Source organism: Lemur catta, chromosome 9, assembly GCF_020740605.2.
Source record: "Lemur catta isolate mLemCat1 chromosome 9, mLemCat1.pri, whole genome shotgun sequence".
Lineage (NCBI taxonomy): Eukaryota > Metazoa > Chordata > Mammalia > Primates > Lemuridae > Lemur > Lemur catta.
Window position 1 is genome coordinate 85850621 of NC_059136.1, and position 288358 is coordinate 86138978.

Below are 288358 nucleotides of genomic sequence, written 5' to 3' on the forward strand. Positions count from 1 at the left end.
AAGCCTCAGTCCTCTCAGGAGTAAAAGTCTAGGTCATTCCACCAAACAAGGAATCCAGAGAAGCTGAAGTACTGGCTAAGAGTGAAGAAAACAGAAAATGGGTTATGGAGGAGGGGGATGAAATATGTTAGCTATCATTTCAAGAATAGCTGCAGGAACAGGGACCATGGTTTGTTCTACTGACTCTCCCACCATAAGACTTTTTTATTTGTGGAGATTATGTCGATCCCCCATCTTTATCTATTCTTCAGTTGATGTATTTGTGTATTTCCACTTTTTGACTTTTAAGAATAATGCTGCTATGAACATTCATGTACAAGTTTTTGTATGAAAATATGTTTTCAATTCTCTTGGGTAGATACCTAGAAATGGAATTGCTGGGTTATTTGGTAACTTTATGTTTAATCATGTGAGCAATTGCTAAACTATTTTCCAAAGTAGCTAAACTATTTTACATTTCCACTATCAGTGTACAAGGGTTCCAATTTTTTTTTAATATCCTCACCCAAAATAGTTATTATCTGCCTTTTTTATTATGGCCACCCTACTGGGTATGAAGTGGTATCTAATGTGGTTTTAATTTGCACTTACATAATGACTAATAGTGTTGAGCATCTTTTCCTGTGTTTGTTGGCCATTTGTATATCTTTTTTTGAGGAAGTGTTAATATTTTTGTATGGTGTCAGGTAAGGGTCCAGCTTCATTCTTTTGTGTACAAATATCCAATTGTCCCAACACCATTTGTTTAGAAGACAGTTTTTCCCCCATTGAATTGTCTTGGCATCCTTGTTGAAGCTCATCTGATCATAATTGTCAAGATTTATTTCTGGACTCTCATTTCTATTTCATGATATATATATATGTTATCTTTATGCTTCACTCATTTCTTAAATCGTATTTGATGGTTGATGCAAAAATCATAACATCATCTCATGTAGTGTTCAATGTATTGTAACATTTAGTACAACTATATTTAAAGGTAATCATATTTAACGGAAGAGTAAATGTGCTTAAATGGAAGTAAATTTTCTATACTTCATTCAAAATGGTAAAACACTGATACCAATAGATTGCGATAAATTACATGTGTATATTGCAATACCTAGAGCAACAGCTAAGAAAACTATACCAAGCAATGTACTAAAAAGACTATATGTAATCAAGATGGGAGCCTAAAAATATTCAAGTAGCCTACAGGAAGGTAAGAAAAGAGAAACCAAGTAACAAGAAACAGGAAACAAAAACCAAATAATAAAATGGTAGGTTCAAACCCTAACATATCAATAATTATCTTAAATGTAAATAGTCTAATTACATCAATTAAAAGACAGAAATTCACAGAGCAGATTAAAAAATGATCCAACAATATGTTTTCTACAAGAAACTCACTTCAAATACAATTATATAATTAAGTTGAAGGAAAAAAGATGGAAAAAATATGTCATGCAAGCATTAATTTTAAAGTTAATGGCTATATAAATATCAGATAAAGTAGTCTTCAATGAAAAGAAAATTACTAGACACAAAGTGGGACATTATGTAACGATGAAAGGATCAATTTACCAGGTAGACATAATGATCCTAAATGTAATGGCACCAAACAACCAAGCATCAAAATACATGAGACAAAACGACCCCTGTTGTCCTATCCCTGCCCTCAGGAAAGGGGCTGGCTGGTGGGCTAGAACAACTTGTGTTACAATGAGCTTGGGACAAAGGCTTTCATACCTTATTAGAGCTGCTTTGCAAGGAGCCAGAAGACCAAAAAAAAAAAAAGTCACACTCAAGAGAGAGCTCCAAGGACCAGAGCCAAGTGTGCCTGCCTAGAGCAGCGGCCAAGGGAAGGCAGGTCTAAGAGGAGAATGGATGGCTGGGTGTGGTGGCTGATGCCTATAATCCTAGTACTTTGGGAGGCCAAGGTGGGAGGATTGCTTGAGCTCAGGAGTTTGAGACCAGGCGGAGCAAGAGCAAGACCCTGTCTCTACTAAAAATAGAAAAATTAGCCTGGAATCGTGGAGTGCACCTGTAGTCCCAGCTACTTGGGAGGCTGAGGTAGGAGGATGTAGTGAGCTATGATGGAGTCAAGGGCTCAGAGAGCTGGGAAGACAGAGCCCAGACTTGTGGGTGGAAACACATCAGCAGGAGCATGAATACCAAGGCAGAGCAAGGGATTTCTTGTTACAGTTGAACGAATGGCCTGTCCAGATAGCACGTTGCATAAAATCCGTGAATCCATTTAAAAGACCTAGAACACCATTCATACTTGCAGATGAATGTCTTATGACCCAATCTTTTTTCTAAAATAATAAAAAATAAAAAATAAATAAATAAAATAAAATAAAATAAAAAAATCATGAACATTTATTAAGTACTTACTATTTCAAGGCAATAGTAACTTATATGCATTATCTCATAATTTTCACAGTAGCCCTATTAGTTTTCTATTGCTGCTATCACAAGTTACCACAATCTTGGTGGGTTAAAGCACAATTATTATCTTACAGTTGCGTAGGTCAGAAGTCTGACATGCATCTCACTGAACTAAAATCAAGGGGTCAACAAGGCTGTGTTCTTTCTGTACACTCTTGGTAGGATTTGTTTCCCGGCCTTCTCCAGCTTCCAGAGGATGCCCACATTCCTAGGTTCCTCCTTCATCCATCTTCAAAGCCAGAAAAAATAATTCAAGGCCATTTCACATATGTCACTCTGACCTCTTCTGCCTCACCCTTCACTCTTAAGGACACTTGTGATTACACTGGGTCCACTCAGATAATCTAGAGTAAACTCCAAATTTAAGGTCAGTTGTACAGCCTTATTTCTCCTTTACCATGTAAGGTAACATATTCATGGGTTCCAGGGATTAGAATGTGGACATCTTCAGGGGCTATTATTCTGCCTACCACACCTGTGAAATGGGTTCTGTTATCTATAATGTAACACCTAAAGGAGTGGTTCTCAACTAGAGGCAATTTACCCTAATAAAATGTACAAGGAGCAGAAACATTTTTGGTTTTTACCACTGGGAGACAGTGCAACTGGTATCCAGTGGGTAGAGATGCTAAACATCCTACCATGCACAGGACAGATCCCCCTAACAAAAATTCTGTGGTCCACAGTGTCAACTGTGCTGCCATTGAGAAACAATGTATAAAAAAACTAAGACTCATCAGCTTGAGCACGAGCAAGACCCCATCTCTACATCTCTACAAAAAAAGTAGCCGGGCATGGTGGTGTGCACCTGTAGTCCCAGCTACTCAGCCCAGGTGTTCAAGGTTGCAGTGAGCTATGATCATGCCACTGCACTCTAGCCTCAGGTGACAGAGTGATACTCTTGTCTCAAAATAAAATAAAATAAAATAAAATAAAATAAAATAAAATAAAATAAACCCAAAAACTGAGACTTGGAAAAGGTAAGTATCTTGACCACAGTCACAGCCAGTAAGTTTCAGAGCCATGATCTAAATCCAGGTCCACCTGCCTTTGGATTCTGGACACTTTCCAACTTTGCCACACTGCAGCACTATACTGTGAATTGTCGCATGACAAGCAAAACCTAATGTCCTCCTCCGTGGGTATATTCATGCACAACTAAATGAGGATTTCTTTAGCCTCTTTAGTCTGAAGATGCAAATGCCCAGCTCCTAGGAAACTGTGCCTTGCTGATTTGGACAAAGCAGTCTTGTTCAGTAGTTTTACAGCTGCAGTTGTTTCAGGGAAGCTTTCCTTGAATAGAGTTCACTTAGGTCTTAGAGTATTAAAAAAAATTATGTGGAGTAGGATGCTTTCTCAGTGCATAAGTAGTCAAGGAATTGGGAGGGAGATGAGATGTCATGTCTATTTACCCATCTCCCTAATTCCTGTTGCTCCACTTACCAGAATGTCAGTTGCTAAGAATATTCAGAAATATGTGTTGTCTATGAGGGTGGATAAAGACCAGAGTGTGCACATTCTAAGTGCCCACTAAGCATAAACCTTTGAAAGTTATATCCCAGCATACTTATATGAGACATATTTCAAAGCAACACATGATATTTATCATACAACATGTGAAAAAATATTGTTTTAGCATAATGCAACAAAAAGTAGATTGCCTAGTCACAGATGATTGTTTTTATAACACAGTTTACTATTTTCAACAATCACATCATTAACCCGTTGCATCTGAACATTAACATTGCATAAACTATTGTATCATTAAGCACCAAAAATAATTATAACAACATTATTATTTTCTATAGCCATATGTTCCCCGAAGCACCAAGAATTCATTTGAACATAGTTATGGCATCTCAAACTCTACAAATATCAGCATGAATTTAAACGACTTTAATTAGGGAGCACCTTTAACTTTCATTGGGTAAATAGTCACATTTCAACATCAGTAACAGTAATTCACATAATTACATGTTTATCTACAGGGCTTACTTAGTCTAAATTATTTAACAGTTCAAATCAATTTTACTGCCTTGTAGAGTTTCAAACTTCAAACTATTACAGTGCCACCAAAAAGAAAACAATGTCAGCTAAGTGGAACATAACACATATGTGAAGGAAGTTGCACATCTTTTAGAAGTGGTCACTAATGATTTAAGGCTTCTTCAAAATTAATTGCTCTGCTGCCTCCCTGAGTTCTACAGATTAGAAAATTAATCAGTTTTCCAAGAAGCTCCAAGAAGCTAGGGACTCTCTCAGTCCAACTTCTAAGATCAGAACCAAGACCAAACTTCAGATCTCTCCCAAGTCCAGGCTCCTCAAGATGAGAGATCACATCTTCCTCATTCCTGTTCTACCCTGAGGGGCTGACTTGGTGTCTGGCACAGAGTAAGGTGTCTACTGGATTGAATACTCAGCCCGATGCTTTCTTTACTGAGCTCTTGCAAACATCTTGTTTTATGTTCAGAACTGAAATTCAGCCTAATAAACTTCAAACTTGACTTTTGAGTAAATTCTCTTACTTAACCTGTCTTTCATCTTAAAATGAGAGTGAAAATAATAATGATTCCTATTCATAGGATTGTAAGAATATGAGATAATTTGCACAAGGTTCTTAATATAGTACCTAGCACATATAGTAAGCTCTCCATAAGTGTTTATCTATTACCATTATTATTAAATGTTAATATCATTATCATTTTGCTAGAATATAAGTTCCTGAGGACAGGGACTACGTCTGTTTGGTACATCACTATACCAAACATCCCAAAGACCTAGCTTGGTGGCTTGAGAATCTGTTGAATGAATCTTTATTGGATAAGTGAACAAACCAGCATCGTCTCCATTTAGGCCAATGACAATCTCTGGCTTTGTCCAGTTAACTCAGGCCCTAGGCATATTACTTGCTTAAACTCATAATATGGATTTAAGATGTACATATCCATTTAAAACACTCAAAATGCCAAGATTCAAGATTCAATACACTCATAAGCTAAAATGATTTTTATGTAGAGTAAGAATACTTAAAACCATAGCAATTACACTTGGATAGAATCTTTACTAAGTACTTTAACATGTTTACCAAGTGCTTCCCCACACGCCATTGCATGTATACCATGAACTAAAAAAACAATGGCTAGTCTTAGAGATTCTGTGGTTAAGATAGCCTTTTAGTCAGAAAAGGAGTCATATGTGATTTTAATTTGAGGAACACTAAAGAAAGCTTAATGCACAATATATTTCTCCAGCCCAAATCCCGTAGTGTCTGAATTCCATTACTGTAGTAAAGATAATAGCTTTGTTTTTGCCAGCTCCTCTTTTCAAATGTGACCACTTGAACTGCTGATAGCTCAGGCAAAAGGCATGCAGTACTTTTTTAAAAGATGTATATCGTGCTTACTGCCCAAAAAGATTCGAGTGTGCTTCCTGAGACGTAGAACAGGAGATTAGAAATAAACACAGAACAGAAATCACTTAAAAAGAGCAGAAGAGCAGCGAATACCAGGTTTCAAGGAGTTAAGGTTGGGCACTGAATTTATTTTAATGTCTTGGCAACTATGACAGAAATTGAAACCATCTTGCATAACATGATCTATGTTTTCCCACCCAAAATAAAGCAAACACATTTGTCTGCAAACACATACTTTCTCCTGGGAACAAGTGGTACCAGAAAGATTGCCAAAACCCTTTTGGTTTGAGTATGAATCTCTTAGGATTGACCCATCCATCTTATGGGCAGGGGTTAGGTGAGGAATTTAGAGACTTCTCGCCTAGTTTGGGTTCCTGTCTCAGTCTAATGAAAATCATCCTTCCTGTGCCTGATTAACTCAGGCCCTTCCTATGCATGCCATATAAAACTATAAGGTGGGCTAAAGTTAGGCTTAGCTACTAAAATGAAAGAAAATGTATTATAATTTAGTTCAATACATACAAATTCACTATTAATCATTAAAATACAAAATAAATTTCAAGTAGAGTACAAATAATGATAATGGCAATATCAATTGTATAAAACTTTACAGTTCACAAAAACATTTTCACAAACATTATTGAAATCCATTGGTTTATTTGACAAATATTTATTAGACATCAATCATGTGCCGGGTATGTGTGCTAGGAGACAGGAATATAAAATACCATACGGTTCTTGCTTTCTCAGAACTTACAGTTTAGTGGGGGAAGTTATACCTTAAAGAGACTATCACCCAAATAATTAATAAATTACACTTGTGATCAGTACCACCATGGAGAAACACAGGGGATTTCGAGAGTGTCCAACAGGGGAGCCTGACCTAAACGAGAGGGTTAGGGAAAGCTTCCCTGAGGAAGTGAGATGAAGGCTGAGACCTGAAGCATGAATGAATAAACTTTAGACAAGCAAAGAGGACAGTGAGCATTAGAGACCAAGGAAAGAGCCCGTGCAAAGGAGCTGAGCCAGGAAGGGAAGGGGCACAGCCTACTTTAGGGAGTGGGGAGAGCACATTGGTGGCTGCATCCAGAGCCAAGTGACAAGTCTCATGAGATGACAAAATAAGCAGAGAGACTCGGAGCCACATTATGTTGAGCCTCCTAGACCACACTCTTCTAAGAACTTGATCATAAGACCTCATGCATTAATACATATTGATTGAGAACATCAGGCAGAGCCAGCCATAATACAATGGTTGGGGTCCATATGGCTTGTCACTTTAAGGAAAGTTGAATGCCCCAAATATCGACGCAGGTGGCTCCAAACTACAACAGCCAACATCTGTAAAAGAGTTACCTTGGCTTGTTCATATCTAAATGACTTTGGAGAGTAAACTGTCAGACTATTGGCAGTTAACAGTTAAGCTTTCTCACCTTAATTCCAATTCTGACTCACCGGCTTTATGACTGTGGGCAAACCTTTAGCTACTTTGAGCTTCAGGTTTTTTTTTTTATTTACAGAATGGAGATAATTTTTGCCTCACCTGGTTATTGTGAAGATTAACAAAGGAAAGCACTTTGCAACGATAAAATAAAAGGCTTAATGTTGATAGTTTTATAGTTCTGAGTCATACCATGTTTTTCTTAGTGAAATTCTTAAGTAATTGTTCATTCCGAAAGCTTTTAGAATGCCTTCTTTCAGATGCTTTAAAGGTGGCTTGGTGTAATAGAAAAAACTTCCTATTTGGAAACATCTGAAGTAAAATTGCAGTCCTGGCACCTCCCAGCTGGGCGACAATGGGATGACTGCGCCTGAGTTTCTTCATCTGTTAAATGGGAGCAACAGTTTATACCACTATTGTTATTTAAGGATTAAATGGTGAGACTCACGCTTTAGTGTCTATTCCATAGCAGATCTGCAGCAAATGTTGGTTTGTTCCCTACTTTTACCTTTCTTTCTTCAGAGAGAAAAAAATTTCTGTGTTGCATTTAATAAAGTAGTGTGGACCAGTGCCGCACAGACCTTGGTGTTTGTAGGAAATGCCTGGGGATTTGATGAAATGCAGATTCTGATTCAGTAAGTCTGGGATTGCACCTAAGATTAAGCATTTCTAACAAGCTCCCAGGTGATGCTGTCAGAGCTGGTCCATAGACCACACCTTGAGTAGCAAGGGTCTGATCTGGCTAGTTTATTAATGTCATCAACCTGCTATCCACACCCGTGTGAGAGTTAGCTAATATTGGGATGTGTCTTATAGGCCTCATGCTTCCTAGAAGAAGGTCAAAAAGTCTAGGACTTCTTACTGTTTGGTGTCATTTACATTTCTTGACCCATAAATAAGGAGCATATTCCTATTATAGAAAAATCTAGTAAAAATCATTCTTACTATAGAGGTTTTGATAAGCACTCATTCAAAGGTCTCTTAGGAATGCTAAGCAAAACTAAAGACGGGCTGGGCACGGTGGCTCCCACCTGGTATCCCAGCACTTTGGGAGGCCAACGCAGGAGGATCAGTTGAGAACCGAGTTTGAGACCAGCCTGGGCAATATAATGAGACCCTGTCTCTACAAAAAAATTTAAAAATTAGCTGGGCATAGTGGCATACACCTGTAGTCCCAGCTACTTGGGAGGCTGAGGGGGGAGGATCCCTTGAGCTCAGGAGTTCGAGGCTGCAGTGAGCTACGATTGCACCACTGCATTCTAGCCTAGGTGACAGAGTGAGACCCTGTCCTTAAAAACAAAACAAAACAAACAAACAAAAAGAAACTAAAGATGAATAAGAATAAAAACATGCCTATTGCAAGGAAAAGCAAAATTTCTCCTGCTTTTCAACTAGAAGGTGGAACAAGGTAACTCTTCTTTTAAAAATATATATTTTTAATAGACACATAATATTCATACATATTTACAGGGTACAGTGTGATATTTCAATACACCTATACAATGTATAATGATGACATCGGGATAATTAGCATATCTATCATCTCAATCCTTTATCATTTCTTTGTGTTGGTAACATTCAAAATCCTCTCTTCTAGCTATTTGAAAAAATGCAGTAAATTATTGTTAATTATAGTCATCTTACAGTGCTACAGAACACTTGAACTTAATTCTTCCATCTAGCTGTAATTTTGTATCTGTTAACCCAGCTCTCCCCATCCCTTCTTTCCCAGCCTTCCCAGCCTTTAGTTACTACTATTGTACTCTCTATTTTGATGAGATCAACATTTTTAGCTTCCATATATAAGCAAGAACATATGTATTTACTTTTCTGTGCCAGACTTATTTCACTTAACATCCTCCAGGCTCATCTATGTTGCTGCAAATGATTTCATTCTTATTTATGGCTGACGACAGGTACTCCGTGATGCACATATACCACATTTTCTTTATCCATTCATCTGAAGGCAACTCTTCTTTTATTGCCTCCTGCACGTCCCAGATAATCTGGAGTTTTTCTATTTCCTTTCATTGCTAAGTTCTAAAGGAATGATGTCACACTCTACTTCTATTTTCTTTCCATTGCTATCCTTTTAGTCCCGTGTTATCTGAATTCTGGCTCCAGGTCTTCATTGCAACTGCATACTTTAACTCATCTTGTCATTAAATTCCATTCCCATTCTCAATAGCTGTTGAAATGGTTTACTCCTCTCTTTCTTCCCTAAAACCCTGTCTCCCTAGTTTCAGAGAAATGATGAGATTCTGGCGCACCTCCTCCTCTGGCAGTTGCTTCCTTGACGCCGCCTATCCCAGGATAGTGGTGGGTCCCCAGAAATCAGTTCTCAGCCATCTGTTCCTTTTCCCTTTTACCCCTCCCTCAGAAATCTTGTCCCGTTTTCATAGCATCTGCTGCACCATGAAGACCCAAGATGTAACTAGGACCCATCCTTGGCTCTGGTACCCTATCTTCAATTGCCTGCTGGATATTTTATTTCAGATGTCTGACAATTGTTGATATCGATGATTGAAATCATTAATCTAGTCCTCAAACTCCTTTCCTCTCCAGACTTCCTATCTATGTTAGGGCTTCGGCAATCTAGTGGTACCAAGATTTGACTTTGCCCTTGTTCTTGTCTAATTTTTTGTTGTCATTCCACCACTCCCATATGTGGTCAGCCACAAACTGCTATTGATTCTTTCACCTCAATGCCTCTGAAATCTCTTCCTCCTTCCTCACTCCTTCTCGAACATACTAGTCAAGGTCCTTTCATAGGACTACTGTCGAAGTCTTCTGCATAGACTCATCTCTGTTTGTCTCCCTTCCATTATTTCTGTGCACCATGACTTTATTTTTGTCAATCTCCCACTTTAAAACCCTTCAATTCCTCCCTTTTATCTCTAAGATGCAATTCAAACTCCTTAATCTGGCATGCTGAATCTTCTACGGTCTGATCCCAGCTTACTTTTCCAGACTTACTTTCTCAGTCTCCCTTACTTTATTACTTACTTTAGTCAAATGCATAACCTCATAGATAACTGGCTCAATCTCTTGTCCCACTTCCAAGAAGTGAGAATTCCAAGAAAAGAGTCTTACAAGCTCTTTTTAAATCAAAGGCCCACCTCCATGGTAACCCTGGCTTGCATGACAACTCTATTTTAATATTTTGAGGAACTGCCAAACCATTCCCAAAGTGTCCGCACCACTTCACATTGCTACTGGCAATATATAAGGGTTCCAATTTCTCCACATCCTTGCTGACGCTTGTCATTGTCTTTTTTAGTTTAGCCACTCTCGTAGGTATAAAGTAGCACTTGACTGTGGTTTTTGGTCATCCTCATTTTTGGCAAGAGCAAACTGAAGGCTTGGGTCTCACGCTTTATGTCCCAGCTAGTCATGGGCAAAAACCTGATCTATAGAAATGTTGTTTGAGAGAAAGATATGGAAGGATATCTAACTAACTGTTACTCTCGGCTACCGAAAGCAGGGAGTTAAGGAAGGAAGAGGGGAGGACATTATTAACTTTTTCATTATATTCACCTATTGTTAAAAGGAGTGCTGTATGTATATGCATTACTTTTTAATAAAACAAAATATCAAACAAAAATGTCAAAAAACAAAATGGGAAGCTCTGTGTCTTCTGCTTTCCAGTTTCTCTGTTAATCCCTTGAGAGTTTGGGTTAAAGTCTTTTTGTGCATAAGGATGATATAAGTACATGTATAAATGTACAGATATGTATAATAATATTCATATCAAATAATACCTTTATAACATTATACATACATAAAAACATGTAAAATACCAGTACGATCAAACTTGGCCAAATAAAATCTGAGCATTCTGTGCCAAGTATTCCACTATGGCTAATGATTTGCTGAAATGTTCGAATAAAACACTATCAGTGTTTTCAGATTGTGGATCAGTTAGCCAGAAGAAATTGTGTGTGCGTGCGTAATTAAAATGCATTCGAGATATGATGGGTCGTATTCTCCTTGCAATCCTTGAACATAGTTTAATAAACAGAAAGGCTTATGACTTGATAAGATCAAGTAAGTGCCCGGTTGTGTCATTCGGCAGACTTGCTGCCATGCTTCTGAGGACAGATTTTTCTGATCTGGTGTGACCATCTAAAAATCACTACGACTTGTTTAGCAGTTCACAAACCTCTACTGAGTCTTTCTTCCAATACAAGGAACACAAGAGACTTACATAACTTCAAATACTTAACGGCAACATCAACATGGGGATTAAATATAGATCTTAAAGGAGATAAAATTTATGAATTTTTTTAAAAGTGAAGTCCAATGCTGCTTCTATATACTGTCATCCTCATTCTCTCAAAACTTTTTTATACATTTTTATACATCCATGTTGCATTAGGATATGCATAAAACATAAAACATGGCAGATACAATCTGTTTTCCATAATTTGATTTTCTAAGGACTATGTTATGCTCCTTTACAGTTTGAGCAAAACTATCCAGTAGTTTTGTTTTTTTTTTTTTGCAGAGCTCAAGTAAAAGAGCAGGGGGTAGGGACAACAGAGCAGGATCTTACAGGCCTCTCAATCCACTTATTACCACTAAGCAACTATATATCTGCCTGGAAGATTTATATTGGAAAATGCAAATCTGATAATAAATACTTTAGAAAAGGGGTCTAACTCAAGAATGACAAAAACTCAAGCAGTAGTGCGAGTAGAAGAGAGGTTCTCCGTGCTTTCCCTGCACCGCCCTTCATTATGGAAGTCAGTCAATAGGAAGCCAACAAGAGTGACTAGCACTTTATGAGGGCTTTGGGCATCTGTTTGGGGTAGATAGGATCAGAGCCGCCCCAATCTCAAAAGGACAGCAAGGAACGCAAATTCCAGAGACAAGAATCTACCACCAGCAATGTGCCTTTGCTTGCCCCAGAACAGACCTTTGGAATGAAGATTAAGAATTAACTAATCATCATAACAAGAATTTATAGAGGTGGCACCAAAAAAAAAAAAAAAAAAAAAACTGATTCCAGGACAATGTAACAATCTATAGCTTGATATGTCCCTGACACTAGGTACATTTTCTAAGGAGCTGAATGAGTAAATATAATTGAGATGAAAAATTTGCTTCCCCGGACACACAGCCCTGGATAAGTAGGTAGGAAAGATAATTCAGTAATCTATTAAATATTTTACTATACATATTTTGAGGTTGTGTGGTTTGGAGAAAATTACTCTTATATAAATGAAAGAATCTATTCTAAAAAATCTAGGTGGTTAAAAAAAAAAAAAAAAACAAAAGCAAAATCCACACTCAGGCTTTCAAAAAAATGCTTAGCAGTAATATTCCTCCATCGCTAAGCAACTAATAGGATATTTCAGAATGATAGAAAAGAAGTAGAGCCAAATAAACATAGTAAAAATTAAAATATACAACCAATTCACATACTTTCCCTTAAGTAATGCTATCTACACCTATGCCCATCATATCTACCATTAGAAAATATGTTATTGCTTTTTTAAAAATACACATCCTGCTCCTTGTCTAGCTTACAGTACTTTGACTATTTTCACCTTTTCTTACTAACTTCATTTTTTATCTGATTGACTCATCATGTCAGATGCCAGGGATCAACTTGACTTAGCTCGTCACATCTTCGGAGGCAGACCCAGGTTGTGTAGAGACAGAAGCTTTAACAATTTGGGGGCCCTCTTTAGAGAAAAGAATATAAAATTACAAATGTAAAATTATGTTAAAAACTAGAATGATAATAGAAATCACAATAACTTAAAAAAATTTAAATGTTAATAAATACCATATTACAAACTCTAGGAAAATTACCTAACTAATTAGTTATTAACTAACTGCCTAACATACCCTTATGACACTTTTCTTCCACATCTTTTGGTTTAATGCTCTTTGGTAGCTTCTTTACACAACAGCTATTTTGTAATATCATCTTCTGTAAGAGACAAGAAAAATACTTCAGTCTTTCTTGCAGTACAGTTAATCAAAATTTGTTTTCCCCATTGACATTTGGGATGTGTAAATCATCTCTCCATACACAGACATATTTGCTGTTTTTAGTACTACTACAGGTTTGGGGCCTAAAAATCAAAAGGTTCTGATCAATTCTATTTCACACAATTCTCATCACAAAAGGAAATATATATGTGTGTGTATATGTGTGTGTGTGTCAATAATTGTAGATGTTGTATCATCCTATGCATTCTGACCAGAAAGCCTGCAGTTATACCTAAGCTTCAGTGTAAACTGAATCTTCTGCTTACACTTTTCTACGCCTGATGATTGGAGGAAATTTCCATAGACTAACTGAAGACATTTCGAACACGTTTCTCCACCACTGGTACGAGGTGCAACAGGACACATTCACGATGTGTGAACATCGGCTTCACACCTTTGCATTGCCTTGCTGAGTGGCTGGGCATGGTGGGTGGTAGAAGTATTCGTGGAAGCTATTCCTTCACCAGGACACTTAGCTGTAAATTAACTAACCACAGAAATGACTACAAACCACATAAATATATCCTATGAAATCTAAACTAAATTCATCACCAACTTATTAATAAATTCCCCTTATCAGAAACCTAAAAATACCCAACATCACCTCTCCAACATCACCAAACACAAGGGCAAGTGCTACAGAGAGGATCAAAGGGGTAAGGGAGCATTGTTTATTGGGTGTGACTAAAATATCTGGCTTTTTGTAAATTTTGGAGAAACATACGGCATGTGAACACTTTGCTAAGGTCTTTCCCAAAGCCTTAGGGGCCCGGTGAGCTGGCTCACGCCTCTAATCCTAGCACTCTGGGAGGCAGAGGCAGGAGGATAGCTTGATTGAGATCAGGAGTTCGAGACCAGCCTGAGCAAGAGTGAAACTGTGTCTCTACAAAAAATAGAAAAATTAGCCAGGCACAGTAGCATGTGCCTGTAGTCCCGGCTACTTGGGAGCCTGAGGCAGGAGGATCACTTGAGTCCAGGAGTGTGAGGTTGCAGTGAGCTACGATCATGCCACTGCACTCTATCCTGGGCGCTAAGAGCGAGACCCTGTCTCAAAAAACAAACAAAAAACCTTAGAAGGATCTGTGCAAAAAAGGGAGCCTGAAGCTTCAGCCTCCCCAGCTTCACTCCCTCTGCTCCCGGGCTGGTCTGGCCTCACTTGGGGAATGCCTGCCCTGTGAGCAGCACATGGGGGGCCACCTACACTGCCACACGGAAACAAATCACACCACCTAAAAGCAGGTTGCGCTGCTTCTCCAAAAGAAAGAAAGAAAGAAAAACACCTTTCACTTTCTATTACAGTTAACAAACTTTACAATTACAGCTGTATTCCTCTAAGTCTTCAGGAATTCTCGATAAAGTGGCCTGGGGACCATTAAGGGGAATTACCTAGCTGAGAGAAAAAGGAACAAACGCCGTGGAAAGGAAACCCAGGCTCAATCAATTAGCGACAATGATCTGAGTGGCCCGCCCAGAATGTTGGCCCAGGGCTGCTCTCACCAGAGTCTGGCAGGCAGGGCAGCAGGTGGGGACCGGAGAAAAAGAGACCTCAAAGGGGCAAATGGAAAACGCCAAAGATCAACTGTGCTATCTCAACAGTTTGTGCCCTGGACGGACCTTACCAGGTGCCCTAAAATAAATCTGAGGCCAGCCCAGCAGGTTGGACTTACACTGCCTGTATCAGAAAAGTGTTTTAGCTCCCTAAATAAAATTTGTCCTTCCAGGTTAGATCAAGACTTATTTGTACTTGAAGGCAGAGAAGTGACTGGATGACTTCTGAAGGCATTAATTGCCAATCTATGATATAATACAAGAGAAGGCTGAAAATATATTCTCAGAGAAAGATGAATCACAAATATTACAGATTTGAGGACTACCCTTTAAATACTCTTAATAAGTCATACGGGCTATTTAAAGCCTTTCAATATTTAAGATGTTATAGTTTTTCCACTCAAGAAACCAGAAAAGAAGCTGTGAGCAATTTTAAATATGCCTTGAAAAAAACCCATAGAAAAATCACCAAAATATTATTCCCTAATATTTTTAAATAGGTTCTTCCAGAGTAGTTTTTCCACTTCCATGTGAATAGGAATAAAACAGAATTTTGCAAGTGTGCTTAAGTAATTTATAAAATCTGAATTCGTAACAGGCAATTAAGCTAGGAAAACCAAAACTTCTTTTGCAGCAGTCTCTCTAGATAAAATTTATAGCTTTAATGATCCTTAGAACACTAAATGAGAAAAATCACGGCACTTCAACTGTACCTAATACTTTCTTTTCCTAGGCTATTCGATCTCCTGGCAAATGAAAGTGTCTCTTTCCTCTTTATTCCCCTTTGTAAATGTGATTCTCCAGACAAGGTTCTCACATTCATTGTCCTGGTGATGTCACATCTTCCATGGCAACACTTTGCCAGTCTATTACAAATAAGCTAAAGCAACTCTCAGTAGCCTTTTTTAAAAAAAGTGATTGTATATCCCCTTAAAATGTCAGATATTATATCTGTTTATTTTCACACAAAATTGAATGAAATATTTGGGGGATATAACTTAAAGCATGAGCATAGAATGAAATTTAGGTCAATCTGGGAAGGCCAGATAACATGCTAGAGATTTTAGAAATCAGTGCCAAGATTAGGTAATGGCAACACTCTCTTTTCCAGCCCTTAGCGGTTGATATGTATGAACACAGGCTTAGTTAGAAGGCACCTACAGAGGTAAACAGCAATTGTGTCTTCTGAAAGAAACAGCTTTTAAATAATGTCATTATTTTAGGAAAGAGGATCTGAAATTGCAACTACATAAAAGAAATTTACCTACCCACAGGACTGGGAAGTAATATGCAAAACCGGAAAGAAATGGAGTGCTGGGAAGTAATATGCAAAAATGAAAAGCATTGGAGTGCTGCAAAAAAGTGGTTAATCTTCTTGTTCTCTTAGCATCTTAATAATAATGATTTGAAAATGGGTGCATTATCTGGTTAGAAAAGGAGAGGTAGGTAAGTAGTCTGTCTTCATAGGCAGCAGGTGCACATGACTGTGACCTTTCACTCCTGTGCCTGGGGAAGCCCACAAGACAGGGACTGCTCTTTCCTCTTAAAGGAACAATTAAATCTGAGAATTTATTTTGATAGCTCACTAGGAGGGAAGCAGTAACAGAAATAGTTTTATAAGCTTAACACTTTTCAAGACAGAATATTAGAGAATAAACAGTTGAGTCCTCTCTCTCAAACTGCCCCAGAAGGTTGTTCTGTTTTTTTTGAGTCAGAGTCTCACTGTTGCACAGGCTAGAGTGCCGAGGCATCAGCCTAGCTCACAGCAACCTCAAACTCCTGGGCTCAAGCGAGTAGCTGGGACTACAGGCATGTGCCACCATGCCCAGCTAATTTTTTCTATATATTTTTAGTTGTCCAGCTAATTTCTTTCTATTTTTAGTAGAGATAGGGTCTTGCTCTTGCTCAGGCTGCTCTTGAACTCCTGAGCTCAAACGATCCACCCGCCTCGGCCTCCCAGAGTGCTAGGACTACAGGCGTGAGCCACTGCGCCTGGCCCCCAGAGGTTTCTTTTGCATGGTAGCCCTGAAAGAAACACTGAATCTGTTCCTAGTGCAAGCCACCTACAATAGAAGCCACAGGGGCCTTGATGCCAAGTTCTAGAGAGCCATCTACAAACTTGGGGACTTTGTGAGACTTTGATAAAACAATAAATGATCAGTTACATTCTAAAGGTAAGAAGAGAGAGCAGCACTGAAGAAGTAAAAATGGTATTGTACCACTTTATTAAAGTAAAGCATTTGGTTTGGGATTTAAGAAATAAATATAGTGTAATTTCATCTAGATGCTTATTTGTATTGATCAAGAGTAAAGATTGAGGACAAGGGAACTGTAAAGGAGTTCAAAACATGCTTCATGAATTAATAGAAATCTGACATAACAAAAGATTCAAAGCTGTGTTTGTGGTTTCCCTCCCAAGTATTGTGTGTTTCTGGAATACTTATGATATTATCTCCTGTTAAGATGATATACTTAGAGCAGCAATAGTTTTGGGTTTCCTCTCTTTTTCTTATTTGTTCTTTCTGTTTTGTCTTTCTCTTTCTGTCCTCTGTTTTCCTTCCTTCTTACCTTCCTTCCTTTTTCATCTTTCTTCCTAACTATCTGTCTATTATCTATCTATCTATCATCATTTCCCCCAAGTTATCTCATCTCTAAGGGACCAGAAAATTGGCTTACTGCTATGTCTATGTTAGTGGCCAAGATCTATGACAGGGAGAAACTGCAATTAAAGCTGGTACTTCTCCATTCTGACTTTACTCACCCTACCGGGTACTGACTCTGGGAGAGACTAGATCTCCCAAGCCAGGATGCTAAGCCAGAATTTCCTTAAAGAACCATACATAAGGGCAAATACATAAAAGAGTTCTGAGTCCCATATACAAAAAATATAAAAAAAAAGAAAGAAAAATATCACATAAATAAAACATTGGCATTTCTTTTAGCAGGCTTTGATTTTCAGTATTCCAGTCTAAGCCATCTATTTTCTTTTTTTAAATTATACTTTAATACACAATCAAGTGAAAGCTAAACAGTTCAAAGATTTTGGCTGTTATGCCTCACTAAACATTATGTATCATTATTCTACACTTGATAATTTTTGAGTTAAGGAGATGAACCGGTGATAAAAAGGGTAAGATTTTTGAGATTGATAAAGTAAAAATTTGGAAAAAAAGACTTAGGGGAAATACTTTAGGAAAGGACCTCAGGAGAAGAAAAAAATAAGGAAAAAATTAGGTGAGAAAAGAAGTCATTTATGGAGTGAGGAAAAGGAAAGTTGCTGAAAGAGAGAAATAAGAAGAAGATGATGATGACAAAAAAAAATTGAGGGCTAAATAGCCCCCTGGGAAAGTCTTGCAAATAAGTCACTTATGACTTATTCTGGGAAAAAAAAAGCAGTATCTATGCACATAATAGTTAACAGATTCTTTCATAGAATTGTCTTGTTGTAACATGAATTATCCTAACTTTTGATGAATTAGAATTTGCATTTCCTTGGGATAATAACTTCTTTAAGGCTGGTTAATAACAGGGACTGATAGCTTTTTATTTTCCACTGAAAGAATTAATTTTATGGCATTGAACTTTATTTCAAAAGCAATAAGCCTGAATTATTCAAATACCACTTCTAATGGATAATATTATTTTAAAACGGGACTTAGGCCAGAAATATCTTAACTGAGCCAAATGTAAATGAAATCAGAAAAGTAAAACTCACAAAATCAAAACAAAGGGCATTTTAGAAGCAGAGAACAGAAAACAATAACTCTTTCCCATCAAAACTAAAACAAAACAAAACCCTCTGAAGAAAACTTGATGTTCAACTAAAACCTAACCTGGGTCTGGCAAATCAGCAATTGGAATGAATTCCCAAGGGTAGAGAGGAGACTACTCTTGAACATTTTGCTATGTCATTTCTAGAGGGTTCCATTTTGAAAGACAGTGTCTCAAGTATACCAATCTTCGTTGGTTTACTGGAATTTAAGGTTAAAGGCAGTCCGATGAAAACGGATGCCGTGACCTGCCATAATCATCTTAATGACTATTATCAGCAATACAGCAATTCTTTCCTTGAAACAAAAATGAAACCAGTTTGGTTTGTAAAACAGGTCTTATGGATTTCTTATGGTCATAATTGGACTCCAAAATGTCAATACATAGTAATGAGACACATGCTTCTAGGCAGCCTAATTTAGAAAGACGGCCAGTATTCTCAGTCTTTTACGCCCAATTAAAATGTTGTTAGAGGTGAAAGGGGATGGGTATATTCACAGATGGGTGAGGTGCGCACCATCTGGGGGATGGACATGCTTGAAGCTCTGACTTGGATGGGGCAAAGACAATATATGTAACCTAAACATTTGTATCCCCGTAATACGCCAAAATAAAAAAATATATATATATATAAAAAGTTGTTAGAGGAAATAGTCCTGTGTGGTCGTGGGTGATTCACTAAACCTCTTTGAGGCTTGTTTTCTTGTCTATAAATTATGAATAAAAACACTTATCTTGTTGGGTGGGTGAGAAATAAATGAGATTATGTTTACAAAGCACTTAACAAAGTACTTAGCACATAAAAATGGCTTCCATGAATGGATGACTACAGTATGTGAATAATCAAATTTAACCTATCCCTGCCTCATGGAGACTGTTTCCTGAGAATAGTTTTTGAACAGATCACTGCTCTACGTCAGAAAGAGAATTCAAGGGAGCAGACCCAGGATGTTGCTGGGAAGGGGAAAAATCTGATTGGAATAATATAGTAGAGGCAGCAATACTTCGATAAGAGCAAGGAAAAAACATGGAAAGGAAAAAATCATAATAAATATTTTCAGAGTTCATAACAACCTTTTGCTAACGAATGCTGGACATCCTCTGAATTTTGACTATAAATTTCAGAGAATTTTTAAAGCCGGTAGGAAACTGAAAGGAAGAATTTATCCAAACTTATTTTATAGATGAGGAAACTGAGGGCTGAAGAGATGAAAAACTTTTCTAGAACATGATTGGGCAGGAATAACACAAGGACTCAAAACTGCTGACTTTTATTCTAGTTTTTCTTTTTCCATGACTTAACACCTTTTGTCACATAAAAGTGAACAAGACTTCATGAGAGGTTTAGAAATGTCCAAAGGAATGTTTGCTATTAGGAAGAGACAAGGAAGAAAATCAAAAGACTGGAAGACAGGAGGGATTCATGTGGACCCTAGTTCATTTCTTTAGTTTTCTCTTATGTTAATGGAAAGTCAAGAATAAGGCAAATATATTTCCAAGAAGGGTTCATGGTAATAGCAGATTTACAAAAGAAGATGTACACTTGGTGTATATGATGGAGTTAAAGGGATAATTTTGTAATAATCTCAGTGCAAATGATGTGCATAAATTTATGTAAATTTCAGAAATAATTCAGTACACAAAACACTTTTGGATAATTATCAAAAACACCCCCAAAACACTAAACAGTAAGGAATTTGTTATAATTTAAAAATTATGAACACAAATATCTTTACAGAAAAAGAGCTAATAAATCTTAAATTCTTTTTATTACTTGAGATTAACTTCCAACATTTGTCAATGTATAAAATGCATTTGTTATGGTTATAATGTATTTACACTATTTTATATTATTTTTACCTTAAATTTTTTCCCTATGTTGATTTTCATGAATCAACCTAATTTATATATTTGTCAGTTTTAGTGGTTACATTAAAATTTTAATGACTACATAAAAATACATCATATTGTTGGAGAATAATGTGTTTATCTTGTCCCTATTGTTTCCAGTTTTATACCATTATTAAGAGTGCTAATATAAACACTGGTGCAATGCCTTCCATCCCAATACCACCTTGGAAGTTATTTCCTTGAGGTTTATTGTCCTGTGAATTACTGGGTCAAAACACTATGAATAATAACAGCTACTATTAATTGTGTTCCTTCTATATGCCAGACACTCTACTAGGTACTCCAGATGTTATCACTTTTATCCCAAAGACAACCCTGTGAGGTGGTTATTATTTTTGTCCTATTTTACCTGTGGGCAGACTGAGACTAAGACAAGTTGAACAAATTCCCCATAGTGATGGAGAAAATAAGTGTTAGAGCTAAAATTGAAACTTAGTTTCACATGCCTCTAAAGACCATGCTCATTCCAAAAAACTAGTAATTGTCAAATGTTGTGACCGCAGGATTCCTTTACACTCTTAAAAATCATCAAGGGAGAAAAGAAGAAATTCTAGAGAATAGGAAAGAAAAGTAAAAAAAATTAGCACCCCAAACAATGAAATACTTTGGTATAAATATAACAGAATATGTACAAGATCTATATGAGGAAAGCTATAAAACACTGATAAGAAACCCAACACCTAAATAAATGGAGAAATATTCCATGTGTATGGATAGGATGACATAATATTGTCAAGATATCAATTCTTTGTAACTTAATCTATAGCCTCAATGCAATCCCAATCAAAAGCCCAGCAAGTTCATTTTGTGAATATCAACAAACTGATTTTAAATTGATATGGAAAGGCAAAAGATACAGACTAGCCAATACAACAATGAAGGAGAAGATCAAAGTTCAAGAATTGACATTACCTAACTTCAAGACTTGTTATAAAGCTATAATAATGAAGACAGTGTGCTATTGGTGAAAGAACAGAAAAATAGATCAATGATATAGACTATAGAGCCCAGAAATAGACTCATACAAATATAATCAACTGACAAAAGGGCAAAGGCAATTCAATGAAGAAAAGATAGTCTTTTGAACAAATGGTGATAGAACTGGACATCTATATGCAAAAAAAATGAGTTTAGGCACAAAAATTAACTCAAAATAGATCATAAACCTAAATATAAAATGTCAAACTATAAAACTCCTAGAACATAACAAAGAAGAAAATCTTAGTGACCTTGAATTTGGCAATGACTGTTTAGATAAAACACTATATGGATAATCTACGAAAGAAAAATAGGTAAGCTGGACTTTATAAAAATAAAAAAACTTCTGCTCTGTGAAACAGCAGAAGTTAGGAGAATGTTAGGAGAATGACAAAACAAGCCACAGACTGGAAGAAAATATTTGTAAGACACATACCTAATATAGGATTGTTATCTAAAAAATATAAAGAATTCTTAAAACTCAACAGTAAGAAAACAAACAACCCAATTAAAAATGGGCAAAGGGTCTGAGTAGACACCTAACCAAACATGATACACAGATGGCAAATAAGCATATGCAAAGACATTCCATATCATATGTCACAAGGAAATTGCAAGTTAAAAGAACAATGAGATACTACTACACATCTATTAGAACTGCTAAACTCCAAAACACTGACAACATCAAATGCTGATGAAGATGTGAAGCAAGAGGAATTCTCATTCATCGTGGATGGAAATGCAAAACAGTATAGCCACTTTGGTACACAGTTTGGCAGTTTCTTACAAAACTAAAAACCCTCTTACCATACAATCCAGCAATGGTGCTCCTTGGTATTATTTATACAAATGAGTTGAAAATGTATGTCTACATGAAAACCTGCACACGAATGTTTATAGCAGCTGTATTCATAATTGCCAAAACCTGGAAGCAACCAAGATGTCCTTCAATAAATAGGTGAAGGAATAAATAAATATGGAACATTCATACAATGGAATATTATTCGACGCTAAAAAGAAATAAGCCATCAAGCCAGGAGACATGGAGGAAACTTAAATGCATGTTGCTAAGTGAAAGAAGCCAATCTGAAAAGGTTACATACTATATGATACCAACTACGTGACATTCTGGAGAAGGCAAAACTCTTGAGACAGTAAAAGGATCAGTGGTTGCCAGGAGTTCAAAGGAAGGGAGAGAAGAATGAATAGGCGGAGCACAGGGGATTTTTAGGGCAGTGAACCTATTTAATACTCTGTATGATACTATGATGATAGCTACATGTCATCTTACATTTGTCAAAACCTGTGGAAGGTATAACACAAAGAGTGATCCTTAACGTAAACTATGGATTTTGGTTAATAATGTTGTATCAATATTGGCTCATCAACTGTAACAAATGTACGACACTAATGCAAGACGTTAATAATACAGGACTCTGTGTGTGTGTGTGTGTGTGTGTGTGTGTATGGGGTAAGGCGATCTGTGAGAATTCTCTGTACTTTCTGTTCAATTTTTCTGTACACCTAAAACTGCTCCAAAAAATAGTCTTTTAATTTTAAAAGGATTAATAAAAAGGTCATATTTAATAACAAAAATTTATTGTGGACCTAAAAGAGCTTTTGTTTGCATGAGTTGTATCTATCAATACTTACCATATTACAAATTGAAATTTTAAAAATATGTATCTGCTTATTTAAAAATAAATATGGCAATTATATTACATGTTAACATAAATAACATTTTTGTAAAAAAGAGTTAAATTTTCCAAAATAAAAAAATAGTGAAAAGAGGTGAATTGTTTTACATTTTTTGCAAATTTCTTTAATATCTGACTTAATAGAAGACAGCTAAATTCTCACATCTGTTTCTGCATTTTGGTTGAAGTATGTGAAGAGAATCTAACCTCCCACACATATGCAGTTGGACAAGGAAATAGTATTTTAATAGTCTTTTCATACAATTGTGGATATCCTTCATTGATATGATACCCAAACTTAAAAAATGGTAGTTTATTCAAGATTATTTGCAATGAGGAATCTGAAATATTATCATAAACTTTTCATCCTCTGTTACATTAAAATTCACTGGGTACTCTTGAGCTCTGAATGGATCTTTTTGCCATTGTATGCTTTTGCAAATCATGCATTAGTCATTTGGAAAATATTGGTCTACTTTGTTATGCAGATTTTCCAAATGTTGGCATATTTCATTACACAATGTAAAAAAATTACATTCATTAATATCATTTTCTGATCTCATCAGAAAATTCGTTAAGAATTAAACTCATGAGGCTGGGAGTGGTGGCTCATGCTTGTGATCCTAGCACTTTGGGAGGCTGAGGCAGGAGGATTGCTTAAGGCCAGGAGTTCAAGACAAGCCTGAGCAACATAGTGAGAACCTCGTCTCTATAAAAAACACAAAAATTAGCATGGCATGGTGGTATGCACTTGTAGTCCCAGCTACTTAGGAGGCTGCAGCAGGAGGATGGCTCCAGCCCAGGAGTTTGAGGTTACAGTGAGCTTTGATGACATCACAACACTCTAGCCCAGGTAGCAGAGCAAGACCCTGTCTCTCTGTCTCTCTCTCTCACACACACACACACAAATTCACTTGTGAGTTTAGACTTTATCCTTGGTAACAAATACTGTCAATTGTTTACCTCGAAGTGGTTTGTTTCATTTGAGAGAAAATGTCTGTCAAATATCCAAGTCTTAATAACCATAGTTTGTCTGTCAGCCATTCTTCCAAGTAAAATGGTGTTTCATGAAAAAAGCAGCTGCTTCAGTTCCCAGTGCAAACAACGGGGCAAGTGTTTTCCTTGAGACAAACATCAAGCAGCACAAGTGCTTTATACCCACTTTGCATAGCATCACGCAGTATATTAAGAAGATGTGGATTCAAGGGCTGACATATAATAAATCTAATAGCTTTTGCTTCAAGGACATGCATAAGCAAACATTGGCAGTTTTGAAATGTGAGTGCATAGCAATGGAGAATGAAATGATGGTTTACTTTGTGCTAAGACACCAGCAGTATTCCTGACCATTTCTTTCATACCATCATTACAAATGTCAACACAGTGAGAAAGGAAATAATGTCTTCGTATTCTCATGAAAATATTTTTTATCTTGGAGACCTTCTCCTCTGAAAGGGTCTCTGGGACACCCTGTTGTGTGTGAAACCCACTATGTGAGCCCATGAACCACAACGTATTAATAATGATAGCATGAATATAATTGCTACCATTTATGTGCTTGATTCAGACATACCTTTAATTTCTTAAGATGTACTTCTCATTTCTTGTTAATTTGTTTTTTCAACAAATATTTTTTGTGGGCTGGGTACTCAATAAACCTAGGAAATGGCTGTGTCCATAAAGAGTATAGAAGGTGTTACAGAAAATTTTAAAGAGGACATCAGAAATTTGATAAATCTGAACATTTTAAGGTGTTATGGAGTAACTTAAACTAAAAAACTTTAAAACAAGGCAGATATAATAAAGTAATTAGAAAGAAACACTTTCAACAAGAAGTGAGAAATTAAATGACGCATAGCACAGCTGAAGAAATAGACTGATGTTTTATTGCTAGTTATTTTGTGCATTAAATGGAAAGGTGATTGAGAAAAAGCGCAGAGTTGCTTAGACTCTGGAACTAAGAGCACATAATAAAGGCTTATGATTAAGCGTGGAACTGAAGATGTATTTTTCAAGAACAGACTTGGAGTAATTTATTAGTTTTCAATGCTTTCATAATTGTATTAAATGCTACAGCAGAAATGAGCTAACAATATGGTAAAAAGTGAAGGAGATAATGTATGTAAACACTGTGGCTTCTTTGCTTAAAAAGGGCATCATTCATTCTCTTATTGGACAAATATTCATCAAATGTTTAAAGAAGATATAAGAAATTTTGAAAATCTGAAAAATGTCAAGTGGCATGTAGTAGCTTAAAGTAGGGTTACGTAGGAGGGATATGTGTGTTTGTGTTTCTCTGTGTGTGTTAATGTAATGTAGACGGACAAGGGAAGAGTCTCCCAGCACTGATCTTTGGAGAACATCTGAAGTAAAGGGTCCAGAGAGATCATACATGTATACAGAGAAATGTAGTACTATGCAGAAAGGGAAGTACCTTAAAAGAAATACAGATGATCCCACAGGACTTTGTAAGAGAGAGATTGCTTCCAGCTGAGGAGTTCAAAAAAAGCTTCATTGAAGATGTGACATTTAAACTGGATCATATGACATGGGATTTGCACTTGAGGAGTCTGGGGGCTGGGTGGGAAGAGGTGGGTGTTCTATTTAGAGCTTCAGTCCCCAACCCCTGGGCCACGGACAGATACCCATCCGTGGATACCCCTCCCAGCAGGAGATGAGCCACGGTTGAGGGAGCGAAATTCATCTGTATTTATAGCCGCTCCCCATTGCTCACATCACTGCATAAGCTCTGCTTCCTGTCAGATCAGTGGCAGCGTTAAATTCGCATAGGAGCTGAACCCTGCTGTAAACTGTGCATGCAATTGATCTAGGTTCCTTAAGAGAATCTAATGCGCGGTGACCTGCGGTGGGCTGAGGCAGTGAGGCTAGCACTGGGGAGCAAGTGCAGATACAGATTATCATTAGCAGAGAGGTTTGACTGCATGATAAATGTAATGTACTTGAATCAACCCAAAACCATCCCCCCACCCTCCAACCCCTGTCCATGGAAAAATTGTCTTTCATGAAACTGGTCTCTGGTGCCCACAAAGTTGGGGACCGCTGATTTACAGGGAACAACATGAGCAAAGACATGGAAACAAACGGCAAGGCACTTGTGAGACTAGAAAGTTTATGACAGTAGAGTAAGGGGGCCCTGAGGACAGAAATAACTCCAAAGACTCAGGTGTTAGCTGAGTTGTCCTGAAGCCAGTCTTCCCTCCCCTTCACTGCCATTTCTGGTCACTTATTTTCCAGAAAGACTAGACTATTTTTTCATTGGTAACTTTTATTCATGCATGTGCAAACTTTTTAAAATTTCTATTTCCTTGTAAACTTTCATCACTGCTATATTTATTATAGGTCTGAACAGTGTTTGTGGCTTTACCAATGGAGTGAAGGAGGGTCAGCTGAGGATTCTTTGGCAGATGAAATGCCCCACAGTTTATGAAAAACATTTCTTCCAGTTATCTCTTTTATGTGACTAAAATTTGTCTAAAGTAAAAGTGATTTTTATCTTGTGGCTTTGTTCCAGAGTTTTTTTTCCAGATATTTGATTTTTTTTTCAATAACTCTTCTACTTGTAAAATACTCCTTTCATTTAACTCTTTTATTACTATTTTTTGTTTGCTTTACAGCTTACCTGTTCCTTTGTATGTCCTATGGTTTAAATTGTGGTGCTGACTTTTAGTCTATATGCTTTATCATAATTACCAGCCAGTACACTGCAATTATTTTATTTTGCCTGCTGGGGTTGGGTGGATTGCTCGAGCCAAGGAAACACATGCAAGAGCTGAGCAGTCAATTTATACTGTTGCCAGCAAAATGTTGTAGGCACTATGACAATATTCACATCACCCACAATAGGCCCAATCTGAATTATAGAATCAATGTATAGAAAGTGTCAAGGAAAACCACAAGTGTACAAAATTCAACTTGGTAAACAACTTCATCTTTTCTTGGTCAACGCCGAGAATATTTGAAATGAAAAGAGAAAGTAAGTGTCATAGAATATCTGAAAAGCTTTTTCAAGGCTTTCTGGAAAAAACAGTGAGAAAAAAAATGTACAATGGGAACTTTGATGAGATGTATCACAAGCTCTGGCACCTGTAGCAAAGGGAAGCCATAGTTATGCTCTGAGAATGCCACCCTGTGAGCACCGGAAGGGCTGTGCCTCCTGAGCAAGTGTGGCGACCTGCCTCCATCAGGCTCTTATTCTAAAGGAGAGAGTGGTTGGCTAAAGCAATGAACTCTGACAGGATACTCTGTCCCTACCCTTTCTACATCTCCTGGGATGGGTCGGGGTGGGGGGAATTTGTTGTGGTAAAATATGCCTAACATAAAATGTACCATTTCAACCATTTATAAGTGTACAATTCAGTGGCATCAGGCACAATCACAGTATTATACAACCATCACCACCATCCATTTCCAGAACTTCTTCAACATTCTAAACTGAAACTCTATACCCCTTAAATACTGTCTATTCCCAATTTTCCCAACCCCTGGTTAACTTCTATTCTATTTTCTGTTTCTATGAATTTGCCTATTCTGTTTCTATGAATTTGCCTATTCAGTTTCTATGAATTTGCCTATTCTCAGATAAGTGGAATCACAGAGTCTTTGTCCTTTTGTGTCTGGCTTATTTCACTTAGCATATTGCGCTCATCTATGGTACAGCATATATCAGAATTTCATTCATTTTTAAAGTTGAATAATATTCCACTGTATGTATATCACACATTTTTTTATCCATTCATCTGTTGATGCAGTGATCCCCAACCTTTTTGGCAGCCGGGACTGGTTTCATGGAAAACAATTTTTCCATGAACGGGGATGGGAGGAATGGTTTGGGATGATTTAAGTGTACTACATTTATTGTGTACTTTATTTCTATTATTATTACATTGTGATATATAATAAAATAATGATATAACTCACCATAATGCAGAATCAGTGGGAGCCCTAACCTTGTTTTCCTGCAACTAATGCTGCCACTGATCTGACAGGAGGTGGAGCTCAGGCAGTGATGCGTGATGGGGAGCGGCTGTAAACACAGATGAAGCTTTGCTTGCTCACCTGCTGTTCACCTCCTGCTGTGCAGCCCGGCTTCTGACAGGCCATGGACAGGTACTGGTCCATGTCCCAGGGGTTGGGGACCACAGTGTTAATGGACATTTGGGTTATTTCCACCTTTTGCCTATTGTGAATAATGCTTGCATGAATGTGAATATTCTATGGATATTGGTGTACAAGTATCTAGTTGAATTTTTACTTTCAGATCTTTTGGCCTTATACCTTGGAATGGAATTGATGGATCATGTGGTAATTCTATCTACAAGTTTTTGAGAAACTGCCAAGCTGTTTTCCACATCTGCTGCACCATTTTACATTTACACCAGCAGTGTACAAGGATTCTAATATCTCCATATCCTCACCAACAGTTGTTATTGTCTGTTGTTGTAATTGTCATTGTTTTTTATAATAACCATCCTAATGGGTGTGAAGTGGTATCTCATGGTTTTGATTTGCATAGCCCTAATGCCTAAGGATGTTCCACATCTTTTCATGTGCTTCTTGGTCACTTGAATCTTCTTTGGAGAAACGTCCTTAAGTTCTTTGTCCATTTTTGAACTGGGTTGTTTGTCCTGGGAAAATTTTTTAAAGCTTTGACCTTGCATACTTAATCACTGTATTTTCTAAAGTAACTATATTTACTTCTTCCCAAATTAATAAATTTCACTTTAAACTTAACTGAATTTTGAATGCAGACTTCTTTTACTCTAAGAATTGTGAACTTTTTCTAAATCTTGGACAATTTTGAGATCCCTAAATACTGTAAGTAAAATAATTATTTTAGTAGCATTTAAAAATTTAATGATACTGCTAATATATGCAATAAATATAACTTATTTTGCTACATCTTGTAAAATTTTTATGTTACATAGGTTGCTTTCCTAAAAATAAATTCATTCTGAATTCATTTTTCAAGAATAATTTTATTTTTAGCCCTCAACTTTAGAGTTATTTTAATGTTTTGTTCCTGAGCTGAGAATCAGATGTCCAAATGGATATTGACTGGTTTATTCAGAAACTCCTTTGAGTTTCTAATCTAAAGAAGTTTAGGGGACCCAGAAATCCCACTACTGGGTATCTACCCAAAGGTCATTTTATCAAAAAGACCCCTGCACTTGAAGGTTTACTGCAGCACAATTCACAATCTCAAAGATGTGGAATCAACCTAAGTGCCCATCAATTCATGAGTGGATTAAGAAAATGTGATATATAAAAAATATGTATATATATATGTATATATATATAAATATGCACACACACACCATGGAGTATTACTCAGCCATAAAAAGGAATGAAATAATGTCTTTTGCAGCAACTTGCATGGAACTGGAGAGCATTATCCTAAGTGAAGTATCTCAGGAATAAACACCACATGTACTCCCTAATAACTGGGAGCTAATTAATGGGCACACACAGGCACAAAAATATGTAAAGGTCACTGGAAATCAAGAAGGGGGAAGAGAGAGGAGGAGAGGGGTAAAAACCTACCTATCAGGTGCAATGAACATGATTCTGGTTATGGGCACACTAAAATCCTCAACTTAAGCATTATAAAATGTATCCATGCAACAAAAAAATTTGTACCCCCTTAATATTTCTAAATTAAGAAAATAAAAAAGCTTATAGAATAAGGATAAAGAAAATATTTCTATTCAGCTGCATAATGTGTTTGTGTTTTAAGCTTACATGTTGTTATAAAAAAGTAAAAAATTTAAAAAATTAAAAAGTTTATAAAGTAAAAAAGCTACAGTAAGTTTAATTCATTATTAAAGAAAGAAAAATAGTTATTTGTAACTTTAGTGTAGCCTAAGCATACAGTGTTTATAAAATCTACAGTAGTGTACAACAATGTTCTAGGCTTTCACGTTCACTCACCACTCACTGATTCACCCAGAGCAACTTCAGTCTTGCAAGCTCCATTCATGGTAAAAGCTGTATATAGATGTACCATTTTTTTGTCTCTTATACTGTATTTTTACTGTACCATTTCTATGTTTTTTAATGTTTAGACACATAAATATCTACCATAGTGTTACAATTACCTACAGTATTCAGTACAGTAACATGCTGTACAAGTTTGTAGCCTAGCAGCAATAAGCTATACAATATAACCTAGGCGTGTGGTAGGCTACACCCTCTGGGTTAGTGTAAGTACACTTTATGATGTTTGCACAACAAAATCATCTAAAAACACATTTCTCAGAATGTATCCCCATAGTTAAGCGATGCATTTATGTATTTATGTGTTTACTTCTACTCTCCTCCATTAGAGGAGAGTGTTTATTTCTATTCTCCTCCATTAGAATTTTAACTTCATTAAGGCAGGGACCAATCTCTGCCTTATTTTACCTCCAGTGCCTAGCAGAGTGCCTAACACAAGACAGTTCACTCAGCAAATATTTGGTGCATAAACAAGTGAATGAAAAAACTGGAATTGACAAAAATTGTAAAGACTTTTCCCTCTGCCCCAGTATTGTAATTTTGATAAAATCCTGTGTTTTAGTTTCCTAGGGCTTCTGTAACAAAGTACGACAAATTGGGTGGCTTAAAACAATAGAAATTTATTCTCTCACAGTTCTGGAGACCAGATATCTGAAATCGAGGCATCAACAGGGTTAGTTCCTTCCAGTGCTCCTGAGGGAGAATCTGTTCCATGCCTCTCCTAGTTTCTGGTGACAGTGGAAAATACTTGGCATTCCTTGGCTTGTAGATGCATCAATCTCTGCTTTCACCTTCACATGTCATTCTCCCTGTGTCTGTGCCTTCACATCACTGTCTTTTTATGAGGACATCTGCATTAGGGGCTAGACCATCCTACCCAGCATGGCCTCATCTTAATTTAACTAATTACATCTGCAATGACCCTATTTCCAAAGAATGTCACCTTCGGAGGAAATAGGGGTTAGGACCTCAACATATATACATTTTTGGAGGGGTGGTGGAGCAGCCATAATTCAACCCATAATACCCTATTACCAATTGCCTTAAGATCTTAAATATTTCATTATTTGGGCTACTTTTAAGCAGATATTTGACCTTAAGACAGGGCACTGGAATCAAGAGTATAGATAATATAAATAATATAGGTGCTCTCTTTAATTTTGTTACTACTTCATATAAAAATGATAGTTAAGTTCAGAGATATTTGTTAGTGGAAAACTTGTTTAGTAATCAACTTTCAGGTGTATTGTAAAAGATTTTGCTGTTCTGAGTAAGATTTGTTCCGTTCAACATTTTATGTTATTACTGTGTGGGGTGTGAGGAGAAGGGCTCCTTGTTCTTTATAACTGTTCTTCTTCAGAGATAGCAGGAGAGAAGAGTGTTTTTAAAAACAGAAAGTAAATTTCATACAGGCATTCACTTCAATAATTATGACTAGACACTAAAATTTGTGATTCCACATCCCTTAACTAAAAAACAGATGGTTTTTTACTGTGCCCTGAAAAACAACTAACTTGATTAGTTGTGTTGTTTAACCTCAAGTGTAGCGCAATAAATTTAGAAGAATCGACCCTTTGTGAAACCTTCCCTGCTCCAATTCAGATACACAGAATTGAGGAACATGATTGTATTAGTTTCCTAGGGCTACCATAACAAATGAACATAAACTGGGTGGATGAACAGAAATGCATTCTCTCACAGTTCTGGAGGCTCAAAGTCCAAAATGGAGGTGTTGACAGGGCCATGCTCCCTCTGAATGCTCTAGAAGAGCATCTGTTTCATGCCTCACTCCTAGATTCTGGTGGTTGCTGGCACTTCTTGGTGTTCCTGGGTTTGTATGGGTATCACTCCAATCTTTGTCTCTGTCTTCACCTGGCTTTCTTCCCTGTGTGTAGAACTGCCTGCAAATCTCCCTCTTCTTATAAGGACACCAGTCATTGGGTATAGGGCCTACTCTAATCCTGTATGACCTCATCTTAACTTGATTACATCTGCAAAGATTCAAATAAGGTGCCAGGTACCAGGAGTTAGGACTTCAACAAATCTTGTAGGGGACACAACTCAATATATTATTTTTATTTGTTGAATGAAAAGAATAATGCATGTAGCTGTTAGAGTTCAGTTGTTCTACTATGTTATAATAAACCTAGCAGCTTCCTGTCCCATGGCTATACTCTACCAATTTTTGCTCTGCTGAGGCAATAATGTTCACTGCTTTTAGTTGTTTCTTACAAATATCTAGCTCCATATTTTTAAATCACATCTCAATTTTCAATATTATTTATTGATAGTATACTGTGGAAGATGAAAATTCAGCTCTGTAATACTACCCAAGCAAACACATGCTTTTTGTTTGTTTGTTTTTATTTTTTGAGACAGAGTCTCACTCTGTCACCCCAGCTAGAGTGCAGTGGCTTAATCATGACTCACAGCAACCTCAGACTGCTGGGCTCAAGCGACCCTCCTGCTTCAGCCTCCAGAGTAGCTAGGACTACAGGGACATGCTATGCCCGGCTAATTTTTCTATTTTTCATAAACATGGAGTCTCACTGTTGCTCAGGCTGGTCTCGAACTCCTGGCCTCAAGCAATCCTCCCACCTCAGCTTCCCAAAGTGCTAGGATTACAGGCATGGGGCACTGTGCCTGGCCAAACACATACTTTTCACCCTCTTCCACCTCTCAATATAGTTAGCTATAACATCACAGTTTTGTTAAATCAATATTCAGTGATTATATTATTATGAATATGTAACCATTATTTATAGAATAACCATATAATGTATGATAATTAAATTTATTTTCTTTTACACAACTTGTTTTTCTTGGTGTTAATTGAATTTTTTGGCTTAATTTTCTATGTAGTAATAATAAATTTATTCCCAAACTCTCTTTCAGAGCTTCCCTCGTATGTTCAGCCATCTCAGGTTATCTATTTCAGAGCTCCCACCCTCCAGCTCTTGTATGGCCTTGTTGCTCCCTAGGTTCTCTCAGTAGCTGCAACCCAGGCACTACCATTGTGCGGACTCCCTTTACCTTGTTCCTGTGTCGAAGCTCCTGTTTGCTTGATCCTAATATTTTCCTTTCTTGGTATCCCACCTCTTCTTTCCAGAGGACATCATCTAATCACTTCCTGAGAAAAGGTGTAATGGGAGCTAATACTTGAGTTCTTCAATGTCTGAAAAAAAATCTTTTTTTTTTTTTTTTTGAGACAGAGTCTCGCTTTGTTGCCCGGGCTAGAGTGAGTGCCGTGGCATCAGCCTAGCTCACAGCAGCCTCAAACTCCTGGGCTCAGGCGATCCTACTGCCTCAGCCTCCCGAGTAGCTGGGACTACAGGCATGCACCACCATGCCCAGCTAATTTTTTCTCTCTCTATATTTTTTTAGTTGGCTAGATAATTTCTTTCTATTTTTAGTAGAGACAGAGTCTCACTCTTGCTCAGGCTGGTCTCGAACTCCTGACCTCGAGCGATCCACCCGCCTCGGCCTCCTAGAGTGCTAGGATTACAGGCATGAGCCACCGTGCCCGGCCTAGAAAAAAAATCTTTACTCTGCTCTCACACTAAATTGATAGTATGGCCAGTTATACAGATTCCTAGATGGGAAATCATCTTCCTTCAGAATGTTGAAGACTTTATTCATTGAGTTATTTCATAGCTCCTAATTTGGTATTGAGATAGCCTTTGCCATTCTGATCCATGGTCCTTTGTATGTGATCTGTTTTTATTTTTATTCTCTGGAAGATTTTAGGTTCTTATTTTGTCCTCATTATTCTGAAAGTTCACAGTGATATACCTAACAGATCTTCCTCTGTTATTCCAGGCACAGACTTGATTATCTCTATCTGGAAACCTGTGCCCTTCAGTTATGCTGAATTTTCTTAAATAATTGCCTTAAATTATTTTCTCATTTGTAGGGAAGAAATAATTTCTCTTTCTGAAATCATTCTTATTTGGATGTTAAGCCTTTTGGACTGGGACTTTAATATTTTTTCTCACATTATCTGTATCTTTAATTTTTCCTTTTGCTTTTGGGAAGATATCTTTAATTTCATTTTCTAACCCATTCATTAAATATTTAATTTTTGCTATTATACTTCTAATTTAAAAGAACTATTTTGTTTCTTTTAAAAATATCATCCTGTATTTGTCCTGTATAACTTCTCATCCCTCTAAGAATATTATTGGTTTTTGGAAGGGGGTTCTCTGTATTGTTTGTTTCCCCATGTTTCTTTTTTTCTGTTCATTTCTATCATTGCTCATGTTATGGGATTTTTTTCAAGTTCTGATAATGCTTAATTGTTCTTTCATGGTTAAGAATGAGATGCTGATCTACTGTTTACAAGCTCTACGTGCATGGGAAGGGTTTACGTTAGAATTATGCGTGAACCTGCTTCTTTGGTTAGAGGACTCCCAACAAATAGCACCTATAAAACTTTTGCCTTGAGCAGTTTCACTTTTCTGAAAAAGGATTCTTCCAACTCTTACTGGGAGGATATAAACTTGGCTGTCAACAAGTATGCAGACTCAACTGCTTTTTGTGTGGTACTCTAACCTCACCCTCAGCTCTGCTGGTGAACCCAAGTCCAGAGCTTGTTTGGTGCAATCCATCCAATTTTCTGCTGAGGTGAAGAGGTTAGGGAAAAGATCTGAGGTTCTAATGACTTCTTAAAAAGAACTTCAGTGGATCCTTCTCTTATACAGCCCACTTGCATTGTCTTCCAAGACAATGGTGGGGACTCTAATTTCTGAGATTTTCTTGGGTCTCTGCAGCAAGAATTGGTTGGATGTAGCCATCCTCACTTGTAAGGTTAGGCTTTAGCTTTTTGTTTTGCTAATATACATATGTGTTCATCAAGCTTCAGTTTCCAAAAAATGAAATTCTTGTCAGTTTTCATTTCCCCTCCTTTTCTTTTTGTTCTTCTGGATTTGTACCTTATTTTCTTCTTTCAGTGTCATTTGGTAGAGTTTGGGAAGGAAACAAAAATGAATACTTGTATACAATCTGCTGTGTTTAGCTAGAAGCCCTCTGATTATTCATTAGTGTATTACCATGGAAGTACTTGTGGATTAGTGTACTAAATAGTGTGGGGAAACCAACCCTCAGGGGAAATTTTCTTTCAATTGCCCTTTTATTTCATTATATGTTTATCATCACATTATAAACATTTTATTTTTACTCACAGTTAATATATTTAACAAATAACTTTTTAATATAAAATAATATAGGGTTATCTTAGAAAATTTGGCAAATAGAATTAAGAAAACATTTTAAAAGAAAAGGAAAAACCACAAACCTACCAATTCTAACATTTTGGGGATATATAATACTTTGGGGATTATTTTTATGGTATATATAGACCTTAGTTTATAAGAGTTATCAGGTAAAGAAATTGAATTAGTCATTTAAAATCTTCCCACAATGAAAAGTCCAGGTCCAGATAGTTTCACTGGTGAATCCTATCATACATTTATGGAAGAAAAAATACGACTTGCACACACATGCTTTCAGAAAATATAAGCATAAGGAAAACTTCCCAGCTCATTTTAAGAAGCAAATCTTGCCCTGATATCAAAGCCAGACAAAGACAATATAAAAACAAAACAAAATAAAACTATGAATTAGAGGGAACAGAGCAGATTTTTATTTTCAATGTTCTATATCATTCTAGGGAATGCCTGAAGGATTGGTCTCTGTTTTGCCTAGCTAGGATCTCAAGCAGGAAGAAGCAGTGGGGCTGCAGGAAAGTTATGGGGAGACTAGCCCATAGACACCTGGGGTAAGATATTATGGGTAGAGATATACAATAGACCATAGAAGGCCTCAAGGAGATACTCGTTTGTAAATTAAGACATTTAAAGCAGCTGTGCACACAGGGAAATTTAAAAAGCCACACACGCTCTGGCATGATGCATGCTCATAATAGACCTCATTAGACCGTAAGTTTTCTTCTTGGGAGGATCTCAAGACTCATAATCAAGGTCCAGCTAACTTGTGAAGAACTTCCTTGGCCACAAGGCCAATCTACAAAGACTGGAAGAGGTGTCTGTTTTCTCAAATGCCTAATTTTCAAGAACAACAACAACAAAAAACCCACAAGCCATATAAAAAAAAAAACACATGAAAACATGGCCCATTCTAAGAAGAAAATAAAGTGGCATAAGGTGTCCCTGAAGAAACAGACACCAGACTTACTAGATGAAGACTTTAAAACAACTGCCTTAAATATGCTCAAAGAGCTAAAGGAAAACATGGACAAAGAACCAAAGGGAATCAGGAAAATAATATATTAAAAAATTAAAACATCAACAAAGAGATAAAAATTATATTAATAAAATGGAACCAAACAGAAATTCTAAATCTTAAAAATACAATAACCAAATTAAAAAATTTACTACAGCAGTTCCATAGACCTGAGCAGGCAGAAGAAAAAAAAAAAAACAAAACAGTGATCTTGAATATAGGACATCTGAAATAATCAGGTCTGAGGAACAGAAACAAAAAAGAATAAAGAAAAGTGAACAGAGCCAAAAGGACTTATGTGACACCATCAAGTAGACCAAATACACGTATTATGAGATTTACAGAAGAAGAGAGGGAGAAAGAAGCGGAGATAATTTGAAGAAATAATGGCAGAACACTGTAAATTTGTGGAAATCATGAATCTATAAATCTAAGATCAACCAAATCCACGTATGATGAACCCAAAGAGGCCCACACCAACATACATTATAATCAAACTGTTGAAAAAAAAAAAGAGAGAAAATTCGAAAGCAACAAGAGAAAAATAACTCATCATATACATGGGATCCTCAAAAAGATTATTAGCCAATTTCTCAGCAGAAATGTTGGGGCCAGAAGATATCTAAGGCAACAGGCCCCCTATGACCTGTTGAGAAAAATATTTGGGACTGACTTACAGATAGTTCTGCATTTTATGGTGCAGAAAGTAGATTGCTGCAACATTATGGTCCCTCTCTGGGGTGGTCCTGGAGGTGGTGAAGGGAAATACTCCCAGTTGGCAGAACTAGGAGAAGTGCACCTGGTTGTTTATTTTGTCTGAAATGAGAGACAGCTAGATGTCTGGATCTACTGATTCATGGTCAGTATGTGACTCTTTGGATAGATGGTTTGGAACTTGAAAGGAACATGATTAAAAAACTGGTAACAAGGAGGTCTGGGGGAGGGAAATATGTGGATAGATTGAATGGGCATATAGTGTGAAGGTATTTGTGTCTTATGTGATATTCACCTAAGAGGAACCTCATTAGAGGATGATCATAATAATCAAATGGATGATATGATCTCATTTGTGGATATCAGTCAGCCTGTTCATCCATCTATCCCTGTCCTTGCCCAATGGACTCATGAACAAAGTGGCCATGGTGGCAGGATAAAGACTGGACGTGGGCTCGGTAGCTTGGATTTTCACTCAACAAGGCCAATTTCACTATAGCTATTGCTGAGTGCCCAACTTGCCAAGAGCAGAGACCAAAGCTAACCCTCTATTCCCTGGAGGTATCAGGCAGTCATCAGGTATATTACGTTAGGCCACTAAGAGGCAACACTTTTTTCTCATTTAATAGATTTTCTGGAGATGAATTTCCTTCTTTGCCTACAATGCTTCTGTCAAAGCCACCATCCATGGACTTACAAAATGCTTTAGTTACCCTCATGATATTCCATACAGCATTCTTTTTTAGGCAAGAAATTCATTTTACAGCAAATAAAGGCAGCAATGGTTTTATGCTCATAATAAGAATTCACTGGTCTTATTATGTTGCCCATTACCCTGAAGTAGCTGGCCTAAGAGGATGATAGAATGGCCTTTTTCTTTTTGTTGTGGTAAAATACAAATTACATAAAGTTTACCATTTTAAAGTATACAATTCAGTGGAATTAAGTACATTCACAATGTTATGCTACCATCACCACAATCTAGTTGCAGAATTCTTTCATCACCCCAAAATGAAACTCAATGCATATTAACCAGTCACTCCCCAGCTCTTGTCGACCACTAATTGGCCTTCTGTCTCTATGGTTTGCCTACACTGGATAGTTCATATATATCAAATCATATAATATGTGACCTTTTGTGTCTGGCTTCTTTTACTTAGCATGTTTTCAAAATTGATCCATGTAGTAGCATTGGATGGCCTTTTCAAGATTCAATAATCATGCCATCTGGATGACTGGCAACACCTTGTGAGGCTAGATTATGTTCTGTAAGTTTTGGTATATGCTCTACATCGGTGACCAAGATATAGCCATGGTCCAGGAATCAAGAGGTGGGCTTGGGAGTGGATCTTCACTTTTACTCCTAGTGAAACATATTCAAATTTTTGCTTCCCATCCCTGCAACTTTTGGCCTCTCCCAAAGAAGAATGCTCCCACCAGGGTACACCAGCAAGAATTCAATTAAACTGGAAGTTGAGACCGCCACTTGGTCATTTTGGGCTCCTTGTGCTATTTAATCAACATGCAAAGAAGGGGATTACTGCACTATCTGGAGGGATTAATCCTGACTATCAAGCAGAATTTGAGTTGCGGCTGCACGATGGGAGAAGGGAGATTCTTTGGGGATAGACTTGGTACTATTTAGCACTCTGTGACATGAGTTAATAGAAAACTACAACAATCCAATAGAAGTAGAAACTCTAATGGCCCAGATGCTTCAGGAACAAAGGTTTAGTTCGCCCCAAAAGGCAAAGAACCACCACCAGCTGAGACGCTTGCTGAAGGCAGAGAGAATATGAAATGGGTAATGGAATAGAAGGTAGTTATAAATACAGATGCTCTTCATCTTATGATGGGGTTACGTCCTGATAAACCCATTGTCAAAAATATTGGGTCTTTTATCCCAATAAACCCATTGTAAAGTTAAAAAATTATAAGTTGAACCATTGTAAATTAGGACTGTCTATAGTAGCTATGATCATGTTACCGGTTGCAGTTCAAGAACTGTAATAGTTATGAGCATTTTCCCCTCATTTTGATAGCAATATATTTGTGTATATATTAACCAATTATTTTTCCTGTCTCAATCTTTTAAGATGTGCTAATAGTGGGGAACCTTATATTTTAGTATTTAAATTACAGAATATCAAAAGGGCACTGTGACTCATCAAGAATGAACATTACTCAAAGAAGGCTGCATATCCTCTTTTGGTGAGGGAATAAGCTGATTTTGGTTGTATGAGAGATAGTTGCATTATATGGGCAGAAGGCTGATTCTGCTATGGTCTTTATTTGAAAATTAAATATGATTAAAAGAATTATCCATGAATGTCAAGGTGAAAAGAATAGGTCTGAAATGGTTTTGTATTATAAACTTAGCTAAGCTGGACTATATTTTCCAGAATTCTCTTCTCTTTATTGTAATGGTTTTGGTTGGCCATAATAGAGATCTGCAAAAGATTTGAAAAGTGGAAGTAATGCACCAATTATTACCCTTGGAAGGTCCATGGAGGGTCCTAGGCACCATTGCAACTAGTGCATACACTCACTGATCTGCTAACTCACCTAATTGCCAAGGGGCAGTGGCAGGGCCTAGTTTCTCCAGCTTCTCTGTATCCTGGGCTAGGCACAGGCACAGTTCCTTGGCTAAAGGCGCCAGCTTCTTCTGCAGGCCATGTGTCATTGTGGTTAGATGCAGTAGCACAAAGACAGAGGTTCCAGTTTCTCCTCTTATGCTCCAATTTGTTTAAGCTTCCTCCCACTATGCATCCAACTTTTCTTCCCATCTGCCTGCAATGGTGACATATAGTGACTTCAGGCCCAATATTAGACACTGAGGCAACAGTCTTTTATAGACCCCATTACCAGTTCCCCATTGCAGTCCTTGTGTAGTGGCTCTTCTAAGATTCTGTAAATATTCTTTCCTGACCTTGACTTCTCCAGCTTCTCTCAATTCGGTGAAGTCTAATCCCTAAAATAAATCATTTATTTTTTATCACTTGAAGTGGTTCTACTTCTATGAGAGGTATTCATCTTTTGGTATTTTTTGTTCCCATAATTTTCCTAGCTAACCTCATATATTTTTTTCATATGATCTTAGAATCAGCTTACCTTGTTAAAAAATGTTTGACTTTACTGAGGTCATATTAAATGTGTACATTAATTTAGGGTGAATTGATATTGTTTTAGTAGTTTAAGTCTTCCTATGCAAAGAAGGACATTCTATTCTTCTAAATATCCAAGTCTACTTTTCTATTTCTCCCATAAAAGTTTCCTTTACATGAATCTTAAAGTTCTTAAAGTTTATTTCAAGTACTTGTTTTTTTTGTTGCTGAAACAGCATTTCCCCCACTATTTATGTTTAAAGTTTGTTCCCTGTGATAGTTAATTTTTTCTATCAACTTAGCTTGGCTGGGGTACTATGTCCAGTTGTTTGGATGTTCCTGTGAAGATATTTGTGGATTTAACATTTTTTTTTTTGAGACAGGGTCTTGCTATACTGCCCAGGCTGGAGTGCAGGCACAATTAAAGTGCACTGCTGCCTCAAGCAATCCTCCTGTTTCAGTCTCCCAATTATTTGGGACTACAGGTGCATGTCACCGCACCCGACTTGTGATGAACATGTATAATCTATTGCCTTTACACAGACTGCCCTCTATAAAGTGGGTGGGCCTCATCTCGTCATTGAAGGCATTAAGAGAAAAGACTGAGGTTTCCTAAGGCTCAGTTCTGACTCAAGACTCCAACATAGAAACCCTGTTTGAATTTTCAGATTGTTGGTCTGCCCTGCTCATTTCAGACTTATGAGCCCCCATAATTGTGTGAGCCAATTCCTTAAAATAACTCTGTCTCTCTCTATATATATCCTATGGGTTTTGTTTCTCTGGAGAACCCTGACTAATACACTCTCCAACACAATAAAGAACACCATATGCAGCTGAAGCTCTGGTCTTAACATACTTCATGGTATGGTAGAAAATGCACAGCTCTGAAATCACAGACCACAGAGTTCATTGGGGCAAATGACTTATGGTCTTGGAAGCTGATTCCTCATCTGTAGAATTGGGATAAAATTACCCTGACTTGTGTGGCTATTGTGTTGGGTGAAATTAAACATTGCATGTAGCAAACCTATTATGGTTCTTGGCTCACAGTAGGTGCATAGTAGTAACCTACTACACTTAAGGGCGATGCATTGTCTAATTACCTACTTAGTGCTAAGTCTCATTAAATGATTTAGTCAACCTGGGTCTCTTGGATGTTATTAACTGTGACATAGTGATTTATCTGACACATACTGTCACATCAGTATCACCTTCTGGGTGGTTAGATATACACAGAATTCAAACATTACTTGAGGTTAGTTCTTGCCACTTATCTGTGTAAGGTCTAGGGCAAGTTTGTTTCCATGAGCCCACTTTCAATTGAGATATTAATATTAATAATTCCCTCATAAGGTTTTTGTGAGAAGTAATGTGATAAAATAAGATAAAGTGCTCAGCATAAGCCCAACCACACAGGAGATGCTCAATACATCTACTACATGATGAGGGAATAATTAAGATTTGAAAGATGAGTTCGATCAATTGTTGAACTAAAGGGAAGTGTGCCATCTTGTGAAGACAAAAATCCGCAAGACCACAGTGGGGATTCTATTTCTTTTAATAGTGGAGAGCAGACAAGTAGAAAAATACCCACAGAGGTACTATAAAGTTTTAACAATATAAAAGAAACAGATGCCATGGGAGGTCTTGCAGGCATTTGCTCATTTATCGCATCATGTGCATTTGGTACCTGATCTCATCATCGGTAGAGGCTGTGTGGTACTTTCAAAGGCCTGCCACCTTGCCGGTGGCCAGTCATCCCAAATAAGTGGAAGGGTGGGTGCCTTGAGAACTGAGCCAAATCATCAATTTTGCCAGCAGGGGAAAGCTTGTTCAGGCTGAAGTCCCAGAAGCTGGAATGCATTGGAAACAATCAGTTGGTGCTGAAAAGCATTGATAGTTTGGGGAGAAATATGACAAAACCAACACAGATTACATATCTAGTTTACAAAACAGGTCAAGAACTCTACATTCTTCTGCTTTCTAAAAATCAAAAGCCGACAAAAACTGCTTTTTGTAGAAGGGCAAGCAGTCTCCTTTTTCCCCTTTGTCTTCTCAATATCATCCTTCACCACTTTTTTCACTGCATACTCTGACTATGCTCGGTCTTGGTTTTTTTCCTCCACCCCCAGGCCCCCTGCTCACTCCCGAACGCTCGGCTCCCCTCTCCGCCCCTCTGGCTCGGTCTGGCCCCGGGGCCGCACCTGCCCGGGGAGCGCTCGAGCCCGGCCCCGCCAAGGGACGGGCAGTGACGTAAGGGAAGGCTGGGGCCGCGCGGTGCGCTGACGTCACTGCCGCAGCGGTCCGGAGCGGAGCCCCACAATGGGAATTCAAGAAGGCAAAGCCGGCGCTGACCCCGCAGTCAGGCCTGAGCGCGGCAAGTGTGCCGGGCGCTTTGGGTTTCTGGGTTCGGCAGGCCGGAATGGTGCCTGTCGCTGGGGCTGAGCTGACCTCACACCCTCAGCGCGCTCGAACCTAAAGTTTAGCGCTGAGGGGGATGCTCCTAAACCATGGGGCCGCGTGCGCACGCGCCTTGGGTTGCGGGGCGGTCAGGGAGGGAGCTGCGGACAGAGGTGGGGGCTGCAGGACGAGATTGGGGAGGCGGAAGGTGTGTGGCGGGAGGGGACCGGGACTGCGCGCTGAGGTGCGGAACAGGATGAAGGCTACTCACGCCATCCGCCGCTAGCCCGTCTCCCTGGGCGCTGCGGCGGCGCGGGGCGCCGGGCCTGCGGCGCGGCGTCGTGACGTCACGCTGGCGGCGGCCGTGGTTGGCGCAAGGTCCGCGGCTGCAAAGTGTGAATTACGCCGGGCTCGCGCCGGCGGCGGAGTGAAGTCAGGCTCCAGGGGAGGGGAGGGGCAGGACTCCCGCGGCGGCGGCGGCTGTGGCGGCCCGAGCTGGTCGCTGGTCCCGATCCCCGCGCGCCCTGGGCTGGCCGCTGGTTCCAGTCGTCTTTTCTTGCACTGCGTTGCTCCGTCCTTGCTCCACTCGTGCTCTGCTGTCCCCCGGACCCTCTCCTCTCGGCCGAGGAGACCTGGGACCGCGGGTTCCCGCTCCGACTTTGCCTTTGCTGCCCCCGCTTGCACCCCGTGCCCCCTCGCCCGGAGTCGGGCGCGCGCCGGTCCTCGTCATTGGCGCCGCAGCGCCTTCCCACCGGCAGCCCGGACGGAGGGCTGGGGTGGAGGAGGCGTGAGCGCGGCTTCCCGGCCCGGGGTCGCCGGCCGCCCGCCCTGCCCCCGCCTCGGCCCGGTGCCCCCGAGCCGCGGCCCCCTCCCAGCGCAGGGGCCGGCGGCCGCGGCAGGGCGGGCGCCGCGCGGAGGCAGGGCGGGCGTATTCAATGGAAGTATGCTACCAGCTGCCGGTGCTGCCCCTGGACAGGCCGGTCCCCCAGCACGTCCTCAGCCGCCGAGGAGCCATCAGCTTCAGCTCCAGCTCCGCGCTCTTCGGCTGCCCCAATCCCCGGCAGCTCTCACAGGTAATCGCCACCACCGGCGGCCCACACTTGGGGGCTTCTGTCTTTTGTTTCCCTCTGCCCATCCAGCTTCACCTCTGCGACACCCCCCCCCGCCCTAGCATTGTCCATTGTTTGGGGATTTCTAGGCTGGCTCCTCCATTCGAGAGCCTTTTAAGGTTCGCAGTTGTCCACCCTCAGCCCCCGGGTCTCCCCAGAACCCCACCCCAGTGGGCTCTGGGATCCCTTCAGACCCACTCCAGGCCCGTGACCCTCCGTGCCCAGCAGTTGAAACCGCAGGAATGATTTTCCTCCTCGCATTTTCCGTCTGGAAGTTGGGTCCCCCTTCCTTAGGTGTGACCCCCGAGCACACCTGTTCACCCCGCCTTCCGACCTACCTGTGCCCCCCTCCCGCCCATACCTGAGCGGGGTTCGCGCCTCTCCCCCAGCTCCCGAGCGCCCCGCGGTGATCGCATGGTCCTGCGGCTCTTTCTGAACAATAGGCCTAGATGCCCCGTTGCTGTCTTTCCCCCGACTCCTTCGTTTCTGTGAATGGGCCTTACGTGGGATCAGAGGAACAAGTCTGCAAAGTTCACAACGAGGAAACAGTCTTGTTTTTGCTAAGGAGATTTTAGGGGAGAAACTACTGATGAGCACTCACGGGAAGACTTTGTTTTGAATGGCCCAGTACCATTTGCTCATGAGAATTTATGTGTTCTGTGGTGATGCCGTTGGCCCAGCTCCTTAGTTCTGACTAATTTTGATTGCCAGACTTAAAACGGGGAGGCAAAAAGAATTTTGTTTACATCTGAACTGAGTGCCCTCACTTTCTGCTGCCAGAAGTTACGTGTTCATGATCACTTTTTAAATCAAATATATTTTTCCTGTTAATATATTAACTTTTATGGGAGTATATTTTCTCTCTCCCTTTATATTGTATCTTGAGCAAGGTCTGTATTTTTTTTTTAACAGGTACAACACTTAGTAGAGATTTTGCTTTTAATAGGTGTCCAGTAGATATTTCTCATTTGCTTCTTTGCCTAAAGTGTTGGTAGAGAGCAAGAGCCTATATTTGGGTTTCTCTTTGAATCTTTTTTATTTAAACTCAAGACTTCTTTCACAGTCTGAAGTGGTATGCTAATGAGGTCATTGCAGACTTGTAAAAATTACCACAATATTGAGTGGTATTTAAAATAATATTACTTTGTTATTTATTTTGCAGGTTAGATCTGTGATCTTCCTTTCTTCCTTTTTAGTATTGCTTAAAGCATTTTCAGGTTCCAGAATTAGTGTTGAAGGAATATTACTGCACTGCTGAAAGAGGTTTTTATTACTAGTAATTAAAGCTTTTTAATGATAGTAACTTTTTTCACTTCTAAATATTATTTTACTTCCTTAGACCGGCAGACATCTGACTAATAACCCATTTCCAGTTTTGTCTAAATAATAAAGGCAATCACTGATCATTTATAAAATCATAAAATACCAATAAAGTTTTTGTGCTCCCTGAGGAGAAAGTGAATGAGAAGGAAGATTCCAAGGGATTAAAAGAAGGCTGATGCCAGGGGTTTTACCTGATGTCTTAATTAATCCACAGAGACCAATTTTAAGCTCTACTCGTTCTTGACTCATTTTCTAGCCTTAGGTTTAAATGGGTAATGGAATTTAAAAGATATGATTGTGGCAGATAAAGCAAATATTGTAGAGTTACACCACATTTTTCTAACAACCTTTAAAGCTGTTAAAAAAATTCTAAACCCCAAAGTGAAGTATACAGGAACTTCTTACACTTTGGGCAGAAATTTTCCTAAATTAACACTTTCTCTGATGAACATTATGATGAAGGTAGAATTGCCAGGATGCTGAGATAGATAGATTTATCATCATCAAGAATACGCATATCATTTAGTGATAAAGCATATGTTAACACTGATTTCTTTAGGGCTAGATGGGAATTTGTAGACAGAAAGCCTTGGAATCTTATTCAGAGCTCTATAAAGTAAGTATTTGGTTAAATGAAATGCTTTCTTTAGGAATTTGTAGTTCCTAAGCCTAAAGGTACAGCAATTATAAAAATTTTAGATGGTTTTGTAATTTCATTGAACAGACTTAAAAAAAGACTACTTTTCTTTTTTTAAAGACAGAATAAGTTTTCTGTTTTAAAATATGTTCAAAACTAGCAATCTTTTTCGTTTTTTATTTTCCATAGTATTGGAGCCCAGCTTATAGTAGGTACTTAATAAATATTTGTTGAGTGAGTGAATAGGTAAATGAAATTATCTCTGACCATCAGCTTTAAATATGTAAACAGTGTGAAGGCATCAAGGTATAGCCCTGACTCATTTATCCAAAGCTTGATTGGGGACTTATAACTGCACACTCTTAACAGATCCAGGAAAAAGCAGAGAAGTCTCTAAGCAGCCGAAATGGATTTGGAGATCCTCTCAAAACCTGTGTTAGGCAAATTCTGACAAGCTTGTTTTCCAAGTAGCCACAAATTTGACTTGAGGTGGGAGGCTGCAAGAGTCTGTTGACACTGATAGCAGCAAAGATTGACACCTGACACCAAAAATCAGGCTTCAGAAGAAAAATTCCTCAAAGCCAGCAACTTTTTAAAAGACACCCTGGGAATGTTTAGTTTAGGGGCTTGAGGGTTGTACAACACGATAATTATTAGTCAGAATAATGTTCAACAGAGTCTGTTTTTAAAAGTTAAAAGATTTGCACTGTTTTTTAGAAAAAGATTTCCATGCCAAACAGTTTAAGTGTTGGTGCTTAAATGGACAAGCTTGAGTTATCTGGAAAATTCATTTATGTGGAACACCAGCTCTTCCAAGGATGCCAACTAAATGAGGCATTAACTTTTTGTTTTAAACCAGGTCGTATACTGTAATACTTTTTCAAATGGTTAATAGGAGTTTTTTTGAATTAATTTGAATAACAAGGATAATAAATGAAGCCTGTTCATTGCCATTTTTGGATATCTGTTGTCAATAGCTCAGTTTAAAGATTTGTCTTTCAGAATAAAGTTCTTATTTGGAAAAAAAATATTGTGAAGGCAGAAATTGTGTCTTTTTCATCACTGTATTCATGGTGCTTTGCATAAGTAGATGCTTGGTAAATGTGGAAGTTAAGTTAGTGTATTGATGGGCATGCCAAAGCACTGCATTTGGGGATTATTTCAGTCTGATTCAGTCAGATTTTCTATGCACTGGAAACAAACCTTATTTGGGTGGGAGATTGGAGGTTTAATTTTAAAAATCTTACAAACCTATGATATGTATTATTGTTGAACAAAATATTGAGATCTAACATGTAAACGTGTTTTTAGTACAATAATAAGCTAATTTGATTTCTAATTTTGTCTTTTTTTAAAGAAACTGCTTCACAAATATTTACTCAGGGCACCTTTTGTGAGTGAGCCTGCATGTGTTAGGTGTTGAGAAAATGTAAAGTATTACAGATTTAGCATCTCTAATCCAAAAATCAGAAATCTAAAATGTTCTAAAATTTGAAACTTTCTAAACAATGACATGGAGACTGAAAGCTTGCTATTGTCTGTTGTTGCTGTTAAAAGCTGACACAGGTATTCTGATGATGCTACTGTGCTGCTTAGTTACCCTGAACACATTACTTTTTCACTGTATTGATGGTATGTCATATTGTTTACTGTTAAGTAGTTAGTTGTGAATAAGTGTAAGAAAACGATTGCTTATTGGTAACATATAAGCTCAGTCAGGAATGATGATGATGCCAGACAACCACAGATTGCCTACGTGGGTGGCTGAGATAGTGACACCTTTGCTTTCTTTGTTTCATGCACAAAATTATTAAAAATACTATATACAATTACCTTCAGGCTATGTATATGAGGCATATATGACACATAAATGAATTTCATGTTTAGACTTGGGTGCCATCCCCAAGATATGTCATGTATATGCAAATATTCTAAAATCTGAAAGAATTCAAAATCTGAAACACTTATGCTCCCAAACATTTTGGATAAGGGATACTCAATTTGTAGTAGGTTTTTTTAAAAAATTGCTTGTAAGCCTGTCAACCTAACCAGGTTTTCCTTTGTATGCATTACCTTCCTTATAAACATTTTTCGACTGTAGTCATTATTCTTTCACCTCTTTAGCAGTGTTCTTAATATATGACAAATTATCAAGGTCCTATATGTGCCAGAATAGTTCAAAACTGGTTGCATAAAAGTTGTTTCCTCCTTTAGAAAACTTAGAGTATTGTAATGTGAAAAATGGTATGATTATATATGGTGTAATTATTGTATTGGACTTATCAAGGTTTAATGAGACTACAAGGAAGGTATACCTAAACTTCTGGGTTAAATCAGGGCAAGTTGTTGAGGCTTAGGCCGAGGATCAAGGGTTAAGCAGATGTTTCTAGACAAATGGGTGAATGTAGGGAGAGGAGAAAGGATGGCCCACGTGGATATATAGATCAGTGCAGTCTGATAGAACTTTCTGTGGTGATGGAAATGTTCTCTGCACTATCCAGTATGATAGTCACTAGCCATACGTAGCTAGTGAGCACTGGAAATATGGCTAGTATGACTGAGGAAGTGAATTTTTAGTTTGGTTTTATTTAAATAGCTACATATGGCTTGTGGCTACTGTATTGGCAAAGCAGATGTATAGTCTTAATGAACATTAGAGTGGATGTCATGTTTATCTATCACCAATACATTCTGTGAATGTTGAACATTTACGTTTTCAGGTTTTTGTTGTATGCAAAACTTCATTTAATAAATTCTGTCATGCATGTTTAATAAAGTCTTTAGAATCACTAAGTTGGATCAAAAGGTAAGAACATTTTTTGATTTTCTGAAAAGGTTCTTTTCCTTTATAATACCAAGATAAGTGGTCATATCCCTTTTTATCTCCAATCATATATTATTAGATATTATTTTATAAACATTTTGCTACCCTGAGCTTGTTTTAAATTGTAGTAAGCAAGAGTATGCCTTCTGAAGTGTTGTTTTTGCTATTTGCATTCCCTCCTTTATGAATTTTTTTTTTTTTCGGAGACAGGGCATTGCTCTGTTGTCGCCTGGGCTAGAGTGAAGTGGCCTTATCGTAGCTCACTGCAACCTCAAACTCCTGGCTTCAAGTAATCCTCCTGCCTCAGCCTCCCAAGTGGCTGGTATTACAAGCATACACCACTCCACCTGGCTTATTTTTTCTATTTTTTTGTGGAGACAGGGTCTCACTGTGTTGCTCAGGCTTGTCTGGAACTCCTGACCTCAAGTGATCCTCCCACCTCAGCCTGCCAAAGTGCTGGGATTACAGGTGTGAACCACTGCACCTGGCCTTTTGTGAAATTTCATTTGCATATCCTGTGCTCACTTATAAGGGCTCTTATATATCCAACATCAATTTGTAAATGGACATTATATCAAATTACTGTTAGCCATACTAGTTGCCTTTTTATAAAGCTACATACAGAAGCTGATAGAGAGGTTAGTGTGGACAGTCAGTGGGATACCTCAAGAGAAGTGGTTATGTCTCCCTGCCCACTCCCAAAACACCTGTTTTGTTAGGACCTTGGTTTCATTTCTGCTTTCAGAAATGCTTCATACTTTGATTTAAATTTAATGCTATCATGCTTTGGCTTTCACTTCTGAGCTACTATATATTTATATTATATTTCAAATATATGCTCAAACATAATATAAATCTATATTGTACTTGGAGTGGGAGTGTAGTTCTGATTGAGTAATAGGGTGTTCAAACTGCTATTTTATAGTTTGTCAGGAACACATTCAGTAGTGGATATGATTTGTATGTCCAGATTTTGCTGCTTTATTGCTAAGCCTAGAGTTCCATCAGCTGTACGTACTGTCTACACAGGAATTCTTTTTTAAACACAAATTTCTTGAAAAAGGTAAAATATTATTAAGCCCTTCATAGGAATTAGGAAGACAGAGGTTGGGCAGAAAGAGGGAGAGGTGCCATCCATTCTCTTCTAGGTAATTTTCAACTTTTTCTTTTCTTTTTTTTCAAAAAGTACCAGAGCAATTTTAGAAAATTTGGGTTCTTTTCTGAGGATGGATATAAGGACAAGATTGGGAAGGGAGGAGCTGAAGAAAGGGGAAGTGGATAAAACTGAGCTCATTGACATTTTTGCCTAGGATCATTAATAGTCATTTAATTGAACTAAAAACACCTAGTAAATTTAGATAATGAAGAAGCCTTATTACATGCAGATACTCTTAGGGAATTTAATTTTCTTTGTTTTTCTGAATTTGTGTGAATCACATTTGTTTATATTTATATGTGTTCATATAAAATCTATTTCTAATTTTGCTAGAAGTCTCTTGACTAAAGATCTTTTCAGATCTGGTCATTCTTAAAAATTCCCTTTGGCCACTCCAGAAAACCTCAACAATTAATTTTGAATCTTCTAATTTAAAAATAATTCAAAAATTTTTTATTCTGGGTATGAATTGATCATCTTTTATGATTAATTTGAATTGAGAGAAAATTTACAGTTTATTCTTTTCCACATTTTAATTACTTATTTCTGCCTAAAAGTAACTTAGACTTTGTTGATTTTTACATTGTTGCCAAATATACTTTTCAAAACGTTATTCACAAGTAAATGATACTTTTGCATATTTGCATTCAGGTCTAAGTGTTACATAATCAAAATGTAGGGAAAGGAACAAAAACTAGGTTTATATTATAGGTGAGCCTTCTAAGCTTGCAGAGCTTTGTTTTGGCTGCTGACAGGTTCCCTTTGTAAGGGACCTGTGCCTCTGATTTTGTGGTTGACATCAGAAGCATCTCTTATCATTTTCTTTGAGTAGGAATTTTGGATTGCTGCTCCATGCCTCCACCTGCTGGCCGGGATGGCTCTTCATTTTTCAGAAGATGATGGCTAGAGGGAGAAGACCAAGGCAGGGCAGGGCAGAATTTGGGGAAGAAAACAAATTGTTAGATGGATACCTAAGTTTCAGTAAAGCTTACTCTACTCCTTAGAGTTTTGAGTAGAACAAACGCTAGCTCAGGACTGTATAAAGTACTTGGCAAAATGGTGCCTAATAAAGATGCAGTAGTCTTGCTTCAGTAGTAATTATAATTACACTTGAACCTTGAACAACACGAAAGTTAAGGGCACTCATCCCCTGCGTGGTTGAGAATCCACATATAACTTTTGACTTCCTGAAAACTTGTCTACTAATAGCCTGCTGTTGACCAGAAGCATAAACAGTTGATTAACACAAGTTTTGTATGTTATATGTATTACATACTGTATTCTTATCATAAAGTAAGAGAGAGAAAATAAACTGTTATTTGAAAAACATAAGGAAAAGAAAATATATTTACTAGTCATTAAGTGGAAGTAGATCATCAAAAAAGTCTTCATCCTTTTCATCTTCACTTTGAATAGGCTGGGGCATAGGTTGGTCTGGCTGTGTCAGGGGTGGTGGCCTGCCTGAGAGCTTTTTCAAATCGTTGCAAATCTCCAAAAAATTTTCCAGAATATTTATTGAAAAAAATCTACATATCAGGGGACCCATACAGTTCAAACCCATGGTATTCAAGTGTCAACTATGTTTGTTCCCATTTTTGGAGTAACTCCTACATGCCAGATGCTTTAATTGTTGTTTTTAATCTTTACAAAACTGAGATAAATGGTATTACTCCCATTTTTATCAAGGAATAAACGGAGTTTTCAGGCATTGATTAAGTAATTATTTGTCCAAGGTAACACAACTGGATAGTGGAGATGGGTTAAACTCTAGGTCATGCTGGCTGTAAAGCCCATGTGTTCTCTTCTACTTACTTTTACCACGTGGTAAAAGGATGTTACCTTAGTAGGTAGAATAAGAACCCATAGCTAAGAACAGCAGGGAAATGGGAAAGTGAGATCTTGTGTTTAACCACACTAATATCAAAGAAATGCATACTACAGAATGTGATACCATTTTTCCTTTCAGATTGATGAATTTCTAAAAAGTGTATAACTTAAGGTTATGCTTATGCAATGCTAGTAAGATATAAATTGTACATTTTCTGAAAAGTAACAATTGAATAAAAAAGTAATACTTAGAAAATTAATACTTTTGCTTTACTTTTGAGAATCTGAACAGATAACTAGAAATGTAATCTTCAAGTTTATTCATCCCATTGTTTATCATTCTGAAAAATTAGAAGCAACAGATAATTTACAAATGGTTAGATAAATTATAGTGTTATGGAGTATAGTATTTTTCATTATTTCTGTATTCGGTAAGCACTTAAATGCTTTGAAGAATTTAAAAGATATGTAATAGTATTGTTTTCAATGACTAAAGGAATTCTAGTATTTATTATTTCTAAATTATATAGCCACTAAAATGCTTTGAAGAATTTGAATAATATTTAATAACATGAGGGAAATGTTTACAACATAAGTGAAAAACGGAGTTTCCACAGATTATCACAAATTTGTTTAAATCACAAAATATATACATATCTACACACCAGGTATGCTTGCTAAAAAAAAAAAAAGAAAAGAAAGAAAAGGCTAGATATATCCCAAAATGCTAACTGAAGCTATCTCTGGATAGTGAAATTCTAAGTTATTTTATCAATGTTTCTCTATTAACATGAACCTCCTTTTTAACCAGAATAATTTAGGAATACAAAAAGCAAATGAGTTGTATTTGTGCCCGGATCTCAGGAGATTGTAAATTCTCAATCAGTGATAGTTGAGACAACAGCTTGAAAGATACGTATATAAGGATATTGTTAAGGAGATTGACTCTTCTGGTTCCTTCCAACTTCATGATTGTGTAATTTTTTGAGTAACACAATTATATGCATAACAGGTATATTTGGATAGCTCTAATTATTGTAGTTTCATGTTCCATGGGAGATGTTGGGAAGTAAAATTATACTTAATAACTATACTGTTACTGTTGTGAAGAACTACTTGATGACAGCTGGTGAAGAGATCTTGACCAATTGCAGTGGTGAAAGGAAGAGTGAGAGAAAGTTAGGAATTGGGTCCTAGGAACTGATTTGTTTTGGGAGGTAAAAAATATCCCTACTTTTTTAGTTTGGGGAGACCAGGGAGATCATTAAGCTAGTAACAAAAATACAGTAGGAAGAGGAGGCAAGTTTTTTTCTTTCTTTCTTTTTTTCTTACATGTATTTGGGGAGGGAGGTAGATAATAAGTTTACTTTGAATATGTTGAATTTAAGTATCTGGACAGTATCCAGTTGAGGGTGTCCAGTAAGCAGTATCTTAGGAGGAAGTTTAGGGATAGTGATATATTCTGACCTGTACTACAGGGTTTTCAAATATTTTGCTCATATACATCTCTTCAAAGAACTTGGGAAACAAAAACTCTGTACCTTCTCACATATCTTGAATTTTTCATCTAAGTTTCAGTATTTGTAAATCATGTAATTTCTGATACATTGTTTAAATCACAATTTTAAATGTATCCAGGGTAATTTTAACAGTTCAGTATCTCCCATCATTCATTTTTTAAAAATGTATGAACAAGCTCTTAATTTTAATGGAATTTTTGCATTCTTTTTCTCTTTGAATCTTTATTTTCGTTTTACTTTTTTAATATATTATTATCCTAATGTATTATTTTATATGTGAAAGCATTTTATCAATCATATTATATTTGTCTGCAACAAAAGTAAGTAAATTCATTCATGAATTTAGTAGATGGGAATAAAAAGTGCCTTATTATGGAGCAGTCACTCAGTTCTTCGACGATTTGTAGACATAATTATAATTTTAAAATACTAAAATTTTCTATGTTCATAAGTTTCCATGTCACATTTATTTTGGACTGAGTTCTCAATGCACTCTAAAGTAAAATCTTGTCAGATGGGCATTTTCAGTACGATAGGTGAAGCTTATTTTTTTCCAATTATTTTTGTTTATCCATTTATAAATATTGCCATTGGAAAAGATGGGGTTCCAAATTGATTCTTTTCCTGTTTTTTACAATTTTTAAAATTTTTTTAGCTTTTAATTTTTGTTTTTTTTTTTTTTGTAGAGATAAGGTCTTGCTATGTTACCCAGGCTGGTCTTGAACTCCTGGCCTCAAGTAATACTCCCACCTCAGCCTCCCAAAGTGCTGGGATTACAGTCATGAGCCACCGCACCTGCCAATTCTGTTCCTTTTTTGCCTTAATATTGAAAGTATTGAGAAACCTCATTTTCAAACTTGGTACATGATAATAAAAAGTGCTTTCTATTAGTAATATCTCCCATCTTCTGAGCTGTATGTATAAAACAACAAAATGATCAATAATCAAAATTATTTTAATGCTTTATCAGGTAGCAACTGGATTTGATTGTCCTTTCGTTTTCATGGAAGTGGTGATACCTTGACTTGAAAAAAGGATTTGATACCCAGTGTTTAGAGTAATTAACTTTCTCAACATCATATTTGAAGTGTCCTTTTGGCTCTCCAGATGTTGCTAGATCCAAACACAGTACTCCACAGTAAGTTCAGAAAGTGTTCGAGTTATGATTTTATTTTAGAAGTGGCAGTGGGGCAGAGGTGAAGGGGTGAGAGGAGGTAGAAGTGAAGGAAAACTGACATGCTGTGTCAGCAAAATGGTTTTAGGAAACTGTACGTATGGAAATTGAGGACCTAATAATCAGTTCCCTTGAAACTCCCCATGCTCATGTACTTCCAGGGGTATATTTGACCTGTATAGACTACTGGTTTACTATATTCCACCTTGTTACCACCTTGTTGCTGTATTTTACCATTCTCCATAGCTTTATAGAAATAACACCTTATACATCTATCAGGTTTTTCCCCTGGTATTGGATTGCTACTAGTACTGAGTCTCCATACTTCATCACTTTAGGCCTTCTTTGAGAATGGAATCTGAATATTAATGCTTGAAAGGAACTATATAAATAATTACATTCCTAACATTTTAAAGATTTAGCAGCCAGTTTAGGCTCAGAAGACTAATTTGTCTAAGATCACACAATTAGAGAGTGGAGAAGTTAGGGCTTTAAACTTAGTAATTCCAATTTTTAATCAGCTGCTTTTCTCACTACATCTGTTGCTTCCTTATAAAAGGATTGATCTGTAGGATTTCTTTAGTAGCAGTCTTCCTTTAATGAACATTATTCCTTTGAGTGGCATGTCTTTAATACATTTAGACTTTTGTTTATGGACCAGTAATTATTTGAAAAAGTTTAAGTACAAACACACTCAATTCTAAAAGTATCTGGGTTCCTTTTAATTAAGCCATCATTGAAAGTATTAATATAATGGGTCAGTTGGGAAGATAACATTTGTTTTGTTGAAATGTGATTTATTTGCAACTTAACAGGGATAACCTTTTATAAAGAACGACATATCTCACTTGTACTCTAAGAATTAACTTATGAATGAAGTTTTTCACTTTGAGGAATAAAAATTAATATTCTTAATATACAGAGAGCTCATGCTCTAGCATTTTGTGTGTTTACTTACTATTATGAAATGGTAAATGGTGGATTTTTTTGTGATTTAAAATTTTTCTTTACTTTTTGTGTGAATTTTTCATAGTGAATATGTATTTTAAGAAACACAATGAAGTTATTCTAAAGAGTAAAATGAAAAAATTCTTTATTTTTAATAAGTGTAATACCATCAAATCCCTAAGAAAATAAGACTACTCAGTAGAAAATTGGCAGAAATCTCAAACAGTTCCAAGAAGTATAAATGTATGAAAACATACACAGCTTCTTTAGTAATAAAAGAAATGTAAATAAAAGATTTTTTTTCTTTTGGCAGAAGTGTACTTTCATATTGGTGAAGACTGACAAAACTCAATGTTGGCAAGGATGTGAGAAAATGGGTATTCTTAAATATGGAGTTGGAGCATCATTGAGTCAACCTTTTGAGAGGACAGAGGTCTATACTATACAAATGAACATTTTAAATGTGAATACTACCCTTTCTGCAGTCCTGGAATTTGTCCAAAGGGGTAATTGCAAAACTTTGCTAAGATATATATATATATATATATATATATATATATATATATATATATATATATATATATAGATTTTTCGTAATAATTTGCAGCATTGGTAATGATGGGTATTTGCTTTCTTTCAGTGCTCATTAGTGAAGGATTGGTTAAATTATGGTATTTTAATTCAAAAGAAAACTGTATCCAATAAAATGATGCCATATACCCCTATTTGTCATGGGAAGATGTATGTAACAATTTGAGTGGGGAAAATAACTAGTTGCAAAATGGCATGTATATTAGCCTATGGATGCAACTTTCTACATAACGTCCATATTTGTGGATAAAAGCATCGAGGATATTATATGTATTAATGTATGAATACACTAACATCTGGAAGGTTGTCCAGTATGATGTTAACAGTGGCTATCTTTGGGTAGTGGGATTTCTGGTAGTTTATATTATCTTTATGCTTTTGTGATTTTTTTTAAACGATGAACATATATCGTTTTTTGTAACCAGAAATCAAAGCTATTTTTGAAATCTTCCCATTAAAAAATAATTTGTGTCTATTAGTTAGAATATCATTTAAGTAAAGTTTTTAAATTATGAAGAGACTGAGGTCTAGTTAGTCAATAATTTAATAAGTACTAGTATGTGGGTTGGAAGTGAGTTGGTAACTGCTATATGCCATTGTGTCCAACACATAGTAGGTGTTCAAAGGTATAGTTTATTAAAATGGAAGTGTAATCACATGCTGCTTTACAGGAATATGTTCTGAGAAACGCGTTGCTAGACAATTTTATGGTTGTGCGAACATCACAGAGTGTACTTACACAGACCTTCATGGCCTGGCCTACTACACACCTAGACTATGTAGCCTATTGCTCCTAGACTACAAACCTGTGCAGCATGTTACTGTACTGAATACTCTAGGCAGTTGTAACACAATGGTATTTGTGTATTTAAACATACCTAAACATAGGAAAGGTACAGTAAAAATATGGTGTTATAATCTGATGGGACCACCATCATATATGTAGTCTGTTGACTGAAATGTCATTCTTCAGCACATGACTGTACAGTGTTTTAATTACGGAGGAATATACTTCATTCTTAATATGAAAATGAAGATAATTGAAGTGAGTGTGGTGGTGGATAGTTTACAAAAAAAATTTACTTCAGAGCTGAGAAAGTAATTCTGCTATAATTTAATTTACTCAAATATTTGAGAGTCTCTATATGCATAACATATATTTATAAAATCTAAAAAGCCCTCAAGAAAACTTATGGCTCAGAGTCATAGAGTATTATTGTTAGAAGAGACCATAGAGATCAGTCTCCATAGCATATAAATGAATAAGCTGAAATTAGAGAGGTTAAAGGACACACAATGACAATACAGAAATCCCTTTGTTAAATATTCCTGATTTTGACTGTTCAGCCTTACTTGAACACTTTTGGAATGGGAAGATTACCACTTTATAAGGCAGTTCATTATGGTGTTCGACTGTGTAGTGGGTTGAATAGTGTCCACCATGTCCACAAGGAACCTCAGAATGTGACCTTAATTGGAGTAACGATCTTTGCAGATGTAATTAAGATGAGATCATATGGGATTATAGCAGGCCCTAAATTCAATGACTGATGTCTCTATTGGAGACGCAGAGACAAAGACGCATACAGGGAAGAAGGCCAGGTGAAGATGGAGGCAGAGATTGGAGTGATGCAGCTACAAGCCAAGAATGCCAAGGAATGCTGGGAGACACTGGAAACTAGAGGCAAGGAAGATGCTTTAAAGCCTTCAAAGGGAGCGTGGCTCTGGTGACCTTGATCTTAGACTTCCAGCCTCCAGAACCATGAGAGAATAAGTCACCCAGTTTGTGATACTGTTACAGGAGCCCGAGGAAACTATTACAAGTGGCCTTGCTTGTTTTATATTTGTTTATTTTTTCAATCAGCGGACATTTATTGGGCACTTTTTATGTGCCACGCACCCTGCTAGGCATGCCAAAGGTAAATAAGACGTTGTTTCTACCTTTGTTCTTTCTTCATTTGGGGGGCATGGTCCAGTAGGAAAAACAGCCACATAAATACATAATCGCAGTATGTTTTGATACACGCTCTCTTCAGAATAGTGTGTGAGGTTAAGCGATAGCACTCGGAGCTGGACGAACCAAGGAAGGTTTTACAGTGAGATCTTTGTGTTTGGTTTCAAAGACAAAGTTGAAGTCAACCTCTATGGGAATTCTGTTTTATTCTGCCACATCTGGTGCTATCAGTCCTATCTCGTTTAAGGCATGTTTGGCCTGCTGCAATAGCCTCCTCCCCTAGAATTATCTCCACAATTTGGTTGAAGTAACTTTTAAAATGCAGTGAGATCCTGTCAGTCTGTTGAAAACATCAGTAGGTTCTCCTCACAGTTAAAATCCAAACTCATGTTCATAATATGGCCCCATATAATCTGGTCCTTGCTACCTCTTTCCTCTCATCTTCTTTCACAGTGGTCTCCCTGCTGGCTGTGAATGCGCCAGCTTTGTTCCCATCTCTGGCTTTGCGCTTTTCCCTCAGACTCAGGATCTTCCCATGGCTCCTTGCCTTTCAAGTCTCAGCCCAATCTTTTCAGAGGAGCCTTCCTCGACTACCCTATTGGAAATAGCACCCATCTCCCATCTGTCCCATTACCTTGTTTTCTTTATGGCGCACACCATTAACTTGGTTCATTAATATTTGTCTGTTTCTGCCTGGCATCCACCCTTGCCCCCTGCCACCATAGAACATGTGGTCAGGAAACAGGAGTGTTGTTTACCTGATTCACTAGTGTGTCCCCAGTGTACAACACATAGTAAGAGTTCTCTACAGGAGAATGAAGGAAAACTTACTCTTTTAGTCTCATGCTTATCATGTCAGAACATATGTCACCGTAACTTTCTTTGGATGAATCCCAGATTGTATTTTTATAATCTCATTTTTTAATTCCACCTACCTCCTCCCTCTAAAATTACACCTTCATCTTTATACCCTTTCTGAATTGCCTTCTGTGATATTGGAGCTATCTTAATCTCTAAATATATGTAAGTCTTATTTAAGAATGCACTGAGGTTTAGAAAAGTAAGCTGCCCAAAGTAACACAGCTATAAGTGGTATTTCTAGGATTTAAACTTAGATCTCTCTCTAACTAGAGCTCCTCTGCTATGCTGGTGTGGAGGCCGATGTTTTTGGTAAGTGGGAGGTATAAATCCAGAATTAGAATGGGAGCCCTGTCCATTTGGAATAGAAATAGCAAACGCTTATTATTTGTTTCTATAAGAAGAACTGGGTGATATTTGTTAAAAAGACCTTTAAAAAGTAACTTGAATTTTTTTGGACTAAAGTTAATATATGCTTGTTATAAAATACATGCGATTTACAAAAAGTAGAAGAAAGAAGAAAGCGAACTTCATCCATAGTCCCACCACCCAGAGATAACCACTGTTAGCATTTTAGAACATTTTAATCCAGTATATTTTTCTGTGCAGAAATATTGTGATAATTGTTATGTATATATCTTAAATTTGAAATCATTTCCTAATGTAATTACTAGATCGAAGCATGTTGTCAAATTTCTTTCTAGAAAGTGGATGCCAATTTATGTTTACATGAGGAGCACCTGAGTGCCTTTTTATGCCTTGCAATATTTTTAGTTTCCATTTCTTGGATTTTTGTTGATATTAAACTTAAATGTTTATTATTAATTACCTGCTATCTACAGGCATACTTCAGAGACATTGTGGGTTAGGTTTCAGACCATTGCAGTAAAGCAAATATCACAATAAAATGAGTCACATGAATCTTTTGGTTTCCCAATGCATATAAAAATTGTATTTACACTTTAGTTTATTAAGCATGCTGTAGTAGCATTATATCTAAAGTAACAATGTGCATACCTTAATTTAGAAATGCCCTATTGCTAAAAAAAAAAGCAGACAATCATCTGAGCCTTCAGCGTGTTATCTTTTTGCTAGTGGAGGGTCTTGCCTTCATGTTGATGGCTGCTGACTGATCAGGGTGGTGGTTGCTGAAGCTTGGGGTGTCTGTGGCAATTTTAAAAATAAGGCAACAATGAAGTTTGCCACATCAATTGACTCCTACTTTCATGAAAGATTTCTCTGTAGCATGTGAAGCTGTTTGATAGCATTTTATCCACAGCAGAACTTTCAAAATCGGAGACAATCTTCTCAAACTCTGCCACTGCTTTACCAAATAAGTTTATGGAATATTATAAATTCATTGTCATTTCAACAGTGGTCACAGCATCTTCACCAGGATTAAATTCCATCTCAGGAAACCACTTTCTTTGCCCATGTATAAGAACCAGTTCCTCAGTTGTTAAAGTTTTATCATGAGATTACAGCAATTCATTTGCATCTTCAGACTCCACTTGTAGTTTTCTTGCTATTTCCACCATCTGTAGTTACTTCCTCCACTGAAGTCTTGAACCCCTTAAAGTCATCCATGAGGGTTGGGATGAACCTCTTCCAAACTCCCATTAATGGTGATATGTGACTTCCTCCCATGAATCATAAATATTCTTCATTGCATGTAGAATGGTGAATCCTTTCTAGAAGGTTTTCAAGTTACTTTGCCCAGATCCATCAGAAGAATCACTCCCTATGCTAGCCATTGCCTTATGAAATTTATTTCTTAAATAAGAAGACTAGAAAGTTAAAATTACTCCTTGATTTGTGAGCTGCAGTATGGATGTTAACAGGCATGTAAACAATGTTAATCTTCATGTACATTTCCGTCAGAGCTCTTGGGTGACCAGGTACATTATCAATGAGCAGTAATCTTTTGAAACGAATCCTTTTTTGTTTTTTTTCTGTCTGAGCAGTAGGTCTCAACAGTGGGCTTAAAATATTCAGTAAGCTATGCTATAAGCAGGTGTACTGTCATCCAGGCTTTGTTATTACATTTGTAGAACACAGGTAGAGGAGATACAGCATCATTCTTAAGGGCCCTAGGATTTTTGGAATGGTAAAATGAGCATTGGCTTCAACTTAAATCACCAGCTGCATTAGCCCATAACAAAAGAGTCAGCCTGTCCCTTGACTCTTTGAAACCAGTCATTGACTCCTCCTCTCTAGCTATGAAAGTCCTAATTGGCATCTTCTTCCAATAGAAGGCTGTTTTGTCTACATTGGAAGTCTGTTGTTTTGCAGGACCACCTTCATCAGTGATCTTAGCTGTATCTTCTACATAACTTACTGGTGCTTCTCCATTAACATTTGCGTCTTCACCTTGCACATTTATGTTATGGAGATGGCCTCTTTCTTTCAGTCTCATGAACCAAAGTCTGTTAGCTTCAAAATTATTTTCTGCACCTTCCTCAGCTCTCTCAGCCCTCAATAGAATTAAAAAGGGTTCGGGCCGTGCTCTGAATTAAGCTTTGGTTTAATGGAATGTTGTGACAGGTTTGATCTTCTATCCAGACCACTGACACTTTCAACATATCAGCAATAAGGCAATTTCATTTATCATTTATGTGTTCACTGAAGTAGTACTTTTAATTTCCTTCAAGAACTTTTCCTTTGCATTAACAACTTGGCTACCTGTTTGGTACAGGAGGCCTAGCTTTTGGCTATTTCTAGGCTTTCCATATGCCTTCGTCACTAAGCTTAATCATTTCTAGCTTTTGGTTTAAAGTGAGAGACATGCAACTCTTCCTTCCACTTGAACAGATAGATAGAGGCCATTGTAAGGTTATTAACTGACCTAATGTCAATATTATTTTGGCTCAGGGAATAGGGAGGCTGGAGTAGAGGGAGAGAGATGGGGGAATGCCTATTTGATGGAGCAGTCAGAACACAACATTTATTAAGTTTGAGTCTTACATGGATGCAGTTCATGGAGCCTCAAAACAATCGTAATAGTATCATCAAAGATCACTATTATAGATCACCATGACACAAATAATAATGAAAAAGTTTGAAATATTGTGAGAATTGCCAAAATGTTACACAGGGACATGAAGTGAGCAGATGTTGTTGGAAAAGTGGTGCCAATAAACTTGCTCTATACAGGGGTGCTGCAAACCTTTGATTTATTTAAAAAAAAAAGGCAATATTTTTGGATATCAATAAAATGAGGTATGCCTGTATCTTCTATGAATTGTTTATTCCTGTTTTTCTGTTGTCAACTTAGTATATTTTAAGTCAATTTTTGTATTGAGAATGAACATTTGTCACATTTGTGGCAAAATTCCAAATTTTTTGCCTTATTTTTAATAAAATGATATTCTAGCTACACTTCCAAATCTTCTTGTAGTAAATCTTTAGGCTCTTTAGTGATGTAGTATTGGGAGTAAGTTTATTATTAAAAGTTTTCAGTATCTTATAAATCTTCCACCTGTAAACTTTTTGTCTTCAGTATATTGATTTGATAAAAATCTTTTTCATTTTAATATGTTGCATTGACTAATTGTCAATAACAAATTATTGACTAGTTATCTCTTTATATTTTTAATATATGGTAAAAAAAGATAGGTGTCAGGATAAATGTTTTTCTAGAACTGAAAATGTGGAATTTATATGCTTGGAAAAGTATATATTGAAGACGAATGATTTGAAAACCGAATGTACTGCCGAAGCACTCTCAATGTTAAAGCAATTGGCACACAATCTCCCGTTAAGCAAATCTTTTTAATTTTGTGACACCTCTAATTTTATAGTTAGAAAAAATGGAAAATAGGTCCCATTTTAGACAACTTTTCTAAAATCTTTAAATTTTTTAAAGAATTTGTATCTTAGAAACATTTTAAAGAATTTTTTAGTGGCTTTTAATATTAACATAGAAGAGTACAATTTAAAGGTAAAAGCAAAACATAGATTATCTGAAATGTGTAGAAACAACAGTGTTCAGTTTCATTTTTTCTTTGTCTTACAGTGAAAATACTCCAAATTCATTTTCAGAGAAAAACTTTCTGGAAGTAACTTTGAGGATTTTTGTGGTTGGCTTCAGCTCATTTCCATTTGAGGTGTGGTTTTAATAACTTTGTAGAAGTTTTCCACCCTCTTTTCCCCATCAGCAGTGTCTTTAAATTTCTTTATTTTAATGATAGAAGCAGGACTCAAGTGGGTTGGAGGAGAAGAGCCATTCAAACTGTTGTGGGGGGAAAGCCCATGCAGAAATGTATATAACATTTCAAAGGGTTTTTGGAGTCATCATACCCCTAGAATACTTGAATTCCCATTTACCCATAAACTTTGTCTACTGATTTATTTGACTTTATTTACCAACTCTGATTTCAGTCCTTAAGGTTACAGTCCAGGATTAACTCTTAGCATAGTTTACATTGTCCACCAATCTGTTCTCACATCAGTGTGTTTGATTACACTATGTGCTTCTTAAGAGGTGACATTGTTTATTTAGCTTTGTTAAGCCCAGTGCATAATATCACACAAAGTAGTTATTCAGCAAATGCAAAAAGTGCATCAAACCTTATCAAATGCTGTCAGTGACCCGGTCCTGCTTGAGTCCAGCTCTCTGCTCTGCCCGTGCTCCCTCCTTTTCCCCCTTCCCACAATGCCACCCCATCCCCTGCTGTGGCATCCAGTCATTTCTGTTTTAAAGTATCCCATGCCATTTCAAGATGGCCAGTATTGATTCTTAGAACAATGACAAAGGATTTCCGGAGAGCCTCTTGGAATGGCATAGCATTCAGATTCTCTCATATAAAACTGGTAGATGGCTTGGTCAGAATGAGGGGGATAAAAGACTCAAGATTTCTCCTGGGACCTTAGTCATTCTAATAAGTTGGACCTTGTTGTTGAGTAACCACATGACTATAGGCAGCCCTTATCTTCAGTAACTTGTGGGACATAACCCCAGGTCAACACACCCTCTTAGTGTTCAATAAAAACTGAGGAATAACAAAAAAAGAAAAAAGGAACACACCCTCTTCGTTTTCAGCATGAAAGTATGAAACTAGGGAGTACTAACCAAAAGGAAGTGGTCATACAATTTTGCTTATTAGGAATTGGATTAACTCCTTCATGTATGACACCACTGATGCCCAGTAGAAATATAGTGTGAGCCACATATGTAATTTTAAATTTTCTTGTAGCCACTTTTAAAAAAGTAAAATGAAACAGGCAAAATTAAATTTGACATATTTTAATTAGCCCATCATATATAAAACTTTATAAATTTAACATGTAATCAAAATTACAAAGATATTAATGACATATTTTACAATTTATCTAGAAGATACTAAGTCTTCAAAATCTAGTATGTATTTCACACTGAGAGCACATCTCAATGCTGACTAGCACCATTTCAAGTATTCTGTAACAAAAGTGGCTAGTGATTCTCATTGGACCGCATAGCTCTGGATATAGATATTTTATGGTACGTATTTTTAGGGAGTCAGGGGCACTACTCTTTTTCTACAATTAGACAAATTTGTAGTAGTAATATATTAAGAGGTTATGTACATTTCCTCCTCTTCAAACCTTAAATTTTATTAGGAGGCTTGGAATTATCAAGATACTATATGAATTGGCTATATTTTGGGAGGGATTATGAGGAAGTTTTTAGCTTTATTTTGCTTTCTTTGGGTTGGGCTATTTTAGTTTCTTGGTTTTGGGAGTTTTGGGAACTTTAACCTTTGTTATTTTATGAGAAGTTATGCTTTTCACAATGGGACCCCTCTGATCCTTCTTCAGACAGATTTTTAGATTCAGGGAAGCTGTTAGGTGAGAAAATTCACAAAGCTTTTTAGGTGTGATTCCCAAATCTCTTTGCATTGAGACATTGTTTTCTCTAAAAAAAAGTACAAAATACAAAAGAGGAAAAGGGTTTTTTAAAAGGCAGAAAAGGGTTACTTAGTTATATGGTGCTAGTCTTACTTGGTTATGACTTCTAGCTGGTGCCCTTGCAGAACATAAGTAGATAATTCTTCACTTCTTAAAGAACACAGATGGCTGGATTGCAGACCAAGCACCTTGGATTTGGAAGGATCCATGTTGATACCATTATCAAGTAGATAGGATGAAAATTTCTTAAGTCTGTTATGAAACTTTTTCACTCTGTTTTAAGAATTGCAGCCTCAGATGTTTAAATCAACAATTTCAACTTCTAAAATTGTCAAAGTAATTTAAACAATATTATTGAAAGTTTGGTAAAGAATAATAATTTGTAATCCCACCACCATAACAATATTATTTTATTTCCTATGTTTATATACATATTTTAAGATAGTTGTGATCATTTGGTACATTTAATTTTGTAGATTTTTGGGAATGTAATACTTTTTACAATATGGGTTTGTAATGATACTTAGTCTTTATAGTAAGATAACATTTTATTTTACTGTCATTTAATAGCTTGGAATTATGTATGGATGGTGATGCAATTCTCCATGAAGTAATACAGGGATCCACTCGTCATATTTGTCTTTGAGTTGCTACCAATTTACACTTAAGTCTGTGGCAGGGAAGGGAAAGAGGAAATTCAAGATAGTTTACCACTGAGGAGGTGAAGAGGAAGTTGTGCTCTTTTGCTCACATCCTGATGGTGAGAACTTAGTTACATGACTATGCCTAACTGCGAGGGAGGCTGGGAAATGGAGCCTAGCTGCCTGGTTATGTGATCAGGAACAATGTGAGATAGGCTTTGGGGGACAACTGGTAGTCTGCCACAGCTTGAATAAATTAGTCTTGGCAACCTTTGTCAAAGGGAAGAATGATAAAAAAGTTTATAGTGAAATAATTTTTGTGGTTTTAACTTTTTAAGGATTATGTAATCTATCGGATGTATGTACCATAGTTTCACTATATCCAGCTTTGTTGAATACTTACATTGCTTTGATTTCTTACTGTTAGAAACAACATTGTAAGAACATGCTAGTTATAGCTTTCTCCATATTTTGGATTATTTCCCTAAGGATGATTTTTATAGAAGTGGAATTATTGGTCCAAACAATATGAACATTTTTATAGAATTTATAATTGTATAGTACTTTTTGTAAAGTAATTATTTCAGTGCTTTACAGTGAGAGTGACCAAAGGCCATTTTTCAAAGTATAAAACTTTGAAAAATGTCATGCTTTTGAACTTGGAGAGTTGTTCCCAAGAACAATGGGAATCACTGGCATTCTAGCTTGAGGCCACTCATGTTTCCCCCCCATCCCAACCCCCGCCACTCTGCCCCAGCTTGGTTGGCGTGGAGGTTCTACCAGTGAGAGGCAGGTCAAAAGGACCTCAGTTTGAAGAGGGCTCAGCTCTTGGGAGTGGTGGGTGATTCACAGGGGCATTATTTGTGGATGCGAATTTCCAGAAATGCAAGAGAGGGCTAGTGCTCAGTTCACAGAACCTGAAGTTTCACTACTGTTTGGGGCAGACATGTTCCTGGATGAGACTGCTTGTGCTCAAGAAAGACCTTAGAAAGGCCTAAGGTATTCATGTACTTTTGGCTGACTCTGAAGTTGCATGCAGACTAGAAGACTAGAAAGGGACCTCTGGAAAGTTAAACCCAGGGCAAACTTGAAAACAGAATGAATTTTTTTTTTTTTTTTTTTGAGACAAGTTCTTACTCTGTCATCCAGGCTGCAGTGCAGTGGTGTGATCAAAGCTCATTGCAACCTCAAACTCCTGGCCTCAAGTGATCCTCCTGCCTCAGCCTCCTAAGTAGCTGAGACTATAAGCATGCGTCAGCATGCCTGATTTTTTATTTTTTGTAGAAATGGGGTCTTGCTGTGTTGCCCAGGCTGGTCTCAAACTGAACTTTGAATGGGCTCCTCTACCCCTTCACATATCCGTCGGCAGAGATGGAAGCCTTACTGTCTTGAGGTGTTTGAGTACAATCTCTGTCCAGTCTCAGAGTGACTACTAAATTATTCAAAGGGACAACCCCTAGGGATGCAGGTTTAAAAATAAAAATGAATATATTAAAAAAATAAAAATAAAAAAACTGAGCAGAGATGTCAGTGATGGTATAACCACAGAGGACACAGATTTCACATACTTATCCTGGGCATGATACTAAATAAAAACAAACAAAATGACAATAGAACCTTTAATGGGGAAAAAACATTCAGAATCCAGAGTTGCTACATTTATCTAAAATACCTAGGTTTAATAACAGCAAAATTACAAGGCATGTAAAGAAACAAGAAAGTGTGATTCATACACAGGAAAAAAGCAGTCTATAGAAATTGTCTCCGAATGTCCCTGAATATTGGATTTAGTAAAGACTTCAACTGTTATAAATGTTAAAAGAACTAAAGGAAATCATATTTAAACAATTAAAGAAAAATATAACAACAATAAGTAAACAAATAGAGATTCTTGATAAGAATGTAGAAATTATTTAAAAAATTAAAACAACCACAAAAAGCATCTCTTGGTATGATGTGATGAGAGCGAACTTCACCACTGCAGTGTTCTTCCCCCAAACCTGAGTCTAATCCTGAGAAAACAGCATAAAACCAAACTCAGGGTCATTCTACAGGAGAACCTGACTGGTACTCTTCAAAATGTCAAGTTCATGAAAAACAAGGAAAAATTGAGAAATTATTACAACTCAGAGGAGATCAAAGAGACATGATGACTAAATGCAACATGACATCCTGCATTGGATCCTGGAGCAGAAAAAGGACATTCGTGGAAGAACCGGTGACATCTAAAGAAAGTCTATATTTTAGTTTGTGGTGTTGCACCAATGGTCATTTCTTATTTTTGATAAATGTTCCATGGTTATATAAGGTATTTACATTATGTCTGTGTTAATATATAGATGCATATACACATATGTATATGTAGGTACACATGTATTTATATGTGTGTATATATGTATGGTATTTAAGTATAACGTGGTTATGCAAGATAATAGCATCAGAAACTCTCTGTACTATCTTTGCAAATTTTCTGTAAATAATCTAAATTTATTCCAAAGTAAAAAATTAAAAAAAAATCAAATGGAAATTTTAGAGTTGAAGAATACAATGCCTGAAATGAAAAATTCGCTAGAGGGGCTCTACAGCAGACTTGAGATGACAGTGAAATGAATCAGTGAACTTGATGACAGACCAATAGAAATTATTCTATCTGAAAAACAGAGAAAAAGGATTGAAGAAAAATGAACACAGCCTTAGAGATCTATTTAAACATCAAATGTATGACATATGTGTAATGAGAGTCTCAAAAGGAGAAAGATGCAGAAAAATGGCCTTTTGGAAAACTTTCAAAATTTGATAAAAAACATTAAACATCCAGAAGGTCGGTGAACCTCACTAGGAATGATACAGAGACCCATGCCTAGACATAGCATAGTCAAACTGTTGAAAGACAAAAGAGAATATCTTAAAAGCAGCAAGAGAAAACGCAACTCATTTCACACAGAGAAAGGGGGGTATCAGTATGATGGATGGATGCTTTCTCATCAGGATCAGCAGAGGTCCAAAGGCAGTGGGATGACATATCCAAAGTGCTGGAAGAAAACGGTCTATGAAAAATTCTACATGTAGTGAAACTATCCTTCAAAAATGAAGGAGAAATAAACACCTTCTTACTCAAAGACTGAATTTGTAGCTAGCAGACCTACCTTACAAAAGATGCTAAAAGAATTTCTTTAGGTTGACAGGAAATGACACCAGATGGTGACTCAGATCCACAGGAAGAAGTGAAGAGCACTGGAAATGTCAGTATGTAGGTTAATATAAAAGACTTTAAATACATTTTTCTCATTTTTCTTTAAAAAACATTGAATTCTATCTAAAAACAAATTTAGTATCTGTAACATTTCGCCTTCTGCATGTGCATTCATACTAGCTCTAAGCAAATCCCCTTCACCTGTTTGCCTTTTGGTCCTTAGAAGAGACTGTGATGATGGCTCTCAAAATTTTTGCTTCCGGGGGCTGGGCACGGTGGCTCACACCTGTGATCCCAGCACTCTGGGAGGCTGAGGCAGGTGGATCGTTTGAGCTCAGGAGTTCGAGACCAGCCTGGGAAGAGCAAGACCCCATCTCAACTAAAAATAGAAAAAAATTAGCTGGACAACTAAAAATATATGGAGAAAATTAGCCGGGCATGGTGGCTCATGCCTGTAGTCCCAGCTACTCAGGAGGCTGAGGCAGAAGGATTGCTTGAGCCCAGGAGTTTGAGGTTGCTGTGAGCTAGGCTGATGCCAGGGCACTCAAGCCGGGACAGCAGAGTGAGACTCTCTCAAAAAAAAAAAAAGTTTTTTTTTTTTTTTTTTTTCGGGACTCCTTTCCACTCTTAAGATTACTAAGAACTCCAAAGAGCTTTTGCTTAGGTGGTTTTATGTATTGATATTTATTGTATTAGAAATTAAAACTAAGGAAAAAGTCTAAATATTATTCACTTAAAAATAATACTAATTACTTGTTAACACAATAACATTTTTAAATGAAAAAAAAAAGTCCTATATTTTCCAAAGTGAAATAGGAGAGTAGCATTGTTTTTTACATTTTCAAATCTCATTGGTGACTGCCTTCATAGAAGATGGTTGGATCATATCATATTATAGGCTTCTGCATTGAATTTATTGCAACGTTTTGCTTTGGCTAAAGTATGTGAAGAAAAACTGGCTGCACTCAGATGTAGTTGAAAAAGGGAGGTAAATTTTAGAATCATTTTTGTATAACTGGATGTTCTTTGATACCACATCAAAACTCAAGAAGTGGTAGTTTTGTAAAGGTTATTGGCACTGGAATCTGAAACTAAATCAATGAATTTTTTGTACTTTGTTACATTAAAATCTATTATTCTGTCTTGTACTTTGAATGGATCTTTTAACAATGTGTGATTTTATCTCTTGGACCCCATGAAAAGGTATTGGGTCTCTACAGTACACTTTTGAGAATCATGGGATTATTCCATCATTTTTAACTTTCACTGGAACTTAAGTATGAAGTCAACACATCCTTTTTTAAATAAAAAGGTTTTAGAACACTTAAGATTATTTCAGTTTAGATTTGTTTGTGTCATAATTGAACAGGGATTCTTTTCCCCAGTGTATATTGTTGTCTGTTTTGTCAAAGATCAGTTGTCTGGTCTGTATGTGGATGGTTTTATGTCTGGGTTTTCTGTTCTGTTCCATTGGTCTATGTCTCTGTCTTTATGCCAATACCATGCTATTTTGGTTACTATAGCCTAGTTTGAAGCCTGATAATGTGATGCCTCCTGATTTGTTCCTTTTGCTTAAGATTGCTTTGGCTGTTTGGGCTCTTTTCTGATTCCAAACGAAGTGTACAATTATTTTTTCTAGATATGTGAAATATGACATTGGAATTTTGATGAGGATTGCATTGAATCTATAAATCACTTTGGGAAATGTGGACATTTTAACAATGTTGATTCTGTTGATCCATGAGCATGATATGTTTTTCCATTTGTTTGTGTCATCAGTGATTTCTCTTCTGGAAATGTTTCATAGTTCTCTTTGTAGAGATCTTTCATCTCTTTGGTTAAGTATTTTCCTAGATATTTTATTTTCTTTGTAGCCATTTTGAATAGTATTGACTCTTTGATTTTACTCTGAGCTTGACTGTTATTGGTTTATAGGAATGCTACTGATTTGTGTATGTTGATTTTGTAACCTGAGGCTTTGCTGAATTTATTTATTAATTCCAGGAGTCTCTTGGTGGAATCTTTGGGATTTTCTAGGTATAAGATCATACCATCAGCAAAAGTTTAACCTCTGCTTTCCCAATTGGGATACCTTTTGTTTCTCTCTCTTGCCTGATTGCTCTGGCTAGGACTTCCAGCACTACGTTGAATAGAAGTGGTGACAGGGGGCATCCTTGTCCTGTTCCAGTTCTTAGTAGGAATGCTTTCAGCTTTTCCCCATTCAGTAGGATGCTGGTTGTGGTTTTGTCAAATACGGCTTTTATAAGTTTGAGGTATGTTCCTTCTATGCCAAGTTTGTTGAGGGTTTTTATCAAAATATTATCTGTGAATATCATGAAAATCTCTATGCACATAAAAATGCAGAAGAAATGGATAAATTCCTGGAAACACAGAACCTCCCAAGACTCAATCAGGAAGAAATAGAACTTCTGAACAGAACAATAATGAGTGACGAGATTGAAGCAGCAATAAAAAATCTTCCAACAAATAAAAAACCCCTTGGACCATGTGGACTCACAGCTGAATTTTATCAGACCTACAAAGAAAAGTTGGTACGCATACTGCAGAACTTATTCCATAACATTGAGAAAAAGGGAATCCTCCCCATCTCATTCTACCAAGCCAGTATCACCTTCATACCAAAACCAGGAAAGGACACAACAACAATAAAAAAAACTAGAGACCAATATCCCTTATGAATATAGATGTAAAAATTCTCAATAAAATACTGCTAATAGCAAACCAAATTTCATAGCAATAGCACATCAAAAAAATAATCCATCATGACCAAGTGGGCTTGAACCCAGGGATGCAAGGGTGGTTCAACATATGTAAATCAATAAATGTGATTCACCACATAAACAGAAGCAAAAACAAAGATCATATGATCATCTCAATAGATGCAGAAAAAGCATTAGAAATGACATAATTAATTAGAATTTGAGATTTCTAAATTTAATGCCTTTTATAATTTAGGGCTTAGTTTATACTCCTGGAGGCAGGAATCATAGATTATCTATCATTACTATGTATTATACTTAATTTAAAACCTAATTATAGCATCATCATCATTATTATTGTAAACACATTATAAATATTGTTGCAAACATTATTGTAAATAGTGTATTATTATCTCCTTGTGGTAAAATTAAATAATTCAGAAGGATATAAAATGCAGTTAAAGGGAAACTCTTCTTACCAATTCCCCAGAGTTAAGCAGTGTTTATAATTTTTTGAATGATTTCCTGAAAATTTATTCAAATATAGTTATCTTGATATGTATTATAAGTATAATTATGAAATATGAAAATATTTTTTAAGCAAATGGAATCATAGTCTATAAATACATACATCTTGAACATCTTTATATCAGCACGACAGATTTGTCATTCTTGTTTAATAACTGCTTAGTATCTGTGTTACTAGGTTGGTTATGTAAGCCAAGGTCTTCAGAAGAAACACTTTTCAGTAATGAAAGCACTGCTTTTAAAATTTGTTCCCACTCAAATGTTGCTACTGATCCTTTCATTACATTTTAATAAAAGACAATAAAATCAGTTGCAACCTGAAATTGTGTATCTTGCAAGGTATGTAGGTTTTTATGAAGTTAATGGGTATGATATTAAAGAACTCAAGGCTAATGACAGGACTGAATTGAAGAAGAGAAAGTTCTCAAGGATGATGACATAATAGATGTCATTATCAAGCATGCTGACATAATAGAAGCCTGATTTGATTATCAAATAATTAAAGAGAGGCCCTTAAGAAAAATGGATAGAACCTTTCAATATTTTTGCAAAAAGATCTGTGTGATTGTTCTGTGAGAGAAAAACATGAAGGATAGTTTATAGTGCTATTATACAATTTTGTTGAAAAGATTACAATAAAAGTCAACACTTGATTTTTTTATTCTAAGAGTTTGCATGTAGTTGAAATTATAACAAATTTTGTTAAATATAAAATAATTTAAACTTGTTTTTATAGTTTTGGTTTATTTTTCAAGTCAAAGTCTTGAAAATCAACTATTATTTTCAGTGTTTACAATTACATATTGGTTCCTGGTCTAAAGATTGACTAGGTGGTCTTTTCCCAGTATGTACTCATCATCTGGAAAAGCAGTATCTCAAGGCTTTCATTGTATGAATGTACTGTAATTTAATGAGATCCCTACTGTTCACGATAGTCTAACAGTTTTTTGATGTTTTTTTTTTTGTAGCACTTACACACAGTGCTGCAGTTAAATATCTTGTACATACATATCTTTACATTCCCATGCTAGTATATCTGTGGTACGTATATTTCTAGAAGTAGAAGAACTTGGGTCAAAAGCTATATGCATTTACAATTTTGATATCTTTGGAAAGGGTTATACCAATTTACATTCTTACTACAAAACTCTGTGTAAACTTTAACAGTGCTTCCCTTGTCCAAACTTTTCTTGAATTAGCACAATGAGTTCAAATAGTGATGGATGTGGTGTTATCCAAATCTGTTTAGTTCCTGAGGTTTGGATAGCAAGAGTAGGGACAGTCCATATGATGAGCTTTCATTTGAAAATTTATCCTGATCTGTTCAGTTCCTGAGTTGGCCAATGAGAGTTTGAGTAATGAGAATATCTGTTGTTTCTTTCTCATTATCTCCACACCCTCTTGGTGCTAAGGTATTGTCAATCTTTTTATTCCTTGCCAATTTAATAGGCTAAAATAAAAAGGTGATTCATTAGGTTTGTTTTGCTTCTATTTAATTATAAGTGAGTCTGTGTATATTTTTATATTTAGGACATTTGTATTTTTAAAAAATATGTACCTAGCAATTATTATTACATTGCAAGAATAATATATTAGGGAAATAAGGTTCAATTAAAATATTACCAATATTTAATCTCTTGTCTTTTTACTTTTTTCCCATTTATTTTTTATTTATGTATATTCATGGACCACAAGTGCAATTTTGTCACATTGTTACTAACATATTGCACTGTGGTGAAGTCGCTGAAGCAACAACGCACACTGTACTCACCAAGAAATCTCCCATCATCCACCCCTCCCACCTCTCCTCTTTTGACTTTTTTATGGTGGTTGGTTGTGTATAGCAGTTTTATTTAGTTAAGTGTGTCATTTTCTTTCCCTTTTAAGGCTTCTAGTTCACAGTCATGCTTAAAGTATTATCTTATCTGCTTCAAGAGAATAAATACATTCATTACTATGTTCTTCTACAGTTTACATTATTCTTTATGATTCTGTTCTCATGTTTTAATCTGTTCTCCTTCTGGAGTTTATTGTGGTGTAAGGAATTAGATAGGTCTCTAGTTTTTTTTGCCTTCTACTTACTAGCCAGTTTCCCCTTAATCATTTATTAAATAATGGATCTTTTCCCACATTATTTGAAACACCACCTCTATCACATGTGATTCACATGTATCACATGTGTATCACATGTATTTTGTTCTGTTCCTAGACTTTCTATTCTGTCTCATTGATGTATCCATGTGTTAGTATCAAACCATTTTAATTAATAGCTTAATAATTTATTAATATTTTAATAGTTGATAGGACTATTCTCATCTTTTTCCTCTACCTGATCTTGCTTATATGTTTATCATTCTAGAAGAACTTACCATTTGTCAAAAACGCCTCTCTTCCCTCTCACTGCCCATAAAGGATCCCATTGGTATTTTTACTGGGATTGTTTGGATTTGTAGTTTGGAGTAAATTGGCATTAGTAGACCATGTGAGAATTAAAAGGATTAATCCAAATAAAGTGCTTGGAGCAGTGCCTGGCATCAACAGTCAAGAGACTAGCTGCTGTGCTGGATATTCTTCTTGCTCCTTCAAATATATTCTCCCCTCTTTCTTCATCTTGCTCTCTGTATAAGGAGGCTGACATCACCCAGCTGCTCTTGCCCTCTGGCTTCTGGTTGGGTTTGGCCCTAGTAGGAGGCCTAGCTGGAGATGGATGGATGGGTGGAGGAAAGAGAGGTTAGAGTATATTTCCCAGCCTCTCTCCCTAGAGGGCCGTGTTTGTCTCCAAAGGCCACTTGTCACTTCTTGTCTTCTCTCCCACAGGGAGAGTCTTCACTAGGTTCCAGTAGTAACAGTTTCCTGCTACTGCGAGCCCTGGGTGCTTCACCCTGCCCAGATCTCAGGAAATGTCCCGTCATTAATTTGTCTTCCGTTACTCCTTTGCTTTTGTCATCAGTTTCCTCCTGGGAGCCTGATTGATAAAGCTGCTCTCATCCTCCTCCTCACGATTACTGCTAATATCGAGTCTTCCTATTCCAATCTTCTCTGTCCTTCAACAGAGGTTAAGATTTTCTTCATGGAGTCCTTTACAATTTTTGTTGTTTATACTGGATTTACTTTTATTTGGTTGCAATCATAAATGGAATATTTTTTGACATTATGTTTTCTAACTAGTTGTATGTAGGCAAACTATTGATTTTTGAGTTAATTTTGTAAATCGCCTATGTACTGAATTTATTGTTTGTAATAGTTTTTCAGTACCTTTTCTTGTTTATTTCATAATTGCCTACAAATAATGATGATTTTTCTATTTTTTTCCTTCACTTTATTAGGAACTGTTTGGGAATGGTTGTTTATTTTATTCAAACACATTTTGGGGCATCTATTGAGATGGTTAGTTTTTTACCTTTGATCTATTATTTAGTAAATATTCTAATACTAACTTATCCTTAGGAACTCAGGATGATTTTTACTCTTACTTGGTTAGGATATATTATTCTTTTCATGATTCTAGTTGCTAATATTTAGGGCTTTTGCTGCAATATTTCTTACTGAAATTGATCTATAGCTTTCTTTTCCCATCCAGTGTCATGTTGTGGTAATAGTACTGTGCAAAAAATCCTTATATTTTTTTGAGGTAAATTGAAAACAGTGAAGCAGTAAAGAAAAGAGATTTTTTTTAACTTTTTTTTTGGTACAAAGATCTTCAAAGCAGTGAGCAAATTAACTTGTTACCAGGGAAACTGGCATCATACATTGCTGGTTATAAAGCTGTTTTTTGTATCAAAGTGGAACAAAGTACAATCGTTGCAAGACTTAAAATGTTTATGTAACGAGGTAGTGACATGTAATACCATCTTTCATTTGATAGTTTTTTATCTACTTTATCTCATCCTGTGAAGAGGAATGGGTAGGTATTATTAGTTCCATTTAGCAAATGAGAAGATTTAGGTTCAGACAGAATTGCTGCTTTCCAGAGGTCAGGTGGCTAATAGGGTTTAGCTCTAAAATCAGAAACCAAATCTTCTGACTCATGGTCCAGTGCTCCTTTACTTTACTACATCCTCTTTAGGAACAGAGTTGATGCAATTTCATGAATCAGATCACATGCGTATTTCAAAATAGGAGAGACCTTTGTTCAGATTTTATTTTCAAAGCAATTATGTGTGAATAATTCAGCACTTTTCTTATAATACATTATAATTCAGTTTATGCCTACATCTTCAGGTAGTCAGAGAACAGGTTTATAACTTTGTATTATAAATAGTAACAAAGGATCACTTAATTTAAAAACTGGGGCCACCTTTCTACCTGCAAAGGATTGTATAAGTTCTTCCTAGATAAAACAGAAGAAAAAAAAAATAGTGTCTTCTTGTGCCTGTGGGCAAAAAATACTAAATTTCTTTGTTTTAAAAACATGAAATTGTATTTTTTTATTACTAAGTTAATTCATGTTCATGAAAAAATTAAGGGAAAGAACAAGCAAAATATAAGAATCATTTGTAATCTTACCACCCAGAGATAACATTGTGAACATATTGGTGCTTATCTCAACAATCCTAATATCTTTCTGTCTAAATATATGCTTTCTCTTACTGTGCATCATGTTTTATAATCAATTTTTTAAAAAAATTATGATATATTAGTAATTTCCCTTATTATGAAATATTCTTTTATAGCAATAAATACTGGAGTGGAAACTTTTTCTAAATAAAGTCTTATTAAACACCCAACTATGTGCAGTATTTTATTGACAAAATTTTTATTTTACTAATTTATAACTTTATTCTAGGAATAAAAAGGTAGTTTGATGAAAAATTTGAAAAATAGGGTTGTATCCAGTGGGTGCTGGTAAATGTTTAGCAGCTGGGTTGCTAAAAGAAAAATAGCCCTGATTTGTGGTGTTGACCACTTTTTATAGCATACATACTTCCCATGGTTGATTTGAAGCCACCAGCACAACATCACTGAATGGGGATTTGGGAAGAGATGGGCAGCCTTGGCTATCCTGAGCCAGAATGAGTAGGCTCCCCCAGCACTGGTTGTATCGGCTAGAGTTTTTTCGTTGCAAGCAGCAAAAAACTTGTTCCAAATTCTTTTGAACAATAGGATTTACCAAGAAGACTCAAGGTTGAGTGGCTCCAGGTTTGGTTAATTCAGCAGCTCAGCAGCAGCATCACCAATCCATGTTCTGTCTTTCTGTTTTGCTATCTGTAGTATGTTGGAGTTGTCCTCACTGTAGCTTCCATCATAGTTGCAAGGTGGCTTTAATAATTCCGTGTATCCAAACATGACAACTTCTGAAACACGGCAACTTCCAGAGGAAGAGAAGGGGCTGTCTTTTCCTTTTGTATCATTTTAAGCCCAAAGAAAGCTGTTCCAGAGGCTCTCCCAGCAGACTTCCCCGTGTACCTGTTTCACACGGCCATTTCTAAACCAGTCTCTGGCAAGAGAGATGGAACCACGACGATTGACTTGGACCAGTCAGGGCCCACTCTTCAGGTCTGAGAATGCAGCCACACTGCCCTGAGGGACACGGCTGCCCAGACACCTGGACAAAATTTTGCTTCTTTTAGGAAGAATTATACAACCAACAGTGGTGTCTGCTGCAGAGGGATTGGAAATGTCATTTCTAATCGTATTATCAGCTTCAATATTTAATTTATCCTATTCTATTTTAGTTGTGTGGTAAAATTTTTTATTCATCAAGAAAAGTTGCAAATGTCAATAGTATTCTTCCCAATTCATTCTATGAGGCTAGTATAACCCTAATACCAAAGCCTCACAAAGATGTCGGAAGAAATGGAGACTACAGACTAATATCTCTTATGAATATGGACATAAAAATCCAAAACAAATACCAGCAAATCGAATCCAGCAATGGAAAAAAGAATTATACACCATGACGAAGGAGGATTTATCCCAAAATGCAAGGATGTTTTTGGCTTAACATCCAAAAATCAATTGATGTAATACTCCATGTCAATAGAATAAAAAACAAAAGCCACATGATCATCTCAATAGATGCAGAAAAAGCATTTGACAGAAGCCAACTGTGTTTCATGATAAAACCACCCGGAAAACTAGGAATAGAAGGGAACTTCCTCAACTTGATAAAGGGCATCTACCAAAAAAACTCACAGCTAACATTGTGCTTAATGGTGAAAGACTGGTTGTTTTCCTCGTAAGATCAGGAATAAGATAAGGTTGTCTGCTGCTTCCATTCAGTTTCTAGCCAGGTCAATTAGGCAAGAAAGAGAAAAGACATCCAGATTGGAAAGGAAAAAGTGAAACTATCTCTAGTTATAAATGACATGATTATCTATGTAGAAAATAATAAGAAATCTAATGAATTACTAGAACTAATAAATGAGGTTAGCAAAGTTGCAGAATGCAAGATCAGTATACAAAATTGATTGTATTTCTGTACCCTTGAAATGAACAACTTGAAAATGAAATTGAAACAATTTATAACAGCATTAAAAAGAATAAAATACTTAGGAATAAGTTTAACAAAAGGAGTGCAAAATGTATTCTTGAAAAATTACAAAACATTGTTGAAAGAAATTGAAGATCTAAATAAATGGAAAAATATCCTACATTCATGAGTTGGAAGGCTTAAAATTGTTAAGGTGGCAGTACTCCCCAAACTGATCTACAGATTCAATATAGTCCCTTTCAGAATCCCAAGTGACCTCTATAGGAATTGATAAGCTGATTTGAAAGTGTATATAGAATTGCAGGGGATCCAAAGTAGCAAAAACAATCTTGAAAAAAGAACAAAGTAGGACTCATACTTCCTGATTTCAAAATTTACTACAAAGCAACAGTAATGAAGACCATGTGGTACTGGTGTAATCATAGGCATATAAGTCGATGGAATAGAATTGAGAGTTGAGAAATAAACTGTGTCTATGGTCAACTGATTTTTGACAAGGGTGCCAAGGCCATTCAATGGAAGAAAGAATAGCCTTTTCAACAAATTGTGCTAAAACAACTGGCTAGCCACGTGCAAGAGGAATGAATTTCTGATACTTGCTACAACTTGGAGGGAGGCCAGTTCAGAGCCCAAACTTAGCAAATCAGTAGCACGTGTATAAAACATTCAGATACATGCACAGAGGTGCCAAGGGACGTCCTAATTTAAGATCTGTATAAACACATTTATCCTGCAATATAAGTTATTTTGGTAGGAGTCCCAAAGAGTTAAGATTCTAAAATGTTTGAATATGCATATTTTTAAAGAAATAATTTCATGCCATAAAAATCACCCTTTTAAAATATACAGTTCAGTAGTTTTTAGTATATTCACAAAATTGTGCAACCTTCACTACTAATTCTAGAACTCTTTCATCACCTCAAAAAGAAACTCTGTACCCATTAGCAGTCACTTCCTACTCCCTCCTTCCCCCGCCCCTGGCAAGTAGTAATTTACTTTCTGTCTCTATGAACTTACATTTTGACCTTTTTTTTTTTTTTTTTTACTACAAATGTAAAAGAGTTAAAACTATCCAAGAGTTAAATTATAATCAGTTGGGAAATGGTTTGAACATTTATGTTTTATAGCATTCATTTTATTTTACTTATTTATTTATTTATTTATTTTTGAGACAGAGTTTCGCTCTGTTACCCCAGGTAGAATGGAGTGGCATCATCATAGCTTACTGCAACCTCAAACTCCTGGGCTCAAGGGATCCTCCTGCCTCAGCCTCCTGAGTAGCTGAGACTACAGGTGCGCGCCATGATGCCTGGCTAATTTTTCCAATTTTAGTGGAGAGGGGGTCTCGCTTTTGCTCAAGCTGGTCTGGAACTCCTGAACTCAAGCAGTTCACTTTACAATCAGTCAACCAGTCATTCCTTATTGTTGGATATTTAGAATATTTGTAGTTTTTTACTATTATAAACAATGCTGGCTGATAATCTTTGTAGCTAAATCTTCATGCTCATCCATGATTGTTTCCTTAAGATTAATTCATAGAAGTAATATGGTTAAAATGTTAGGTGCAGTTTGAAGTCTTTTGATAGACATTGCTGAATTGCATTCCAGAAAGCTTGTATCAATTTTCACTTAAACAGTAATGTAAGGAAGACTTGTATATACAAGTTTTAAAATATAATAATATAGTAAGTAATGAAATTTTATGTTTTTATATAGAGAGTGGTATCTGCTTCATAATAAATGTTTACTTGACTACTTTTGAAAACTGTTTTCTGCTCAACACTTTACAAACTCTTCAGTGAACATGAGTCATAATTTAAAAATCAAATGTACTTGAAACATCACCTCAAATAAGCAAAGCTACTGTGGTACCAATTGTATCCCAGGTTCTAAACAAGGGACTCTTTCAATATATGTTATTCATCAGCTGTAAACTGCCTTTACTATATCTTACTGATTATTGATTGTTCATAGAATGAATTAAGACTTTTAGTTTTCTCAAATTACTTACTTTAGTTTTTTTAAAGCTTCTCCAGTAAATCTTGAAATAAACAATTCTTATAGACAAAAATGTCGGAATTTTTTTTTTTTCTTTATACCGACATGTTGGAGATGTTAAAATTGACATGAATTTCCTGGGAGGGCGGGAATTCATTCTAAATTGAGGAAATAAATTGAATAAAAGTGTGGCAATGATAATGCCCAGGCTGTGTTCAGGAAATCATGAGTAATTTGGGGGGCTTGAATTAGGGTAGGTATATCGGTAAAAATGAGGTAATGGGGTTAAATTTGTGTCATGAGAGGCAATTTAAAGATGGCGTTCTGTATCTTTGTAGTAGAAAATATGCTGTAGGCTAGGGAAGGAGGTATGGTAAGGTACAATTTGATGAGAGAGTTAAATATTTTGTGCTTTTTGGCATGTCCTTTTTTTAACTTTGATCATATAGATTTTCCTTATCATATTGACTTAAATTATATCAGCTTTTTTTAGAGATATGTTGGTGTGTTGAATGATGCATATGTTCTCTAGAAGTTGTGTGTGTGGATGTGTGTGTGTGCGTAGGGGAGGTGGAAGGAGGGAGGTGTACATGCACACATGCCTTGCCTCTGCTGGTTTGTTCTCCTAATGCCAAGAACCTTATCATGTTCTGGCCAGTGGTTCCCAATTGATAGTGGCAAATCCCAAGAGAACCTGGAAATTGGCAAGGAATTCATGAATCCACATGTATTTCAAACCGTAAACTTCAAGAAATAAATCTGGTACATACATGTATTAGTGCTTTTCATATATGAATAGATACTGTTGATTAATTAATTAAAATCCATTTAAAGAAAACTCCTAAATTCACAATAATGTTCTGTTATTTTGTGCTTTCTCAGTCAGTGGATACCAGAAGAATAAGGCCTATCGTGGGAGTGTGCACACTATTTTCACATTAAAAAGGGTTTGTCATATTCCAGATTAAGCACCTATGTCAGGCATGCCTCATCTCTTAAAAGAGTAAAATTGTGATTTACTCTCGGGCAAATTTCTGACTGGTTTAACATCGTTAAATGCATGCCTAATTATTGATGCGGTTGACTGAAAATTGACTATTACTATTGTGCACCATGAGTACTGGCTAACTAGAATTGTTTTTTTGGTTTTTTTTTTGAGACAGAGTCTTACTCTGTTGCCTGGGCTAGAGTGCTGTGGCATCAGCCTAGCTCACGGCAACCTCAAACTCCTGGGCTCAAGCAATCTGACTGCCTCAGCCTCCCGAGTAGCTGGGACTACAGGCATGCGCCACCATGCCCGGCTAATTTTTTCTATATATATTTTTAGCTGTCCATGTAATTTCTTTCTATTTTTACTAGAGACGAGGTCTTGCTCTTGCTCAGGCTGGTCTCCAACTCCTGAGCTCAAATGATCCACCCGCCTCGGCCTCCCAGAGTGCTAGGATTACAGGCGTGAGCCACCGTGCCTGGCCGCTAACTAGAATTTGAAAAGGGGAGCATTATGGTCAAACTTTTATTTAATGACGAGTCTGTTTATTTACTTATCTTTAAAATTCCACGTCGGTGTCATTGTAATTTAGAGAAGATTAATGTATACTTTCCAAAGCCATTTTAAAGAATTTGAATCAAGTCCTTGATATGCCTGAATATATTATTAATGCCAGAGGGAGTTACTTATCCTGCCAGTCCTCTTCTGTTTGTGAGCCTATGAGTTTTGGATTTAGCCATCTTTTCTTTTCTTCTTGGGTAATCTACTCACCATACAGTCTTGATTAATAGAGGATTATTCCCAAATCCCTCTCTCCAGCCCACCTCTCTTTGCAAATTTTAGTTGATGACTTCTTATTTGGACTTGCTAGAAAATTGGGTAAGAACACGTTGGTTCTGTTCCTGGATTATCTTTATGAATACTGTTACTATCTCTTTTAATCCTTATGACAACTGTGTCCAAGCACTTTCCCATTATCCTGGTGGAGAAAACTGAGGCTCAGAATGTAATTTATATCAAGACTCCATGGTAGGAAGAGTAAACTCTGGATTTGGATCAGTGATCAGAGGAACCAAAGCCAATGCTTCCCTGGTCCAATCCTCTTAAGGATATTTGCTTGCATGTATTTCAGACTTCAGAGAATTCTGAACTTTAAGGAGTTACATGAAAATATTTTTCCTGTGCATTTTTTGTTGTGGTAAGATGTGCCAAACATAAAATTTACCATTTTAACCATTTTTATTAATAAGAGTATAATTTGGTACATTCACTGTTATGCAACCATCATCACTATCCATTTCCTGAGCTTTTTCATCATCCCAAACAGAAACTCTGTTACCCTTAAGCACTAACTCACTATTCCCCCCTCTCTCCAGCCTCTGGTAACCTCTGTTATACTTTTTGTGTCCATGAAGAAAGTACTTTCTAATGAGAAAGTTTTGTTGATGTTAGATGATATGGACTAGCTTTTAAATTTCTTTGTAGAGTGTTGATTATAAATGCATTTCTTTTGAACAAGAAGTACCATGTACTTCAATGCAAATTAAGTTATTTTTGCCTTCTTAATTCCTTGTCTATTCTATTTTAAACAAAGCATTATAATTACATATGCTAAATACAGATGGCTTCGTGTTCTCTTCATTTTATTAAATGTAAACAAATGGTGTTAATTTAAGAGAAAACAGGTCTTTTTTTTCTGAACCATACTAAAATGCTTTTTATGCATTGTTCTGGTTAGAGCTCCTTAAGTTGCATTATAGTTAATCTTAATTTCCTTTGCAATTAAGTTAATCAGGATAGTAGCAAATCCAAGAGATGACTGTCTTTTTGTCAGCCTGCATAAATTTGTATCATGTCCTCCTAGCTGACGGTTGTCAAATTGCACAGGATTTGATTGAAGCTATTTTTGTAAATGAGCGTAGAGTGTAAGTATAATTGCTCATTGTACTCCATTGGTAATAGTTAATGCGAGGTGCTCTATAGTTTGGCCAGATCCTGGGCTTTGTCTTTTTTTTTGTCTCATTTATCTATGAGGTTGTAAACAACCTAAAACTCAGGTTCGTGGACTTTACTTTGACCTTGAGGTGAAAGCCAGCTTCAGTACTCTACTTATCTTGTTGCATTCCTGCCTCTACTTAGTTTTTACCTGAGCATTCCTTATTTTCTCACCAGCTCATGACTTCGTTTCAGAAGATATTTTCAATATCTTCCAGCATTTTTAGTTGTTTTCAGTGGTAGAGTGGGATCTTCAAACTAGTCCACTGTGGGAAGTATTCTCAGAGACTTTGCTAAACAGATTCATTCACCCCACTTGGTAAACGGGGACACAGATTTTAGTCTTGTCTTGGTTAGCTACCGTTATTATTATTTTATTTTATTTTTAGAGGTGAGGTCTCACTGTGTTGCCCAGGCTGGGGTGCAGTGGCTGTCACCGGTGTGATCATAACACACTACAGTCTTGAACTCCTGGGCTCCAGTGATCTTCCTGCCTCAGCCTCCCTCCTAGCTGGGACTGTAGGCATGGGCCACTGAACCAGGCTGTGCTACCATGTATTCTCGACTTTGGTAAATCAGTGTCCATTTTATAACTAGATGAAAGAATTTTTAATATTAGCTCCAATAGCTTGCTTTCATCTAATGAAGGTACTAAAGGAGCAGACTGGGGAGTGAAGAGGGTTTGAACCGAATGTTGTTCTTTCTCTAGCCTAGCTCTGTAAGAAACTTTAAGCCCTAAAAGAGGATTCAGTTTAATGTTTGTTGAGCAGTGGCTTTCTTGTCACTTGCTTTCTATATTGCGTTAAAAGTGGCTTCTTTCTGGCTTTAACCTTACTGAGGTGTGAGAGGGAGGGGAATGTTACTTGCATGTGTATGTGTGAGAGAGAAAACAGCTAGCATAAGGGGCTGCTGTTTAGTTCGGATAGTTTCCATTTGTGGGTTTTGGCCATTTGCCATGCCAGTCCTCTTCTGTTTGTGAGCCTAAAGCTTTGGTTTTAGTCATCTTCTCCTCTCTCCTTAGGTAATCCTACTTACCATACGGTCTTGATTAGTAGGGAACTATTCTCAAATCCCTCTCTCCAGCCCAGCTGTCTTTCAAAGCCTTGAGACCCACGTGCACAGCTACTGAATGGACATTTCCACTTGGTCATCCCAGGCACTTAACCTCTCCTGAAACATGAAAGCAAATCAGCTTCTTCAATCCCATCACTTTTCTCTATTCTCCTGTCCCCAACCCTTGACCATCACCTCTTCTGGATGAAGGCAGCAGCCTTCTCACAGGTCTCCCTGAAGACAGAAGTCTTACATCGTGTCAATCCATTCCACATGATGGGACCCAGAGTATTTTTTCCAAAATGCAATTTGTGTATTATTTTCCCAGGTAAAACCTCTCGGGGGCTTCCTTTTATCTTTGCGTACAATTCAGACTCCTCAGTATGGTTGACAGTCTTTTATTATTAGTATTTCTCTAGTCTCAACCCCCTCATGACTCCCAATGTAACTAACTTTAAAGTCTAACTGTATTAAACTTCCTTTGGGGGTATAGAAGGATAGATTTTGCCCTTCTTTTTGAAACCTTGCTGAGGTATAATTCACACACAGTTTGATGAATTTTAACAAATGTGTACACCCTTGCAACTAGTACCCCAATCAAGAGACTGTACCCTTTAGTCACCCCAAAAAGTTCCCTTGACTTATAGGTGCCCACCAGCGTCTGTCCTAAGCAACCATCTATCTGGTTTCTATCACTATTGATTAGTTTTGCCTCTTCTAGAATTTCATATAAATGGAATCACACAGAGTGCACCATTTTTTCCTGGCTTCTTTCACTTCGCATGAGATTTGTCCATGTCATTCCATGTATCAGTAGTTTGTTCCATTTTATTATTGAGTGTTATTCCATTGTATGGCTATACCACAATTTGCTTATCTATTCATCAGTTGATGGATGCTTATATTGTTACCAGCTTTGACTATTACGAATAAAGCTGTTAGGAACATTTGTGTTCAAGTCATTCTTTGGATATACATTTTCATTAGCATGAGAGTTCAAATTGTTCTGTATCCTTGTCAACACTAGATATTGGTCTTTAGTTTTAGCCATTCTTGTGGGTGTGTAGTGGCATCTTAGTGCTATTTTAGTTTGTATTTATCTGATGATTAAACTTGTCCTGGCATCTTTTCATATGCATATTGACCATTTATATATCGTTTATTGTGACTTGTCTGTTTAAATATTTAATTTTTTTATTGGGTTATTTGTCTTTTTGTTAAGTTATGAGTTTTTGAAAATATATATATATTCTGGATATAAGTTCTTTGTCAGACTTACATAGTACAGATATTTTCTGTGAGTCTGTGCCTTTTTATATACCACTGTATTTTGAAGAACAGAAGTTTTCAGTTATAATGAAGTCTAATTGACATGTTTTTCTTTTATGATTAATATTTTTGTGTCTAGAAATCTTAACCCAAGATCATAGATATATTCTTATACTTTTTCTTAGAAATTTTATTATTTTAGTCTTTATGTTTAGGTATAGGATCCATTTTGAGTTAATTTTTTGTGTGGTATGAAATTGAGTATTGAAGTTCATTTTTTAGATATGTTTATATAGTTTTTCCTGTGTCATTTATTAAAGACTATACTTTCCTTTGAGTTACTTTGGTACCTTTGTTAAGCATTAGTTGACCACATGTGGGTTTATTTGTGAACTCTCTATTCAGTTCTATTAATTTATATGTTTGTTTTTGTGTAAATATCATGGTATCTTGGATTACTGTAGCATTATAATAAGTTTTGAAATCAGATACTAGAAGTCCTTCAATCTTTTATTCCTGCAAAAAAAATTTTTTTGGCTATTCTAGGTGTTTTGTGTTTCCATGTAAATTTTGGAATTAGCTTGTCAATTTCTACAAAAAAGGCTCCTAGGATTTCAGTTGGGATTGCACTGAATTTATGGATTAATTTGAGGAAAATTGAGATCTTAACGATATTGATCTTTCAATTCATAAACATGTATATTAGTTTCCTAGGGCTGCCAAAACACAGTATCACATCAAAACTGGGTAGCTTAAAACAACCGAAATTTACTCTCAAGTTCTGGAGATTAAAAGTCTGAAATCAAGGTGTTAGCAAGGCCATGCTCCCATCAGGCACTTGCCTCTTCTAGCTTCTTTCTGGTGGTTGCCAGCAATCCTTGGCATTCTTTGGCTTGTAAATGCATCACTCCAGTCTCTGCCTCTGTCTTCACATGGCCTCTTCTCCTGGGTGTCTGTGCCCAACCTTCTGCTTCTTTTGAGGACAAAAGTCATGTTGGATTAAAAGCCCACCCTAACCCAGTATGCCCACATTTAACTTGATTACATCTGCAAAGACCCTATTTCTGAATGAGATTGCCTTCATAGGTACCTGGGGGTTAGGACTTTGACATATCTTTTAGTGGGACACAATTCAACTTTATAACAACATAATACACTTCTCCATTTATTTAGGTCTTTAATGTCTCTCAAAAATGTTTTATAGTTTTCATCATGCACATATCTTATTAAATTTATTGTTAAGTATTTTATGTTCATGGGTATTATTGCAAATGATATTTTTAAATTTCATTTTCCAATCGCTTTTTACTAGTATATAGAAATACAGTTGATTTGTTTTACATTGACCTTGTGTCCATTGACCTTGCTAAATTTTATTAGTTTTAGGAGCTCTTTTGTAGAGTCTTTAGGATTTTCTACATAAACAGTAACAGTTTTTTTCTTTCTTTTCAATTTATATGCCTTGTGTTTCTTTTTCTTGCCTTAATTTATTGACTGATTTTTTAATACCATAATGAAGTGGTAGAACAGATTTCTGTGCTTTGTTTGTGATCTTAGGGTAAATGCATTTAGTCTTATTGTTAAATATAATGATGGCTGCAGGTTTTTCATAGGTCTCCTTTATAAGGTGAAGAAGTTTTCTTCTATTCTTAGTTTATTAAGATTGTTTATCGTAAATGGGTATTGAATTTTGTCAAATGTGTTTTTGTTATCAATGAAACTGATTGTATGATTTTTCTTTTTTAGTCTATTAATATTGAATTACATTTATTGTTATTTTAATGTTAAATCAATTTTGGATTTCTAGGATAATCTCCACATCATAATGTATTTCCTTTTCGTGTGTTATTGGATTTGATTTACTAATATTTTCTTAAAGGTATTTGTGTTTGTGCTTATAAGGGATATTGGTCTGTGGTTTCCTTTTCTTGTCATTGTCTGGTTTTGGTATCAATTGGTTTTCAGCAGTGTGATTATTATGTATCTCGGTGTAGTATTTGTATTTTTGTGTTCAGAGTTCATTGAGCTGCTTTAACATATGGATTGATAGTCCTCATCAAATTTGAAAAATTTTTGATCTTTATTGTTTCAAGTATGTTAGCCAACTTTTACCTACCTTTTGGGAGTTCAGTTACTTTATATGAGACCACTTGATATTGTTCTGCAGGTTGAGGGTTTTTTGCTTTTCTTCTGTCTTTGTGTATCACTTTAGGTAATTTCTATTGATCTATAGTGTTTTTTCTGCTGTTAAGCCCAACTGTGAATTTTTTACTGTAGATATTGTATTTTCAGCTATAGATGATCCATTTTTTTAAGTTTCAAGTTTTTTTCATTATGTACATGTTTTCCTTTAACTCTTTGGACATATTTACAATGACATTTCTAAAGTCCTTGTCTAATAATTCCATTATCTTGATAATTTCTGGGTTTCTTTTTATTAACTTAGTCCCCCTCCATTTGAGGTCACATTTTTGTTTATCCTCCTAATTTGTAATTTTTGATTTGTCATCCTTAAAAAGTATTGAGTTTTGATCTGGCAGGCAATTTAATTACTTGTAGATCCACCTGATTCTTTTAGACTTATTGGTTAGTGTGGGTCTACAACAGTGTACAACAATGCTGTCCAATAGAACTTTTTTTTTGAGACAGAGTCTGGCTCTGTCACCCTGGGTAGAGTGTCACTGTAGCTCACAGCAACCTCAAACTCCTTAGCTCAAGTTGTCCTCCAGCCTCGGCCTCCCAGAGTGCTAGGATTACAGGCATGAACTACTGAGCCCAACCTAGAACTTTCTATATTGATGGACCAGTTTGCCCTCCTCCTAAGGTGTGGCATTTCTGGAATCTCTGTGGAATGTCCTAGGTGTTCTGTGAGGTCTCTTTGCTGTGGTTGGTTGGGACTTGAATGTCTCCCAGATCCCTGCAGTTGTTTTTTCCCTGGTAGTTATTATTTTACTGGCCTCATGGAGTCTCATCCTATACATGTCCAACTTAGTATTCAGCCAAAGACTCAAGGGGACTGGAGCTTATTGTCTTCAGTTCTTTCTTTGGTACTTAGCCCTGCAGATTCCAGGTACCTCAGCCTCCCTGAACTTCAGTCTCTATCCATCTCCTTTGCTTTGTGAGACTGCTGTGCTCTGCAGAATTACTCTGCTCCATTTCCTGGTTTGGTGGCTGCCTATAAGAAGGAATCTGGGCAATCATATGTCTCACCTTGGTTTTTTTCTTCCTTCTCTTAGGGATCATAGTCCTGTACTACTTGTCTAACATCTAACAAAACAATGTTGCGTATGTTTCCTATTGAAAGCTTAGCTTGCTAGTTGTTTATGATGGGAGAGCTAGACCAGTACCAGTTACCTTATAGTTTATTGAACTTTGTTTATATTTTTCATTGGTCAAGATTTAGCTCACCTCTGATAATTTGCACATATTGCTTTTTCTGCCTGGAGCTCTTTTCCCTACCACTTGTGCCTGACAAACTCTTATTCATCATTTAAGATTACATGTCATTTTTTCCTGATAGTCTTTTTTGATGCTATCAAATCCTGGGTTAGATGTCCAACTTGGTACACAGAGCATCTTACATTTGCTTGTAATTTCTTGTTATTGTGATTGATCATAGCCTCCATAAAAACCTAAGCTATGCGAGGGCAAGGACTATGTCCCTTTCATTTACATCATATCCCTAGTGCCTAACACAGTGGAGACACAAAAATCAATCAGTCTCTCTCTTTTCTGACTCTCTCTCTCTCTCTGTCTCTATTTTGCAATATTACCTGTGGAGATGAAATAGCACTATTAAATTCAAAGTGCCTCAAGTATACCTCAGAAAATTTTTGTACTTCTACTCTGATTGATTTGGAGAGGGAAGAAATTATTGACCATTGCCATCCTTATTCAGATGTTTTCTTTTAAAATTTGTCCTGTGTCTGCAGAGATTAGTGTTTTTCTTCTTTAGTACCTATGTTGTAAATATTTTTATATACATTTACTCACAAGTAGTATTCTGTTTATGATATGATTTTTACAGGTGAAGTATTTTTTTTTCTTACAAATAGGTCTCATTTAAAAAGGATAAACACCAGTAACCACTTAGTTGCTTTGGTGGATTTGAGGAAGTGAAGGTGGCTGGGTCTCATGTGGGGTGGGGTGGTGGATACACTGACCCACTGACGAGCATTTAATAACAGTAGCTTTCATAGAAAGACTTCTTTCATTATTAAATTGAAGAAGATATATTTATGATGTATTAATTTTATTTATCTTTTATGTGTAGAAAAAGAATATTTCTTTTCCGGCTTCCATTTCACAGAGCTGTGAGTGATTGCCTTTTGTTTTAAGATTACTAGATGAAAACTTACCATGAATTTGTTTCAAGTTTGCTTGCAGTTTAAAATTAAAATTGTTGGCCTGTAAGCAATTATGAGCTGTCAGAGTATTGTAGAAATTTAGAGTCGACAGAACTCGAAGGTCATTTGTTCTAGCCAACCCCACAAGCTCCTGGACCGAGGTTAGTTTGAGGCAGATCCTTTCAATCTACTTCTGATATACACCCTTCTGATTTTAGAAAGGTGTAAGAAATTGTAGAAAGTTCTTAGAGTGTGACATTGAGTCAATTTCTGTTTTCCACAAACTTGTGCCCACTGGTCCTACTTTTGTCTTCTGTAATTTCACACAATAAAGCTAAACTTCTCCTTAGCATATTTTATCTTATAGCAGTTTAACACCTATTCTGTCCCTCTTTTTATTTCTTTGCTTAAAGCATCTCAGTTGTAAAGCTATGCTTTATATAGTATCCCTATCTGCATTTAAAAATGTCATGTATGTATGCAGTTTCCATGTGACATTCAGAACTGAATTCAGTGTTGTAAATGTGGCCTGTATTGAGGATAGTGGAGCATCTTTGATTTGGATACTTAACCACATGTTTCTATTGTTCTATATGTATGTGATTTATTTTATATCAAAATGCAGACTTAATTCTTTCTTTTAAGTTGATTTTATAATTTAGCATGCTGATTTACCTGTTATGTTTTATATGCAGATTTGACATAGATTTGCGTGATCTGCACTCCAGTATATAAACTGTGGAATAAGACAAGATGACATGCCGAGTTCTGTTAATTACCTCCAGAATTCTTCCACTAGTGTGAAGAATTGACTGGGAAAGTACTTCCATCCAAGTACCTTATCTCTGAGTATGTTGTGCAGTCAGCTAGGAGTGAGCCTAACGGTGGTATGGGGCTCACATTGCTCTGTTTTGTTCTTAAGGATGTCACCAGAGACTTTCTGTGCAACCTTACTGAAACCAAGGCGTCCCAGGTCTATGCCATTCTCCTGGTCTAACATCCTAGCAGCTTACACTCACAGTACACACATTGTACACTGTGTACTCTTTTTCTGTGTTCAAACTTCACAGTTGTGGGATCTACACAACTTTTGTTTTTCTTTTTGGAAATTGTGGCAACATTTGCTAATATGTTTTTTGATAATTTCCCACTTTTCCCTAATTTTTAATATATTATGAATAATGGTTCAATAAATAAATCTCTAAGTTCTTTTAGTATCATAAAATGATGTTCCTTTTTTCATTGCTCAATAAAAAAAATTAAAAAAAAAAAGACTTGAATATTTTTGTAAAAATGTCAAGATGTTTTTATTACTTCCTTTATACTAGGGAAAATCGTATGTCATTTCCATCAATTATTGGTATACTTTATGGCAAAAACTTAATTCAAAGCTCTAAATCAGTATGACAGAAAGGTCTTAACTGATTAGTAAAATTCCCATGGTACTACAGCCTTTAAATAATTTTTCTGTTAGTTAATTTTTTTCAGTTTTATATCTCCTGAAATGCATACCATTTGAAGGATAATAAGCCCTGGTTTTTAGGAAAAGAAATAAACAAAACCTCCACTCTGATTTATTATTTGTTATTAAAATGGGCTGGAATTCAAAATGATAAAAGTACAATTGGAGGGTTTTTACTATAGTGTTCATAGTTTTCTATCAAAAATTTGGTTATAGTTTTCTACGGACACTACGTTTGTATAAAGAACTCTGTGATAGGCTATTTCTGTCCGTGGGATTCCAAAATTATAGACACTGATGTCAATGCAGATGAGGTTAGCCTAATTTGGTCACGAGAGGGACATGCTAAGTCTCTATATGGATAGCTAAGAGCTATTGCCAAGATTGACAGGTGTCCTGTGGGTGGCAGAGCCCCAGGGATAGAATTTGCTCTTGGATTACTCCTCTAAGAGACAATGATCAAAGTCATACCTTTTTTCTATTGATCATACTCATAAAATAGTGAGATCTGCTTTTAACTTTTCAGATATGATTAGCCTTATAAACCCCAGAAAGGTAAACAAGTTTTATGCTTTCTTCTTATTGTATCAAATTCTGTTTTTGAAAGTTTAGCCGTATCCTGTGCATTAATTTTTCTAGAATAGTCAACTGATTTGTTGTTACTTTGCCATGTTTCATTAAGGATTTGAAACAACTACGAAAACAGTTAATGTAAAAGAATACATTTGTTATTAGTGTAAAAGAGGCAACTATTTCTTTATAAGATAACAAATTACATGATTCAACTCTGGAAAGATTAATTTTTAGAAGAATTTTCTAAGAAATAAGCGTAATGTTATAAAAATTTTCGTACTAATTTGATAACAGCTCTTGTTTTTATTCCATCTTATTGAAACTTTATTATTATTAAGAGAAGGAAAATTACCAAGGTAATTAGTACTAAACATATCATATCTCAAAATAAGAAAAAGTTTTACAGCCATTAGATTCATGACATTGAGAAGCCTGGGCATACTGCTTTAGGAAAAACTGTATTGCCTAAGATTTTTCTAAGATTTGACTGATGTAAATGTGTCATTAGCAACAAAGACTCTACGACTTCAGGCCTAAACTCAATAGCTGTTTCTGTTCAAATAGGAAATGTTCTGACCTTGGAGGATCGTATCTTGATTATCTCTATATTACAGTCTCAGATGTGTAGGACAAATTCAAGAAGTGGATGCTGGGAGAACTGTATTCGAGAGCCATCCTGTTAGCCTTTCCTGCTAGGGGTCAGGGAAGGTGTCTTAAGCCACTTGACAAGCATAGCTCAAGTTCTCCTCATGGACCATTTTGATTGCAGTTAGGTCTAGAGTTAAGGGGAAGCTAGCGTGGTTAGGGTATTATCATTTATAGGTCTTATATACAGTAGTAGTTAATTCTGATTCAGCTAAAATCTGTTGCGAGCCAACTATGGGTTAGCTGTTGTTTTACAGATACCATTTAACTCCCATAAAGGGGAGGAAAACAAGGTGCAGAGAGGTGGTGATTTGCCCAGGGTCACTCAGCTCCTGGGAGTATAGCTGGGAAAAAAACCTAGCCTCTCATCTCCAAGCCCAGAAGGGTTTTGAAATGGTAGAAAGAATCTCAACAGAAATTCATTTAAATGAGAAAACTTTTAGGGCTGCATTTCTTACTGTCTCTTTTTTATTCTGTGTCTCAATTCTGATTCTGTAAGTACTGTACCAAAAATAGCAAACGTGACTCTTTTTGAGCAGTTGATTGGGAGGAGAAGTGTGAAAACGAGAAGAGAAGCATCCCTGGGCTAAACATCATGGCAGTGGGCTGACTTGGAGTGTGCAGCCTGGACTGGAGTGACAGAGAATGACCTTGAAGCCCAGGTTAGCCTCCAGTCTAGGCTACATGGCCTCTTACAAATGACTGCCAGCATTTTGATTGAGTATTGGGCTAAGATATACTCTGCTGCTCTGTCCCATTCCTGGGCATCCTTGAGTTTGGTTGCTGGAACCTTACTAATCAAAAACCTGGACATTCTCATGTCAAAGCTAGTCTCATGACAAAAGTAAAAAATGTTATCTGGATTTTTGCAAGGATTAGCACTATACCTTGTTAATTCTGAAGCAAGAAGTGAAGTTTATGGCCATGTGTTATGGATGAATTCAATTTAGGAAAATTTTGATATAGACCTATAAATTTAATTTATGCTTAATTCTGACAGTTCTACGGCTAACTTTTAAATAAACTCTTTGTAGTGAGGATTGGATAATGAAAATAATATTAGTAATTGAATGTTTTGGGCTCTTTTCAAATAATTTAGAACCATCATTTGTATACATTGATATGCAGATGACTTTGACAGCTGGCTTACCCACTGAGTGAGTGTGTCTCTTCAGGCAGCCCAGGCTGTGCCCACCTCCCTCCTAGCCCTCTGCCATGGTGGCCTAACTGCCCATCCAGCCTCTACCCCACTTGAAGAGGTCTTTTTGCTGAAGTTCTTTGGCAGGGTGGGATTAAGAGAGGACATCTTCAGGGAGCCTCTGGGGTGGCCCTGCAGGGTCTGGCCTCTGTTCCCCACTGCTGCAGCCTCAAGTGGCTCCACCTTCCCACACTCTGAGCCAACCTGGTCTTTCTGTCTTGTACTTGCCTTACTTGGTTTTGTCTCACCCTTCAGCCCGGGCACCTGCCCTTCTCTCTGCACAAATCTATCTTCTTCATGTTCTTTCCCCATCACGTTTTGGCTCAGGGGCATTTCAGGGACTCTGGAAGAAGTCCCTCACCTTTTAACTAGACCAGACTCAAGTTTTGTTGGCAGTTCCCATCTCTGATTCATTGCACTTGTTATTACTGCAATTTTGTGTTTATTTGCATAATTGGATTAATGCAGACTCTAAACTGCAAGCGCCACAGGGCCAGGGACTTGTCTGCTTTTACTCAATGATTATATCCCTGCTATTGAGCATAGGGCCTGGTACATAATAGCAGCTTAATAAATATTGGCTGAATACTTGAATGAAAGTTTCACAAAAGGCTTTTTCTCAGCAATATTACCTGCAGCCTGCTAGCTTCTATGAGAGGTCATGAAAAGGATGAATAGAGGCTCATCTTGTTATAGGAGAGCTCACTCACAGCCCTGGAGAACAAAATGTGTATCAAAAATATCATATCGGCCAGATTGCAATTAGTGCTTGAAAACAATGTACTTTTAATTATTTGAAAATGCATTAGACTGGCCTTTGTCAATAAAGCCAAAATGAGTGAATTATAATGTTAAGTAGCACAAACAATATGATAATGACAACCTCTAACATTCATAAAGTAATCCTAGCTCCAAAGGAAATAAAAAGTTGAACAAATTCAGTGTTAAAAGTGGAAAAGATAGAGTAAAATACATTAATATTTTTAAGTGCCGGGATATTATGCCTGTGAAACTGCTCATTGTGAAAAGAATGAGTAAATTTTTAGTATTGCCCAACATTTTTTGAAAGTTGTTTCAAAGGCAATCTCTCTTAGCATTAAGATTGTAGAAGTGTTTGAGGCTAGCCCGAGTCTTCTTTTGTCTCTATTTTGTGAGACTAAGGTCAGCCCTCACTGAGGTTTTTTTTTTCCTCTTCTATCATTACTCAGGCAGTTCTACCCCAACCCTGGGCTTGTGGCATTAAGCATGCGCCGGGTAAGGAGGCTGGCTGGGTAGTGCATTCTCAGAGGAGTCAGGTGATCGTTGTTGGAAGGCAGTTACTGTCCCCTCTGTTTTGCCTCGGGACAGCTGGTTATTTATCAGACTCCTAAGAAGTCTTCCTTGCCTGCTGATAGAGCAGAGAGATTATGCAGCGGGCTTTTGGTTGATCCAATGGGAATTGCATTGATCTGGTGTCTGGCCTTGGTTCTTATCAAGTGGATCACCTCTAAGGTAGGCTATATTTATTTTTAGGATTGTGACAATAATCCTTGGTTTACATATTTGATAGGAACGAAATAGCTGGACAAGTTTTCCTCTCTTTTTGCCTCGGTTTTCATTTCTGTGATTAAAAGAACTATGAATTTTTTTTCTGTCAAACTGAAAAGCTTAAAATTACTACTTGTGATTTTTATATTCTTATCTGACGTTATTCCTCCGTAAGGGCTTTTTATGGCATCATTCCTTAGTATCGTTCCCTTGAAGCTTTTATAGTTAAAGAAGTTTAACTTTTAACATTATAAAATTAAACAGTTTAGACTTTTGGTGTACATATTTTAAAGATTCTCTTTTGGAGAAAAAGAATTTAATAACGTGTGTATATTTAAATTATAATTATTGAGGATTTCTAAACAATTATATACTTCTTAAAAACTAAAAACTACCTTTTTTGCTTCTATGCTTCTATCATGTTCTTTCTTAAGGTTTTGCTGCTGTTAAAATATCTGCCTTAGCTATAATATCTTGATGTAAATGTGAGATCATATATATATATGTTGTTTTTGAAGTTGAATTCTAAACGTCAGGCTTGAGAAATTCTTAATAGAATGCTAACTACCCATTTGCCGTCTGGACAAGGATCTAACACTAAAGTAAGAATATAAGATTATACTATTTGAAATTATTTTTTCTGTACGTCTATTAAAATGATTGTATCTTCAATCTACCATGCAGACTTTTGCTTTCTGTATGAAGAAACTGAAGGGTATTAACTTAAAATTTATAAGGCCATCACTATTTACTAGGCAACACAAAGGTTCTATAAAGTTAATTTTCATCTTCAAGCAAGATTTTAACTCCTGCTATGTAGTCTTTCACATTTAAGCATAATGTTTGAAGTGTAATTGACTCTTTCTTGAAGCGGTCCTCTTTTCTTACTGAGTATGATTGAAGAAATCTCTTAAAAGCAATGTACTCAAATAAAAAAAAAAACCCTTGTGTTTTAAAAGTTAAGGATTAATTTTGTTACACTGACAGCTATTTGCTTGTTTTTAAATGATTGGCTTGCTAAGTTATTGAATGAAGGTCAAGTTAATATTAATAATGCATTAGTTGTGTTGTGGATGTTTTCAGAGACGTTACTTTTTTAATGACCACCAAAAACTTAAGTTTTTAAACAAAAAGAATGCTGATATTTTATGTTAAAACAATTTTAAAGAGGGAAGAAGAATAGGAAGGATACTGTTTGGTGGATCGATGCAATATGTGAATATTTTAGACACTCAAACACAAGCATGTTTATCTAGCATATGTAAGATGAATGTGCTTTGAAAAAGCTCATTTTGCTATGTCAGAGAAAACTGGTTTCAGAACTTTGGCTGAGCTTCATCTTTTGCCATGTTACAGTGTTTCGGTAATACTGTCAAAAATGTTATTTAGTGTTATTGTGTTTAAGCCCTTTAACTGTCAGTTTACTAATCTGCAAAATGGGACTAATAAAGCCTACATTTTTCTGGCACGAAGTAGGAGCACAGCAAGTGTTAGTTAATGTATTATTACTTTTACCATGTAAGGGAAATACACTTGCTTTTGCTCAATAAATCGTTTAGTGGAAAACTTGAATAAACTAAAAACAATGGCACTTAAAATATCTTCACTGGTTTTTAAAACATGTCTATCTTTAAAAGTTATGTATTAACTAATATTGGGAACAACTTTTACACGTTTTGTCATTAACCTCCAAGTAAAATCTTTTGTGGAAGAATGATTCACACTGATTCAAGGTGAGTGCCTTCTCACCAGGGCACGCAGGACTGCTGTTAGTGTGGCAGGGGATCCTTTGGAACCTTACAGTTTAACTTGTTTGTGCTACGGCTGTCAGTTTCTGATTAGCTCAGCCTCGCCCATGTTTTGACCTATACTCGTTTGCTTTACAAGCTGTTCCCAGGATGGCTAAATTAGAAAAGTCACGAGTAGAAGCTTCTCAGTTATTTCCATTCACTGGTGAGGTGAGGTGGGAATGTGGGTGATAGCTCAGAGTTTTTTATGACTGACAGTGTGGCACAAGATTTGATGAAATCTGTTTTACTAGTTTTATTAAAAATAAAGTTCTAGTCTGTGGTTTTTAAAATGGTAATCTTTAAAGAAAGATATGTGTTCAGCAGTCTTGGTGTTTAAAGTACATATAATTATTTTTTTTAAACATGATTCTAAGATGGCAGTCAAATTTTTATTATTTGAATTCATAATTTATAGTGTGTTTTTCCAAAATGAGTTATTTTAAATTTTTAAGTTTTGATAAACTAGATTGTTTAGTGACAGAACTTAATAATATTCATTTTAATCTGAATTCTTAAGGAGGTAGATGAATAAACAATCACTCACGATGTATTTGTTGATGGGTTCCAATATATTGAAGTCCATTCACTAAAAAAGTTTTCGTTTCATTTGGATTTATTTTATAAAAGGTATGTCTTGTAGTTCAGTCTTGCATTTAAGCTAATATTTGTGGACTGGCCTTACTTAAATTAGTACTTTATAATGAATAGAATAACTTGAATGTTTTGCACATCCCTAATTAATATGTTAATACAGATTTAAAATTAAATTTCTACCTCTTTTGCTTAATAAATTAATAGTAATATAGAACCTACCATTTTAATATCTAAATTCATGCTTCTATAAATGAGTCTAAAGTAATTACCTTAAAATAGAGTATGCCGTAGTGTGATCCAGATTGCGTTCATTACCCAGTTTTCGACTTAATACTATTTTATTAATGGAGAGCTGATGTTAGTCAGCCTTTTGCTGTCCTTAATATTTGACAGGTTAAATGAGATTTTACCTTTCTAATTAGTGCCTCTTTTAGTAAAAAAAAAAAAAAATAATGATGATGATAGTGCCAATCAATCACCCTCTTAAAGAGGACCGTTAGAGATAACAGCTTAAAATGTGTTTTAACAAGCTATTTATCCAAGTTGTTATTGGACACTAACAGATTGATAGGTATTGACCATGACAAACTATTGCATAATGATAGCTGTAGTTCATTAACGTGCTTGAGCTGATAGAAATATCTATTGCTACAGGCTACCAGGTTTACCCTAGAATGGTAGCATTAAGTGAAGGCCTGTAATTTAATAAGGTAAATATCTTGGGGAGGGGGTTGGCACAGCAGAGGTGAGTGGTGCCTTTTAATACCAAGCGACTGTTTGCTCCAGAATAAATAGTTTACCACGAAAAACGAAAAACGCTGCAGGAAGCTTCCTTAGCACATTCTTTTGATGGAAGGTACTTCAAGCAAGATGCCATATGATTTGGTCCCTTGGGTTTTGAGGTCATGCTTTTCTTTATAGATTTCTTTGTCGTAGATTCATACTTTACTTTTTAATTTCAATTTTATTTTGTGACTGTATGATAACTCTACACACTGCAAAATTAAAAAGGTACAAAGATACACGTTGAAGAGCCCCCCTTTACCTCTGTGTCCATCAGCCTCCTTGAAGACAACCAATGTTGATAGAATTTTATTTTTGTTGGAAGTTTTTGTTCCTCTTACATTTCATGAACTGTTTTTTTTTAAGGATACATGAAATTGTATAAGGTTTTAATTGATATTTTTCTCTTAAATGGTAAGCATTAAGGATATAATTAATGTTTTGGCGAGTTTTTCATACTAAATCCTAGTGAGGGCTTTAAATAAAGTAAATTTTCTTTATAATAGTAGTAAAAAATTTGTTTTTCCTTGATTTGTAGGTATATGTTGAGGGCTCGTAAATTTCATGCCAGAGTTTTGTGGGAGAAGAAGAAGATCATTAATCTGATATGTAAAACTGGGATCCCATGCTTTAATGTGTATTTCTTTTGTTAATGAAGCTAGCATTTTTACTTATGTTTATTGGGATATTTCTCATGCAAATAGTGTGTTTATTTTCTACCTGTTTTTCTGCTGTATTGTTCATTTTTCAGATTGATTTGTAAGATACTTTAAAATAATTTTTTTTTAGATATCGTAGAGAAAGATTAGCTCTTTGTCATATCTGTTGAACTCATCTCTCTTGGCTTGAGGTTTGCCTTTTGCCTTTATTTATGATATATTTTACCATCGTAATTTAACTTTTGGCCAGGTGTGGTGGCTCATGCCTATAATCCCAGCATGGAGGCAGGACGATTGCTTGAGGACAAAAATTTGAGATCAGCCTGGGCAACATATTGAGACCCTGCTTCTAAAATAAAAAATTAGCTGGGTGTGGTGACACACACACTTGTGGTCCCAGCTGCTTGAGTGGCTGAGGCAGGAGGATCACTGGAGCCCAGGAGTTTGAGGCTCACTGAACCCAATGAGCTATGATTGTGCCACTGCACTCCAGCGAGTAAGACCTTGTCTTTTTTAAAAAAATTGACTTTTAATTGGATTATTTGACTTTTTTTCCTATTGAGTTTTTGGAGTTCCTTATATGTTCCAGTTGTTAAGCCCTTGTCAAGGGAGTAGTTTGCATATATTTTCTCCCATTTCGTGAGTTGTCTCTTGACTTGTTGATTGTTGCCTTTGCTGTGCAGAAGCTTTTTAGCTTGATGTGTTCGCATTTGTCCAATTTTGCTTTGGTTGCCTGAGCTTCAAGGGTATCACTCAAGAAGTCCTTGCCCAGACCAATGTCCCAAAGCTTTTCTCCAATGTTTTCTTTTAGTAGTTTCATAGTTTCAGGTCTTAGATTTAAGTCTTTAATCCATTTTCATTTGATTTTTGTCTGTGGCAAGAGATAAGGGTCTAATTTCATTCATCTGCATACGGATATCCAGTTTTCCTAGCCCCATTTATTGAAGAGACTGTCCTTTCCTCATGTTATGTTCTTCACACCTTTGGCACCTTTGTTGAAGATAAGTTCACTATGGATGTGTGGATTTATTTCTGGGTTCTCTGTCTGTTCCATTGGTTTATATGTCTGTTTTTATGGCACTACCATGCTGTTTTGTAGCATAATTTGAAGTCAGGTAATGTGATTCCTCCAGTATTGTTCTTTTTGCTCAGGATGGTTCCATATAAATTGTAGGTTTATTTTTTTCTACTTCTGTGAAGAATGTCATTGGTATTTTGATGGGGATTGTGTTGAATCTGTAGATTGCTTTGGGTAGTATGGACATTTTAACAATATTGTTTCTTCCAATCCATGAACATGGAATATCTTTCCATTTTTTTGTGTGTCCTCTTCACCTTTCATCAGTGTTTTCTAGTTTTCATTATAGAGATCTTTCACTTCTTTGGTTAACTTTATTCTTAGGTATTTTATTTTATTTGTAGCTATCGTAAATGGAACTAATTTCTTCATTTCTTTCTCAAATTGTTTTGGAGTAGGAAGAGAATAATAAAGCTTTATGTTTTTCCATATAGCAACCACTTAATCTAACATTTTTAATTAAGTAGTCAATATTTCCCCCACAGATTTTAAGTCCTATATTTATTATACATAAAATTACTATATATTCTTGAATTTGCTTCTAGATTCCCTATTGATTATTTTCTCTATTTCTTTGCAGTGCAACACTATTTTCTTAACATCTTATTGTGCTAATTCCATTTATTACTACTTTTTAAGAATTTTTTTGCCTATTAATTCAACTAATTTTATAGATCACTTTTTTTTTTTTCTGAGACAGAGTCTCACTCTGTTGCCTGGGCTAGAGTGCCAAGGTGTTAGCCTAGCTCATAGCAACCTCAAACTCCTGGGTTCAAGCAATCCTCCCACCTCAGTGTCCCAGAGTGCTAGGATTACAGGCGTGAGCCACCACACCCGGCACTTGCGATGTGCTAGGCACTGTTCTAAATGTTGAAATTTATTCTAAATCTGGGGCTACAGCAGTGAACAAAGTCCCTGTCTCCACAGAGCTTAGATTCTGATAGGAGGTTTGATTAATTTTATCTTCCAGATTTTTAAATCTATCTTCATTTATATCAATTCTATTAGTCATTAATTTATTCATCAATTTCTTTACAGATTATTATTAATTAATTTATTTGTAGTAAGAGCATTCAGTCATTTATTTACCAAATATTTATTTAGAATTTACTAAATATTAGGTCCTATTTTAGGGACTGAGGGTACAGTGGTGACAAAAACAAGGTGCCTGCCCTTGTGGAGCTTTTGTTTTAGTAACAAACAAGGTAACATCAGCTAAGTACTACACAGAGGACTGAGATAGGGAGCTGCGGAAGAGGGAGGCTTTCAGGTGCCATTTGTGGTCAGGGAATGCCTGTCTGAGGAGCTGACATCTGGTCTAGGACCTGAGAGATAAGAAGGGAACAGTGACGAATGATCCAGGATGAGGAACAGCAAGTGGGAAGGCCGTGCATCTGGTGCGGTTGAGGAAAAGCAAAGAGGCCGGCACGGCAGCATCGTAGTGGAGAGGGGAGGTGGTAGACCAGAGGACAGAGAGGTAGGCAAGTCACAGAGGACATTGGAAATTGGAGCTTGAAGCTTGAAATTTATTCCAGGTGTGGTAGGGAGCCATTGGAGGATTTTGAACAGGAGCTGACATTCTCACTCTTGGTTTTATGTGAAGAGTGGATTGGGGGCCAAGAGCTGCCACAGGAGAACCAGTGGATTGTCCTTTCCTTGCCCTTTCCCCTTGGCAATTGCTGTTAATCCCTTATGAGTCAATTCAAGGGTCACCCCAAAAACCTTTCTGACTGACTTAGGTTAAATTTCTACCTACTGCATGCTCCTCATTTTGTATTCACTTTTATGGTAGTTCTTAACCATCTTGTATTATAATTGTTTCCCCCAACCCCTGCTAGAGATTTCAAGAGCAGGTACCATATCTAATTTCATTTTGTATATCCAACTTCTCTTGCACAATACTTCACAAATTAATAAAGTTTGTTGAATTTTATTTTATATCACATTTATTTGTCATGTATTAAAATGTGTGTATTTTTTTTTCTAGAGGCGTGGAGCTATTTCCTATGACAGTTCTGATCAGACTGCGTTGTACATTCGTATGCTGGGTAAGCATTATTTATTTTGTATGAATATCAATATCATATATTGTTACTTGAGGTTGAGGTGTCTTTCATTAGGTAGCTTTTCATGACTGTTTGTAGCAGATATAATCGATCACATTGACGTTGAATATGGTGAGAATAAAGAGAGGCATTTTAGAGTTACAGGTCATTGAGTAATCTCTGGCTTAATAACTGGGACTCTGTCATTAGTACACAATTTCAAGTTGCATTTTGAACCTTCTTCATAGAAAATTCGATGTGTAGAGTTGCTAAATACTGAAGAGATGAATGCCAAATGGACAAAGATGAGGTCATGAAATGCTGGATCCGATAGACCCGTCACTGGGTGTATTTTGTTTTTAGTTGGCTGGCGAGGAACACTATTTGTCTTCCTCTAGTTTTGGTGCTTAAATTTTTGATGTATTACTCAATTGCACAAGGTAAAATGAATTTAGATGGATGTGTATGTTTATATGTATTATTTTCTTTCTATCCTTTTCTGTGTCAGATTTATCTCTTCATCACACACTCCTTAATCCCTTGTGCTTTAATTCATACTATTAAAAAATGCACTGTTAAGATTCCAGTAGGCAACTTTACTCATCTTTTCTTAAAGAAGTCTCCCAGGACTCCTCTCTGTGCTTGGAATTCCTCCTCCAACTTTATGAAATTGAGCCATCCTTATTCTTTACCTACTTAGGTTTTCCTTTGTCTCCTTCACTAGTTCCTTTTCATACTCTTAAACCTAAATGTTTCCCAAGGTTCTGGTTTTGCTCTTATTCCTTTTTTCCTCTTTAATTTACCTTTTGTATCTTACCTGCCTCAATTCTATTCTATTCTATTCCACATTTTCCCCCACAAACGTTTAGCCTTTTCCTCTTTGTGGTCTTCATCTGTCTCTATAAACATGTTCAGGGTTCTACTGTCCTGAAAACAGAACTTCAGATTCATATTTTTTTTAACTTTGTAGAACATCTCCACGTGGGTGTATTATGGATACCTCAAACTGAGCATGGCTAAAACAAAAGATTTGTGTTCCCCATGTCTGTTCGTTTTGTAGTCTTTTGCCATCTCAGTAAATGTAACTCCATTCTTCTAGGTGTTAGATCAGAAGACTCGGTGTCCTTTTTTCTTTTTCTTTTTCTTTTTTTTTTTTGAGACAGGGTCTCTCTCTGTCACCCAGGCTAGAGTACAGTGGTGTCATCATAGCTTATTGCAACCTCAAACTCCTGGGTTCAAATGATCCTCCCGCCTCAGCCTTCTGAGTAGCTAGGATTACAGGCACGAGACCCCACACCCGACTGATTTTTCCATTTTTTGTAGAGATGGGGTCTCATTATGTTGCTCAGGCTGGTCTTGAACTCCTGGCCTCAAGTGATCCTCCCATCTCGGCCACCTAAAGCTTAGAATTACAAGCCACTGTGCTTGGCCAATTTTTGACTCCTATTTCATACACACTCCATGTTGAATTTATCAGCAATGGTTGATACCTTCAAAATACATGCAGAATCATGCTACCCCAGTGCTTACCACCGCTATCTAAGCCATAGTTACTGCCTCATCTATCCCACTTGCTCTGTACCTGGTGACCCTGCGTCTTCTTGCGTGCCTCGACTCGATCCTAGCCCACACAGCCAGAGTGAACCTGACTAAGTCATCTCACTCCTCTGTTCGGAAACCTCCGATGGCCCAAAGGTCCAACGTGATCTGGCCCCACTGCCTCTCTGCCTCCACCCGGCCAGTTCCCCTCACTGGCCTCGTTCCTGCCACACTGGCCTCTTTGCTTGTCCTTGACCAGGCCGAGCATACCGCCGTCTCAGGGTGTCTGCACTTGCTCTTCCTCATGCCCGGAATCCTCTCCCTCCTGATAGCCACAAGGCACGCTGCCTCACTTGCTTCAGGCCCCTGCCCAGATGTCTCCTTTCCAGTGAGGCCGTCCAGGGCCACACCAGTGAGTCACCCTCCTGCTCCCCCTCCCTATTCTTCACCTCGCTTTAGTTTTCTCCACGTAACTTGTCATCTTCCATGGAATGAAATTATGTGTTTACTTTATTATATGTGTCATGCCACAAAAAGATAAGCTTCATGAGGACCAGGACTTTATGCATTGTGCTCACTGCTACATTTCAGTGCTCAGTAAACATTTGTTGCCGTGTGAAGGAATCACCATGTGAAAGAGGTGATTAATCATTGTGGGATGGCATGATGGCAGATGAAATGAGCCTTGAAGGAAATGATAGTTTTACTTAGAGGAACAGAGTAAGGAGGAGAGCCTTCTAGGCAAGCAGAAGTGTAAGAGCACAGGGACAGGGGCCGGAGACTTCAAGGATATGAACTTGGAGGCTGTGAAAGTGTAGCGGGAAAAGTCCTGTCTTTGGAACCTGTGGAGCTAGGTTTGAACCCTGGCTCACCCTTTGCACTAGCTTCATGGGATGGGGCCTGCTATTTAACTTCTCCAAGTCCAATTTTTGCATCTGTAAAATGGGGGTTAAGATTCCTATCTCTCAAGGTTATTTATTAAATAAAATAATGCCCGTAAAGCACAAAGAGAGTGCCTGGTACATGGTTGCTATGGTTATGTTGCTGTATAGAGAAATAAATCTAAAAGTCGTGGGTACGTGTAGGAACAACACAGCTTATAAAGATGAAAGTTTAACACCCAGTTAAGGCCTTGTGTATCCACCCACTGTCCATGAGAAGAGAAGATTAATCAAATGGACTTAAAGCAAAGTCCTTAACATTTTAATTTTTTACACATTTATGAAATTGTAAATTGCTTGAGAATAGGTAATGTATTTTATATTTTTCAAATCCCTTTTAGCCCCATAGTATAGTACTAAGCACAGAATAGAAACTTAATAAATATTTTCTTCTTGCTGTGGCTTTAGAAAATTTTATATGGAAGATTTTCTATTCTCTGTAAAACAGATTTTGTTTTCCAGTGGCCTTTTTTTCTTTAAACTCCTTGTGAATAATAAAATGTTAGGTTGGATTATCATATACTTGCATCACCTTTCAGAAGGCTAACTTTAAACTATAGATTATAATTATTATTATTGTAGGGGTAGATGGGAAAAAAATTCTCATCAATCTTACAACTCACTATTGAAATTTTGTGAACTTCTTCAGATAAATTCTCTCTTAACTACATGCTCCATATATATTGTTAGTGGGCCATTGCTTACGAATATGATACCACGTGGACCTTTTGTGCACATGGAAGCTTCTTGACGATCTTCTAAACTTACGTTTTACTCTTGATTCTGTCCAGGAGATGTTCGCGTGAGGAGCCGAGCAGGATTTGAATCAGAAAGAAGAGGTTCCCATCCATACATCGATTTTCGTATTTTCCACTGTAAGTGTTGGCAGACAGAATGTTTCCTTCAGACTTTCACTACACTTCAGTTCTTCATAAAATTACATAGTTTTCCAAGGGAAAAAGAATATAAGAAAAGACTTTATTATGTTTGGAATGTTTTAAAAATACTAGGTCATGTTAAATGACATTGTTTCTGGATAGTGTTAATAAATATTTAGAGGCAGAAGAGGAAAGTATGAAAACATAAAAGTTAATATAGCTTTTCTTCTCCTTTCTAATTTAAATGTGCAAGTACTTTGGTACAATTTTATTCTTCTTTAAAAATATATATATTTTTAAAAATTGTTTTATTCCAAATGGTTTATCTTCATTACTTCAGATAAAATGTTTGTGCAAATGATATTTTATAAAGGCATTTCAATAGTTTAACAAGATGTTATCCTTTACATTTATTTGAAAATAGACATCACCTTTAAAGATGTTCGGTAGAATGCCTATTTTAAAAACAAGCATTCTAGGTGGGCCTGGCCTATAATGGGAAAAATGAGAATGTTTAAACCCTTTAAATGTGAAATAAATTAAATCTGTTTTGGGAGCAGTTCCACTTTCAGTAATGTTAGATAACTAAACAAATGAGAAAAATTAGATAAAATACATGTATTTGAATACATCAGAATACTATTAGTTTTAAGGCAGAGAGATGAGCCTCGCATTTCAGTCCATTTTTCCCCTTAGTGGCATGTGCTGATTCTGGAAAAGGTGGATGAGAAGCTTAAGCTTTTCATGTACACTTAAGGCTAGAGCAACAAAAACAGGTGTTTAGAACCCACCAAGGTTGTGGGGTTGGTACTGGTAAACCCTCTTGGCTTAGGTTGGAAGCCCAAAGTGCTACACCTTATGAATAAATCCCAGCTTTGAAATATCTTGGTGATTAAGTGGTTAAGTGGTTAAGTGGTTAAGGTGATCTGTGACTGTTGTGCCTCTAGCCACCTGCAGGAGAGAGATGTTTCTCCTCCCTCAAGGTTGCCAGCTACAAACACAGCCCTGGGAAATGGCTCAAGTAAAAACTGGGCAGGGCTTTGCATTCTTGGCACACTCTGTAAGATGTGCAGGGATACTGAGGGCCTCTGTGGAAGATTCCCTCTCCCAGTATTAACAAATGACCCCAACACTTACTGACATAAGACAACCACCTTTTCTAATGCTCATGATTCTGACAGTCAGGAATTCAGTCAAGATATGTCAGGTTTGGCTGTCTGTGCTTTACAATGTCTTGGTCTTCAGTTGAGATGGTTGAAACAGCTAGAAGTGGCTGGGATGGCTCTATTGGCTCTGTAAATCCGGGACTTTGGTTCTCATGTCGTCTCCTGGGGCTGGAACCCCCAAGATGGCTTCTGGTCTGGTACCAGCCCTGGGAAAGCTGACATTTGTTAGGGGGGCCAGCATTTCTCTCTCTCCATAAGTGGCAATCTCAAGGAAGTCTTAGGGTAGTCGAACTTCTTACATGGCAGCTGCCTTCTCCCAGAGTAAGCATTTCAAGACAGAGGGAGTGTGGGAAACTCCTAGTCTCTGAAGGTCTGGGCCCAGACCCTGGCACGATATCACATTTTCATATTCTGTTGGGGAGAGGACACAGACCCCAATTGTCACAGGGAGTAAGGTCAAAATATTCAGTCTTCCATCTTTAATCTGGTACAAAATTGTTGAAAAAGTAATTAGGGTCGCAGTAGGAGAGAAGAGGCAGAATGTAGCAGAAGCAGTTTTTGAAGAGATAATGGCAGAGAAATCTCTAGAAGTTCATAAAAGACATTGAGGCACAGATTCAGGAAGCATTAAAAATCTCAAGCAGAGTAACATTAAAAGAAAATCATACCTAGGTGTACCATAGTATAACTGTGAAAACCAAAATCAGAGAGAAAATATTAAAAGTCATGAGAGAGAGAAAGAGAGAGAGAGAAAAGTATTAAATAGGAAGGAGCAATATGAGATTGCCAGAAAGAGAAAAGTATTAAATAGGAAGGAGCAATATGAGATTGCCAGAAAGAGTCTTTTTCATTGTCAACAGAAACCAAGAAGTTAAAAGACAAAAGAAGGATAGCTCTGATGTGCTAGAAAAAAATAAATAATTGCCACACTAAAATTTCATCCACACACTCTTGTAGAGAATAGGGGGAAAAGGACATACTTTATATTAATAATTTCTTTTATAAGGCCAGTATAAGCTTTATATTACAACCTGACAAGGACATGACAAGAACAGAAAATTCTGGCCAAATCACTTATGAATATAGATGTAACAGCCTAAATAACATATTATCAAATTAAATTTATAATATATAGGAAGAATAATATATTTTGACCCGATTTGCGTTTTTCTAGGAATGTTAGTTTGGTTAATGTCATTTAACATTGAAAAATTAATCAATGTAATTCACTATATTAATAGAATAAATGAGAAAAGTTATGCATAGACCAATATGCTTAATGCTGAAATGACAATGCTAAATGCCAACATGACCAAATGCTAAAAAGCATTTGATGAAACTCAACATTGGGTCTTCACCAAAGTTCTGAGCAAGATTGGAATAGAGAAAAACTTAACTAATCTGATATAGGGTATTTATAAAACCTACAGCAAACATCATATTTTTTAATGGTGAAATATTAAAACTTTCTTTATGAGATGAGAAATTGAGAATATCTTTTATCACCTTTTCTATTCAATATTATTTTGGAGGGCCTGACCAGTACACTAATGGAAGAAAAAGAAATGAAAAGTATAGAGTTAGAAAAGAGAAGTAAAATTGTCATTATTTATGGATAACATGGTTATATACTTAGCAAATTATTAGGATTAATAAGTGAATTTATGAAGTATGTATTTTCAGCTTCTGGCTGGAGGCTTTGCTTCCCAGTCTTTCAGAATTGCCACCCTGTGTGCTGCCACCCTTTATGAGAAATGAAGCTCTCCTTTCTAAATTTAAAAAAAAAAAAGTGAATTTAGCAAGTTTGCTGGATACAAAGTCATTCTGTAGTTATGCTTCTAGAAAGCAGCATTGACAAAATTGAGATAATATACAATTTGAATTTGCATCAAAATGGCAAGTATGTAGGAATAAATCTAATGATGTATATGACTCTACATGGAAAACTCTAAGACTTTACAGAGAGAAACTAAAGAGGACCTAAATAATTGTAAGTGTATATACTGTTAATGGACTGGAGGATTCAGTATTTAAAGATGTTTGTTTTTTCTGATTGATCTACATAGGTTTAGTGAAATCACAATGAAAATTCCAGCAGGGATTTTTTTTTTGGATGGGCTCAACAAGCTGATTTGAAAACTTCTATAAAAAATGAAAAAATAAGAATAGACAAGGGAATCAGGAAAAAGAGCCAGGTTATAGAATTTACTTCTCCTAGGTATCAAAATTTGTTAGAAAGTATAATAATTAAGTCAGGGTGATAGTGGACTGACAAATTGGCATATTATAGAATCTAGAAATAGACTCACATGTATATGGATATTTGATTTGTGACTAATGTGGTAATGCAGTGGGTAGAAGACAAATGGTGCTAAATCATGTGGCTCTCCATATAGGAAAAATAAATACATTTTGACCCCTGTTCACACCATACATGAAAAAAAACAAATTTTGGTGGATTAACTTTGCCAAATTATGGTGATAAATCAGATAAGACGAGGAATGAGAGTTGATTTAGCAGCGTGGAGGTGGTAGTAGGGGAAGCCTGAGATGAGAGTGAATTTAAGAGAGACCAGGAAGACAGGAATTAGATATAGCAAGTAGGATCTCTGAAACTAGAAAGTAGCAGCAGAGCTAGAAAACAAGAAGACCTGGCCACATGAAAATTTTTAAAATTCTGAAATACTTCTTGGTTCAAAGAGGCAGACTTATAAAAAGGTAATAATACTTAAACACTATATACAAAAACCTAAGAAATTCAGCTAAAACAGTGCTTACAGAAAATTTCATAGCCTTAAAAATACTTAAAGTCATAAATGAAAAAGAATGAAATAAGTCAACTAAGTAGTCCAACTCAAGAAGTTAGAAAAAGAATAACAAAATACACCTAAGAAAAGGCGAAGAAAGCAATAGTAAAGATAAAAACCAGAAATTAATGAATTAGAAAACTAAAATAAAAATATAACTAAATAATCTAAGAGCTGGTTGTTTACAAAAAAATAAATAAATTGCTAGCTAATTTAATCAAAGGATTAAGTGGAGCTAAGATGCACACTCAAAATAAAACACAAGAGGGGAAAAGCCCCAGCGATACAGAGAAAATTAAAGAATCAAAATAGACTACTTGACTCTAAAAATATATTTTAACGTTTATATGATCCAGAAAATTTTCTTGAAAATTATAATTTATCACAACCACATGCAGAAAATAGAGATAAAATCAACTAGTAATACTCAAAGTGTGGCGTGGGGTCCTCAAAACCCTGCTGGAGGTCTGTGAGGTTAAAACTATTTTCATAATAATACTAAGATGTTATTTGCCTTTTTCACTCTTATTCTCTCTCAAGGGTACAGTGGGGTTTTCCAGGCCTGCATGACGTGTGATACCTCAACACATTCAGTGTATTAGCACATATGAGAAATAGCTGCAATGAAAGAGATTTGTAAAATTGTAAAATAGTGCCATTTTTCTCATCGAATTTTTCATTGTTTTGGAAAATATATTAATAGTTATTTTTAATAAAAATGTGTTATTTATGTCAACATGTTATGGGTTTATAGTAATAAATATTTTATATTTTTAATTAACTTCAAATTTAAATAATAGACATTCAAATTTTAAATAAATACATTTTCTGTTTTTTAAAATTAAATAAATATTTAAATAATAAAATTAAAATTTTAATTTCTATTGTGGCAAATATTAATAGCTATAACTCACATAAATTTAAAGTTCTTTGAGGTAGTCGATGATTTTTTATTTATTTATTTATTTTGTTGCCAGAGACAACAAGAAGGAATGTAGTCAATGATTTTTTTTTTTTTTTTTGAGACAGAGTCTCGCTTTGTTGCCCGGGCTAGAGTGAGTGCCGTGGCGTCAGCCTAGCTCACAGCAACCTCAAACTCCTGGGCTTAAGTGATCCTCCTGCCTCAGGCTCCCAAGTAGCTGGGACTACAGGCATGCGCCACCATGCCTGGCTAATTTTTTTTTTCTATATATATTTTTAGTTGTCCCCGGCTAATTTTTTTTTCTATATATATTTTTAGTTGTCCATATAATTTATTTCTATTTTTAGTAGAGACGGGGTCTCGCTCAGGCTGGTCTCGAACTCCTGATCTCGAGCGATCCACCCGCCTCGGCCTCCCGGAGGGCTAGGATTACAGGCATGAGCCACGGAGCCCGGCCGTCAATGATTTTTAAGCATGGAAAGAAGAGTCTGTCCTGAGAACCTACGTGTTAGAGAAGGTTGCCTGGGAGTGACCTCTCTAAAAGCCTGAGGGCCAGAGCTTTAAAAGGCTAATTCTTTAAAACCTCTAAAAGACTGATGATTAATTTCAAAGCTTTTTAAATTCTTTCAGATTACAAAAAAAGGAACCATTCAAAGTAATTTCATAAAGCAAATATAACTTCTTAGAAGTATAATATTTTCACTATAAATGTCAGCTAAAAAAAAATCTTTAAAAAATATTAGCATATGAAGAGCTCTGCAGGGGGTGAAAAAATATTAGCAAAAAGATTTCCAACAGCATGAAAGAATAATACTCCAGCCATGGAGAATTTGTTTCAGAGAAGAGAACAAGGATGATCCAAAATGTAGGTTTTCTGTAACAATACAGTGGAAACTGGTAACATTTGTTCCTTCCAGAAGGGAAACTGGGTGGCTTGAGGACATGGGAGGGGAAAGAAACTTTTTGTTGCAGACTTTGTGAATTTTGACTCATGTGAATGTATTACTCATTGAAAAGTTTAAATAGAAATATTTTCTGATGTTGCAATAAACAAGGATTGGCTATGAGTAAGGAAATGAGTAAAAGAGGTAAGTCTAAATATCCATATTAGTATAAAGAAAAATACAATTATATTTAGAGTCTCCGATGTACTCCCTAACATTCACTGAATTTACTGAAATAGAGGACTTGAAAAAATATAATTGTTTTAAGGTGTTAGAAGTTTTAAATAGGGGATGTAATGGGACTTTTTGGTGGGGGAGAGATGATGGAAATGATCAAATTGTTGGAAATATCTCTAATGGAATTAAAATGAGATAAATACCTTCTAAATCCTTAGGAAACCAGAAGCAAATAGTATAAAATCTAAAGGACAAGATGAGAGAGGGAAGACCAAATATATCGATGGTGATAATAAAGAAAAATGGGTTAAATACCTATTAAAAGATAGAGAAGCTCAGATTGGATAATAAATTAATGACAAAGAATGGTTCAAAATACCATGAAGCAGTGCCAGGCTTGATGATTAGGGTTTGGGCATCTACACTTACATCCTGAGCTACTGGTGTGGACCCTTTGTGGGGTGGTGCCCTAGAACACTGGAAGCAGCTCTGTATTAGGAGCAGCAGATTGTCCTCTCGATCTCATCCTGCTGTTCATAAAAGGTGGCAAATGTCTAAGACTCTAGGTTGTAGCTGGAAATTGACTGTCACTGTAGAATTGGTCCTATCATTACACAAAACAAGGCTATCTCTGTTTAAGCCAAAATGATAGTATAACTTGGAGGTTCTTTTAATAGAGAAAAAATGAATCATTCTTTCCCACCAATATAATAGTTCTGCTTATCACACAGCTCAGAATTCTTTTAAAATTTTAATCTAGTGTATTTTGTGAAGTGGGATCTAACCAGGGATGAGCAGAGGCTCCTGCTGTGACTAAAATCTGTTAGCCGTCTTTAAGCCTTCTCCTCTTCCACTGACTTCTCTGAATGTCCTACAAGTTTGCCAGAACTTGTTCTCTGCAGGAGTTAGCTTATAAAGCTTTTTCTTAATTTAACCCTAGGCTTGAATGTGTGCACTGTAAGGTCTGAGCTGCGTTAGACTTGATGACCAGGAGGACTGTCATGCTTTTCTCTCCAGCTATGAATCTTAAAGTTTCTTCCTTGTGGATATTTAATTTCCCCTTGGAGTAGCTGAAGATATAAGGAGTTCATTTGTGTGGAGGAAAAGTTGTTCTTTGTAGCTCTACCTCCTTGTGAAGAGTCCTGGGATTAGGGCACCTGTGACTTAGGCCACAAACCCATTCACCTCCTACAATCGTGGGTTTGGCCAAGGTACCAACACTTCAGCAACTGTGCAGGATGGGTTTGAACTTTCAGAGTTACTAAATCATTGAAAAGACTATCGTGTGCCCTCTCCCTTGTGTATAATTAAAAATAAGACTATTTTTCCCAATGATACAAACATTTGCATTGATGCTGAAATAAAAATAGTTTCTACGTGTTCTGATTGCAAAATTCTGGAGAGGTGGAAAAAATCCATTGAAGCTAGAATTTTATCTGCTTACAACTCCTCAACCCGCTTTTTCTGTTCACCTCTTTACTTCTACCCTAAACTGACTATTAAATCTCCCTGCTGTAAAATTCTCCTTTCTGCTTTTTCATTGCTTCAATCCTGCCTGTCATTATATCCCATGTATTTTCACATCCAAAAATATTTAATAGCTGTTATTTTCATCTCTTCTCTGCCCTCCGTATCTCTTACCCTCTTTGATCCAGACCTTTATCATCACTGTCTGGATTAGTTTGTTATTCTCCTAACTAACCATTGTTGTTACTTTTAGGATTTCTGTCCTTTGATCCACCTACTACCCTTTACCCAGTGTCAGGTCTTTCTAAAGAGAGAGACAGCTTAAAATATTGGGGGAAATGCAGGTTAAAGATATATAGTATGCTATTAGTGTATTTATTAAAATTATTTGTCTATACTTTTTTATTCTATGTGCAGTATCTGTGAGGCATTGCTGATTTTTTTTTAGATGCTATAATAGTTTTAACTTATTTCTGGATTATAGTTTCCTCCACGTTGAGCCTAATAATCCACTTTACTAAATTTACCTGGAAATTAGACATCTGCCTTGCAATACTGAGCTTTTCTTTTAAGATTAAGATTTTTTTTTTTTTTTTTAGGCTGGGCGTGGTGGCTCATGCCTGCAATCCTAGCACTCTGGGAGTCCAAGGTGGGAGGATCGCTTGAGGTCAGGAGTTCGAGACCAGCCTGAGCAAGAGCGAGACCCTGTCTCTACTAAAAAAATAGAAAGAAATTATCTGGACAAGTAAAGATATATAGAAAAAATTAGCTGGGCGTGGTGGCGCATGCCTGTAGTCCCAGCTACTCAGGAGGCTGAGGCAGGAGGATCACTCGAGCCCAGGAGTTTGAGGTTGCTGTGAGCTAGGCTGACGCCACGGCAGGGCAAATTGCCACTCTAGCCAGGGCAAAAAGAGTGAGAGTCTGTCTCCAAAAAAAAAAAAAAGATTTTTTTTAATATATACAGCTTATTGTAAGCCGTGTTTGGGTTTGCATTATGAAGATGCACTCCTGTGAGCCAGCTTAGATGCATGATCCCTGGCCAGGTAGGGCGCAATCACAGGTCCCAAAGTTAACAGGGACCTCAACAGTTTTATTACGTAGATGGCACAGTTTTTTTTGCCATGAATTTTTGTGGTTTGGATTATCTTTTGTTATAAGCCTTATTCTCTTAAGGCCTATAAATTTATCTTCACAGTAGGGTTTGCCATAGCCCTCATCATCCAGCAAGTTCTGACTGTAAAAAGTCTTTCTGAAAGGGTGTGAAGAGGCAAAAGAAAGTCAGTTGAACACAGAAACACATTAAATACAAGAAACAATGTTCAGCCTCACTACTAAACAAATTCCTATCAAATTTAGAAAGTTAATCAGCTAAGATGCTGGTGGTAGAAGTTTAGATTATCACAGATTTTCTAGAAGGCAGTTTGGCAATATGCATCAAGAACTTTGGCCTTTCTTTTTGTTCTTCGATTTCATCACTAGAAATGTATGCAAAGAGAATAATTATATATAAATGTTAATACATGTGCAAAGACATTCACTTTGGCTTTGTTTATAATAAGAACATGTATTAAGTTACAGTATTATTCACAGAAGTGTTTAGGGAAAAGGACTACAATGTTTACAACCTACCCTCAAATGTTCAGAAAAAAGAATTAGGTGTTACACACACACACACACACACACACACACACACACACAGCAAATGATAAAGCAAAGGTGAACAATGGCAAATCTGAGTACAGGGTGTTCCTTGTACTATTTTTATTTTTGTGACTTTTTATATTTTTTATTTTGTATTTGTATTTTGAAACTATCTCTAAACAAAAAGTTTTAAAAGATGGAATTATGAAATTATCCACTTATTAAAAATAATGGGTTTGTATTCAACTCACATTTGTTAATTAAGTGGTATTAGACCAGTTCTGTGGTTGTTTATAAAGAACTGAAAGTTTAAACTTTGGGAAGGCATTTTGAAACTTATTTGTATTTATGGTTACAGAGGGTGGAGAGATTTTAATGGTAATGAATTGTCCTTGCCCAGAAGTGTTTTCTGAAGATCTGGTATAAATCTGCTGTCAGGGTTAGCCTGGGAGCTTTGTTGCAATGATTCTGCTTTAATCAATAAATTCTACTATAATTTTTAAGTTAAGTTTTTCCTGAGATGGATGTATCATACAGAGGCTTTCATTCTTAACTAGCTTTCTTTTAAATTATATGTGTGTGTCTTTGATACTCTTAGAGGACTCCTCAATGCTAAAATCAAAAAATTTCCCCAGATATCAACTCTCACTGAAGAGGTTTTCTGAGGCATTCTTTGACCCTTTTTGTATTTTTCTTGATTAAATATATCTTTTGTATTATAGCACAAAGGATATTTATTATACATATTTATATAGTTTATGAGTTTGAGAAAGAGATTTTTCACATAAGGAAGTCATTGTTGACATTACTTTAGGATGACCAGAAACATTCCTTGGGGTATTATTTTGAAATAATATTTTCTTCTCTGGAGAGTGTTCCATTCTGTGATTTATAGAACATATATATCAGTAGGAATTATTAATATATTCATGGGTGGTGTTAATTAAGAAATTAGGGCCAGATATGATGGCTCATATCTGCAATCCTAGCACTTTGGGAGGCTGAGACGGGAGGATTGTTTGAGCCCAGGAGTTTGGGGCCATGGGGAGCTATGATTGGGCCACTGCACTCTGGTGTGGGCAACAGAGCGAGACCTTGCCTCTTAAAAACAAAACAAACAAATTTGGAAGATCTTTGCTCACTAAAGATACTGTTTAAATTTTTGGACGCTCACATTAGTCAAAAATTTTTATTCAGCCTGATAGAAGGACTGTGATTGCTTATTTAACAGAAAACACAATTTCTGGTCATGCAGTTGGAAACATGTCACAACTAATCCATAAGTATTCATATTATACAAGCCATTGATAATTTATTAAGGTAACACAAAGCTAAGATTGATGCTTCATGTTTAACCTCTTTGCCCCTTGTCTGTCCCCAGAGCAGTGTGTGAGATCCTGTAATGGTATTGAGAAGGCTACAGGATTAGCAGCAAATAAAATATCTAGCTCTTCCAAGTGTATGGTCATTTTATATACCTTTTATTAAGCAACAGTTGGTTGGACTTAGCAGTCCGGTTCTTTTTGTATAGGCAAATTAATTACTTTCTGACAAATACTTACACAGAAAATATTGGCGATAATGCTTCTCCAAGACCCACTGAGAAATTTTTCAACCCTCATCTCATTTTGAAAGATCCCAAACCCTCAGACCTGCCCTATCTCTGGGTATTATCCCTACTAAGGTACAGATTTCTGGGGTCCTCCTGCATTTAAAAATGTAAACTGATACTTGAGGGCTATCATTCAACTAATTTTAACCTGTTTAGTCTCCTGAGTTATGCTGGGAAAATTCTGTTGTCAGTTTGAGGCACCTAATTACAGTGAGCGATATATAGCACTAACAAATAGGGAGGAAAAGATAAGAGGAGGAGAGAAAAACGGGTGAGAGAGGGAAGTTGGTTGATTAGAGAGAGGAAGAGACTGACATCGATGCCTGGCTGGCCGTAGAGTGGTTCACACCGAAAGGCGACCAGAGCTTGTGTCTCCCGCACTTGGGCCCTTTCATTCCTGAGCTTCATTCTTTACTGTGGCAGCTTCTCCTCACCAGGCTTCTGGAAGTTTGTGCTTTCACCCAACTCTGCAGAGTAGCTGGGAGCTTTTCTCATTGCAGTTTCCCTCTTTTGAATAAGTGCCTTACACTCAGGAGGCTGAAAATTAAGAGTCCCAAATATTCCTACGAAGATTTTTCTCTGTTCAATTGGCCATACACCTGGTCTCTTGAAAGAAAATATTTTGAGTTCTACATTAACCGGACATAGTGAAATGAACTCCATGTTGATTTTTTTTGTCAAAAATTTATCTCTTGTTTGCTCTAAATTTATGTCTCTAAATTTAATAAATCGTTCCATCACGTATTATTTTTAACTTACATAATAACAAATACTAATGTCTTTAAACATAAAAGAATTGTTATAATCCCATTCCACATGCCCACTTAGAAAGTCTGATGTGTTGTTTTGAGTGATTCTGGCATGATTATTAAACAGTAATGGAAGTTGTCAGCTTGACAGTTCTCTTCATGGAATTTGCCAAAGCTCATTGACGTCATTCAGACTGGAGGACCTGGTCTCTCTGCCAGCGTCCGACGGGATGTAATACAAGGAATATGTTTCTTTACAGTTTTTTTCATGTCCACACAAATGGAGTTTTTTCCATTTTCTTTTACTCTTGGCACAAAGCAATGTTCCAGTCCATGTAAATGTGTTTTGCCCATTATGTTGAGCTCTTGATTCATTTTAGCACTTTATTCTACCCCATGCTAGAGCAGCAGGGGAACCTTTCACTATATTTACATTGTAGCCTAAAAGCTCTTAACTTTAGGCTGTTAGTTTTATTCATCTTTTTACTCCTAGTCTCTGGCTGCTTCTGACTCATAGTAGAGATTGAATATATTTTTATTGCGTTGAATTGACTAGAGCTGTGTATCTTCCACCAGTTAGATTTTACAGGGTCCCATTTGTAGTTCTCTACATATAATCTGTATTAACTGTTAACTGAGTTCAGGCTGGTTGCTGCCTTTCTGTTGAGTCATGTGTCTCATGTTGTCTTGATTATAATGACCCACTATGAATACATACGAAATTCTCGTTGAATTTTCCCTTAGTTCCTCTTGTGCAATTGATTTGAGGTTGTTTCCTATCTTCTTAACGGCTGTGTTAGACTTGGATCATTTGTTTCATACTGAGTTATATGATGTGAAAGAATGTCTGTTTCAGTGTGTATTTTGAGCTTAAAAGCTCATATTGTACTGGTTGTGTTGTCTTAGATTATCCCATCTTATGTAGTGACTCCCATGCGAGGGTAGATTCTATTATGTTTGGAAGCTTTTAGTGCTTTTCCTCTTTACTTTAGGCATAAAAGTTGTTTGCTTGGCATATCCTTCAGCTGTGCATTTTTCTTCGTTGTAGTATTTTAACTTTCATACTGTACTGTCTTGTCATTACTTTTCTATTCACAAGCATACTTTTTTCCAACTATTATTTGTTTGCTTTGCTAAAGTGGCTATGCATCATTTGTAATTTAATCTCTCATTCAAACTTGAGCATGCCAGTCTGTACTTGTAGCTGTGGTATTGTAGACTACGGCCGTTATTTTGTCTGGAGTTTCTATTAAATTTTAGTTTGTTCTCAATCATTCATTTCTCTTGAAATCATATCTGGTTGTTTCAAAAGTAATGTTTCCTTAATAGCTCATGGCGCTATCCCAGGAAACAATAATCCTGCGCCCCCTTTTCTGCTTTTCTACCACCAGTGCTCCCACCTCCTTTCTACAGCAATGCCCTGGCCAAGCCGTGCGAGTAGAGATTAGTACTGCTGTACTGACTTGCATTAGGAAACACAGCATTCTGTCCCATGATGGGTATTTCTTAAAACCTACCTAGTTTCTAGGTGATTCTGAAATGCCTACATTTGAGAACTACTGATTTTTGTTTCTTCTTTGTCCTAAAGTTGAAAGAACAGAATGTTCTGTCTTCTAGATACCTTCTCTAACTTCATAGCATAAATTAGGGAATTGACTGGTATGGATTGGACTTTAATCTTAATACAGTTTAATGGTAGTTTTAATTCTACTTGTGCTATGGAGAATTGGTGAAACTGGAAATTCAGCTTAAGCCTTTATTTTGTATTTTAAGTTTTGAAGGAAGTGCTGCATTAAGGCCTTGTGTACTTTCTTTTTTTTTTTCTTTGTTTCTTTCTCAGCTCACTTTATTAAGGGAATTAATGATTTAATGAATTAGGAGCTAAGTTTAAGGCCTGAGTTTAAGTATAAAAGGGATCCAACATATCCTATATCCCAGCTCTGAAGAGTGAAAATGCATAAGCTATAACAAGAGAGTAATCTTTTTACAGAGTTTTATAGCTCCTATTTTATTAAATTCTTTCGAAGTGGACATCGAATTTTGCAAACTAAAGTTGTAAGAATTGCTTAAGGGAAAAAATACTGATTATACATTTTATTTTCATTAACATTGGTCTCATTTTAGATTATGAGTAGTTAATTTATTTATCCAATTTATACTGAGTTTAGACTTATATTCATTCCAGATTAATGAGACTATATGCATATTTTGAAATATTTTAAATATACACATTTATTTCTACAGTATATAAGTATGCAGAGGTTTTCAGGATGAAGTTATGCTGTCATGAAAAATAAATCTGGTTTTGTTAAAAGGAATACTATGAAATGTTTAAAAATATTTTATATTTATAATGATAAGTATATTCATTAATTTTAAGTGCATATTCTTTGCCCAAAATGTGCAGGATATGTTGTGTGTGTTATCTCATTTAATCCTTACAACAGTCCTGTGAGGCCTGTTTTACAGATGAAGAAACTGAGGATCAGAGACCTTATTTAACTTGCTTAATGTCACAAAACTAGTACAAGTGGCAGAGTTGGGATTCAAGCTCAGATATGGCTAACTCCTAAGCCCATGTCTCTGTGCACGGTGCCGTCCTGCCTTTCCATCTCAGCACGTGCTGCTCTATTAACGACCGTTGCTGTAAGCACCTACTTGATTTATTCCTCACTTATCCGTGCATGCTAAATGTAAAAATTCTTCTCAGAAAACTTGTCCCCAAGATGTAGGATAAATTTAATTACTCAGTGTTAACAACAGGCTTTTAGATATGGTTCCTGTTCTTTTTGAGGAAACCTAAGAGAAAGAAGGGGAAGGTTAGAATATAGAATGTCTTCAGATTTTTTTATTCCATCACCATCCAACATGACCTTGCCCTAGACTAGAGTTAAAACTTTATAGCATTGAATTTATAAAAAAAAATTTTTTTTAACAATAATCTCCAAGGATAATTCACGATTGCATACACAGGTATGATTTTTAAGGCGGCAGATATAGTGACTGCAGGGCTCCCCCTTGTGGACCTCTAACGCAAGTAGTGGTCGGGTCTCAAGATCCCAAAGCTTTTCTGTTAAAGACCTTTTGAGTAGTAACTAATGCCTTTCTGTGAAAGGCATCTTTTGTCATGCGCTTTGGATGATGGAGAAGAGTCTGTGGAAGAGTTAGGAGCAGCACTGCTCAGGATGTGTTGGCTCTCCAGGCCTTTTGTTTCTTTGACCTAGGGCCTATATTTCCTGTCTACTTTCTAAGAGGAGGGAAAAGCAAGAGAAAAATATATCTTTTAAATTTGCCTCTATCCCACATCTTATTATTTGGCTTCGAGAAGCTAAGAATGGATGACTGGAAGTAATATCCACGATCGTTAAGTAACAATGTCCATTTAGTTTTGGTGGAGGCTGATTAGTTTGTTCGTGGTCACATAGTGAGGTAATGTGATATTTTAGAAAGGAACCAGCAAAGCCAACTGCTCTTTAATAGTAACTTGATTAATTCACTGAGCCCTGTTGGCTTTCTAAGCTGGATTGGAATGTAGGTAACCATGTAAACTAGAACAAGCCTGGGACTTAAAATAAATAGTCCAAGCTTGATGGAAGCTGAGCTTTAATAAAGACAAGTTTAATCTATTGTGTATTATGCTATGAAATAAATAATGACTTGTCTCACGTTACAGAATGAGCTCATGAGAATATTGGTAACACGGTCAGGTTCTGTGTAATATGGCCAGGGGGTGAGCTTTTTAGTAATTGTTTGAATGAAAGTACTAGTTAAATTCTCACAGTCACTCTTTCTTGTTGCCAGTTCCCCATGTATCCTCTTTTATATATTCCTAAGTGATATAAATTATTCAGCTTGATATCCTTTTCCCTCTACAGTGGCCTCTATTTGCTTGTTTACTCAAGTTCCTCTCTAACCAGGCTGACAGAGAAGCTGGATACAGGCTTCCCAGCTGTACCCTTCTTTGTTGACCTATAAAATAAGTCTATAGGCTTCTTCAATAGAAGAACTTTATGTCTGGTCTCTATAGGGAAACAGTATGTCTTTGTGGGGAGGGATGGGGGAAAGCAAACATGAAGAAACTAAAAATTTCCAATAATCTTAAAATGATCTCATCATATTTTATACTTGATTTATAGTTCCTGATCCCTTTTCTTAGATCATATTTTGGAAGCTATTCTAGGACAGTTCTGGAAACCTCTCTAATTTTCTTTTAGAAAAGTTACTCTCTATTTTGGCATGCATTTTAAACACCATTGAAATGTGTTCCTATTACTTGTTCTACTTCTAAGGATTTATTCTAAGGGCATCAGTTAGGCTGTGTACAAAGATTTAGTAATAAGGACATTTATTAGGGAATTCTATGTAAGAAAAATAAAAGTTCAAAACAATTTAACAGCAAAAAGATTAAGTGAACTATGATAATTTCATGCCTTGGAATAATACATGGCTAGTAAAAATGATGTCACATATGAGTGCATTTATTGATATGAAAAGATAGCCATGTGAAAAAGTAAGTGAAAAAGAAAACATACTGTGAATGTTCTTGTATGAAAGAAAATTATATACACACATGTACATGTAGAAAAATATCTAGAGTGCCAGAGTGTTAGCAGTAGTTGTTTCTGGACACTTAATCCCTCCCTGGCAACTTTTCTCCATTCTCAAACCTAGGCCGAGGGAGTGGCTAATCCCAGAAAGGTCCAGGAAAAACACTTTTTAAAGGAAAGGGGTGCATGTCACCCAAAATGGCAGAGTAAGAGGCTCCAGGGGTTGGTCTGTCTACTGAAACAACCATCAAACTGGAAAAAATGACCAGAATCAACTATTTCAGGACTCTGGGCCCTGATTTGGATGCTTATAAAAACCAGGGGAGTGCTTGATGAAAGGAAAGGCTCCTGTCGTTTGGCAAGGGGGCAGTGTGGGTGAACCCGTGACCATCCCCTGTTCCTCAGCCCCGCGGCCTGTGGGATATGGCCCCATACACCCGGAGTATCTGGCTAAGGCCAGGGCAGGCAGTGGGGGCCTTGTTCTCCATAAATTTGGAGACATGTGTATTGATTGGTCAGTCGTGTGGATTGCTGAGGGACTGGTGCAGATGTTTTCCTTGGTTTTGGCCCTCTTGGCTGTAGCAGCTTCCCCTAGTTGGGGGGGCGGGTGGATTTTATCAGGAGATTTAAAGAGACAGTACCTCTCCCCACCCACTCACCCCCATTTTGGAGTCAGGCATTTAAGGAAATCTGTATCACATCACTTGCTTACTGCAGAGATAATAGAACATAAACTTTAGTGACTACATGCAAGGAATAGACAAAGGTGAATAGACAGAGGCAAATAGACAAAGGTGAATAGACAAGCAAAGGCAAAATAAGTTTGGTAAAGTTATAAAATGGATGGCTTCAGCATACAACAAGCAAAAACAGGCAATCCTGGAGGAATGAAAGAATCAGGTTTCCTGAGCTGCTCCAGTGTAAGACTCAGAATGTCTAATTCTCAACAACAACAACAACAACAATAAAACTATAAAACCTACAAAGAAACCGGGAAATGTGGCCCAATAGGAAAAAAGAATTTGATAGAAACCGTCCCTGAGGAAGCCCACACGTTGGCATTACTACTCAAAGATGTAACTATCTTAAATATGTTCAATGAGGTAAAGGAAAACTTGGAGAAAGAACTAAAAGAAATAAGGAGAACAATGTATGAACAAAGTGAGAATCTCATTAAAAAGAGAGAAATTATAAAAAGCAACCAAATAAATTCTGGAACTGAAAAGTATAACTGAAATGAAAAATTTGTAGAGGGGTTCAGCAGAAGATTTGAACAGGCAGAAGACGGGATCTGCAAACTTGAAGGTAAGACAATTGCAATGATCTATGCTGAGGAGTAGAAAGAATGAAGAAAAGTGAACAGAGCCTGAGAGACTGGTGGGGCAACATCAAGTGTACCAATATATGAATCACTGGAGCTCAGAAAGAGCAAGGGGCAGAAAAAATACTTGAAGAAATAAATTTCCCAAATCTGATGAAGACATGAATGTACATATCCAAGAAACTCAGTGAACTCTAGGCAGGATAAACTCAGAGATCCACACCAAGGCATATAATAATCAAATTGCTGGAACCCAGAGAGAATTTTGAAAGCAAGAGGGAAGTAACTCATCTCATACAAGGGATCCTCAATAAGAATTAACAGCTGATTTTTTCATGAGGCACCTTGGAGGCCAGAAGGCAGTGGAATGACATATTAAGAATCCTGGAAAACATAAGCAAAAAAACTTGTCAATCAAGAATTCTATATTTGGCAAAACTATCCTTGGAGAATGAAGGAGAATTTAACACATTTTGAGACAAACAAAAGCTGAGGGAGTTCATTGTCAGTAGACCTGTCCTGTAAGAAATACTGAAAGTAGTTCTGTAGACTGAAATGAGAAGATACTAGGCAGTTACCCAAAGCCATAAGGAAGAAATAAAGAACACTGGTAAAGGTAACTACACAGGTAAACATAAAGACCACTACTGTTGTATTTTTGGTTTGTAGCTCTTCTTTTTTTCTATATGATGTCAAAGACAAATGTGTATAATAATTATATCTATATTAATGGCCACACGTTTACGAAGATGTAATCTGCAACAATAACAGTATAAAGGGGGAAGGATAGAGAAGCACAGGAGCAGAGTGTTTGCTATTGAAATTAAGTGAGTATTATTCAAAGTAGGTCATTATAATTTTAAGATGTTAATTGTAATCCCCAACGTAACCACTAAGAAAATTTAAAAATATACAAAACAGGCCAGGCGCGGTGGCTCACGCCTGTAATCCTAGCACTCTGGGAGGCCGAGGTGGGAGGATCGCTCGAGGTCAGGAGTTCAAGACCAGCCTGAGCAAGAGTGAGACCCTGTCTCTACTGAAAAATAGAAAGAAATTAACCGGACAACTAAAAATATATAGAAAAAATTAGCCGGGCATGATGGCACATACCTGTAGTCCCAGCTACTCAGGAGGCTGAGGCAGTAGGATTGCTTGAGCCCAAGTGTTTGAGGTTGCTGTGAACTAGGCTGATGCCACGGCACTCTAGCCCGGGCAACAGAGTGAGACTCTGTCTCAAAAAAATAAATAAATAAAATAAAAATAAAAATACACAAAATAGGAAAGAAAGGAATCAAAATGGTACATTAAACAAATCAACTAAAATTTAAAAAGGCAGTAATGGAAGAATTAAGAAACAAAACATATAAGACATACAGAAAACAAAGAGCAAAGTGGCAGAAGTATAATAAATCCCTCTTTATTAGTAATCGTATTAAATGTCAATGGATTAAATTTTTCTCTTTAAAGGCAGAGATGGGCAGAATGGGTGAAAAGACACTGTATGCTGTGTAGAAGAGACTCAATGTAGATATAAGAGCACAGAGGTTGAAAGTCAAAGAATGAGGAGGGATATACCATACAAATAGTATCTAAAAGAGAAACGGGGTGGCCATATTATTAGCAGACAAAATAGACTTTAAGTTATAAAAAGGTTATGAGAGATAAAGAAGGACATTATATGTTGAGGAAAGTTTCAATCTAGCACAAAGATATAAAAATTATAAGCATATACACACTTAAGAACAGATCTCCAAAATATACGAAGCAAAATTTGACAGAATTGAGGAGAGAAAGAAACAATTCTACAATAATGGAGACTTTAATACCCCCCTTTCAGTAATGAATAGAACAAACCAAACAGAAGATTAATAAGGAAATAGAGGGCTTAAGGAACACCATAATCCAATTAGAGCTAACAGACACATACAGTTGCTCCATTCAATAGCAGAACACATATTCTTCTCAAGTGCACATGGAACATTCTCAAGAATAGACCATATATTATTAGGCCACAAAGAAGTCTTAATAATTTTAAAAGGTGACAGTGGTAGTGGTGGTGGGGTGTTACCCTCCAGTACAAAGCTGAGTATTTTACTTGCCATATCTGGCCTAGGCTATGGGGTTGACCAATGTTACGTGCAGTCCTCCGGGCCCAATTTGGTCTAGAGAAACAGCAGAGGTATGTTTGTAAGAAGCAGTCTGTCTCTTTGACAGAGAAGGAGAAATTCCTGTGGCCTCAAACTCCTGACCTCAAGCAATCCAACCTTGGCCTCCCAGTGTGCTAGGATTACAGGCATGAGCCACCGCACCAGGTCTTAGAGAGGCGTTTAGGGATTGAAGGAAGCCCAGAGGGCTTTTCTGCCCCCAAGGCCTTCCTTCCATACGCATTAAGAGAACTGGTCCAGGAAAATTCAGCCCATTCAATAATGACTCTGTTGAAAAAAGAAACTGCCACATTAGATAATTTATTTAAGCAAAACAGTGGAAGAAAGCAGCAGAACTTAATGATTAAAGAGGACTTAATGGAAAAACGCTGCCATAGAACTGACAAACATTGTGACTAAATTTTTTATCATTCACTTAGAAAACTAAAAGAAGCAGTAGTTTCATCATGAAGTACAAATTTAAGAGCTTGGAGAAGAGACAACAGGACAACAAAAAGGAGTTGAAACATGTAATCAGGAAATAAGTTGGGTGCAGTGGCTCGCACCTGTAATCCCAGCACTTTGGAAGACCAAGGTGGCAGGATCGCTTGAGGCCAGGAGTTTGAAAACAGCCTAGGAAACATAGCAAGACCCCGTCTCTACAAAATAAAAGAAAAATTAGCCAGGCATAGTGGCATGCACCTGTAGTCATAGTTACTTGGGAGGCTGAGGCAGAAGTATCCCTTGAGCCCAGGAATCTGAGGCTGCAGTGAACTATGGTCAAGCCACTGTACTCCAGCCTGGGTGACAGCCTTGTTTCTAAATCTGTGCTAAACAGTGTAATGAATATAGTGGATAGAAATGAGAAGAGCAAAGAAAACAAATAGTTAAAAAAAGTTGGAGAGAAAGTAAGATATAGAAGACAGATAAAGGTGTTTTAACAGAGTTTAGAGTCTTTGAATAAATAAAGCTAAAATAGTGGAACAGAATAAATATTTAGAGATATAACTCAAGAAGACTTTGTGGAAATAACAGATGATTTAAGTTTGCGTATTGAAAGAGCATACCAGGGGAAAATCACCCAGAATGGATAATAGTGAGATAGATCTTAGTAAAGTCACTGGGCTTTAAAAATAAAGAGATAACTGTGGATGCCATACAAAAAGACCTAGTAACTTATAAAGGAGAAAATAACAAGTTTGTCTCGGATTTTGCAACTCTCAATGCCAGAAGTCAGTAAACCAATACCCTCAAATAAATTCAAGCAAGGAAAATGAGACCCAAAAATTTTACATTCAGTAAAGTTGTCCTTCAAGTACAAAGACTACCGAAAAATGTTTTGAACATTCAAGAACATATTGTGAGTGAGATATATTCCTGTGAGATAATATTGTTTTTGGGCCCTTCTTGGGGAAACTAGTAGAGGATGAACATAAGCAAACAGATAACTGGGGAAACTAAGGTAAAAGGACTTGCAATATTGGCAATATTTAATTTATAGAGCTAAACCTAAGATGCAAGTGGAGATTAGAGTGAAAGGAAGAAACCCATGTTCTGATAACTGACAATATTGGAAGAGGAATGGAGAAAGAAGATGGCATATAGAGTGACTTCCTCATGTGTGATGACTGAAAATAAAAGGATGGTACCTAAAGCTAGCAAATAAGTAGTAGGAATATAAGAATATTTAGCAAAATGGGTAGTTTTGGAAACTGTAAAACTATAGCAATGCACTTCAATAGAGGACTGGCTAAACAGATTATGATTCAACCATATGGTAGGATACTTTACAACCTTATAAAAGAATGAGGAAGGGCTCTATGTACTGATAGAGAAGTCCAAGATGAATTAAAAAGCAAGATGCAGAACAGGTTGTAAAATGTGCTGCCACTTATGTAAAAGAGGTAGAAAAATAATATATGATGATGTTTCCATATATTTGATTTTTAAAACTCAGGAGGGATATACTAAAATCTTTTCTTGGTGGGGGGGCTTGGGAGTTGGTTGGATGGAGGATAGAAATGGAGGTGAAGTTTTTCACTGTTGTTTTCTTCCCTCTCTCCCTCCCTCCTTCCTTTCTGTTTTTAAAACATGTGAATGCATTACATATTCCAAAATTAGATTGATGAAAAAGATCAAACCGTACATCCTCCCAAATTCTGGTCCTATATTAAATCTTAGACAAAGCGTTGAGGTAATTTCAGTTGGCATCTCTGCAAGGGCTCATGGGATTTTCTGTCTTTTCCAGAATATAATCTTGTCAGGTATAGGCTTCTTAAGTGAAGAAAACACTTCAGTGATCTGCCATGTCATCTAGACAGGTTCTCTGTCCTGTCTTAGTTTGTCTGTGAGATACTCAGTAATTGTTAAGACCGGTTCTATTAATATATCATTAAGTGAAGGCCTGTTTCTTTTTCTGTTGCGTAAATTTATTTATGAGATTAGTCTTGCTGGACGGCATTGGGTTCCTATGATGAGTGAGCATTTCCCCTTAAGTCTATGTCTAATACTCATTCTCAGCTTAACATGGTCAAAGCAGAATTCTTGATAATGAGGCCTAACTTCAGGGCTCTCTGAAACAGGAAACAGACATGCTTTTTTTTTTTTTCCATTTAAGGAAAATGAGACATTAGGAGATTATGATTTGTCAGAAAGCACCCAGAACGTAACTGCTAGGCAGGGAGGATACAATGATGATTTCATGGATGGGGCCCTGGCTCCCAGACAGTGCAAATTTACTTAACCATTGACAGTGTGAATCCTGCCGTGGTGATAGAGGTACTTGGCACAGTGGATTGAAGTGTTGGGGTTTTCCCCTCAAATGAGGTTAATTCATTTTTTGGACTTTATGCAGTTCTCAGATTTACTTTAAGGATGCCTTCATTTGGATATGTAATTTGAAAGCAGTGATCTTACTATTAGTACGTACACACATAATGCAATCTAATTGCCAGTAATAAAATTGTTGCCCTTTGCGTGTAATTTAACATAAATCAAAGGGAATGCTCATAAAGTTGTACTCATGACTTTGAATTCTTTTTTAAGTTGCTTTTCCGTAATGAATAGAGTATATGTGTTCTATATTATTTTCTAGAAGTTTTCTAATATATGTGTTCTATATTATTTTCTAGAAGTTTTCTAAGTGCCTTGGCTCTAATGAGTTAATTGTATTGCATTTTTACCTTGGTTTCTAAGGTTCTGTTTGTAAAATGGAGATGAGAATCTTTGCCTTCTTCACAGGATTGTAGTGATTAGTAAACGGGGTAGTGATGTGAACATACTTTTGTAAAACTGTAAAGTGACTTACAAACACAGAGGTGGTGGTGCTAGCATTATATAAATTAGGTCTTATCTCCTTCCCAGATGTTCGTGCCATTCCATTCTGTCTCTTCCAGATCTACTCTTTTCTAGTAATGAAAGGAGAAGGGTCCATTATATATTTACATTTCTGTGGATTAGCTTTTTCTCTTCTGTGTTTCTTTTTGTATATATACCTTCATGTGAAGTAAGGACTATTTCGAATAATTATGTACACAGAATTTTTATAATAAGCAGTAAACAGCAATACTGTAGAAATATAATAATAATTTTTGAAAAACCTTATGAATATTAGTGGAGATACAGGCTTTGTAAACAGACCTGTGTTTTTTAATCCAGGTATCACCCTGTATTAGCTATGCGACCTTGGGAAAATTACTTAATTTCTTGTATGTTCATTATTCTCATGTGTAGAGGAGGACGGCTATCTTTTGAGGTTGTTGATGACCAAATGAGATACTTTTTACAAGGCACTTGGAACCTTGCTTTAGATGTTTAAAGGGTAGAATTTCATCTATGCTCATTTCTTCAAAGAGACTAATTCTCGTTTAAACATAATCACTTGATATTAATGGTTTTTACTATTTTGGTTCTAGTCCTTTGTATACAGTAAGTTACATTGATGATCAGAAATTTAACTCCACAGTTGTTTCAGATATTCTGCATTTTACACTCACTAGAATGAAAAATGGGAGAGGTAAATCACATAACAGTGTGCATTATTTTTCTTCCAGTTTATTTGAGTATGTGGGAACCTCAGAGCTCATCAGGTATTTTAAGGACAGTATGCATTTATTCAATATACTTTATAAATACCTACTATATACCTGGCACTACTGTTAGCCTTCAGAATACAGAGGTGAAAAGAAGTAGTTTATGTCTATATTGAAGGTCATCATTTGTTGAAGGAGACAGATAAATCAGCAATTATAAGAAGTACTATAGCAGATGAATGCACAGGGAGCTTTGAGAACCCAGAAGAGGTGCCTCCCATTTCTTCAAGAAGAGGGGAGTGTGCATTCAGATGTTTCTCCCAGGAAAGGTGGCACCTGAGTCTAGTCTGGAGGGAACCAGAACCTGGAACATGAAGGCTTATCTTCCAGGCTACGGAGATGGAGTTCATATTAAGATGAGGAGGAACCATTGAATGCTTTTATTTAGAGCAACATGAGAAGATTTGGAATGTAGGATAGTTACCTGGAAGTATACCTTCAAGCAGTGAGAGCAACATCAGCTTTATCATCTACATTCTACCATTTACTTAATACCTGCTGTGTATCTGACTTGTGTATACGTTATTGCATTTAATCCAGCACCCTTTGAATTAGATTTGTTGGCATTATTTTGTGGGTAAGGAAACACGGGGTGATAGAGGTTAATAGGAGAGTGAGTGATGGGACACACAGGAGAGAATATGTTTGATTACCTGCCATTCCACCTGGTGAGTCTAAATTAATGGAAGTTAAGAAGAGAGATGATCATTAGTTGATCCTTAGTCTTAATTCTCATGTTTCATATTATGAACATTTTGCTGAATTTAGTTTGATTTTGATAATGTATGTTCCTTACACGATAGCTTTTAACCCAACTCTGTTATTTCATCTGGTGCCTAATCAAAGAAACTTTGGTTAATCTAATACTAGAGGGAAAAAATGGTTGTGTTAGACTCACTGAAAGAGAACATACCAGTCTGCAATGTGGAACCACATCTCTTTCCAGAGTGTCTTGCCTTACGGAATTTTTATCCCTATTCTTTAGAACTCTTAGGATATATAAACCACTTTGTTCCCCATTCCTTCTCCTTTTCTTCTATACAAAATTATCTTCAGGAAATATTTGAAATGATACCTTATTGGGATTTGAAATGTGTTAGTTGTATAATTATTAAAATCTCATATGTGTGACATTTTGGGCTGGATGATTGAAAAATTAAAAAAAAAATACTCATACGTAACATAGGACCTGGCTTTTCAGGTAGTTTGAAACTAGATTTTTTTGTGTTTTGCTCCACGTTTATATAATGTACTGAAATGATAGTTCTTGGAAGTTAAAAAAAACTGATTATAAATCCAGTCACACTCTTCATTAGCTTTCTAAATCCTGTCAAAATTGGCCATTTATCCTTTCATCCTTATTTTTTTAATTGAAAATAGAAATAAAGTAGTACCTCTTTTCTCCTAGAAATGTGGTACAATGATTTAATAAATATTTAAAAGTTGACTTAAATTTTTAATTTAAATTTATTTATTTATTATTTTGTTGTTATTTATTAAAATTTATTTAAAATTTAATGTACATAACTGAAAGGGGTATTGCAAAGAAAGATAGCATATGTACAGTTTTGACTTGCTGTACTCACCTTTTACTCCTTTTATTTCAGCTCAATCTGAAATAGAAGTGTCTGTCTCTGCAAGGAATATCAGAAGGTTACTAAGTTTCCAGCGGTATCTTAGATCTTCACGCTTTTTTCGTGGTACTACCGTTTCAAATTCTCTGAACATTTTAGATGATGATTATAATGGACAAGCCAAGGTGTGTATAGCTTTTTTAAGAAAACATTAATTTTTTGACAAGTTTACTCAAGCCTTTTTTCCTCATATTAAAATGATTTATAGAGCTTTTTTTGATCTGTGAAAAGCAATGGAGCCCATTTTTATAGGTTTTTTTTTAAATTTTAGAGAAGCTGTTCATTTATAATTAGTATTACAGAGCAAGGGAAATTTCTGAAATAATTAAAGAAACATTTATTGTTATAACGTTAAGTAACAAGTAGATCACTACAACATTAAAGTGTAAGATCTCGCAGGATCTGCATGCTAGGAAGAATATTAGAGATTACCTGATCTGATAATGTCTGTATTCTATCAAGAAGGAAACTAAGGGCTGGAGAGCACAGCACCTTGTTTGAGCTCCCCCCGCTGGTTAGAGCTACACCCAACACTGGAAGTTTGGTCTCATGATTTTCAGTCCAATGGGTTTTCATAGTGTTTTGCATCAAAGAGAGACATATCTTAATTAAACCCGATAATTGTGACCATTTTTACTTCTTCATCTTTATATAATTTAAAAGAAATGCCTTAATGAAAGTCAAGATTCAATGAGCTTGTTTTTGACCAAATGAGGATTTTAAATAATCTTAAATTTTTAATGTATCTTAAATTATGCTTTGACTTAATATTTACAGGCCAGATTTTTAAGTTTGTGTAGACAAATTTGTAAGTTGTAGAGAGAAGGCTAGGGTACCTTCTTTACAATTACATTAAAGTGAAAAAAATTGCTTCCCTGTGTGATAAAAGAAATCAGTGGGAAGTGTTCATACTTTTTACTTTATGTTTTCAAAACCTTACATGTTCTGCATTTTAGAATGAGAATATTGATCTGTGTGTATCACTGGTTGCTATGAGTACTATCATAATCAACATTCTCTACTAGTATCTTACTAGTTCATGTCAGTGTTCATGTCAGTTTATTCATAGATGTATACAACAGTGAACTTTTGGATAGAAATAAAAGTTTTTTCTTGAAAAAGTCCACAAAATGTTCAGGTTAAGAATGTATGGTGTAGCGAGGCACAGTGGCTCACACCTGTAATCCCAGCACTTTGGGAAGCTGAGGCGGGAGGATCACTTGAGGTCAGGAGTTCAACATCACCCAGGGCAACATAGTGAGACCCCCATCTCTAATAAAAAAATAATAATATGTGGTTTAAAAATATTTGTTTTTTCAGGTCTTTGTAGGATTTATGAACTTGACTGAAGTATATAGCTCCCTAAAAGTTTATGTAGTAAATTTTATTAATTAAAGAATATGAATATCAACAAGTTGGAAATGTTTTTAAAAATTAAAAATGAATAAGCATGGTCCCTAGGTTCCAGAATCAGACTGCCTGATTTCAGATCCCAGTTCTATCATTTTCTTGACCAAGTTAGTTACCTTTTGCTTGTTTCCCCAGGCAAATAGAATGAGGATTGAAAATAATACCTGCTTGATAGTGTTGGTGTGAGCAGTAAAAGAGTGAGAAAAGTACGTATAACCGTACTGGCAGTGTAGTAAGTACTCAGTAGTTATTGTAACTTATTTTTACTAGATCTTTAAAATCTGGCTTCAAGAACAGGCAGCACATAAACTACATTTCTGTGATATTAAGTTAGATTAGAATTCTTGAAAGTTTGTAAGACTATAGGAATAAGTTGAGAAAGAAACACTAACCTTACCTGCATGTTCATTAATAGAAAAACAAAATAATATTTCATTTTTCAAATGGAGTTTATCCCTTTGGACATTGTTTGGAGCCAATTTAAAAAGTTGTGATTAAAAGGGGAATAATACTTGAGATTTTAAAAAGTAAATCAGTCACTTTCCATTTTCATTAACTTCTCTATGGACTTTCTACAAAAGACAGAATGTTATTGAAATTAAATTACAGTGGGAATGTTTGGTTTTCATTTCAGTGTATGCTGGAAAAAGTTGGAAATTGGAATTTTGATATCTTTCTCTTTGATAGACTAACAAATGGTAAGTGAAGAATTTGATTTTCTCAAGTTAATGTAGTCTCTAGATTTCTGCATTGATGGTACAGCCACTGGTGGGTTGTTGCTTTCATTTATTGTACTTAGGTTATGAGCCCTCTGCTGGCAGAGGGAGCATCCTTCTGTCCCTTTTTTAGTGACTTTTCTAAAAGCCTAGAGAATCAATCTCATAATTTTATATTTTGATTGTTACCTTTAACAGTAATCAGAAATCATCATCATCACTGTCCTGGCTTGGCTGACTGGCAATTAATGCTGCTATTATTAATTACCCAAAGTGAACATTATTATGTCATTATGTTTTTGATTTTTCTTTTTTGGTTTCTTTTGGATTGTGGCCATTTACAATGACATCTGACATTGTATTCCTATGTTGATAGCCGCAGATGAGTGGTGGATTAACCACTTTCGAGAGGCATCCTTTCTTCTGGAGCTGTGGTTCTTAGGCTTTTCTTAGCATATGTGAGAGATATGGGGTAGCACTGTGGTCCCCAGTGCCTGGCCCGCAGACCGGTACCGGTCCGTGTCCTGTTAGGAACCGGGCCACACAGCAGGAGGTGAGCGGCAGGCCAGTGAGCAAAGCTTCATCTGTATTTACAGCTGCTCCCTATCACTCGCATCACCACCTCACCTCCGCCTCCTGTCAGATTCCCAGCACCCTCTGGTCCACGGAAAAATTGTCTTCCATGAAACTGGTCCCTGGTGCCGAAAAGGTTGGGGACCGCTGGTGTAGCACAATCAGCAACAGTGGTTCCCTCTGGCACTGCCTCCTGGTGGTGGGAGGGGAAGGGCTTGTAGTTTCTTTAGGAGGGTTTATCCGAAGACACAGAGAGTATGTGTGGTTTGAAAAAAGATGCCCACAGGTTATTCTGATCTGCTTACCCCCTCCTGAATTTAGTTTAGTTTTGTTTTGGGAGGAGGGATCATGTTTTCCTATTCTCTTTGGGAACAGGAATATGTTCGTTGGGAACAGAGAATAATTTTTATTTAGGATAAAATTTTTGGCATAATTCTTGCTGGTAGAAGTAGTTCAACTAGTCTTTTGCCTCTTTTGTCTAAATAGCTTTTTAATAAAATAAAGCAGAGTAGAAAGTACACCAAGAGAAACTCAGTTCTGACTATGTAATCATAAAATAAATGTGTGGTCACTGCTGTGCTTTGAAGTCACCTGCTTTCTCGTATTTCACTTTGGAATGAAGCTCCTTTCGTAAGGAAGTCAAATATGTAAAATGGTGAGCAAATACAGCTTTATTTTTCTTGAGAATCACTTGTGGGCCTTTTAGTGTCACTGCATTACTCCTTCTAAGCTGTATGGCAACGCATAACGAAAACACCTTGGTACATACCTTCTGTTTGTTTACGCACTGTTGACAGAAAATAAACTGGACCCACCCAAGGCAAAAGAATGAAGACAGTGAAGTTTGCCTTTATTGGCAAAGCCAACCTCTCACTTCCCTGCCTTTTTATCCTTCCCTTTGCTGTTTCTCCTGCACCTTTCCTTTGCCCTTTGGTGATTAAGTGTTCCTCTCCCTGCCCCCGCCTTGGCCCGTCTGCACAGGAAAGGCTCTGATATCGTTTACACGGTTGGCCTTCCCCTGGGCCTTCTCCCCTTTGAAAATATAGGTAGTGACATATCAGGTGGCCCACCTTCTGCTAGCTCTGGGAAAGTCCCCTTTCCTAACTCAACACAAATGTTACTTTCATTATTATCTCACAATAAATCCAGATGAAACAATGCCACCCTTAACACCTGCAGGGTTTAGCCTTATATAAACTAACAGCTCATGGCCTATTATTAGTCTACAGGACGCTTGTCACTCATTGAAATAGTTGATTGTTCTCTAAATTTTATTTTTAAAAAGTACGTACACTGTTAGTCAGAGGACGTGGTGATGACAGTGGAGTGAGCTCAACAGTGTGTTGTATGGACAGAAGAAATAGCCACCAGGCTGCCTGGGTTAATTCAGAACTCCGAATCCGCTTTGATCTCCTCACTCCTTGCACTGGATTTGTGGGGAGGGTGGCTGAATGGTTTCCCCTTAGGGTTGATTCCAGATCATTAGGGGTTAGTAGAAATCACTCATGGTTAGCCACCCACCTTTGACTTCACAGGTGGTGATATATACATTCAGTTAACTACAGCTACCCAAAAGGTACAAGAATTCTCTACTTGGAGAGATATTTTTGAGGAACAAATTGGCAGAAGAAAATTCCTTCAAATTGCATTATGTAATGAGAACTGCTTTCCTTTCAAAACTGCTTAGCCTGAAATGCATTCTGGGGGATATCACTCATGGTATCCAAGTGTACAGTGTCCCCTTCCTGCTTATTGATGCACTGCTTTCTTGTATTTCTCACTCTGGTCGTTTCCCACATGATACTGGGAGCAGGACAGGGAGGAGAAGGAAGCAAAACTCAGTGATGTGTGCCAAGACAAATGGTCCCCAGCCTGTCTGCTCCAAGGAGGGAAGTAGTCATGGTCTAGTAGGATGCATGTGATGTTCCTTTCACAGGGATGACAGCTAGGTCACGTGAACAAGCAAGATGTAGCCTGTTGGCTTGTGAGGACACTACTTGCCAGACCCCATCTGGGATCACTTTCTTAAAAACTAATGAGGGCTGCTACACCTTGGGCATTTCTATCCTTTGGTATATTTTTATAAGTGTAGCTTCTCTATAAATACAATTTTCTTTTTCAAGAAAATGTTTGTTTCCATTTCCATTTTTAAAAAGTTCTTCTGTACCTGTTTTTTGTTGAGCGCAACTAAGCATCTCTTGTTTTGAAATGTTTTGTAGACTTGTGCTTTTATTTACTGGTATAATACTCAGTATCTTATTAACTGAAAAGGAAAAAAATGTTGCATACAGCTTTTAGTACACTTTAACAGATTGATTCTTGTAAGATTCCTTTAAAATTCCTAGTGGGGGACATTACATGTGTCTCTTAACTGCTATTTGCCTGGATTCTGGAAGAGGGTATGTTTCCATTAGACTGTAGCTTTCTTAAAACTAGACCCTAGAAATTGGAAATTTGTTGTGTTAAGTTTGGAAAACAATTTGGGGGGAACTCGTGATAACCTAGATCTACAGAATGAATAAACATTCTAAAATATCTATGCATATAAAAGTTGATTGTTACAGCAATAATAGCAGAAACATAGCTCACTTCTTCACAAATGGCTCCAAACCACATGGACGCCCGTTTGTACCAGCAGAGTGTTATCAAGGCATGAATGCATTTTAACATTGAATTTCTTAAAAATAAAAGATTTGAGATGTTTTTTCTTTCCATGTGAAGGTGATATGTCAGGTAGTTTTTAAAAAGAATTTCTTTTGGTCTGCCACATCCTTTCTAATGTTGTTCATGCACATATTACTCCACTTGATTTATTTTTCCTCAGCCATGGGCTTCTGTTGGCAATTGTGTAGGCAGCTTTGGATAATGAGTTCAGCCAAATAGTTTATTATCCTTCGTAAGTATTATTGCTATAAATTTTCAATGTGGGTCTAGTTATGTCTTTTGTACATTTTAGTAAGAATCACAGACTTCTTCAGAGAACACTCTAATCATATTTCTTTTATTGCTCTTATCTGAATGTTGGAAGTAATTTATGAGTCTATTTAAAATATATAGTCTATTTAATTGTTAAAATAATATAGCCTATGTGTTTTATAGAAGTTGTTTACAAAACTTTGAGAAAGATAACAGGAGGTGTAAAAAATGGAGAGGTGTGCCATAGAGGGGAAAATGAAATGTTATAAAAATGGTAGTTTTTTCTGATTTAATTTCTATACTTCGTATGACTCCAGTTGTCTGTGACATAGGAGTGCCCGATTGCATGTGGCAACTGTTTCAGAAAACTCACCTGTGCAGGAGGATGGAGAGGGAGAAACTGGAGTGGCCGAGAGAGGCCGGGATTCTTTGCTGTTTCACAGATGAGGGACTGTAGAGCATGTCTGATTGCAGATGCTTGTTGGGACAATATAGAAAGTGGGAGGGGGGGATTGGTTGATTGATTTGGGTGGGGATGGATGTATCTGATGGACAAGAAAGGTCCCTGGGGAGGTATGGAAGGCTTGGCTTTTGAAAGAAAGGGAAGCTTGAGGGCTTGTATTTTTTTCTGTGACAGATAAAGCTGTGGAGATGAGGGCGTGGATGGGAAGTGAGTATGTTGAAAGTTTGAGAAGAGTAGAAAATGCTTGAAAACAGACATTTTAAAAAGTGAAAGAACCATTTCACAAGAAAACATAAGAAGATTGTTGGGCAGTATTGAATTTATAGCAGTCGAGTTCTGCCTACTTTTGTGATTCCACCCTCCCTCCCCCAAGCAACTCTCAGATTTTTTTCTGCAATTATGGAAAAGGCAAGTGGTTGAGTTCAGAGTTTTGATCCTGAGGATCTTGAGGCGGTCATTGGTCACTTCTGCAGGCGCTGTGTGGATGGGAATAAACACAACCTCCACCTAACAAGGAGCTGCAGCCAGGGCAGTCTGCCCTGGGGGGGTCTGTTCCAGTGAAAAGCAAGATAGTAGAGGGGGTGTCAGGAGAAGAGGTTAAAGTGCAGCTGTGTTTTAGGGGCTTTGGAAAGTTGAATTAGCATATTCACTGGGGAGGCAGTTTTCAAAGTTTCTTACTGTCAATCCTAATTATTTTGATGTCTTTTAAAAAAATTAATCTATTTGAAAATGTTTATCTTCCAGTTCTTTGGTTGTGGAAAAGTGAAATAACAAAAATTCATGTTTTCTTAGAGTGAAACAAAGATGTGACATTTAAAGTTCATAACTGGTAAAATAAGATGCAAATTTTAGATAGACAAAAAGTAGGAATTATTATAATACTCTCTTTCCATGTTTTATATTCACAATCCATGTTTGAAAGCATAATGTAATCATGTTAGCTTGTGTTTCCTATTAATGTAGTATCTCTTCTTTCTTTTAGGAAATAGTCTAGTAAGCTTAACCTTTCATTTATTTAGTCTTCATGGATTAATTGAGTACTTCCATTTAGATATGATGAAACTTCGTAGATTTTTAGGTAAGTGATTCTAACTCATTTAACAATAACAAGACATATTAATACAAGGACCTGTTTAAATTTTATATCACAGTTTTATCAGTTAGCTATTGTGCTATAACAAAGCACCCAAAATTAGTGGCTTGCAGCAACACACATTCATTTAGGTCTTGCATCTGTGGGACTGTTAAATGTTTCTTCTGGTCTGGATGGGCTCATACATGCACCTGCAGTCACAACCGTTGAGCTGCGCTTTGAAGGCCTTGGCTGGACCTCAGCTGGGACACCAGGCCTGGCCCAGCTCACGTCTGCATGGTCTCCTATTAAAAGAGACAGAGGAGTTTGGCGCCATAACAGATTCACATTAAAGAAAAGAAAGAAATATTTCTTTCATAGTAAGCTGAGCTTGTTCAAACAGTAGTGGCAGGTTTCCAAGAGAGAGCTGATGTGTACAGGCCTCTGTAGCCCCAGGCCCAGAACTGCCCACCTTCACTTCCGCAGCTGCCTGCTGGCCACAGCAAGTCAGATCAGGGACGAACCTGTGCCTCTGTGGGAAAATCTGCAAAATCTCAGAGCCACAGATGCAAGGAATAGTGAAGCATTGGGATGATTTTGTAATCAGTCTCGTACACTGCCACAGCTTGCTGCCAAAAATGACACAATTTCTAACTTTTCTAAATTTTTGAAAGCTAAAACTTTAAAAGATAAGTTGCACTTAAGTCTCTTCATTTTCTGTTCCCTGAAATCTCTTGACTGTAGACTAAAAGGTTATTTTGCATATATTTAAATGTGCAGGGTGATATTTATATACTACTACTCTGCTAAGAAACAAGGTAAAGTGTTTCACCAAATAAAGAAATATCTTAGAAAAAATTAAGCATCATGAAGATTCTTTCTATTTTTTTTTTTTTTTAGAAGAAAGCACTATTTTCTATCCTCTGAAGAACCAAACTAAGATAAATTTATTACCTAGGATTTTGGAGAAACTTTTAAATGCATATTAATTAAAAAGTAGTATGCCTGTCATACTGTACAGTAGTCCGCCTTTATCTGCATTTACACTTTCTATGGTCTCAGTTATCTGCTGTCAACCTCAGTCTGAAAATAGTAAATGGAAAATTCTAGGAACGAATGATTCATATGTTTTAAATTGCGAGTTCTGAGCAGTGTGATGAAATTTTGTGCTGTCCTGCTCCGTCCTTCCTGGGCTGCGAATCAGTGTTTTGTCCAGCGTCTCCACACTGTAAACGCCCCCCCTCCCCCCCGTTAGTCACTTAGTAGCCGCCTCGGTGATCAGATCCACTGTCACCGTATTGCTGTACTTGTGTTCAAGGAGCCCTTATTTTGCCTCATACTGGCCCCAGAGTGCAAGAGTAATGATACTGGTACATTGTTATAATTGTTGTATTTTATTAGTAGTTATTGTTACTCTCTTACTGTACCTAACTTAAAAATTAAACTTTATCATAGGAGAAAACATAGCATGCATAGGGTTTGGTACCATCTGTGGTTTCAGGCATCTACTGGGGGTCTTGAAATGTATCCCCCATGGATAGAGGGGGGACTACTGTACTAATATGTAAATGATAAAATACATACAAAAATCAATATTAAGGGTTTTTAAAAGGCTATTTTTTGTCACTGGTCAATTTGAGATAAAAATAAATAAAAGGCTATTTTAAAGGATGAGATGGAAGGAAGTACAGAATTCTAATGCTCTTTCCCACTCACCAGCAGGGGGAGCAGCTCCACCCCTAATCCTAGTCTGTTCTTCCATGATAGCATGGCAGATACTGAGCAAGAAGGCAGAATTAACAGAAAACCCATTCCTAGTGCTAAAAAGCTAATTCCAGAGCCAAAATTTACTACCCTGGTGAGGCACACACGGTATCATTTTCATATATTCCAGCATCTGTACTATTTTAGCTTCATAAAGATTTTTGCTAGCTTTTGTTTACTACTGAATTTCTAGCTAGTACCTAGAATAGTACATAGCACAGCATTTGTTGAATGAATTACACCTTTTTTTTTTTTTGAGACAGAGTCTTACTGTGTCGCCCTGGGTAGAGTGCAGTGGCATCATCGTATCTCAAAGCAACCTCAAACTCCTGGACTCAAGCAATGATGCTCTTGCCTCAGCCTCCCCAGTAGTTGGAACTCCAGGAGCGTGCAACCACACCCAGCTGATTTTTCTATTTTTAGTAGAGATGGAGTCTTGCCTTTGCTCAGGCTGATGTTGGACTCCTGAGCTCAAGCAATCCTCCTGCCTCGGCCTCCCAGAGTGCTAGGATTACAGGCGTGAGCCCCCACACCCAGCCAATTGTACTGTTTTTTTTAAACTGAGAAACTCAGTTAAATTAAAGAGTCAGAGTACCACTAAATAAAAAGATTCAGAGGAGATTGACACCATGATAGATTCACATTTTAAGAGTAAAAGAAAAAGATATTTATTTTGTGATTTTGACATGAATACACTCTCACTGAAAAAGTTTTCAGATAAGTTATGAGTACATTCGATATTGATTCTTTGGGTATACATGTGAGTTGTGAGATTCCCCTGAATCTGGGGATTCAGCTATCCCCTGATAGCTACATAAAAAGTATGAGTGGATAACTCACAATTATCACAAATTTTGTATGTGTACCTGTTTCCCATTGACAGTAAAATTGGGGTCTTTTTCTTTGGTGCAGTTATGATTCAAGAAGACTACCACAGTCAGAATCCTTACCACAACGCTGTCCACGCCGCGGACGTTACTCAGGCCATGCACTGTTACTTAAAAGAACCTAAGGTAAGAGGTTGACATTTACTTCAGGTGAAAACCATAAGAAAATTCCTTTTGATTTACTTTATTTTTCCCTAAGTTCGTGACTTGACTTAAAATGGGAAGTTTCCTTCACATGAATGAGATGATCTAGCTTGATCAAGTTTCCAAATGTGGCTCTATTTGTAAGTGCAGCAGCTGGAGAATTGGGGAAGTTTTTCAAAGAGTCGCTGGAGAAGCCCAAGCGAGGGCCCGATCACTGCAAACCCCAGGTGCTGGGTTAAGACACCGGCTTTTCCCCTGAGCTCTGCGTGAGCCCCACGAGGCCAGCAGGGGCAGCGTTGGTGTGGCTCAGCTGATGAACAGAGAGCTACGGAAGGGAAGCGTGGGACTTCAGAAAGTTATCCTGGCCGAGGGGTGAGAATCAGTCGGGTAAGACCAGAAGCATGACTACCTGCCAGGAGCTATGACAGTGCTCCCTGGAAGAGAGCAAGGTGGCCTTGGGGAAGGAGAACAATGGTTTGTAAGATCCCTTGGGAAATGGAATGAACAGGCTGTGATGTTTGAAAGCATTTGGGGAAAGGAAACAGAGAAGTCCATGATAAATGGTTTGGGCAGTTGAGTGGAAGAGGGAAGTCTTCTGTGGGAAGACTTCCGCTGAGTGTGGAAAGAGGAGCAACTTTTGGGGGTAGGGCCGGGAGAGGCGATGAGTTTCCACGTTGGATATGTGGAAACAAATGCAGTTGTGCCGCATCCAAATAAAGACGTCCAGCAGGGAGTTGGATAGAAGAGTCTGAAGCATAAGAAAGAAATCAGATCGATGTACACATTTGGGAGCCATCAGCTGTAAATGTTAATGAAAGCCATGTTTGCCCATGGGCTTGTCCTGTTCCTGGAGGTTCTAAAATTTCATCTGCCTACCCCTAGCCCTGCTTGAAAACAGTTCTCTCCTGGGGTCTCGGTGTAGCTAGATGTGAGGCAGGAAGCAGGCTGACCAAACCTGTTCATGCTAACTTGAGAAGACAGCCAGTCTTCCTATTATTTGAGAGATTGTGGAATATGTGAAAATGCCCCTGTTTTTTTAGTATATGTATCATGACTTTTGGGGGGAAAATCAACTTTATTGTATAACTTACATGCAGTTATAAAATGCATACATTTTGTGTGTATAGTTTTGACAAATGTATACTCCCAAGCACCCCAATTTTTTAAATAAACTTTTTTGAAACTCTGGGCCAAGCCTGAAACCTCTGTTCGAGAATCTTGTGGGAAAAGTTGACGAGTAATCACCATACAGTCTGATAAATGGAATAGTGGCATGGAGGAGGGTTACCCTGGTCAGTGAAGGCTTCTCCCACTCCCACCTCCCACCGGGCACACCCAACCAACCACGGGAAATCGGGGTGGTGCCGGCTGAGCAGGGCACGGAGACATGTGGCTAGATATGAACAGAAACATGATTTTTAGCCATTTTGCCTATAGAGCTCTGATAATACTTTTTTTTTTTTTTTTTTTTTTTTTTTTGAGACAGAGTCTCGCTCTGTTGCCCGGGCTAGAGTGAGTGCCGTGGCGTCAGCCTAGCTCACAGCAACCTCAAACTCCTGGGCTTAAGCGATCCTACTGCCTCAGCCTCCCGAGTAGCTGGGACTACAGGCATGCGCCACCATGCCCGGCTAATTTTTTCTATATATATTTTAGTTGGCCAGATAATTTCTTTCTATTTTTAGTAGAGACGGGGTCTGGTTCTTGATCAGGCTGGTCTCGAACTCCTGACCTCGAGCGATCCACCCGCCTCAGCCTCCCAGAGTGCTAGGATTACAGGCGTGAGCCACCGCGCCCGGCATGATAATACTTATTTTAAACACTTTTCATCATACTCAGTGAATTCGTTAGCCAAAGCATCAATTAAGGATATAGATAAAATCACTAAGCCCTAAAATGCAAGCAATTCCCTTCTCCCTTATCATGGTGAACATTTAAAAATAGAGTCACTCAAAGTTTTAAAAGTGAGTTCTAAAAAATTGGAAGCCTTAAGATTGTATCTCTTTCACATAACATCACATTTTTGAGTATTTTCATTCATTCATTCAATGCATATTCATTGTGCATCTGCCACGTGCCAGGCACTGTCGCGGGCTAGGAATAGAGTGGCGGACAAGGAAGGAGTGGCGCCTGCCTCATGAAGCCACATCTCAGAGGGAGAGGCAATCACTAAACAGACGGATAAATAGGATCTTAACATGTATCACAGTAATTACTGCTGTGCAGAAACCAAAATAGAGTAACATGCTGGAGAATGACCAAGTGCATGTAAGAGTTTACAGTTTAGGGTGGTCCGAAAGCACTGTGAGTGCCAGTGCGTGATGGAGGAGTCGGTCACGGAAAAGTCCAGGTGCACAGGGAGTAGCAAATAGAAAGGCTCAAATATACATATATTCAGTGAGAAATTTGTTTTCAATTTTTATACTTGATGATTCATATGGAAGAGCTAATTCTTAGGCTCTTCTCTAAGTGAAAACAAAATATTTCAAGCCGAGGAGATTGTTGGAGATTTAGGGAACAGCCCCTTCTCTCCATATATGCATTATCTCTAACTTTAGTATTTATTTTTTTATGTCCTCGAGGCTGAACTTATGTGGATTATAAAACATTTTTTTTCCAGTTGAGCCTAAAATCACCTTGATTTATTGACACTGATAACATTCATAGTTGTCAGCTAAGGAGACTGTAATTTTCCCTTCTGTTTCCTATTTTAATGTTTAGTCTCATGGTCACCTATGAGTTTAAATTAATTTCTTTGCTTGATTAATAACTATTCTTAAACTAGGCCTGAATAAAAATTATACTTACACGTTCCAGAGATAATTAGACCTACTCTAACACTGCAACTTTAACTCTTGCTCTGCTTGTCCCTGGCAATGGACTTAAGACCCTGGCCCCGCCCCGCCCCCGCCACACCCTCTCTTTGATGTCTGTGACACTGGTGACAGTTGAGTTGCTTTTCTTGAGGTTGTATATTTGTTCGTGCACCGAGTGGATGCCAGGCACCAGGCTAGTTGCTGATGACAAAAATATAAATAAGATGTGAATTTTGACCTCTGTCTGGAATCTTACTTGTGGAACATACTGGAACCGGATGTGGAAACCACAGGAATGTCAGCCCGCACAGGGCAGGAATTTTTGTCTGTCTGTTCACTAGTGTATCCCGGTCTCCTAGAACAGTGCTCGCGAGTGGCAGGTGCTATTAATCGAGTCATCTTAATGAGTGGCTGTTGCCATATGGTCTTTATAACTGAGTGGGTTTACTCCAGCTTAGTTCTCTGTTTTTAGCCCTCTAGATTATTCCTGATTTTACTATTACAGCGTATACTATCGAAGCCCTCCCTGGCCTTTTCCCTTTTGTGTGTGGGAGGTTCTTTAATTTCAGTAAGTCCTCAAGACTGACATAATATATCCAAGAGCCTGGATATTTTATCTTGCTAAACTGCTGTCTTCAGTGATAGTACCACTTTCTTTTTACCCTCAGCAAGGCATCAGTATCTCAGTCGCCCTCCTTCTGCCATTAGATATATTTTTAATTTGCCAATTTAGCAACCAAAACCAAAAAGCTTCACTTTACTTGTTTTGGTTAATTTTGAGCTTAGATTTTTTTTTTCCTTGTATTTCTTCTTTGGGGAAATTTCTATCTTAGCTTTTGTTATTTCCTACAAAATATTTTCCCTTGTCAGTCATTTGCATTTTAATTTTAATTGTGGGTTATTTCCCCCCGTGTTTTCCCACAGCATAGCTGCTAAAATTATTTTGAAATTGATTAATGTCTTATATTAAATGAATTAGACACCTGCAGTAGCCATTACAGTGGGAACTCACAATGCTGGCAAACAATGAAAACAGTGCGTTTTCTTACTGAATACAGGAAAACTCACCAATTAATAATCTTCTATTTTATTGAAAAAAGACCCTGATGATGGCTTTGCAGATACAAGTGAAATCTGACCTTCATATACATTAAGTGATTTGCAATTTCTTCTTCACACAACTCTTCTTTATTGTCACATATTACCAGATACAATCATAGACTGGAAGTAACATTTGTCTTCTTAAAAATTCATTTGAAAAAGATATGTTGTACCAATTGCTATCTTTTACCATATACGAAAGTTAGATTAGTCAATCAAGATAGGTTAAAAACTTAAATGTAAGAGCTGACTAGAAAAAAAGAATGTGTTGTCATTGAATTCCTTGTCTTTGTTATAATACTCATGAAGTTTTCTTTCTGATGAAGGGTTTTTTTTACAAGAAGAAATGTTACATTTTACACACTCAAATATTTCTTTTATTTTTACATGTGTGATTTGTTTTCAAACTTACTTTCCCTTCACAGAAGTTTTGAGAATTCAGTTGCTTCACATGTTTTTAATGGTTAACTCTTTAATCTGCCTAAGATTGTTTGATATCATGTGTAGTCATAATTTTTTAATAATTCTAATTTTGGATTATTATATTCTCCCAGAATGGTGTATGAAACTAAGAATATAACCCTTTTACATATTGCTTAATAAATTACATGTTCTTAAGATATACACACCCATGCCCATTCATTTATATGTCAAGGAGGGGTGGTTGCTTTATATGCAATATGCTCTGTATCAGATGCCTTCTGTTCATCTTGATTGTGAGCAGTGCTTTAAAATCTTTATTTTAAAAATGCTTTTGCCTATCCTAAAGAGGAAATAATTTTCTTTACTGTCTTATCCCTATTCATTGAGTTTCTCCTTGTACCAATTACATGTAATACAAAAATAAATACACACTCTTTTTTTGGAGAAAATCTCGCTCTGTCACCCACGCTAGAGTGCAGTGGCATCACCATAGCTCACTGCAACCTCAAACTCCTGGGCTCAAGCCATCCTCCTGCCTCAGCCTCCCAAGTAGCTGGGACTACAGGTGTGTGCCACCATGCCCAACTAATTTTTCTATTTTTTTGGTAGAGATGGGGGTCTCAGTTTTGTTCAGGCTAGTCTTGAACTCCTGAGCAAGATCAAACTAATCAAACTCCTGAGATTGCTCAAGTGATCCTCCCAGCTTGGCCTCCCAGAGTGCTAGGACTACAGACGTGAGCCACCTCGCCTGGCCCACTCTCTGCCCTCTAATAGCTTATAGTTTTCAAGGAAATTCAAGCTCTCAGACAAGATTTTTCTGACTGAGATGAACTTAACACAGGCTGTAGAAAAAGATGATCCATTTTGGCATACAAAGAAAATAATAGAATTTGAATCTAAATTTATTTTTTATCTCATTTTTTTAATTTTCAGTTTTCATCTTTGGTTTATAATATACAGTATATGTTCAGTATCATAATCCATGTGTAAATATACTTAATACTGGTGGTGTGTGCTAAAAATGTTTTGTTATTAGAGCACAAGATAATAAAAGTTTAGGGAACATTGTCCTAATGTAAACATAAGTAAAAGTATGCTCTGATGAGTGTTATTGTGGTAGGCCACGAAGTGCTATAGGAACACAAGTCAGTTATTTGCTGGGGAAGGGCTGGAACAGGGTGGGGGGGTCAGTGGAGCTGGCCCTTAAAAGATGCATTGAAGTTTGCCAGAAGATGAGAAGCGATTCATGAAAAGCTGGTGGTATACTCAAGGTGATTATTTTTTATTACTGAAATTTTCAGTCAGTTAATAATAAACTTTTATTTATTGTGATTACTTTATTAAATCAAAGAAGTTTGGTAATGGTTATTGAGTAAAGTTATAATTTCTGGTTTACCAGATTGCTTCTTCTAACATGAATACGTTGTGTACATTGTTCTGAATGCACCCATCTATTTGGGAGAGAAGTTTATTACAGATTTCTGCTCACATGATTACTCAGTAGTTTCCTTAAACATTAGGACTACAGGAGTAACCTTGCGTTTTGGATTATATTATTGAAATTCAATAACCAATGTGTTGCTGCATAAACACCCTCAAAATTATAGGTCTTCTGTTTGGTAATGGCTACAGCAATAAAAATGTGCAAACCTGCGTTTGTTATTTTAAAGCCACTATTTCTCAAAAAGAATGGCTTATACTTCAGCCATTATAATAAAGTTTGTTAAACATGAAACAGCATAAGGATGAGCTCTGTAAACTCCGCGTGAGCAGGGGCAGTGTCATATCACACCTGCCCCAGTGTCCTGATGGGGCCGGGACCTTGCGGTGCTTGGTGGCCTGAATGATCAGCTGCCTGAAGAAGGACGTGACGGGGGAGGGAACTGCCAACACTGCCACTGGCTGCTAGTTCAAAACCATTGTGATGGCAGAGAGCTTATTTCAGACGTGTCTGATGGATTGTTCTTTTGTCACACTTCAGCTTGCCAATTCTGTAACTCCTTGGGATATCTTGCTGAGCTTAATTGCAGCTGCCACTCATGATCTGGATCATCCAGGTGTTAATCAACCTTTCCTTATCAAAACTAACCATTACTTGGCAACTTTATACAAGGTTAGTGCAATTTTATCACCCACATTTACTATTTTTGCATTCTAGAAAATGTTTCACGTTTTGAGGAAATGAAGATAAGGAAAACAAATTCTCAGTGAATGTTAGAATTTTAACCAGACTGATATTACTAATAAGTAATTATTTATGTCCAGAAAGAGATTTACCACTAAATAACTCAGAAATGTACTTTTTTGTAGAATACCTCAGTACTGGAAAATCACCACTGGAGATCTGCCGTGGGCTTATTGAGAGAATCTGGTTTATTCTCACATATGCCATTAGAAAGCAGGTAGGTATCTGTTAGCAACTCTGGGAATTAAGTTGGCAAAGTAATTTTATAATGTTTTAAAAATTGTTATTATTGCCTCTGCTGATCTAGGCTGCTAAAAAAAATCATGTTCAAGTGTTCCACAGTTTTCAGTGTTTGTTAAATATAATGGATAAATTATCTTATTTTAAAAATTCATATCAAAATTTTAATAATTCAAATTGTTCTACAGTATAGTGAGTAACATTTTCATGAACATTTATTTTTATGAGACCATTCTATGGATTTGAATACTATAAAATGTACTTCAAATACACAGTGGCTCAGTCATAGTTGACTACTTATTTACATAAATAGATGTTACATATCTCCACTTTATACACAGCTGAATAAAACCTTAAGGTCTAAGTGTAAATGTAAATTGGATAGAAAGTAGAGATTCTGTATCATAAATAGATTCATCGAAGTCTTTTTCAGGAAGTTTTCAAAACTGATAAGAAAATAAAGAAAGTGCTTTATATCCTCAATAGTATAGTCCTGGAGTCAGTTCTGGAGATACAGGGTAAAATTATGAATGGAAAGAACAACAGGAAATACTAATATTTTAGAAAAAATAATTTAATGTTAAACAGGCCATTTGAGGGTCTAATTAAAAGCATTAATGTAAATAAGCCCAACATGATGGTGAGGTTAACAAAATCACATGACTGGCATAGCATGGTCCACAAACAAAAACTTTTACTAAAGCTGCACTGAGACAAGGTTACACTTCAGAAAACCATGTCAGTGGATCTAAACCATCCAAGTCAGGAAAAATGGTGAGGCATAAAAATATGTTTGGGTATTAAAATTTAAGTTACACTCACTGTTCTATCCTTTCCCTTTCATAATTTAAAACAACTTTATAAAAAACTAAGTGTTTTGTGTAATGACCATAAGAAAAAAGATGGACTTTACTTTTTATTTTTTTAAATCTTTATTCATGGATACCATTTGGAGTATGACAATACTTCTGGTAAGTAAAATCATTTCTTGCTGTAGTACAAATATAGTAGTACAAATTGCTTAAGCACACAGTGTTTGTATATATAAATAATGGGTTTTTTTTATTAAGACAGATTGAAATGTTTGCTCTGTTATTCCCTTTATATCGTGTTTTGCATTTGATGATTAACTCTGCTGAGTTCTCAGATTTAATAAAAATAAAAATAGAAATGAGGAGTACTACTTAATAGCATCCTGTAATGTTTTCTTCATTTATGGTTTATTTTATTTAATATTTAATATTGTAAGCTGACAGTTCGTAACTGATCATCATACAAAGATAATGTTTGTTATGGCCCATTCAAACAAAAGGCAGGAATTTTTTTAAAGTGTATTTCTTTTGTTATTTGACTTAAGGCTGTTTTTAAAGTGCTACAGTGTATTTGCTATTTGTATTAACATGTTACCTTTTTTCCCTCCAGAGAATTTGGATATTCCTATTTACAAGTAATTGATTGATTCTTGACTTTGACCATGAAAATATAGTTGAATCTAAACTTTAGAAAGTTATTCAGTGGAATTTCATCAGGAATCTCAGTCAAAATGTCTATAGGAATCAGTTGTTGAGTGTGCTTTTATTCTTTCCATTTGAATCTTCCTTCTGCCTTTCAGATCTCAGGCGCCAAAAAAACAAACCAAAGTTGTTGCCCTCAGCACAAGAATTTTCCAGTAAAGAATCCCAGCAAATAATTTTTTTAAACAACATACCAAAATTATATTGAGATTTTTTTTTTAAAGTAAATAATTCCACCTCGGTTGGCAAAATAAAGGCACTTGTTTTGGAATGTTTGCATATTGGTATTTTCCTACAAACTCTCTTGGTTTTAGTTTGATTATTTTAATAGTTTTTGATGCATTTTTAAAAACTCATTTTTGTGATAAATTTTAAGTTGAATGGCAATTAGAATATCTTAGGACTCTATAAAGCTTTCTGACTATTAAGTTTAAGGAAAAAATTTCCAGAAGTAACTATTTAATTGAAAGTCTTATATTTTATCTTTATATTTCTCTAATTCCAGGCAACAAATGGAGACTCAGATAGGTGCTTTGATACTAGCCACAGACATCAGTCGCCAGAATGAGTATCTGTCATTGTTTAGGTCCCATTTGGATAGAGGTGATTTATGCCTAGAAGACACCAGACATAGACATTTGGTTTTACAGGTAAAAGGGGACTTGGAAAGATTCTATTTCTAGCGTAAATCATGTCACGGTTAAAATAAAAACAAAATATTCTAGCACAGTTTTTCAGAGTGGTTAAATCTTAAGGGAAAGCTAAGGAATTTCTTTTAATTAGGACACATACTTTACAGAAGGAGATCACTGGCAAATCTGCCACCAGGGAAGATACCATTGCTTTCTGTATTTTTCATACTCAAAGTTTCTGATGAAAATAATTTCTGCAAGATTAGGGTACCAGTCAACAAATAGCATTTTATTCTAATAAATTCTCACATCTAAAAAATAGGAGAGGGAATTGGATTATTTATTTCTAGTTTATTTATTTATATTTTATAGTTAATCCAGTCCTAGTGCTTGGCTCTTTGGTACTGTTGTCAAGCATGTGTAATTAGATTAGCAGTCCTACTGCCTCTTCATGGGCATTTCTGCAAAAAACAATTGGTAGATGCAACAGCATTATAAAGTTAATATGAAAGACAGTTTTCTGTTGCAATATTTTTGTGTTCTTTTTCCCAGTATTAGAGTATATTTAAACTTCCTACATTGAGATTTTACTTTATTTTCTTAAAACAATTTTAATATTTTATTTGCTAGATGGCTTTGAAATGTGCTGATATTTGTAACCCATGTCGGACCTGGGAATTAAGTAAGCAGTGGAGTGAAAAAGTAACAGAGGAATTCTTCCATCAAGGCAAGTGACAAGTGTTGAATGATAATTAATATATTCAGTTCATTTTTTAGCATCCTAAGAATAAAATAAGAACTCAACCATTCATAAGAGTCTAGCAGTAAATTCTTGATATTTTTAGTGACAATTCACAGTAGATGTACATATAATCAGTAATGTACAAGTGGAGCATCTGTTTTGAAAAATTAATAGTCCTCTTTTGGAATGATCAGATGTATGTATGCATTTATGAATACACATGAATATGCATAGATTAGACTTGAAATTTTACCTCTACAGAAAGATTTCCCTGAACTTGCTCCATCCTTGTCATGTGTGGAGGGCCATATGAACACGGAAGATGTTATTTTTTTGTGTGATTTAAAGCCAGGCTCTAGGGATCATGTCATACACCTTCCTTTTTAAAATCTACATTGCAAATTAAAATGAGGACAGAATTACATTCTTGGGTAACACCTAGTAAAAGTTTTTTACCTCCTCCATTTAAATAAAGATATCAGCTTCGCAACCTTTTGCATGTGTAAATAACTTCAATTTTTAAAAAAACTAATTAAGAAGCTATTCTCTTGTGAGGATTAAGTATGTTTTTCCTAAGGAATTTACAGATACGATGAAGGCTTTAATTATATATTTAACCAATGTGTCTCATACTAATGGTTCTATCTCTTTTTTTAATTTACAGGAGATATAGAAAAAAAGTATCATTTGGGCGTGAGTCCACTTTGTGATCGTCAGACTGAATCTATTGCCAACATCCAGATTGGTAACTATATATGTTTAAATATAGCTGGTTAGGAAAATGCCACTGATTTTAATTTTGTCAAGAAGAGAAATATATTTGAAATAGAAAATATTAAAATTATACTCATTTCCATTTTTGAAAATAATTTAAGAAATTTTACCCTTGTTTTCTCTTATATAGCTCTTATAATTTACTTTCATTTGATCTTAGGTCGTAAAGAGTATAATTTTACAGAGTAGGCAGCAATAACTTTGTTTCTGTTCTAAAACTGAAAGAATACATTACTTGGCGATGTGGAAAGTTCTTCTGGCTAATTCTGGGACTGGCATTTTAAAATAGAAAAGTGACTCCCTGAGCGTGATGGTAACGTGTAGACCAGTTTCCACTACTGCTTCCTTTTCTGACTTTTTTATCATTGCCTGTTGCTTAGATCTAACCCTTTAGCGTCCTATGCAGGCCTCTTCTAATTAGGCCTCAAATTCTCTGCAACCATCTTCCCCCACCTTCCCCTTGATTTACCTATGGACAGCAACTTGGGACGCTTCAGTGTTCCCCAGATCTGTGCTGCTCCTTCGCTCTCTGTGCCTTGCCCGTCCTTCCTGTCTGCCTAATAGAGTCATTTTTCTTGAAGACCCAGCTCAAACATCCCCTTCTGCAGAGCTGCATTCCAATCACTTCAAGCAGAGTTAGTCACTCCTCTTCCGGATGCCAGAGCACTTGATACATATCTCTCATGGCCTTGCCTTGCCTTGCCTTTGGTTGGTATTCCTGAGGCATATGAGAGCTGCTTGTTGAGTGAACTAATAACTACAATGGAAAGCATAATGAAGAGCTCTGTGATTGAAGTTTGTGCAGCTTGTTGCAGAAGGGCATAGGTAGGATTGTGTGTGTTGGGGTTTGGGTATAAAGATGGGGAGAGGTAACTCAACAAGGAATCGAGGGAGGAATGTAATGTTGGTAGCTGGTGTTGAGTAGGGCCTTTGAGGATTAGGTTGAACATAGTGAAATGTGGACCCAAACTTCAGAAAGACACAGTTTCTAGAAATTCAGCAGATAACATAATACTCTGAAAGGAGGACCGTGCCGTGGGGTGAAAAATTCAGAAACATAATTCTTACATTGTGATGGCAAAGGGTCCTCATGTGGACGAAAGTGGGTGGTGACTGGTGTGACTGAGGAGGGACAGGCAGACGAGATGAAGACAAGCATGCAAAAGAGGGAGGCCCAGGCCTCGGAGTGTGCAGGGAGGCCAAATCTCAGCGCTGACACTGGCCAGAGATGCTGAGCTTAGCAGGATGTTTTTCTTTTGGGAGGGCAGTAAGACAATTAAACAGATCTGCTTTGTCTTGATTCTCAGGTAGAATAGTCTTCAAATGCAAAAGATGAAAAACTGGGCAAAAGAGAATCAAATTAGAAATAGGTGAATGGGTAGTCAGCTCACCCTAGCTATTTTAAATAAATGTCTTTTTGCCTGAGTAAAGAACTGTCTTGTTTAATGAGAGAACCTGCAAATGAGGTTTTAAAAAAATGCAATTTTTATAAGGGAACAGAAGCTAGATCCCTTAAACCGTTCCTCTCAAACTACCGATCTTGTCAGTGCTGAACAGAACTGGAGTGGGTTGTCAGAGGGACAGGGATAAGATAAATGATCGTGATAGTTGACATCTACTGACTCCTCACAACAGCCCAGGAGGCAACACTGTGCGTGTCCCCCTTTTTCAGATCCTTTGTCCACTTCACACTGTTAACAGATTCAGGTCTTTCTGACATCAAATCCCAGCCTCCTAACTACTACACTAAGTAGTGAATACTACTACCCAGCCTGGAGTCAGTAAGTCCAATTCATGTTTAATTAATACAATTCCCTCCTTTGATAGGAATACTAATCCTGTTGAATAAGAAAATCTAATGTAGTAGATAAGAGGAAGGCATTTGACCAGGCAGGCTGTGAAATCTGTGAGGAGAAAGTGGAGGCTTGGGGGGCTGGTACACTTACGTGGAGTCACAAATGGTCAAACAGCTGGGCTCGAGGTACTAATTAATAAAGTCCTGCCCTCCGAAAGTGAGGCTGTGTCCATGGCTCTGGCCTATTCATGTTTATCAGCTACTTAATTTAAGATCCAAAAGAAATTTTAGGTTAACATAGAGCTGGAAGTGATAGCTCATTTGTTGGATGTTACAGGCAGGATCCCCAAAGATGTCAACCAGCTGGAACAATGGGAGGAATGAAATAAGATGAAACATGTAAAACCTATGATAATAAGGCTCTGCATTTGGGTACAAAACTCCATCTTGCTCATGACTTAACCATGGCATTGCAGGAAAGACACGGCATTGGGTGGCTGGCTCAACATGACACTGTGGTGTGAGGGTGGTCGCCAAAAGCTGCCGTGTTCTTGGACTGTAGTCTGTTTGTTATCTCCTTTTCTTCACTAAAATATAAGCTCCTTGAGGGCAGGGGTCTAGTCTGTCTTACTCATTGCTTTTGCCCCAGACCCCTAGAACACTGCCTGGCACATAGTAGGCGCTCAGTTAATACGTGTGGAGAGAATGGACCAATGAAAAAAAGCAAGCCTTATTGCAGATATCATAATTCCTATTTCAGATACTACATTTATGTACACTTTAAAAAATTCGACCATCAGGCTGGGCACAGTGGCTCACACCTGCAATTCCAGTGCTTTGGGAGGCCGAGGCAAGGGGATTGTTGAGGCCAGGAGTTGGAGACCAGCCTGGACAATATAGCAAGACCCCCCCATCTCTACAAAAAACTTAAATATTAGGCAGGACATTGTGGTGCATACCTGTAGTCCCAGCTATTCAGGAGGCTGAGGCAGGAGCATTGCTTGAGCCCAGGAGTCTAAGGTTACAGTGAGTTATGATCAGGCCACTGTACTCCAGCCTGGATAACAGAGCAAGATCCTGTCTCTTAAAAAAAAAAAATTCAACCATTGGACATATATGACTTTCTTAATTAAAAGTAGTGGGTGCTAACTGCTTTAATTCCAGTGAGATTTTTATGTTGCCTAAATGTAACCTGTTTTGTGTGGTTCACACAGACTCTTGCTTCAAAGAACAAATGTTGCATATGAAGAAAATTTAAAAACTTACATGAGCAATGAATGATAGAATTTGAATGTGTATTTCCCCAGCCTTATTAGATCAAAATCTTGGGAAGATGTTACTCTCAATATACATTATGATTTGATTGATAAGCTATGTTGTGTGGGGCTTCTTTTGACCCTTTAAGTGTTTAAAAAAATAGGTCCCTAGTACACATTTGGTGTTCACGTTAATAATTTTTTAACTAACCTCACCTGTTATTTTTAGACTGATTCTTATCATGATTTTTAGCTTTATATATTCTGAGTTAAATAAAATGACCAATTGGAATCATGACCAGGTGTGAAGATTTCCATCCCTGAAGGGATAAAGCAATAAACCACCTGCAGCTCCACTTCAGCTGAGACTACAGCACCCAGTCCTGGAGGGGACGGCGTCTTAGTCTCCAGTTGTACTGGAACTGTCCCTCAAATTGTGTTATGCCCTGGTATCCTCTGAGTTGATGGGGCCACTGAGTTCGCTTAGGTGGAAGAATGTAGTTGTGGTGCTAAGGGGAATAGCCAGGAAAGAGATTTGATGTATTTGTTGGTTCGCCTTTACTTAAAGTTCCATTGAGTTACTTGAGCAATTGATTCTTCAAAGATATGTAAATGACACACGCGTGCACACACACATGAATCTTTTGAAAAATAAGATTTAGTGAATATTAGGACTAAAGAAGGTCAACACTGTATTAGATGTTTTAAAGATAAAATTTCAGCACATATGTTAATAACTTTCTTCTCTGATTTTCTCAAGGTTTTATGACGTACCTAGTGGAGCCCTTATTTACGGAATGGGCCAGGTTTTCAAACACGAGGCTGTCCCAGACAATGCTCGGGCATGTGGGGCTGAATAAGGCCAGCTGGAAGGGACTGCAGAGAGAACAGTCCAGCAGTGAGGACGCTGATGCTGCATTTGAACTGAACTCACAGTTATTACCTCAGGAAAATAGGTTATCATAACTCCCAGAACTAGTGGGACAAACTGCCTCCTGGAGGTTTTTAGAAATGTGAAATGGGGTTTTGAGGTGAGAGAACTTACTCTTGACTGCCAAGGTTTCCAAGTGAATGATGCCAGCCAGCATTATTTATTTCCAAGATTTCCTCTGTTGGATCATTTGAACCCACTTTTTAATTATAAGACCTGAACATATAGCAATATGCATTTGGCTTTTGTGTGAAACCTTGAATGTGCAAAGCCCGACAGGAGAGAACCCGAAAGGAGTAACAAAGGAAGTTTTGAGGTGTGCCACGTGTTTTTCAAAGCATCTATTCTTCAAACCGTGAAACTTGAACTGAATCTGTCAGCAGCAATCTCTTGGAATTTAACCAGTCTCATGCAACAATGTGTATCTTGTACCTTCCACTAAGTTCTCTTTGAGAAAACGGAAATGTGAAGTGCCCAGCCTCTGCTGCCTCTGGCAAGACTCAATGTTTACAAACCAACTCTGAAAATACTGGTTCTAAATTGCCTTGGAGCATGATTGTGAAGGAACCACTAAAAAAATTTAAAGATCAAACCTTAGACTGCAGCTCTTTCCCCCTGGTTTGCCTTTTTTCTTCTTTGGATGCCACCAAAGCCTCCCACTTGCTATAGTTTTATTTTGTGCACTGGAAACAGCATTTATGATAGAGTACCGCCAAGCTTTCACTCCAGTGCTGTTTGGCAATGCAATTCTTTTTTTTAACTATTAGTTTTTAATTTGGGGCGGGAGGGGAAGACACCAATGTCCTAGCTGTATTATGATTCTGCAGTGAAGACATTGCATGTTGTTTTCACTACTGTACACTTGACCTGCACATGCAAGAAAAAAGGTGGAATGTTTAAAACACCATAATCAGCTCAGGGTATTTGCCAATCTGAAATAAAGTGGGATGGGAAAGTGTGTCCTTCAGATCAAGGGTACTAAAGTCCCTTTCACTGCAGTGAGTGAGAGGTATGTTGCGTGTGAATGTATGGATGTGTGTTTGAGTGCATGTTTGTGCATGTATGACTGTGCATGTGTTATGTTTACCCATGTGGGAAATGATTTGAAATGTAAGCTTTTATTTATTATTTTAGAATGTGACATAATGAGCAGCCACACTTGGGGGAGGGAAAGGTAGGTAAGCTGTAACAGATTGCTCCAGTTGCCTTAAACTATGCACAAAGCTAAGTGACCAAACTTCTTGTTTTGATTTGAAAAAAGTGCATTGTTTTCTTGTCCCTCCCTTTGATGAAACGTTACCCTTTGATGGGCCTTTTGATGTGAACAGATGTTTTCTAGGACAAAATACAAGGACTAATTTTAAACTTAAAACATTCCACTTTTGTAATTTGTTTTAAATTGTTTTATGTACAGTAAGCACAACTGTAATCTAGTTTTAAGAGAAACCGGTGCTTTCTTTTAGTTCATTTGTATTTCCCTTGTTACTGTAAAAGACTGTTTATTAATTATGTTTACAGTTTGTTGCAACAGCCATTTTCTTGGGAGAAAGCTTGAGTGTAAAGCCATTTGTAAAAGGCTTTGCCATACTCATTTTAATATGTGCCTGTTGCTGTTAACTTTTGATGAATAAAAACCTATCTTTTCACATTTTTATCTTTGATATTTACCGTATAACTCAATCCTTTGGAAATCACAATGCTAAATTACAAGGAAATCAAAGTTAGCTTCTTGGCTCCTGCATTCACGCATCAGATGTTTGTTCAGCCAGAGCTTATCTACTATTGTCTGCACCTGAGGAGTGAGCGCACCAAGCTGAGCCCTGGTGCAGGTTTGCTCAGTCTTGACTAATCCAGGGTACAGGCCAGCTTGGAGCCAGGCCTTCTGCCTCCATAGCCTTTTGTTCCCACAGCTGGGAACTGACATCAGCAACTCTTGCAAGTACTAAAATGCTAGCTGTATTTATTTCTATCATTGGCCTTTTTAAAATAATAAGAAATGGCCACTTCTACTTGATTGATGTCAGTGTCAAGAAAGGTATCACTGTTCCTCTCCTGTATCTTCCCAGATCCAATTCAGTAGAAGGGATATAGCGTAAAATTTTAAGTCAGACATTACTGTCATTTGTATAGAAGAGTGATGTCCAATAGAAATATAATGCAAGCCACATAACTAATTTTCTAATAGCCACATAAAAAGGGAAAAGATGGAATTTAAATAACATTTTATTTATTGTAATATCTCCAAATATTTTATCATTTCAGCATGTAGTCATTATCAAAAACAATTATCAATGAGATGTTTTACATCCTTTTTTTTTTTTTTTTGGTACTGAGTCTTTGAAATCCAGTGTGTATTTTATACTTACAGCACATGTCAATTCAGACTAGCCATATTTCAGGTGCCCACTATTCATGTGGCTAGTGGCTACCATATTGGACAGTATGGATATAGAGGTCTAAGGGCAGTAGAGTGTTACCTGGGAAAAAGGTCAACTGGCCCCTTATTTGCGGTGGCACCACCTGGGCAAATTTGATGTACCCAGAGAGTCTGATAAGGATCCTTAAAAGCTCACAGACTCAGTTTGTCAGCATATAGAGAGTGGAACCATCTCATGGCAAACTCACATTAACCAAGCTCACAGTAACAGATATTTAAAAAAAAAAAAAACAGTGTCAATATTTTCATTTACAATAAGAAATGTAACTATCAATTACTCTCTCCCTTTAGGCAAATCTTCCTGGGAAGCCAAATTACGATCAGCTGTTTACTTGGTGAGCACGGATTCTGAGCAAGGGAAGCCAAGTTGCCTCATGCATCCATCTCCCTATCGGGATATACCTGCTGATATTCATGTTTGTGGACCAGGGTACCCTATTCCCCTGGAAGGTGCTAGAGATTCTCTGCCAGCAGTTGCTCCTGCACATCAGCTTCTGATTGGCACATCCATTAGATCCGCCATTACCCTCGCCCTTGTTTCAACTGAGCCCACCTAGACTCCATTCTCCCTGTGTATGATTGCTTACTTCTGCTCTGACCCATTGTTTGTCTTATCGTTTAATGCTCAAAGGATTATCTTATTTCTACATTCTCAGGGGAACACCTGGGTGTTGCTCTCGTTTCCTGCCTTCACAGATATTAATAATAAAACCATTGAAAATCTGTGTTTTGTTATGTATATGTGGGACTCTCCTTCTATAGCCCTACTTCTTAATATGACCTATATTCCTTGAACATTTATTTCTCTAGAAAAATTTGAGGAAACAGTTAAATATTTAGAAGATATTTTTTAAAAAGTAAATATTATGGACTAGAATGCAAAATTGACGTGAATTTTCAAGATAAAACCGGAGACTTCAAAGAATTGTTGAGCACGTAGCAGCCCTTTGGGTCTCTGCTCTAGGGGTAAAGGTCCTTGGAGAGAAAATTTTGACAAGCTCTAACTTAAAAAAAAGAAAAACAATTGGTTCCTGGTCAACATTTGTACTCACTATAAATGTGATGGTTTGTAATGATCCTCTTTGTATAAAATAAGTACAAATTGCATTTCATGTCCTTTGCAAACCTGGGAAAATCTATTTGTACCTGAGGTACAGGTTAGAGGTGCTAGTAATTTCATGAAGATTCCAAAAACAGTCTCTTTCCAAAATGCTTTCTTGGTTTTTATTGAGCTTTCTAGTTTCTTAAAACTTTTACATCAGGTTTCCAATGTTTTTGAGCATGTATATTTTAATGAATAATGTTTGAATCCCCTCCCAATCGGTATTTCCTGATTGAGGAAATACACAGTGACCAATAGCTAATATGAATTCACTGTTGCTTTTAAAGAAATGTGCATATCAATCACCATAGCATCAGCGTACATTTGAAGCATATACTAATACAGATATGTGCAAGATTAAGTCTGCAGTGTTCCTTGCTAAAGACCTGCAGGTGACTGTGTCATCTGGAAAGCCCCCAGGGGTCCATGGACTATAGGTGGGCCCACCACTACTTGGGGTAAGCTGATGGCCAGCTCGTAGCAGATCTCCATCTTCCTAGTTCCTGTGCTAAGCATAGGGTTTATGTCAATTGGGTCATCAATAAACATTTGTTGAAAAAATTTGGAATCGATATGTTCCCTTTATAGCTATCAATACATCACTAAGAGAAATTATATTGAAACCTGTCTATGCTGAAGTATGTGGTAAGCAATATCTGAGTTCCTGTTGTGTGCAGAGCATGGCATTGGATGTAATAAAAAGGGTATTAAAATGGCAAATGTTTGAGTAACAGAATAATGTGTGCAATGTGTTTGTCATATCACATGGCAGGTTTCCATATTGTACAAAATGAGTAATATGTTGGGTGGCTGTTTAGGAGAATGAATGGTTTAGTTAATGATGAAAATAAGACCATTTCTAGTTTTTTTTATTATTAATATCTATGAATGGTAAAAATCATTTAGCCTTCAAATTTGATTCTAAAATAGAGTTTTAAATGTTCAGTATGATACTTTTACTAAAATACTAAATTGTATCAATTATGTTTTTTAGTTTTATACCTATACTTTCTAAGTTGTCCTGAAACCCATCTTAAAGTCTGGTAGGATGGTAGGGGAAAGAGAGAAACCTCCCTATTTGTAATATTAGATTTCTTGCTGGCTATAATTTAAAACTGAGGCACTGAGACTTAACTGACTTACTGAGTCTTTCCACTGGTCCCATCATCGTCTTTAAGAAATTCTGTCTTATATTACAACACTTATTTTTAAGCTACGATTTATGAGATTTTTCTGAACATAGATTTGAAGTGTTTCTTTGGTTGAGCCATGTCCTGTAATCAGGAGACTAATGATTTCCCAAGTTAGTTTATCTTAGCTGCAATTAAGTTATAAAAGTTTATGTAAAGATAAGCTTTTTGAAGGAAATAATACAAAGGAATATACTTGTCTTAGTTCGCTCAAGCTGCTATAACAAAGTACTATAAACTGGGGACTTATAAACAACAGATATTTACTCCTCGCAGTTCTGGAGGCTGGCAGCCTGAGATCAGGGAGCCAGCGTGGTCCGGCTGTGGCGGGCATTGTCTTTACAGCTTGACAGACCTGGGTGTGGGTCCCTGGGCAAGTGGCCTGATCTTCTGAGTGGCTTCCTAACCTGTGAAATGTCTACCTCTTAAAGTAAAACTGTACACTGGCACATATTAAATGCTGAATCAAGGGTTGCTGTGAGTATTCTCCCTAATTCATTTTCACATAATCTCTGCTTTATATAAACTCCTCACGGATACAACTGTACCTCGTGACATCTTTATTTGAGCTCCTGCTAACTGCCTCACTCTGTGGAGGTTCCCTATTCAAATTCCTGGGGAAGAATCTGATTTGAACAGCTCACCAAGGCTGTGTCCTTGGTCACAGAGCAGGCTGTGCATTGCCAGGTGCTCCCTTGCAGAAGGGAAGGCAGGGTTGTTAAGGAGGGTCTGGATAGCCCAACCCCTGAGACCACTGCCCTGCATACTTCTCACTTCTCTACCCTTGTTGCTAACACCAGTATTTCAGAGTGACTTCCCAGCCACACTCTAGTCCTCATCCTTTTTCACCCTTAAAACATGTAGTTTCCACAACATAGTTCTCTAGAGAATATGCCTTCTTTCACCCTTTGTTAAAAAGCTTATCTGGCCAATGAAGAGGGATGGCCACCAGGCAACATTAACAGAGGGTTTTTTGTACCTTTGGTAAAAACCCTGTTAGGAAGAGTCTGGCCTTTTCCCCAAATTAAGGCTTTTCCAGCTGGAAAGAAAGAAATGAAGGACTTCCCTATGGTAGTTGTTTGGTGTGAAATGGGAGGTACTATTTGGGTTATCTTAACATTTACCTGCCTGAAACTATCTAAATTTCATGCTTACAGAAGCCCTCTGTGAGCTTCACAAGGGGCTGGAGAATCTACCAGAGAAGAAGAGTTGGAGAAGCCCCAGGTCTAGGAACATTAAGGCTTCTGGCACATAAGAAGTGGACTAAGGATAGTAGTCTGAGGGAAATGTGCACGAGTTCTGGGTCCTTGTACTTGGTTATGCTATTTTTATTGTCCTGTCTGTCCTCAAGAAAGAGCACTAAGACCAATGAGGAGCTAGCCTACTTACAAGGTTTACAAAGAAAGTCTAAGAAGGATCAACAGGTTCAACCGAGTAGCTCAGAGAATGATAAATCTCTAAGATGAGAAGAAAGAACATACAGGAACAGGATTCTAGGAATAGATGGAAGCTCATGAGAAATACTGTGATTGCAATGGGCATAACAATGATAATGTCTTAAACAATGTCTTACAACCAAGTGTCTCATTCTGCCTGGCAATCCCAGAGCTGACTTTGTTGGATGAACTGAAAATTTAAATGTCTATCTGCCAGATATTATCCCACAGAGAGAACTTCTATTTTTGAAGAACTTACCAGGACGATGGTTTTTCCAAAGTATTTGTTTCTACTAGTTATTACCCCATGACTTCTTCATTCCGAGACACAGATTCATAGGAATTCTTAATACAGCAGTAAGATAAGAAGGGCCTATGACTGGGGAAACGACCAGAACTACAGACTGCACATCCTACCCTCCGCTCCCAAGCCTGCACAAACAAGTGCATAGGATGACACCTTTTACAGGTGCCAGGGACCACAAGTTCTAGGAGAAATCATTCTATTGGAAACTACAGAGACTATTTGTAAAATAATGCAACAGTAAAAATGCTAACTTATTTAACAAGATCACATAAAGCTCCAAGTCCAGTGCTGTCTCTCATATTGTGTCTCTCTCTCTCTCTCTCTCTCTCTCTCTCTCTCTCTCTCTCTCTCTATATATATATATATATATATATAAAAATATATAAAGTAAGGGTCTCTGGGTTAGTCAGAATTCATAGTAGACAAAACATACCAAATTATTAACCTTTCTGAACCTCTAAAACATAAAGTGAGGGTCTCTGGGTTAGTCAGAACTCATAGTAGACAAAACATACCAAATTATTAACCTTTCTGAGCCTCAGCTATGAAATGTAGAGTTTAATTTTTTTAAGATCTACTAACTTTAGGTATTGCGATGGGTGAGACCAGAAACTGAGGTGAGTGTGAAAGAAGATGGGAAAACAGATTTCTCCAATCTCAGAAGTGGATTACGGACTTGAGAACCCTGAAACAACTTGGATACCTTATGCCTGCCCTCCTGTTTTAACGCTGAGATCCCTTTAAGAGAAAAAGTGGGCCGGGCTCGGTGGCTCACGCCTGTAATCCTAGCACTCTGGGAGGCCGAGGCTGGTGGATCCCTCGAGGTCAGGAGTTTGAGACCAGCCTGAGCAAGAGCGAGACCTCGTCTCTACTAAAAATAGAAACAAACTATCTGGCCAACTAAAAATATATATAGAAAAAATTAGCCGGGCATGGTGGCACATGCCTGTAGTCCCAGCTACTCGGGAGGCTGAGGCAGAAGGATTGCTTGAGCCCAGGAGTTTGAGGTTGCTGTGAGCTAGGCTGACGCCATGGCACTCACTCTAGCCCGGGCAACAAAGTGAGACTCTGTCTCAAAAAAAAAAAAAAAAAGAGAAAAAGTGAATGAGAGATGACGTAACTTATTTTAAGGAATATATTTCCTCTTGAAAAAAATGCAGAAGGAAATGACTCTGAAAAGCTACATGTACAATTTATAAAAGAATCTTAACCTATTGTAAAGAAAAATATATGTATTATAGGCACTATGGTCCAGGGAAAATAAAACAGTTTGCTTTATTTTAAAATAGTAACTTTTAAAATATTGGAGAACTGGCCAAAATTCAATACTGATACAAACAAATTTCTTAGGAGGTCAAAATATGTGTCAGGCAAATTTTCTGAATTTCTTGAAAGACAGAATTTTGAACCATATAAAACAATTAGAAACAATGAACATCAACATGTATAAAATAAGCCACAGTTCAAATTTAAGCTGAATAACCAAACCATCTAATTATCTCCAATAATTTTTAATATGTAGGCGAACGATGCACATATTTTCAATAACTTAAATGTGAATGTCTATCTACTCTTCCCATCTCTTAATCCTTCCAGGAAGTATAACTTTTTTTTTTACTAGATTTACATAAAAAAATCCAAATACTTACTCATGGTAAGATATTCTAACATTAACTATACTGAGTTTATCAGAAGTAGAAAATCATGAAGATCTGTCATGCATTTAAAAAATGATCACTTATAGCAAGTTCTCAGAAGACCTAGGTGAGAAAGGCAGTTCTCCACTTTCTAACAACACCTATGGTTTATACTGCATAATATAATTCAACAGAACAGCATTTTCACCAATTATAAACAACTTATAGGAAATTCATTCGCCTATTCAATGTTTCATTATAAAGTTAATATTTTGACCAATATTAAAAATTTTAAGTCTATTATGCTGACATTTTCAAAAGTATTAACTCAGCAACAAGTTATCTTTATGATGCCATTTATTAAACTGAAAGGAAAGAAGATGGTACATTCTGGGTTTTACTTAAAAAGGGATTTAATTCAATAATTAGTTCGTTACTACTTGAAAACTATACTTTCTTCCTCAGCAATGGATGGCAATGAGGTGAAAGCAGCTTTCCTGGTCCTCAACTTGCCTTTAATGGAAAGCATTACAGAATTTCAGCAGGGAACATTATCTGGTTCCCAGTCAAACCCCAGCTCCAAGAAAATGTGGGAGAGAATCTAAGATGTAAGTTCTGTTCAAGGCATGAAGAGTCCAATCTCAAATATTTCACTCCAACAACTTATGTTATACCAGCTGTTCCATCATTGAATACTAAATGATCATTGAAAACGAATGAAGATAACAGTACCCTCATCGCCATCATTCTCTACTAATTTTTACATGAACTGTTTTATATCCAAATATATGCATATAAAACCATTTGTACAGATAAATTAGTGTTAAGAATTAAAAATACGCAGTACCATCCACAAATGTCCTTCTATGTTCTGAAATCGATACGATTGTTTCAGACTGGAAACCTGAACACCCTGGCTACACACTAAAAACATGTCAGAACACCCATGCTGTGGAACTGACCATCTCATACAAGCAAAACCACACTTACAGTGCTTTCATTATTGCTTAATCCTATAATGAGGCTTAAAAAAGGAGACCACTGAATACTAAAGTCAAGTGTTTACTAAATAGTGTTGATTTCTACTAGCCAAATAGCCTTCTACAAACCAACAGCAGAACCAGGATAGTCTTTCTCAGCTCATTGTCTATTAGGAGTTTGAGACATTTTCAATTAAAGTCTTCATTTTTCCTGTAGACTTCAACATGTGTGGCCCAAACTAGAAAAAAAACAAAAGTATAAATAAAGATACTGGTTCATGTAACAGGAATGATATATCCCCCTCCCAATCATGGATCAGAGGGCTGAGTATGTTCTGCAGGAAAAACCAAGCAGCTACTGGTAATAATAAAACATTTATGATGTGACAGGTTGTTATAAACACAGGACATATCAACAGAATGAAACGAAAAGAGGTAGCCAAACTGCTTCCTAGAAAAGAAAACCACAATCATCTTGGCAATACCCTAGTTTTGTACAATTTTACTTCGCTTCAAAGGAAGAAATACAAAGTTTCCAATGTCTAAAGAGTTTCAAAGGTGCTAGAATTTCTAAGGTTATCTGCCTCTCTGGAAATACAAGCACATATCCCCCATGACAGTAATGTCAATTAAGGAAATGTATAAATTAGTATTTGAGGGCTTCTATGAAATCTACTCAGTTTCCACCTATGACATGATACACGTCCTCCAAGGCCCACATCAAATATCACCCTCTTCAGAAGACTCTCACAGGGTGCCCTGAGAGAAAATGATCTTGCTTTACTTTGAATTTCTGTATCACAAAATATACATTGCCCTAATATACAAATCTTATTATACTGAATTTTACTTCATTATGCTTAAATAACAATATAAGCCTGTATGGGAAATTTAACAGTGGAGATTGCTAAGCAGTGAGTTCAGGGGTTAACTTTTGTTATCTTCTTTATGCTCTTCTACAAGTTTCAAACTTCCAAATGAACAACTATTACTTTTATAGAGACAAATAAAAGTATACATGCTAAACAACGTCATCCTTTTCCCAGATAGCTGCAATCTACTTGTAGGTAGGGACTAAATCCTCTATCTCATCCTTTTAAGTCTTACAGAGGACACAGCTGAATGACTTGCAAAACATAGGTGCTCAGCAATGGGGTGAATAACCACGTAACAGGAAAGAAATCTGGGCTAATACTCACCAACAGTGTCTCTGAGGTGGCCTCTGATTCAGACTTTGAAACTCCTTTGTCAGTTTCATCTTGGTTATCATTTCGATACCGATAAGCAAATTTCTTTTTCAGAGCCTCTGCTATGAGGGCAGCAGGGTCAGTAGCATCCACTGGCTTGGGCTTTACATCTTGCTCTGACCTTAGATAAGTGAACAGAAAACAAGTGGACAGGTCAATATGCTGCCTTTCGCCCAACAGCACTCCTCTACCAGCATCACAACTACTCCAGCAGTGAGAGATTTAAGGCTCAATAAAAAAGCACATAAGAGTCCAATAAACAGCCACTTAATGTATCTCCAGAACACTGACTATGTGCTCCTTGCAGGCAATTAGGGTTCCATCCTCCACGCATGCCTAGTGAACCCTAACTGAGCACACAGCATAACTTAATTCAATAAATGACTGAGCAATCACAATAAAGACCAAATGAAAGGACTGATATTTAAATGAAATGGGGCCAGAAGAGATGGCTCACTCCTGCAATCCCAGCACCTTGGGAGGCTGAGGCGGGAGGATCGCTTAAAGCCAGGAGTTCAAGACCAGCCTGGGCAACATAGTGAGACCCATCTCTACCAAAAAAAACCCCCCCAAAATTAGCTGGGTGGTAGCACACCTGTAGTCCCAGCTACTCAGGAGGCTGAGATGGGAGGACTGCTCAAGCCCAGGAGTTCAAGGCCACAGTGAGCTATGCTTGCACCACTGCCCTCCAGCCTGGGCAACAGAGCAAGACCCCGTCTCTAAATACATACATACATACATACGTACATGAATAAATGAAATTAGGAAAACCAAAAACATCACCTGGAAATTATTATTTTGCTAATCTCTTAGCTACTGTGTATAGGAGCTCCTGGGGCCCATTTTTTTTAAAACTACAAACTAATCAAATTAGTCATGTTATAAAACAAAATTGCTCAAGAAGCCTGGTACTTTTGCTTCACAAGACATATAAATGGGGAAGTAAGAAAGGAAGTATATATAGCCTCACCTCTTTATTGACCGAAGTTTTACACTGTTCATATCTTTAAGGATCTCTAGCATATTTGGCATGTCAGGTTTCTTTGGATTGCTCTTCACCAAAGTCTCTCCAGCATTGGCTCTTTTCTGTCTTCGCTCCTTAATCAGATCAACAGCGGATACGCTTTGGTGCAGCCCTGGTGGAGGGGGAGGCGGGGGAGGTGGGGGTGGTGGCGGAGCCGGTGGCGGTGTGATAGCAGATGTAGTAGAATCTAAGTCACCTACAGAAATAAGCAACAGTAAACTTAATCCTGCTGGTATTAGGCAAAGAAAATATCAGTTATTAAAAGCAAAATTATGTTAAGGATTTTTGTATCCCCCAAAACAATGTCCTTAAAAAGAATCTCAGTGGTGTAAGGAGAAAGGCAGTTTCAGTTACTTTGTAAGAAAGGCCTGACTCTCAGCCACTATCATTCAATCTAAAACTCTCCAGATGGAAAAGTTCCATTTAACTTAACAGGGGTGTTTTTGTGATATCAAGTGTTTCAAGTTGACTGTGGCATAGTTTGTAATCCCTTTTAGCAGGAACATAAGTAGCTGTACTGCATAAACACCTCTAGCTTCAATACATACAGTTTGACAATTTAGTGCTATAACTACTTGAAAAAACTCTGAAAAATTTGTAATTTATTTTAAGTATGTTTTCATATAAGGCTTATTAAACATTAAAAGACTGCATTGATTAAGAACATGTTTGGAAGAAATGTTTTAGATTTACTGTGGAATAAATTTGTGGAAGAAAAAAAGAAAAAAACAGTGTTATACTTCATTTCCAAAACAAAAAGTAACTAAGGTGAAAGTTTAAAAGGTTATAAAATAAGGACCTAAAATTCATCTTTCTGCATAACTGGAGATTAGAGAGTTGTTCATTGGGTGAATTATATCAACTGGGGTGGGAGGAGGATTGATGCAAAAATTTTACTCAAAAGATTCACACTTTAAATAGACCATTTAAACATAACTTCAAAATTACCTATTTACTGAAGTTTTCCTAGTCTGCCAGAAGAGGGGGGTAAAGCAAAAGAAAAAAGCAACTTAAAGTTGAGAGAAGGCAAGACTAGAGGTTTTTTAAAAGTGACATGCTTAAGCAAAGGCCAGCACCCAGCACCCTGAGTGCCTTCAGCCCTGGCTGTCTCTGCCCTGCCCAGTTGAGATGAGGTTCCCGTATTGGATTATGTTGAAATCCAGAAGCACAAGCAAAGTGGCTCAGAGGCAGGTCAACTGTCCTTACTCTTATCCGACAGAGCCGGTTAATACTGAGTCTAGCAAGGATTCAGGACTAAAAACAGAAAAACCACCACTACTTGCCAACAGATTAGTGGGCTAGGTAGGATTTCAAGGCTATGGTTTCCTCCCCAACATGAAGATGCCACACTAATAAAAGCTACAGTGTTAGACCAGAAGACCTGAATTCAATTTCTGTTCTGCGCAAGAACAACTATTAAGTAGCTGCCATGTGCTAAAGCAGCTACTCTCATTTATTCTCACAATAACACAGGTAAAATTATCCCCATTTTAGAGCAGGAAAGGGAGGTGAAAGGTCAAGTGCTTGCCTCAGGACACACAGGTAAACACTACTCAGTCCCACATGACCACAGAAACCCAGGTTCTTTTCACTGAGGAGACAGAAACCCATGGACATAGAGAACTAGGTTTCCCAAAAGAAAGGAAAGCATTCACAACAGTAGCAATTCAACTGCATGAATTTCAATGTATTCAAAAGATATGTCCTAGTCATACTCTCTGAGAGCATCAAGATTGCTCAAAACAAAACACCATTTAAGCTTGACTGAGTTCTGTACCGGACTATGCAAAGACACTGACACTTGGTTTTTTGAGCAAACCCAAAAGCTGTTACTAATGAATTTTAAAATAAGTGGCATTCTCCTTATCTCCAGTCTGCCAGTTGAAACAAACAAATGTAGGACTCACAGACCTGCAGTGAGATTTTGCTGTTCTTGCAGGGTCACAATTTTGGCAATCTGAGCTCTAAGAGCAGCAAGTTCGTTTTCAAGAGCACAGATCTTCTGCAATGCTTCCTCATTGGCCAGTGCTGGAGTCTTCAGGGGAGGCTCTTCTTGAGACAAGTCTGGTAACGAAATCTGCCTGCTTGGGGGCTTCTCAAACAAAGCAAAGTCATCCTGAAGGGGTGTCCTTGACCTGACCTCTGTCCTGCAAGGAAGACATAAGGTTGGCTGTCACAGGCTTTGTAAGGGGATATGAAAAATTATCATTACCATTAATACAGTTTCAGAGCATAATACCCAAGAACCACTTTTCAGGCTGATCTTACATAAATCCCCTCCTGTTTAAGTGTTAAAACATCAATGCATTTGTCAACCTTATTATATAGCTACATACTACATCTGGGGTTCTTGTTGCCATCCTTCTTCTTAACTTTAATCTCTATATAATATGCACAAACCAACACTATAGAAGGCGTCACAAATTCCAGCAAAGATTGTGCTTATTCATGTTTAATCTTTTTGGTTTCTTCTGAGAAGAAACTTTTAAATGCTCTTCAAAATGGTAAACTAATTACTAGTTATATTTGACTACAAAATCAAATCAATAATCCATTAGCCCTTCCCCAGGGTCTTGGCTTCTGCATATCAATGTCAGCGTTTTCCATGTATCATAGAAAAGATCAAATTATAAGACATATTGTGACAATGTAAGCCAAATATAGCATCGGAAACCGAAAAGGAGAAAAAGAAACCATTATAATTGAACTCATGCAGTAACTCCACAGTCTCATTTTCATCTGAGTATCAATTTTTTTTTTTTTTTAAAACGTGGAGTGCCTGTGACCTCCAAATGGAGGAAGTCTTTTGGGGTTGAGAATAAAATTCAGATTTCTTTTGAACTGTCAATTTATATACTTATCTATTTGCTCATATTTTCTACAATTAAGTTTTCCCAGCCTGCATCCCTCCTTTAAGCCATTTCCTATCTGAAATTCTTTCCTTCCAAAAAATAGTCTTAGTTTTACTTTTCCCTTATGGACTCAGAAAACTCCAGCATACTGTCTTTTGACCTTACAGTCATTTAGAACTCTATAATACTGAAAGTATTCATGCAAGTACAGGAAGTAATTATATTTGTAGCTCTCAGCTCTAGATGATTCTACCTTGGGAGTAGAAAAACCAAAGCCCTAATGCTGTATCTCTTGGGAAAAGCCTCCTGTGTTTGAAAGTTACTGAAAGAGACCAAAAACTAACACCAAATGTAACCTCTCTTGTCAGACGTGGGCCTGGGGGTTTCCCTCTTCCTCACCACGTTTAATCTAAACCCCACGAGGCAGATTCTATTATTTTACTGCTGAGGACACAGCTTAATATCACATAGCTAGTGTGTGAAAAAGCCAATAAGGGAGTTGAGATTCATGCAGTTTTTTCCTGCTAGCAACATTGCTTTCCTTCTATGAAAGACAATAGAAGTGTTATTTAACCCTAATTCAAATACTTATAGTTTTTTGAGATAAGGATATACTGTAAGGAAAAAATCTGCTCATTTCTGGTCAAAGACTTTAGCCACATTAGTTTAACATTACTTTGCAACACTGCAATGGTGAACCATTTTCACTTCTTTGGCATACTCCAAATTGCATAGGAAAAGAATGAAGGAAGGCCTTGACTTGGAGTTTTAAAGATGAGAAAAGAGCCCATAACTGACTTCCTTCTCCTTGCTCTCAATCAACATTAACAAATTTTGCCCAATTGTTTTTGTACTCAGATTTTTGGAAATCTGCTGGTTTTCTAGGTAATTGATCATACGTACCCCTCATAAAATTCTGTTTACACAATTTAAGGAGCCATGGCCCACAACTGAAGAATCTCTGTGACTGGCCCTGCCAAAGGATCACACTAAAAGGAAATCCGAGTAACTCTGTCAGGCTGTGGACAAGACGCTAGTCAAGGCTTACTCTAGTGAACAGTGTGCATTGGGACAGAGATTGCCAGCTGCTTACTCCAACAAACACATTCCCTTTCTCCTTAGTAAAAATTACCACCAAAAAAACAGAGGAGACAGCAAGCAAGCAAGCCCTTATTTCAGGGCAGCAATGTGCCTAGCTAAAGGATTACACTTCCCAGTTTCCCTTGCAGTTACATGGGGACATGTGACTGAGTTTGGCTAACAAGACCATAGGCAGAATGTTGATGAGCCATCTAAGAGGCCCACTTAAAGAGAGGTGACTCCATGGAAAAATCCCTTCATCTTTAGTCTCAGCTGCCTTTCCTCACACTGAGAGTCTTGAGTGCAAGGTGATGTCCTAGAGTCACAGAGGGACAGAAACTAATCTTGATACAAAGCTAATGCCATGGATGGCAGAGAGCCTGGCTGGGGCCCTGAAGACACTGTAGAGCCACTATCGGCTCAAGCCCACCCACCCTTGGGATGCCTTTCACTTGAGACAGAAATAAATGACCTTCAGAGAAAAATAAACTTCCATTGTGTTTAAGCCACCATTCTTTTGCGCTTCTCTGTTATATACAGTCAAATTTAATTGTAACTATTAGGACATTCAACAACATTAAATTCTATTTTAATTCTTCCTTAACTGTAATTGGTATTTTATTTTTGCTTGAGAGCTGTGATAATTCTTCATTCTATCTTGCTTTTTGAATAGGGGAATCCTTGGGCTTATAGTTTTTGGCATTATGCACTGAATTCAAATATTTTTCTTCATATCTAATTTCATTTACGCCCCATTAATTAAATTACCAAACATAGAGAACATTACAAATTGTTTTTTGCCTATAACAATTTTAAACAAAAAGATTTGAAGAGTAAATGTTCTTGCTCTTACCTAGCAACAGAATTTTTATAATTCAGGGAAATTTTAAGATACAAAAACAAAAATAACAAAAAGACAATTCAAGTATAGATGTCTCAAAATCGAAACACAAACAGCCAAAGAGTGATGTTTCCTAAAACCACTTTCTGCATACCAACTTCTTCTGGTAAGATTTCTGCTGTTTGTATTTGTTTTTGTTTGTTGACTTTGGCTCCAAGTACCCTAGGGCAGAAGAGCACAGGTTCCTATTTAGAGTAACCCTGCACTGAATTATCTAGCTCTCTGTTGTTTTCAATGTTAGTATCAAGAGAAGCCACTTTTGGACTACAATTTACATAAATCCAAAAGGACTTTTCGCTGCACTGACCGTTTCAAAGACAACTCTAAGTTAAATGTAATACACTTCTGGGGTCCTTTCCCCTTATCTCACAGTTAATAAAAACTCAAAACCTGAGATAGTTTTAAATTAGCCCTGTGTCATCCTATTCCCAAAATGATTTTTACTGACCCTCCCTCATCTTTTTAGTTTAGAGAACAACCTAGAAAGGCATAAAAATACACTCTATAGTCTCAGAATACAGGGAGGAAAAAAGCTGGCAGTTTAGTTCCCTAAACACCAAGTTGCCTAGAAAACAAACAATCTTTTCAGAGCGGGCAAGAGGTTGAATAGAAACAATGGGACTGGGGAAATCATTTTGACAGAGGATATAATCCACAAAAGGACCTACAATGGGAATAGACGGGATTGCTGTGATGCTACAGATCCAGAAAATTGGTGGGCTTTGCCCCATTAGCTGTTCTAGGCTCTGTTCAATACATGCTTTTCTGTTGTTTTATATTTTAAAAGCCTGATCTTCCTAAAAGTGGTATTTAATGGAAATTACATTTCTCTCTTGAATGCACTATTTTATTGATTATCAGTCAATGTCTAGTGTGAAAAAATTAAGACTAAAATGGGAACAAGTAACACTTGTTTGATGTGCTGTGAGTAGGAAACCGTCTTGCTCTGATCCAGTCACCTGGTCTACTCTTGCACCTAGGGAGCTGTGGCAAGCCAGCCTGCTTGCTTCTTGAGTCATTTCCTTTGGAGTCTTGGTACTCCTTGTCATCCTCTATGAGGTGGAGGGTCTTCCCCGACACTCCTTAAAACACGGCACATTCCATTTTACACTTAATATTGAAATTTGAAAAATTAAGCTGGATATATCCAAAGTCCTCATTCTTACTTTGCTCGCTAGCCTTATATTATAGATTTTTATAAATATGTTCACCTTCCTCATTAGATTGCAAACATCCCAGTGTAAGAAAAAAAGGCTACTTGAAATACTTTTAAGCCCTATGAGCCTATAAATTTGTAGGAAAAGAGTTTGATATGTAAGTGATACTCTACAGAAAAATTAGATACGATTATAAATTAATATATATTAATACAGAATGAACAAATTGGAGTTAAACTTTCAGTATTTCAATATTCCTTAAATGTTCTTCTACTCCAAAAGCAATCAAATCCTTGATGGCAATGTCTGTGATGTCTACTCGAAGCCTCAGAGATTAGTCTTTAATTTTACCATACAGTACAAATATTATACTATGTATATATCCAAAGACTACATATTCTCCTGAGAATACTACTATGAAAGAGAACAAACTAATCACCTTAGACATATTAATTTTTTCAAAGAATGTCAACGCTTCTTATGAAAATGAAGATCTTTTCAATTCTGAGGCCATTCTGTTAATTCACAAGGAAATGAAAATGTGTATTGAAAAAACAGTGAGGCCTTACACTGCACTAAAGTTTTGTCATGTTATCTTTTAAAATTCTCTTCTCAAGGTAGGTATTAATACTTCCAACTTATAGATGAAAAACTAAAATTCAGTGCACTTGAAAAAATTATTTGTGTAATCACCAATTATGAAGGACTGATGTGTATAGTATTTTCCCAGAGACATAATAGTATGGCATTATAAATAATTGTTACAGAAATGTTAACAACATAAATTTCAAGGGAGAAATTCTAAGAAATAATTATCTTGAAGAGCTTCGGCTTTCATAGAAATATAAATGTGAAAGGCATAGAAACACTCAAACTGCAATATATGATTACTCTTGAATAGAACTTTTTTCTACATAGGCTCACATAGTAAATTAAAAGCAAGGAAAGGTATTTCATTGTGTGGAATGAGTACTTTAAAACTTGCCCATATAGACCATCATTTCACTGAATGTACTCTATTTCATACTATTTCTATGACTTAGTCATAAAAAGTCCCCATATGCAATTAACGTTAATGTGACAGATGAAAAAGGATTCAAACTACATGGTGAGATTACTGATACCCAATAATTTTCAAGACAAAGTAAAATTCCATCAACGCTCATCCTTCTATTTTGCCCTACTGTTCAAAATATGTGCTGAATTTGCTACCCTGTCAATCTGTCCAACACACTACTGTTTATCTGGTAGGTGAAATTGATAGCACAGAGCTTCTTCAAGGCTCCCTTTCCATGGAAAAACATTAAGACTCAGATGTGTCAGCCTGTTAGTAGTCAACACTGTGTGGTGCTGGTACAGGGATAAACACATAAGTCAATGGAACAGAATAGAGAATCCAGAAACAGATCACACAAATATGCCCAACTGACTGTGGACAAAGGTACAAAAGCATCATTGGAAGAAACATTGCCTTTCAACAAATGGTACCGGAACAATGTACATCCACAGGCAACAAACACTCTTGACTTTAGTCTCGTAGCTTATACAGGTTGAGTATCCCTTATCCAAAATGCTCGGGACCAGAAATGTTTTGGATTTCAGATATTTTTCAGATTTTTTAAAATCTGCCATACCTAACGAAATATGTTGGGGATAGGACCAAAGTCTAAACATGAAATTCATTTATGTTTCATGTTTACCTTATACATGTAGGCTGAAGGTAATTTTATACAATATTTTTAATAATTTTGTGCGTGAAACAATGTCTTGATTGCATTTTAACTGTAATCCATCAGATAATGGGTGCATGTGGAACTTTCCACTTGTGATGTCATGTTGATACTCAAAAAGTTTTGGAGTATTTCAGATTCTGAATTTTCAGATTAGGGATGCTCAAACTACACAAAAAATTTAACTCAAAAAGGATCATGGACTAAAATGCAAAACATAAAAACAGGAGAAAAGTCACAGGATGTAGGGCTAGGCAAAGAGTTCTTAGACTTGACACCAAAAGCATGATCCATAAAAAGAAAAACTGATATACTGGACCTCATCAAAATTGATAACTTTTTCTCTGTGAAAGATCCTGTTAAATGTACGAAAAGACAAGCCACAGAGTGGGAGAAAATATTTATAAACCACATATTCGACAAGGACTCCTATCTAGAATATATAAAGAAGTTTCAAAAATATCCCATGAGGAAATGGGCAAAAGGATGAAGACATATTCTACTCAAAAGAATATAGAGATGGCATGGAGAGACATTCAACATCATCAGCTAGTAAAAAAATAAAAATTAAAACCGAAATGAAATATCACTACACACCTAACAGAATGTGAGAGAAAAAAGATTAAAAAAAGAAAAAGAGTGACAACACCAAATGTAGGTGAGAATGCAGAGAAACTGAATCAGCCATACATTGCCAGTGGGATGTATATAACAGTATGGTCACTGAAGAAAAGTTTGTCAGTTTCTTGAAAAACTAAGTGTGCAACTACCATTTGACCCAGTAATTGCACCCATGAGCATTTATCCTAGAGAAATGAAAACTTATGGTCACTTGAAAACATACATACAAATGTTGATGTACCAATTGTTTTTGTAACAGCCAAAAACTGCAATCAGCCCAGATGTCCATCAACTGCTGCATGGCTAAACAAACCGTGGTACATCCACACCAATGACCACAATAAAAATGACCAATGACCAGCGATAAAAAAGGAACAAACTATTGATATACACAACAATCTGGATGAATGGCCAGAAAATAATGCTGAGTGAAGAAAGCCAGCCCCAAAACATTACCTACTGCATGATCCAATTTATAAAACATTCTTTAAATGACAAAATTGTGGAAATGGAGAACAGATTGGTGGCTGCCAGTGATTAAGGAGGGGTTGGGAATGGAAGAGAAGCGGGTGTGTCTATAACAGGGCAACATGAAGGATGGGTATGGTATGGGTAAGTCCTGCATCTTGACTTTATCAACATCAATATCCTGCTGTGAGGAGGAGTTCTAGACCAGCCTCAGCAACATAGCAAGACCTCATCACTACAAAAAATAGAAAAATTAGCCAGGCATGGTGGTGTGTACCTGTAGTCCCAGCTACCTGGGAGCCTGAGGCTGGAGGATCACTTGGAGCCCAGGAGTTTAAGGTTGCAGTGAGTTATGATGACACCACTGCACCTAGCCTGGCAACAGAGAGAGACTCTTTCTCTTAAAAAAAAAAAAAAAAAAAAAATCCCACTGTGATACTGTGCTGTAGTCTCAAAGGATGTTATCACCAGAGGAAAATGAGTAAAAAGGAAGAGGAAATTTCTCTGTATTGTTCCTTACAACTGCATGTGAAGAATCTGTGATTATCTCAAAATAAGAAAGTTTAATTTAAAAAATAAAATAAACATCTTAAAAAGGAAAGGCTCTTTACCTGCTAATCTTACAATACCTGGTCTGTGTTCTTCATCTACTGTTATGTCCTCACTTCTACCTGTCAAATCAAATTCCTTCTTTGCCCAGGGATTACTTGATTCTTCTTTTATCTAGCTAATACCACTCAAATGAAATAACTCTTGCTAAAGTCAATGATAATCTTCCAACTGAAAAACAAAAATGAAACTTGCTAGTTTTTGGATTTACCTAGCTTTTAAGTATTTGACAACGATGACTACTCCTCTTCCATAAAAATTCTCTCCTATCTCTCTGCTTCTGTAACGATACCCTCCTTACTAGTTCTTCTCTTGAACTGCTTCTTGGAGGCTTTTTCTTTTAACTTCCAAATGCTGGCTTCATTCAGGATAGGAATATTCATGTCCTGTATATGCTCCTTGGTGCTTTCATTTTCAGCCATTCCATCTACATGTTAATAGAGTGTAAGCCCCCCTTATCAATAACTATTCACATAAATTGTTTCTAGATCAATGTGAATGTCTCAAAGAAAACTCAACATATTCCAGACTGGACTACTCCCTCCTATGCCCACCCACCAAAATAATGTTTTCTTATATTCCTGTTAATTGTTCCACCATCCTTATAATTATTCTAGCCAGAAACCTGGGAGTTATCCTTGACTCTTCCTTCCTTAACTTCTATGTCCTTTCAATTCTTCTGAATCTCTCCTGGCTTTGACCCTCCTCTGCCAGTTTCTTAACACATTAACCGCCATGTGAGTTGTATTTAACTCACGCTAGTTTTGACCCTGGGGCTTCGGGAAGCATACGTAACTCACATGTCTCTTTACCTTTACCCTTATGAACTATTTTTCAAGTTGCGTATAACTCATGCACAGAAAGCAATTAAAAAAAAAAAAAACAAATTTTTTATTAAATTAGAAAGGATTGTTGTGTTTTCGAAGTTTTTATTTTCGTAATAAAACACCATGGCCCCAAGGAAAAAACACTTTCTTCTAGTGTGCAGTCAATGTGTTAATTTAGTCAAATTCTAATCCTCTATTAGTTGGTCTATCTCCTTATCTGGCTCCCTTCTATTCTTATACTGATGACAGGTTAATTTTACTAAAACACAAATCATATTACTATAGTGCTTAAATTTCTCCCGTGGTTTCACATTGCTTTCAGGAAAAAAGTCTAAATTTCTTGCCGCAACATGTATGGCCTTTAAACTTCTACCTACTTTCTGTCCTCACCTACAGCTTACACTTCTCTGCTACTCTCTAGTCTCACTGAGCAACAAGCCATTTCCCAAACATGCCACATTGTTTCCTGATTTTACCTTTAAACAAATTCTTTGCTCTTCCTAGAATGCAGCCTTCCCACCTGCCTGGCCCCTGCTGACCCCCATCACACAGCTCTAGCACTCCTGCACTCCTTCCCAAGAGGCCTTGCCCAACTGCTCTCATCCTACAGTGGCCTTCTGTAATTATGTGGTAGACTTTACAGCACCAATAATATTGATTTCCTTTTTAATCTTCTTTACCATACCAAATATTCCTGAAACACAAGGACTATGTCTTATTTTATCTCTGTATCCTTGATGCCTAATGAGAATGGAAAGTATATATTGAATAACTTTTATTAGATTGAATGCATAGTCAATACTTCAAGCTCTTTCAAATAAATGGGAGCATCTCTCTAACTCTTATACATTGTTTCCATTGAATCACAACTCATCCTGACTCACAGTTTTGTTTCTTTCTTTTTTTTTTGTTTTAAAGAGATAGGACCCCACTGTCACTTAGGCTAGAGTACAGTGGCACGATCTCCTGGGCTCATGCAAACCTCCCACCTCAGCCTCCCTGCAGCTGGGATTACAGGTGTGTCCCACCATGCCTGGTTCCTTGACTCATAATTTTTAGGAAACATTCTCTAATTATACAAATTCCTTATTATGATCCAGACTGATCCTTCTGCCCCAATGAGACCATTATAATTACTGTACTTATCTAAATATATTTATGATTATCCTTTCTGGTCTTTCATATTATAATGTAAACTTCTGAAGGGCAAGGAATTCTATAATAAATAAGGACTTAGGACACAATTGTATGTCTCTACGAACTTTATAAATACAAGCTGAGACCAGGTGCGATAGCCTATAATCCTAGCACTCTGGAAGGCCTAGGTGGGAGGACTGCTTGAGCTTAGGAATTTGAGACCAGCCTGAGCAAAAGCGAGACCCTGTCTCTATTAAAAACAGAAAAATTAGCCAAGCTTCATGGTGCGCCCTGTAGTCCCACCTACTCAGGAGGCTGAGGCAGGAGGATTACTTGAGCCCAGTTGTTTGAGGTTGCAGTGAGATATGATGATGCCACTGCATTCTATCCCGGGCAACAGAGCGAGACTCTTGTCTCAAAAAAAAAAAAAAAAAACAACTGAGTTAGTTACTAGAGATCAAATTAGGCTATTGAAAGTTAAGGATTGCAAATAATATCCTCCTTTAACACATTGACTGCCACACAAAAAAATCAGAAACTTTTCCTTGGGGCCACAGTGTTTTATTACGAAAATAGAATAAAAACTTCGAGTGTAATTTAAAGGTAAACATAAATGAAAAAATGAAATTTATTGACTTCTATTCATCTAATCATTTTAGAATTAAATTGTCAATATTAATTGTAACAATAAGAACATCAACAAGTAAGATTTTTTTATACGTCCTGTGGCCCTAGGATTAAAACTATAATGAGTTAAATGTAAGTCTCATGACAGTTAGTGTTAAAATGATAGATATTGCATCTTAGCCCTGACAGCCTTCCAAACCAACCTCAGTCTTGTTGAACACTCTCCTTCTTCTTTGGCTACCCATCCGATGTCAGCAAAAGACGCCACTGCATCCTCTCCTGGGTGGTTGGGACTCCATTCTGTTGCATGGCTGGTAAGCTATAAGTTACAAATAGGGAAAGTTCTTCATGTGGTACCAAAATATTAGAGTAAAACTTTTTTGTTTTTACTCACCTAAAGGAAAATCATGAACTCTGGTATTAAAAACACATAAGTGGTTTCTAACACTTCCATTGACATTCTCCGTGAAAAGGATAATCAGTCATAACACTGTTGCCTAATACTTTATGACAATCTCCAAACTAGAATTTAAGTATATTCCATTTTTATTTTACAAGTTAATTTTTTTAAAAACTCCATTCATCCTAAAATGTTAAAAAAAAAAATTAGAATCTAAGCATTAGAAACCTTTTTTTCTCTGAAGAGATTTTTTAAAAGGGGAGAAGGGATTATAAGAACAAGCAAGTGAACAATTTGTGATAAATTCAGGAATATTTTTAAATGATTTATATAGCTGTTTGTCATGTTTTACAGATATGTATGTGTATATATTGTAATGTTGAAAATATTTAAAACTTCTTTAAATCTCTTGATTTTTACATAAAAATATTAATATTAAAGAACAAAAAAATATAAATCGCAGAACAATTTTCTAGCTAAACTTAAACATATGAAGACAAAAAATATTCTGAAATAAATTTAACCAAAAAAGGTATGCAGGCTGAGTGCAGTGGCTAAGGCCTGTAATCCCAGTGCTTTGGGAGGCTAAGGTAGGAGGATCACTTGAGTCCAGGAGTTCAAGACTAGTCTGGAGAACACAGTGAGACCCTGTCTCTACAAAAAATTAAAAAATTAGCCAGGCTTGGTGGTGCACACCTATAGTCCCAGCTACTTGGGAGGCTGAGGCAGGAGGACCACCTGAGCCCAGGAGTTGGAGGTTATGGTAAACTATCATTGCCTCACTATACTCAAGCCTGGGCAACAGAACAAGACCTAAAATTTATCAGGGGTGGGGGGGGAAGATAATTAAATTAAATTTAGGTTTTGATATATACATATAATGCTTCAAGAGTCAGAAGGTCTCCCTCTGGAACATTCAGCAGGGAAAAAAAAGACAACAAAAAAAGAAAAAAAAATTAAAAAAAAAAAGAGTCAGAAGGTCAGTGAATAATAATTTTAAAATAAAATTATCAGATTAATTATAATACTTCCTAAAAGTTGGAATGAGGTTTAAATAAAAAACAATTCACACTTTTTAACTGAAGAAAAAAATGTAAAAGGCCAAAGAGATTTCATCATTAATGTATATATTAGAGAGATTACAATAGGACCCCTGCATTGTTCAAACCCTCTAAATGCTATCATTGCCAAGTCAAGTTTTTAGAATTTACAATTAAATAATGCTTCTTCCTTTTTTTTTTTTGAGACAGAGTGTCGCTTTGTTGCCCGGGCTAGAGTGAGTGCCGTGGCATCAGCCTAGCTCACAGCAACCTCAAACTCCTGGGCTTAAGCAATCCTACTGCCTCAGCCTCTCCAGTGGCTGGGACTACAGGCATGTGCCACTATGCCCGGCTAATATATAGATATAGATATAGATATATAGATATATTTTAGTTGTCCAGATAATTTCTTTCTATTTTTAGTAGAGACAGGGTCTCGCTCTTGCTCAGGCTGGTCTCGAACTCCTGACCTCGAGCAATCCACCCGCCTCGGCCTCCCAGAGTGCTAGGATTACAGGCGTGAGCCACTGCGCCCGGCCAATGCTTCTTCCTTAAACACAAATTATACCATGCAAACACATAATACCAATACAGTTAAAAGTTTAAAATCTCTTTAAAGTAGTATGAATAAAACTTTAATTAACTATATCAGCTATGTGTATGTGTACTCATTCTGGTATTATAATTACTTAACATTATCAACTTAATAAATAGCATTTAAAAATGACATTTTAATAATAATGTACTAAGAACATCAAGTATCTAAAATGCCCTAAATTACAGTCTTTGGGAAGGGCAGGTGGACAGGCAAGAGAGAAAATAAGTTGTATCAAAAGAGTAGAGATTTAAAAATCTAACCCTGTGCAAACAAACAAACAAAATCTAATAATAGAATTATTATACAAAATTATACTAATCTTTTACATGTAGTGGAAGTAATCTGTGGTCAGAAGAAAAGCATAAACCCTTCAGTAAGTAAATTCTCAAGGTACATGATCAAAAAAAGATCAAAAAGAAGATTTTTGTACTTTTCCTACATATTTCAGAAAGGTATCCAAATAAGTCAATATCCAAACAGATAATCAGCAAATGTGAACCTTATACAACTTAAATTGGACATTACACTTGATCTCAAGAGGTTTAGAACTCCGGTAATATTCTGCCCCTACCCAATACTAAAAACAGAATGGTACCTAAATTCTGTGTAACACTGTAATAGGGAAATCCTACATGAGTTATGTGAAGAGCCTTCAGGAGGACGGTCCCCAAGCCCTGCGGAAGCTCCTAAAAGAGATAGTATTTAACGGGCTGTTTTGTACACAGGTAGAAGTGAGAGAAATCCTAAGATTACAACCTGAATGGTGCCTTCCTAAGGTGCTAGTTCATGAAGATCAATCTGATTATAACCCTTTGTTTAGAAAACAAGATTTTGTTTCATTACAGTGACTAGCTGATAGAAAGTTAAGGTATATTTAACACAAAATCTAGTTTGACTTTAAGACTTTCACAAAAATTGCTGTTTTCTACCAAAATACTTATAAGAGGAAACAAAATATTACTTTTCTTAGAATATATACTCAAAGAAATATAAGTTAACCCATTTTCAAGATATCATAAATGGTAATTAAGGATTAAACATATTTCTCAATTTTATATCTATAATACCACATACATTAAACATGAAACATTGCTTTTTGCATAAACCTTAAAAAACACAAACTATTCCATGGACTTAGTTTATAATCTTATTTAAGCATTATTTATGCTAAGAAATAATACCATACCTATAACGTGCTCAATGAGATGAAAATGGTAATGATACTGTCAAGAACCAATTCCAAAATTGTTAAGATCTGTGTCATTTCTACGTGACATCTTGTCCCACAAAACAAAGGAGTTTTGACAGTTAAGTCAAATTCATTAAGAAGACAAAATAAAACTGAAAAGACATTTTTTTCTAAAAGACCATACAAGGTATTGCTAAGGGGAACATTCACTGAGTGACAGAAGCATAGAATGTGAAGGACAATTTCCAAGACAAACCACTTAGCAAAGTCCAAACCAAGAAGTCAGTGCTGGCAACCGGCACAGAAGGTAAGAGGTTCTTGGAAGTACAATTTAGACAGCACTACTAACATGCATGGATGACTGATGAAAAGTTTGAAAAACGAAAGAGCAACTTACTTAAGGTTCCCAGAAAGGTGCTGTCCTACCATAGCTATTGTTAGTAGAAAAGGAAAAAAAAAAAAGTGAAAAGATAGAAAACTTTTTCCAAAATCATATTTTATTCAGAGCAAAAATTCAGTAGCAGCATTATGTTTTTACTGGCTTTAAGAAGTTCAATTTAACATTTGAAAAAACTTAAGTTACTCAAAATTCAATTACATTTTAGGAATCTCACTAAAGCAACCTTAGTGTATTTAAAATGTTCTAATAATGTAAAACTGTACCAAGGAAATCAATTCATTTAATAAAATGCAGATCCCTGGTCATCTAGTGGCTAGGACAAAAAAATGCAGAGGTAAAATATAAACATACAACAGTTGAAATACTTTGAATAAAAATATTAGAAGCACTAGCTCTGTCTTCTTTGACTTTTTATAAAATAAACACACTGGTACTGGGAACTTCTCTGCCAGGAATAATTGTAAATAAACAATAAACTCAGTCTCTTTTACCACCATTTGTTTATAGCCAAATATAATACATGTACTTACTCTTAAAAGCAAAAGTAGTAACCTCTAATTTTTTACCTACATAGGACTTAACTTATTCCTCTTTTTCTACCAATTGCTATCACTGTAAGAAAAATTAAAAGCAGAATTTCTATATTTTAATACAGTATAGTGACATACATTGACACCAACTGGCCAGGTACTATAGTATACCTGTATAAAGAACATTAGTCTGTAGCTTGATGACATATAATGGGGGCAGGGTGGGGGAGGGTAGAACACTACTAGTCTGAAAGACGTGGAATACCGAAACAAATAAATATCCTAGGCCAGACTCAGCCACTGATATTTCTGAATGATATGGTCATTTTTAAAACAAAATTTTTTTAATTGACAAGTAAAAGTTGTGCATATTTATCATGTACAACATGTTGTTTTCAAATATGTATACATTGTGGAATGGCTCAATTGAGTTAACATATGCATCACTTCACATACTTTTTTTTTTGGTGAGAACACTTAAAATCCACTCTCTTAGTGATTTTCAAAATACATTATTAACTACAGGCACCATGTTGTACAATAGATCTCATGTGCTCATTTTTTACAACTGAACATTATTAAAAGTTTCTACTTGGCCGGGTGCGGTGGCTCATGCCTGTAATCCTAGCACTCTGGGAGGTTGAGGCGGGAGGATTGCTCGAGGTCAAGAGTTCGAGACCAGCCTGAGCAAGAGCGAGATCCCGTCTCTACTAAAAAAACAATAGAAAGAAATTATATGGACAGCTAAAAATATATATATAGAAAAATTAGCCAGGCATGGTGGCGCATGTCTGTAGTCCCAGCTACTCGGGAGGCTGAGGCAGGAGGATTGCTTAAGCCCAGGAGTTTGAGGTTGCTGTGAGCTAGGCTGACGCCACAGCACTCTAGCCCGGGCAACAGAGTGAGACTCTGTCTCAAAAAAAAAAAAAAAAAAAAGTTTCTACTCATAATACCCAAGAATGGTGGAAAGAGAAGAAAAAGGGGAAGGCAACAGACCAGAGAAAGGAAAATGTGTGTATGTCCCTGAAAATAACCTTGGAGAGTAAGTAACAGTATCCCCGAATGGCCACAAACACTTGTTACCAAGTTAGTCTTGAAACTACTATTCCACACTGCCAAATTTATAAAACACAATACTTGTAGCTGGATTCAGCAAACATTAAGGGCCATTTTATAGCTAAAAATACCAAGAAAAGGACATCACATACAGTATGACATCATATGTTAGCATATTCCAGATTACCAATAGTAACGGAAAAAACAGGGTTAAGTTTAAGTTGTATTTTAAATTATTAATCTAGGTATAGAGTTTCAGATGGCTCAGACATCAAAGATCACTATCCCACATTATTAAGTCTCCCACTTCACTAGTTCCTGACAGCCTGGCCTTCTCTTAGTTCCTCAAACACTAACTCCTATCTGCCTTAGGACCTCTGTCCGTGCTATTCTTATTCTCTCTGCACACAATACTCCCCCAGCCTCTACCACTGTCCTCAACCCTGCAGAGCTGGCTCTTTCTAATCCCTGTCATTCCTTTACAGAGGCCTTCCCTGACCACCGCTGTTATTCTCCCCAGTGCTATATTACCCTTTTTCTATACCGCATTTATTAGAATACAAATTATACATTTATTAGCATATTTACTTGTTTAATATCTCTCCCACTAAATCATATAAACAATAAGGGCAGACCTATAACTCTATTTTGTTCATCCCTGAAAAGCAGCATCTAGCATAAAGTATAGATTTCAAGTTTATTTGCTAAATAAAGAAAAATGGGCCCTAACAAGTGGTCATTTCACTTCCAGATTTAATTATGGTGTCTGAAGTTAAGTGAGACTCTTATTCTTTACCTGTCTGGTAACAGAACATGCCTTCAACCACCAACTCCAACAACCACTTTATCACAATAAGCTACGCTTATATTCTAAAAATTCACCCCAGAAGTGCTTTAGAGATTACTTTCACAATTGCCAATAGATAATATGTTACTGCTTTAAAGAAAACCTTCTTTAGCAAAATACTAGAACACAACTCTGTCTGAGGTCCTCAACCTTAGCTGCATAAAATGATCCTTAAGAGGTTTTAAAAAAAACAAGCACGTGAAATTCAGCATTAGTAAGCCTTATAGACGACCTGTATGTGGTTTTTCCAAGGAAGTGGGGAGGGCATATAGAATCACACTGGAAGACGAGATGTGAGCATGAGTATTTTTTTAAAATTCCTAATGATTTGAGAATGCATCCAGTGTTCAGAACCACTGCAAATCAAAACCTCTCACCCCATTACTCCCAATCCCTCAGAATTTATTGCTTTTGCAAGTCCCTCCATAATCTGTATTTTCTTTTGGTGTCATGAATCTAGAATAAGAACTAGGAGACAAAAGAAGGGCCTGTTCCCCCAGTTTGTGTTACTCTGGGTTCCTACCTCCAAGAGGGAAGGGCCACAATACTCAAACACACAAAATGCTCATGGCCGCACGTGTAGTAGTGACCCAAGGCTGAAACGCACATAAGTCAAAGGTGGAAAAGGGCCAGGGGAAGTTATTTTTCTTCAATTAAAGTAAATGTGAGGAGTCTAAAGATCCTGTTTTGAGTGTAAAATAGCCAACTCATTCCCAGTGCTAACGAAGTACAGGGGAAACCAATAAAACCTATGAGATTATAGACAGGTCTTCAAAAAACATAGCAAAGAAACATTTATTGGTTGTCTTTAATATGCTTTTTACATTTTTTACCTCATTTTATTCCTAGTACAATAGTCATTGTGCCCATTAACTAGATGAAGGTGCAACTAAATGTGTTGGTTTGTGTTCTGATTTGTGACCCTGTAAATATATAGAAATCCAATTGGCAAAAAGAGGGAGTTAAATTAGAGAATTGAATAAGATAATTTGCTCTGCAACTGTAAAATGGCCATAACAATAATAAGAACAAAATCATCACCACCAGGAGCACTTCTATTGTGCACTCCCTGTGGATCAGTTGTTATACTCAGGACGTCACATGAATAATATTGACTAATGCTCACAACACCAAGCAATGTGCCTGTCTCCTATCATTTATATAGGAGTCTTCCTACAGGTACAGTGAAAAGATGTTGTGATCTAGAACAGTGGTCTCCAACCTTTTTGGCATCAGGGACCAGTTTCATGGAAGATAATTTTTCCACGGACCAGGCAGGTAGGGTAGGGGTGGGGATATGGTTTCAAGATGATTCAAGCACATTACATTTATTGCGCAGTCAAACGTCTCTCCTAATGATAATCTGTACTTGCAGCTGCTCCCCAGCACTAGTATCACCACCTCAGCTCCACCTCAGATCACCAGGCATTAGATTCTCATGAGGAGCACACAACCTAGATCCCTCACATGTGCAGTTTACAATAGGGTTCATACTCCTATGAGAATCTAACGCTGCTGATCTGACAGGAGGCGGAGCTCAGGCTGTGGTGCGAGCCACGAGAAGCAGCTGTAAATACAGATGAAGCTTTCCTCGCTTGCCCACTGTTTTGCCTCCTGCTGTGTGGTCTGGTTCCTAACAGGCCACAGACTGGCCCCAGGGTTAGGGACTGCAGATTTAGAAGGAAAATATATATATACATTTTACATCTATATGTATATATAAATATGTATTTATATATACATATACAAATATAAAAGTATTTTTTATATATATGTATATATGTTATTATTTTTTAGAGACAGGGTCTCACTCTGTCACCCAGGCTGGAGTGCAGTGGTGTGATACTGTGCCCTCAAACTCCTGGGCTCAAGGGAGCCTCCCACCTAAGCCTCCCCAAATAGCTAGGACTATAGGAGCATGCCACCACACCTGGCTAATTTTTTTTTTTTTTAAGAGATAGGGTCTTGCTATGTCACCCAGGCTGGTCTTGAACTCCTGGGCTCAAGTGGTCCTCCCACCATGGCCTCCCAAAATGCTGGGATTACAGGCATGAGCCACCATACCTGGCATAGAAGGAATATTCCAAGGTTTAAGATTTCAGAGGTGAAACTATTTTGAGGGTGACAGAATTGGGCTGTTGCCAATGATGTGGGTACTAGGAAAGGAAGCGAAAGTCAACAGGAGGAGAGAAAGTAACAAAAAAATGAAGCTATATTTCAGATGCGTCTCCAAAAGACACTGAAATCACAGGGGGCAATAGGAGACTGCTTTTGAGTACCTAACTCCTGTTTGTAAATTGACCTCTTGCACGTCCTATTCTCAGTTTAATCTATTTCAACTTCTGTCTCCTTAATATGGCCTTAGTACGATGATGTCCACTGGCCCTGGGCCCCATAGTGGTTACCCAGTGTCAGACTGTCTATATTATTTACCCATGTCAGAGTCCTAGACAGCTCAGATACATCCCAAATCAATTAGCTTCCAAAATAGCCATAAAAATACCAAAAAGACATTTTCAATTATATTACTCTAAACTACATCCTCTATATTTTTGGAAGATGCTATATTTTTTATATTTCTGATAGACAAAGAAAAAATAGAGATATACAGGAATAATAGCAGATTTAAACATCTAAGTAGTAAACAAAATACTCACTTTAACACTGAATTTTTAAAGACTCACTATGCCTGGAAATAAAAATCTCACTATAAATAAATGGCTTCCATCTTCGACTACATTCTCAAGTAGGTCATCAATGTTTCCCTTAACTTACTCTTCTCCTTATGTTAATTCATTTCTTTTCAAAGACAGTTTCTGTACTTAATCTAATACTCTTTTTCTGCTCATACCCTCTTTAAGTGGCCAGTAATAACACTGAGAATGAGAACTCTCCCAAGTAAATGTATTTGGCTCTGGCACATTAGCCCAGTGACTGCCAAGGTAGATCTGGGCTGCAATCAGAACTCATTAGATATCTCCATGCTCTTTCACATATCTCTAGCTACATGCACACAAATGCCCAAGCAAGTTCTCCTGCAACTAGTACGTTAAATATAAAGAAAATTTTAGTGGCAATGAGCAATCAGAAAAAAGTTAATAAGCCTTAGTTAACACAGTAAGTTATTTGAAGGAAGTTGGCAAATAAAGCAAATAGTAATTCATGTCTAAATGAACTGAATTCTTGGAAATTGTATTGGAGAGACTTACTACCACAGATTTCTTCATTTTGATTATATTTTTTAAAAGTCTAGGATTTGATAAAAATTTAATTCTTGGAAAGTTCCAATCTTTCAGTTTCTAGATTGATGCACAAAACAGTCAATCTGCAAGCAGGAATACGAACACAGCAATGAACAACCTGTTAGTCAAACTGAATAAATGCTATTTCTACCACTTATTTAGAAAGAGATTTTTTTTTTTTTTTTTTTTTTTTTTGAGACAGAGTCTCACTCTTTGCCTTGAGTAGAGTACCATACTATCAGCTTAGCTCACAGCAACCTCAAACTCCTGGGCTCAAGCGATCCTCCTGCCTCAGCTTCCCAAGTAGCTGGGATTACAGGCACACACCACCACGCCTGGCTAATTTTTCTATTTTTTTGTAGTGATGGGGTCTCGCTCTTGCTCAAGCTGGTCTTTTTTTTTTTTTTCTCTGAGACAGAGTCTCACTTTGTTGCCCGAGCTAGAGTGCCATACTATCAGCTTAGCTCACAGCAACCTCAAACTCCTGGGCTCAAGCGATCCTCCTGCCTCAGCCTCCCAAGTAGCTGGGATTACAGGCACACACCACCATGCCTGGCTAATTTTTCTATTTTTTTTGTAGTGATGGGGTCTCGCTCTTGCTCAAGCTGGTCTTTTTTTTTTTTTTTTTTTTCTCTGAGACAGAGTCTCACTTTGTTGCCCGAGCTAGAGTGCCATGGCGTCAGCCTAGCTCACAGCAACTTCAAACTCCTAGGCTCAAGCAATCCTCCTGCCTCAGCCTCCTGAATAGCTGGGACTACAGGCATGCGCCACCATGCCCAGCTAATTTTTTCTATATATATCTTTAGATGCCCATATCATTTCTTTGTATTTTTAGTAGAGATGGGGTCTTGCTCTTGCTCAGGCTGGTCTCGAACTGCTGAGCTCAAACGATCCACCCATCTCAGCCTCCCAGAGTGCTAGGATTACAGGCGTGAGTCACCACGCCTGGCCTAGAAATAGATTTTTACTTCAATTTACCAGGAGAGGTGATTTATGAGTACAACATGAAATCAAATAGTGTGCGTGGGCACTTCTGAACTTCTGAATGATGAGTTAAATACCTGTTCCACATCTCTACATGCTAATCTATTATTTAAAATTGGTATAGATATCTGTTGAGTTTTATATTATTTAACGCTGAACTGAAATGTTTTGTCGTATTACTGTTGTAGGAAATTATAAAAAATAAGAACAAAGGTATGTGATATATGTCTAACATTACAATAACAGTAAAAAACAAAAGCCAAAATCGAAGAAAATAGTAATATCTCCAAGCAAAGAGCAGAGCTGCTCCTGATTTGGCACTAGAAGAGAATACTGTACTAAGGCGTAAGCATTCAAAAGCTCTCCTAATTCAGGGTTTGACTATCACCTCATTGAGAGAACTAGAGTTACCTCATTGTCTTGCTACTGCCATTGCCAAGGCAGTGGATCCTACAATTAATGCTGAGCTTGAAACCAATGATCGAGAAAACAACCTGTATTCAGAGACATATAAAAACAAACTCAGGGGACAGAGTGGCAGTCCAAAGAGGAAGATGTAATGACAAAAAGAAAAATAAAGCGCTTGAAACTAATATAAGGCCTATGTTTAAGGTCACCTGGGAATTAACAACTGCTTAGCTTAATATGTGGTTCTAAATCCTCATATATGCATTCTTAAGAAGGATAAATGTCTTAAAGATCTTGAATAATCACTTCACAGAGGAACTAAAATTAGAAAGATTTTACTGTGGTTTTTAAGCCTTTTTTATTTTGATAGTGGCATCAATGGAAGAAAAGGCTCAAAAACAAAGAAAGTACTTTTACAGTCATCTTGCTTATTTATATTTCTAATGTACATATTAATATAAAAATTTGAAATATATAAACACAGTACCTGAAACTGAACTCTTGGACACTGAATAAGAGATAAATTAGTTCCAATTTTCCTTACGATACTTCGAGATGAACCATATGGCTTCCCAGACCAAAGTACCTGAGGAAGTAGGAAAAACCAAAAGCTTAATTTTAAGACTTACAGAACTGTTAACACAAAGCATTAGACAATTATTTGCATGACAGGCTAACACATTAATTACAGGATTGGAATCCTCTAAATGTTATGGGAAATAAGCTAATATTTCTCAATTGAAAATTAAAAAATATATATCTCCAGTTGTTATTGCAATAAAGTTTAATGTAAAGTATTATATAATATTAAAATGAAGAGTAACTAGTAATTTTTAAATAATACTATATTTGGAGTAAAAACTTTATTTTCATCAGGTTTTCATGCTATTCTGCAAAAGAAACACTATTTTGCCTCTCCTGGTATATTTTTAGTTTTAGAATTTAAATATATATATATATTTTTTAAAAATAGGCTGCTTTTGCTGTAGTGGGCTTTTCAAAACAATTCCAAATTAGTACAAAGTTTAGAATTTGAACGTGTACCATGTAGGGTGCTGCATGTCGTTTGCTGCACTGCAGTGCCTGGCTAAAGGTGAATGGGGGCTGAAATCCAGGTGCACTGCTCAATGAGTACTGCATTTTCTCTGGAGGCCTTGTCCTAGAGGAAAGGTGCTAAATGGGCTAGTGGTGGCCCTAATGAGAATTTCTCAGATGAAATCCTAATATACACAGGACTTTATGCTATGCTTAAGGCAAAATAAAAACAAACTCTCAAAGCAGAAAGCAAACAAAAAACACATATGTAGAATGTTAAATCATTACAAACTGTACCTTGAAACTTCTCCTCAAGTATATGATCTTTCCTTAAAGAGAAAAACTATCCTCCTGTTTTGAGTGCTACACCTGAAAGCCTAGATGGAAGAGGTAAAAGAAACGTAGCATGCTATTAAAAGCACTTTTAAAAGAAAAGAATAAGAATGAGATGACCATTATCCTTAACTCACCAAGCTTTAACATTCAATTAGATCCTAAAGACTAAATAAATAGTATCACATCAGCCAGGTATGGATTCTGAAGCAATGGACATCATCCCCTTTTTAAGGTCAATCAATGACCATTCTAACTTAAAGAACAGAATTACCCAAATACAAACCGTATGATCAAGCAATTGGTCATTGTAAACAATGATGGCTCAAAAAGCTAACTCAAACTAGACCTTTGGACCTTCTAGAAGCATGCACAACTTATAAAATGAGCATGGAAGCAATCTCATTTCTTAGATTTTAGCAACCAAATCTAATTTAAGGATTACAATATAAGTCAAAGTGGGGTTTACAGAGGTATATATAATACCCCTGGCATCTGGCACAGCTTTTATATAAATTTTATCATATAACCCTGTTTCAAGGTTTTGCTGACTCTTACCTAGGATAGTTCCAGAAAGTACTATAATAAACTGGGTATAATAACCAACAAAAACTATAACTCTTGCTTTGGAACTGTAAATTAAAAGGATAGTATAGATTGGAAAATGGGTCAGTAGAAAGATAGGAAGCTATCAATATTAAAATATGAATAGTATACAAACAATAAGAGGCAAAGTTACTCTGAAGCTTAGAATAAAACATCATTCACACCAATGATCATACAGAGGATTATCATACAAACAGCCTTAATACATGTGAGGGCTAAGAGAAAAAAAAACATCTGACTAGAGGAAAAAGGGAAGTCTCACAGTTCCACAAAGTCAACATAAGAGCTCCCACTGCTCCCAAAAAAGAATGTGAGCAAATTCTAAAGCAGATAATATTTAAGCAAAGTTTTTACCTTATACATTTTAATAGATCTTGATCTTTTAAAAACAAACCCATAGGGCAAAAGTAACTATACCATTCAGTCATTTCTCTTCTTGAGTATTCTATTTCGTCATAAGTCAACATTCTCCTATGATGTAGCACAAATAGAATGCTATTTATTCATCATAATGTGACAATTACATAGTCTAAAGTGAATCTATCTCTCCTCCAGTAAGCAAAGATCTTGCCTGAAGATGAAGAGGACAAAAAACTCACAAAGAAAAATTTAGAAAAGATTTTCCAAGGTCAGGAACTAATGTTTCTGTGCCAGCTTTTAGCATTCCTTACTAGGCATGCTGCAGGGCTAAGTTTCAACTATTATCTTTCCATCTGTTTCATATCAGAAGGAAAGAATACCAGGTGCCTTCTATAAGAGAAGTGGCCAAGGATACAGCTTTTAATTATAAGGAATAAGCAGACTATTTAGGTTTCTTCTACATAGTTTTAAAGGAAGGAAAAGAACAGATTGCTTTATGCGATTATTTTTTTTCAAGCATACACAACAGACTAACATAATGTGTTCTTCTGTTATTTGTGCATTGCGTAGTACTTAGCACAAAGAAATATGAAGCAAAGGTCTGTGTAAACTAATGACTGGAATATTTAGAAATAAGAGCCAGAACCTTTATTGGAATAGTAGGAAAAAGTGAGAGGAAAGAATAGCTAACTTCCAGGAACTCTAAAACTAGGTCTGACTACTTTTTTCTAGTTTTTCTATTCAGCCCTCACGGAGGGGAAGAAATTATAAATGGCTGTGAAGAAACAGTAAACAGATGGTACTGCAAAGTCACCATCTGTGCACTGGGAGGCTATGTGACCCAAGTGCATCTCCTGCCCTAACTTGTGGCTGAACTGTGTCTTGTCAGTATATTGGTTTAGAGAAGGGAAGACTTCCTCTAAAGATAAACTGTCATTAATATTTCTTGAGATGTAAAAGAGAAGGCAGGGAGAAAATTGTCATTACTAGATAATTCTATTTTATTAAGAAATAAGACAATTCAACACCATTAAGAAATAACTAAACAGAAAAACTGTCCTTTGCTTTATCTATAAAAACTGCTTTTAAATAATCTAATAGTGAATCTGGTGTGTGTGTGTGTATGCACATGCATGTGTCTAATAATGACAGTCCATAACATTTAGCAACAGTGTTTTTGGAAGTGATGACAGCAAGGAGGATGACAACAGAAAAGCAATTTGTTCTTTTTTAACACTGTAAAATGCTATTGAAGAAGTGTTGATGTGTACAGCTAAAATCTGAAGCTGTCATCTGTCTCATCCATGGTGACTGTACTCAAGCTTTATGTGGTAATTCATTTGTTATACATTAGTTTAATCTATATTATTATTTGAGGAGCTATTTAGCAGGAAAAACTATAAATTTAATTCTAAGTAAACACGTTTTTTGGCTGGGCATGGTGGTTCAGGCCTGTAATCTTAGCATTCTGGGAGGCTGAGGCAGGAGAATCACTTGAGGCCAGGAGTTCAAGACCAGCTTGAGCAAGGGCAACACCCCATCTCCACAAAAAATAGAAAAAAAATTAGACGGCCACGGTGGCCCTCACCTGTAGTCCCAGCTACTTGGGAGGCTGAGGCAAGAGGATCACTTGAGCCCAGGAGTTTGAGGTTACAGTGAGCTGTGATGACTCCACTGCACTCTAGGCTCAGAGACAGAACAAGACCCTGTATCCATAATACATGTGTGCGCACACATGTTATGTTTTTCAAGACAAACTATGTGATATTGATGCAGAGGTTCATGTATCCCTGAAATTACACACAAAATTGTGTATGTAGAAGAAAGGAGTGGATAAGAAGATCAAACTCTGTAACATTTCAAAATCCCTTAACTGAAGATTAACACTTCCCACAGTTCTCTTCTTCCTTCCTCTAGATTCCTAGCCACAGTCACATTCCTCCTGCAAAGTACAAAAGGAAAACCAGGGTACAATTTTTATGTACTACTATATTGCTATTATAAATTAGATATTTGATGTTACTTTTTTTCCAATATAAAATACAGAGATTAATCAGAATCACATTAGCTTCTCACTAGTCTTACTTTCTCTAGTTTAAAATCATTTTTGCTTAGGGACATAAATATAATAATAGATTGAGAAGAAAGTCTGGACATATGTGAATACATGATTTTTAATTCAAGCCAATGGTGAGGCAAAATGGAAGGCAGTGAAGCAAAAACACAGGCCATGGTAGCGATAGGCCTGGCTTCAAATGTAGCCTCTACCAATCAACTGCCTGTATAAAGCTGGTCAAGTTACTGACCCCTCTCTGTGCCTGTTTTCTCATCTATAAAATGGGAAAATATCTACTCTGTGAGCCTATGAGCACTAAATGAGTTAAAGTATTTATAATATGTCTTTAATAAACATTAACAGTCTTCTTCTAGAAGAGGTAGCAAAGTACACTAAAAAGAGGAAAGATTTTGCTATCAGAACTGGGTTCATATTACAGCTCTACCACTTATTAGTCAGGTAACTTTGATCAAGGCTAACCAAACACGCTGAACCTCAGGTTTCTCATCTGTGAAGAGTGTTGTTCTATTGAACATAGACAAAAAGTTTGCATCATTTTTTTTAACAGCAGATAAAACATTAAAAAAATGAAGGCAGTTTCTGCCCTTGGAATGGTTTCACACACAGTATCAAATTCAATTACAGGCATACCTTGTTTTATTTCATTTTAATGCCATTTGCAGATAGCACACTTTTAACAAAGTGAACGTCTGTGGCAACCCTACGTTAAGCAAGTCTATCAGTGCCATTTTTCCAACAGCATGTGCCCATTTTGTGTCTGTGTGTGATATTTTGGTAATGCTTAAAGTATTTCAAACTTTTTCATTATTATTCTGTCTGTTATAATGATCTCTGATCAGTGATCTTTGACAGTAACCATTATAACTGTTTTGGGGTGCCACAAACCATGCCCACGTAAGACGCTGAATTTGATTGATAAATGTTGTGTGTGTTCTGACTGCTTCACTGACCAGCTATTCCCCTGTCTCTCATCCTTCTCTTTGGTCCTCTCTATCCTCTAAGACACAATATTGAAATTAGGCCAGTTAATAACCCTGCAATGGTCTCTAATTATTCAAGTGAAAGGAAGAGTTGCACATCTCTCACTTTAAATCAAAAGCTAGACATGATTAAGCTTAGGGAGGAAGGCTCATCAAAAGCTGAGACAAGCCAAACTTTAGGCTTTTTGTACCAGTCAGCCAAGTTGTGAATGCAAAGGAAAAGTTCTTGAAGGAAATTACAAGTGCTACTCCAATAATCACATGAATGATAAGAAAGTGAAACAGCCTTATTGCTGATATAGAGAACGTTCTAGTGGTCTGGATAGAGTATCAAACCAGTCACATATACAGGACACCTTGTGACAACCAAAAAAAAAAGAAAGAAAAAACAAAAAAGCAGTAGCCACAACATTCCCTTAAGCTGAAGCCTAATCCAGAGCGAGGCCCTAACTCTCTTCAATTCCATGATGGCTGAGAGGGGTGAGGAAGCTGCAAAAAATAAAAGTCTGAAGCTAGCAGAAGTTGGTTCATAAAAGCTGAAGGAAAGAAGCCTTCAAGATGAAGAAGCAAGGGCTGATAGCAAAGCTGTAGCAAGTTAGACAGAAGATCTAGCTAAGATAATTGATGAAAGTGGCTACACTAAATAGATTTTTAATGTACATGAAACACCCTTCTATTGGAAGAAGATGCCATCTAGAACTTTCATAACTAGAGAGAAGTCAAGCCTGGATTCAAACTGTCAAAGGACAGGCTGACTCTCTTGTTAGACTGTTGAAGTTAAAGCCAGTGCTCACTTAACCATTCCAAAAGCCTAGGGCCCTTAAGAATGATGCTTAATCTCCTCTGCCTATGCTCTATCAAGAGATCAACAAAACCTGGATGACAGCATATCTATTTACAGCATAGTTTACTGAATATTTTAAGCCCATTGTTGAGACTTACTGCTCAGAAAAAAGATTCCTTCCAGGCTAGGCACGGTGGCTCATTCCTGTAATCCTAACACTAGTCTAGGAGGCCAAGGTGGGGGGACTGCTTGAGGCCAGGGGTTCGAGACCAGCCTGAGCAAGAGTGAGCCCCCGTCTCTACAAAAAATAGAAAAATTAGCCAGGCATAGTGGCACGTGCCTGTAGTCTCAGCTACTTGGGGCTGAAGCAAGAGAATCGCTTGGGCCGGCAGTTAGAGGCTGCAGCGAGCTATAATAACACCACTGCACTCTGTACTCTAGCGGGGAGACAGAGTGAGACTCTGTCTCAAAAAAAAAAAAAAAAAAATTTCCCAAAAGATCATTGCTCATTGACGATGTACCTGGTTACCCAAGAGCTGTGATGGACATGCAAAGGAGGTTAATGTTAACACAACATCCATTCTGCAGCCCCTGGTTGAAGGAGTAACTTCAACTTTCAAGTCTTCTTATTTAAGAAATTCATTTTTAAAGACTATAGCTGCCTTAGAGAGTGACTCCTCTGATGGATCTGGGCAATGCAGAATGAGAAACTTCTGGAAGGAATTTGCCATTCTAGATGCCATGAAGAACATTCGTGATTCATAGGAGGAGGATAAAATATCCACATTAACAGAAATTTGGAAGAAGTTGGTTCCAACCCTCTTAGATCTGAAGTCACTTTAGGTGTGATGGAAATAGCAAGAGAACTAGAATTAGAAGTGGAGCCTGAAGATATGACTGAATTGCTGTAATCTTATGATCAAACTTAAATGCATGAAAAGTTGCTTCTTATGCATGAGCAAAGAAAAGAGGTTTCTTGAGATGTAAACTACTCCTGGTAAACATGCTATGAAAACTGTTGAAATGACAACAAAGGATTTAGAATATGCCATAAACTTAGCTGATAAGGCAACCATCAGGGTTTGAGAGGATTAACTCCAATTTTGAAAGAAGTTATACTGTAGATAAGATCACACGTCACATGCTACACAGAAATCTCTTGTGAAATAAGAGTCAATCGATGCAGCAAACTTCATTATTGTCTTATTTTAAGGAATTGCCACAGCCACCCTAACCTTCAGCAATCACCACCGTGATCAGTCAGCAGCCATCAACATCGAGGCAAGACCTTCCAGCAGTAAAGATTAGGACTTGCTGAAAGCTCAGATGATCATCAGCATTTTTTTTAGCAATAAAGTACTTTTTAATTAAGGCATGTATATTGTTTTGTTAGAGATAATACTATTGCACACTTCACAGACTGTAGTACAGTATAAAGATAACTTTATATGCACTGGAAAATCAAAAAATTCATTGCAATATTTGCTTTATGGCAGTGGTCTAAAACTAAACCCAAAATCTCTCCAAGGTATGCCTGTATATGTCAAATCATCGGGAATATATATAAATATATACCTTTTTTAGAGTTAACATTCTTCTTAGGGAAAATATATGTTAATCACTGAAAGGTAGAGCTAAGAATGTTTCTTTTATTTCAGGTGCCCAAAGGTAAAATCTTGGTAGACTACACCTCTATTTTTACTCTTAAGCAGTGAGCTAAACAATTTTGGAAATTAAAATAGAAAATAACCCCAAAAGATCAAATTTTTTTATGTTAGAAGAAAACTTGTTTTTATATAGATTTTCAGCTAACTGATTAAAGTTGATGATTATATATTAGCCTCAATACATTAAAAAGAAAAGATCCTACTCATCCACTAGTAGTAGGAAAGGCCCTCAGCTGTGATTACAATATTTTGAGCAAGTTAATCCTCTCTTAGCTGGTCCATTCCCTGATGAAAGGTACCCATTTTACAGCTTAAAATGAATAAAATTAAATAAATGAACAAGCTAAATGAAGTGTTATCTGTACCTGAAACTGAATTCTGTACTTTGGCCTCAATGAGCAGCACCTTCATTAACCTGACTAGGGGTAGGGTGCTGGTGGAACAGCAAAAACAAAGGAAACTATCCATTAAAGTAAACCTTATCGAATGTACCTACATCACACAAGCCACTGTGCTAGGTGCTTTAATACACTGTCATCTAACCCATAGGCTAACTGTGCAGCAGCAGTTCTTATCCCTATTTTGTAGATGAAGAGAATAACTGGCAGAGACAAATTTCAGATCCAGGGTTGTTTAAATTCAGGACCCACAAACTTTCAACTAAACTGTACTTCTTAATAAAGTTACAATCAATAGAAATCATAAAGCTTCACTTTTTGGGAATCATAAATAACAAAAGCTTCCCTTCTTTCTGAAAGCAAGAGAAAAAGAAATTCTTTTGCTATCAGTATTAAAATGTTAATTCACCCTGTGTAGTCAAATGGTGGTAAATAACAAATGAGAAAGGTAGTACAATTGCACTAAGTTCAAAACATAAGAACATGTATCTGAAAGAGATGAAAACACCAACAACTTTACAAGTCATTTTCTTATTGCTTATCATCAAGCTAATACTCTCAAAATTATGCAGGTGTAAAGAAAGATAATTTTATTTGGCTCTCTGCTTTTATCACCAAAGAAAATATATGACTTTGGGGACTGGGAAGATTCAAAGTTTAGACACACACAAAAAGTGAAAGTAGTGCATTAAAAAGTATACCTATATTCAAATTACATAACCTGTGTATACCTTTAATAAAACTTAATTCCATGTCATAGCCAGCAAAACACTGAATTTGAAAATGAAAAACAAATATTCTACAAAACGTGTTTGATACAATTGCTCTAATAATTTACAGTAGAGCTGAACAAACTATATATCAACAGAAAATGCTTATAAAAATGTCAACATCAAATTTAACATCTCTGGCACAGAACAATCATATACTTAATTTTTTTCTTATCTATAGTGCTATATTTTAGGAGACATGACTTGCTTTTTACTTTAAATAATTGTGTGATAATCTGCATTATAACAGCAGAATTATAATAATTCTACAACATTCAGAGTTGTCAACTGTTAGTCTGGCATATTTTATTAAATGATTTCTCTATATAGTTAAGCTTTTTCCTCACTAATAATGAATACATTGGCTTTAATGGTCACACAGATATTGGTAAGTTTAGAATGTAATCCAGAAAGTTACTCCTTTACTTAGGATGCTGGGAAAAAAGATTCACTTCTGTGATTTAAATAGTAAGCAAATTAAACTGTACATAAACATATTGAATTCAAGATGGTCATATATAGATTTCATTTTCTCAGAAAAAATTCTTAAAATATCTAAATGTCTGGATTTTGAAAATGAATTTTGAGCACTTACCGATTGCATGCTTACTCCAACTTGTTGAAAAACCATCCTAATTAGGCGCTTAATCCAGCCAAGCATTTAGATGGCAGTCTCCCCAAATTTGCATTTCAAGTACTTCAGGCATACATAGCAGCACATGGTCCATAAAGCACACTGAAAATTTTAAATGCAAATACTAAATTGAAATAATTATTATTTAGAATCTGTACTGTCTGCATGCCTCACAAAGTAAGCCTAAAACATTTTAAAACTTCATGTGTAAATTAAGAGAAAACAAGATTCGCTTGTGATCAGTTTGCTTAAAGTAACTATAATTGTACAAGTTTTTTGTAGGTTTTTTCCCTCCCCAGTCAGGGTTCTTAGTTTGAAGCAACAAAAACCTACTTTGGCTAATTTAAGTAAAAAACACATTCATGAAAAGATATTTGGTGGAAAACAATCGTCAGCAAACCCAATTTGTAGGCTACATGGCTAGGAAAGACCTTCAAAACTACAGCAGAATTGGTCCTAGGAAAACACGACTGCAACGGCTATTGCCACCAATGACAGAACAGGGTCTACGAGGTTCTTCCTTTTCTGTGTCAACAGCTCCTGAGTTGCTGACCCTACTGGGGCAATTGCTTGACCAAGTCTAAAACTCATATACAGCAAAAGGGAGGCTGGGCCAGCCATGGTAGTTCATGCCAGTAATCCCAGCACTTTGGAAGGCCCACACAAGAGGATCGCTTGAGGCCAGGAGTTCAAGACCAGTCTGGGTAAACATAGTGAGATCCAGTCTCTACAAAAAAATATATAAAATAAAAAATAATGGTCAGGCGCAGTGGCTCACGCTTGTAATCCTATCACTCTGGGAGGCTGAGGTGGATGGATCACTCGAGGTCAGGAGCTCGAGACCAGCCTGAGCAAGAGCGAGACCCCATCTCTACTAAAAATAGAAAAAAATTATCTGGCCAACTAAAAGTATATATAGAAAAAATTAGCTGGGCATGGTGGCGCATGCCTGTTAGTCCCAGCTACTCGGGAGGCTGAGGCAGTAGGATCGATTAAGCCCAGGAGTTTGAGGTTGCTGTAAGCTAGGCTGACGCCACAGCACTCACTGTAGCCTGGGCAACAAAGCAAGACTCTGTCTCAAAAAATAAATAAATAAATAAATAATAATTAGCCAGGTGTGGTGGTGTATGCTTGTAGTCCCCAGCTACTCAGGAGGCTGAGGTGGGAGGATCGCTTGAGCCCAGAAGTTCAAGGTTGCAGTGAGCTATGATTGTGCCCCTGCACTACAGTGTAGGCAACAGAGAGCAAGAATCTACCTTCACAAGGAAAAAAAAAAAAAAAGAGAGAGGCTGGCAAATCAAGTATCTGCTACAGAAACAAACAGGTTCTGCTTCCCACCAAAAATCATGAAGGAGGCCGGGCGCGGTGGCTCACGCCTGTATTCCTAGCTCTGGGAGGCCGAGGCGGGTGGATCGCTCGAGGTCAGGAGTTCGAGACCAGCCTGAGCAAGAGTGAGACCCCGTCTCTACTAAAAATAGAAAGAAATTATCTGGCCAACTAAAAATATATATACAAAAAAATTAGCCGGGCATGGTGGCTCATGCCTGTAGTCCCAGCTACTCGGGAGGCTGAGGCAGTAGGATCGCTTAAGCCCAGGAGTCTGAGGTTGCTGTGAGCTAGGCTGATGCCATGGCACTCACTCTAGCCCGGGCAACAAAGTGAGACTCTGTCTCAAAAAAAAAAAAAAAAAATCATAAAGGAATTCCTGAAACACAGAATAGAAATTCAGATGCCAGAAGGCCAAAAATAATGACCCAAGTCCTTTTACACTCACTGGCACCATAACATCCCTGCCACCCACTGTCCCCCCATCAATATATTGTATATCTAATAGAATTAAAATGTTAACTTGTATAATATAGATGAACTCACTGCAAGTGTTGATCTCCAATGAGATAAGGAGTTTGCACCAGAATATAAATCAATGCATTGCTCCCTCATCAAGAAAATCTCACTAAAAAAAAGAAAAAAAGAAAACACTGAACAAAGCAGTATGCTTTGTGATATAACTGATTTCCATTCTGATGTAAGCTCCTTATTTCATCATGACCAGAAGTAGTGTGTGGTCTACAATTTTGAGAAGAACTTTATAGACAATTACAGAGAATAGGGAGAAAATAGTAAAGATACCTCAAAGATGCCAGGCACTGGGTGAAAATGAACTGAAAAGAGCCGGGCCCTACTGACAGAAGCGTGGAAAGGAGAATGAGCATCACAAATAAAAACGAGCAGTGATGGGGGAAGCCAGAGACAAGAATAAGTGTAACAGGATGTGAGTTTAGATAAGAATCTGAGCCAAAAGCTTATGCTGGGTAAATAGGAAAAAGGGATCAGATTAAACAAACCTGGAAACCAGGTAGAAGAGTTTGAGTCAATATGGTAGAACAGTTACTTTAGAGAGTTTGCTGAGGCCAGGCGCTGTGGCTCATGCCTGTAATTCTAGCACTTTGGGAGGCCGAGGTGGGAGGATTGCTTGAGGCCAGGAGTTCAAGAACACCCTGAGCAAGAGCAATACTCCCATCTCTACAAAAAGTAGAAAAATTAGCCAGGCATGGTGCCACGCACCTGTAGTCCCAGCTACTCAGGAGGCTGAAGCAGGAGGATCACTTGAGCCCCGGAGTTTGAGGTTGCAGTGAGCAATGACGACACCATTGCACTCTAGCCTGGGCAACAGAGTAAGATTCTATCTTAAGAAAAAAAAAAAAAAACAGAATTAACTAGACTTGGTAAAGTGGCTGGCTAAAGACAGGTACAGTGGCATGGGCCTATACAGCATAGCTACTGGGGAGGCTGAGGCCAGGGACAGCCTGAGACCGGGAGTTCAAGGTCAGCCTGTGCAACACAGCAAGACCTTGTCTCTTCAAAAAAAAAAAAAAAAATTATTCAAGTGACTGACTAGAGAAACAAAGAGGTGGAAAAAATCAAATGATCCCAAGGTTCTGAATGGAGATAATGGAAATTATGGCTGTCAGACAAAGAAATGTTGAAGAGTAAAGCTCTTTAATGAAGATGAATCTAGAATGATAGAAGTGTACCTAGGTGAAATTATGTAATAGAGTACTAAGCATTGGCAGGAATATATATTTATTGATTACTATAAAATGTCCATGACTAGATCTTTGGTCAGACAGACACATTTTAATGTTATCAAGATCTATTATTGGCTGTAGAAATAAATCCTCTGAGTTAATGGGAATAAAAAGAGCCAAGGGCCAAAAATAATGTCAAAGTTGACGATGACTGGCAAAAAAGTAGGCAGGGAGAAATGATAGTTTTATGTGGGGTTTGAAAACCTATCACTTTTTTAAAAAAATGTACCATGCTATATAACACAGAAAAATGCACAAATTTTAAACAGCCAGCTCAACAAATTTTTATACACGTGTATACCTTTGTATGATAGCAGTTCCAGAACCCAGTCAATATCTACACCTCACTTAGCCAATAACTTTTACAATCATATATTAGTTGTGCCTACTGTATGTACTCTTTTGGGTCTGATTTCTGTCATTCAACACTGCCTGTGAGATTCATTCACGTCTTTTGTGAATCACAGCTCTTTCTAATTCCTAAGTAGTATTTCATTGTATTACTATAATTTACTTACTCATTTTACTGTTTGTGAACATTTGGGTTGTTTCCAGTTTTTAGGTGTTACAAATGAGGTGCTAAGATAATTCTTGCACACAGAATAGTAAGGTACACATAAACTTTTTTTTTTTTTTTTTTTTTGAGACAGAGTCTTGCTCTGTCACCCTGGGTAGAGTGCAGTGGCATCATCATAGCTCAGTGCAACCTCAAATTCCTGGGCTCAAGCCATCCTCCTGCCTCAGCTTCCCGAGTAGCTGGGACTACAGGTGCCCACCATGACATCCAGCTAATTTTTCTAGTTTTAGTAGAGACAGGGTCTTACTGTTACTCAGGCTGGTCTCTAACCCGAGGCTCCAGCGATCCTCCTGCCTCAGCCTCCCAGAATGCTAGGATTACAGGTATGAGCCACTGTCAGGCCTCATTTCTCGAGTGTTCTCTTGAGTACCTAGGAGTAAAATTGCTTGATCATAAGCCATATATAGTTTTAATGGCAACTGCCAAACATTTTACCAAGGTTGTTACACCAATTACACTCTCACAAGCAATTAAGAAAGCTCCAGGTAATCCATATCCTTGTCAATATTTGGTACTATGTTTTTTTTTAATTTTAACAATTCTAGTGTTTTGTTCACGTTTGGGGGGGCATTTTGTCATCTTTTGTGAAGTGTCTGTTTAAGTCTTCATTCATTTTTTAAAATATTTTTTAGAGCAGTTTTTTTTTTTTTTTTTTTTTTTATTGAGACAGAGTCTCACTTTCTTGCTCGGGCTAGAGTGAGTGCCATGGCATCAGCCTAGCTCACAGCAACCTCAGACTCCTGGGCTTAAGCGATCCTACTGCCTCAGCCTCCCGAGTAGCTGGGACTACAGGCATGAGCCACCATGCCCGGCTAATTTTTTTTTTTTGTATATATATTTTTAGTTGGCCAGATAATTTCTTTCTATTTTTAGTAGAGATGGGGTCTCACTCTTGCTCAGGCTGGTCTCGAACTCCTGACCTCGAGCGATCCACCCGCCTCGGCCTCCCAGAGCTAGGATTACAGGCGTGAGCCACCGCGCCCGGCCCGCAGTTTTAAGTTTATAGCAAACTTGAGTGGAAGGTACAGGGATTTCCCACTTAAGCACAGTCTCCCTACTACCAACATCCCACACAAGAGTGGTATATTTATTATTGTATAATCAATGACCCTACATTGACACATCATTGTCACCCAAAGCCCACAGTTTACATTAGGGCAAACTCTGGATATTATACGTTCTGTGAGTTTCAACAAATGTGTGACATGTATCCACCATCATAGTATCATACAGAACAGTTTTATGGACCTAAAAATCCTATGTTCAGGCTATTCATCCCCCTCCCCACAACTCTTGGCAATCACTGATCCTTTTATTGTCTCCATTGTTTTGTCTTTTCCAGAATGTCATATAGTTGGAATCATACAATATGTAACCTTTTCCAGATTGGCTTCTTTACCTAGTAATATGCATTTAAGGTTCCTCCATACCTTTTCATGGTTTAATAGCTCATTTATTTACAGTATTGAATAATATTCTGTTGTCTGGATGTATCACAGTTCATTTATCCATTCACCTACTGAAGGACATCTTGGTTGCTTCCAGGTTTTGTTTGGAGACAGGGTTTCACTTTGTTGCCCAGGCTAGAGTGCAGCAGTATCATCACAGCTCACTGCAATTTCAAACTCCTGGGCTCAAGTGATCCTCCTGCCTCAACCTCTGAGTAGCTGGGACTACAGGCACCACCACACCTGGCTGATATTTTTATTTTTTGTAGGGACAGGGTCTCACTGTTGCCCAGGCTGGTCTCACACTCCTGAGCTCAAGTGATCCTTCCATGTTGGCCTCCCAAAATGCTAGGATTACAGGCATGAACCATCACGCCTGGCCCCAAATTTCGACAATTATGAACAAAGCTGCTGTGTGCAGGTTTTATTCATTTTTTAAATGGATAGTGCATTAGTCACAGTTCTCCACAGAAACAGAACCAATTGGATATACATAGACAGACCCCGTAATATTCTGAAAATTAAAAATTAAATTTAAAAAAAAGGTGGGGGGAATGACAGGGATGCTGGGGAGATGGTTTTGGGGAAAAAAATAGATACATAGAAAGAGATTTACTATAATTGGTCCATGTGGTTATGGACCCTGGAAAGTCCCACAATCTGCCATGTGCGAGCAAGAGATCCAATAGAGTTAATGGTGTTAAGTCCCAGTCTGAGTCCAAAGGCCTGAGCAAGGACCTTCTCTGAGGACAGAAGACGGATGTCCCAGCAGAAGTAGAAAGCAAATCTGCCCTTTGCCTTTTTGTTCTATTCAGGCCCTTAAGGGATTGGTGATGCCTTATTCACGCTACAGACCTAAATGTTAGTATCTTCCAGAAACATCCTCACAGATATACCCAGTAATAATGTTTTACTAGTTATCTGGGCATTCCTTAGCCCAGTCTAGTTGGCACATAAAGTTAACCTTCTCAGACACTTTTGTTTTGTTTTTTTGAGGTAGAATCTTGTTTTGCTGCCCTGGGTAGAATGCAGGGGCATCACTGTAGCTCACTTCAACCTCAAACTCTTGGGCTCAAGCAATCCTCCTGCCTCAGCCTCCTGAGTAGCTGAGGCTACAGGTGTGTACCACCACACCCAGCTAATTTTTCTATTTTTTGTAAAGATGGAGTCTTGCTCTTGCTCAGGCTGATCTTCAATTCCCGGCGTCAAGCAATCCTCCTGCCTCGGCCTTCCAGAATGCTAGGATTACAGATGTGAGCCACTGCGCCCAGCCTTCCCCCCACCCCCGCTGTTTGAAAATTATCTTTATTTGCCAGGAAGAGATGTTTCTTAAGTCTGGACAGAGAAAAAGAACACAGAGCACTACCTTAGAAAAAAGAGATGAAATGTATTAACTCCTATAAAGTAAGAAGAGCAAATACTTGCAGAACAAACAGAAAAAAATAAAGGGCACTGACAAAAAATAATCAACGAAGTATTAATAGTAGAAAAATGAGAGTGGTGTTGTCACCAAAATAGAACAAAACAGAAAAAGGAAAATTCCAAGAAAGGCAATGGACCTTGTTAAACACAGAAGGAAGGTAACAAACTTGGTGGCCTCCTACTGCCATCCTTTCCTTCAGACTTCACTGCTTTCTGGAGCCTGTTTGTCAGTAAATACTCCCCAAATTCAACATACTCACTATTGAGCTCTCCCGGCCCTCTCCCTCCCTTAACTGAATCTTGGCTTCCCTTTAGGATACTGCTTTTCCTACTGCTACAGCCTTCTCAAAGGATTTCTGCTTGCTTTTTCTACTATATTTTATGTCACTGCTATTTCCTATCAATTATTTCTCCAAGATCTTTTAAAAACCCTTCCGCAAAGGCAAAACTACCTAGAGTGCAAACAACTTTCTATTTCTTACCCTGTGATGTCATTATATGGGTATTTGCTTTGTGATCATTTATTGAGCTGTACATTTTATATTTGTGCATTTTTCTGTGTTATACTTCAAAATAAGGTTTAAAAGACATTATTAAGAACCAGGCTGCATTTTGTTTTCTAGGGTCCATATGAATGAATATTTATATACACACACACATATTCAACTCCTAGAAATTTTATGAAGATAGTATAGGCTTATAATCTAGTCTACTCTAGCAAGACTATAATAGCAAATTTCTTTTTGTGGGGAGGGCTGGTTGGCAACTGGTAGAAGAGAAAACCAAGAGTAAATGAGAAATAAACTTTGAAAACAGATTTTCTTTTTCCTCCACAAACGCTGTGAAAATATATAATAGTGTATAGCTAGACTAATTAAGACTTACGCAGTCAAATCAAAGATAATATAATACTGCCTTCAACTAACATAATATCTGTTTTGAGACAGCTGTAATAATAAAAAGGTAGCCACAATAAATAGTTTCACAGTAATCTTGTTTGCAATAATGACAAGACTGTCACTAGGCCAGGTGCAATGGTTCATGCCTGTAAACCCAGCACTTTGGGAGGCAGAAGCCAGAGGATCCCTTGAGGCCAAAAGTTCCAAGACCAGCCTGGGCAACACAGTGACACCCCGTCTCCACAAAAAAATTTTAAAAATTATATTAAAAAAGACTGTCATTAAATTTAAAATGCAAAAAACTTATAAAGTTATAGAAATACAGCAGGAATCTTTGAGAACTATTAGAGGAAATAGCCATTTAACTATCTTTACATTATGAGAGGAGAACAACACATTCTTTAGTTTGGGAAGATTTCTAGGAAGATTTAATAGAACAATCTTAGTTATTTGGTTTGCTAAATCATCATTAGAATAATGTTTACTATTCTCAGAACACTAAGAGATTAGGTAAACCATACCAGTGCATCCTAAATGCCAGTCCACATTTTAAGGCCAATCGATGATGCAAAACAAAAGGACCATAAAATAAAAAAACAAAAACAAACAAAAAACCTATTTAATTTAAAGTTACTGTCTTTTATTTTGAGAAAATGTCCTTCTTACACTTTTGGTGTAAAAGTCCCTTTTCTTTTAGTATATGAAGACAGTAGATGGATGTTATTTGATTTTTTAAAATATGCCCTTACTTGTCACAACATAAAACTGTCAACCCTATGTCAACTCCCTACCCTACTTTTTGGAAATTAAACTTTAAAATTCAAGTCTAGTGACCATTGCTATATCTCATATCAGTCTAATTGAGACTTTAAGTCAGAACATTTTGCCATACTATAAAACAATAACATAGTATTCAACCTGTGGGCACAATTTCCTGGCAGTAATTTAGAATTAATATTGTATACTGTTCATACAAAATTAAGTACACTGCTATGTTCCCATTACCCAGCACAGAACCTGACATATAATGTCATTTTTTTCAGTACACAAATGAATAAATCTCATGATCTGTACTACATCTCTCAACAAAAAAGGAAAACTATTAAGAGGTTTATGAACATAAGCTAATTAAAACTCAACGAAAAGTCTTTCAAGTTAATGGCCTTTAGATAAGAAATTAAACTTCTGAAGGACATTTTGAGGTTATCTTTCCCTCTGTATTATAAAAGAATTCCCATACAGAGGGTGGTGAGAAAAAATAAATAAAAAAGACTGGGATATAGGGGTTATATTTCCATTTAACTAAAAGTCTGCCATTTTTCATGTGAGGATCTCTAAAATATAACCCCATAGTGAATGACATAGGTTTTTCTTCTTAAAGTATTTGTGTTATTTTAAGCAGCCCCATGCAAATGAATAAATATTCTGGCGTATATTTTAAAACAATCTTTTGAAAAGACTTTTCAAATATCTTAAATGACCCTGGAATGGACATCAATAGAAGCAAACAATGACCATTTAATTATCTTTACATCATGAAAGAGAAGTCAACAATATGTTTCACTGACTAAAAATGCTGTCCTTAGGCCCAAGGAAGTGATGAAAATTCACTGTACAAAGGTGATTTTGATAAGTTGTATAGTAATTATTGTCCCCTGCATATTATGTGTATAAAAAATTGCTTTACTGGAAAAACTCAGTAAATTATACCTTTATAAATGAAGATGTTTAGTTTTTGAAAGCTGGTAAGGTTATTTACTGAAGCATTAGTAATGAAAGAAAATCTAGAGGCAATCTAAATGTCATTCAATAGGGAAATAGCAGACATGGTGTACACCTGTAGTCCCAGCTACTCAGTGGCTGAGGCAGGAGGATCACTTGAGCTCAGGAGTTTGAGGTTGCAGTGAGCTATGATGATGCCACTGCACTGTAGCCCAGGCAAAAGTGCAAGACCCTTTCTCAATTAACAAAAAATAGGGAAACAGTTAAAATAAATTCAGTATGGCCATTCTAAGTTTATGGCCATTAAACAAAGAAGATAGAGATATACATGAAAGGATTTTCATGATAAAATGCTGAATGAAAAAAATTACAAACTAAATTATATACATGATTCCATTAAAAAAAATGGACATGGTAGTTCATACCTGTAGTCCCTGATTTTGGGAGGCCAAGGTGGGAGAATCACTTGAGCCCAGGAGTTGGAGGTTACAGTGAGCTATGATGATGCCACTGCACTCCAGCCTGGGCGACAGAGTGACAGCCTGTCTCTAAATAAAACAACAACAGCAACAATAATAATAATAAATAAAAATAATTAGCAACGGAAATAGTGATAAAATAGATGTTTTGTGTACACACACAGAAAAAGATTGAAAAATATACCAAAGCTTAACATTAACTATATTTGAGGGTTGGTAGTGAGTGAGATTCTCTACCTTTTTTTTCTTTTTTATCTTTATGCACTTATACATTGTTTTTATGTTTTTTTCAATAGGCTATATGTACTACTTTTGTAATTTTTAAAGACTAGTAATATTTTTTAAATTAAGTAAATGAAATCTAAAAAGTAGTCACATAAACATAATTTAAACTTTGGCTTATGTAAGCAAATAATAATATAAACTTCGAAGAAACCTTATAGGCCACATTAGTATTTCCCAACTTCAAACATTCATACTTGCTTCATGATTTTAGTCACATCTGGATGCTCTTAATATTTTAGTTTAAATCAACTCACTATTTTAAAAGTTAAATAAATTTAGCCTCATCCCAAGCAATAATATCTATACAAAGCTTGTTATTCTGGGATGTTTTCCATAATACACTTAAAATACTAATACTTAACTACAGATTACACTCCTTTTCTGAGCAAAAACAGAGATAAAAAGGGATATCTTGGCTAAAATAAATACAAAGTTGATTCCTGTTTCACCTCAAATCATCTCTCTAGGACACCACATTATAGAGTTGTCCCTTTGTATCCATGAGGGATTGGTTCCAGGACCCGTGTATACCAAAATCCACAGATGCTTAAGTCCCTTATATAAAATGGTGTCGTATTTGCAAACAACCTACACACATCCTCTCATACACTTAAAAGCATCTCTAGATTTCTTATAGTACATAATACAAAACACAATGTAAATGCTATTTAAATAGTTGTTAGACTGTATTATTGGTATTTTTTATATTGTTGTATTATTTTTAATTATTATTTTTCAAAGATTTTCCATTCTTGGATACAGAACCCACGGATACGGAAGGCTGACTGTATACCCTATCAGTATTTACCAGTATGTAAGAAATCCATTTCAAAGAGTAACTAATAAAATTTCTTAAAGGTTAATATAAAAGTATGTATTATAATGTATGTTTCTTCAATCATAGATATTTTATTCTTTTAGTTTTTTGAGACAGAGTCTTGCTTGGTAGTCCTGGTGAGAGTGCAATAGCATCATCATAGATCACTGTATACTCAAACTCCTGGGCTCAAGCAATCCTCCTGCCTCAGCTTCCCAAGTAGCTGGGACTACAGGCACATGCTACCATTTCCAGCCAATTTTTTCTATTTTTTGGTAGAGATGGGGTCTCACTCTTGCTCAGACTGGTCTCGAACTCCTGAGCTCAAGTGATCCTCCCACTTTGGCCTCCCAGAGTGCTAGGATTACAGGCATGAGCCACGACGCTTGGCCAATCATAGAGATTTAATTTAACTATTCTATTTGTTTAACTTTTTACATTTTTACCACAACCAACTCGCACTAGTCAAATCCAGTTATAGAAATTAATCTGTTAAATGATATCAAATATTTATGCAATACAATTTGTTTGGTAATACTGACTTACAGATTGGCAGCCAATGACTTCAGTATTGTAAATTAAGGAACTGTTTCAGAGGTGGCATGTTCTAGTCCCTAAAACAGCAGCTTTGAGTGCTCTCCCAGCTCATACATACATTTCACTTTACTAGCCACTCTGCAGGTTTTAAGAGAAAAGAATACACAGTAATTGAGAAACCTACCTGCAACTTAATGTAACAAATGATTTATACACCTAATGAATATACAGTGTTGGCAAATCAAGAAACAAAAGATCAAAAGCCCAATGGAAAAATAGGCATAGGGCCTGAGTAGGCATTTTACAAGTGGAAACACAAATGGACAATAAAATATGTGAAAAAATGTTCACCAGTAATCAAATGTTAACTTTTAAAACTGTTACCATTTTTTCCCTACCAAAGCATCATCAGTGGTTTTCATTAAATGGTGCGAATAATCGTACTTTGTTACTTATCTCAACTGTGTCATTTCTATCAACAGTACCTAATAAAAATATAAGAGAATAGTTGAGTAGCTGAGGAGTAATTAACATTTCAAAGAACAGTGATTGCATAATACTCATCACCAAGACTGACCAAGAAAACAAACTCATGTAAACTGAAGTGTACCAGCACTTCAGTACTTACTATATACCACACTGTCTTTTTTTCTTTTTTTTCAGGCTATTTCCTTTGTCCAGTCCTTATAGCCATAAATTCACCAGTATTTCCTTCATATTCATCAGGTCAACACACTAATCCTTTCACATCTCTGGTGAAGCCATCTTTGACAATGCCAGCTCACTATTTTCTTTGCTCATTAAGTTCAAATTCCTCAGATATGGCACTCAGTTTCTTCACAAATGAGTCTGGCCTTACTTCTGGACTTCAGAATTACTCCTATACAGTAGGAATCCAAAACTTCAATTTAACAGGACTTCTCCACTGTCCTCTGAATAGGCCTAGCTGTCTCATTCTAGTTCCTTATTCATTTAACACCATTTGGATGAAGATGCTGTCTTAGAAGTAGTTTAAGACTGGGAAGATGAAGGACACAGATGAAATAGTATAAATATCCAGTACATGCTATGTGCTAAAGAAGTGGTGGTGACTAGTCAGTGACGTATACTTTTCCTTTTTGCTTTCCCCTTTAACTAGCCATATATTAAAGAATAAAATTAGGCCAAGTGTGGTGGTTCACACCTGTAATCCCAGCACTTTGGGTGGTCAAAGTGAAAGGACTGCTTGAGGCCAGGAGTTGGGGCCAGCCTGGGCAACACAGCAAGACCAACATCTCTACAAAAAATTTTAAAAATTGTAAAAATAAATTAGCCAGGCATGGTGGTACACACCTGTAATCCTAGCTATTATGGAGGCTGAGGTGGAAGGATAGCTTGAGCCCAGGAGTTCAAGGTTGCAGTGAGCTATGAGTCACTGCATCCTAGCCTGGGCAACAGAGCTAGACCCTGTCTCTAAAAAAAATAAAATTAAAACTTTAACACTTATATTAGTTGAACTATATTTATATACTTTGCTCATAACTTTAAATTTAGTTGTACTAGTCTGTCACTGTTTCAAAGAAATAAACATACCTCTCTCTCACTACTGCTTTGTATCCATGTAAATTTCCAGAAATTTTTTCCATTATGAATTTGTAGCTCCATAGAAATAATTTTCCACTGCAGTTCTATTTACTCTCAACTCTTGGGACATTCAATTATAGTTATAAGCGCAAGAACTTTGCAATGATGAAGGACAAAATTAGCATCCTGACTTCTATCCCCCATCTTTTCAGCAGTGTGACCTTAGGCAAATTATGACCTCTCTGAATTTCTTTTTCCTTCAACTGTAAAATGAGGATAGTAACAGCCTTGTGCAGTGGCCCAAGCCTGTAATCCTAGCATTTTGGGCAACTGAAGAGGGAGAATCGCTTGAAGCCAGGAGTTTGAGAACAACCTGAGCAAGGCAGGAGACCCAATCTCTACAAAAAATAGAAAAATTAGCCCCAAGTGGTGGAGTGCGCCTTTAGTCCCAGCTACTCAGGAGGCTGAGGCAGGAGGATAGTTTGAGCCAAGGAGTTTGAGGCTGTAGTGAGCTGTGATGACACCACTGCACTCAAGCCTGGTCAAGAGAGCAAGAAACAAGAAACTGTCTCAAGAAAAAAAAAAAAAAAAAAACCTCACATACACACAAAAAACAAATAAAATGGAGATAATACCTACTTCATAGGGCTGTTATAAAAATTAATGAATAGCTGGAAAAAATTTCACAGTCCTTCATACAAAGAACTCCATAAATACAAATTATCAATACAATTATTACTGCTCAAAAGCAATAACACTACTGCCTAGATTATTTGGTACCTTTGATTTTGAAAACCTGAGCCACAGGGTAATGAGACTGCACTGTGGGAGTACTGTCCACATTCTTGTAGTATAAATTAAAATAGCACTGTCTACTCTTTAATGTGTGCCTTATTTGACTTAACCCCTCTAGAAAGCTAATGATTAGAGGGGAAGCCTGATTATTGATCATGACAGAAGCGTAGAAACATATAAAAGAGATGAAATGATATGATGTCTGGGATTTACTTCAAAATAACCCGAGGAGGGGAACAGGACGGGCCAGGTATAGACAACTACTGAAACTGGTTGATGACACTCTTGAGTTCTTTATACTAACTCGCTCAACTTCTCCACAGGTTGAAGACTTCCATGATAAATGTTTTTGCAAATGCCCAAAGGCCCACTTTGGGGCTTCATGCAAACCTCGGTCAGGGTTAGGAACATACATCGGGAAGTTCTGGGAGGCGAAAAGTGACACAGCAACCTAAGCCAGGTGGGGCTGGTTAAACCTCCCCTCGGCCGACCAGGCAGTGCGCTCCTCCTCCCGGAATCCGCGAGGCCGGCCGGAGGTGCAGCCGCGGCGCGCGCTCCCGGCGTCCCGGGAAAGGGAGCAACGCCCAGGGGACCGCCGCCCGGCGGCCGGCGCGGGAACTGGGGACTCCGAAAGGCAGACGGACCGAAGGGCGGGAGGGGGGCAGGCGGTGCAGGGTAGATAGGCGGGCGGGCGAGCTCAGCCCTCAGGGCAGGGCGGCCGAATTCCCTCCGCTCCGCCAAAGCCCCGGACCCACGAGGGCCCTCAGCCACTCCGGCCGCCCGAGAACGTCTCCGCCTCCCGGCCGCTCGGCACACACCCAACCAACCGGCTCACGGAGCCCGCCGGCCTCCCTGCAATTCCGAACCGCGCTCCTTCAGCTCCTGCCCTGACTGTTACGAGGGCGCCCCACCGCCGTCAAGTCCGGAGCCGCCTCCTTGCCCTCCTCGCCAACCGCTTTTCCGAGTCTGGAGCCCCACTTACCTCGACCGCGCGGCAGCCACCACCACCTCCAGCTGCTCGGGCTTCCAGCTCGGCTGTCTCGGGGCGTTGCTGCCAATCAACCAATTCCCTCCCCGGGCCTGGGCCAGGCTGACCAATCAGCTGCCTCCTCCGCTCGGAGGCGGGCACAGGGGGCCGCCGGCGGAAGACCGCCCAAGCGCCCTGAGCCTCCCTGCGCTACCGCTGTGCGCACGCGCGGGCTTCTGTGAGGGCTGCGTTCCTTCGCGTGGACCTGGCTTTGTGCCTTCGCTGCTCTGTGCGGCGAAGTACCTGAGTCCGTAAACTTCATGTCTAGGTGTTTAGGAAGAGCCACATTCTTAATGCAGCCAAAAGTGTGAGTCTTAAGCCCTTGTTAGCCTAACATGTTGAGCCTTTATTCATCCCACGCTGTAGGAACTTGCGCTCAGCTTATGCAGACCTCACATCCGACTGTGTTTCTCTTTTAGGAGTAGGGGTGCGGGGTGTACGAGGTGCCTGATGGATAAGGATTTTACTGTACCGTCTTCAGTTCCAGCGTCTGTTTAGTCCGATTCATCGGGGCACATGCTTTCTAAATAGTTGAATATTCTAGGACACTCTGGATTTCAAATAGTTCTGTCATGAAAATATGATCATTACATTTATCGCTAACTGTATTCCGCATAGTAAAGTGTGTAGGCGTGATAAAAGATTCATATGTAGGGCGAGGAACCTGTCAGTATTTATGTATGGCCTTTCCAGAGGCTGTTACTGATTGGCTGTCTCTCTTCTCTCCCATTGCAATTGATCCCTGAGGTCGTTGGTAGGGCACCAGAGCTCCGGATGTTCTTGCCCCTGCTTCAGCAAGAGCATGAATTCATTTACTCAACAAGGGCATGTTGGGGGGTGGGGGGGGGCCCACTATGACAGTAAAAAGTTTATAAAAAGCCTTAAACCACGCCCTAAGTGAGCCTATAGGATAACAGAGAGATACAAACGTAAACAACATATGTGATCAAATGTTATAATGGAATTAAGGTGGGAGTCTAGGATTCTACAGAGTGGCTCAGGGAACATTTCCTCAGGATTGAGCGTTTGGTCTGAGGCTTGATGAAAGAGCTAGAGCAGGGGTGGGGAAACTTTTCTTGTTGGAAAGCCACCTTAATTTAGCTGTAATCAAATAAGGCCACATTCAAGAAACTTCAATTAGATATACATTAAAATGCACATTATTTTGTAAAAATCTAACTACTATGTACTTAATAATTTCAAACAATGGAAACCATTTGTGAATTTTAAAGTTAACTGACCTTTTAATGACTTTGTTGTGTCTGCTTTTTGTTGGAAAGCATTTGAATATTTGGTTACAGTATGGAGGTCTGCAGTTGCAGTTAATCCTCTAGGTGGGTATCAGTCATTTATGACTTAAGGGTGTCTTGATTAAGGTTAGGAAGGAGAATGTAGATTCACAGCAATAAGTGGTTGAAAAGCAAGAAAGCATTTTTCAGGCATATTGCTGAAGGTATGGGTGTTGTACTGCATTTTCCATATTTCAATTGAATCTTTCTTAGCATCAAACAATGACTTTAAAATGTCATCTACTGAGAGCTCAATCAAGTTCATCTGTAGTTCTTTAGGTGCCTTGGTGGTATCAACTAGGTGAGGCTGAAATGCTAATTTGAGTGTGAGGTCATAATGCTCAAAGTCAGTGAACCTTTCATTGTATTCTCCAATTAATAGGTCTATTACAACTGCTTATTCTTCAAATGATTCACATATATCATCTGGTCATCAATGACCTTTGCTAAATGGGGAAAATGTTCATCTGAAATTTCCTTTTGAAGAAGTGTTTTGGAAAAAGATAGCTTTTCTCGAAATGCTTAGATTTTTTTTGCCACATATATAGATTTAGTTTACCTTGCAAAGAAATCTTCAAGTCGTTTTGATTTGACATATCACACAGAAATGCTGCGTTCCTATAGAAATCTTTCAATAATTCACATCATTCATTCTGTTCTTCATAAAATTTAACTGTCTGTTTTCGCAGAGATAAAATTTTGGCTAATATCTGTCCCGGTGACAGCCAATGCACTTTAGAATGGTGAGGCAAATCCACACTGAATACCTCATCCTTCAACATTAGTGTGTTACAAAACCCACAATGCTGTGTTGCATTTGCAGGAATACAAATACCAATACCTATAACTTGTTGCAAAGTGTCACTTAAAATAGTAGCTTTAGCACAGAGATTTTCCTATTACAAGATACAATGAAAAGAAATGAGAGCATCTGGAGCTGTTAATACTTTTTTTATCTGTGCAATAAACCTTTCATGTTTTTCTGTTATGGAAGGTGCACCATCTGTACATACACTCACTAAATTTACCAAATTCAGTCCAACTTCACGACATTTATCTTGAAAGTTGTTGAAGATATCTATTCCCCATGTTCTGTTAGCAAGAGTGCCCAAAGTGGGTAACTCTTTATAGCAAACCAAATCTTCTGTTATGACCTAAATGAAGTATAAAACCTATGCTGAATCAGTAAGAGTTGATTGATCCAAAGCCATTGAACAATATATATTTTCCTTTTGAAGTATTACATGAAGTTGTTCTAAACTGAAGGCTAATTCATGCTACCAATCACTTATGATTTTTCTTGAAAGAGGCAGTTGTTTGTACTTTGAAATGTTATCGGGGTCTAGGCATCCTACAACTTTGACAGTGCATTGTTTTGCAATTTCTATATCACTGAATGACTTCCCTTCCCCCCCCCACCCCGAGTATATAAGCTACTTAATAAATTGCTTCAGTGGTATTATTTCCAGGTCTTATTGCTGCTTGAAAGAATTGTCTTTGCTTTTGCTTTTCATCTTTTAATTTCTGCAATACAATGTTCCATGACTCTCCCTCTAATTTAAAATATTCGTGATTCTTATGGGTGTGATAATGCTGATGAGTATTGAATTTCTTTAATGTTGATATTGCAGAATCACAAAGCAAGCAAATCATCTTTTGTTTAGCAAAAACAAGGTAATATTGTAATTCCCAATTCTCATTAAAAAAAAAAATCAGTGTTCTCTTGGTCTTTTGACATCATGGGATGTTAAGCAGAAAGAATTAAAAAATACCGTTTAGCTGTGCAACTGTTCACAAATTCCACTTCAAACAGAAACACAGTGCACTCTTGTCAAAAGCTGATAACAGACTGGTGTATTCAACCCCCATAAACTCTCGCCAACCAGCCTTGTGCAGTAGTGGCGCCAGTCAGGCAGGGGAAGTTATAGAACTAAATCATGAGCGTAGCAGCTGTGAATTTAGCCCTTATGGTTTACTCAGGTTCTAGTTGTGCTGGTCAATCTGGGAGGATTATTTCGTTAAATCTTATTTTATTCTTTGGTATTTTAAATACATTCATTTAAAATGAAATAAAAATATAAAACACAAACAAAAATGTATTAATAAAAATAAAAGGATTTGTTCTGTAAGATTCGGATTCAGTCAAAAAGCCTCACTTAGGGGCCTGGGAAGGCCACATGTGGCCTTAAGGCTGCAGGTTCCCCACTCCTGAGCTAGAGCTTTGGAGGTGAAGGTGGGGGGAGCACATGCTTTCTAAATAGTTGACTATTTTAAGACACTCTGGCAAAGGTCATTTGTGTCTTCTTCTGAGATCTTTCTGGGGTGGATTTACTGCTAAGCTAATGAAGCTTGTGCTTCAGGTCCCCTGACTTGTACCAGCCCTTTCCAAGGCCTGTGAGGAACCCTAACACTGAGTTCACATGATCACATGTTGTTTTCTACTTTTTTAAAGGAAGGTGTCTTAAAGCACCCCACAAACAGGGATTGGTTTTTCCTCTCCAGCTTCCCTTCCTTTAAACTTCCCTTCATACTATGTGCCCTGGGGTGGCCCTGGACGTTTTTGGGATCTGGGTAGGGGAAAGAGAGCTGAACTTTGTGATAAGTTTCTGCTTTACTGTTGGTTCTTTAGGTGCTTAAATGGCTTCTAGAAAGCCATGCTCTGTGCCATCTCATGACACAAAGGGCCCATCGACATGTCTTTTGGGACCTGGCACCAGAAGTATGTGGCAAGTGGAGGAGACAGAGGGTTTGAAATATGTTGATCCAGAAGCTAATCTAGGGGAAGACATTCTAGTCCTCATACTTTTAAAATTGTAAGCAGGATGTTTTGATTTTTATTTTTAATAAACTCTTATTTTTGAATAATTTTAGATTTAGGAAAAAGTTGCAAAAATAGTACAAAAAGTTCCTGTCCACCCTTCACTCAGTTTCCATAAGGTTAACACTTTACATTATCATGATACATTTACAAAACTAAAGAGCCAACATTGGTACATTACTATTTATTAAACTGAAGACTTTATTCGAGTTTTACTAATGTCCTTTTTCTGTTCCAGGATCCAATCCAAGATAACATTTTGCATTTAGTCATCATGTATCCTTTGTTTCCTCCGGTCTGTGGCATTTTTGTAGTCTTTTATTCGGTTTTCTGACCTGGAAATGACCAAGACAGTTTTGAAGAGTCTGGTCAGGTATTTTGTAAAATGTCCCTTGATTTGAGTTTGATGTTTTTCTCTTGACTAGACTGTGGTTATAGGGTTTGGGGAAAATACCACATGGTGAAATGCCCTTCTTATCACATCATATCAGGGGGTACATGATACCAGCATGGCTTATTACAGGTGATGTTAACCTTAATCACCTGGCCTTGGTAATGTTTGCTAGCTCCTCCACTAGTTGCATTTTTTTCCCCTTTCTGTATTCTCTTCTTTGAAAACAAGTCACTTAATCCTGCCCACACTCAAGAGGAGTAGGGGATTAAGCTTCAACTCTTGGAGGGGAATATCTATATACATTATTTGGAATTCCTCTGTAAGAGAGATTTGTCTCTTTTACCCATTTATTTATTTATATTCAATCATTTATTTATATAGACACTGTATATTTATTTTACACTTTTCTTTATATTTATACTATGATTTTTATTTTCTTACTCAAATTGTCCCAGCTTTGGCCACTGGGAGTTCCTTTAGGTTGACTTTGTGTCTCAAGTTTGTTTTTTGATTATCTTCTTTTTTTGTAGAATTACAAGATGTTTCAGGCTTAACTTGTATTTTTCTTGCCCCAACCCTAAAATCAGCCATTTTTCCAAGGAGCCCTGGAACAGTATTTCCAAACTGAGATCTAGATACTGGAGTGTCATTGAATTTAGCTTATCTTAGCAGACGGAGCTAGGAAATACATTACCACCTTGTTTTTTAATTCTTTGTATGTCTATGATAGGCAGCTGCTAAGATGTTCCCCAGTGATGCCTGCCTCCTGGTATTTTGTTATCCCCTTTCCTTGAGCATGGACTGAATCTAGTGACTTTCTTCTAATGAACAGAATACAAGAGTGAGAGGATGTCTTTTCCGAGAATAGGTTACAAAAGCATCGTGGCTTTCATCTTGTTTGCTCTCTCTTGATCTCTCCTTCACTCATTCTGAGGGAAGTCAGTACCATATTGTAAGCTGCCCTAAGGAGAGGCCCACGTGGCAAGAAACCAAGGGAGGCCTCTGGCTAACAGCTAGCAAGGAACTGAGGTCCTCTATGCATCAGCCTGTGAGAAACTGAATCCTGCTAACAGCCATATGAGTTGAGCTTGGAAAAATATCCTCTCTCCCTCAAGCCTTGACATGACTGCAGCCCTTGCCGATACCTTGATTGTAGCCTTGTGACCTGAGCCAGAGATACTCAGCTTAGCTGCACATAGATCCTTGACACACAGAAAGAAACTACGAGATAATAAATGATTATTGTGTTAAGCTGATAAATATTGTAGTACTTTGTTTGGAAGCAATAGATAACTTAATACAATTTCTGTCTCCTTCACAACATCAGTGGTTCTTAAATTTCACATTGCAGCTGTTTAAAAATACATATGTTCAGGCCCCTATCTAGAATCTCAGGTAATTGTTCTACGTAGCTAAGTTTGGAAACAAATGTAGAAGGTTGCAGGGCAATCCATTTGGATATATAAGAAGAAAATAGACTTTTCTTTTTAGTGTACTTGATCCTGGAGTTCTTGACCCAAATTAATGGCTCAGCTTTCTTGGCAGGATCCAGAATAACTGAAACTTCATCTGCTATTTGGAGGTTTCCATTTAAAAGAGGAAAAAGAATTAGAGCTCTCTTATTCACTAAGTGGCCTTGAATGAGTCACTTATCTTTTTTGTGCCTTCAAATTCCTTCTTTAATAGGAAATTAAAACACTATAATGCCATTATTTAGGCAAGTAGATTTATCCATTATTAGGTATATTAGGCAATAGAAAGGTGGCCAAGGCTGATTGTGAGCTTCCTTCCATGTAGAGATTTTAACAAAAGATCAGATTTTCATTTATTTGTATTGGTAGACAGTGAAGCTGTATACTGTTGTAGAAAGTATGTGGGCTTCAGAGTCAGACAGACCCATGTTCAAAATGTGCCTCTGCCACTGACCAGCTGTGTGGCCTTGGGCAAGCCAGTCAGCCTCCCTGGGTCTTAATTTCCTGTGGCAATAGTAGACAGCTCAAATAGAAGCCTTGAGGTCCCATTTCATAACATTTGTCAAATGTTCAGGGCAATACCTTACTTATCACAAGGGCTCAATAAAAATAGTAGCCATGAAGGTACACAATCAGCTCGTGTGGTTATGATCCAGTGGTTAGTAAAGTAGGGAACAGACAAATTTTCACGTCAGCCTGTTTGTCTTAATGACAGCCCCATTTGGTGAGACAGGTTGAATAATCTGCAACTCTTTTGTGAGATCTTTTTGGAAATTGAGACCCTTCCCCTCTCGTTCTGCTCTTTTTGCAGTGCTAATTGCTTCTCTGTAGAAATGTAACACACTGAAATGGGCCTCAAGAATCCAGGAAAACTTTCTGGATGTTTGTAAAAGCCCATTGGGTAGGGTGATGAAGTAAGTGTTCCTGTGAAGGGTGCTTTAAGACAAGTTGAGGCTGGATGTGTCTGGGAGAGGTTGGGCTACAGGACACGCTAGTTAAGGCTAATTGGTGGACCAAGCTAATCTCACAAGAGGTGAGAGTCAGAGAAACGGGCAGTGCCCATTGACTTCAAAGCTCCTTTAATCACTATTAAAGGCAGATTATTGTTGGGAAAAAATAACATTTTAATCTTGTGTTAATTATGTAAATCTCTGAGTGCATGAAAGTTTTTACCATGGTGCCCAATGAGAATTGTTGAGCTATTTTGATTCAATCATACATCTTGGAGTATATTTGGTTGTTCTGAACCTGAAAACTATTTTATTCTTCTCAGATCAGTGTGTAAAGTGACAAAAAAGATCTGTATCCAAATAGGTGAAAATATCACCGCCTTTAGAGATTGTGACATTCCTTTCTCTTAACCAGTTCTTGGGATTGACCCTGACCTGCAGAGTTCTTTTTTTATGTTTTGTTTTTAAAATTGTAATTATGGAAAATGTCAAACATGCACAAAAGTTAAAAGTACCAGGAATTGGCTGGGCACAGTGGCTCACTCCTGTAATCCCAGAACTTTGGGAGGCCAAGGTGGAAAGATTGCTTAAGATTGCTTAAGCCCGGGAGTTTGAGGCTGCAGTAAGCTATGATTATGCCACTGCACTCCAGCCTGGTGACAGAGTGAAGCCTTGTCTCAAAAAAAAAAAAAAAAGCCAAAATAAGCAAACAAATAAAACACCAAGGAATCCTCATGAATTCATCAGCTGCTTTAATAATCACCAGCTCATAGCTACTGTTTCTCAATCCATAGCCTTCCCTGTTCCTCCGCTTTGATTTTTTTTTTTTTTTAGAGTCTACACTGGCATGGATCTTTGATTCTTTTGAAACTAAGGTATGTAACTCAGGTATGTAATTCCATCCATAAATATTAATATTTCAGGGGATATCACTAAAAGATAAGGAGTCTTTTTTAAACATTACTAAAATATTATCAGACCTAAAACATTAATAATTATTTCTTAATATCAAATTAGTTCTCAAATTTATTAGGTGGTCTTTTTTACAAAAAAATGTAGTTGACTTCTTTGAATCAAATCCAAAAAGAGCTACACATTTGGATATGTCTCTTAAATCTATTTTATTTATTTATTTATTTTTAGTGGGGGTGGGAGATGGGGGCGACTAGGTTGGCAGGTTGCTTCCTTCTTTCCTCCTTACCCCCAGCAATCCCCCACCCCCTGCCTATTAAATCTATTTTAGTCTATAGCTTCCCTGTCCTCCCCAACACTTTTTGGTTTTGTTGAAGAAACTGATATTTTTGTATTGTAGAAATTTCCCACATTTACGGTTTTGCTGATTACATGCCTATGGTGACATTTAACAAATTCCTTTGCTGCCTTTTATTTTCTATAAACTGATAGTTACTTATAAAGGCCTGATCTGTTTCAGATTCAGTTTTTTGGCCAGAATACTTCATCAGTGGTGGTGTGCATTTCTATCAGAAAGCATATAATGTTCATGTGTTTCTCTTTGTAACATTAACAGCTATTGATGGTCATTATCTAGAATTCATGATCTCATTAAAGATTTGTAAAATGGTGATATTCTATCATTCCTTTTCATTTATTAGTTAGATACCTTGTACATTTGTAAAGCAAATTGAATGCTTGTTTCTTAATATTTACCAGTTTTCAGAATTATCCCATGTCCACTCTTCCACTATTTTGTTACCTTGAAATACAGTTCATTTAAGAAAGGCAAGTTTAATGCTTCATTTTTTTCTTTTAGATTCTGGGAGTCTGGAATAATGCATAATATTATCTTATTTATCACTTTTCAGAAAAACAGGTTGGTTCCTTCAAATTCTCTAAAGGTGGCCAGTGATGTTTCTTTTTTCTTTTATTAATATTTCTCTCCTTTTTTTTTCGGTATCAGTAAGCACTCATAATTTTGTTGTAATAAATTAGCTTTTATCAGATCTTTTCTGGAGAACAGATTTTTATACAGAGAAAAGTGGGACTGAATTTACATTTATGGAGCATCTTCTAGACACAGGCTAGGTGCTGTCATATATATTGTTTTATTCAATTCCCACAATAGTCTTTGAAGGCAGGTGCCATGATCTCTGTTTCTTATAGAGGAGACTGAGATCCTCAGTAATCCCATGACCAGTCCAAAGTCATACAGCTAGAAAATGGTCAAACTACGATTTGTCTGACCCACATGGCACCATGTAGCTTTTGAAAATGATGTCCTACAGACAATGAGTTCCTAATTCAGGCTCACTGGTTACCCCTCCAGCCTCCTGTCTTACTTATATATCCTCCTCATTGGAACTGTTCCTGTGACCCCCATTGAACTGCTAAGTACCCTTCTTCTTTATAACCTGGCTCACAGCTTTTTGTTAAGGCTGTTGACAACATTTTATTATATTTACATATATGACTTCACTTAATGCAAACTTATCACATTGTATATGAAACCACATTTACCCACATACCCTTCCCCAGTTAACTTTTTTTTACCTTTTCTTTGTGTGGTGGGCTCCTATCTCCCAGATCCTGTCCCACTCATTCTGGTAATATATGCTAAAAGCCTACATTATATCTTTCTCTATTATTTTCCATGTTCATATAATAATATATAAAGATATATACTTCTATAATCTTGTATAGGATTTGATTTGTTATTGTTTTCAAAAATGAGATCATAATATATATACTTTTCAGCACTTTATTTTTATCACCTAATGTGGAAATTTTTCCAAGTCTTCTCTTATACCTCTATTTTTCTTAATAGTTACATATAATGGTCCATGGCTTCCAGATATATCATGATTTACTAAAACATTCTACTTTTTTTTTTGAGACAGGGTCTTACTCTGTTGCCTGCGCTAGAGTACAGTGGCATGCATGATCATAGCTCACTGCAACCTCGAACTCCTGGGCTCAAGCAATCCTCCTGCCTTGGCTTCCCAAAGTGCTGGGATTACAGGCATGAGCCGCTGTGCCCAACCTCTTTATTAACTTCCAGATTTCTAGTTTTATTTAAGTTTATCCCTTACTTTTAGGTTGTATATGTAGTCTCCAAGATTTGAGTTTTTAATACATCTGGAATTTACTTTTTTTGGTAAATGATGCAATATATGGATCCAATTTTATTTCCATCTAGATGGTTAGCCAGAGTTTCCATTTCTTTCTTTTTTTTTTTTTTTTGAGACAGAGTCTCGCTTTGTTGCCCAGGCTAGAGTGAGTGCCATGGCGTCAGCCTAGCTCACAGCAACCTCAAACTCCTGGGCTTAAGCGATCCTACTGCCTCAGCCTCCCGAGTAGCTGGGACTACAGGCATGCGCCACCATGCTCGGCTAATTTTTTTCTATATATAATTTTAGTTAGCCAGATAATTTCTTTCTATTTTTAGTAGAGACGGGTTCTCGCTCTTGCTCAGGCTGGGCTCGAACTCCTGACCTCAAGCGATCCATCCACCTTGGCCTCCCAGATTGCTAGGATTACAGGCGTGAGCCACCGCACCCGGCCGAGAGTTTCCACTTATTTCTTATCTTTTTTTTTCTTTTAAAAGAATTCCATCTCATGCCTTCAAATATTTCTTATCTTTTAAAAATTTCCATTTTGACATGTTTTTAAATCTACATTTTAGTTTGATAGTGCATACATAGAATTTACGAATACATACACATATATCAGAGCTATATGCTCAAAAATATTTTTTTTCAAGTTGCAAGTGTTGATCAAAAAGTTTTGGAAACCATTGCCCTTGAGCTCCTTACCCCATTAGCTTTTAAGGGCAGGGATTATGATTTTCCTTATCTTTGAATCCGTATATAAGACTGTCTCTGGCACATTGTATGCATCTGAAAAATGGTTGTTAAATAATTGAATGAATGAAACTGCCAGTATCTGAATTATGTGTCTTAAGCAACACAGCTATTGAGAAACTTGACATTCCAGCTGTGTCCCGTGGCAAGATATCTGAGGCTAAGAACAAGCAATGACTCATAATGACAGGTAGTACAACTTCACTGGTGTCAACTTCAGACATTTTTAATATGGGAATATAAATTATTAAAATCTTAAAGACCTTCCTGTGGCTTGTAATCCATAGGTGTTTAGGAAACTGGTAATTTTTTGAATACATCCCATGCTTTTTAATGCCAGTCTTCTATTCTATAATGGCAGTTTGCAGGAAGAATCAGTCTCTTCAATGTTTTAATGGCAGAGGCATGATTACATTTATTTATTTTTTATTTAATTTAGTTATTTTATTTAAGAGACAGGGTCTCACTCTGTCACCCAGGCTGGAGTGCAGTGGTGTGATCATAGCTCACTGCAGCGTCAACCTCCTGGGCTGAAGCAATCCTCCTGCCTCAGCCTCCCAAGGAGCTGGGACTAAGAGGCAAGCCACCATGTCCGCTAATTTTATAATTTTTGTAGAGACCGGGTCTGGCTATGTTGCTCAGGCTGTTCTCAAATGCCTGGGCTCAAGTGATCCTTCTTCTTTGGCCTCCAGTGCTGGGATTACAGGCATGAGCCACTGCACCCAGCTTACATTTAATTTTAGATCGTGAACTTCCAAAAGACAAAGACTTTATGGAACGTAAAGTTTTGGGTGAACTTCCAAAAGACAAAGACTTTATGGAACGTAAAGTTCCATAAAGTCTGGACATTACCCAAAACCTCTGCCATAAATTACTAGTTGGGAAAATCCCAAATGTCTTTTTCCTTTCTAATATACAAATTAACTTTAGCAAAAATAGCAACTTTACTCTTCTGGGTTTTTGAGTTGTCTTTAATAACAATACTCTACAAAATTTCATTTACTCAATCAGATAGGGTATGTTTAACCTAGCTGTGTCCTTTGGACTTCTTATATTTACTTTTTTACAGATTTCTACATTTACAATTTCTTTTCCCTTCCCCTCCCCCCCAATTCCAGCAGATCATAAGTCTGGCTGATTGTTACAAATCAGGTTGGTGCTTCTACCACTGGACATTTCCCACCATCTTTCTTTTTATTTCAGACTCAAAGTTAACCTAGCACCACTCCCTCCTGTGGCTTTAGGAAACAGAAACCATGCCAGACTTGTTTCTGCTATACGTCAAATACTGTGAAAGAAACCAGTAATTGTTTTCTACTTAGCTTACTTTGCTCCTGTTTTCCTGAGTGTATTAAGAGGAAGAGGATAACCAAGAGCAAGGGAACGTAAAGAACTTGAAGGAGAAGTAAGCGTTTGTTTTTTTAATTCACTTACAGACAAAGTATAGGAGATATTAATATTTAGCACAGTCTGGGATATTTGTTCTCATCCACACTCTTTCCTCGTTAGAGGCCTCTCATATTCCTTTTGACTTTAATATATACGAGATACGTGGCAGAATCAATTTGTAAAAGAGAGAATCCAGAATCTGTTCAGTGGGGTTACGGAGTGCAATGGGTACACTATTCTCAAAAACTAGCCCGAGGGTTAAGATTACGCTTATATTTAGAGAAATTTTAAAAATTAAAATCTATACCTAAACAAAACAAATATAACAAAATACAACAAAAATATAACAACACAGTGACTGCCATATACAAAACAAGTATTTAAATTCTTATTTTGATAAGCTAAATAGAAGACAATATTAAAAAAAAATACTGCAAGACGAATTTGAGAAAATTGTACCTGATCAAAATGCTCTTACAAGAAAGAAAGGAAATTCGTTCCAAAAAAACATTGCTACTTAAACAAAACCTGTACTGTGCAGCCTTCGCGCTGCTAGGGAGACAGTAGGCACCAAGAAGAAATGAACGAAATCCTAATATAGAGCTAACGTTCATAAAAAAAACTCAAAAATTTTTAAAAGATTATGAATTAAGACTTACAAAAGCTAAATGAAATATTACGAAATTGCTTTATTAGAACTGAAAGAGTTGCTAAAGAAGACACATTCAATTTCAATTTCTGTGCGCACAAGCGGAGAAGTCTTTCCGGCAGGCGCTGGAACTGTAAGGAAAACGCGATGGTTTCTTAACTGGAATCGAACTCTTTGGTTAGTGCTTACTGGACGGAGAGTCGCGAGGTCCAATCTAATATTCCCGGGTCCTTATTGGATGCGTCCCCGAAACCCTTGGTGTATTTGCCTAAACCACCAATGAGCGCTTCACTCTAAAAACACCTTTACTGATTGGTCATTTTATCCTCTCGTTGGGCTCATTACCAGCCAATGAGAGGGCAGAACTGATGGAGGTGACAGGGTCACTGGGAGAGTCCCTGCAGAGCGTTTCGCCACCACCGCTTTTTCTCTTTTTGGTTCTTTGAGCTAGTCAGGTTATTTGCGGTCGCCGAGGCCGGGGTGCGAACGGAGGGACTCGCTCCGCGCCGCCCGGGTCCCTCTACCTCATCCGTAGGTGTAGCCCTGATGGTGCGGCAGGCTCTGGACTCCTAAGACTGGAGCGGTATGTAGGGTCCATGGGCGGCAGACAAAGCTATGCAGTCGGGAAGGCCGCGGAAAGCGGCACCTGCACCACGGCGGAGAATCCACCTGGGTGGGGGCGTTCCGCCTGCCTTCTTGTCGGAACCCAGCAGTGCGTCCCATGGAGGCGACTGAGAACGGCCTGCTCCCATGTGTCCCGTGAAAATGTTAGCTTTGTTCCCTTCCTCTCCGCCCCCCTCACACCCGACTTATACTAGCGCTAACATTATTAGTGGGTGGCATCTCCTCTTTTCTTCATTTCTCCAGGTTATTCTTTGGTAACTTTCTATTAGTTTTGTGGACCTGCATTTCTCCTAAGAGTGGGAGGACATAGTTGTGTTTGGCTTAAGTCAAGAGAGACCAGGGTCCACATGTCTGTATTTAAAAAGCTGTTCTTGGGGTTATTTGTGTTGTTAGCAACTCCTCTCGTGATACGTAGTGTACTGAAGTGTCAGGACAGCGCTGAAGATACCTCCAACACCTGGCGGAATAGAAGTTCCCATAGGATCAAGTATTGTTCTGGTTTGGTAATTGCCAGGGTTCTATTTTATCATCTCGTGTTCTTATTGTCTTTGATCTTGATAACCGCTCAGGATTGTTATGTGAGGAAGCTGAGGTTCGGAGGAGTTAACCCAACTTCTCAAAGTTAAATATAATCTTTGAGTAAGGGGAAATCCAGATTTGATCTCAATGCTTATTTTATTAAAGCTCGCTTAACTGAGTAAGGATTTAGGTTATATGTATACCCTCTGCAGCTCTTAGCATGTGAGAGCTAAATAATTCTATGAGTTGAATGGTGAATCTCGGCTGAAAGAAAAGAAAATCTTTCAGCATCTTCCCAATTACAGGTGTCTCACATGTACTATCCTTGCTTCTCAACGTGTGACTTCCTGACAGGCAGCGTAGGCCTCACCTGGAAGCTGGTTGGAAATGAAGACTCAGGCACCACCTCACTTACTGAATCAGAATTTGCTTTTTAGCAAGATCATCCCTTAGGTGATCAGAGTGCTCATTGAAGGTTGGGAAGCATTCATTGTCTAATAATGATTTGTTTGTCCAAATTGAACTAAACAAAAGAGAAAGTAAAGATACGCAGTACATCCACTTGTGTTCTAATAAGACTGGAACATAGACAAGGAAAAAGTTTTTTCACAATTTCATCATTTGCTAGTGAGGCCATGATTTTTTAAAAATGTTTGTATTGGCAATTTTAGTTTAGCAGCCACAAATCTTAAAATATACATGAATATTTAAACAGTGATTCAAAACTATCTTGTATGACATCAAGTGCTGGTCTTAAAAGTAAAAAGCAGACCAAACAATGTTAAATACTACTGCTGACAAATAAAATTTAAGACCCTTTTCTTTATAACCATACACAGTCTGTGCACACACTAATTGACCACTATAGTTTTCTCACACAATTTTGTTCCATTGATCGAGAGTTTCCAATCAGTTTCTTTGGAAGGAAGGGGTAGATATGCTATTCCTAGTGGTTTTTCCAGTTCATTAATTTAGTTATCTGGTAATAAAACTGAAACCTAGTCCTAAATTCACATAATCTCATGTTGTTCAGTAATTAAAGAAAGTCTCTTATAAAGTTTTAATGCATAGGGTTTTTTTCATGTGTTCATAGGAATGTTAAAAAGACATGCATTTATAAACCAGCATAAAGTTTTACTGGTTCTTTTTTGCCACAGAAATCACCTGGTGTGCTTATTAAAATAAGTCTTGAGCCCTATCTCCAAAGATTCCTACTTAAGATTGGGTAGGGCCTAGGAATTGGCTTTTTAACTGTAAACCCAGTTTATTCTGTCTAGGTCCACATTTCTTGGTGTTAGTATTTTGGATAAAAACACAACTAGAGAAAAATTTATTTTCCCTTGAGCTTAATGCAGTACTAATTGTAAAAGAAGGTAGGAGAAGAGAGTTTTTTTTTTTTTTTTTTTTACTTGCAGTATAGTTCTTTGGCTGCTGTAAAAGTGCTCAGATCAGTGTATTTCAGGTTATTTAAAAATTATTTTGTAGTCTACCAAATTGGGAATAGAGAGGGTAGGATAGAATTAATCCTGAAATAATCATTTTAAAACATTTTTTTCCAGCCTTTGAAGGCAGACATTTAAGTGTTCGTGTGAAATTGATAGAATTAACACAAAAATACAAAATGACCTGCACTTAAAGTTATAACTTCTCCTTATCATTGCCATTTTCTTAACTGTTCCATAGCTATCTCTTATAAAATATGTTTTATGACAAAAATGTTGATCATTTAACAGAATTCAGGCAATGTGGTAGTTAGAAATGGATGTCGGAGTAACTTGCTATCATCAAGAATATTAAAAGAAAGCAAAATGAATCTTAACAGTGAGGAGTTATCTCCTGAAGTTTTATATAAAATCCTTCTAATTTGGGAGGCAAATTGTAGTTTCTTTTTGCTTTTCTTACCTTCATTTAAATGCCATAGGAAATGCAGCCCTTGACCGCAGCTTCTGCCTCTTAGGCAGTTGACCCTTGGCATCCCTGGATTCAGCCAACCACAGATCGAAAATACTGTACAGTATTCTCAGGATGTGAAAGCCAAGGAGACAGAGGGCTGACTATATTAGCTAAGATCCTTGATGCTGCCTGGTAGTCCTGACCCTTTCCTAGGCAGACCTTGATTGAGCCCACTCCTTATCAGTACTCCTTAAAGATTAGAAGTTTTAACTATTTTAATTTTTGTTCATCTCAAAGGAATAAGAAGGCTGTAATTTTATCAGGATTGTTCTGAATAATTATCTAATGACTCCTTAGATGAGAATGGAACTTTCCAAGTACAAGGCCAATATTGTATGTAAAAGGCCCTCATACAGAGTATTTGGTTCTTTTTTTACCCTGATTTACTTGATTTTAAAAATTTTATTGTAAATCGACAATTTATAATTATATATATTTGGAGTACAGAGCGATGTTATGATCTATGACTATAATGTGGAATAAGTAAATCAAGGTAATTGAGCATTTACTATGTGCTAGGCACTAGTGCATATTGTTTTTACATGTATTGGCATTTCATCTGGACAGTAAGCTCTTTGATAGCTGCTATAATTCACCCCATTTTATAGATGAAGAAACTGAGACAAAGCTTAAAGGATTTTCCTAAAAATCACAGTTATCCAGTGATGGATCCTGGGTCTGATTCAGTTGAGCCTTCTTTCTTACATTGAATGTGTAAATAACTTTATTGGGAGAATATCTTTATCTCTTCTCTTGACCCCAGTCAGTACTACTGCGTATATAATAGCTTTGTGTATTTTGATATGTTGTAAGCCAGTTCTGTTTTATTACCTTTTTCCTTCAAAATGATTTTAATAGCTTTTCTGGACTTACAGAATAACCTTGTCCCTATTGCCCTCACAGTTAGCATTGTTATTGAAATTAACATTAAACTCATTAATTTGTGGAAAGTATTTATACATTTATGTTCTTCCTAATAAGATTGTACTGTGAAATTTGGTCAATTGAAGTTACTGTTTTTAACTTCCTGCATATATGAAGTTTCATTCTTGATATTTCGTTTCTTTGGCTTTTGTATGTCTAGCATGTTGCATTTTTAAAATACGCTGTTTACTTTTATGGAAAAAAAATATGCTGACTTTAAAAGGACTGTGTGAAAAGTGGAAAGACTGCTGACCAATTTAGGAAATAGTAAATAAGATTTTAGCTGAGTTCTATACTAATTAGCTTTTGTGAGCTGGGGAAAATTATTGAACTTCTGTGTGATTGTTTCCTCATCTGGCAAATGAGTTGCCTCAAATTCTATTTCATTCCTCCTATTCTTACTTTTGTATTAGGCAGTAGAATATGGCACACTCAGATGAACACATGTGCTTAGATTCAGTCCAGAATCACTGTCATCTTTCAAACTCTGTTGGCCTGAGGTACAGGCATATTACCCTTCTTGGTTTACAGCCTTTTTTGCTGGCCTCCTTTTTCCAAAGGCATTATATCTTTTGTAGACTCCGTATGCTGAGTTTTTGTTCAAAGATGAATGAGAAAAAAAAGCTGTCAGCTAACCACTTTTCCCTGAGGCACTTGTTTTAGGCCTAGAAATGTTCTAGAGGAAGAAAAGCACTGGCAGTGTTACAGTTTGAGAAGTATAGTGAAGGTTACAGGCTTGAACTGTAAAGATCTTGCGTATTGTGACTTTAGTGTTAAAATATGTATTGCTAAGAAGGAATTTATTGGAATATTGAGGATGACATATGTTCTTTAAACATTGTGCACACATAAATTTCTTCACTCATTTTATGTTCATTTTACTTTTCTCAAACTGTAGAGTTGCCAATTCTTAAGTTTTTGTGTGATTTAGAATCATCTGCTTCTTTCTAAAGGTGTTGTAATCCTAGTTATTTAACAAATGCCATAATATACCTCAACAGCCTAGAACTAATTTTGCAAACCTTTTCTACAGAATTTAAGAAGATTTTATTCATGTGCATAGCATAGAAGATGAATTCTTCCTCCTCCACCATGAGCGAAGAACCCGATGCTCTATCGGTAGTTAACCAGCTACGGGATCTAGCAGCAGATCCATTAAATAGAAGAGCCATCGTCCAGGATCAGGGATGTCTGCCTGGCCTGATTTTATTTATGGACCATCCTAACCCCCCTGTCGTCCACTCGGCTTTGCTTGTAAGTTGCTTTTAGTAATTTGTCTTGGTGTTTTATTTCTGTAGTTAAGAATTTGAAAAAGTATTAGATGATGTGGTAAAAATTTGAAAGAGACTATAGAGCAATTTATAGTCTGTATTTCTGTATGTACAAACATATATGTATGTGTATAGTCCTTTTATATTAATGGTAGCATTCCACATTGTTTTTATTCTTTAACACAAATGGTAGCATACTACATGCATGGAATGTTCTACAATTTCCTCTTTTCATTTAACATGAAGTCTTGAGGATTGTATCATGTCAGTATAGACACTCAAAAAGGCACTGGTTTTGTTTTTGTTTTATAACAGGTTTTAAGATGTAAATCACATACCATCATAAAATACCCAATTAAGTTGCACAAGTCAGTGGGTTTTAGTATATTCACAGAGTTGTGCAACCATCACTGTAATCAACTTTAGAACATTTTTATCACCTCAAAAAGAAACCCTATACTTTCTACCTATTACTCCCTAGTCCCTGACCCCCATCACTAAGCAACCACTAATCTCCTTTTTGTCTCTCTATATTTACCTATTCTGACAAAAATGCCTATACATTTTCCTTATAAATAGAATCATATAACGTGACCTTTTGTGACTAGTTTCTTTCATTTAGCATAATGTTTTTAAGACTTATCCATATTGTAGCATTTATCAGCACGTCTTTCCTTTTCATGGCTGAATGGTATTCTATTATATGGCCATGCCATGTTCTGTCTATCCATCCATTAGTTGATAAACGTAGCACTTGTTTTACTATAAGATGAGAAGGAAAGATAAGAGGTTTAACCTGAGAAAGCTAATTATAAAAAAGAAAAAGAGGGAAAGAGAAAAATATGCAAAATCATGGCTAAAAAAGCAGAAGGATCTGTCATAATTATGGGAAATATTAGGGCTAGAGAAATGTGTTAAAAAACAGCAAAGGAAATCAGATAAATCCAGAATGTGATAATTTCTGGAGAACAGATAACCTGGTTCCTTCAATAATAAATGGCCTTGAAAAGAATGGCAGTTGGGATGAGGAGAGGGATGGCAGTAACCGTTATAGATTAAAAGACACTTAAGGGAATTATCAGCCAAGTGTAGTAAGTGGACCTGATTTGAACAAGTCAGCAATAAACATATTTTTTAGATAGCTGGAAATGAATATGATCAGCTAGTAGATTATTGATGAATCATTATTGCTTTTGCAAGAAATTATCAATAGTATTTTCGTTAAATTAATCTTTTAAAAAGTAGCTTCCTAATTAAAGCAGCATTTAATGCAATTTCCAGTCATTTTCTCTGGAGAATTTTGTTATTATTGCATTACCTTGAATGTTGGGAAGATGTGGTATGTGTTGCTTGTTTGTTATAAAAATAGGTAAGGACAAGCAAGTGGATGCTAAGCCATCAAACACATAAATGTCCCTGGTGTGTCCCTGAATCTGTAATAAGCAAGTATAATAAACATTTCAGTTAAATTTTTGTTTTCAATATAATTTATGAGAAAAAAATTGATAGGAATAATACTGTACATTGCTAATTTTTAACTATTCCTACTGGCAAACCTTATGACTAATAGAATTTCCTCATATGCAGTATTAAATGCACAGAAATCTTACGATTGGCTCAGGTATAGTAAGTTGTTTCTAAGTAGAACTCACAAGTCTGAGAATATTTCTAGTTCTTCATTTAGCTGTATAGTTCTTAGCATTGGGGATTCTTATGCCTTTCATTCATCTTTGAGAGCACTATATTTGGGAGAAAGTTAAGAAATATATTAGAGTTAAATGGTTAAAAGTTTTACTTTCAGAGATATAATGGCTGATGCTGGATTTAATCTTTCAGATTTAATTTCTTTTTTTTTTTTTTCTTTTTTTTTCTTTTTGAGACAGAGTCTCACTCTGGCGCCTCAGATGGAGTTCAGTGGCATCATCGTAGCTCACTGCAACCTAAAACTCCTGAGCTCAAGTGATCCTCTTGCCTCGGCTTCTCGAGTAGCTGGACTACAGGCTGTAGTCCAGCTAATTTTTCTATTTTTAGTAGAGATAGGGTCTTGCTCTTGCTTAGGCTGGTCTTGAGCTCCTGACCTCAAGTAATTCTCCTGCCTCGGCCTCCCAGAGTGGTAGGATTACAGGCATAAGTCACTGTGCCTGGCCCATATTTAATTTCTTTTATGGGTCTGATGGTTATTCAATAAATCCCATATGTCTGTGTAATATTTATTTTTTCCTTTTTAAAAACATTTAATAGATGTGGGGGGTACAAGTTGAATTTCATTATATGTATATATCATATAGTGGTGAAGTCTGGGCTTTAGGATACCCTTCACCCAAATAATGTACATTGTAACACAGGTAATTTTTCATCCCTCACCTGCTCCCACCCTCCCTTTTGAAACTTCAATGTTTAGTATACCATTTGTTTAATATTTTAATTGTGTAAAACTCTTTTGTTAGTTTACAGCCTGTAATAGTGTGTTTGCCTGCCTTTTAAACCCCTTGCAATAACTTTGCTGAAATATTAACACATTAGTAAACCATATCTTAACAATAAAAATGAAATAAATGAATAATTTTTTTGTTTTTGGAGAGAGGATCTCACTGTGTCACCCAGGTTGGAGTGCAGTGACATGATTAATATCACTGCAATCTCGAACTCCTTGGCTCAAGCAATCCTTCCACATCAGCCTCCTGAGTAGCTAGGACTACAAGTGCATACCACCATGCCTGGTTAATTTCTTAAAAATTTTTTTGTAGAGGCAGGGTCTTGCTATGTTGTCCAGACTGGTCTTGAACTCCTGATTTCAAGTGATCCTCCCGCCTCAGCATCCCAAAGTCCTGGAATTACAGGTGTGAGCTGCTGGCACCTGGCCACAAATAATTTCTTAGAGATGTATTTATAAATGAAGTGATACATTCTTTGAAATTTGCTGTAAAATACTCTAGTGTGGTTATGAGCATGGGAGATAGGTGAATCAAAATTGCCAGATGGTTGATAATTGTTGAAGCTGAATGATTAATACATGAAGTCACCACACAATTTTCTCTACTTTTGTGTGTTCTAAAATTTTCATAACAAAAAAAGTTTAAAAGAAAATTAATAGAAATTTTACTCATCTTCCTTTACTTAATGAGTCATAAATTCCCCCATTTAGTCTAATTTCACAAGTTTGTACAAAAAATATCTGTGCTTTTTCTTTTGGAAAATCAAAGGTATATAATATAAATTTCCTATTTTGCTTTCCCAGCGTGAAGTTTAGGAGGCAAAAGAGACATTGATATAAGAGAGAACAGTAGTAACAAATGGGAAAAATGGCATGTCCCCTAGTTAGGAAGTTGGGGCTAAAGGAAGTCTTTTTTTCTTTTTTTTAATAGATTAGACTTGAACATGTCTAAGTTCAGAAGGCAACGGCTACTAGAGTGGGAGAGGTTTGAGAAGACTGTCATAGTTACAGAAAATGGGAAACATTGCTAACTCAGGAGAATGGTAAAATTGTTCAGCACTGTGGAGGGGCTAATTAGTTTGGTAACACTGAATTGAGATGATACTTACAACTTGGTTATGAAACTCTTTTTTTCCCTGCTTCAGGCCTGCTGTAGTCCCTGAGAGCCAGATAGTTAGATTTGGCCAAGTTAAGCTTGACAGAACAATTATGCAAAGGAGTTTAGAATCTTGGCAAGAGATTGGGTGAAATGATAGAATGTAGGTGGTAGGCTGAATAGGAAGGGAGGGACAGAGCTAACAAGAGAATAGAAGGCTCAGTGTGTGCAAGTTCCTAATGTGGTTGAAGAACAGGCGTGTTGTTTTTATAATTCCCTTTTTATTGTCACCATTGGCTTATTATTAGTATAACCTTTTGTTTTTATTTAGTGGTTCTTCTAGGTTTTACAATATGCATTTTTATCTTGTCACAGTCTACCTTTAAATGAATCACATACTTCATGTATAGTGTAAGAATCATACACCAGTATAGTTCCATTTCTTCCTCCTATCCTTTGTGCTATTATTGTCATACATTTTACTTCTACATGTTTAAAAACCTACAGTATATATTTATTTTGCTTTAAACAATCAGTTATCTTTTAAAGAGATTAAAATTTTAAAAATGCCTGTTATATTTACTTCATTTTTATAATTTACGGTGTTCTTCATTCCTTTAGATTCAGATTTCAACTGGTGTCATTTATTTTTCCTGCCTGAAGAACTTCCTTCAACATTTCTCGTAATAAAGCTTTGCTAGTGATTTTTTCCGTGGTACTTTAATAGATATCACTGCATTGTCTTCTGGCCTGTATATTTCCTTCCTTTTTATTTTTTTGAGACAGTGTCTCGCTCTGTCACCCTGGCTAGAGTGCAGTGGTGTCATTGTAGCTCACTGCAACCTCAAACTCCTGGGCTCAAGTGATCCTGCTACCTCAGCCTCCCAAGTAGTTGGGACTACAGGAGTGCACCATGATTCCTGGTGAATTTTTCTATTTGTGGTGGTGGTGGTGGGGTCTCATTCTTACTTAGGCTGGTCTTGAACTCCTGAACTCAAGCAATCCGCCCACCTGGCCTGTATATTTCTAATAAGAAAAGTGTTGTAATTCTTATTTTTTTTGCTCTCCAAAGGACTGGAGGCTCTTCTGAGACTTTATTACTGTTTTTCAACAAATGATTATGATATGCTTGATATGGATGGTTTTCTTTGTATTTTGTTTTTTGTTGTTGTCGTTTTGCTTGGGATTTGTTGGGCTTCTTGGATTTTTGTGAGTTTCTAATTTTCATCAGATTTGAGAAATTGTCATCCATTATTTTTTCAAAAGTTTTTCATCTCCTCCCTCCTACTCCTCTCCAGGGACTCCACTTACATGTGTGTTAGTTACTTTCTGTTGTCCCACAAGACACTGTTGCACTGCTCCTTTTTTTTTTTTTTTTATTCATTCAAGTATTTTCCCCGTTTTTGTGCTTCATTTTGGATAGTTTCCATTGCTTCATTTTAAAGTTCACTGATTTTGTATTCTGTAATGTCTAATCTGCTGTTAATCCCATTCAGTGTGCTTTTCATTTTGAATATATGTAATGTTTTTGTCCTCTAGCAGTTACATTTGGGTCTCTTTAATATCTTCTGTTTCTTTTATCACCATGTTCATGTTTTCGTTCTTATCCTTTAGCCTATGGAACATATTTATAACTTTTTAATTCCCTTATCTTCTAATTTCATCATCTCTATTATATGTTGGTTTGTTTCTATTGATTGCTTTCTTCCCTCCTTGTTATGGGTTATATGTTTCTGCTTTTCACGCCTGGTAATTTTTAATCAGGTGCCAGACATTACACATTTTATGGTTTGGGGCTTTTGGGGTTTTTTTATATTTCTATAAATATTCTTGAAATTTATTTTGGGTTGACATTAAATTTCTTGGGATCAGTTTGATTCTGTCAAGGCTTGCTTTTGGGTTTTGTTAGGGTGGATCCAAAGCAGCCTTTATGCTATGATATCTCCACTGTTAGGGTAACGTTATTTTAAGGATTCTCCGTGATGCTTCATTTATTGTAAGGTCTTTGGAATACCACCAGCCAGGTGCAAACTGTTCCCAGCCCATTGTGAGCTCCAGGAATTGTTTTTCCTACTTTCTGGTGATTTTATTCCGTAGCCCTGTAGCCTTTTATCCCAGGCATAGGTAGATCAGCATTCAACCAAAGATTCTTGGGCACACCTCTGTCAGTCTCTGGAACTCTCATGCTAGTGCACATCCCTCCTCTCTGTTATTCTGCTCTGCAGATTCTAGCTGCCTCAGCTTCCCCATGTCTGATCTCTACTTCCTAAACTCAGCAAGACCGTTGGGTTCCATTTGGATTACCCCTTCCTGTGCTGCAGTCTGGAAACTGCCTCCAAAGCAGTATGGTGGGGAAATTGAAGTGCCTACCTCATCATTTCCTCTTCTCTCAGGGATTACAGTCCTATGCTACCTCTTGTCCACTGGCTGAAAATAGGCATTTTATATATGTTGTCCTGTTTCTTAGTTTTTTTATGGAGGGAGGGCAGTTTCTTCAGCATCCTTTATGGGCTGAAGTGGAAGTCACAATAAGAGTAGGTGCAGAAAAGATCGGAGACTATAATCAGAGGTTGTTGAATTTGTGATTTCATGGATGGTACATTTTCAATAATGACCAGGAACTTTGGAAACAGAAGGTAAATAACCAGTAGAAATGTGAAAGGTTTGTGGCACTGAGCTGGCAGGGTAGTAGGTGGTGGAGTCCACAGAAGTATTGCCCTGAGAATCAGATACCAAAGTCTTCAGTGAATAATGAGTGCTAAGCAGGCCTGTAGATGATAGCAGTATTTAGGTGTAAAGGGGGAACAGCTAAATGAGATCCCTAAAGAAGCAACATGTGAAAGGAATTCTTGTAAAAATGTATTTTAAATATTAAAAATTCCTAGAAAAGTTCTTAACTCATAAAATAGAAAATTATTAAACTCAAACTCTTAAAAAACTCATAAAACTCATAAAAAACTCTTAAAAAAACTCTTAAAAAACTCATTCTTAAACTCATTCTTAAATTCTTAAACTCATAAAATAGAAAATTGAAAAACTCTTGTTTTTCAATTTGAAAAAAACACACATTTTGAAGGTGAATTGTAGTAAAACCAGGAGGATCAGTTCATTCCATAAAGGTGGTTATATGTTTTCTCCCTCTTAGCAATTTATTTTAATTAATGTATGACATTTCTTTACGGAAATGATCGCTACTGGGACTACGCCCTGAAATTAATAAATGTAATATAGTTCGTTGTATCCTTGTCAAGATGAAGTGGTGAAAATAAACCTAGAACAACCTAACTTTGACCTTGCAGATAAGTTAGGAACCTTCATTTCAAAGAGCAGATTTAGCTACTCCAGCTCAGAGGATCATTTCTTCCCTAAGGAATTGCTCTGGTCATCACATTTAAAGGAAAGTTTCTACACGCTTGAATGAATGCCAGTTGATTCTAAAAACAAAAACCTGGTTTTCTCTCTTTTTCTTTGCTGTAAGTTAGTGGTGGTTTTACTTTTGAATCGTCTGGACAGGTGAATTAACCTATTGCTGTTTCTGCTGTAGGCTCTTCGATACTTGGCCGAATGCCGTGCGAACAGAGAGAAGATGAAAGGAGAACTGGGTATGATGTTGAGCTTGCAAAATGTTATACAGAAGTAAGTACAATAGATAATGTTTCCTAATGCAGTAGAAAAATGAATCTTATTAAATGTATACTGATTGTTAATATATAACTTTAGTGAAATTTTAATTCGAATATAAAGGCATACTTTTGTAGGTTACATGTCCAAAGATGTTTTGATGATGAATCTTCTGATTATTCTTAAACATTGACATTAATGGTTCTTACAAAAATGATCAGATTTTGTTTAAAGTGTTGGCAAATACTGTGCAGGTACTTAAGAATAATTTTTTTGGCCAGGTATGGTGGCTCACGTCTATAATCCCAGTACCTTGAGAGGCTGAGGCAGGAGGATCACTTGAGCCCAGAAGTTTGAGACCAGCCTGGGCAACACAATGAGATCTCATCTCTACAAATAAAAATAAAAAGTACAAAAACTGGCCAGGCATGGTGGCATGTGTCTGTAATCCCAGCTACTTGGGAGGCTGAGACAGGAGGCTCACTTGAGCCCAGGAAGTCGAGATTACAGTGAGCTGTGACTGGACCACTGAACTCCAGCCCAGTGACAGAATAAGACCTTGTCACTAAAAAAAAGAAAAGAAAATATTCTACATTGTTATGAAGTTTTGTAAAGTATGTATAAATTGATTTTGTTAGCAGAGCAACACCAGTGACTGATCACACTTGACAATATGCAGTATTATAGTATGGTACAAAGTTCTTTTAATATTTCATCCTGGTTTTACTCAAAAGAACATTCTTCTTCAGGGTCATGGCAATTAAAAGGACTTTTGATGAGATTTTCATGAGCCTCATTGAGAAGTTTCTTGGAGACTTAGAGCCATTGCATTAGATTTTTAACAAATGGCTGGTTTTTAATTGTACCTTTCATTTTACTGAGATCTTCATATTTGTTGTCTCATTTTGTTATTTATAACTTTTTGAGGTAGATTTGACAGATAGTGGCTTTGTTTTATGGGTGAGGAAGATATAGAGAGGCCAAGTCACTTATCTGAAGTCCTTCAGCTGTGTTACCTTTGGGACTGTTGGGTTTTGCTCCTTAGACCTTGCTGATTTCCTTATAGATGGCTAGAAATTGAAGATTAAGTGTTTTGACTTTTCTACTGTGTCTGGAAGCAAAAAGACTATGTTTTCTGAAGTGTCATGTAAGTTTATTTTGTATCTTGATCTTATACAGACATGACTGCCTTTAAAAGTCTAAGTAACTAGTTTATTTGATTTAAAACTTAGGTTGTCATTTCTATGGCTTGAATAATCACAAAAGTCTTTCTATAATTTTCAAACATTATAAGTTAAATTCTATCCAGGGAGAATCATCGAAACTGACTCCCAAGGTAATATATATTTTTTCTTAGTGTTCTTGGCTTCTGAGTAAATATTTTTTAAATTTTATTAATCTTAAGAGATTACTCGAATGTTTGTTTTCATGCAGTTCTATGGTACCTTGATCTTTGATAATGACAGGATAGAAACTGAAGTTTTTTTTTCTTATTTTTATTCAGGTGACAGGAATAAAGAGCAGAAAATATAGACCAGCATCAGTTGTGTTAGTCACTGCCTATGGTTTGGGATCAATTACATGAATAGCAACAAATTTGGATTCTTGTTCTGACTTAAGACAGATAACCTCTTTGACACTCCTTTTCCTTATTGATAAGCCTGGAGTAGCACCTGTAGTGGAATTGAGGATCCAGTGGGATAGTATTTATAGAAATGCTTTGTAAATTCTAAGGTGTTATTTAAAATATAAGGTTGCATTATTCTTGTTCCTAGTATGCTTTAATGTCCTATATAGTTACTTATTAATATTTATGACCACTTAACTGGCATATTCTGTTGGAAATGGTGAATGGCTTAAGTATAATATAGACGCTTCTGTAGGGCTATTTATTTACATGATAAATGTAAGATGTGTGTTCCTTTAATAGCTGTAGTCATTAAAGTTGAAAAATAAGTGGTAAAAAGAAAAAGATGGAAATTAGATTAAAATAGCATTGAAATATTAAAATATACTTCATATTTGAACTTCAAAAATTTAGAGTAAGTTTTATAGACTTAACCTTTAGAACAATTTCTTAAGTTGATTGGCTCAAGGATGTGGTTATGTATATATGTATGTAGGTGAGAGATTCATCTGTAAAATAGTAGGAAGACTGCTTGTATCTTTGTAAGAGAAGTGGTGTGTCAATTCAGGTCATTATCTTGGCATATCATCTGAGAAGATTCTGAGATGAAATTAGAAATGGAAGAGGTTTATTGTGGGACAAGGTCTGTAAAGTTTAAGGGGGATGAAGCAGGATTGGGCAGGGCAAGTCTTCATACTAAATGCAAAGCTGACATCTGTGGAAGAAGAAAGGAACCAAAATGGGGCAAAGAGCTTCTCAGATTGCAATGCAAATCTGACAGCCAACCCAGTGAGGAGCTCCAAGCAAAGACTGCCCTTGGAGGAGTCCTGTATTGAGCAGAAATAACCGGGTCATAGTGATCACACTGCTCAGTCATTGGTTGGGAGCTGCCTGGAAAAAGTATCCACATGGATTTGTGATGGATCTCAAAGCTGCCATAGCCAGAGACTCTACTATTGTAGCAGAAGGACAAGTTCTTTCTTGAAGATCCAAGCACTGTATCTCCATGGCTGCTGCAAGTGGCTTATCTTTTAAATTCAAATAGCGTCTATATTTTAGAACAATATAGTGACTGTTTTGCTCACTCTTTTAATGTTAAAACAGATGTACATTCATTGCGTACTCCTTTATAACTTGGTCCTATCCCCCTTCAAAATAGAGATATGATATAATTGTTATATACATTTTGCGGCTCATTTGGCTGCTAGAGATCTCAGATATGCAAGTTACCTTTCAAGCTTTATAAAAAGTTGCCCCTGTTTGCCAAAATAGCCATTGTAGAAGTTTATTAGTGTACAGTTGTGTGCTATGTAATGATGTTTTGGTCAACAGTGGACTGCATACCCAGCAATGGTCCCCTGAGATTATAATACCATATTTTTACTTTACCTTTTCTATGTTTAGATACACAAACACCATTGTGTTACAATTGCCTGCAGTATTCAGTACAGTAACATGCTGTACAGGTTTGTAGCCTAGGAGCAGTAGTCTATAGCCTAGGTGTTTAGTGGGCTGTACCATTCAGGTTTGTGTAAGTACACTCCATGATGTTCACACAATGAGGAAATCGCCTCATGCTGCTTTTCTGAGAATGTATCCATGTCGTTAAGTGACACGCCAGTGTTGGAATGTTAACTAAGTGTAGTCATCAGAAGCTTAATAGAACTATGTGTTCTGGCTTATGAACATCAAGACTACAAAGTGTTAGAGTCAGGTTTTGGTTTGGCATGCTTAATATTGTGTTGTGAACTACCTCAGGGCTTTGACATGATTTTCTTTTTTTAAGAAATTTGATTGCTCTGGTATTTTTAAAGGTTGAACGCTTCTAATCTGAAATATGAAATGCTCAAAATCTGAAACTTAAGCACTGACATGATGCTTAAAGGAAATGCTCGTTGGAACATTTTGGATTTTGGGTTTTTGAATTAGAGATTCTTAACTGATATGCTTCTGTAAATATTACAAAATCCAAAATAATCTGAAATCTGAAACACCTCTGGTCCTAAACATTTCAGATAAGGAATACTTGACTTGTAATTCTTCAACTACTTGTTTCTTTTGAGTACCCCTATTAAAAATTTTTAAAAGACCAAAGTGAAAAGTTTTTATCCTTATATAGAGCAGAATGAGTTTTATATCTGTATAACTGATGTGACACTACAAACATCTATTCTTTAGACCTTATTTTGCATCTTGAAATCTGTTACCAGATACAGATGACTGATTTATGATTTATCACTACTCTACTAGCTTATGAACTAATTGGCATCTCATTGTTATATAATCACTTTGGTAAACTATAGCAGAAGAGATCTATATTATATACCATAGTTGTTTTCTTTGTTTTTAAATTAATTGCTTTATTTAAAAATATATTACAGGCAGGGTCTCACTAAGGTTGCCCTGGCTGTTCTTGAACTCCTGGACTGAAGTGATCCTCCTGCCTCTCAGCCTCCTAAGTAGCTAGGATTACAGGCAAAAGCCACTGTACCCAGCTTATTTATTTGTTTCCTTTTAGAGATGGGGTCTCACTCTGTCACCCAGGCTGGAGTGCTGTGGCACAATGATAGCTCACTGCAGTTCAAACTCTTGGGCTCAAGCAGTCCTCCTGAGTAGCTGGGACTACGGGTGTAAGTAAACATGCCGAGCTAATTTTTAAAAAATTATTTTGAGAAATGGAGTCTCACTGTATTGCCCAGGCTGGTCTTGAACTTCTGCCTTAGCCTCTCAGGGTGCGAGACACTGTGCCTGGCCATAGTTGATTTATTTGACGTGGCCACCCCATGATAGCCAGCCAGTCAGGATGGGATTAGAAGCAAATTTTCAGATCAGCATCTGTCTGTTTAGCAGTACTAAGTTTGGGAGCAATTTAATTGTGCTCCAGAAAGAACCAGAGAACAAAGAAAATCTGTTGTGAAGGAATGCTACCTTATTAACTGAAGAGAGCCTTACATCTGGCAGTGATTAATAGGGAAACCAAAAAGCAGAAGTAGTTAGGGTAAAGATGTCATTCCTCACTTGGGAAGCAGAGAAAAATATTTTTTAAAATAGAGAAAATTCTGTGTATTAAATTTTTGTCCTGTAATCACAATATCATGCATTGCTAGAGAATTTTGCTGATTTTTAACATGTTCAACTGCAGGTTTTACTTGTGTTGAGGTCAAATTGGTACTTACATATTGACAATTGGATTAATTTCATTTACTTTCAGTTTTTAATTATGAAAAGAATTTTAAGATCTGTCATTCAGAATGATCTGGCATTATATTTTAATTTCAATCTCTTCCATAAAAACTTGTTATTAGAGCTTAGAACCTACATTGTATTTTTAGACCTGGATCCTTTTGTGAAGAGAATTTTCAAAATGTCAACTTAGGAGAACGTCTAAATCCAGTTTAAGACATTTGTTAATTGGTATTTCCAGAGTAATACTTCTGATAAATGATGCGTTTTCTAAAGCACTTGTGAATACCTAACATGAGGTATACTATAAATAAAAGCCACTTTAATAAAATGTACCATCTCAACTTTAAAATATCTCATTTCCTGTGAGGAACTTCCTACAATTCTAGATTTTGAAACAGTGCCATTATAAATGGTGGTTATACTTCTTGCTAAAATCTTTGTGGATGAAAAGTGTATGTTTACTTTCTTTATGCTTTTTCTGTTTTTTCATTTTTAAAAACTTTATATTAAAATAACATCTGACCTACAGAAAAGTTGTAAAAACAGTACAAAGACTCCTCATATACCCTTACACCTAAGGTTCTCCAATTTTAACATTTTACCATGTTTACTTTTTCATTTTCTCTATATAGATATTGTTATTTGGTACACTTACATTCATGATTCATATATTCATTGTGAAATGTGTCCTATCGGATTAAAAAAGTGTCCTTTGTCATGCTTAATACTTGGATTTGGGGCTGGAATTCTACTTTGATGTCAGTATGCAAGCTCTGATCTCATTGTTTCTATTTGATTTGCCTTTGCCCCTTCCTTTATTTCTGAGTCACTTTGTTTAAACTGTGTCTTGTTTTGTAAGCCAACTTGGAAATCCTTTCCTTTTAATTAGTGAACTAAGTCCATTTATATTTGTCAACGTAACTGATAAATTTCATCTTAACTTATATTGTTATAGTTACCATAAATATTATGTTGTAGTTGCCATGTTTCTTTATGTGATGTTTTCTTTTATTTGAAAATTTGTTTTGATATGTAGAAAGATTTGTCTTATTGTCTTAGTGATTGCCTTCATACTTTGTAAAAAATGTCATAAATTGCCTGTTTTCTTATTTGACCTTTCACTATCTCGCTTGTTAGTTTTTAATGGTATCTTTTGACTCCTATCTGTTATGTGCTCAAATTGAGCTTTTTCTGCTTTCCTCTCTTCCTCTCCTATCTCCTTTCTTTTTTTAAGTTGCATTATTTCTTTCTTGTCAAAACATATATTCTTCTATTCTCTTTCCCACCTTTGTTTTGGTTTTAGAGCTATAGTTAAATACATAAAATACTCGTTATTAGTCCTTTTGCTGAAGTTTTCTTAGTTATTTCTTGATTGGTTAAAGCTCATTCTCTACTAAATTGCTCAGAAAAAGCTCAAGAATTTGATTGCTTTCATGTTTAAAACTTTTTCTATAACCTTGATACTTGAAGGACAACCTGATTGGATCCTTGGCTCACCACCTGTTTTCTTGAGATTCTTGAAAATGCTTCTCCATTTTTGCCTTGATTTTTTTTTTAATGTGTTTTGGAGAACTTTGATGATATCCTACCTTATTTTAATGAAAGATCAAGATGGTAGCAGTTGTTTATTTAGCAGTATATCAGGAATACTCTTCCATATAACTGTTTTCCTGCCATATCATTCTTAATGGGTCTACATCCTTTGCTTTTTTGCTTTTCAGTTTCTTTTTTGTAATTCCTTAGAAGTTGGCAAATCTTCTTCTGTGGAAAGCCAGATAGTAAATATTTTAGGCTTAGGCCTTTAGGTGGGACAAGTAGTGTCTGTTGTAACTCCTGGGTTGTATCTCACAGGATGAAAACAGCCATAGACAGGCTGTCACAGTGGCTCATGCCTGTAATCCTAGCACTCTGGGAGGTCCAGGTGGGAGGATCACTTGAGCTCAGGAGTTCAAGACCAGCCTGAGCAAGAGTGAGACCTTGTCTCTACTAAAAATAGAAAAAAATTAGCCAGGCATGGTGGTGTGCACCTATAGTCCCAGCTACTGGGGAGGCTGAGGCAGGAGGATTGCTTGAACCCAAAAGTTGGAGGTTGCAGTGAGCTATGATGATGCCACTGCACTCTATCCAGGGCTACAGAGCCAGACTCTGTCTCGAAAAAGAAAAAGAAAAACCAGCCATAGACAATAGGGTAAATGGGCTTTGGCCCAAGGGCTATAGTTTCCTTACTTTTGGACTTCATTGTTACCAGAATAGAGCAATTGGCTTCCTTCTTATAACCTTTTTAAAGTTTGAATTGTTTTTCCATTAAAAGATGAGGGGTGATTTTCCGTGTTGCATAAATGTTACAAAACACTTTTTCTTAGCAAACAAGGGGTGGGAGCAGAAAATGCAAAAACAGCTTCTAAAAGAAAAGTTGGGAAATGTTTTGAAGAGGTGGCAGCAAGTGTTTAACGGTAAAATAGTATATTCATTGCTTTCATGAAGTATATGGAAGTCTTAACTGGACTTTATGGGCAACATAAAATGTTACTAGCAGCTCAAGAATTAGAGGGAATTGGTATTATGTCCAATACGGAAATATGCTCAGAATGATAACTATTTGTGATCTGTAATAAAGGTCAGAGTTCACCTTTTAGTTTTATGAATAACATTTTGAAACTTTTCAATATAGATAATTAATTAGAAAAAGTAATGAGGAATCAGTGTACTTCATTATGGAATAATAAATTACCGAGAGCAAAATTCCAATTACTTAGATGAAAAAGTTTTTCAAGATAGTCTTTTTTTATCTGGATGTCAGAGTTTAAAGACTGAGCTCATCACCTCTTTGAATTTTCAGTTGCCTAAGATTAGGGCAATCAATATCTCTTTAATTATACAGTCTCTGTCATGTTTATGGCCAGATGTACCATTATAATGCTAGGCTTTTTCTACCTGAATTTGTTTTGAGTCATACTATTTGAACAATAATTTTGTTTTGTTTGTGGATGTAAGGTTTTTTGGACTGGCCGGCGAGCAGAGTTAAAAGGGATAAGTAAAGAGACTTTATTGGGGCGCTCCTGGGTGAGGGTAACGGGTCCCAAGAGAGGGGCCCGGGCAAGGTTTTCAGGTCCTGGGGGAGAGAGAGAGACCCAAGAAGTCGCATCGCCCAGAAGTTTTGAGTGGGCTTATGTATGTTTTTAGGGCTGGGGGTAGGAGTTTCTTTGGCAGGAAAATTTATGGTGGGGAGAGCAAGGAATTTTCTCTTGCAGTTTTAGGGCGGGTATTGAGAAATAGGAGGGGCTGGTGGTATGTGTGGACTCCAGGAACGGAGACTCTTATCAGGATAACCATTCAGGCGTGGTGGTCCTTTAACTTAGCTGGGCCTTGAAGGCATTGTCCTTGGCAGGTCTTGTGGGCTTCTTCTTTTTCCATTAGGGAAGGGAGGGGTGCCTGCCATCAGCCTTACAGTGGAAACTAAAATTAAGGCTGTTGGGGTAGAAATAATTTGATAAAGGTTTCTTGGAAGCCAAATGTGAGAATTACCCACAAAGAAACCCCAACAAGGTTGGGTGTCTTCCAAAGTCTGTTGCAAGTTGGAATGCTTTTATAAGAAAGTTTAGGGGAAGGGAGGTAGACTCCTCAGAGTTGTCTTTTTGCATTGGAGGGTATGACACAGAACTTACAGTCAATGGCTACAGAAGACAAATACAGGCTAAAATGCCTTACATGCAAGACAATCAGTAAAACTTAATGATTCAGAAACAAATCAGCAAAACTTCATGATTCAGAAACAAATCAGTGTCCTTTTCAATGTCAGTAGGTTACGTATTAATCAAGGAAGTCACAAGATTTGAAGGACTCAAAACAAAATTTTTTGCTTAAGGACAGGATTGTAAGTCACGAATCGCAAAACCTTCCCTGGCAGTTAATTTGAAAGCCTGCTAAATGTGACCTATAGATTATCATTTAAATAAATAATAAAAAAAGATAACTTCCTTCCAAATCTGTATATACTTGGGTTATTCTTTTTAGTTTTAAAAGCATTTTTAAAAATCAGGAATAAATTATTTATAACTATGATCATTGAATAGCAGTATGCATAGATGTTTGTGATTGTAGGGAAGTTCAGACTTGCCCTCTGTGGATTATTGAGCCTGCTGAAGTAAAATGACAATAGACAGATTAACAGGAGAAAATGCATGCAAATTTATTAATGTGCAAGCACATGGGAATCACACAAAGTGTGAAACTCAAAGAAGGGCCAGATGGTTAAAGCTTAAACACCCTCTTCATAGGGGAGAGGGAGGTGGGAGATGTAGGCAATTTTAGAGGAAGAGTAAATGATGTTTAGTCATTGGGCCCAAAGAACAGAGAGTAGCCTTGGACAGAGTTCATCTGGACTCTGGGTATAGCGTCAGCTCTAGTCTTCCTTCCTGTGATGTATATCAATTCCCCTGTTTGATGAGATATCTGGGGGAGGAATTTACAACAATTGAATATTTTCTGGACAAACTAGCCTTGGGTAGATAGGACATCAACCTAAAATAATCAGAAGGGTCAGAATCTAGTTTAAAGAGAGTTTATTCTAGCACAGTGGTTAAGGGCAGCTGCCTAGAAAGCACAGGTTTTAAGCAACTGAAGTCAGTGTTCCAAAGTGTAGAAGTTTGGGGTCATTTATGCAGACAAAGTTTAGGGAAGCTTAACAGAATGTCAGCATCTTTCTATATAAGGCTTAATGCATAATTACAACAGTCTGATTAGTCAAGGTGCTCTTTTTCTTTTAGGAAAGGTATATTTAACATTCCACACTGAAGATGTTAATAGTCATAAGGTCTTTTAGCACACCGTGGTATGAGTTAGTTACAACACAATAAAGGAGGCAGTTAATCTATAACAAAGATCAGTGATTAGGAGAAGAGAGATCTGGTCTCTCCTAGTCATTTACAGAGCAAGAACAATGAGGAAAAGAGTTAATCTATAGTCTAAGAAGCAGAATTGCAAATGTGCTAAGGGACTCCAGTGCCAGGACTTAACTTCTCACTTGGCATAGTAAATTTAGAGAGTCCTTAAATTGTAATTTCCTTTACAAGGGGAACTTCAGAGAAAGACTTCCCCTGCATTTGCTGCTCCCAGTTTGAAGTCCAAAGCAGCATATTTTGGGGTATTTTTTTCTGAAACCCACCATGATACTTCATATAGTACCCAGATCAAGAAGTAACTTAGTTTGTAATTTGGCTTTGCTTATATACTTTTGTGCATTTTGTTTTGCCTAAGTCAAAATTTTATTTTCTTTTAGAAGAGGTCTGGGTCTATAAGGTATTCTTTCAACGGTTTCATAGGGAAGCATGGTAAAATAAGAGAATATATTTAGTCTTTGTTTCCAAGTCCTGGCATAGAGTTTCTAAAACTTTTAGAATTTCCTTAGTGGTGGGAGTGTCTTTTCTTTTTTTTTTCCAAGTGACTTGGGATCTTGCTCTGTTGCCCAGGCCATAGTGCCGTGGTGCAGTCATAGCTCACTATAGCCTTAAACTCCTGGGCTCAAGCCATCCTCTTGCCTCAGCCTCCAGAGTAGTTGGGACCACAAATTCTTGCTACCATACCCAGCTTTTTATTTATTTATTTATTTATTTATTTATTTATTTATTTCATTTTTATTTTTATAATTGTTTAGGGAGTGTCATTTCTTTTGGGTCACACCTGAGTTTATGTTAATGAAGTGACTTAGGGTAGGGACCCCTAGATAGCCTCATGATAGAGCTAGTCCCTTGAAAGAGTAAGTGATTGGAGGTTTGGCACTTTTAGCCCCACCCACCAATTTCAGGAAGGGGTGGAGGTAGAGATTAAACTCTATAAATAAACTCTTAAACAGTGGGATTCGGTGAGTTTCTGAGTTGGTGAACTGGGAGGGTGGCAGGCCTAGATAGAGCATGGAAGTTCCACACGCCTCTTATGTACTTCTCATACCTTGCTTTATGGATCTCTTCCATCTGGCTGTTCCTGTGTTATATTTTTTATAATAAACCAATAAACAGAATAAACTGTTTTACTGAGTTCTGTGAGCTATTCTAGCAAATTGCTGAACCTGAAAGGGGGAGTTGTGAGAACCCCCCACATGAGTTGGACAGAAATTTGGGTAACTTGGGGATCTAGTATTTGCAATTGGCATCTAAAGTGAGGACAGTCTTGTTGAGCTGAGCCCTTAAACCTGTGAAGTCTGACTCCAATTCTAGGCAGTCAGTCACAGAATTAAATTAATTTGTAGGACACCCGATTAAATTGTACAGAGAATCAGAGAATGGTTGTTGGTTTTGTAAGACATCTCAGAAAGGTAGCAATGAAATTGGTCCTATAAGGTATACCAGAAGAATATACAGGCATATCTTGTTTTATTGTGCTTTGCTTTATTGTACTTTGCAGGTATTGCATTTTTTACGAATTAAAGGTTTGTGGCAACCCTGCACCCAGCAACTCTGTTGGCACTATTTTTTCAATACCATGTGCACACTTTGTGTCTCTGTCACATTTTGGTAACTCTCAACAATATTTCAAACTTTTTAAAATCATTATTACATCTGTTATTGTGATCAGTGATCTTTGATGTTACTGTTGTCATTGTTTTGGGGCGCCATGAATGGCACCCATGTAAGATGGTGAACTTAATCGATAAATGTGCATATTCTGACTGTTCCATCAATCAGCCATTTCCTATCTCTTTCTTTCCTGCTGCCTCTCTATTCCTTGAGACCCAACAATAATGAAATTAGGCCAATTAGTAACCCTACAGTGGCCTCTAAGTGTTTGATTGAAAGGAAGAGTCACACATCTGTCACTTTAAATGAAAAGCTAGACATGATGAAACAGTAAGGAAGACATGTTGAACACCAAGATAGGCCAAAAAGCTGGGCCTGTGCACCAGTCAGGCAAGTTGTAAATGCAAAGGAAAAGTTCTTGAAGGAAATTAAAAGTGCTACCCCAGTCAACACATGAATGATAAGAAGCAAAACAACCTTATTGCTGATGGGGAGAAGGTGTTAGTGGTCTGGACAGAAGATCAAACCAGCTACAACATTCCCTTAAGCCAAAGCCTAATCCAGAGCTGGACCCTAACTCCTTTCAATTCTATGATGTCTTGAGAGAGGTGAGGAAACTTCAGAAGAAAAGTTTGAAGCTAGCAGAGGTTGGTTCACAAAGTTCAAGGAAAGGAGAAGTCAATGCCTGGCTTCAAAGCTTCAAAGGACAGCTTTACTCTCCTATTAGGAGGTAATGCACCTAGTGACTTATTTGAAGCCAGTGCATTTACTTACCATTTTGAAAATCCTAGGGCCATTGAGATTGATGCTAAATTTCCTTTGCCTATGCTCTATCTGGGGAACAACAAAGCCTGGATGACAGCACCTCTGTTTACAACATGGTTTACTAAATATTTTAATCCCACTGTTGAGAAACACAGCTCAGAAAAAAGATTCCTTTTGAAAGATTACTGCTCATTGACAATGGACTTGGTCACTCAAGAGCTCTGTTGGAGATGTACTAGAAGACTAATGTTGCTTACTAACACATGCTTACTAGCACAACATCCATTCTGCAGCCCATGGATGAAGGAGTAATTTCAACTTTCAAGTCATCTTATTTAAGAAATTCATTTTGTAAGACTATAGCTGCCATAGAGAGTGCTTCCTCTGATGGATCTGGGCCACATAAACTGAGAACCTTCTGGAAAGGATTTACTGTTCTAGATGTCATGAAGAACATTTGTGATTCATGGGAGGAGATCATAATATCTACATTAACAGGAGTTTGGAAGAAGATTCCAACCTTCATGAATGACTTTGAGGGTTTCAAAACTTCAGTGGAGGAAGTCACTGCAGATGTGGTTGAGCAAGAGAACTAGAATTAGAAGTGGAGCCTGAAGATGTGACTGAATTAATGCAATGATAAAACTGGAATGGATGAGAAGTTGCTTTTTATGGATGAGCAAAGAAAGCAGTTTCCTGAGATAGAATCTGTTCCTGGTGAAGATGCTGTGCACATTGTTGCAATGACAACAAAGGATTTAGAATATTATTAATACATAAATTTAGTTGATAGAGCAATAGCAGGGTTTGAGAACTTGATTCCAATTTTGAAAGAAGTTCTGTGTTGATAAGATGATATCAGTCAGCATCACATGCTACAGAGAAATCTTTTGTGAAAAGAATTGATTGATTGATGTGGCAAACTTCATTATTGTCTTATCTTAAGAAATTTCCATAGCTGCCCCAGCCTTCAGCAACCACCACCTATGTTGAGGTTGATAGAAAATGAATGGTTTGTGTGGGGACGTAATAATTCACCGAAATTAATTTGGAAAATTATTTACTTGCATTTTTCCTATGAAACAGTCTCTAACTTTACATTCTCAAAGGGGTTAGTAACCCTAATTGGCTAAGAACGAATTATTGTAATAGTTCTTATTCTGCAGAAGAGGAAGCTAATTTGATATTACAGTATTTTTATATTTTTTGTTACTATTGGTTCATTAGGAAGCATATAGAGAAGTTTTGCAATAGTATGTAATAAGACAGTCATTATTTGCATCTTGTATTATGTGTTATGATGATTCTCTTTGTATTTGATACAAATACTGAAAGACTATTGATGAAAGAGGGTAACAAAAACATACTGGTTTTTTTCCTTAAATTGATGAGTTCCTCTAATCATTGTACCCTCATACTCTTATAACTTGTGTTTGGCTAATATTTAAAATATCTGAGAACTACAGTGACCTTTTCAATAAATGTAAAACAGCTATCAAGAAAAATGCTGAGACATCCCCTAAAAAAATCAGTCTTTTTGATAACTTCCTGTAACACAGAGCTAAAATCATTCAAAGTAACTTACTGCTGTGGCCCAGAAAAGTACCTGATATAGTAAATTAAGTGCCTGGAAAACTGTCAGATTATCACCCCTGGAATTAAAGCTCTATATGCTACAGCATGTAGTCTGAATATCAGAAATGGAAGTATTCCTACTCATTCAATAAATAGCTTATAAAGCTTTTTGTTAGGTTCTGTGGAAGGTACAAAGAAAATACATTCCTATTCTTAAAGAGTTTGTATACTTGTGAAAGAAATAGAAAACTAAGATCAATAGTGTAAGTACAAACAGTACTTTGAATGCAGTGGGAGAAATGGGTCGTTGGGTGAAGGCTTTATGAAGAAGGTAGTAGTGGTCAACCTGGCCCTTTAATGGTGAAAATAAGAGTTAGAAAGCCTATGGTCTGGGTGAAGCTCTTATGGTTGAGGAAAGACATGAGCAAGATTTTAAGTGTGGAAAGCATTCTAGAACAAAGAACAGCAAAGATGAATACATAAAAATGCATGGTCTCTATAGGACATGGCTAAATGTCTAGTCAACCCAAAGAATAATAAAAGGACACAATGAGCTAATGTAGATAGCCAAATGGGTGTTTAAGGCTTTCATTTTAAGACCTCGAATTTAAAGAGTTTGTACTTAATTGAGCCCATTTGTAGGTGGAATGAAGATTCTTTTCCTATAGTTATGTGTACTTACTGTTTGTTCAGTTCAACGAATTAGTAAAGAACCATTAGATCTGTGCTGTCCAATATGGTAGCCACTCACCACATGGGAAAATTTAAATTAGTTAAAAGTAAATAAAATTTATTTCTTTAGTTGCACTGGCCACATTTCAAGTGCTCAATAGCCGCATGTGAGTGAAAAGTGCAGATACAGAACATTTCCATCATTGCAGGAAGATTTATCGGCCAGCATGGCACTAGATGTTGATGTGAAGAGCTATAGTTGGATTTAATTTTAAGAATGAAAACTTTTGTTTGAGTTGTGGTTTTATGATATATACATGACTTTGTGATATGTAAGAAATGTAAATTAAGAAGCAATCAGTTTGATCATACTAAGAAATCTCCTTGACATTAGCTGATAATATAAATGATTCTTTTCTAATTTGTTTTCTCCTTTTGGATTTTTATATGTTGTATTTCCTTGAAGGTCAGGGTACTTTCAAATTGGGAGTTGAATATTAATGATAATTCAGGGGCATCTTAAACCTGAACTTGCTAGTTGATTTTCTGTTTAATTAAAGATTTTGATTAAATGTGCTTTTATACCTCTATAGTGAGAGGTTTTGAATCTCAGTGAGCCACAGGTTTAAAATGAAATTAAAAGACTGTTATAGACTAGATGCCTTTTCTACATTATTGATTATTCTAGGATTCCCTGGTATTGCTTTATAAATTGAGCAAGGCATCAGAAAGAAAGGAAACAAGGCTTCACAAATATGAGAAATAAAATTACAGAATGAGTAGAGGTGACAAGACTAATTTATAAATTTATATGTGTTTCTTTTCAAGGACTACAACTCCAGGAGAAACAAAACTCCTGGCCTCTGAAATCTATGATATCCTTCAGTCCTCCAGTATGGCAGATGGTGATAGTTTCAATGAAATGAATTCACGTCGAAGGAAAGCTCAGTTTTTTCTAGGAACTACAAACAAACGTGCCAAAACAGTGGTTTTGCATATAGATGGTCTTGATGATACGGTAAGAGTTTTGTAAACACATGGCTCATGTGATGGGAAAGAGACATCACGTCAACTAAGTAGTTTCTTCAGTGTCATCCCCTAATAGTCAATAAGTCCCAATATCAATATTTAATACTGATAATGAGGGTTATTTTGTGCTAAAGATCTCAGTTAATCAGAGGATATATTAATAACAATTTAAAATATTTATGCCCCTAATAGTAGAGCCTCAAGATATTAATAAATGACGTAAAACCTCACAGAAATGCCCAGAGAAATAGACAAACCCACAGTTAGAGCTAGAGATTTCAATACAACTCTCTCAACTAATCAAACAAGTATACAGAAAATCAGTAAGGATATAGAAGATTTGAATAATGCTGTCAACCAATTTAACCTAGTTGATATTCATAGAACACTCCACCCAACCATAGAATATTTATTCTTTTCATGTGCACATGAGACATTTACAAAGATAGATCATATTGTGGGCCATAAAACAAGTGTTAATAAATTTAAAAGGGTTGAAACCATACAAAGTGTGAGCATAATGAAAGCAAATTAGAAATCAGTAACAAAGATATATGGAAAGTCCCCTCCAAATTTGGGAAAATAAATCACATATTTCTAAAATAATCCATGAATCAGTGACTAAATTAAAAGAGAAGTTATTCCATGGCAGTCAGGAATTAAAAAAAAGAAATTAGAAAGCATTTTGAACTGAATAAAAATGAAAGTATAAATAACATCAAAATTTGTGGGAAGCAGTTAAACAGTACTTAAAGGAGAAATTCATTAGTACCAGATGCTTAAATGTTTATATACAAAAGAGAAAATGTATCACATCAGTGACTTAATGAGCTTCTGTCTTAAGAAAACTAGAAAAAGAAGAGCAAATGAAAGCCAAAACCAGCAAAAGAAAGGAAACAAAAAAGAGCAAAAATCAGTGAAATGAAAAACAATAGAGAAAAGCCAAGGAAACCAAAAGCTGATCTATGAGATGATCAATAAACTTGATAAACCTCTAGCCAAACTGACCAAGAGTAAAAGAATTCACAAATTATTATCAGAAATGAGAGAGAGGACACTACTACAGTTCCTACAGACATTAAAAGGATAATAAGTAGCCAGGTGTGGTGGGTCACACCTGTAATCCCAGCATTTTGGGAGGTTGAGAGGCAGGAGGATCAATTAAGTCTGGGAGTTCTGGTCACAGTAAGCTGTGATCATGCCACTGTATTCCAGCTTGGGCAACAGAACAAGACCTTGTGTTTTAAAAGTAAAAAAAAAAAAAGGATAATAAGTGAATATTTTAAATAATTTTATGCCGATAAATTTGATAATGTAGATGAAATAGGAAAAATTCTTGAAAGACACAGATTACCAAAGCTAACTCAAGAAGGAATAGATAAAACCTCATAAGCTCTATAGCTATAAAAGAAATTGAATTTGTAGTAAAAAACCTTCCCATAAGGAAGACTTTAGGCCCAGATGAAAACATGTCCAATGTCTGGAAATAATTGTTTTTTAAATTTTATTTTGTCTGTATTTTTACTTGTTTTAATCCTGGAGAGTAAGTCTGGTCCCTGTTATTCCATCTTTACTGGAATTGGAAGTTCTACTTCCTAAAAGGGGAAAAGTAACTTTATTCTGTCAAAACAAAACAAAAAAATTAGGAAGAATGAAAGGGTATTCCTAACAAGAAAATATAGGATGTATAAGACTTGAATAAATGGAATGAAATGCCTTTTTTCTAGGTAGGAGATACGGAAGTTATAGAGATATTAGTTCTTCCTAAATTTGTAGACTTAAAATAGTACCAGTCCATCTGAATGATTTTGGAACTTCATTGCCTGATCTAAAAATTCACATGGTAGAACCTACTAATTTTTATAATAAAAAGGAACACCTAGTGTTAAACACTATTTTAGGTACCAGGGTTAGGTAATGACTAAAATAAGCAAAAGTTCTTGCTCTCATAAAGCTAGCATCGCAGCTGGGAGAGCTAGACAATAAGCCTGATGAAAACGTGTTAGTTTGTGTTGAAATAAAGATGAATTTCCCTTATGAATCCCCTTTGTCACTGTCACATGTGGTTGGTTGTCAGACTCTTTACCTCTGATAAAGTAGGCAAATTATTTTCTATTTTTTGTTTTCCTCATATTTAAAATAAGGAATCAGATTAAACTAATAGTATCCTAACTCTCGTGTTATATGTGCCTTGCAAACTTCTCTTCACTTTTTAGTTTACCTGGTGTTAAATACATGGAAGAAGTAAACATGGAGCTGTTTGGCACCAATGCCCTAAAGAGGCTTCACAGAACCAGGCTCTGCAGAGCAGAGTCAGAGACAGCTCACTGAATGAGCCCATGGTGGGCCTGTGCTCTGGCACAGACTGACATAGCCCAGATCTTTCCTTCCCTGAGTAGCATTGAAATGCAGAAGTGAGAAGTGGTTTGAGTAGGGGGATGAGCAGTGATGTGAGAGTTACTTTGAAGGATGTGGGAATAAGCTTGAAAACCGAATGTGGTCTAAAGACTTGGCACAGAGCCAGTTGCAGAGTCCTATCCCCTCAGAAGTACTCGATCAAAACCTGATTCCAGTACAGAAACAGGGAAATTTATTTATTTATTTCACTTTACAGTTCACTTCTTTATTTTCTTCAGTTGAATCCATGTTTTTGCCCCATATATGTGTGTATATATGTATGTATTTCTATTTTATTTAAATAGATTTAAGAGGTAAAAGTGGTTTTTTTTGTTACATGGCTGAATTGCATAATGAAGTATAGACTGTTAATATACCTGAATAGTGTGCTTTGTACCCAATAGGTAGTTTTTCATCCTCTGGTCCCCTTCCATTCTCTCTGTTCTGAGTCTCTGGTGTCAATTTAGTCACTCTATATTACCATGTATACCCATTATTTAGCTTCCACTTGTAAGTGAGAACATGCAGTATTTGATTCTTTGTTCCTGGATTACTTCACTTAGAATGATGGCCTCCATTTCCATTCAAGTTGCTGCAAAAGACATTATTTCATTATTTTTGATGGCTGAGTAGGATTCCATGGTGTGTGCGTATGTGTGTGTGTGTTTATGTATGTACACACACACACCACATCTTGTTTATCCAGTTTTAGGTTGGTACACTTAGGGTGGTTCCATATCTTTGCATTTGTGAATTGTGCTATAGTAAACATACAGGTGCAGGTGTCTTTTTTTATAAAATGACTTCTTTTCCTTTGGGTAGGTCCCTGGTAGTGGGATTGCTGGATTGAATGGTAAATCTACTTTTAGTCCTTTGAGAAATTGCCATACTGTTTTCCATAGAGGTTGTACTAATTTACTTTCTCACCAGCAGTGTATGAGCATTCCCTTTCACCACATCGACACTAGCATCTATTGTTTTTTGTTATGGCCATTTTGACAGGGTATCTCATTGTGGTTTTAATTTGCATTTCCCTAATGATTAGTGATGTAGAGCAATTTTTCATATATTTGTTGGCTATTTGTTTCTCTTCTTTTGAAAAATGTCTGTTCATATCTTTTGCCTGCTTTTTAATGGGGTTATTCTTTTTTTCTTATTTGAGTTTCTTATAGACTCTGGATATTAGGCCTTTCTCAGATGTATAGTTTGTAAATACTTTCTCCTGTTCCATAGGAGACATGTTTACTCTGTTGATTATATCTTTTGCTGTGCAGAGGCTTTTTGGTTGTATTAAGTCCCATTTATTTTTATTTTTGTTGTTGCTTTTGGGGTCTTAATCATAAATTCTTTACCTAGGCCAATGTTGGGGATAGTTTTTCCTATGTTTTCTTCTAGAATTTTTATGGTACCAAGTCTTACATTTAAGACTTTAATCCATCTTGAGTTAATTTTTGTATATGGTGAAAGATAGGGATCTAGTTTCATTCTTCTCCATGAGGCTATCCAATTTTCCCAGCACCTTTTATTAAATACAGGGTCCTTTCCCCATTGTGTACTTTTCTCTACTTTGTGAAAGATCAGTTGGTTGTAGGTATTTGACTTTATTTCTGGGTTCTCTATTCTGTTCCATTGTTCTGTGTGTCTACTTTTATACCAGTACCATGCTGTTTGGTTACTATCACCTTGTAGCATAATTTGAAGTCAGGTAATGTGATGCCTCCAGATTTGTTCTTTTAGTTTAGGATAGCTTTGACTATTTGTACTTTTTTGGTTCCATATGAGTTTTAGAGTTTTTCTAATTTTGTGAAAAATGATGTTGGTACTTTGATAGAAATTACATTGAATCTGTAGATTACTTTGGATAGTATGGACATTTTGACAATATTGATTCTTCCAATTCATTGAGCATGAGATGTCTTCCCATTTGTGTCATCTATAATTTCTTTCAGCTGTGTTTTGTAGTTCTCCTTATAGACGTCTTTCACCTCATTGGTTAAATATATTCCAATGTATTTCATTTTTTTTTTTTTTGCACTTATGTCAAATGGAATTCAGTTCTTGATTTAATTTTCAGGTTGGTTGTTATTGCTGTATAAAAATGCTACTGATTTGTGTACGCTGATTTTGTAACCTGAGACTTTAATGAACTCATTATCAATTCTAGGAGTCTTCTGAAGGAGTATTTAGGGTTTTCTAGGTATAATATCATATTATTGGCAAATGGGGCAGTTTGAGTTCCTCTTTTCCAATTTGGATGCCTTTTACTTCTTTCTCTTGACTGATTGCTCTGCCTAGGATTTCCAGTACTATGTTAAATAGAAGTGTTGACAATGGGCATTCTTATCTTGTTGTAGTTCTTAGGGGGAATGCTTTCAACTTTACCCCACTCAATATGTTGCCTATGGGTTTGCCATATATGCTTTTCATTATTTTGAGGTATGTTTCTTCTATGTCTAATTTCTTAAGTGTTTTTATCATGAAGGGGTGCTAGACTTTAGCAAATGCTTTTAATGCATCTATTGAGATGGTCATATGGTTTTTGTTTTTAATTCTTTTTATGTGGTGAATCAGCTTTATTGATTTGCATATGTTGAATTCAACCGTCCTTGCATCCCTGGGATGAAACCCACTTGATCGTGGTAAATTATTTTTTTGATGTTCTGTTGGATTCGATTTACTAGAATTTTGTTGAGGAGTTTTGCATCTATGTTCATGAGGGATATTGGTCTGTAGTTTTCTTTTTTTGTTGTGTCCTTTCTTGGCTTTGATATCAGGGTGATATTGCTTTGTACAATGAGAGAGAGGATTCCCTCCTTCTAGGTATTAGGGAACAGCTTCAGTAGGAGAGGTGCCAGTTCTTCTTTATAGATCTGGTAGAATTTAGCTGTGAATCATCTAGTCCTGGGCTATTTTTTGTTGTTGTTGTTTTGGGGAAATTTTTTATTACTGATTCAATTTTGCTACTTGTTATTTGTCTGTTCAGGATTTCTATTTCTTCTTGGCTCTCGGAGGTCTCTTGTCTTCAGTACTAACTTTGCCTTAGCATGAAACTAGCCTCAGTTAATATATAAGCAAATGGATGTGGCTGTGTTCCAATAAAACTTTATTTACAGAAACAGCTGATGCATTATAGTTTTTGCCCACCTTTGAGCTACAGCAGCCTCTACTTTTTGGCATTTTTTTTCTGTATTATTCTTTTGTTCCGTTTGATTTAAGATGTAAATTAACATTGCCTAACTTCTTCCTGATAAAAATTATTTAAACTACATATTAGTATTAAAGATTAAAAAATCTAACAGGAATTACTATGCTGTTGATCTTGTAAAATTTAATAAACTTGACTAAGCTCCCGCTACTCCATGCCCTAACATAAGAGGTGGTAGAACCGAAATAGGTACATTTGCTCCCCTTTCCCCCAAAATATTTTGAGTGTGGTTTTAGTTGATTTAATCCCTTTTATTATCTTACCTATTTTAGTAACAATTTGCTTTTACTTTTCAGTCTCGGAGAAACCTATGCGAAGAGGCTTTGTTAAAAATTAAAGGCGTTATTAGCTTTACTTTTCAAATGGCTGTTCAAAGATGTGTGGTGCGAATCCGTTCAGATTTGAAAGCAGAGGTTAGTGTTTTAAATGGCTCAATATTTTGGGGGTTACAGGTAAACAAGTTAGAATTCACAATTGTTCCTTTTTGTCCTGGCCTAGGCTTTGGCATCAGCGATAGCATCAACCAAGGTTATGAAAGCTCAGCAAGTCGTGAAAAGTGAAAGTGGAGAAGAGGTAAAAGATTTATTTAGTTTTCTCTATACCTAATTCAGACTCTTGATTATTTTTTATGGCTAGCACATTGCCAGTATTTCCAGACCAATTGTGTTTCCAGATATATAAGAATGTGTTGTTTCTTGGTTAACAGTTAACTGTTTTAGAAATATGGCAAGATCTTTTGTGGATTTCAGAGTCTGCTATAGTAAATAAAACCTTTATCTCAGTGGAGATATCTTGCAGATTTGATGTGTAAATAAAGGATACATGGTTTCATTGCATTTATTTTTAAAAATACTTTCTTCCTAACCTTAATTAGTCTTGCCAGTACAAAAAATAACGAAGTAACCATTCGGCAAGTAAATAGGGTGAAAATCCTTGCCTATTGCTACTCTTTCCACTAGCTTTGTGATAGGGAAAACGAATCTGTATGCCTTGAGCTCATTTGGGTTCCCATAGATGGAAAGTTTCATGGCTCACAGTGGCCAGACACTTGATTTAGTCATCTTTATATTGACAGAGGTGGTTCATGTACTCCTAGGGCCTCAGCAGATCAACTTCTGAGTTCCCGTTTATACTCGACTTCTTCCTCTCTGTGCTTATGCAGTGCTCGGCAATTGGGCCTACCGTCACGTAACAGGAAAATTTTAAAAGGACTAGAGCCCCTGAGAATAAATGTGGTAATTAGAATGAGGAGTAAAGTTGACCTTTAACTTACAACATACTATGTATCACATTAAGTTGATTTTGTACTAACTCCTAATATGTTCTCTGTATCAGATGTTGGTGCCATTCCAAGATACTCCTGTGGAAGTAGAACAGAACACAGAGCTGCCCGACTACCTGCCTGAGGACGAGAGTCCCACAAAGGAGCAGGACAAAGCGGTGTCCCGTGTCGGCTCACACCCAGAGGGTGGAGCTAGCTGGCTGAGCACAGCTGCAAACTTTTTATCCAGATCGTTCTACTGGTGACTTCAATTTGGGGTTCAAGGACTGTGTGAAACAACAAAGGGCCAGTTTTCCATTGTTGTGGTGAACTGTCAAGTGCAATTTGCAATAAGTTATCATGAAAAGTTTTTAGATTACATGATTGCGTATGCTGCATTTTACATCTTATTGGACATTTTACCCCCACTGAGTGGTTAAAAGGACAGAGGCTACAGGCGGAATTGCTTTGTTTATGAAGGTATTTTGGTTTTGTTTTCCTTTGTTTAATTGCCTCACTTTTTAAAAAACATGGGTCCACTGTTAAAACCAAACATGTATGTGCAGCTTTACATTTTATGTTACATGAAGCACGTGATTAGGAAAACTTGTTTTCTCCTCAGGCCTCAGGACCTATCTGAAGAGTTTTTTAATAGCTCAAGTTGTGCATGAATTACTGAACATTTTTCTCTGCTTTTCTTCATGAAAGATACATGCTTTGTTATCTTCACTGAAAGTTGAAAATATTTCTCATTACCTCTCTTTTGTGCCTTTTTTATTTTGCCAACCATGTTTATAGAAAGGATATTACTAATGACATATTGCAAATTAAAATATATTCATTTGAACATAGTAGTCTTCTAAAAATATAACTCTACAAAAACTTTGCAGTCTTGTTTGTTATAATTTTAACAAGATTAACACAAAATCAGTTGAGAAGAAGGGAACATATGTATTAGCAAAGTGCTTTTGGAGAGTATTTGAATGTGATCAAATGTGGTTCTAGTTGGCTACTGTTCACTTTGGTTTATATCAGCTCCTGAGAGTTAATTCCACCATGATATTTCAAGCAACTGTCAATGGTCTCTAGGCCTTACTTTGTGAGTACACACTATCTTCTGCTAGAAAAAAAGTAACAGTAGTAAAGAACTGACAAACTTGAAAAAAGGAAAGAAAAATTGAATGCCTATAATGCCATAGTGCCACTTTGGTAGAGTCTAACTTTAAAACATGAATTGCTTGGCAAAAGCCTATTCAGTAGGTGTTTCTTTGTATTGCCTTTTATGAATTTATTATTAAAATGCTACAGTCATATTGAATGAAAAAAGACCCAAATTATTGCTTATAAAGAAATAAAGCCAGCATAGGTCACTTAATCTTGTTTCTCCTGTCCAGCCAGAAAAAAAGAACTTCAGTGAAGGTAAGATTAAATAAATATATTTATACATATATATATATGGTTTTTGGTAGATAAGAGCTAATTACATGTATGTAATGCTTTATTAAATTTCTGAAATATTTGGTAACTAAAAGTTTCTTTTTGGAAATTCAACCATATCCAGATACATTTTAATGTTAGGATGACTAAAAACTAATAGGAAGAAACGGAAAATCCTTTTTCATCAATGTGTAGAGCTGCCATTTTACTACTTGGAGAATGTGAAGTGAAAATTGGACCCTGAAAGTTTTCCTTGCTTTTTCATCAGTTCTCTTTTAGAGAAAATTAAAAGCATCCATTGTCAATGGAGAAAACTAATTGTAAATTACCATCACTAACACTGCGACCTTCTGGAGGTAGAGTTATCGAGGGTATTGAGGATGATATTGTTTCATGTGTCTGGTCTCCAATTCAAGTGACATGCACAAACTGAAAATAGAAGCTTTCAGGGCACATGTTGCTCTAAATGCATAATGCAACTTGCTGCAAGGACCAGATGTGTTGTAGAAAGAGAAAACCACCTCCTTTCCATAGCCATTAAAGCAAAGTTTACTGTTTTAAGTTTGCATTTCATTTTACATTGCCACACATCTGCTTATTTAAAAAAAACTACATCCCTTTGGCAGTAATGGTTCAGTACAAGTAGGTATTACAGCTTGATGTTTGTGTGTTCTAATTTTCAGTGTTCTTTTATTCCAGGTCATATAGAGCAGTTAAGGCAACTGTAACAGCATTTTTGGAAATATATTGTAAAATAATAAAAGGTAACATAATTAAAATTGGATGAATGTTACATTCTTGTGGTATAAGCATTATTGATTACTCTTAAGCCTGTTTGTACATACACTGCCTGGCATACTTTCCCAGTTCCCTGCAGTTGTGTTACCTGACTTATTCCCATGCATCTTCCATTCATGTCCTTCCTGACACCACACCTGCCTCTCCCCAGGATTGGATCAGCTGCTCCTATACATATACTCATCGTAGCATTTATCACATTATGTTAAAATTTTGTATTTACCAATGTCTCTTCCCAACTAAGCTCTTTGAGAACAATGAGAGTCTTTTTATTTTGTTTTAATTGACACATAATAATTGCAAATATTTATCACCTACAGTAGGATGTGGGAGAGTCTTTGCATTAACTCTGTAACTGTACCTGGCTAATAATAAATGCTCAAATTTTTGGGGGGCAGAATGACAAAGAATTTTTTTAAAAATCATCAAAAATAAATGAAATGTACTTATTAACTTGTTGGGCAAAAGGAATAATGTCAGGCTTTTTATATATATATTTTCTGGGCATGCTTGTTTCTGACCTGTTGATTAACATTTAGCAAATTCCTTCATTTTGTCATTTGGTTTTTATTTTTCAAAGGTGGAAGGGGGCATAATACTTGCTCCATTGAATGAAGTTAGCATTAACTTATGCCAATTCTTACAGAGTTGTTATAGGAGAAAATATATATATACACACACACAGTGGTTTTGATTTCTTATTTTATAACTTACTAGCTATATGATCCTAGGCAGTAATTTAATCTTTAAACTTTTATTAGGAAAGTGGAGATAATTCCTCTACTTCATGGGATCATTATTAGGATCCAGTGAGATCACGATTTACTAGTGTATGATGGAATTATTGTTGCTGGAAGTTTGATATGATTTTCTTCTTGTTCTTATTCTCAAGTGGCACACTATTCTTTTCTAATCGTGCTTTATCTGACTCCTCATCTTGTCACATCCAATGAGAGAGGTATTTTGAAGCTTAGTCATCAGCTTTTTAATTTTTATCTAAATTTTCTCCCTTGAAGAACTCATCTGTTGTCAGGATTTCAATTACGTTTTTGTAGATAACTTCTAAATCTCCACTGTAGTGTCACCTTTGACACCTCTCCTGTCCTTTGCAAGTATCTGTCAAATGTAAAGTCTGAATTATTATTTCTATTAGAACTGAGCTCATGGTAGGCATGCAGTAAATTTAACAAAAACTAATTCTGTGCCAGGCACTGTGCTAATTTCTTTACAAATATTTACTCATTTAACCCTTAACAACTATGAGGTAGGTACTCTTATTATTAAATCACCATTTTACAGAAGGAGAAAAATGAATCAGGTTAAGTCACACGGTGCCAGGTCACAGACCCAGTAGGTGGTAAAGCCAGGACTCAAACCCGGGCAGTCCAGCTCCTGAATCTCTACACTCTCACAAGGTAGCCTGTATCTTATGTCCCACTGCCACGCCTTTCAGATCTACCACCACCGTTCTAGTCCAGACCCTTTGACCTGCATCAGGTCAGGTGATTTAACTTGAGTACCTGTTAGCAATCAAAAACTCAATGTGTAGAGACCAGAAGGTTAGTTATATGAAAGCAGTAAGCCTGGGCAGACAACAACGTAGGAAAACACACAGAAAACACCTGGCCTGTCTAAAGGAAACCACATTTTTCTCATGTGGATTGTTATTGGCTTTTGAGAATGCAGTGTGGACTTTATGGCTCTTCGAGACCTTTAAAACACTAGCTGAGCTGCACAAAACACATCTGTCAGCCAGAAAATGGCTACTCTTATTTTTAGAATAGCTCCATTGTAATCTGTTTAATCTTAATATTTTAATCATTTTCTGCTCTAATATCAAAGACCTATGGTTTAAAGTTTGGACTGCTTTGTCTAGCATCAAAAATACCCTGAGAGGCCAGGCACACTGGCTCTTGCCTGTAATCCCAGTACTTTGGGAGGCCAAGGTGGGAGGATTGCTTGAGGCCAGGAGTTTGAGATCAGCCTGGGCAACATAGCAAGACCCTGTGTATAAAAAAAAAAAATTTTTTTTTTTTTAAAGAAACGAGTTCTCACTCTGTTGCCTAGGCTAGAGTGCAGTGATGCAACCATAGTTCCCTGTAACCTCAAACTCCTGGGCTCATGAGATCCTCCTGCCTCAGCCTCCCAAATAGCAGGGACTACAGGCATGTGCCACCATGCTCAGCTAATTTTTTAAGTTTATTGTAGAAACAGGGTCTTGCTGGGATTACAGGTGTGAGCCACTGTGCCAATCCTTCTACAAAAAAAATTTTTTTTAGATGAGCCAGGTGTGGTGCACACCTGTAGTCCTAGCTACTCGGGAGGCTGAGGTGAGAGAGGATCACTTGAACCCAGGAGTTTGAAGTTACAGTGATCTATGACCGCACCACTGTACTTTAGCTTCAGTGACAGAGTAAGTCCCTGCTTCTAAAAACAACAACAAAAAGATGCCCCGAGACTTTAGGCCTCAACTTAGTTGTTAATATTTTCTGCGAGCATTAGCACAGACTTTCTGTATGTAAGGCACGGTTGTATGTCTCATTGTTGTGAAACAGTCTGCTTTGTTTAGCCTTTTCTAGTATAGCTTAGATACACTCTTTAGATCTTTGCTTGATTCTTATCTGGAATTTCCTCCTTTACATTCTCATCTCCTTTAAAATATTTTATTATGAAAATAAGCTCAGTATATTACAGAAATACATTAAAAAAAAAAAAACAGCCACCCGTCTGTCTCATTACACAGCATAGACTATGTAGGTAACTGAATGGTTTGGTTCATTTTATTCTCATTTGTTTTAATTTTTTTTTTTGCATTGGTAAGAAGTGTATATTTAAAATTTTTAACATGTTCAAAATAGGCTTCCAGTAGAAAGTTGCTGTTCTTTCCTTTTGAACCTTAGTCACTGGTCCTGTCACCAAGGACAGCCATTGTTACTAATTTTGTGTGCTCATCAGAGATGTTCTGTACATTTACCATGTTTTTCATGTTTTTCTCCCCCTCAAGGGGTAGTATAATGTCCTGCAGCTTACCTTTTTCACTTAAAGTGTATCCTAGAAGTTAGTCTATAGCCATGTATGAAGCAACTTTCTTCTTTCAGAGCTTTATAGTACTCTATTCTGTATTCATGTTCCATAATTTACTTAATGTTTTGTTATAATCTTGTGCCCTTACAAATGGTACTGTGTAAGTGTATCTATAGGATGGATTCCTAGACGTGGAATTGTTGGGTCAAAGGCTCTAAGGGTTCTTAATTTTGATAGTTCCTGCATCCTTAGAGAGTGTTCCAGTTTCCTCTCACCAGCAAGGTGTGAGAATTCCTCGTTCTCCTCAGCTTCTCTGACTCTTTGTTATCCCATAGTTAGCCCATTGCCATCTTTAAAAAAAAAAAAATGGCGTCTCATGAATGAGAGTGTGCTCTTTATATATTTAAGAGCTTTTTGAATATTTTTTTTTCCCTGGGAACATTATCATTTTTTCATTTTGGGGTAGGGATTAGTCTTCCTTACTGATTTATAGAAGTTCTTTAGCATACTGAAGGTATTTTTCCCATTTCTTTAATATAAATATTTGTAAGTTGCACATCCTGTAACAATATTTTCCACTGCTTCCTACACAGATGCATAACTCTGATCATTTTTCACCCCATGAGTCCTTCCTGTTAACTGCCATGGTACTTACTCTTGTTTAGGAATTGTCATTATGGTCCTTTGCCTTCCATACTATATTTCTCCCATCCAAGTACTAACCAGGCCCTACCCTGCTTAGCTTCTGTGATCAGACGGGATTGGGCGCATTCAGAGTGGTATGGCCATAGACTCCATCGTATATTTCATATTGAGATCAAGAGATCCAAAGGGGTGGGAATGTTTCTTATGTTTTTTTAGTGTTTGCCACAATATGTAGCATATTTCTGTGTGTGCCTAGCATTTCGGAAGTGTTTACTGAATGAGTTACAATGGTGAAACAATTATAGTAGTATTTCTGTGTTGCAGAGATAGGTATTTGGTGTTCTGGTTCTGTCCTTGTCTGGACCTTTTGTCTGGACCTTAATTATTACACATCTGGATTACTGCTACTGTCTTCATAACATTTTGCTCTACTTGAGCACTTACTATATTCTAGGCTCTGTACTAGATCTTTTACTTGTATGATCTGTTTTAATCATCACAATGGTCCAATGAGCTAAGCTTTTTCTTAACCATTTTGCAGAGGAAACTGAAGCTTAGTAATAAAGTAACTAAATTTAAATACAACTAGTAAGTGGCAGTGCTAGGATTTAAATCTCAGAGGTCCTTCTTAGTGACCTTTTAGTATTTTGCCCAAATAAATACATATTTTATTTTCTACTCTCCTACTCGTAAACCTTTAATGAACTATTGTGTCAAATCTAAATTCTTATGTTTTCAAGATTCTCTGTAACCTGCCCTACTCTCCTACCAATTGACCTGATGCTCTTCTTTTTATTTAAATGGTCATCTTTAGATTTCAATAAATGCATTATGCACTTGGGAGTCCACTCATCTAGAATGCATCCTTTTCTCCTCTACTTATCAACTTCTATCTGTTCTTCAAGAACTGGCTATTCCATGAAGCCATCCCTGTGCATTTTGGCCCTTGCTGACCCATTTCATAATCCTTGAAACTCTGTCAGTACTTGAACAGTCTGCTGTACATTTAACCATGCGTTGCGTCATCGTCTCTTTATTCCAGTGTGTTCATTTTGTAGGTTATGATAGCAGAGACCACTTTCAAAGCCTGTGCTTCGTCTTTTGCTCTGTCCCCTTCCTTATCAAGCCCAAATTGAAGCCTAACCCCGAGCTCCCTCATTAACTGGTGGCTTCAGGACCAGCCTGTATCCTGAGGTTCTTCCCAGCCCTTATGGCTCTGAAGTCCTTTTCTAACCTGTTCCTTTCTGTTAAGGAGTTTAATCTGGAAATGTGAATTGTGGACGTACTCTTTTTCTCATTTTTAAATCTTTCAGGTGGAAGGATAGTACCTTAGGGTACATTAAAACTAATACTCAGTGTGCGGTCTGTGGCCAATAGAAATATTCTAATTATCCAGAAGGAGCAAAACTGGGCCATGGAAAATGTCTTTCAGGGGAAAAAGTGTGTGATTGGTAGAAAAAAGGGAAAAATTTTACTTTAAAATAAAAGAATGAATTAGAAAACTGGTAGGTAAGTGGCATAGAATGAATTCAAAATGATAGACAATAAAAGAAGATGGAAAAATAGATAAAATACATGAAAGATCAGCTCTACTGACCTTACCAATCAATGGAAAAAGTAGGATTAGAGCAAATGTAGGCAAAACCCTAAGGTGGACTATGAAAGAGTTCAGTGAGAAGCCAGGACTCAGTTTTAGGAGAGAAACTTCAAGGGAAAAATGAATCATTACCTCTCAATGCAGAAGCTCAGACAAAAAGTACACTGCTTTAAGAAAATTTGTATTTAATATTTAAAAATAAAGATTTGTAAATAACCTTTTTGACTATGTGGGTATTTACACTTCTAGTTTTGATTTTGTTATTTTTAATGTATCAAGTTTCTCCAGGCAATATGAGGTCTATTCTTTAAAAATTCGCATGACACTTACCAGAATTAAAGCAAGACGTACCTAGGGGGAACAAAACCAAGCATTTCTGGGCCATTTGAAATGGGAAGACTAGTTTAAATTAATTAAATTCAGTAGAAAACTAGCTTAAGGGCAGGGAACAATGTATAAAGACACTGGGTGAAGGTATTTATATAGTTACGTGATATAATTTAACTTTTTGTGGAATTAATATGTAGTAAAAGTGACAATCTTGGAAGTGACAATCTATGGGAATCTTCTCATCCTGTGATTCAATACTAAGTAACAAGTGGAGGCAGCTGTAAGGTAATGAGTTAAGGAAAAATAAAGTCTAAATTAAGATTCTGATCTTTGACCTATTAGTTACAATTTAGGATGGGAAAGCAAATCAGCATTTTTCCTTCACTATATAATTTCCTGGTGTTATAATAAAAAATTTGCCAAGCAGATTTTTTTATCATCTCCACAAAAACTATGTTAGGAAAAAAAATGAAGGTACATTCTTACTCTGTATGTTATAGCCCTTCTGGTTGGTGAAAGTCAAGGAAGACACAGTGATAGAGAAATGCCAACAATTACCAACTCATGCTGGGAGTCACAGACTTTTATTTGAATATAGCACTTACGAGATATTCTTCAGTTATCTCATTAAAGTCGGTGACCAAATATTTGAAAACCTCTATTGTTCAATTCATGGTGCTAATTGGTAGAATTATAGACATGATCCTTCATGGAATTCACAAGCCTTATGGGAAGGAAGGTCCTAGAACATAATTACACATGTGATGCACCAGGAAGTTGCACAGTAGGTTTGGGAGACCTAATGTTTGTGGGGTTGGGAAATGGGAAAGTCAGGGTAGGCTTCTTGGAAAAACTAAAGTTTAAGCTAGAACTTGAAGGATGAGCAGGAGTTAGTTGGCCAAGTGGGGCAGGGAGAGCCTTCCAGGCAAAGGGACCAGCATTGTGAAGGCTTATACTAAGAGTGAGGCTAGTGTGTGGAGTCTAAGATGAGACTGAAATGGTGATGGAGGCCAGAGTAAACAAGACTTTGTAGGTCCTTTGACTTAGCCCTGAATATTATAGTATTACTATTTCCTCTCCTAATGTAAGTAGTTCAGCTGCTATTAGCTATTTGGATGTTAATAAACTGCCATCTCTTATGCTTCACAGTTGCTAACTGCTTTTGTTTAGTGTTCACTGGATCTTCACAACAATCCTATGAGGTCTGTTAAAAAAAGAGACTGTGGACTTCACATATGGAAAACCTGAAGCATGGTTTGGTAACTTGCCTAAGATGAGACTCCTCGGTACAGTGTGGAAGGAGGATCTGAGGCTACCGAGTGATGAAGCTCTCACCACACATGCAGTACAGGGGCAATACTAGGTTGGACTCAGTTAAGTAGCAGTGGATGTAGAGAGAGGTGATGTGTTTGGGAGATTTTTTTAGAGGCAGTGTCACGTAAGAATTAGGTGATTTGCTGTGAGAGGACATTCCCAGGATTCTCAGTAGCTGCATTAATGGTCTTGTTGCACACTGAGCTAGGAGACACTGGAGGAATTGAATTGTGGGCAAGGATGACAATAGAGGATCCAGGGACATGTGTTTTAAGGTAGGAGAGAAACTGGAATATTTAATTATTGGTGGGATGGACCCAGGAGAGAGAAAAGATAGAGAAAAGAGAACATTTAGTTAATATAGAATGAGGTTCAGAATAAGTGGACTCCAGAGTAGGGGTGGAGGGTCTGGCCTTCCCCTCCCTAAAGGTTTTGAAAGAAGACTTTCTGGATGGACCGACTATGGAATTTCTCGTGTTCTTAAATTCACTTTTAAATTTCTTATGTCACTATTCTTAAATCCCTAGTGGATTAAGAAGGAAAGTTGAATTAGTTTTATATTAGGGCTTTTTAAAATTAACCACAGTGAAAATGTGCTCAATCTTAATAATTTAGTCACTAATATTTTTCATATTAGCATGGATGAAGGATCTTCACACCCCTAGGTTGTCATCTGCTTTCTCTGATCTTTCCATACAGTCCTTTCATCTAGTTCAGTGGGTCTCAGCCCTGTCTGCACATTAGAGCTACCTGCATGCTTTTAATAAATAGCACTATCTATATCCCACTCCAAACAGTTGAACAAGAGTCTCTGCGGATGGAGCAATGACACGGGTATTTTGTAACCACGTTGAGGTGATGCTAATATGCAGCCTAGGTTGAAAACCATGACTTAATTCTTGCACTTCTAAGATCTGAAGACTTTCTGAAATCTGTTATCTTAAGTTTTTGCTCAGTTCAGTAAAGCCCCTTTCCTCCAACCAGCTGGTTTCAGAAACCACACAAATCATAATTTAGAACAAAAACTTGTGTACAAACCCTGATTGTTAGTCGGGTGTCTTTGTTATTTCATTATTTACTCAGCTTTGTATGGTTTTTAGTGTGCTTATTTCACCTTTGTGCTTATGTCTGATGTATTTCACATTGTAAGTGTCAGGGGACCACGGTGCAATCTATCTGATGGCAGATATTCTTTCTCAATTTGAAGTTTCTTAACCTCAATATTCTCCTTTATTTTAGCTCCAAATAGATTTACCTATTCTAAAATAAGTGGTTTGAAAACATATATACCCCAAAATGGTTGGGTTCTCCAAGATATCCAGAATTTAGACCATGATCAGAGTAAAAAGATATTTAAAAGATAGGAATATAGTTTAAAAATTTCTCAAGGCACTGCTGGGCAGAATGTTTCAATTTAAGTAATCAAATACTTAACAAAATGAATATAAAAATTAGAACTAACAACTAATGAAAAGGCATAAATATAAACATTTTAGGATGAAGAAGCCACTGGTAGTTATAATAAGCTTGCATTGTTATTTGGTATCTTATAAATTACAGTCCTATTATTACATAAACAGTTATGTGGATCTGTGTTTGAGCATCACTTGTTTCCTGTACATTTATAAATTCTCCAAATGAAAAATATTAATTCGAAATGCTTGAAGCAAAGATATTATCAGTAGGAAGGCAGCTATTTTATATGACTTTTAAAGCAAGTTACGGCTGTTATTTCTCTTCACCTATTTCAAAGGACTGCAGAGGATGCTTTTGTAAGTGTTTTTGCTCCTGTGTAACCTACTTAGCACTTACTATAGAGGAATGCTGTTGACTACTTAATTTCAGATGCCTACATTTTCAAAACAATGAAGACATATCGCTGACCATAAAATGGAAATAGCAACCGTTCAGAATAGTTGCACATTTATTGTCCTTTACTCTACAGAGATAATCTCATTATTAAAGTAAAGATAGCCAGTTTGTGTGCATATGTAGATGCAGGTATCTATAATGTACATTACAATTTGTAACTATCAAGTGTACAAGTGTAATGGATGTTTGGTTTATTTTCAATACAAGCTTATATAATAGATTCTGTGCCTGTGTGCTTTCTAAGGAATGGTTTCAATTTCAACTGAAGATTTGGAAGTTGTTTATGAAATTTTACCTTTTTTTTTTTTTTGCATATGAACTATTGAAGAAAAACTAAGAAAACAGATTGGTCCTATACCTGCTTTTTGTATCTCAGATTCACACGCATTTTAATAGTTGCCTCCATGCAGCCTTATTCAGTTAAGGCTCTCTGGTTTGTAGTTCTTATAATTGTGCAAGGGCTTTGCAGTGTAATTATTAATATCTTCGTGCTATGTATGGCCTAAAAATTATCCAAAAGTAAGTCTAAAACTAGTATATAAATGTTTATGCTCCAAAAAATCAATAATATTAATAAACCTGAATAACTTTACAGAAAAATTTTGCATGATATGTGAAATTTTATTTTATTCTTTCAAGTTAAAAGGAGACCCATCTCCTGTGTGGTGCTAGGGGTTGGGGATGTGGTAAGGAGACAGAGAATTATATTTCTTGAGTTTAGAGTTCTAACTCGGACCCTTCTTTAACTTAAATGAACACAATTATCTACTTGAATAAACATGTTCATTATTTCTAATCAATGTCATGTGGATATATTACTCTAAAATTAAATCCAGCTCTAATAAAGTCAGCAAGTCAAATTATGGCTTATTATAAAAAAAAATTCCCAGCTAAAATCTTACACTGAATATATCTAGTCTCCTAAAAACCTGATTCAAAGAACTGATTATCTTTGCCAACTTTGTCCAGATCTACTGTTACGTGTGTAATAGGAATTCTTTTTTTTTTTTTTTTGAGACAGAGTCTTGCTCTGTTGCCTGGGCTAGAGTGCCGTGGCGTCAGCCTAGCTCACAACAACCTCGAACTCATGGGCTCAAGTGATCCTCCTGCCTTAGCCTCCCGAGTAGCTAGGACTACAGGCACACACCAGTACGTCTGGATAATTTTTTTCTATTTTTAGTAGAGATGGTCGCGAACCATCTTGCTAATTGTGGGTGGTCTCGAACTCCTGAGCTCTTGCTCAGGCTGGTCTCGAACTCCTGACCTCAAGTGATCCTCCTGCCTCGGCCTCCCAGAGTGCTAGGATTACAGGTGTGAGCCACTGCCGATAACAGGGATTCTTGAAGGAAATGAGGAGCGTGGGAAGGTTTTAGAAGTGTCTGGGGGCACATTCATGGTTCGTGTTGTCAATGGGAAGGAATCCAAACTATGTAAAATAACTTACAGAGGTTTGTCCTGAGCCAAATATGTGTGACCAGAGCCCAGAGACTACTTGCTCAAGGCTTCTTGGGCATGGCTGTCTGGGCCATTGTCACAAATATTCAGCTCTCTTTAAATTATTTTACAGGGTTTGGGGTCTTTTCCATTGACAAGATGGTACCCAGACATGGGGTTCAAAGAAGACTCAGGAGCCCTGAAGTAGTAGCCCAAACTTAGTGCCAGGTATGAGAATAGCCCCCTCAGGCTCCCCAACTCTGAGCTTCTTGGGCAGAACCGGCAAGTCCTTCTAAGCACCGGACCTCCTGCTCTTGGTTGACAGTCCTGTTTTATTCGGAGCAGTTGGTTCTTTTTCTAGGAATTTGTTGTTTGGAATCCTAATTTTGATTTGAAGATGCATTCTAAAGGGTCTTTTCCATTGCTTCTTTCTCCCAAAATCGATCTCAATTGGCTTTTCTGTGCATTTGAAAAGAGGAAACCGAACTGTCCTGTTAGTAGATAAATGAGACACTGAGTTCCTCAGCTCCAAAGAGAAAGGGCATTTTACTCCTGCCAGTCCTCTGGGTGACCAGAGGCTTAAGTGGGAGTGCGTGGGGTGGCTCTCTGCAATATGAAGTGGTCATATAGGGAACCCCCCAACAAAATTAATTAAAAGAAGGCTCATCCAGGAAACACATATAAGAGCTTATCACTTGGTGTTTTGAGCTCTCTCAGAAGTAGTAGCCTCCTGAAGAGACAAACTGAGATACCTAAGAAGGTGGGAATAACTCAGTGGTGAAACACTGTGGAGTCCCACCCACAATTAGCACACTCTGGTCCATTACACTAAACCCTGGACTACAGTTTGCTTGCTTCTTTTAAAGAAAAATAGGAAGCAAATCCTCTAAAAATGAGGAAAGACAAGGAGAACTGGTTTATGGTACCTCTACTTTCAAGAATTTATGTAAATGGAAAGGTTCAAAGGCATGCCAAGTTTTCTAGGACTCCAGCTGGTTATGGCCAATTCTTGTGCACATGTTTTAACTGCAGGGCAAATTACACAGAGGAAAATTCAGAGCTCAAATGGTTGACCTGCCACCATAAAGTTAAAATGTCAAGTCTCTTAAGCTCTCTATTCCTTTCTGCCTACTCTGAACCTGCTAACTTTTTCTACTGATGTTGAGATAAACTCTGTGGTATTACTAGTTCAAGTCTACTTAGAGATCTGGCAACCAGTTCTAGTTAAAATGTAAACACTGAAAACTCATTTTAAACTGACAGAAAAATGGGGTAAAAGAGGCTTTTTAAAATCAAACTGCCATGGAAAGTGCTTTACCCAAAATTCTGATAATTAAGTTACCTATCAGGGCAACTAAATTTTAGCCATGTGAACAAGTTCCAGTTTTGTCAGAGGTAATTTGGATCTAGTTGTCTTTTGCAAACCAGTGAGTTTGTATTACTATCTCATGGCTATATTTCTGAGGTAAAAGCCACTGGAACTTTGTGTGCATATGTATGTGAGTGTATGTGTATAGGTTTAGATATGTTTTTTGTGTGTACATGTATTATATGTTGTGTATACATGGTACCAGAGTGGCTTAAAAATAAGGGAGTGCTCACAAATTAATTAAATCCAAATGCTTTTCTAGTTCATGTGAATTTAGTAATCTTTGGTAAATAAGTGGGGTTAAAAATTATTATTGCTAAAGTAAAAATAAAAATGTCTTCAAACTGCCAGTTTACATCTTTTCCTGGTCATTTTTATGTTTTTAAGATGTCGGGGTTTGAGACAAAATTTATAAAACTATAAACCCAGCCAAAACCAAAATGATCTATGTTTGTATGGTTATTGATAAGTAAGGCTATTTAATATTGATGGTCTAATGATAATAGCTAAATCTCCTGTGCATTCAACAAAAATATGTTTAACTTTAAGGTTCTGAGGTAAAAATGTAGTCATGCCTAAATAAAAATAAATGTTAGTAAATTAAAATAAGTAAAAACATCAAGTAAATAGGAGCACAAAAATAGAAATTTATGGGCAAAGGTTTATGAAGATATTTTAGTTTCAGTCTCTTAATCTGAGTTATAGATGCAGTTTCTTCCACCAATTTCAATGTCTGAAAAGGTACACAAAAATCTGTTTCTGATTGACTTTTTCTATCATCTGTATTAACAAGACTGTTAGGGATTTAAAGCTGTCCTAGGAATTGCAGTTATAAGAGCTTAAATTGGAGATTTTAGTTTTCTCTTTGGTCTTGCCCACTCTTGGTTTGTCCTACTCTTTACAAGCTAGCTGGATATGTGTACATTATGTTGCTGTAGCAAAGTTTTTGCCTAGGGGGAAAAAATCCCTAAACTGTTCATTTTTATGTAGTAATTTAAGATGAACAAGGTAGTTCTAAGAATTCAAGGAAAATCTCAAAACAATCTTACTCTTTGGAAGTATTACATGTACTCAAGTTTACACTCAAGTTGAGAAATGTTTAGAGACTATTTAGATTGTTTTAAAAATAGCTTAGTCTTGATCCTCATGTAAAACCAATGCTACAACTTTTTTCCATTGTTTGAGGTGCTAAGGATGGGTATTGAAGGTTTTTTCTGTCTACAGTAAGGTGATATCATGTTGATGGGGCTCAGAAAACAGTATCCTAAAGTGAACACCTCAGAAGAAAAGTTCTCTGACCTTCCCTTGTCCTCCTGCCTCTTGGTCCCATTCTTCCCTGAGGCTAGCCATAGAAACCAGAATCCTTCTTCCCCAAAGCAGGTCATAAAAGGTAAAACTCCCTTTTCCAAAAGCCAGCTGTAAAACCTAAAATTATTCTATGTATAAATGACCATGAAGTAATTATCTGACCTTCTTTGTTTTATTGTAAAACCCCCATTCCAGGAAGGGCCCTGCCTCACACCCAGAAGAAGGGACTGCACACTCAGAGAGGCCACACAGAATCTAGATGGAAAGGCCTTGCCGGGTTCCCCACTCAGCCTGTTAGCATTAGATCAAACCCTTTTTGTCCAATCATTTTTCTACACGACTGTCCGCATTTTGTTGAATCTAAGCATAAAAATGGACAATTTCCCCTCTATCTTTTGAGTGTTCATTCTGAAATCTCCCATGTATAAGTGTAATTTTTTCCTCCTATTAATCAATCTGCCTCATGTCCATGATTTTTCAGTGGGCCTTTGTGTGGACAGTGGCCTTTGTTGCCGACAGTTTGGCTAAACTTTGGGGAGCCAGGGACTTTTCATCCCTACAATGTCAATCGATTTTGTTTTGGGATGTTGGTGTTTTGGGGGGATATAATTAGTTAACGCTTTTAAATAGGATATATTCTAAAACTTTTTTATTATATTTATAAAACTTAGAGAAAATGTTACATTGTCCAAAATAACAAGATTACTGGAATACTTACTAAAATTACTAGAATACTTACTTTTTTTTTCTTGGTAGAACTTTTTGAGTTTAAATGCAATATTTAAAGCTATATTTTGATTTCTGGTCTGTGTTATATATTTAATTTACAAGGTGTAAAAATGGTTAACAGAAAATAACTTAAAATGATAACTGAACAGAAAATAACTTAAAACCATAACTGGGATCTAAATAAAGTGCTAAGATAAATAAATCAGGTAAAGTAGGTAAATGTAAATGGATCCCATCCTGTTCTCCATTGCCAATAGCCTGCTGCTAAAACTACAGAAATCCTCCCTCTTGGCCCAGGGACTATCATGGAAGAGAGAGAATGTGAGATTGTAAGAGCTGATTTTGAGGGAAGGAGTTAATTCAGACCTTCCAGATAAAGGATGGACATATAGATGCCTGAACAGCTGGCAAAATGAGGGACTTTGCCTTTTCAGGCCAAACCAATGTACCCCTTCCATGTATTGATTTATGACTTTATGTGTAATTCCTGTCTCCCTGAAATGTATAAAACCAAACTGTAATCCAGCCCTGGTAAAATCACTTGCTAAAGACTTCTTGGGCATGGCTCTCTGGGTCACAGTTGCACATATTCAGCTCAGAATAAACCTTTTAAAATTATTTTACGGAGTTTGGGTTACCATTGATAATGCCCACATACTACTATGGTCATAGTAACTGGAAGGAACTACTGGTGCTTAATTGCTGGGACCAGGGATGCTAAGCATCCTTCGGTGCTCAAGGCAGTCCCAAACGTTAAAGATTGGCCTGCCCAAAACACAAGTAGAGAAATACTAGTAATACAGTGAGTGCACAGAAATAATAATACTGTAATCTAACTGATCGATAAGATACTATGTAAATCTAGATCAGAAATTTCACATTTCATTTGGATATAAATCAGTAGTGGACTCAGATTTTAAAACAAATTGAAACAGAAGATTTGCTGTGTTATATGTTCACTAAATCACAGGAAAATTATGGCAGCCATTAGGAAGTCATGAAGTCTTAAATCACTAATGGTGAGAATGTTTCTTTAATCATTGACAGATGACCTAATGTAAGGTGGGTTGCTCAATCTAAAAAATATCCACTCATAAGCATTAAATGTAACAAATAATTACATTTTATTAAATTATAAGTAAAACAAATGATTTATGAGTATACTGAATACTTTATATTTTGAAAAAAAAAATTTGAGACAGAGTCTTGCTCTGTCCCCTGGCTTAGAATGCAGTGGTGTCATTATAGCTCACTGCAGCTTCAAACGCTCAGCCTCCTGAGTAAGTGGGACTACAGGTGCACACCACTATGCCCAGCTAATTTTTTCTGTGTTTTTTTTTTTTTTGGTAGAGACAGGGTCTTGATCTTGCTCAGGCTGGTCTTGAACCCCTGAGCTCAAGCGATCCTCTCACATTGGCCTCCCAGAGTGCTAGGATTATAGGCATGAGCTATCTTTTCCGGCTGAAAATTTTATATTTATTTTTAGAGACAGGGTCTTACTCTGTCACCCAGGCTGGAGTGCAGTGATACAATTATAGCTCGCTGTAACCTCACACTCCTGGGCTCAAGCAATCCTCCTGCCTCAGCCTTCTGAGTAGCTAAGACTACAGGCACAGGCGACTATACCCCACTAATTTTTTTTTTTCAATTTTTTGTAGAGATGGGCGTCTCTCTATGTTGCCCAGGTTGGTCTCAAACTCCTGGCCTCAAGCAATCCTCTCGCTTCAGCCTCCCAAAATGTTGGGATTATAGGCATGGGTTACCATACCTGGCCATTATTTCAAAAATTTTAAACAACTGTTTTTTGTAACAAATCTTAGTAGCTTCCTTACAACTATATTTCTGAGTTTTGTATGAAAAAGCAGGAAAAGTACAATTCAGTTTGTTTTCTTGCCGTTTTGCTTTAGTTATTAATAGATAAATGATATGCTAAGGGAAAGGCAGTTTTGCTAGGGACAAGAACCTTTTAAACTTTTGTTATCCTATTTCAGCATAATATGTATGGATAGCATTCGTAAGTTTTCACTAGCCCTGTAACATATGTTGCTAAAATAATAAACTTTGTATTTCCCAGCCTGCCACTTTGATCACAAACTGTCTTATCCTATTTTGGGCTTAATACTTTCAACAATTAAAGTTATTATATATTATCTATTTTATAAATTTTTCATGTTTTCATAATGATTATGCCAAACTTAGCTCTTGATTTAGTTACTAAGAAAATGAGCAAAACCTTCCACTAATTCAGCTTCTTAGAATGAGGAGACCTGGTTTAGGGTGCAGCTCTAGCCTAAAAGCTACGTGACTTAATCACACTCTTCAACGTCTTATATGCAAAATAAAGTTCATAACCATCTAGCTGATTTGTGTGAGGCTTAACTTAGATGACATGTTAATGTTATTTGCAATGAAGTTAAACTTTGACTTAAATTTAAAACAAAAAAATTTAAATCATTTATTATTTTTCTAAAAACATCATTTCCTGTGAACTTACCATGAAGAATAAACATGGCTTAAAGTAATCTTTGTGATCATTTGGAAGGGCTTGGTATTTGATGTTTGTATGAAACCAAGATGGAGCTTTAACATGGCAGACTGCTTAGTAACCTTTGTCAGAGTCAAGTACCCCAAGACAGCTTTTTCTATGTGGAATAGGCAACGGTTGTCTTTGGTTGGCAGTGATGTCAATTACTGCCATGGCCACAACTCCTCAGAGATTAGAGATGACCCAGTCAGCTCTATCAGCTTGGATTATTTAGAGCTAAAAAGCCCTACCATAAAAGATAATGATGTCAAAGTATTAATACTAGTGCCAGTAGTGATGCTGATATATCTTTGAAATAAATCTTTTTGCTTATAAGTTTACCTGGGTTTGTTTCTTATTTGTAATCTGAACATAGCAATAGCAGAAATTGGTACCAGGAATGGGATATAAGAAACTGTTTGAAGATATTTATTTTGTTATCAGTATCTTCATGATCATGGTGTATTCCCATCTGAGGCGCATTCAAGGTTTTGGATTCCAACTATAAGTGCTGGGCCAGAGAGAAAGAGAGAGAGAGGTTGAGAATTTAAGTCATGCAGTCACTTCTGCCTTCCCGTCTCTCTCAAGAGGATTCCCTAGGGTAAGTGTTAAAAGGGAGACATTAATCTGCTGTTCCCTCAATTGGTCATGGATTCTTTGTGGCTTGCAGCATGAGCTTCTCACTGTGCAGAGTGTGACTCTAGTGTTTAAAGATAAGTATTTTTTATACAAGATGGCCTCAAATGCAAGCCAACTACTTCATCTGGTGCTCGCCCAAAGAATGAGCCATCTGTTTGAACACTGAAAGAAAAACTGGCTGTGTTGGACATATTGAGAATCTGCCTCCAACATAGTCTGTAAATGTTGTACACTGTATTTTAAAGGTGACTTAGATTTCCAAGCATAATTTGGACTCCATGAGATTTTGTGTGTGTGTGTGTGTGTGTGTGTGTGCAACCCAGTATGAGGTGCAATTCCACTATAATAAATGCTGCATCCTTCCAATTTTCCTTTACTAGCTAACATAGGTATAATCGCAAAAGTCCTTTATCTTCCAAGGTGTGTGGATACCTTTTTAAATAATCTCTTCATTAAAGGAATTAAAATAGTGACCTGAATATAAAGCATGGTTTTGTGCAGTTTTAAAGTTTATATATAACTACAAATGACTCATACAATGTCAAGGCTACTATAAAATTAATAAAATAAGCCTCAGTCATGGCAGCTAACTTACAGTGCTATCATCTATAATCCTCCTCTGTCCAGCCCAGGCAGCTACGTTGGCAGAAGAAGATGCTGTAGAGCAGAGATCAGCAAACTTCTTCTGTAAAGGGCCAAATATGGCTTCGCAAGCCATAAAGTCTCTGCTGCAACTGCTCGACTCTGCAGTTGTACTGAGAAAGCAGCCATAGACAATATGTAAACAAATGAATGTGGCTGTGTGTCTGAGAGGGAAAAACCAGTGTTTTTCCTATTCTCACACCACTCGTCACTTCACTTCTGGTCACCAAAATGTGTAGAGATTTCTTCTCACTAACAACCAGTTCTCCAGTGAACACCAACTTGGGGTCCTATAATTTAATTCAATGCTGACGCTGTCTACCTGGAGATAGCATCAGATCCCACAGGTTAAGAGCACGATCCCACAAGACCACCCCCCACTCCAGGTGCCAGTCACAAACCGTAGGTTTTAACCTGCATTTCTGATTAACTGGCTATAAATCAGGGTTTCCATGCCCCCCTCCTCGGGTTGGATTAATTTGCTACAACAGCTTGCAGAACTCAAGGAAATGTGTTTACCAGTTTATTATATTAATAAAGGATGTAATAAAGGGTGGAGAAGAACAGCCAGGTGAAGAGGTACATAGACCAAGGTCTGGAAGCATCCTGAGCACAGGAGCTCTGTGCTTGTGGAGTTGGGTGTGCCACCCTCTCGGCATGCGAATATGTTTGCCAACCCAGAAGCATTTCTAACTCCACCCTTTTGGTTTTTTATGGAGCTTTCATTACATAGACATGATCGATCACATCATTGGCTCCTGGTTATTAACTCAACTCTTAGCTCCTCTCCCCTCCCTGGAAGTCAGGAGGTGGGACTGAAAGTTCCAACCCTCCAATTACCTGGGTGGTTCCCCTGGAAACCAGCCCCCCATCCTGAGGCTATCCCTGAGTCCCCCAAGAGTCACCTCATTACAACAAAAGTTGCTGCTATCACCCAGGAAATTCCAAGGGATTTAGGAGCTCCATGCCAGGGTCTTGGAGCAGAGGCGTTTGTATATATTTCTTACTATTTCACTCTGTTTTACATTAAAACTTTATTTATGTAAACAAGTGACAGGTTATATTTGGCCCACTGGCTGCTCAGAGCTGGAAAATGATGCTCCAGGCAGTGGTTCTCAGAGTGCGATTCCCAGACCAGCAGCACTGGCGTCGCTGGAAACTTGTCAGCAATGGAGATTCTCAGCCGCCACCTGACAGTTGCTACTGAGTCAAAAACTCAGGGATGGGACCCACCAATTGAGTTTTAACAAGCCCTCTGGGGGATTTTCATGCACGTGCTGAAGTTTGAGAACCACTGCCATGAAGGTCTAGACCACTCTAAGGCCAGCCCTAAACTACACAAGTAGATAATTTTTGGTAATGCCCCCATTGGTGCACAAGCTAGTAATTTGAACAATGAAGTTAACTGTAAGGACTTTATTGAGTCAGAAAATAGTTTTATACTTCTGGTAAGGAAATATTTGTTTTTCCAATTTCTGAAATTGTCTTTTCTGTTTAATATATTCGAATGTATTCTAAATTTCTCTTGAAAAAATTTTCCCTTTAAATTTGAGACCAGCTTCCATATGTACTATCAACATGTATACTAAAACCTATGAATATAGTACAGTTTCCTGTTGTTAGAGTAGAACCTACCAATGCAGAGTTGTTGCCTATGATCATTTCAAGTGTGGTTTTAAAAGACCCATGTGTTATTTATTTGTTTATTTACTTATCTTTTTCTCAGCTTATGATACTGATCCATTAAGGTAAGACCCATGTCTTAAAAATATCTGTGTCAGAATATTCAACGGAGCTTATGATACTGATCCATTAAGGTAAGACCCATGTCTTAAAAATATCTGTGTCAGAATATTCAACGGAGCCTGCTATGGTTTGAAAATGTCCCTCAAATTTTCAGGTGTTGGAAACTGAATCCCCTGAATTCATATGTTGATTAGGAGATGGGGCCTTTGGGAAGTAATTAGAATTAGATAAGGTCACCATGCTGGGGCCCCCAGGATGGGACTGGTGGCTTTATAAGGAGAGGAAGAGGGACCTGAGCTGGCATGTTATCATTTCCTCTCTTGTCATGGGATACCTTCTGCCATGTTATGGTGTGGTAAGAAGACCCTCAACAGATGCAGCCCCTTGGCCTTGGACTTCCCAGCCTCCAGAACTGTGAGAAATAAATTTCTCTTCTTTATATATTACTCAGTCTGTGGTTCTCAGGGCTCAAAGTCCTCTCCCAACAATGAGATTGAAGCTCAAAACTGAACTCTTTTAATAATCCATAGGCCAGATGCAGCCTCAGCTCATGGTTTTGACATTTTTAGAGGATTGTAAAATGAACAGTATGCAACAGAGATCATATGTGACTCACAAAGCTTAAAATATTTACTATCTAGCCCTTTACAGAAAAAGTTTGTTGACCGCTATAATAACTGAAAGACAGTGAGTCTGTGTGTATTTTTAAAAGATGAGAGGGAGACTCAATGTAGTACAGCTTGAGGCAATAATTAGAAAAAAGAAGACTGTTTTACATTTATTTCCCCAAAGATTGTGTCTCTTCAATAAAATTGTGCATATGATAGGCATTAGGCCTCTTTTACCCAACTTTAATTAAAGCTAAAAAGAATGCGTTGGTTCACATAGACATAGTGCAGAAAGGGCAGGCATAGAACCTGCCCCAGGGTGGGCTGGATCTGAGATTTGAATGTTACTGGAACCTGTGCACATGTTGGCTTCATTTTTGCCTCTGCAGATGACTGCAGAAGGGCTTTCCTGACGTGGTGGGGACCAAGGCTCGGGCCAGAATCCTCCCCATGGAGGGTTGCAGTCCAAGAGGCAACAGGGAGTCTGCTTCCCAGCCGCAGGTTTGGCCATTGTCCGAGCCTGGCCCAGTACCTCTCCTGGGGTGGAGGGGTACTCTGTGATTAACCGGCCATGTGCCCATCTTTGGGGCCTGGGCGAGGCAAGATCTTGCCCCAGAGAGCAGTGAAGAGCAGCAGTGCAGATGCCACCCTGGGTGGTCATTGGCAGCTGCCCCAGCTTGTCCCCAGTGTGTCTGCCACAAGCTCCTTTAGTTGGGAATAACGTGGGATTTTTAGGCCCCCTGTCAATGTCTGCAGTTGAGGGTCTGTGTGTAGAATTAGCTGCTTTATTTCTGATGGACGTATTAGATTGGCCTTTCTACCCTTGGTTTCTGCAGTTGTGTCACGTTGTTTAGAGTTGTGCTTTGCCATGACTATGCCTGACCTTGGAAGACTTGCTTAGGGCAAGTTTGATTAATCATCCTCTCATGGTTACACACTCATCACATCTACGACTCTGGCCCGGCCAGATAGTTCTATGGCAAATGTTACATTCCTGCTTCTAGACTCTCTGTGTCCTGTTGATGCAGTGGTGATCCTGTTTTGCTAATTAATTTTTAGTGTGACTCGTAGGTGATGCTCATGAAACAAGTGAAATACGTCAGCCTTGCCATCCATAAAGAGGCCTGACAAAAGCAACTGTCCTTTAGATGGTTAACTACATCTGGGACTTAATGCTGGGTGGATCCTAGAGCCCTAAGAGACTTGGTAGGCTGACTCAGTTCTTTTCTGTTTTGTCTAACGATATGTGGTAGTTGGAGTAATTTCTGTTGTCCATAATAGGTCTAATATTGTATCAAAAATATTTCCACAGTGTCTGGTTTCCCAACATAAAGTTAAAAATCTCAGAGTGAAAAGGTGGCAGTTCCACTCTGCCACCCAATTGCTTTAATATCCACCCACTTAGCCCTGTCTCTGAAGCCCTTTTGACTTTCAGACAGCTCTGATCATTGCAAAGATTTTCTTGCTGAGCTGACGTCTGCTTTCCTGCAGGCCAGGGCTGGCTCTGTTCTCTCTGGGGCAAGGCAAAGCAGCCGACTTCTTGCCAGGTTGATTTTAGTCTTAAAGACATATTTGACAGGGAAGTGTCCTTTGGATGCTATATTCTAATCGGTTTTTGGCAATAAACTCGTTTGCATTTCTTGAAGCTTCCTCCTATTAGGGTCCTAAAATCGTCAATAGACCCCAGCACCACAAATTTAAGAATATAATTCTCCCTTTAAAGTCTTCATTTTCAATTGTATCTTCTGGCTCTTGTGAGACATAAAAAGAACAATTATTTTTTATTTATTTAATTTATTTATTTAAAAATTTTTTTGTAGAGTCGGGGTATTGCTATGTTGCTCAGGCTGGTCTTGAACTCCTGGCCTCAAGTGACCCTCCTGGCTTGGCTTCCCCAAACTCTGGGATTACAGGCGTGACCCACTGTACCTGGCCTTTTCAAGTTATTATTATTAAAGTAATACATATACATGGCTAAAAAGATCAACTGATATAAAATATTTTTAAATAAGAAGTAAAAATCTACCACTCTATTCTTAGTACAACTCTCCAGAGAGAGTCATTTCTTAACTGTTCTATTTTTTATTTTAAAGGTGGCTACCACCATACTAAATAATATACTTATTTCTCTGTTTTTGGATGTATCAATTTTAGAATATACCAGTCAATTTCCTATATGAAAGATGACTTCCACCTTTCTTTCCTGCTTCTTCCTTTGAGTTTTTTACTTATACTATTATTTTATGTTCTTTGGAGGTGGTTACCTTTAGAACTTTAAATAATATAATTAAACACTTATTCTTTCTTTCTTTTTTTTTGAGACAGAGTCTCGCTCTGTTGGCCGGGCTAGAGTGCTGTGGTGTTAGCGTAGCTCACAGCAACCTCAAACTCCTGGGCTCAAGGGATCCTTCTGCCTCAGCCTCCCCAGTAGCTAGGACTACAGGCATATGCCACCATGCCCAGCTAATTTTTTCTATATATTTTTAGTTGTCCAGCTAATTTATTTCTAATTTTAGTAGAGATGGGGTCTCACTCTTGCTCAGGCTAGTCTCGAACTCCTGAGCTCAAGTGATCCTCCTGCCTCGGCCTCCCAGAGTGCTAGGATTACAGGCGTGAGCCACTGCACCCGACCCATCTGTTCTTTCTTTTACCAACCTTAGATTAAAAAGTATCTATCTATTAATACCCTATGGAACCAGCCTCCTCTTACCCCCAATAATCCTCAACTCCTCATATTTATGTTCCCTCTCATGTTGAACAGGGTTGACCTGTGTCACCAGCAGACATTGAAGAAATGATGATGACTTCTAAGGTTAGGTTATAAAAGATGTGGTTTCTGCCTTGATTTCTCTTGGGGAAAGCCAGCTACCCTGTCATGAGGACACTTGAGCAGCCCTAAGGGGAAGTCCATGTGGCAAGGAACTAAAGCTGCCTGCTAATAGCCAGCACTGCATCTTTTAGCCATGGAGTGAGCCGTCTTGGAGGCATATCACCCAGCCCTAGTCAAGCCTGTAGGTAATTGAAGCTTGAAGCTGACTTCTTGAGAGCAACTCAAGCAAAACCCTGAGTCAGAACCACTCAACTAATTTGCCCCTGAATTCTCGATCAGCAGAAATTCTGTGGGATAAGAAATGTTTATTGGTCTTTTAAAACACCAAGCTTTGTGGGGATATTTCTTATGCAGCACTAGATAACTGATACATACCTCCTAGGTAAGATGATGTCATTTTCCTCTTTAGAGTAACCTCTACTTCTTTTCTTAACCGCTTTACTTATCTTCTAATTTTTGTCATCCATATTACTTTTGTCATTATTTTATTACATGGTTTATGATGTTTATATTCTGTTCTTTAACTATAATTACAAATTATAACCATCTATGATTTATTTGAATGTTGATTCTAAAGTTAGAAATAAAAACAGCATTTGACATTATAATTATAAAATGCAAAAATATAGTCTCACTATAGAAACATGTAATATTATTTAACAGGGTCAGTAGGATTGAACCAGTAGAGAAGAAAATGTACTTCTGCCTCACCAAGCCCGTGCCACTCAAAGGAGAATGCTTCCTATTTGGCTCATGACTTTTTTTTTTAATATATAAGTTTCTAAAATTTTTCTCAATTTCAGAGTTGCCCTTTAAATTCTTGTTGAGAAAAAAAATTGCTTCTTTGCCGTATTACTAAGTTCTTTCAGCCTCTTAATAATATGATTTTCAGGATAAATTCCATCCCAACATTCTTTTCTGAAGATGTTCTTTATACCTTCTAACTTTTTGTTTTATCCACATAGCCTGTTTTACCCCTACATCTGAAGATATGTTTTCATTGTACTCTCTGGGCTAGTCTCATTGTTTTTAGATGATACACAATTTTTAGCATCTAAAAAAAAGTTTTATAGATATGGAAATATTCCTTTGACACACTCAGGTCAAAGAAAGGGTGTGTCAAAGGAATATTTGCATATCTATAAAACTTTTTGTTTTTCTCTCACTCCTGATTTTATTGCTTCTCTGAAAGGTATCTTACATTCAATTATATTTTCTAATTGGTGAGTGAAGAACATGATTGATAGGTTGTTCTTTTAGCTGGAAACTTTTCTCAACTCTCTTATTAGGAATAAGAGTTGACTGATTTAGAGACAAAACATTTAAAAGTAATCACAGTTTTATCTTTTTCCTGCCTGTCCTTATCTTTTTCTTATCTTATTGTATTGGTTATGATGTCCAGCACTATGTAGTATAGAACCGTAGATCCATATTATTATTTACTCCAAATTTTTAGGACATTGTCTTCTAACATTCAGGGACCCCACTGAGAAATCTAATACTACTTTGAATTCCATTCTTTTGTAGGGAACCTGTTTTTACTTTCTAGAAGCTTTAGGATATTAATTTTTTCCTTGGAGTTCTGTAGTTCTACAAGGATGTACTTTGGTATAAATCTCATTTTATTTATCCTAATGGAATTTCATGCTGAAGACTTACATCTTTTTAGCTCTAAGAATTTTATTCTATTTTTCTCCCTTTAGTTGTCTCTTTTTCCCCCACTAGAACTCCTATTTGACTAATATTGGACTTCTTCAGTTGATCCTCCATTCTCCAGCTTTTTTCTCATATTTTCCATTACTTCATCTTTCTAGTTTACATTCTGAGACATTTTCTCAACTTTCTCTTCTAGAGAGAGCCTACACAAGTTCAAGTTCCATGAGAATGAGTGAAGGCCTCTTCCTACAGTTCCCAGCAGGAGTGTCATTGTACCTGGCTGTCTCTGACTAGGCACATTCCGAAACAAATTCTGGTGGTCATAGGAGTGCGATCTGGAAAGTGTACACTAGGGCACCTGTAGCCACCTTTCTCCTGTGAGGGATGAGCCTGTCTGAACAGAGTTTAGGCCTAGGTCGTGGAGTAAGCAGATTCAATTGTATCTGAACCACGGGTGTAGCAGGATAGGGCTCAACCGAGCAAAACGGGGTCACCACAGGAGGAGTTGTCCTAGGCATGAAACATAAATATTTTCTCTATTAATGTAATTTAGAATAATTAGAATGTTTAGGATATGTAGGGATAAAAGGTAGATGAGTATTTGGCATTTTCCTACGACAGAAGGTAGTAAAAGGGGAGTGGTTGGTATTTACCATAAAAATTCTCCGTCCAGAGGTCCCCTGAGTCTCACTGTGATAGACGTATGTGTGAGTGTGAGGGTGGGCAGAGAAATAAACTCTTAGTGACTAAAAATATCTCTGTGTTTACCCATGAAATTTCACTGGTTTGTTAGAACAGGTTAGATGTTCCTGGGTGAGTTGAGAAAGTTAGAAACTATTAATCATTTTAATGAGAGTTGCCCTAATTTATTTTTCTATTTCTAGCAGAGACCAGCCTATACTTACATATATGGGAACATGGACTGTAACCGGGGAGAGAGAGAGAAGACTCTCCCAACATGATATCAAGGACTTCAGAGAGGAAGACATCTTAGGGAAAGAAGATTTGAAGAACTCAGAGTAAGAGAAAAATGAAGACATGAACTCAACCACTTTGATGTCATTTTACCCTTTTCTTGGAGACTGAATCTCAGTTCTATACTTCTTTCTTCTTCCTCCTC

General features: G+C 37.0%; 3 protein-coding genes and 1 long non-coding RNA gene across 8 annotated transcripts; 2 read left to right on the forward strand and 2 right to left on the reverse strand.

The window, feature by feature from the left end:
- Positions 1-39430: 39430 nt before the first annotated feature.
- On the reverse strand, positions 39431-43490 carry LOC123644486. The gene is made up of 4 exons (XR_006737151.1): positions 42935-43490; positions 41954-42116; positions 39725-39949; positions 39431-39609 (listed from the first exon to the last, which is right to left on the reverse strand). It is a non-coding gene; the product is annotated as an uncharacterized LOC123644486 (long non-coding RNA).
- On the forward strand, positions 43165-158451 carry PDE7A (phosphodiesterase 7A). 4 transcript variants are annotated; one of them, XR_006737149.1, is made up of 14 exons: positions 43535-43736; positions 101931-101991; positions 105260-105343; positions 130542-130693; positions 132613-132676; positions 137629-137724; positions 140395-140495; positions 146832-146963; positions 147161-147252; positions 149295-149439; positions 150052-150148; positions 150828-150908; positions 154749-155928; positions 157648-158451. XR_006737149.1 is itself a non-coding variant. In XM_045560583.1 (13 exons), exons 1-13 carry the CDS (start codon positions 43599-43601, stop codon positions 154952-154954), a joined length of 1449 nt encoding a protein of 482 aa, XP_045416539.1. In that variant the 5' UTR covers positions 43165-43598; the 3' UTR covers positions 154955-156565. The 4 variants fall into 4 exon arrangements, 2 of the variants coding, with proteins under 2 accessions (XP_045416539.1, XP_045416541.1); XR_006737150.1 differs by having other exon boundaries at positions 154749-155019; XM_045560583.1 differs by lacking the exon at positions 157648-158451 and having other exon boundaries at positions 43165-43736; positions 154749-156565.
- Positions 158452-162886: 4435 nt separating this feature from the next.
- On the reverse strand, positions 162887-213341 carry MTFR1 (mitochondrial fission regulator 1). Of its 2 annotated transcripts, none has more exons than XM_045560586.1 (8): positions 213242-213341; positions 198588-198728; positions 189470-189568; positions 178492-178607; positions 168191-168426; positions 166226-166475; positions 165208-165376; positions 162887-164247 (listed from the first exon to the last, which is right to left on the reverse strand). In XM_045560586.1, exons 2-8 carry the CDS (start codon positions 198651-198653, stop codon positions 164179-164181), a joined length of 1005 nt encoding a protein of 334 aa, XP_045416542.1. In that variant the 5' UTR covers positions 198654-198728; positions 213242-213341; the 3' UTR covers positions 162887-164178. The 2 variants fall into 2 exon arrangements, with proteins under 2 accessions (XP_045416542.1, XP_045416543.1); XM_045560587.1 differs by lacking the exon at positions 213242-213341 and adding an exon at positions 208209-208251.
- A 13095-nt stretch (positions 213342-226436) lies between these two features.
- On the forward strand, positions 226437-262966 carry ARMC1 (armadillo repeat containing 1). Its single transcript, XM_045560588.1, has 7 exons — positions 226437-226648; positions 231119-231339; positions 238431-238522; positions 253673-253862; positions 259772-259888; positions 259974-260048; positions 260811-262966. Exons 2-7 carry the CDS (start codon positions 231157-231159, stop codon positions 261000-261002), a joined length of 849 nt encoding a protein of 282 aa, XP_045416544.1. The 5' UTR covers positions 226437-226648; positions 231119-231156; the 3' UTR covers positions 261003-262966.
- The last annotated feature ends 25392 nt before the right edge of the window (positions 262967-288358 follow it).

Bases quoted from the DNA above. Each gene is read 5' to 3' on its own strand.
- PDE7A (XM_045560583.1), top strand. From the start codon at position 43,599: ATGGAAGTATGCTACCAGCTGCCGGTGCTGCCCCTGGACAGGCCGGTC. The intron at 137,725-140,394 runs GTAAGTGATTCT...TCTTTGGTGCAG, and splicing joins GAAACTTCGTAGATTTTTAG to TTATGATTCAAGAAGACTAC. The intron at 150,909-154,748 runs GTAACTATATAT...GATTTTCTCAAG, and splicing joins TATTGCCAACATCCAGATTG to GTTTTATGACGTACCTAGTG.
- MTFR1 (XM_045560586.1), bottom strand. From the start codon at position 198,653: ATGCTTGGCTGGATTAAGCGCCTAATTAGGATGGTTTTTCAACAAGTT. The intron at 178,608-189,469 runs GTACTGTGTTTA...TGTAACTTATAG, and splicing joins GTCCAAGAGTTCAGTTTCAG to CTTACCAGCCATGCAACAGA. The intron at 168,427-178,491 runs GTTGGTTTGGAA...TCTTCCTTGCAG, and splicing joins GAGTGTTCAACAAGACTGAG to GACAGAGGTCAGGTCAAGGA.
- ARMC1 (XM_045560588.1), top strand. From the start codon at position 231,157: ATGAATTCTTCCTCCTCCACCATGAGCGAAGAACCCGATGCTCTATCG. The intron at 259,889-259,973 runs GTTAGTGTTTTA...GTCCTGGCCTAG, and splicing joins GTTCAGATTTGAAAGCAGAG to GCTTTGGCATCAGCGATAGC. The intron at 260,049-260,810 runs GTAAAAGATTTA...TCTCTGTATCAG, and splicing joins AAAGTGAAAGTGGAGAAGAG to ATGTTGGTGCCATTCCAAGA.